The 288,358-nt window shown below is 38.1% G+C and overlaps 6 protein-coding genes and 2 long non-coding RNA genes across 13 annotated transcripts in view; 7 read left to right on the forward strand and 1 right to left on the reverse strand.

The window, feature by feature from the left end:
* The first annotated feature begins 2,195 nt into the window (after window positions 1-2,195).
* LOC139147365 (uncharacterized) lies at window positions 2,196-30,448 on the forward strand. Its single transcript, XM_070718433.1, has 15 exons — window positions 2,196-2,611; window positions 8,370-8,612; window positions 10,210-10,319; window positions 10,484-10,572; window positions 11,479-11,508; window positions 11,846-11,935; window positions 12,313-12,429; window positions 12,571-12,597; window positions 13,309-13,662; window positions 14,422-14,480; window positions 14,996-15,102; window positions 15,744-15,931; window positions 27,194-27,416; window positions 28,027-28,202; window positions 28,600-30,448. Exons 1-14 carry the CDS (start codon window positions 2,348-2,350, stop codon window positions 28,199-28,201), a joined length of 2,076 nt encoding a protein of 691 aa, XP_070574534.1. The 5' UTR covers window positions 2,196-2,347; the 3' UTR covers window position 28,202; window positions 28,600-30,448.
* Window positions 30,449-33,419: 2,971 nt separating this feature from the next.
* LOC139146988 (peptidase inhibitor 15-like) lies at window positions 33,420-40,023 on the forward strand. The gene is made up of 7 exons (XM_070717841.1): window positions 33,420-33,671; window positions 34,087-34,335; window positions 34,563-34,672; window positions 37,817-37,845; window positions 38,511-38,537; window positions 39,017-39,250; window positions 39,908-40,023. The coding sequence occupies exons 1-7, from the start codon at window positions 33,420-33,422 to the stop codon at window positions 40,021-40,023; spliced, it is 1,017 nt and encodes a 338-aa protein (XP_070573942.1).
* Window positions 40,024-57,765: 17,742 nt separating this feature from the next.
* On the forward strand, window positions 57,766-144,876 carry LOC139147367 (uncharacterized). Of its 2 annotated transcripts, XM_070718434.1 has the most exons (22): window positions 57,766-58,161; window positions 72,423-72,929; window positions 116,835-116,957; window positions 120,056-120,178; window positions 120,871-120,999; window positions 122,503-122,720; window positions 123,432-123,632; window positions 124,497-124,647; window positions 125,600-125,787; window positions 126,480-126,671; window positions 127,346-127,490; window positions 128,380-128,535; window positions 129,366-129,510; window positions 129,957-130,063; window positions 135,353-135,516; window positions 135,968-136,063; window positions 136,376-136,481; window positions 139,033-139,105; window positions 139,564-139,621; window positions 140,077-140,150; window positions 142,798-142,873; window positions 143,837-144,876. In XM_070718434.1, exons 2-22 carry the CDS (start codon window positions 72,437-72,439, stop codon window positions 143,981-143,983), a joined length of 3,165 nt encoding a protein of 1,054 aa, XP_070574535.1. In that variant the 5' UTR covers window positions 57,766-58,161; window positions 72,423-72,436; the 3' UTR covers window positions 143,984-144,876. The 2 variants fall into 2 exon arrangements, with proteins under 2 accessions (XP_070574535.1, XP_070574536.1); XM_070718435.1 differs by lacking the exon at window positions 57,766-58,161 and having other exon boundaries at window positions 72,337-72,929.
* Window positions 76,309-92,821, reverse strand: LOC139148668 (uncharacterized). The gene is made up of 3 exons (XR_011555961.1): window positions 92,244-92,821; window positions 81,697-81,754; window positions 76,309-76,693 (listed from the first exon to the last, which is right to left on the reverse strand). It is a non-coding gene; the product is annotated as an uncharacterized lncRNA (long non-coding RNA).
* Window positions 106,132-115,521, forward strand: LOC139147366 (uncharacterized). Its single transcript, XR_011555713.1, has 3 exons — window positions 106,132-106,823; window positions 111,060-111,168; window positions 114,161-115,521. It is a non-coding gene; the product is annotated as an uncharacterized lncRNA (long non-coding RNA).
* A 3,485-nt stretch (window positions 144,877-148,361) lies between the features above and the next one.
* LOC139147368 (acid-sensing ion channel 1-like) lies at window positions 148,362-189,961 on the forward strand. Of its 4 annotated transcripts, none has more exons than XM_070718436.1 (22): window positions 148,362-148,812; window positions 162,059-162,642; window positions 168,460-168,618; window positions 169,735-169,857; window positions 170,534-170,665; window positions 171,860-172,053; window positions 172,582-172,778; window positions 173,837-173,990; window positions 174,725-174,900; window positions 175,987-176,196; window positions 176,587-176,740; window positions 180,230-180,385; window positions 180,947-181,094; window positions 181,662-181,768; window positions 182,105-182,268; window positions 183,320-183,415; window positions 183,615-183,729; window positions 184,275-184,347; window positions 185,186-185,243; window positions 186,250-186,320; window positions 186,662-186,737; window positions 187,134-189,961. In XM_070718436.1, the coding sequence occupies exons 7-22, from the start codon at window positions 172,755-172,757 to the stop codon at window positions 187,350-187,352; spliced, it is 2,001 nt and encodes a 666-aa protein (XP_070574537.1). In that variant the 5' UTR covers window positions 148,362-148,812; window positions 162,059-162,642; window positions 168,460-168,618; window positions 169,735-169,857; window positions 170,534-170,665; window positions 171,860-172,053; window positions 172,582-172,754; the 3' UTR covers window positions 187,353-189,961. The 4 variants fall into 4 exon arrangements, with proteins under 4 accessions (XP_070574537.1, XP_070574538.1, XP_070574539.1 ...); XM_070718437.1 differs by having other exon boundaries at window positions 148,462-148,812; window positions 162,012-162,642; XM_070718438.1 differs by lacking the exon at window positions 148,362-148,812 and adding an exon at window positions 161,034-161,107 and having other exon boundaries at window positions 162,012-162,642.
* Window positions 189,962-205,525: 15,564 nt separating this feature from the next.
* Window positions 205,526-263,640, forward strand: LOC139147370 (uncharacterized). Of its 2 annotated transcripts, none has more exons than XM_070718440.1 (22): window positions 205,526-205,844; window positions 211,245-211,744; window positions 213,731-213,853; window positions 214,305-214,427; window positions 215,217-215,348; window positions 216,221-216,441; window positions 216,974-217,171; window positions 217,988-218,231; window positions 219,118-219,302; window positions 219,852-220,046; window positions 220,343-220,481; window positions 221,202-221,360; window positions 221,692-221,836; window positions 222,777-222,886; window positions 223,160-223,323; window positions 223,780-223,875; window positions 224,218-224,323; window positions 225,211-225,283; window positions 236,530-236,587; window positions 260,427-260,500; window positions 261,005-261,080; window positions 263,060-263,640. In XM_070718440.1, exons 2-22 carry the CDS (start codon window positions 211,303-211,305, stop codon window positions 263,219-263,221), a joined length of 3,225 nt encoding a protein of 1,074 aa, XP_070574541.1. In that variant the 5' UTR covers window positions 205,526-205,844; window positions 211,245-211,302; the 3' UTR covers window positions 263,222-263,640. The 2 variants fall into 2 exon arrangements, with proteins under 2 accessions (XP_070574541.1, XP_070574542.1); XM_070718441.1 differs by lacking the exon at window positions 205,526-205,844 and adding an exon at window positions 210,052-210,180.
* Window positions 263,641-264,833: 1,193 nt separating this feature from the next.
* LOC139147371 (uncharacterized) overlaps window positions 264,834-288,358 on the forward strand; it is a 34,786-nt gene continuing 11,261 nt past the window's right edge. The window contains exons 1-9 of the mRNA XM_070718443.1: window positions 264,834-265,041; window positions 270,416-270,469; window positions 272,659-273,309; window positions 276,394-276,516; window positions 277,544-277,666; window positions 278,890-279,021; window positions 279,442-279,680; window positions 280,577-280,774; window positions 283,954-284,101. Coding sequence (XP_070574544.1) covers window positions 272,859-273,309; window positions 276,394-276,516; window positions 277,544-277,666; window positions 278,890-279,021; window positions 279,442-279,680; window positions 280,577-280,774; window positions 283,954-284,101 — 1,414 coding nt within the window. The 5' untranslated portion in view covers window positions 264,834-265,041; window positions 270,416-270,469; window positions 272,659-272,858. The remainder of the gene's footprint in view (window positions 265,042-270,415; window positions 270,470-272,658; window positions 273,310-276,393; window positions 276,517-277,543; window positions 277,667-278,889; window positions 279,022-279,441; window positions 279,681-280,576; window positions 280,775-283,953; window positions 284,102-288,358) is intronic.

The following is a 288,358-nucleotide window of genomic DNA, read 5'->3' on the forward strand; positions in this document are numbered from 1 at the left end:
TGAAGAACGTCAAAATGTCTCTTCCTGTGTTCTTTGGGTTTTGGATATTAATTTGTCAAAATAAAGTACCCTGAGTTTATGATAGCGATGATATAAACACTGATTGGATATGATATATGTCAACGACACTTCAGTATGAGTTGTTTGAATGAACGGTGTTTGTTGTTGTCTTCCACAAGATGCCGGTACCATTCCTGTGGGTAGAGCGACATCTACGGCAGTTCTATTGGCAGTTCTGCTCTCTGCGGCGTTCTGTATTTCCTAATGCACAGGGTCTAGAGGAGTGTTGGCAAGGCTTAAAAAAATGCACGTATTTTGTGATAAGTTCGGGGGTAACATACAGGAAGATGTCGGTCGACGTCAGGTGTATCAAATAAAAGTCAATCATTTCCTTATTGCGCAGAAAAGGGCGCCACCATACAGCTATAGTAAAACTGCTGACGTTCCATAAGTACACATGGTTAACGAGCCTCTCTTACCACACAGTGATATTTACATATTTACAATTATTGACCAGCTTCAGAAGAAGGTCCCTAGGCGAGACTTCTTTCTTTTTGCACACCAGTGTTTTGGATGCAAAAGGAATGCTTGGGGTTTCCCCAAAATAAAAAATTATTGTACCTCAGAGGGCTCACTTAATTCGGTTACAAATTTGGTCGTCAAAGCTTGGACAATATTATTCGTTAAAACATAAACAGTGTACCAATACAATAAATCGAAGTTTTCCGAAGTGAAAATACTCAAGTTGTGTTTTTTAAGGCGTATTGTGCCTTCAGAACAATAAACCAAGTGGCTATCTTCAATATTGATTTCATATTTATATATTTTTTGTAAGTTTAATACTTTTATTGCTAACATTCTCTCGAATAAAATTATTACAAAAGTCGATAGTTCAGTCTTCGATAATTTTTGTCGTTAATGGCAGTCCATGTAATAAAAAAATTAAAAATTCTTTATTTGGAAAAAAACATAGTTTCCTTTCGTTTGTCTGTTGTATAGCGTGTCATAGACAATATCGTTCACCGAATTCTGCGTCGTAACGCTCAGTACATTTGCATGCCATTGTCAGTCCGCGTTATTATTGGGTTCACAAAATTTCAGGTAAAATACCTCTGTAATTCAGAAAGAAATAAAACCACAAAGTGATAGCGAATACAATTTTAAAGGTCGGAAGTTGTGCATGTTTTACTAAAGTCCATAAGCCCTCGTTCTTTCTGATACGTTTTCAATCCAAATTTAAGTTACTACACCATTGGATTCAGTTGTCTACCACAAAAAAAAATCATCTTGTCTCCGGTTTGGGACACAAACACCCTTGACGATGCAACAGCTTGGTAATCTGACGTTTCTACCGACAGAAATCTGAGTAACTTCCTTTTCAATGGCGTAAAAAACTTACCGTCACATTGATTCTGACACCAAATATGGAAAAAAAAGAATGTTTGTAAAAAAGAATGTCGGGTTCAGGACATTTTAGTTCTGTCTGAGTATTGCGGGATGCATGAAACCTAAGTAACAGATATCATTACTTTTACTTTGTACTTGAAGTAATATATGTTATTATTGTAACGCTCTGTCTTAGCATAGAGCTTTGTCATTTCCCACGAGGACATCTGTATACATACGCACTTACATACATACATAGATACATACATACATAGATACATACATAGATACATAGATACATAGATACATAGATAGATAGATAGATACATACATACATACATACATACACACACATATGTATATGTATATATGAATATGTTATATATATATATATATATATATATATACACACAATGTGTATTTAGCTCTACTCTAGTATTGAGCACTCTACTCCAGCTGATCTTGAACTAAACAAGTATATATATATATATATATATATATATATATATATATATATATATATATATATATATATATATATATATATATATATATATATATATATGCTTGCTTTAAATTTATAATACAGAGAAAGGTGAAAGCTGTAGCTGTACATTTACGTCGATTGATCCGTAACCTTCGAGGGTGATTCCACCTTCAGCATTGTCTGCACACAGTGAAAAGTAAAACAAAAGAGATGTACGACAGTCCCTCAGAGGGGCTTGCATTCCTCCAAAGAATGGTTAATTCTCTCTCAGTGTGAATAGATGTATATTACAATGGAGTCGACGTTTACTGTGGAAGAGACGGGTCAAAACATAGCAGGTGGTTTTGTTGTGTGCTTAGCGTAGCACTGTGAAAGTACCTCTCCGGAGACGTACTGGCCGTAATCACAGCCCGTTGATAGAGTGCAGTGTCGATAATTCAAAAAAGGGGTACTTTGTAAACTTGCAGTAATACCATGATGACCACTAGGCTCACACGGTTATTACTCCTCACTTTAGCGGGTACACTCTCGGTAATCGCCGCGGAACCGGCCCGCACACTCGCAAAATCCAACAAGTCGTTCTTCACGCTGAAACCCGCCGATGTCCACACGGATACGGGCCACAGACGTGTCAGGCGGTCGACAGACTTTACAGCGAGCGAGATCGCTTCGATGTTAGCAAGACATAACTACCATCGTTCTAACGTCAACCCTGAGGCAGCAGACATGAAATACATGGTAAGAGTATGACGAAATATTGTATCTATAGCTGGCTGTCTATCAGTATATCACTGTCTGTCGGTCTCTGTCTGTCTGTCTGTCTGTCTGTTTGTTTGTTTGTTTGTTTGTTTGTTTGTCTGTCTGTCTGTCTGTCTGTCTGTCTGTCTGTCTGTATGTCTGTCTGTCTGTCTGTCTGTCTTCATCTGTCAGTGTCTGTATATGTGTCTCCCTCTCATTTACTCAAGCAGATTTGCATCTTATACACTAAAATAAACTATTCTAATTTATGTTGGCTCACAAGCAGGCGAGCCAAAACGAAGATTGTAGATAACAAATACATTCATACATATACTTAACTCCCTCAGATTGAATTGTGGATGCGTGCATTATGTTGGTATAAAATGTATGGTGTAAATCACGGGCCATCAAAAGACGCAGGTAATTGCTGCGCAATAATTATTATTAGGTATTCTTGTACCGTGAAATTGTAAGAAACCATACGGTGGGGTAGAACTGCACCGGAACGATTGAGATTGGGTTCGAAAATTCGTTTTCCTTGGCAATGTGAAAAGTAAAATTTAATTCTACCCGAAAGTTTCTCTACCTTTTACTGATAACCTCAATGCATACATCTGCTACAGACGTAGTGATTACGACAAATTACCGCAGAGAGTAAGAGACAGCGACGGCGTTACGCAACTTAATTAAAACTCGTCAGTGTCTCACACTGCTTTTCAGGTTTCCCTTGTTAAATCATTTAACAATGCGAGCAGGTGATGTTCATTAGAGATTGTGTTTGCTGCCTTCAATTGACCCCTTCACGTTGCATCGTAAAACAATTAACACACTGGCTAAAATGTATTCTCCGTGTAATGGCAAGTTTTAGTGATATCCAAATATCAATTTGATTGAGGTTTCGGTAAAGACGCTGTTGTAGCTGGAAGCTTCTGCGCAAGTAGGAAAAGTAAAATTAAAACTTCACAAATTACATGAGAAAATGTCATATCTCATTTTTCTGGTGATGCTTTCTCGAACTCAAATTCATCCAGTTGCTGAATGCAAACGTTTTAAGGCGTGTTTATCATACATACTTAAGTGGTTGTTGTTCGCATTTGTTGAAAAAGGGGTGTTTGTTTTCGGAACCGACTATGACACTCCATACTCTTACACATGCATTCTGTTTTGTTCAACACAGACAAGAATAAAGTATTGCCAGACTTCAAAAGTTAAGATTTGCATTTGACGCATATTGTTGTCTATACCACTTTGTTTGTGACAAGAGAATAAGCTCACATTCAAACAAATGCTACTGGAGACGAGTCGTGACGTCAGCAGTGGTAACTTAGCAACAAAGACACGCTATACACTTGCTCCCAGGCAAGATTTGCGTAACAGTGATTGGTCCGAAAACTACATAGGTTAGAATCCCCTTCTGTTTGGACAGGTGAACAGATAACGTTCTTGTTCGCCTGCAGGCCCCCGGGCTTCGTAAGTTGAGTTCCGATGTTAACCCGAAGTAGTGTCATTTAGAATTTTTTTTTTGTTCATTATTATGAACATCATCTCCGCAAATGACCAGAAAGTGTTGTCCCTTTACCCTCTGTGATGCCCGCTTCAATTATATTTTCACTGTTTCGCTTCAGTGTAGCACGGTCCGGCACCATGAGTTTAGTTGTTAAAATTTGGAGAGTCAAAAGTGTAACTACAAACAGTGAGGGATATCAAATCAAGGGTGTTAATTGCCAGGCTTGGTTCAACCCGTCGTCAACACTAAAACACGTAGGAAAAACATTGCAATACAATGAAACGAGGGACACGTCAAACGCATTGAATTGCACAGTCATTCCGGTTGGTGTTAGAGTGCCAGGTTTAAAATTGTGGCCTGTTCTAGTTTGTAGCTGCTAGAGTCGTGAGTGGAAATAATTGCACAAGCTGCCATATCGGACCTACCGCGGTAAGGTGGTGCACAGAAATGTTTTGCCACCGGGTAGGCGAGTTTTTTGTCGGTCACAATGCGGACGAAATGTTCCACAGACCTGCCGCCTAGACGGCGTTTCGTTTTGCCAATATATAGCATGCTGCATCGTTTGCATTTAATACAGTGGACAATTGGCCGACATGCAAGTAGACACACCGGAAACATTTACCCTTCCACGAGGGCCTCGAATAAAATTTATTGTGAAAGCGTAAGGGAAGGTGCTACAAACTGGCGGCCACATGATAATGTGCCAGTTGCGCGTACGTGATTAGCCAAACTGCGTTTGAAGGAGTTGAAGGAGTTTGCGAAAATTGAAAACTCCTCAAAAACAATTTTACGAATATTATGGTTCAAAGGGTGGTAGGTTAACACTAGAGGGATGTGATCGCATTGGGAAGGGGTGGTTGACATCAATGCTTCCTCTTGTGTTAGTGGTTTGACGCACTGCTTGGCTTTGTCAACTCCAGAGCGGGGATAACTCCGAGTCGAGATCCAAGTACTTTAGGTGTCTAATTGCTGCTTAAAGTCCTTTTGATCAGGGCAAATGCACCGAGCGCATAAAAATTGTGAAGATGGATGTTTCCTTGCAACGTCGGGGGGGGGGAGGGGTGTCTGGGTTTGAGATGAACTGAATAGAATGTACGTATGAGAGTATGTAGGTTTATAATGTATGAAAGTAGAGAACGAATCGCCATTGATTGAGACTAATATGTCAAGAAATGCAACCGATGTGCCTGAAACAGTGGAAGGAAATTTTAATGCAGGGTTAAAATGTGAAACATATTCAATGAAACTGTCCAGTTCAGTGCGAGAATAAGACGCAACGGTTACCCCAAAGCAGTCATCAATCTACCGTTTAAAGAGCTCGGGTAAAGTGACCGGTACATGGATGTATAATCTGTTGTTCAATAAAACCAACAAATAAGCGAGTTGTTTGACCAACAGAAGTTGTAGAAAACGAACGGCGTTGACGCATAATCCTAAAATAGTGCCAAGAAAATTTCTTATGCAAAACTTGGATACGTTATTGATAGTGAGAATCGCCTGGTGTGAAAATAGACGGATGCGCGTGAATATTGAAACCAGTGGCCGAGAGGTAACAGGTAGAGAGAAAGGAGACATGACTATAAAAAACGGTGGTTTTAGCAAATATGATTTTGGCCAGTCTGAAGCCGTGATAATCGATGTCGGGGTGTAAGGTGGGTAAAAAGACGCCGCATTGCTGTACATATATGTTGTCTATAATGCCGGATGTATAGTAGAACTTGACATCAAAGAATTGAGAAGGATAACAAAGTTTATCATTCAACACAAAATAGAGCATAGATGCAGACAGCAGTTCGGGTAATTTTCCCTGTATATTTTAATATTGTCAACAGGGAGCATCGGCTGAATTTCTCACATAGTCACCATATTCAACGCATGTGTCCCCTCCATACTATCCCGCCAAAGCTATCTCATTAATTATTTATATTCATCTCATACCACAACGTGTATCTTAGGTCTCTTCCACTTTGTTCTATCTGTAGACCTACGAGGAATTGGTTACGTTTTGCCGCTTACAAATTCTTCAAGCGAATCGAAAGGCTCCGACAAAACTAGTCAAATTCTAAATTAATATCATATAGTGAACAAAAATTATACACTCATTATTACGAGAGAGAAAATCCATTGTAAAGCAATATTATCATATCGTGGTCACATATTTATAAATTTGTGATATCTGTTTTCTTTGGTTATTTGTTTTCTCTACTTTTAATCTCATGAAATATTGCTTCTCAGGTCTCGAATTCTAAGTGTGGATGTGTTCCTAGTGTACACTCTCTATAGAGTTAATATACTCTTCTAAACTTACATAACTACATCATTATCATCATTATACAGTGGTCATCACATGAAAATTTCCGCCAGTCTTTGATCGTTTCTCAAGATGAAACAAGATCGCACCATGGCGTATACCGTTCGCGATTGTTCTCATCAAAATATTTACCAATAATTAATTTAAAGTATGACGCTCTCTCCTCTCTCCTTCTCGTATGATCTTGAACCAACCTTCACGTGCCTTGGCCACGTGAGAGACGCTTCGAGAAAAATCTTTACAAGGGAGGGCATACACTTCATAGAGTTGTACTAGAAAAAATGTTCAGTTCTTTAAAATTACCACAGCGTGGATAGTTAGCAGAGCAGTCATTCCAAACAGTCATGATTATTTTACCGTGACGTCATCATTAACCTTACTATTCTCTGGAAGTGCGATGCATTGGGTAGTCAATTATTTTGTAAGTGCTTCTGTCAAACCTTCCTAATCACTTTGTAGCCAAATCTGTTTGCGCAACATTGAAAAGACCATTGTCAATTTTGTGCATGTTGAAGGCTGTTTACGAAGGATTTCTGTGCGATTTGTGTCAATATTGTACGAGCTACCTGAACCGTGTCAACGTTGAACATTGGCAACATTTGTACGACTTTAAATGGCCATTATGTCCCTGACGAAATCGATGCACGACAATGATGGCGTCGATACGCCATATTCAATTCTGCAGACTATGGAACAATTAGCTTCACTGATCATGGATAAAAGCCCAAGTGAGAACGTTTTTTCCAAATTGGCACCCATCACTCAGGGATGCTGTTGTTTGTGAGCAAAACAAGTAGCGCCTTGGATCTTGATCGACAGACGCTCTCAAGAAAAATACAAACTGTAAGTCGCAGCATCATGTGTGGTAAATGGCTAGACAAGGCTGACTCAAGAATACGATGACGCACCAGTAGTTTGTCTAGACCACAGAGAACAGCAGACCCCGTTTATAAGAGTATCTTCAAAAGCGATGTCTTTTAATCTGTCAACGAGCAAATGTATTTGTGGAAAATTGAAACGTTTTTCACGGAGCAGGTGATGGAGTTAAGCCCGAATTATCATTAAGTCTGTCGATAACATAGTCGGAAAAGTGTGAAAACAAATTCCGGAGGTAGCAAGCCGAGGCGACTGATTATATTTTTGTAGACATCCATGGTAGATGCATTTGAAATTCAAATATCTGTAATTTTTGGTGTGTTTTCCATACTTTTGTTCGATTTGAAAAAAAAAGTTTCTTGTAGTTCTTCTCCCAAACTTATGTCGAAGTCGCTGGTCAGCCTTTCATCGATAATTGCTGATTTCAAGATAGAAAATCATGGAAATATTTTCAAACGTTACAGCTATTCAGCCTTTGCATGTCTGGGGTGGAGTGAACGTTTCGGGGAAATTATTCTATCTAAGCAGAGTTAGCCTCGATACTAAGGAGGAACGCCCGTGCGGTAAAATGCACCTCGGGGGCGGACTCAATTTCTTACGATACTGTTTTGTTATACCACTTGCCAGGGCTCGTGTTGAAGTTCACGGAGTAATAAATGTATTCACAATCTTATTATTGTGAAAATCAAAAAATTAATTTTCCCATAACATTAACATAGGGCTAGTGGCAAGTTAACATTTTAAATATCGATAACTATTAAACAATTTGTTTATCAAGTACCAAAATTTGCATGGTTACCCCAATTTTTTATTCTTGATTTTTGAAAGAGAATGATCGAAAGTTTTTTTGAGAAAAGAACAAAAGTCTGAGTTATTCAATTTCAAGGCGCGTACTGCCTTAATTTCTCAGGTGTTGGTTTTGACCAAATATCAGACAACGTATAGGGCCAGGGAAGCTTTATTAAGGTCGCCTACATCTGCACGGCACAGTCACTATGCATAGACAATGTCAGGACAGAATACTATTTAAATCACTGAAACCTTACTCAATTTTCCCCCTATAGTCCTGGGATGACGACCTGGCAACGATGGCTCAGCAGTGGTCAGAGGAGTGTATCTGGGAACACGGCAATCCCACCAATATATCCCCGTTCTCCAGCGTCGGCCAGAACCTCTGGATGGGTGGGCCGTACTCGTCCTCGGCTTCGATCGACGTTGATGGCGTTGTGGACGCGTGGAATGACGAGGTTAACTACTACGACTACGATTCAAACGGCTGTTCCTACGTATGCGGACATTACACACAGGTGAGCTTCAGTAATAAGTTTCCAAGACAAGAAACTGACCTTTTTAATCTAACTCTTCTCTGGTATTTAATAAGCTAAGAAACTCCGTTAAGTATACATTTTCGGAAAGCCTAGATATAAGTGGACATTTTGGTAACCATAGTGTCACCATTATTTACATAACTATCACGTGACAGGTAATTTGCATAACATTTCAACAATCTGTTTTCCCTATATTTTGTCTCAATACTCCAAACTATCTGGCTCAAACTTTCTGGAATGCAAGCTGTCACAACGCTCTTTCAAATGCTTAGTTTTTTTGAACACAATTTTAAAGAAATCAACTACAGTTAAATTCACAGCTCTGGAAATTTTTCTGGTATAAAAATTGTTTGAGAAGGTTTTAAAAAATGCTAAGACACACTTTGGAAGATCTTCAAGACAGCTTACACTCTCACAAATTTCAGCCTTATATCTCAAAGCATTGAAAGAAAATACAGGGAAAACAAATTTTCGAAAGGTTATGCAAATTACCTGTCACGTGATAGTTATGTAAATAATAGTAAAACTTTGGTAACCAAAATGTCCCCTATATCTAGACTTTCCGAAAATATATAATTTACGGGGGTTTTGAGCTATTTAACCACTAGAGAACTGTTAGCTTAAAAAGGTCAATTTCTTGTCGTGGAACCTTAAGGTAGTTAGCGCCTCTTTTTCGCTCAAACTTTCCTCAATGAAATCTTCAACCATTCTTTCACCAAATCAAGAACAATATCAGGGGTCACCGTCACCGAATGTGGTTCTGGAGAAGCAAATACCTAACATTGACCAATGTTTGACATTCAATTAGCCGCCAAACCTGTGTTAACCCAATGAGGAAAAACGTTCGATTGTAAAAAACTAAGACATTTAACATTTTTCTTACTACACGAGCTTTTAAATAGCCCCCACAAATGGTAGATCGGAAGAGAACTGTGAAACGAGTCAGAATATCTGCTGCCGAGGTTTATTCTACCCTAATCTAATGACACTGATAAAACGTCGTGCAAAAGTCTTCTTATTTGATAATACGGAATCTGTTTCTCCCCAGATTCACTTTGTGGTATATTTCTCCTCCTCCCTACTTATATGAATGGTCAAGAGGAAAATATACCGGAAAAGTACAGCTCTTTACGTCCAAATAGTGCACAACACTGTTGAGACGAATAGTGAAATAGCTCTTGATAAAAATGAAAATCTGCATCTGGTTAATACCTAGGGCCTATACAAGGTTACACATTATATCTTCTTAATAGTCACATAAAATATTCACGATGCACTTGAAAAATGTATGTAATCACGTACAGATTTTTCTGACACATTTTAATTAAAGTATAGGCGGGTCAACATCGATGTCACAGCTTTTCACACAAGTAATTTCGCGCTATTTGCATGTTTAAGAGTTACACTAGGGAGTGTGGACGCTCCCTGACAGGGTACGAACTGAGTATGGAGACCACAAACCTAAAACTTGCCAGTATCGTCTCAATATTAGAGACTGTCCTCCTTTATCACCTAATTTTTACCATTCCCTTCTCACGATGTCACAAATAAATTTTATATATGTTCATTTCAACAGGTGGTTTGGGCGTCGACGTACGCAGTCGGCTGTGGCATCGCGCACTGCACTACTGTGACGTCATCGACGTTCACAAACGCCTTCATCGTCACTTGTAACTACGGACCAGCGTAAGTTAGCAAATTTCAAACCACAGCAGGATTTATGAGATCGTAATAATTGAAAAGAACAAACGTATCTGGATTTTTGACGACTTAGTTGGTCGATGTTCCCGCCAATTCAAAGCATTTTAATTTCTCCTGCATCGTCTTAAATGTTCTACATATCGTTTCAGGGGCAACTATCCCACGCAACCATTTGTAAGTGGATCACCTTGTACAAAGTGCGCCTCTGGGATCGGACAGTGTTACGAGAACCAGTGCCGTAAGTGAAAATTGAGGGGGAAATAGTAATGACTTTAATGACGTTTGTAATCCAGTCAACGTCACCCTGCGTGACAGGACTGTGGAACTGAAATACTGGGCGCACACATGCGCACTTGACTTGTGTACAGGACAGAAAGTGACAGACACAAACAAATGTAACAATAACATTTTGATATCGTAAAATGTGATTACCATTCGAGTACGTAACGATTGATTTAATGGAAATTTGCGGATAGTTTTTATACATGTATATCTCGGGCGTTTTGCGTTACATATGGTGAAAGAAGGTACTGTTGCGTCCTTTTGTGGCGCGGACCGGCGGACCTACGCGGCGCCCGTGATGACAGTAGATTTTTCATGCTTTTCGACACGTTAGCGCATGAAAAAATTGAGAGCATATTGCCGGGATAATTGCCTCGCAAATAACTAAAATTCCGACCCGGAAAGTTCGACGGTGAAGCCTGGCTATGCCGCGAGCCAGCGGTATGCATCACTGTCGGACCCCTGAAAAATATTATGCACTTTGACCCTTCATGTAGGCCAGTGTTCTACACATAAACTTTTGATAATATTTTCAACATTTGTTCTTTAAACGAATGAACTTCTCTTTCACGTCTACATAATAAAAGTTTGTTGAAATACGAAGTGTCAGCCCTGCAAAGTAAAAAATTAAGTTGTGTTGACAATGACATCGGAATCACATACGTATAGACCGTGGTGGCATACTGAACACCAAAGTATTTCACAATGAATGTGGGAGTAGGACAAGAAATTGCAACTTACATGTCTAACAAAAATTCTATAAAGTATATCTAAAGACACCGTTAACGGTACTTCAATATAATAGGATCTCACCTTTGATAGGAATGAATCTTAAACTCATATCTGTATTCACATTCTACAGGATTGTGTTCGGAGCACAGTGAGCCATGCGGTGAGTGGAACATACATGTTGTAGAGCTTTGCATAATTGTAGTTTTACACCTGGTGTCCCACAAATTGCCAATATGTCGACCTGAGAACATTGAGAAGCAAACGCATGAAATGGATTATTTGATTGTTAGAGCAGAAATAAATGATGGATTGGTTCGCCGTGCGACCTTTAACGCCCAACAGTATCATGATCTTAGCCGGCTGCCATTACCAATGTAATTAAACAGTCTTTGACTAGTACCTTGTAATCAAAACGTGAACTCGAAACTGTCACTCCATGGAATATACTTCAAGAAAAATCAGACCGTCCTGTAATGAAGTTGTTTTGTTTTTTTCAGAATGCAATGCAGTGTGTCATAATTGTGGAACACTTACAAACGACTGTACGTGTACATGTCAGGATGGTTGGTACGGCAGTGACTGTGACAGTGAGTGTCGGCTTTTCTGTCCATAGATAAACATAAGTAATGGTAGACAGATAGAAGTACAGGCAGATAGATGGATAGATAGACATTTAGATAGAAAGATAGACAGATAGATAGATAAATAATAGATAGATAGATAGATAGATAGATAGATAATAGATAGATAGATAGATAGATAGATAGATAGATAGATAGATAGATAGATAATAGATAGATAGATAGATAGATAGATAGATAGATAGATAGATAGATAGATAGATAGATAGATAGATAGATAGATAGATAGATAGATAGATAGGATTCGAATTGTATGTGGTTGACTTTGAGATGCTTTGAGATGACTGGTTTCATAAAAAAAACTTTTAATTTTTGTCTTGCAGCTGCATGTGAAAACACCCATCATTACTGCGGAGCGAACCCCGGTTGGTACGACTCGTCCACATGTTCCTTCGCCGACTATGTCCCCGTATACTGCCCTCTGATGTGCGGTATTTGTAGTAAGTTTCGTCAAGAATATTTTATTACATCGTTGAACTTTGTCGATCTAGCAGACAACGACTCAACAGCGACATACAGTGACAGAACATAAACCAATTTTTTTCATTCAGATCATTGCTTCTCCATGTTTCTTCTTGCAGATGCTGCCGATCCAAACTTCGTATGCGGTAAGTCATGCTAAATCAAAATTGGCAATTTGAAATCAAATGTCAAATAAAGTAACTATCGAGGGTTCTTGTAATAAAAGTAGGAAACTATAAATTCTGGCCCTTTTGACCACTTCTCCTAAGATATTATTGCTAACCACCAGAACAAGACAGCTATACACCAGTTTCCTGAAAACACAGTTACCCTTGAAAGATTCCTGGCTTTTGTATTTAATGTAATTACACATTCACAGACGGTAATAAATTCTTTAACGGTGGTTCTGAGGATTTAAATTGGTTTGGGTTGACAGTAAGTCATATTTTGACAGTTTTTCTGTATTTTGTGTTTTAAATCGACGGCAATTTCTTGGTCTGCCCCTGAAAACAAGTTAAAATGCCTATGTATTCGGCTTGCCTCAGTACTATACACATTGCATAATATTATTATCACGTGCAAATGAATGTATTTCCAAATGTTGATTCACTAGCAATATGTAAACCAGTGCACATGGCACATGTACAAAATGCATTGGATTTTGGACAAATTTAATACGCGTCAGGATATGTGGCCTGAGAAATAGTTATCGATGCATGCAACAAACACTCCACAAAAAAAATTGTTTGCATTTCAAACTACTGAGCCATGGCTTTATCATACTGCTGATGAATGTATATCCTGGATCCAACGGAACCATAAAACCATGCCTCGACTTATTTGATAATCGCCCACAGAAGAGTCAACGGACAACCCAACAACAGATGCAGCGACTACCAACGCAGCCACACAGAAGGCAACCACACGTCTACCCCCCTCTACTGTCCATGGTTCGACACAGTCAACGACTGACGACGACAGCAATGGAGCACCAAGTACGGCGAAGACTACAAACATCCCGATACGGACAACTACTGATGAAGCCCCGACAGAGGCAAAGACGGACCCGCCACCAACAACTGACGCGCCTGAAGTGATACCGACCGGTCACTCCTGCGATGAGTATCTGACTTGTGAAAATGGCGGCACATTTTCGACGCAGTCTTGTACATGTACTTGTACCGATGAATATGAAGGGGATACCTGTCAATGTAAGTATTCCATTGAAGTTATGAGTCCTTACATCGACTTTCAATACCAAATCGGTATTTACCATCCTATAGTATGATCACTTCGGATACATTATTGGCTATATAGGGTTACACTCCAGTTGAATACAGAAATTAGGCCGTAAGAATAGCAACATGGTTATACTCCAGTTGAACGCAGAAATTAGGCTTGTATAAGGCTTATAGGCTTAAGAGTTGTTGCATAAAAACTTCTTACTTCAAAGGGGCAGGTTTATTTGTAAGCGGCTTAAAAGGTCGATGGCGGTGAAATAATTGCTTGAAGGACACTTGGTATCACAATATGCGAGAAAAACCTAAGGAATAAACCGTTGGGGGGTAAATACACTACAGTAACATTAGGCCTAATAATATGTGTGCCTACCGTCCAAACTATGAATTGAATTGATAATTAAAATAACCCTGAAATACTATTTTATTTCATATCAATAAAAAAGATACACTAATAATGTCAATTTTTGGAGCATTTAGTCCGCTGTTGTGTCTATATTCATTTTGATGATGTTTAAGTCAAATAACGCCCTCATTCTTTTCATCAACATTTTAATAGGATATGTAAACTAGACCATAGACTTGGGAACGTATGCGCATGATTTAAAAACCGGACAACAGCCGTCTCGGCATTGATTAAGCTTGATTTTATCCACACACTTGCCATAAATATTGTCAACAAAATATACCTGTAAATGTTATGATTAATCTAAATTCTTGATATATTCCTAGATTCAAAGGAGCAGGCGACGTTTGGTGTACGTGTGCTGATATATGGCGATGTCGAACGTGTAAGTGAATAATGAATATTTTGATTTCCAAGAAAATGTACACACTGTATTTACTTTCAAACTAAAAATAGGCATACTTGAAAGATCACGGGTAAAATGGCATATTTCATCCGTTCTTAAAACATTTCCGATTTTCTGACAGTCGACAAACAAAGAAACCTTTAAAGATTAATGTCCACTTATCAAAATACGTTGGTAAAGTCCTTTGTCAGTATAACAAAAAGTATAGCGGACGCGTTAAGGATTGGTGACTGACTGACTGACTGGCTGAATGACTGACTGATTGACTTGCTGACTGACTTACTGAACGAACGAACGAACGAATGAATGAATGAATGAATGAATGAATGAATGAATGAATGAATGAATGAATGAATGAATGAATGAATGAATGAATGAATGAATTTGACCGATGTGAGATTATCCAAAGCGTTTATAGTTGACGATTCTTACCGAAGCCAGCATTACGAAAATGACATGATTATGATTACATAGATGTGTTTTCCCCTTTTCAGTTCTCAAGAATTGAAAGTATTTTGCACCGTATTATAGCGTACATACTTAACAGGTTCTGTAACGTGTACTTCAGTTTGTGCTGCCCTGGAAGAGGAACGCGAACATCGTGAGTATCTCGTCTTAAACATTGGACAACCACGAACTCACAGTCGAAAGACCTTTCACGTATATACCCAGCTTTCCAGTTGCAATTTCAATCAATAAACGATATACAGTATCTTCGGGTAATCACATAAACTGTTACCTTCTAAATTAAGTCTACTATATCCATCCCACAAACGAGAACAATAATATCAAAGCACATATTTTTTCGAACACTAATCAAACTGAGGACAAAACGACAAGGACAGATGGTGGCGAAATTCCATGTTGACTTACCACCATCATACCAGTTTGCCAGGTTGAGAATTTGAAACGTCAACGTTGAACTTTCAAGTTCTCAATGTCCGTAACTGAGAGCCAGGCGCTAGTCACATCTCTGCTTTGCCAAAAAGTTGGATTGAAACTACAACTGACACTTCACCTTTGCGACTTATAATCCAGGGGACAGTAAATTTGTAAATGTTGAATATTGTATGGACTCCCTGCGATCTCCATATAGACTCCGAGTCCCTTGCCCAGACTAATTGTAAAGTACACTAACTGTCTTTAGTTCATTCATAACATTCATTCTCTTTGAAGTTTCAAATTGGTCCGAATTCAAAGGTTTTTCACGTAAACCGATAATTCTAATGAATATTTCGGCAGGAATGATACTTTGACATTCGTAGTCCAGTCGGATATTAACACGGCGGACGGCTATCCAGTCGACTACGACTACGCCTACTGGGTCATGCTGTACGTGCAACCGCAGCAAGACAACGCCCTCTGCGCGGACGGCTCTGAAAGCAGGCGCCGTAGAGACTTGGTGAGGTTGGTCAAGCGAGATACTTCTGGTAAGTAACGCTCAGAGAAATCAAGCAGTGATTCAGCGAATGTACGGAGGAATCTATGAAAGCCCGTAGGGGACATACTCGAAGAGCAAAAATAAAAAAATTATCTCGAGATCTCAGGATACTCAAGTTCGTTTGGCGTAATCTAAATTTTTTTATCTCGAGATCTCGAGATACTCAAGTTCGTTAGGCGTAATCTAAAAAAAATTATCTCGAGATCTCGAGATTCTCAAGATCGTTTGGCGTAATTTAATTTTTTTATCTCGAGATCTCGAGATATTTTTTTAAAGCTGTACTGCGCGCATGTCCCTAACGGGTTAACTACAACTTTGTTTTCCGCCAAAAAAATCTAGCTGCAAGTTTGTAGAGGGCATCTGCGAACTAAGATGGTATTGAATTCGGATACAGTTGAGTTCTGATCTGTCAAACATCATAGACACTGATAAAAAATGCTGTCGTTTTCGATAAATATCGAGTCTACAAACGTATTGCCTAGTTACAAGAACAATGTATGTTCGAGAGATCTCGTATGATACTATGCTTTTGTCCGGTGATTTTGTTTACAATCAAAGATGGGGGTAATGCTTGGGCGCATTGTGTTAAGACGGCTGACTACTGCGAACCTTTCCTTCTCCCAGAAATCACATAGGAAAATATGCAAATGTGCCAGAAAATTGCTTCCGCAGGTACTCTTTTAGCCTCATGAGAAATGGTCACAGTGGCGCAAAAGTGTTTGGCTATTGCAACGCCGTCTTCCTACACCTTCCCAAGGCCATAGTTGAAACCGGATGCAGTATTTTTCGGGCTGCGGTTAATACATCCTCGTTTGGTTGTCAAACACCCATTATACTCAGTTTTCTTGCATATTATTTCAGAGATAATGTTTTTTTTGCGCTCATTTTAAATGCTGCATGTTAATAATGGGGTTTCATTGTAATTTGTTATTGACCGCCATGCCTTCGTTTCAGTATAGGCTTGTAAGCCTTCTGTCGGGATATTGACAATTTTTGTGACAAAAAGGTTACAAAGTCGAGTCATAGTGAACAAAGGGGGACGTAACTTTAGCTGTGGAACTTGAATAACAGCTAGGCCGCGGCCTTGCGCTGTGTTCGAGCTTCTGGGAAAGGAACTCCATACATCGCTCACATCTTCGATGTTTGCGTTTAATATATTCTTCATAGAATTGATATTTATGTCATTATTGTGTGCTTACAAAGTTTAACGTAACAAACTGCACTAGAATGTTAAGGATGGTCTAGCCTAGATTCTTTCCGTCCGCTTGCCTCCGTACCTCCGTCCCCACTACCGTCTAGTCTCGTGAGCAGTATTTCGAGCTGGAGTTGTAAAAACTGCTCATTTGAATGTCAATGGTCACCAACTGAGACCATGACGTCACCAGCGTCCCTTTCAAAGTCAATCACTGAAAATGACCCTCTCATGATTGGCCTATGACTTGGTTGGGCAGAGCTAATTAATATGACGTCAAATATGATAATTGTGTTGACACTGCAGCTCTTCCCAACCAAGTCATAGGCCAATCATGAGAGGGTCATTTTCAGTGATTGACTTTAAAAGGGACGCTGGTGACGTCATGGTCTCAGTTGGTGACCATTGACATTCAAATGAGCAGTTTTTACAACTCCAGCTCGAAATACTGCTCACGAGACTAGACGGTAGCGGGGACGGAGGTACGGAGGCAAGCAGACGGAAAGAATCTAGGCTAAGGATGGTCAGTCTTTATGATAAATTCAAGCAGTTGTAGCGCAGAACCATCACAAATATGGTTAAAATAGTTACAGCAGTAGCATTGCACAGTAATTTGATAAGCTCTCAGTACTGCCTTGGCAGACTCTCTGAACAGTAATGAGCTTGAAATGAATGGTTTTATATATTTATTTAAAGGCGTGTGTTGGCACCAGTTTATCTCATCAGAAAATTTACTCACAAGATTACAATTTCAGTGGAAAACAAAAGGCTATCACACCTCCACAATCTTCTTATTGACTAGAACAAAGGCGATCCCAGGGATTGCGAACAGTGCCTTTAAGGTAGTGACTCAGGTTCCTTTGTAAATTTTAGCGATTTTGTGATTATTTCATATTCTGAACCCCTGAAATATGATCTTTTTATTAGAGAAAACTGTGAGGTATCATTGTACTGGAAAATGTCTTAAATTTTAGTGAAAACACGGCCTTCTAACCACTGCGCGAGTTATTTTCTTTTTGTTTTAACGGTCCGGATTACTGTCAGCTTTATCGTTATACCTTGAGGAGATTATGTAAATTTTTACGCACCATGTTGCGCATGCGCGCACGTCTTCATAAGAGACGCTATCCAACCTATGGCTGATGACTGCCGGTGATCTGCGACCTACCCTACCTGCGATCTACTCTTCCACTCATGAATAATTAATTAGGTTTATGCAAATATTGCTACTTATGCATGACAGCGAGTTCTATTCAGACTGCACTGCCTATTTCAAAGTGGAGTCTGGTAAATACGAAAATGTAATGGGAGAAAGGTGGTTTTTACGAACTCCCAATCACAGAGAGGTTATGCTTACGGATGTGATGAACTTCTTGTCCATGTTTAGTAACCTTTCCAATGTTAGAAAGGAGAAGAATTCTATTATTTTAGGCCGTGGCGCCTGTCAATAGACAGAATCCGGCTATTGACAGGCGCCTGTCAATAGACAAAAGTTGGCTATATTGACACGCGGGAGGTTTTTCGTCAAAATTCACCATATTTAAGCCTAATAAACTGTCCAATGCTTGTTAGAATGCTTGATAAAGCCTTTGTACACTCAATTATGGACAAAGTCGCTGCAATCTTGAGTAATTGTAGACTTTACCGTGTACGATATGTTGCACCAACGCCGCGCCTGTCAATAGCCAGGATGTGGCTATTGACACGCGGGAGATTTTTCGCCAAAATACACCATATTTAAGCCTATAAACTGTCCAATGCTTGTTAGAATGCTTGATAAAGCCTTTGTATACTCAATTATGAATAAAGTCGTAATTTTGAGTAATTGTAGAAGTTTACCGCGTACGATTGCACCTTGCAACGCCGCGCCTGTCAATAATAGGCTATTGACATGCGGGACTCGCTGTTCAAATTTTAATGGATTTTTTATCGAAACATATATAGATGGCAATGGTAGTATAGATGGCAATGGGAGTATAGAAGGCAATGGGAGTATAGATGGCAATGGGAGTATAGATGACCTGCATAGGAGCGACGTCAAAAGTTCAAAATTTCTGACCCAACACCCAAACGCCCACCTCCATTGAACCTTAATTGATGAATATCAATAATCAGAGGTTCGAATTCCCATTTAATCTTCACTCTGATAATTCCAATCATACTTAAAACATTACCAGGACGGAAAGTTGCAAATAACGACAATGTTCTAATGAAAAAAACATTTATTTCTGTTAAAAAAGCTCATCAGTAAGAAAAGTCCCTGTAATATAAGCAGGTCAATGTCTTTCATGTCTTTCAGACAAATCGAACAAGAATATCGTTTTTGCAGGATGAAACTTTTTTGGGTTAAACCCCCCTCACCACAAAACCCTCCCCGCCCCAAACTTAAAGAATTCGGATTTTTATCTTTTGACGTGGTCTCGAAGGGAAGTGTTATGGTTACCAGGCTCAAGCTATACCTGCGAACTACACTTCCCCGGCCCGGCGACCATTAACATCGGCTGCACTGAAGAGCTGTGACCCCGAGGCTGTGACGCCTGTGACTATTATGTCGTGAGGTTTTTGGCATCGATAACCAACCCCTTATTATTGTTTTAGAATGGCTTAGTATTGACTGGAGTCTATAAATTGAACGAAATCAGCAAAATGTATTTGGGAAGCGTAGATCACAAGGGAAGTATAGATCGCAGAGGTATCGGCGAGGTAAACTTCCTGCGACCAACACTGCATGGCTTCCCCGCGGCGATGGGTGTGAATTTTATGTTGCAGGGTTTGTGGTATCGAAAATTATTTGATCCTGTGTAATTGTTTTCGAACGTTTAGTATTAAGTTTGAATTATCAATCGAACGAAACCATAAAATGCTTCTGGGAAGAGTTGGTCGCAAAGGGAAGAAGTATAGATCGCAGAATTACCTGCGAGCTATACTTCCTGCGATCAACACTGCCTGCCATGTGCATGCCGTTGCGGTGATCCCAATGAATAGTATGTTGCGATGTTTGTGGCATCGAGGTCAATCAACGATCTCGGATAATTGTTAAATTGAATATATAAACTGAACGGTAATAATAAAATACGTTGGAGAAGCCTCGAGGTAAAGGGAAGTATAGATCGCAGAGTTACCTGCGAGCTTTACTTCCTGCGATCAACACTGGCTGCCGTAGTGGTGATGCTAGTGAATCGTATTTTGCGAGGCTTGTGACATCGATAATCGATCCCTGATAATTTTATTGTATGATTTAATATTATATCTAATTTATCAATTGAATGGTAATAATAAAACACGTTGGAGAAGCGTACATAGCAGAGGGAAGTATAGATTGCAGAGATACCTGCGAGCTAAACTTCCTGACACTACAATGGATCCCGGATAATTGTTTTGGTATGACTTGATATTACATCGAATTTATCAACTGAATAGTAATAAGAAGATAGGTTGGAGAAGCATAGATAGCGGAGGGAAGTATAGATCGCAAGGGAGGTATAGATCGCAGAGCAGAGTCACCTGCGAGCTATACTTCCTGCGATCAACACTGGCTGCTATTGTGATGATGACAGTGAATCGTATTTTGCGAGGTTTGTGCCATCGACATCGATAATCGGTCCCAGATAATTGTTTTGGTGTGATTTAGTATTGCATCGAATTTATCAACTGATTAGTAATAATAAAATACGTTTGAGAAGCCTAGAGGTAAAGGGAAGTATAGATCGCTAGGAGGTATAGATTGCAGAGTCAACTGCGAGCTATACTTCCTGCGATCAACACTGGCTGCCATGTGCATGCCATTGTGGTGATGCCAACGAATCGTATGTTGCGAGGCTTGTTGCATAGGCAATCGATCCCGGATAATTGTTTAGGTCTGATTAATATTACATCGTTATCAACTGAATAGTAATAATAAAATAGGTCGGAGAAGCATAGATAGCAAAGGGAAGTATAGATCGCAAGGGAAGGATAGATCGCAGAGTTACCTGCGAGCTATACTTCCTGCGATCAACACTGGCTGCTAATGTGGTGATGCTAGTGAATCGTATTTAGGTTTGTGCCATCGACATCGATCCCGGATAATTGTTTTAGTATGATTTAATATTAACTTGACTTTAGAAATTGAACTGTAATAATATAGTACGTTTGAGAAGCGTAGGTGGCAGAGAGGAGTATAGATGGGGGGGGGGGGGGGATCGCAAGGGAAGTATAGATCGCAGAGTTGAGCTATTCTCTCTGTGATCACCCCCGGCTGCCATTGTGGTGATGCCGTGAATCGTATCTTGCGAAGCTTGTGACATCGATAATCGGTCCTGGATAATTGTATTTTGTATGATTTAATATTACATCAACTTTATCAATTGAACGGTAATAATGAAATATATTTGAAAAGCGTAGCTCGCAGAGGGAAGTCTAGATTCCAGTCACCTGCGTCTAAGATTATGATCATTGTTCCGCGATCAGACCGACACTGCCTTTAGATAGGCCGACTTCATTTATTAAAGTTAGATGTTGCGACAATCGCGGGACGTATCGATATCGAGGTGTGGCTTGTGGCAATTCTTCTGTGAACCAGGACCGAAAGAACAGATATGCGTGCTGTAAAGTAATTTGTTGGAGTGGCGTAGAAGGGAAGTATTGATCGCAGGTGTGTTTGACAGAAAACCATGCGATCTACCCAACTCTATCTTGTAGTAATTTGATCTACACTTGTAGGCCTACCGATTGGATGAATATTTTATTTATTTGATTTATTAAAGGATGGATGTGTCGATTATGCTTACATCTTCAACTTTGTCAGGACATTATTTATTCCATCATGAGTTTCTTACGTTCACATCGCAAGTAGGCCTAATTACAACCATCTCACCATGGCTAATTTCTTACACCAAATAGTAAACAACACACATGATAAAACATGAATATTAATAATGCCGAAATAATACACAATCGAACCATACCATATGTACGAAACATTAAAATACACTAATGAGAATTGTGGAGCAACCTTCCTCTATTTTACTCAGACATTAGTATTGAGTTTTTGACACAATGCAAGGAAGTGATGGCTAGATGAAATTTTTAAATATCCTATTTTGAAGGTTTGCAGTCCGAGTCGTCATAACAAAATTACTGGCTGCAAACAGATTACAGCGAAAACGGTGATTAGCGAAAAGCACGCAAAGTTTGCCGAAGTTGTAGTTTGCTCCTAACGGCGCTCGCGCAAGCTATAAGGATCTGAAGTACAAAATGAAAATGAAATATAAATCAGCTGAAGGCCTCCACCGGGGGCCTCCATTACATCATGCACCGTAAACAGACCGAATGTACGGCTACATTTGGTTGAAAATCTGCAATCGTGGAGCGTAGATCGCAAGGCAGCATAGCTCGCAAGTCAGCATAGATCGCAGTATGTACCTGCGATCTATTCACCCATCTTTCACGGGTGCACAGGAAATTTGCATAAAACTGTACATTTTTGCATAAACCTAATTAATTATTCATGAATGGAAGAGTAGATCGCAGGTAGGGTAGGTCGCAGATCACCGGCAGTTTATACTATAAGCAGTGTAGAAAACGCAAACGGGGGCCGAAGAAGCAAAATGGAAAGCTGATGGACGCGATGTTGTGTGTTGGCCGCTACAGCTAACACACAGCATTGTACGCAGGGCTAGCGAGAGAGTTGCCGACATCGACGGTTATTTACGAAAAGTGAATAAAAGACTGGCATTTTTGGAAGCGATCGAGTAGCTGAGGTAGGCAGGGATACGACTTGGGCCCAAGAACGCTGAATTTCGACAGTAATTTGGCTTTTTACGTCAAGTCCCAAAACGGATTTGAAGTCACCGACCCTACGTACGGGTCTTTGCAGGGCTGTGGTGAGCGGGGCGATTAGCTGTAGCGGAACACATAGCATCGTACGCCGGGCTATAGATTACACTCTCGTCCAAAGAGAATCTATTTAATCTTCACTGGAAAATATGGTTCAGCCCATATCTTGGTTCAGCCCATATCTTGGACTTAGTTTGTCCATGGATGTAGGAAACATGGTTTGTCCAATTTGTCAATCCGACACTGTTATGTCGGTCTAGAGCACAGCAACGTACGCGAAACGTCGCTTCACGATCGTTACCTGTCAATTTCTATCTGTGGTCAAGAGAGTGTCGCTGGGTGTCGCGATATGTCGCCGTTTCAATTTTACAATGAGTGAATCTGTCGAGTATTGCCTCAGTCGTTTATTTTAAGTCATGAAGAATCGCTTTTACGTGTAACTGAAGTTGATTTTGGTTTCATACCCGAGGCCATAATAGTACATGTCACAGTGGAAAGCGAAATAGCGCACGAAAACCCGGTCATTTTTTATGGTGAGCAAAGGACTGCAGCAGATCACATGTGAAAACCACAAAAACAAGTGGCGACTTACCCGCATTCCTTGAACTTCTCAACTACAAATTTTTTGGAGCATCGAGAGTTGGTCGTCTCATCTCCGAAAGCAAGCAAGCAAGTGACGTCTTGTACTATAGGCACAAAAATCGGCACTAAAATGAACTGGGCAACCATTTCACACTTGGTACGTGCATAAATTACGGGCTGTGAGACCGGAGGTCGAACGCTTGCGAGAGAGCGAACGCGCGTCGTCGGCAGAACGCAGACCTGTAAACCATTCCGGCTGTATGATTATTTAAAACTTTTCTCGTCTTGTAACCAGACTCTAACCGTTACCAAACAGTGTACAGTTAATATAATTATAAGCTAGATACGTATTTGACAAACAGATTATGCCCTGAATTATCTTTCTAGTGTTTATCGTGTAAATAGTACCCACCGCTTACGCTGACCAGCCTCACGTTTCTACGCACAATTTTCATCATTTTTAGGCGAACTAATGTTTAGGACGTGTCAGAAATTCTCTAACCTGATGCCCAATATTAAATCTAGACCCAGATCGAATGATTTTTTTTTTGAAACGTACAAAAATCCGACTTTTTTCGGCGATTTTGTGTGAAAAATGGGACGTTTACACAAATCGTCGATTTTCTCAGTTCCGATTTTTGCTATGTATGCGCACCTTCAAATGAGTGTAAGTCGGCGACGCGTGGGCGGATTTCCCCGATTCTTCGCATGCTAACAGTTCATGAATAGACCTGAAAAACGATAACTTGACAAACGTGAACAAAAGCCGATAATTTATGCGAAAATCCGACAGTTCACACTTCGAAGGCTCACTGTGCAGAAACAAAAGCGAATTTCAAAAATCCAAAACACGGTTTTCCCCCTGTATATCCAGCTGTCTAGTGCCGTTAACAGATCACTTAGGGGTGTTGCCAATTCTTACTTATACTCTTTTAAGTGAAAAAATTCAAAATCACATGTTTTTGTCTTAAACAAACATACCAATGCATGTTTTGACAACTAAACAAAATTTTTACCTTCTTCAAATATAGACCTATTAGAAAATGTACCACATGTTGGGTGTGAGACCCTGTTTTCTATGTGAAACTTTTGATTGAAAATATGTGTCAACGAAACTGAGTCACTACCTTAAGTGATTTTTCGTGAAAAAGTGACCTGTCATCGTACATTTGTAAAAATCAAGTATGGTGACTCCGTCTTTTTTCTTCAATATTTGATTGATATGCCAGAATTCAAAAACCGTGAAAACTGTCAAGTCTGCTGGTTTTCTATTCTATGTGATGCTGTCTGGCTTGATCTTGTGCGCAACTTATGTTTGACTGTCATGAGAGTCATATGATCCAAACTCTTCTTCAACTACATCAAAGTCAGAGCTATCTCTCTGTCACTGCCGGTGTGCAGTGACAGTGACACCGCCCGTAGGCAGTAGCAGGACAGTATTTGTATTTTGACAATATTTTGTTCAGTTTTAACAACTGCGTTCTTGTTCTACTCCCTACAGCATGTTGAACTGTCCAGTATTCAGTTTGTCAACGTTGCCTGTGTATGTGTATCGTGCATTTGTATCATTGGCGAATGGCTTTCAGTCTAGATCCTTATTTCATTATCACCAATATTTATTACAGGCTTTGTCGACGAACTATATTGGGTGTGTCAACATACTGTAGAGATCGAGACACCAAGAAACTGTATCTGATACATTGCAACGAAATTTTTAAAACTTATTAACAGTTTCAGCTTATGTCCCATTACGATGCCTTCTTATTTTTTAACGAAAATTCATACATACATTTTTAGATATTTTCGAGATAAAAGTCATGAAATGCAACAAAAAGGTTCTAGATTTTGTTTAATTATTACGAACAGAGCCATTGGGTGACGTAAAATGTTATTCATTTTTCATTGAATTAACTACCAAACCTTGGAATCGGGTAAATGTAAAAATAAAAGGGAACCCATTATAAGCAGAGGAAAACCCTCGCGTCCCTCTCCACTAACCTCTAAATTTCGGAAAACCCCCCCTGAATTCTTTCACCCCCACAGCCCCAAGTATTTGTAGCCTTAAGTAATGAGACATAATTAGATTTGATGTAAGTCAGCAGAGAGATTAAATCTAACAAATTGACTCTCCCAGACAGTGATGCACACGACAGGACCTCTTCGTTTTTATGAAGGTATATTTCTATGAATATTCTACAGTGTATTGTCTCTCCAATTAACAAGTAAAGACATGTGTACAATGGCTTAATTTCCTATTGTAAAACTTGCTTACCACACCAGATATCTGAAATACATAACCTGTAAAAGGTATGGACTCAAACTTCTTTTAAATTTTAAAATGTTATGCGATACAAAGTTGGAAAGTACTGACCACGCGAAAGTAGATTTATTTATTTATTTATTTGTTTATTTATTTATTTATTTATTTATTTATTTGTTTTTTATTTATACGTTCAACGAATTTACAGATTGACTCAAACTAATAACCTTCGGGATTCACACAGCATAGGAAGAAACGTATAGTAAAACATTTTACATTGATGTAAATATTCCTTTTATGGTGCAGTACTTCACATCTGTCAGTGAAAAAATGCGTACTGTGTCACAAGAAAAGTGACCGAAAACGATCCCAGTCTTTCATTAGTCACATTAAGAAATATTATGGCAATTTACAATGTCCAAAAATACATAAAATTGTAATTGCAAATCTGCATCCGATATCGATTCTCACAAGCTGTTTATTTGTATTCCGTATACTACTGTTAAACTTTGGCCTTCGGCATGCGCGTAAGTGTTACCTGTTGGAGACAAAGACGGTGGAATAGATCTATGTTTATGGTCAAATCTTTTCAACTCGTCGACGTCGTCAGATGACAAAAATCATGTACCGATACGTAAACCCTGAAAAGAAAAAGAGGAACTTCGAGGAAAATGTCTATCACTTCTTTCTTGATACAAAAAGAAGAAATCTGACCTTTCCCCTACAAACCAAAAGCAAAAGTGCGCTTTTATGACGCATGTGACGTACAGAGATGCACCGGGGAAAAATACATTCTCGCGAGCCTGGAGCATATAATTTCCGCTCGACCTACGGTTAACCAGACGGGTGGCGCCAAGCTGTTGCCGTAAAGAGGCATGTGGTTTACGACAATGGAAAAACATTGGTTCGGAGAGGGCTGTGTGATAGAGATTGACTTTGACATTCCAATAACCGATGATAGTAACTGAACTGACTGATAAACATCCTCGTAATACGTAATTTGCGCCTTTTTACATTTGTCGCAAATATGCTTTGTATTCACAATTGAGATCTAATTAATAATTTTGCAGGTTCCTATGACCACCTAGTGGATAGGAATCAAATAGAGTTGGTGAAAGGTTTTGGACCGTGCCGGTATCCTTTACAAGTTAAGGTTGTAATATTTGAATAATCACGGTCACCGTGTCAGTAAGCATTTTGGTTTACCAGAGACAATGCCACCCCGTCAAATCTTCGCTGTTCAAGGACGTGGAGACCACAAAACCCCATCGCATCAATCATGCTAAAATACCGTCACTTTCAGAAACTGACACCGAAAACTGTGTTTTTTTCCGGTGTACTCGAATGTTTTATCCGCATGAATCTGCCTATGAACTTAACTCGTGGGACGTCTTTTTCAGATTACCTGAGTCAGGACACACTCAAGTCGGCAATAGAAGAAAATGTCGACGAGATAGAATCATCGCTCAACGTAACTGTTGGTGAGATTGAGTCGGGTGGATTCGAGACGAGTGTTGAAAATACCGATGGTCTGGCTGGGTGGGCCGTTGCACTTATCGTTGTCTCCGTTCTTCTGGTCGTTGCCGCGGCTGTTTTGGTCGGAGTTTACTTCCTGTTAAAGAAGTGAGTAAGATATTGCATCAAAAATGCAAAAATGAAAACAATTTTGAAGCAACATCATCACTGATTTGAAAGGGGAGTGGCTGTAAGCTATTTGCATGAGCGCCACCTAGGGGCTGTGGATAATTAAAAAAACACGAGCATGACATGTGAACGCTCATTTCATTAAGGGGTGGGTTGAGGTGGGGGCGTTAAGCTTTTTTGTATTCAAATTGGATCTTACGAGAGACAGACACGCCATAGAAACCATGTATATTCACGATATTTATTTACCCTCCGGATTTTGTTTTGATGCATTTTGGTTGTTCAAACACATTTTAACAGACCGACTTTAAACAACTCATTACATCAATTTATAGAGTTTGGTGGAAATTCAAATTATAACTTTTCCGTCAGATTTTCGCATGTCAAAATTTTCTTGGAGAAGAGGGGGGTGTTTGAGGTTAAAGGCAGTAACTTTCATTTGCCAGGCAAGTATTTGAATTACCAATGGTCCAATAGTAACTGCGCGCTCGACATTACTTGAATCATGTTAATACTTGGGGCATATCGAAATGTTGGCATACAATATTTACATGTACGCATTCTCCGTTTCCTGTCTTTATTCGCACAGGACAAAACCTGAATTCATGACTGACATGGGATCGATGAACGAAAAGGACAAGTCGGCGTCCAAAATCGAGCTAAATGACAACAATGCCAATGTCAACGGCTCGAATTACGCAAGTAGAACCAGTTTGTCGAGTTTGAGGAGGAACAAAGTCGCACCAACAGACGAGCTGGAGTAAGGTAATGCCCAACAAATAACCGCAAAGACAAGAAATAATTAGGAATCAAACACTGGATTACAGATATCATTATTTATTCTATTATGGAAAATCTCGAATCTACTTCGAAATTACTGAATCTGTCGAAGGATCCCAAACTTTACCGTTAGAAAAGTGTTCCCGGAGTTGTTTAGAAATTCGCCATTTAATTTCGTAATGTTAGTAAATTTCTTTGATTGAAATTGATAGCGTGTATGTGCGTGTATGCACAGTCCCCCACCCACAAGTACGCTTTTCTTGATCTCGAGTCATGCGACGGGGTGGCGGTCAAAGTGCAACCACGTAGATCATCACCATTCTCATCGCCGCCTTCGACATCATAACCCAATTCATGTTTTATGTCGCTCTTTTTCTCACAGATTAGGCCTCACCCTTGTGCGCTGCCTTCGTCAAACAGTTCCTCCGGAGAAAGATATTTACTAGCATATAGGACCGTGATGTCAAAAGCATAGACATGGATAATGGTGACTGTTGGTACCCGATGAAAAGTGGACCGAATACGTGTTTACTTGTAATCCGATGTTTTCTGGTTCCTGTCCCTTTCCTGTCAAACTAATAGAAAATTATCTAAAGACGATACTCTTTAGTATAGACAACAATGAAATTAATTTTGTACTCATCATCACTCTTGCCAATTCCGCTATAACCCTTGTAAATGTAAATTGCATTGTAAAATACTGTAAAATAATATGTATGAGAAACTTTAACAGACAAGGACTTCTATGAAAGTGATGTCCATGTATGCCTTTTATTCAGTTAATGCTGAGAAATCTACAATACACAGTTGAGGTTAACTCTCTCTTATTTTGCAATGTTTTGGACCAGGTACAAAAGTTTCGCAGGCAACGTCGTGACCACACATTGCAGCGACTCGGAGATATGTGATTGTTATTCGAGATTTTACGTCAACCGATGTGTGATATTAAAATGTATTAATATGTAAATGAACTCCCGTTGTATAAAAAGTCTGTGTATATATATTGTTAGTGTTTATCATCATGGAAATCACTGGATTTCTTTAATTCTTTCTAAAATGAGAATTCGCAAAAGCTGTGGTAGGTTTGTATAAATGTAGTTCAAATTTATTTTTCCAAGCGCAAGTTACTTGATGGAAAATTAATCGTTTTCGATAAAGCGTCACACATCAGTTTTCCTGTTAACTGATTATTACTGTCTATGTGTGTGCTTAGAAAGTGAGAATGTTTTATTATTCTTATAGCTTTCCACGAGTTCAACCATCAGTAAACACCTATTGCCTGGTCATGAGGGCTATAGCGCCCGTCTATTACCCCGAGGGGCCGTGTGTTACCAGAAACACATCGCTATTCCCCGAGGCCGTAGGCCGAGGGGTATAGCGATGTGTTTCTGGTAACACACGGCCACGAGGGGTAATAGACGAGCGCTATAGGCCGAATAAAGACCAGGCTATAGGTGTTTTATAACACACCACATGCTTATGTTGTATTGTTATATAGTTTTTAATGTGTTTTGATATTTTGCACCGCAACAATCCATTGTGACAAGTTTACTGGGCGACGTTTCCACAGCGGTTTCAATTGTACGTGGTACCACTTTCTTTCAAAAAATATTCTAAGCATACCTAGCGACATCCTTAGTTGCACTTTAATCTTTTCCGTCGATGAGCTGTTCAAGTTCCTACGCTGTTGGAATGTTGGAAAATGTTGGAAAATCTGTTTTAGAGAATGTGTCGTCACCTATCCCGGACGCACATCACGTTCTAGTCACCCGCCATTGTTGCAAAGCTGCAGACGACACTACGGTCACGTGACCGGGCACTTTTCTAAATTTGGTCAGAACTATTTCCCTAGGGAAATAGCTTTTCAAAAAATACCCTCTGACGTCACTTTTGTCGATCCGGTGGGGACTAGACGTATCTATTTTCTCGTCACGTGGCGAATCGCGACACGGAATTAGCATGTGGCGTGTTATAATTACTACCAAGAGAGTGTGCTTGAAGACAACAATAGCTATAGTAATTCATTTGTTCGTGATCTACAGACATGTGACAAATTTAAGATACACAACTCCCCATTCACACGGAAAAGTCTCTTTTGTAAAAACTTATTTTACTCTAATTAAACTGTAAATGCATGTACATTCATTGTATCATATTTTTGATATGTAAATTTGAATGTGTAGCACGTTGGTTCACGGGGAAAAAGAGAATAAAGACGGTAAAAGTCGTAAGTCTTGCTGACATCTTTCACTCTCCACTATCACTCGACGCACATTCAAAGTAATTTGTTCAAACAGACTTACTGTCAAACGGGAACTCTTAGACCGAGTTTATTATGTGGAACAATAGACTATGATAAATCATATGTATTACCCAGGGAGTCTTTTATAGAAAACATGACTAACCCGCTTACAATGTCCCATATCGCCCGCCCTTTTCCCCTCAGCTCTCTCCACTTGGCAATAGAAAAACTCAACGCTAATCCTTCTCATTGCAAAAGCTCCGACTATCCTCTTAACCCACAGAACGTTGTGACCTCCATAAATGTAATAATCTCCATAAATGTAACATCAACCATAATTGTAATAAAATGCACCCATAAATGTAATATCACCCATAAATGTAACAAAAATCAACCATAAATGTAATAAAACACCAACCACAATTGTAATAAATGGTAACCATAAATGTAATAAAAAAATCACCCATAAATGTAATACTTGTCAACCATAAATGTAATAAATCTATTTTGTCGTTGCAATTGAGGAATTAGCCCTTAGATATTCTTATGTGTAATAAGGAAAGCAAATCCATACATTATTCATATCTTAATTGTTTGCGTTTAATGTTTTGTATATTTGAAAGTGTATTTTACGTTTCCCTGTTTTGTGTACAGAACTGATTGGCCATGGCGAGACACAGCTGTAATATGAATGTCAGTGCAGTCTCTACTCCAGAATAGAGGAGACTGCATAACACTACGATCCTTTTACGCCGATTTTTCGAAAATTGCCGTACTTTTTTAATCAGTCGCCTCAAATTCGTCTTCAGTGGATAAACTGTGTGGAATAATCGATAGATTGTCTGTATTCCTATTTTGTCCCACTTGAAGTTTGTTCCTTCACTGGGGATGCTAGGATGTCTAATTTTGTCCTACTAGTGTAAAAGGTAGTGATCGTATTGCTTTTACATGATTGAAATATATATATATATATGTTCTCGTCAACATGTTTTGTGTCGTAAGTTTCTGTTATAAGGTTGAATATTTCTCTGTTATTTGTTCTGAGTCATCTGTCATAAAGTTTGTTTTACCATTGCTTGACGAGTTATTTTGACGCCTCCTTATTATGTAATTATCAGTGTCTAGAATTGCTGTTCCGCTTCCATTATCTAACGGTTTGATCAGTACCTCGCCATTTTCTGATAGTGTTCTCAAAGTATTCTATTCTGTGTTTCGGAAAGGAAACCTAGTTTCGGGAAAGTATGCAATAACATTACACTAGTCTTATTAAAGTTATTATTTACTCAGGACATTGACAAACAATGATCACATATGTAAGTTCAAGTTTATTATATTTATGGTTGAGTTGTATTACATTTATGGTTAATTTCTTTATTACATTTGTGGTTGCGGGTTGTTACATTAATGGTTGACTGTTTTATTACATTTGTGGTTGATTTTATTACAATTGTGGTTGATATTACATTTGTGGAGATTATTACATTTATGGAGGTTACAAACGTCTCCCTACTGCCCAGTCCCTGATTCATGATTTCGTCCCCATCCCTACCCATCCATTCAGAGTTTCTTAAAGTTGATCGATAAACAAAAGAATAAAATTTTCTGGCCATTAAAATAAAAATTGCCCAACTTTCCCGCCTGCTAGTACGCAAAAATGTCTCCCAAACCACTTACGAACACCCCGATAGCAGCTTTGTTTTCAAAGAATGGCCCATGGGGACATATATTCAGGCTCTCAATTTGTTACAATTCAGGTCTACCGCTTGTGGGGATTCATTTTAAAGCTCTTAGTATTTAGAAAATTGGAAATTGTATTTTTCTCGTGGACTCGGAGTTAACAAGGGGATGTCGGCCATTTTGAATTTCAAATGTCACTGTAAATGTTAGGTAATTTGTTTCTCTGTCACCAATGTTTGCACGGTGACCCCTGATTTTATTCTAGATATAGTGAGAGAATGGTTGCGAGTTTCACTGAGGAACGTTTGAGCAAAAGTTTAAGTCTTTCACTTTCGAGTTGTAGGCCTATGATGACAAAAAGACAGCGGATGAAACATACATCGCGAAGCATTCCAAACGTCACACTTTGTATTCGACGCGCAAACACAGTTCCCAGCTTGCATTGCACCAAGCTTGATACGGTTGCTACTTGGCATTCTCGTGTTCTTGACGCGTTCCTTCATAGACCCTATGGTTCCTTTACGTTGTCATGTGGTGAGCGCATGCGTGTCCAGGATTTGTTCCATTTGTACATTGAAATGAAAGCACTTGTCGTCGGATACAGTTTACCACTCTGAGCGCCTAAAGAAGATACTGCAATCACGGTAAGTTCACTATAAGACCCTACTCTAGCTTCTGTCCGCTTACTGTACACATCATCTTATACATGCAGATAATTTGAAGGGAATGAAAATAGGGCGCTGTAGCAACCCTTTGCATCTACAGCACTGTTTGAATTTTGCGGTATGTCACATGTGATGTACCTGTTTTTGTGAACAATTATTTGCAAAATTCGCAGGCGTTTCTTCATTTCAACAGCATCAATTTGTTGGTCTTAGAAGAAATATCACTGTATTATATACATTGTTGTCGTGTGTTGTAAACAAGGATACACACTGCATTTCGATTACAGAACAGCAAAACATTAAAATAAATAAATAATAGATAATAAATAAATAAATAAATAAATAATAAATAAATAAATAAATAAATTAAAATAAATAAATAAATAAATAAATAAATAAGATGGATCGGTTTGGAGTTCCCCAACTTCACTTCAATAGCCTCTAAATATTAAAGCTTTTCGATTTTTTATGACGCTAAAGCATCGTTTTGTTCCCTCTATAATATATCTGTAATTGTCTGTTTTTTCTATCATGTTCACCACTGAACCAATCTAGTTATTCAGAAAGATGTGGACAACTGTATTTTAAAAAAGGTTACCGTTCTCCAAAGTGTTTGAAATGAAAGCCATCTACGTCATATTTTGTGTTCAACATCTGTGCATCGTGTGGACCGGATCAAGCAACGAACAGGGGCGCCACCTACGATACTCGTTGACGGCACACGACGGTGACAAGGGGTCGCCATCGTCGGGGCGTCAGCGATACAGGCGGTTCACTGACTACACCGAAAGTGACATCGAGTATTGGATAAACAGACATAACCAGCACAGAGGCGAGGTCGACCCACCTGCCTCTGATATGAAATTTATGGTGAGATATACATGCCTGTCTGTACTTGAACATTGCGGCCTCTAAGACCCCACATTGTGCTTAACTCGTAACCTTTTCAATGGAAAAGTATGCAGCTATGTCACGAACAATATTTGAATAAACAGCGAGGCCGATAATTAGTGAAGTAGCGAAACGTCGATCGTTTATAAGACCTTGCCCACTCACTTGATTTCTATGATCCATAACAACATTAATTAATGGTCCTATGATAAGAAATTCAAATGATAAACTCAAGATTAAACAAACACAATAGGAGATCGAGAAAAGCCTTTATTTGTTTGTTTGTTTTTTTAAATATGTTCCTTTCAAGAAACTATTTGAATTAACTGTTGAAACACTTTTAAGGAAAATACTATTTTGTTGTCATTTTCTTTAATACGGCGCAATCTCAAAGACATGGGACGATGACCTGGCAACGATGGCTCAGACCTGGGTGGACTACTGCCACTGGGAACACGGTGACCCCGACATCCAACACTCATACGAGCATACGGGTCAAAACATGTGGGTATTTGGTCCATCGTCATTGGAAGAGAGACCCACCGTGTCAGACGCCGTTGATGCGTGGTACGACGAACGCTATGATTACGACTACGAAACAAACAGTTGTGTACCTGGCAGGGTGTGTGGACACTACACTCAGGTAATTTACCAGCTCACCTGTCTATCTGTCTCTTCTCCCGCCTCTCCTTCTCTATGTCTGTCTCTCTGTCTATCTTTGTCTCACAGTTCCCCCCCCCCCCCCCTCTCTCTCTCTCTCTCTCTCTCTCTCTCTCTCTCTCTCTCTCTCTCTCTCTCTCTCTCAGAGCCCTGATTTTGTCTATATAGCGTATTAAGATTACGAATGTTATGGATGTGATTATTTTGTAGGTAGTCTGGGCGGAATCCCAAGCTCTCGGATGCGGCATTGCCTTCTGTCCTACCGTCAACAATTCTCAATACGTCGACTCCTGGATGATCGTTTGCAACTACGGACCATCGTGAGTTATTTTATCAAAAGATTTATACCGCTGCATATTCAAATAAGTTCATGGCGACTGGTATTAGGCCCTCGCATCTTTAATAGCGATAAAAAAATAAATTCCTTATATATATAGTCGCTATGCTCCTTATTAAAGTACGGCTCATTTCCTGACAATAATCGCGAACAGGAAAGGAATAGAAACTAACTCTCCATGGTTTCACTGATGAACAGATGAATGGTATGACACGATGGTACCACTTCGGAATGCTGTTTAATTAAGGTTTTAAGACTAACTTTTGCTCAAACTTTCCACAAGGAAACTCTCAAACATTCCCTTATTCCCTTTCAAAAGCAAGAATGAAAATCAGGGGTCAGCGTGTCAAATTTGGTACTAGAGAAACAAATGACCCAATATTTACTGATATTTGAAATTCAAAATGGCCGGCATCCCCCTGTTGACTTTATGTGGGAGAATTAAATTTTCGTTTTCAGCAAAAGCAAAAGCAGTGAAAAATTCATTCACTAAATGACCTTCAAAATTATCCCCAGCAATTGGTAGACCAAAAAGTACAGTAAAAGTTTGTGAGTCATAATATCTGCCCCTGGGGAGCGTTCTAACTTTACCTTGTAAAGGGACTGTGATATTCGACAATGTTTCATCATTTTTGTTTTAGAAAATGATTCATCATTTTTTTTTCTAGAAAACGAGTGCATTTTCGTCTGCGTAATATTTAATGGGATACAAAGTAATTAGCGTTGCTAAAACAATTCACATTAAGTGAGGCTACCCACAATTCTCCGTGATCCGTACACACGGAGATCACCAACTGAACTGAAGCAAATTTCTTCTGTAGACAGAACAACTCGGTCCACATTTCAATGTATGGCAACATTGTTTTGATAATCATAATTTTCTCATTTCTCACTGTGAATAATGATAAGAATAACCCCTTTTCCGCGGAGGAGATAGACATTTTGTAATTTTGTCGACATAGATTTTTGACAGCCATAAACAATATTTTCAAGGAAACTAAGGGAATAAGTTGCATCTGTTTTGGCAAAAGAAAGGGTCTTGATTTTTTTAATGTTCATGACAAAGGAAATTTTCATGTCTGACAGGTGCTATGATGAGACCATCTTAGTTGCTGATAACTTTACCTTGACAAGTGTACAATTTTTAGCACCATCATACATCGACTTTTTATTCAATTTACTCTTGAATTTTAAACATAACCAGTAATTTTGGAACATAGTTTTAACAAATAATCCTTAAATTAAATTCTTAGTTTCAAATTGTTCAGAAACTGATAAAATTGAAGAAGCCTTTAGCAAATAATGTCCGAGTGCACAAATCAAGGGGAATTGTGGGTAGCCTCACTTACTGTGCAATTCAATATGTAAAATCTGCAATTTTATTGTTAACAAATGAATTCAAGTGCGGACCAGAATTTAGTTGTCATCAATGATGTTTGAAATAAACACCAACTCATGTATTTTGGTTGTCGCTCATTTAGTTTTTGACTGTGTCAATAGTGTCAAAATTCGATTATTAGAGGAAAAGAATAAAAATACATTGCAGCACGGGTACACCTACCAATAAGTCAAGCAAATATACCGTTAAAACGTCATTTACATTATTTTTCTCCTTTAATAAAATTGTAACGTTAAATGACAAAGCAAAATCTAAATGAGCGAAACCCAAAATACATGAGTGGATGTTACTTACACACATACAACTTTTGTTTACAGTTTTATCACTTTATTGATACATTCTTGAAATATACATGGAAAAAGACACTATTTAACAAACAAAACAAAGTGGAGAAATTACGTCAACAGTTACAGCTATTAGCTTCAGTACGACATTATTTATGAATGTTCGTCTGGGCGATTGAACAGTCCCTTTGTCAAACTGTTTCAGGGGTAATTTCATCGAAGTATATCCGTATCAGACTGGAGACGCGTGTACAAAATGTTCTTCCGGTGTCGGAGAATGCTACCAGAATATGTGTAGTACGTATGAATTTTCTGTGTTCCATAACCCCTATCTTCCGGTTTAGAAGAGTGCTGCCAAAATATGTGTAGTACGTATGGATGTTCTGTCCTACAACATGTATATATTTCACATGTCTATGTATTACCGCTGATGTTGATCTGTAGGTCGCACAGAATCACTCGTAAGGTCACAGGGTAAAGTTTGCTATGTATGAGATTCCAAGAGAATTTTCTGATATGGAAATTTCTGTATATTAAAACGAGATACAGCAAATACTTGATGACTATTATGGAAAAGTCACGAAACAACGAACGAAAAAGAGGATTTAAATGTATGATTGTCGTTATTGGTCAATCAGTTCGTTAGGTTGACCCATGACCTTTATTGGATTTTCTTTATGTTAAGATAATGGCCAATAGTAAGGCGAAATCGGTATATATATCTCGTACAGCTGTTACAGGGTCATGGATTTTGATAGTTTGACCCCGTATTTAGTTACTTTCTTATATTAAGTAAAAAAATGATGTTTCTTTATTAAATTTAGGACTCTGCTCTGAACACAGTGAGCCTTGTGGTAAGTCGGATTTCATCAAAATACGAATGTAGCGATGTTTCCAGCATTTTGACAGTGTGGATTGTAAAAATTATCCATGAAATTTTACTGGAGATGTTGATTAATAATATGATTTTATGGGATTTTGTGTCGACTCCATCGTTTTGTTCCCCAGACATTACCCTGTGTCCGACAGTGAAGAAGCAATCTATGATATGTAAAGAACCTGCAAGTCAAATTGAATGCAATGCTCTTAGCTCATTTTAATTGGCCGTTTCCTTCTAAACTGATACCAACAGTTTGTAATGCAGTTTGTGCAAAGTGTGGAACAGTTCAAGATGATTGCACTTGCAAATGTGAAGACGGTTGGCATGGTACCGACTGTAGCAGTGAGTACATAATTGATCACTTGTTAGCCCGCGTGCCCTTTAGCCAAAAAACCTTTTTTTGACGCGGGAAAGTTGTGGCGGGAAAACAGTCACGTGCGTCGAAACAAATATAAATCTATCGCACATCTCAGGTGATTCATAATTGTCACATTTCCTCTTGTTATACACATATAATATTTGATCACTCAATGCATACACATTTGTGCTTTTACCCGTTTGAAGGGAGATTCTTACCAAGCAGTACATTGGATGTAAGTTAAACGTTTCGTTGCAGTTCCTTGCGAAAACACGCACCATTATTGCGGCGCCAATCCTGGCTGGTACGACTCTTCCACGTGTTCAGCGGCGGACTACATACCGAAACTCTGTCCACTGATGTGTGGACTTTGCAGTGAGTTGTATACTTAAATTATCATCTCTGACTTTTAAAAATGTAAATTAATGAGCGTTAGTCTACGAGGATGGGGAAATTTAATATGCCTAAACTAGGTTCATATTACTGAAATGTTGATGGCGTGATGTATGTAATCTTAATACATTGGCAACGATTTTAAAGATGTTACGGCTCTCTGAATTTTATCTCATCACCCAAAGGGCAAGAAACTAATTCACATGAGAAGGTACCCATTTACCCACCACTCAGTTTAGCAATAAGGAGGGAAGTACCTTACTCTTGGGCAAATGGGGCAAAGCACAATGCTCGAGTGTCTCGAACTCATGATCCTCACGTGAGTTCGCTTTTCTGGCCACCCTTTGTGTCTTTTGTCCGGTTCCCTAACCTTTGGGCCATAATGTCTCGATGGTTGCTCGAACTACCATTCTCACATTGGTGATATGTTTGCTTCGGTGATATTGATTTTCATGTATGCATTTTCCAAAAAATGTTCATATTGTTTCCAATGCAATCACATTCCAGATGCCACGTCTGGAGACACAACATGTGGTAAGCATCATACGTTTTTATGCAAAGCTCCTCGGGGCGTGGCTTTCAGATTGGATAGTTGACGCAACATCTATGTAAGATCACATGATGATGATGATGATGATGATGATGATGATGATGATGATGACGACGACGACGACGACAACGATGACGACGAATAATATTACGATGATGATGATTACTGTACAATACACCATGCTTCACGGCAAATGTATCTTTCCACAGCCATCAAAGAGTCTGACAGTCTTATTACCACACCACAACCCCGACCATGGAGAAACAGGTTCAAACTTCCGTATTAGGTCCAAGAAATATTAGCTCGATGTCACAGTAAGGTAGCCCAACATGTCAGCTACCGGTCTTGATAATCACTAGATGTTCAGGGATTATCTGTGATGTTAGGGAGATATGAAATTTTCCAACCATGCTAATAACAGCTTCACTGTTCGTTCATTAATCATTCCTTTTGCCACATTCAGTGACAGGTTTACCAACATCTCCCAATCCGGGCTCGCAACACGGTGACGTTACCACCTCAGGTCATCACACAACGTCAGGTACACCGACGCATGAGGGCGTCGACGTTGCCACATCGAGATCGGCGACATCACCTTCACAGACGACTCAGTCACATACCACTGTAATGACTCCGACCGCAGGACAGCGAAGCACGCTTTCCCCGACCGTAATGACAACCATTTGGATGTACACAGGTAAGCTGACGAAAAGGACTGAGAGAATGGCATCGCCTCCAAACGTGAAAGCGTGAGAAACCTGTACTAGCTTATAGTATGCCTAAAAGTCAACAATTCTGAATTATTTTAAGATAGAGTGCGCCTCTGGCTCTCATTTCAATACTTTTTGCTGCACACCGCTTGTGAGGGATCATTTTAAACCTCTCGGAGAAAGACAAAAAATTGCTGTATTAGTTTTTTCAAAAATCGAATTTTACTTTTAGAGCCATACATAGCATTACTGCAATTCGATTTTCAAAAACAGGTGAATGTTAGGTTATTTGTTTCTTTGATACCAAACATTGCGCTGTGACCCTTGATTTTTGTACTGTAAATGGTGAAAGAATGGCTGAAAGTTTCATCGAGGAAACTTTGAGCAAAAATTTATGTCTTTCACTTTCGAGGCGCATGCAATCTGAAATCATCCTAGTAACAAAATACGCATGGAGAGTTATATTTTATGTCGGTAATATAACATTGATAATCAGAACGACAAAAAAGCGTTAAAAATTAAAACTTAAAAAGAGGTCCTTCACAATGTCATTTTCCCATTCAGTGTTCGCCTAGTGTTTGTGTAGCAGGATGACATTCATACAAGCTTACAAGCTGATGGTCTAAATGTTTACTGTTTTGAAGGCAGCACAGAATGTGAAGTAATAATCCATTGCTTGAACGGTGGTACCTTCGACGCAGTCTACTGCGAGTGCGTGTGTCTGGATGAGTACCAGGGAAATGCGTGTGAACGTGAGTAAAACCTCATTTCTAAGTTAGGTCTCGATTTTTTCCCAACTGAACTCTGCAGACTTTTTTCAGAATAGAAAGCTTAACCACGCCTTCATTTTCATTTTCCCTAAAAGATGAAAAAGAGCAGGCAGAATTTGGAGTCTTGTTGATGATATACGGAGATGTTCATGAGGTGAGTTACATTTTAATCTAATCATTTAGGTAATAGTACTTCATATTTGATACAAGTTAGAGGTTTGTTCGTGACATCGTAAGCAATCACCATATCAACGCTCCATCGAAGGATGTCAGATACATGAAAACAACGGACTTATTTTAATTCATGAAAAAGTACCAAAGAGCTTTGAAACCCGACAGATTTACGCGCCCAATATGCATGTTGGAGTATTGCTAGAAAAATCGCAATCGAACGCGCGTTGAATCGATCGATATAATTTCTATATACAAAGAAAACTTAATACAACTATCTCGGAGTGACATAAATGTGTTTTTCAAGGTCACATCACAAATTCATCAATGGTGGCAATTCCAGGATATGGAAGGGGTTGGGGGGGGTGGGGGGTTGTAGAGGATATATTAGCGCTTCACATTAACATTATCACTAGATTTACACGTGTATTTGTCGATAGAGATGATGATGATGATGGTGGTGATGATGATGATGATGATGGTGGTGATGGTGATAATCATGATCATGATGACTACAACGCTGATGACGATGAAGATGTTTTTCGTTCTAGTAACACTTTACTCCATTTTTTTCTTCCAAAGTGGCCGTCGTTCGATGAACTGTTGATCACAGCGGTGTCTCAAGTTCTGAACGAATTTTGCAACGACAACTTTGAGCTCTGCTGTCCCGATAACGGAGCGAAGACAAGGTAGCAATGGTTTACATGATAGACAGAAGAGAAATCATTATTCTATCCACGTTTGCATGTAGTCTGTCGAATCCTTGATGTCCCCTGTTAATGTGGACGTGCCACGTTGAGCTTCAATTGAGAGTTGTCCGATTTTGAAGAATCGCACATTTTTCAAAACGAGAGTTTCATAGTCTTCTGACATTGAGATATTGATGCTCCTTTTTCAATGACGGCCTTTGATTTTTGTTACCCACGTAAAATATCTATAGTTTCATGGAAATAATTCATTCAGAACAACATGGTGCCATTGATGTTCATTGTGAACTTAACCAGTAAGACAAATATGGCTGAATTCGTACCAGTAGTTAGGTAGCGGTAAAGGCCATTTTTGCACCAATTCTTTTCTCAGAGTTAATGTCAAGTTTCAAGTGTTAGAATCAAGATATTTAGTTCAAATTTTCAGGATAACTCCCTTAGTTAATACTTTCTCCAAAAATATAAAAATTGTATATTTGTAGCCATGATTTTGAAATATGACACCAACAATATTAAAATTTAATTTTTCATATTTTTTTACATCTTTGAATTTAATAATAAATTAATATTACCAAATTAGTTATAAATATGTTGACACTATTCATTGTAAGATTTGTACGGCAGGATTTGTAAATAAAATTTGTTTTTATGATTTTACATGGGTTTACATATCAAAAAATTATTAAAAATTCTTTCAAATTTCAAAATGTGATTTTCAAAAAGTACTTCAAATACAGGAAAATTGTGCCGTACAAATCTTATCTGTACCTTGTTAATAGGCTGTAAAAATTCCATGTCCATATCTCATTTCAAAGGTTGGATTTAATTGGTATAAAATTATGTAGGAAAACTGTTATTCTGTCAAAATTGTTGAAAACAAGCCATATTTGCACCCCTCTTTTGAAGTCAAAGAGCAGTCTTTTTGGTTAATCTCACTTTTGACACCTCTTTGACACTCAAAGAATCTAAAAATGCATTTATAATAGCAGTCACGCATTCTGAATGCAAGCACTGCCTTGTCAACTTTCCTAAAAAACAGTAAAAATGACTTTCCCTTTTCAAACTTTTTTTAAAAGTTAGGGGACCTCTACCATAGTTAATACACTAAGGACTCCCCAACTTCCTCTTATTTGGTCAGTTTTTCAGAAGTTTCAATGGGCTATAACTCTGCAATGCTTATGACCCCAAATGTCTAGTTTTTTTTATTCCACAGAGAATGTTGACTACTTTCATGTTTTAATAGTTTTATTGAAGTTTATAACTGACGCTCTAGCCTTTACCGCTACCTTAAGACTATGATATTAATTCGATCTTTTCATTTTACAATTTCTCCCTCTCAGCGCTGAGTTTTACGCATTCGTTAACCAAACCCACATCATAGTCGCCACCGGCTACCCTGAAATCGATGCTGATGATGAAAGTCTGTACTGGGTAATGCTCGTCGTGCGCCCTCCAATCGACAACGACTTGTGCGAATCTGGCACTGGTGGCGCACTCGAACAACCACAGCAGCGAAGGCGAAGAGACAGCGCCGCGTTTCTGCGTCGCGTAGTCCGAAGCATTGGTTCAGGTGTGTGGGCGCCTATTTTTTCATTGCTCGCTATTGAAAAGAAGTACAATTAGAGTATGGCATTATTATTTCATCGTTCACTGACAATTTTGACATTATGAATCAGGAACAAATTATTATAAAAGAATGAACAATATGCATTAATAAATATATATTTTCAGAATGTCATCTATCTTTGAAAATGTACCAATATGTCATTCAGAAAAGTTTCCGACCAATCTGTTAATATAGCCCTAATTGATTTTACTGGTGTTTTTAACTTTCTTCAAAATAGTAACGTTGTCATGATTGCCTTATATATTGAATAAATGTTAGAATTTCCATGAAAGTGAACTGTGTCCCTGATCGTACTAAATGTTTATTACATTTCAGAGAATGGGCCATCAATAATTCTTTATGATTGCGATAACACTCCGGGAAAATGTTAAAAGAGGTGCAAAACATCGAATATCACTCGTATTGTGTCGAAAAATAATACTATGTTTCTGTCATGAAATAGTTTCGCGTTGGAAATGCTGGCATCAAGTTATATCCACTTTTTATGAAATAGGGAAATGGGGAATAGGGAAATGATGAAAAAGGAAAACATGGAAATTTAGCAACTCGTCATCTTAGAAAGAGGTCTTTTTTCCTTCTGTCTTTTTGTGTCTCTGTCTTTCTGTCTGTGTCTGACTAGCTGTCTCTCCCCTCCCTCCTCCAGGGTTCTACATGGACCAGGAGGTTCTTTACGAGGCAATCGAAGAAGGTCTGGAAGTGATTCAGAACATCACTGGAATTATCATCCGGGAACTCGATAGAGGACGAGTTATTGAGAAAGAACCCAGAGATGTCAACGTGGTCGTTAAACATCTCATCGGAATGGAGCTCATAGTGTTGTTTGCTATCCTAGGGCTGGCTTGCCTCGTCATTATCGTTACGGTAGCGGTTGTAGCTTTGAAGAGGCAAGTTTTTAAAGTGATAAATGAGTTTTAGAAAACTAAATGTAGATATTTGTACGTAAAGACTCACAAGGTCAAATCTTAAATTACTATCGAGTTTTGTTCAGCGGAGTATCAATACATTATGACTGAAACGTGAACGTATTATTATAACAGTTTTCATAACTTGAACAGCGACGGGAGGCAGATTTGTGCTGCGTCCATTCAAGGCAGAACGCTTTAACCACTACAATTGCACGACGCCTTTTAAGAACATCGTCATACGCCTGTGTTAAATCGTATATTCGATCTTATTCAGGTACAAGAGGAGTTCAGGGCAGCTCGTCCAAGTTAGGCCTGTACAGGTCGACCAGCGTGAAGAGGTGTCAAGTGCTTGGTGACATTTGACGGCCGGCGATCTGGCTTATTTGCATTTTTTAAACATAGGACAAGGCATGCCCACTCGTACAATCAACCCGTTTTGATATTTTCACACGGCAATGTCAAATAAACCGGATTTTATACACTTGTAGTTAATAAAAATGTGCAAAGCGATATTTTGGCCGAATCAAAAATATGTGCCTTACCGGTAATCCAACCTACTTTAGGAAAAGCCGCCTACCCTAGGCATTTTTTTTTCAAAAATATTCGAATACATTCTATAAATTTTAAATATGCGTCTCAGCCAACAAAGAGAAAAAAAAATAAAAAAAAATTTCTCCGACCCACCTACCCTAATTTTTGGAGGCCTATTACCGGAGACACATTTTTTTACTTGGATATGAAACAAATGCGGTATCATTCCTTATCGGCACAAGGAACCTATTTGTCGATCATACATTGTGCGTATTGAAATGAGCTAATAACGTTTTTTTGGGCTTTTGAGAGCATGTTACAAAATCAGAGACGATGAAAATAGTCCACACTGTGTGTTCGTAAGTCTGATCCTAAAGGGGGCAGGTTATTAATAGTTTTCTAAGAGAAATTGACCAACTTGATAATAATAAAAATAATAACAAGGCAGTATTGCTGAAGGCAATGAGTACTTGGGCCGTGATAGAGTAATTTTGAGGACAATATATACTACTATTCAAATATGGTCTTGAATTTCCTCCTGTCAATTAGGCATTTGATTAACTGGTTATTAAACGAAGCAATGGCATGACAACGGCAAAATATGTCTAGCAACTTTTGTGGAGTTTGAGGCAGGGGTTCTTTATTTATAGTGGAAATTGCTTAAACTCCTTAAATATTCAAATTACAGCAAATTTCTTTTGTTCTCGATGGTAGATGTCTAATATTTAGATGGGCATATTTAGATTTCTACCCTATAGTTATCCCTATATACCAAAATCGGACATCCAGCTCTATTGGCTTGCTCAGAATTAGATATGCGCATAATTAATGAGGTACAATATGTGGTGTCATAAGGTGTCCCATCATACCAAATATGAAGGGTGTAGCACTTGTGGTTACTGAGTTGTGGACAAATATATATATTTGAGGTCAAAGGTCATTGAGGTCACGTGACATTTTGTCATAATAATTGTATTGCTAAGTTATTCCTATATACCAAAAATCAGACCTCTAGCTCTATTGGCTCGCTCAAAATAAGATATGCGCATAATTAATGAGGTACAAATATGGTGTCATAAGGTGTCCTATCATCCAAATATGAAGGGTGTAGCACTTGTGGTTACAGAGTTGTGGACAAATATGTATATTGAGGTCAAAGGTCATTGAGGTCACGTGACGTTTTGTCAAACAAAATATATTGTTAACTTATCCCTATATACCAAAAATCAGACCTCTAGCTCTATTGGCTCGCTCAAAATTAGATATGCGCATAATTAATGAGGTACAATATGTGGCGTCATAAGGCGTCCCATCATACCAAATATGAAAGGTTTAGCACTTGTGGTTACTGAGATATGGACAATAATGTATATTTGAGGTCAAAGGTCACCAAGGTCACATGATATTTTGTCAAATGTCTGAGATATCTGCGTGAACTGATGGACTCACTGATGGACTCACGACGGATATGACCCAATCTATAAGCCCCCTGGACTTTATCCGTGGGACAAAAACTGTGTCACTGCATCCTTTAGGCAATATGAATACGATGAGAAACTAAATTTTTATTTTTCTTGGCCTTATACATGGGAGTCTATGGAGAACTGCCTTATACATGGGAGTCTATGGAGGTGTAAACTAAAAAGTCCTCTAACACGGCCAAATTCGATCGCATTGTGAAACAAATCGACGTGCATCTATGGGGTTGGGAACTATTCTTCTGCAAAGTTTGAAAGAAATTGACCAGGGCATGTCTGAGATATCTGCCTGAACGGACGGACGGACGGACTGACATGACCAAACCTATAACTCCCCCAGGACTTCGTCCGTGGGCACTAAAAACAACGCAACAGTTATTACAGCTACACCGGCGGTAGGTTCATATCCAGAGCCCCGTACGGTCTGCCGCCGTCGCTTGAAAACAATCTCATAAACCTGGCCATATGGGCAACTGTGTATGGGCAGCTGGATACTTGACTTCCCGGAGAAGGCGAGCTGTCACGTTCAAGCTCAGGATTATTTGTCGATCAAATTTCAGTAAATTTACCTTACCTAGATGAAATTTTGTCTATAGGCTGAAATTTCGCCGAAGTTTGACAAAATTGCATCGATTTTTCAGGTTCATATCCGACATTTTTGAGTTTTGAGTGCAGACAGAAATAAGTTTTGAGGCAACATAGCTGCGACCCCATGTTGACCCCTAGCCCTGCGTACGATGCTATGTGCTACAGCTAACACACAGCATCGTACGCAGGGCTAGCGAGAGAGTTGCCGACATCGACGGTTATTTACGAGAAGTGAATAAAAGACTGTCATTTTGGAAGCGATCGAATAGCTGAGGTAGGCTGGGATACGACTTGGGCCCAAGAACGCTGAATTTCGGCAGTAATTTGGCTTTTTACGTCAAGTCCCAAAATGGATTTGAAGTCACCGACCCTACGTACGGGTCTTTGCAGGGCTGTGGTGAGCGGGGCGATTAGCTGTAGCGGAACACACAGCATCGTACGCAGGGCTAGTTGACCCCAAGTGAAAATGTGTTCGCGATCAAATCTTCCTATATTTTTTTCAGAATTTTCGACAAAATCATTGCTTCTTAAATCTTTTGTAAAATATAAAATACTAAATAAAAATGCGATGTGCCATGTCTCCAGATTTCTAAATATCGTTCGTTGACCGTTCGACGGAATACTCATTTCGCAAACTTGTGACGCAGTTGAAATTCAATACTGACCGCCGAATAATCTTAATGAGACGAGATCATTCTAGACATCCTCCAAATTATCCAACCATTCGCGTTAGAGTTCAGCTCGCTTAGAGTATCATAACATTCTTCGGCCTTCGTTTAGATCGACCCTAATCTCTCCCATTTAGGAAATAATACACAAGCTACCTTGACAAAACTTCGTGCACCATCCAGGACCAAACGCACTACAAATCTGTCTTGACGTCATCATCTCCTTACATGGTAATCGGCATACCGTATTTTTTAGCAAAGGAGACACAGAATACGTCGGAGTATTCAGTTTCAAAACGTATTACTTGTGTGATGTTGTCAAAAAAAGGTAATGTTACTGCAGTGGTATAAATTACAAAACACAAAAGTTCAAATCAGTTTATTTTGGACTGGCTTTACCCAACATTTCACATTGTTTCTTATGCCAGATTTGACCACGTGCTTACTGGCGACCCCTTTACATGCAAATTTTGTGTCAAATGGTGTGTTCTCCTGGAAAAACAAACGTACGATTTCTATATGAAGGAGGCGAAATTTGCCCTCAAAACTCGAAACCACCCCTTTATGGGGTGTACCTAGCTATTTTGAACGAGCTTCTCGAATCTGCAGCTCTATTTCGAAATGATGGTCTGGTTTTCTCAGCTCAAGGATAAGTGTTCTCCATCGCTGTGGGCATTACTATTCTCAACTAGGGGTACAGTTTCCAGTCGGAATGTTTTTCATTGTGTCCGGGATATAAACCTTTCCTTTTCACAATTTTACTTGATTAACCTAGTCCACATCTTGTCAGCGATTAAACATGTTTCAAGTTTAAATGTTAAATTCTGGTCTCGAGCCCTCTTGTTCGACCAAACTGAAATTACCCCTCCCACTTTGGCTCGTCCAGTGGGTGTAGCAAGGGTCGTGCCATCGCCTAGGAAACGGAGGGTGCATTAATTGTTGCATTTCGATGCACATTTTGATTATATTCAGAAGATTTTGTGGCAAAAACTCAGATAGAGAAGCATTAATATTCACATCTCACTTATTCAAGACTGGCTGAGAGCAGCACTTCCATTCAGTTAACATCATTACGCCATTTATTATGCCAAGAAAGATGAAGCCAAGACATTTTGCCCTCCCTGGTCTCAGCCAGAAATGGTTATACCTTACAGAGTTTTTTCCCACGGAATGAAAACAAATGTACTTGGGCTGAGGCCCAAGTACAATAATAATAATAATAATAATAATAATAATAATAATAATAATAATTTATTTTTTAAAGACCACCACACAAAACTGTCTCAGCGGTCTGTACAGTACAGTAAAAATTAAAAATATAAATTAAAATAGTAAAATGAAAGTGTAACAATCAAATTAAAACGATTCAGAAAGAAATTAAATAAAGAAATTAAATTTAAGATCATAAGAAAAAAATGTGAACTGGCATAATAGACTAAAACCATACACTTTAAAAAATCACACAGTCTAGATAAGCAGTAGCAGTCGCGAAAAATAAAAGTTTTCAAGATTTCTTAAATAAAACAAATTCCTTGACGATCCGGAGCTCAATTGGTAGACTATTCCAAAGTTTAGGTGCGTAAACGCTAAAAGCCCTGTCACCATATATATTTTGAAGGTTGCTTTCCATGATCTTTGATTGAAAACGGACAGAGTCTAACACCTGCACTGTTTCTTGTATTACGAACTGGACATTCAATACTTAAAAGTTCTGCTAGAAATTTCATCGAGAAAACAAAGGACTAACATCATGTGAATATTCTATGTCAGCAACTAATGATGCGAAAACCAGGGATTGAGGACTGCCCCTTTAAAGATCAACTGGAAACATAAAACCCAACATAAAAACACATCCCAAACAACAACAACAACAACAACAACAACAACAACAAACACGACAAGAACAACATAGGATAACAGAAGAGAGAGCGAAAAAGGAAAACAATATCACGTGGTTAAGCGCTTATTCATTGGTTTATTTATAAAACACTATAAACGAAGTATAAAAGGATCATTAGCACACATAAACTGTGTGCAAATACAGCTAAAAGTTGATATTATTGTGAAATTTCCAATGTGTTACACTCCAGCAAACAAACGCCATTATAAAAACTTTAAATTCTGCAGATTTTTATATGCGCGAGAACCATGCAAACACGAAATAAAAAAAAAAAACGAAATTAAAAAAGAAGGCCAATCTGGAGAAAAATTACTCGTAATAGTTTTCTTTTCACGAAGATTTGTAAAAATACTTTGTTTGCATTTCTGATATATCTACATTCATTAAAGAAGCATCTCTAATTAAGTGGCTCATGCGAGCGATCAGTTTCAATCTTTCACAAATATTTGATGAATAATATGCTCTGAATATCCTATAGGAATAAGACTAAAATGCAGACTTTAGATATGATAGGGTATTTACCCAAAACACAAGAGTATTATATAGCGAGGTTGTCACTTGTCAAGCACAATATAGTCCTACAAAAACCTTCCCACAATATGTTCACTATCATTAAAAGGTTTTTATGGCTTTTTAAAAAAAGCACTTGTGATCGATAACCAAAGCCGTCGACAGATATATTGGCATTACGGATTATGACGCGTTAATGCCAACTGCGTGACAGTAATACAATGAATATAGGGCAGTGTAACACCAATATGTATTTACTTGAGCAGACGTAATTACGCGGGTTTTAATTCCGTTGATGGAAAAGCAAATGAATATTGTTGCAAAAGAAGCTGTCAGGGTGTGGTAGGCGTGACCCCAAAGGTCACGCAATGTCAGGAATCGTTGAAGATCAGTTCTGTCTGGCAAAAAAGAAAAATGATGGATGAATCACACGCAACTTTCCACACAGTGTTCAAATTTTAACGACCGAAAAGTATCGTGTCTCTGCTAAATGTGATTAACTTTGCGGTAATTTTATGACGTCACCCGTCTTGCTGTCAGTGTTTGACTTGACCATACTGTTTATAAACGAGTTTCTTCCATATGCATGGGATTTTAGGACAAGAGCCTAAAGTCGGGTCTTCGTATTTTTCAAGAAGATTGTTTATTATTTAGATCACCGACGTCCCTGGCGTTATTACCAATACCAGGGCATACAATGGTTATTAAAGGGGCAGCTTTTTATCAGCTTGTCTTGTCTGGGTCAATTGAATAGCTGTGTACGACTTTAAAAAAACATCCAATGCCAACGACCACTAATGCGACAACCACGGATTGAAAACTGCCGCTTCATGATATTTAACAACTTTTGTAAATTGTTGGGAATGGTTTGAGGTGACATGTTGGTTGTCGCCATGGCGACAATCTCATTTGAGGTACCACATGAATATTTCCAGCGCGTTATAAAAAGACTGGATTCAGCTTGTTTGTTATATCCGGAACGAAGACACAATTCGTTAAATGTTATATGCCTGGTAAAATAGCAAATGATATGGCTATATAGCCCGCTACTTTTAAAGCAGCCTTTAAAGTGATACACTGTCATGCCAAAGGACTATCGAAGTTAAATGTTGACGGCTTATCCTGTTGAAAAGCGTCTAACAGCATTTCATCTGAAACGTTGCTAAGACTTAGTGTCTTTACATTGTTTCACGTCTGTAACTCGATCTCGAAAACACAGAAATCACGGGAAACTATTTTATTTTTTTTTATCATTACACGAATAAAGATAACACATGAGTTACTCAGGACACGGCAAACGATCAAAATCTCACACCGCAGTCAATGTCAAACCAGATTAATTAGCCAGCAGTAAGTTAATATTGAAATTGCACAATATTATGTCATCTCTTTAAGAACAAGTCATTAAGTCTGACATGATTCGTTCCCTTTTTCTATGACTCCTGATACACAATAAAAATCGACAATGTCTTGATGATCACTCTTTAAGGACAAAAAACATTAACCCGATGTGTCAGAATTATTCTAAACACGACTTAATTCAATTGAAATGAGACACGCGGAGGCTGGATTTCAAGGCTGTGACAGCTTGGTTCTCTAGGGCATTGTAACACAGGTAATCAGTTATAAATTATACGCATCATATGTACAGTATGTATCTACATCCTGTGCCAGGCGATCACCATTTACGATAAAGAAAACACTTGCATTTTCATATTTCTTTCCTAAAGTTGGTTCAATGATGTCGAAAAGGGATGTCTATTGTTTCTTTACGGAAATTTTGAGCAAGAGTGTAAGTCTTTAGGTTATGTCTGTCAATCTAACAATCAATCAGTCAATCAATATTTAATATATAATATATACCTGTGTGATTGCCAATAATTACGAATTACTCCTATATATAATATTATAATATAGAAAGAATATATTAAATAACATTACACACACAGATATATATATATATATATATATATATATATTATATATATATATATATATATATATATATATATGTGTGTTGAGAAGAATATAAAACTGTATTTTGCAAACCGAGAAAAAAGGTATACTGGAGAATTCATCCAACGTTACAGCTATTTTTTTAACTTTCATACTCGCGCTGATTTTAGCAGTTTTACTTGCCATATTTTTTGTCAAGCATATCAGTTTCTATTATTTTCAATCATATTTACTGTTGTTCATGTAATCAAGAGACAAATTCTGAGAGTCACAGACCGTCGCCTTCGTTCGCTTGAATGTCCAACTTACATTAAATTGTCTGAAAAAGATAGCCAGTCTTTTAATTTCCAAAGTCAGTTGGATCAAAGAAAGGCATCTAATCAGTAAAAGACAGTCCGGTTACTCTAAATGCATTCTAAATTGAATCTCTGCAACGTTCCTACATTGACTTCTGTCCGTTGTGGGACGTTCACGACTACATGTTATTGCATACAGTCATGTTCATCGACGAAACCTTGAGAGTAACACAGAAGTTAACACTGTTATGGTTTGTCTATAGTTTGAATCTGTCATAAAAATATTTTACAGAGGAAACGATGTAACGATTTCTTTATTCAGTGAAATGCAAAAAAACCTCTGGCACTTTGTTTCAGAAGGAGGATTTTAACGCCCTCGCCGGCTTTTATGGACATTCTCAGCTAAAACGAATCTACGCGTCTTGGCACGTACAGTTCATCAAATTACAGCGATCCATGGTCGATTGGGTCTTTGCACATTTCCTGGCCTGATAGTTCCAAATACAAGCATCGAGGGAATTCGGTCAATGCCAAGGTCGCAGCGAAATAGAGCGTCAATTTTTACTGTCGCTTAATTGAATTCGAAATACCTTTAGACGCCAACCGCAAAATGCTCATTAAAAGAAATTAATAAAACCCACTTTCCAATGCCAATCAATAATATGAAATGATAATTTACCAATCAGAACGAGGTTGAAAATTGCAACTTGATGAAATGGCAATAACTCTATTTAGGAAAATGACAGTTTTAATACGGTGATCTTGTTAATGTTACCAATGATATTGTCATATAAAACCCGAAGGGAGGAAAGTATCGAAGCAAAGTTATTATCATGACTAATGTTAAGTTAATGACTTTGAATTTGTGATTAGTGAATTTTGCACAAGATGTCTTGAAAACTCAAACCTTGTGGACTTTCGAGGGCAAGTTTGTCAGAAATATGAATTTGACCAAGAAAGATGTATTCACAAAATTGGGTCAATAAGCTTAATCTGCAGAATTCAAAAATTGCTTGGTCCCGAAATGTGAACGAATAAACCGAATTTTGATCACGTGGCACGGGGAAGTCTCGTGAGAGATGGCATAGCTTGGTGTTCGTCTTTGACTGTGCGATGTTCCTATTAAAGAATATTGTCGCTAGGATTCCAACATTGTTGGAAGAAGTTGTGTTTTTCTTTGCAAACGTCGATTGCTTATGCCTTATTTCAACTAGTTCAATACTACTTTAGGCATAAAATAATATATTAACATCATAAATTTGGCCCATACATCAGCGTGTCAGGGCAGTGTTTCGGGTAGATTAAAACAGTGTGAGAGCAAAATATTGCTATAAGGTGTCAATGCGGTAAGGTGTAGTGTTTGCTTTTACTTGGAGTTTGCAAATTTTTTTCCAGTGCTTTATATTTAGTATTTGTATATTACGCCATGATTATGGATGTTTCTCCTATTTTAGTTATATCATTTAATGTAAAACAAATAATAATAGAATAAAAAAGGGTTAAACTTCCGTTAACAAAATTAGATGCTTTATTAGGAACATGATAGCGACAAAAAGACACCCTTACTTCGTCAGTTAAAGGTAGAATGCATCTCGGGGGACAGATATTTCAACTCTCAAATTTTGCGTAAATAAAATTGTCATCGTCTTATTTTTGTGAAAGTCGATTTTTACTTTTTCTTCATACAATTGACACAAGGATGGCGGTCGTTTTGAATTTCTAATCGCAAAATTTAAGGTATTAAGCACCTCGAAAGTGAAAGACTTAAACTTTTGCTCGAACTTTCCGAATGAATTTTTCAAACAATTATCTTACCAACGCTACAATAAAAAGCAGGGGTTTACCGTGCAAAGTTTTATACTGGAGAAAAGGGTTACCTAATATTTATCGATATTTGAAAATTCAAATGGCTGCCACCCCTGTGTTAACTCTACGGGGAAAATTTGATTTTCGAAAAACTAAGAAGGTGAACATTTTTCGTACTCTAAGCGCTTTAAAATGAGCCCCCACAATTGGTATATCAGAAAAGAACTTAAAGGGACAAAGTCGGCCAATTTGCATTTTTCATGAACTTTGTTTGATGCAAAATACTACTTATATTGTTTGACATGTTGAAAGATACTGAATAAATGGGTGACCATGCATATATTCGACACGATACATGAAACCATCGCGAAAATAAAATTAATGGTCATGACCATTAATTCATTTTCACTATGGTTTCATTTAATTTGTCTAAAACCGGGATCGAATATATGCATGGTCACCCATTTATTCAGTATCTTTCAACGTGTCAAACAATATAAGGAGTATCTTGCATCAAACAAAATTCATGAAAAATGGCCGACTTTGTCCCTTTAAATGAAAGTGTTGAATTTCAGAATGTCTATACCGCACATGAGTGGGATATGGTATAGACCTTTTCTAATGCATTGCTGTGGCTGTATCAAACATTGTATCACACATACTGATTTGTGTTGTACAACGAATTTTTATATCAGAATGACACAAATTTGCAATGCCGAAATATGCTTCGTGTATATTGCATCTATATAAATATAGGTCACAGGGTGTTATCTGCCAGCGTTCTATGAGTAAACATAGGCCCTGCGTTAGCTGTGGGTCCACAGCTGTGGTGTTTTCAGACGGAATTCCTGCCTTTTACGGGCTGAGTTTGACTTTTACGACTGTTTACGCCTCCACAACAACTGTGATGGAGGGGTATAAGTCGGAAACACCACAATTTTGGATCCACAGCTAACCCTGCGTGTACCCTTCGGCAAAAAACTTCTTTCTATGAATAATATACGCTTTGCACAATCTAGCGTGCACGCAATGCATCATGGGACCGGTAAAAGAACAATTACTATTGGTCCTAGAATGTCCAAAACGACAAAGAATACACATTTCTTTAGGATATAAAACAAATTTTTACTTAATGAAACTTGATACACGTGGCGCCTCTGTCATGCCTCGAAAATATGCTTGGCGGAAATTACCTTATACCGTAGCAGTTAAGCAGGAACATGGTGATTGAAACAAGATATGCAACCTTGACCGAGTTGTCTTCATTTCCATATTATTATGTCAAATCCATAAATTAGAAAACGAAAACTAGTCTAAACCAATGATAGTTTGTTTAAGGACGTTTAATAATTGACTAATTCAAAAGAGCGTGTTCACTTATTTATGGCAATGCGGATCTCGACAATTCAACATTTCTATGGCATTTCTACATTTCTGTTAATCCGCTGTCATAATTTGTGGTCTCGTTTGGTTTATGCGTTTACGAGTAATTTCAAAGTCGCACAACCGGAACATCAAGGTCTTGTAAGTGAGTAAATACTGAACACAGACATCCTACACGTTGCAGGACACGGGTTTGGGAAAACTTTCCTCCGAGGTAGTAGGAAACTGAAACTGAAATCTTCCTTATTATGAAACTGTAAACAACGCTTTTTTAATCAACCATAGGAAAAATTGATGTCAGAAAAACAAACTTAAGCAAAAAGGATAAATTTTTCTCTAACATAGTCCAAACTTCTCTGAGGTCATAAGTTCATATGTAAATCGAACACCATACTTGGTTCACTATAAAGTGTTCCTGTTATGGACGCCTTTTTACTTGTAGGCTTTATAGCTCTATAGAGATAAATCGTTTCTCGCCATCGTCCTAAATGTTTCCTTTTTACGGAAGAATGCACTTCCTGACCGAAAGTAATACATGTACCAATAAAATAGAGTAATGCCCTCATTGCTTTAATGCCATACAACCTAAAACCTTCCATAAAAAATTGCAGTAGAACAAAATACTAGCGATTCGTGCATATATTATACACTTCCCGTATGGCTGATTATCGTAAAGACAATGACGTCACTTTATTATGGAGTACCAGTCTGATTGATGATAGCTTTGAACATATTTGCAATTTTAACTTTTGGAGGTTAGCGAAGATTCGTCCGTCATCAGTTGTGAGGTTTACGAAAAGAGAAACATTTTAAAGAGCTTACACGACTTAATAAGATTGCAAGGAGATCCATTGTCACCCTATTTGTTCATCCTTGCGCTAGAAATATTCTTAATTAACTTGAATGATGACGCCAATGTCAAGGGTATCAGGTCAGGAATAGGTGAATGCAAATATGCCGCATTTGCGGATGACCTGACGACCTTTGTAACAGATGAACAGTCATGTCAGAGAATATTTGAAATGTTGCACGAGTTCCACTCACTCTCAGGCTTGATGGTCAACCCTACTAAAACGGACGCTATTTGGCTTGGTAAGTGGAAAAGACGTAAGAAAAAATCATTTGGCATCAAATTGCCGACTTCACCAATCAAACTTGCAGGAATTTACATTTCGTATAACCAAGAGTTAAACACCACTCTCAATTATGCAACACCACTCAAGCAGATCGAAGGAACTCTGGGAACATGGAAAAAGAGATCCCTGACACTCATGGGCAAAGTTCAGATTTTGAAAACATTCGCCCTATCACAACTTAATTATGTCATGAGAATGACCACAATAACACCTGAAATTCTTAAGAGTTTGAACAGCTTATCTTCAATTTCCTCTGGAATGGGAAAGATAGAATAACCAGAAAGGTAATGGTCAGAGGGGTTCCGAGGGGGGCTTAAAGGCTCCCGATGTGAAAACTACACACAAGCTTATGCGTATAAACCTTATTAAAAGGTATTTAGATGAAAACATAGAACACCCCTGGAAACTCTTTCTAGACCATCGCCTAAAATCTGTGGGTGGAAGTACCTATTCAAGTGTAACTTCGATTTTAACTCACTCAGCCTGCCCCTACCGAGATTCTACCAAGAAATGCTTGAATCCTGGTCGGTATGCAATGTTGAGGTCAATGACTCTGAGATTGACATTACTTGTCAAACAATTTGGAACAACAGAAATGTTCTAATTGGAGGGCATTCTGTCTATAATCCAAAGCTAAGACAGAAAGGGTTTGAATTTATATTCGATTTACTTACCGAGGAGGGGTATCTGTCATGGGAAAAATTAACCAACAAAACCTCCAGGGAACGAAGTCCTCCTTCTTTATGGAGCAATCACATGTCTCAGAGTTAGGTGGCCGGAGCCATTGCTGGTTGAACCGGTGTTTAAAGATGAATATGAATATGTGTTTTTTAATTGTAACTTTCGACCCTCCCACAAAGTTACTAGGGAGAGCATCAGAAACGCCATTTACAGTAAAGAGGAACTAAGTCCAATAATGAACGATATTATGAAAGAGAATATGACTTTACTGGACCATGGTCTCCCATATATAGTCTACCATTTAAGGTAGCCATAGACACAAAAACACGTGAATTCCAGTTCAAACTTCTTCATCATATTCTGTACACAAACTACGATTTATCTAGAAGAGGCATGGACCAATCACCGCTCTGTTCATTCTGCCAAAACAGCAACGAGACACTAGATCATCTTTCTACACCTGTAAATTCACTGAGACCTTCTGGAACGAGTTTCACACATTTTTCGAGGCATCTCTCAGTTTGTTCACGAGACATAACTTAAATGAAGTGCTCTTTGGCGTTGACGGTTACTCTGACATTCATAATCACTTGCTACTGTTAGCCAAAAGACACATCTATGCCATGAAAATGAAACAGAGTAAACCACACTTTGCAGCTTATTTGCAGCTTTTATGTTGCAAGTGAAATTCAACTACCATCTAGAGTACGAAATAGCTCTGGAAAAAGACAAATTAGAGAGACATTGCAACAATGGATTTCAATTTTACACAAAATTGCAGATAACTAAGCACTGTACTTCATTTTTATCTTAAGTTCATGTTACTAAAAAATGTTACCAATAAAACAATTTTAAATACAAAAAAAAAAAAAAAAAGATTGCCTGCCGACCGAGAATACTAATTAATTTTATTTCATATGTCGTTACTATTTCCTCTTGTTTGAATTGACTTCGATTATTTGCCGCTGAAATTATGAGTTTTTGGCCTTCATTCCTAAGTTATGTTTTGTTGTATGTATGTATGTATGTATGTATGTATGTATGTATGTGTGTATGTGTGTGTGTGAGAGAGAGAGAGAGAGAGAGAGAGAGAGAGAGAGAGAGAGAGAGAGAGAGAGAGAGAGAGAGAGAGAGAGAGAGAGAGAGAGAGAGAGAGAGAGATTAATTGGCGAATTAATACGTCATTCTGTAAAGTTGATTTTGGAATGACTTGTTCATAATGAACAGTCATTTTTTTCCTATAGCTGCATTGAGAATGCACTCATTCATAGTAAGAATGGGTAGAAAGACTGACAGACAGACATACAGACAGAGGCATATGCATGTAGACAGTAGATCTACCAACCTCACTTTGGATAAGCTAATCTGCAGTCCCATCACGTCTCCTGCATTCTGAACAGACGATTCAGTAAGGGCAGCCTGGGACAGAACGCGTCAACTGAGACAAGTGAGACTGTTTCAACACATCTGTTGGGTTGTTCCACCTGCTTCATATTATTCCAGTCCAGACTCCCGGTTAGCGCTCGTTCACACAGCCTCTGGCTCTATTGTTTATGAACGGAGTCTAAGAGCTCCTGCTTGTCTCCTATTTAGGACAGAGCAGTGTGCTGGTTTGGCACTAGCAACTTCTGGTCGCATTTTACATCTAAATCAACACATACAAAGCCGCGATAACGTATTGCGTCACACGAGTTTCACATCTGAATTTGATGGACCCGGCCTAGAAAAGAGGACAATGCACATACAACAGATTGGAAAGTGGTCTGTTTGACTCTGAAGATAAAGGTAGGTTGTGGCTGGGTCACCAACCAGTTGTCGGAGTTCAGTTAATTGATTCGATAACACACGTCATTTTCACTGAGCGGCAGATTTTGTGATGGCATAGACTCGCTCGCTCACAGTCCATATTGCATCGCGTTTTAAAGGGAAATCGTCATTAATCTAATGATTTGAATAAGAAATTCTCTCTTGTGGTAGACTGGTATAAAAAGCAATGAGAATGGTTGTTCTTTTTCTGTTCTCTCAAAAACATAATCTTCACCCGTGTTTGATTTTCATGTCCTTATCCATTTCGATAGTTTAATAAACCAGCAAAGTCTGACTAATTATGTCCACACTTTAAACATTTCGATTTTTTCGGTTTATCACGTAAAACGCTTTGTCCCACAAAATTCAGTTGTTCAGCATTCCTGAACAAACATATCAATAGCAATTATAAGCACTCCGACTTGAAATTCAGTCCTTGAATGTCTATTTCTTTTTTCCCTCTCGAATTGCTAACGAAATATTAAGATTGTATGTATAGCGGACGGGGCAGAGAAAAATATTTCATTGAATCAAATTATACGATTTATGCTTGCAGTTCTCAGAAACGAAGTGCATGTGCAAAATTGTTAAAACAAACAAAAATTAAAGAGAAAAGCTCAATTTATGAGCTTTTCGGGGAGACTAATTGGCTCTTTTCTATTTAGAGTAATTATAATTTCACGCCATGACATATTTCAGAATTTTTCTGTGTCGTAATTTGCATTAGAAATTTATTATATTCTCTCCAAAGTCTTGTTCATTCACGCAATAAATTTTCAAATCAGAGTGCTGAAAATTATTACTGACCTATTTGTTCAGAAATGCTGAACAATCAAATTTGCGGGCGAGAGTGCCTCTCGCTATATGCTCTAAAAATAAAAAAACCGTTTAAATATTATATACAACGAATACAACGAATAATGAATCAGACCTGTATGTTTCGTACTCTACCGAAAATGGGTCCGGTGTTGAAAATCAAACACGATTGTAGAGTGTATCTTTGAGATAACTGATGTAATGGTCGGTAAAGATGCGATGCTAGAGTTGGTAATTTGGGACACACAGTCTCATAAGAGACTCCCAGCAACTTTTCATCGCTATGAGGACTATCACAGAGTTTGCCGTTGGCAAACATAGAGTCGTGTTCGAAACGATCTTCCAAAACCTGCATGTAGGAGAAAGCCTTGGAAGTATCCAGTATGGATGGATAAACCGTCCACGTTTTCAAAATTGTCGGGGTGAAGGCTCGGGCGTTTAATTACTCTCACAGATATTTACATGCATCCCCAATCGTTAAATGAAGAGGTACGAAGCCTCGAATTCCATGAGCAGCATTCTAATATTATGTCACATCTGTGCAAAGGGATAAAGGTCAGACAATATGTCACGCCGTGTGAAAAATGAACGGGTAGGACGAATAGAACGTTCCTTGTCCTTTTCAGTAGAGTCTCTGGCGGCTGTAGACTCTGTATAGATTATGTCGTTATTGCTCCCTGATGGCGTATGTAATGGATTGTCGCTCCGATTAAAGCTAAAATAATTCATTGTTGTTCTGAAAAGTGACGTTGATATCATGAAGAGATGGAGGGATGTTAGGGTCTGATTCTTATTTTAACCGCCGTTGCAAAACTATTGACGTCGTTGATTGCGCAGAAAGCGACAGCATGAAGACCGCGGGGGTCCAATGTGTTTGATTTCATCGATATAGTCGTGTGTCTTTTACAGCAGGACGATATCTGAAGTGATAGTGTCTGCTCTTTCCCGAAATTGAAGTGTGCATATTTTCTACCAAATAAATGTACAGGACCGGCAGCTGTAACTGATTTTTTCACTACTGTTGGTTTTGTGCGACAATCGCAAGTTCTTGTTGTGTTCCCAAAGCACGTTGAAACACCAACTATTTCACTCGTCAACACAGTGCATCAGTGCAAAATGCACCGTTATTGCCTACATTTGAATTCACGTCCGGGCCAGAATTCACTTGTCAACAATTACAATTCAGTCTACACATGTACAGGCTGAGTTGACAAGCTGAATACTGTGTATCTCAACATGCTTTGGGGTTTAGAACAAGAAACTGTAGTTGATATTGAAAAAACAAAAACAGTAAAAAACTCATCAAAATTCACAGCTACCATAGCCCTGTAATGAAACAGCAGGATTAGAAAATGATCGTGGAGTATAATTTATCAAAACAACGTACTTAAAAAATTGATAATTTGAAATACTGTTTGGTTGTTTTAGATGGTTCAGGGGCCCTGTGGAGTCTTATGTCACCAGGCATTGCCCTGACGAATAAATTCCTTGCTACAATTCTCAAGGGGGCATGTTTGCGTCGTTGTTCCGCTCGATTAAACATCGGAAAACCCCCTAGTTGTCTTAAAGACACATCCAAGGTTTATGGCAATATAGAAGGAGGCGTAGGTGCAGTGTTTGTTAGAACTTGTACCAAGCTTGGCAATGGACATTAAATTTCCTTCCATGGAACTTGGTTTCCATGCAGTAAATGAAAGGAGGGAAAATTTTCAATGGATGAGCGCAAATAAGTCGTCTGCATGGCGCCCTTTTAATAAGGTACTAAACCCTTGCAGTCGAGTCCACAAATTACAAAGCGACATTTTGTCATTCATACACATAAATATGTATATCCCGTTCTAAAGGCATCGTTACAGTATCATAAAACGTTGAGGTATGTTATCGTCCTTTTGAAAAAAGAAACAATTTTTTTTGATAGACAACATTTGAATTTAAACGCTCTAAAGCTATGTTTACTGCCCATTACCAAATCGACAGCAAATTTGTAAACTGACAAACGCTCCACCACGTCATGCTGCTGGTGTGTTAATACTCTAAGAATCATCTGATGATCGAATCAATAAACTGTAATCTATCGATTTCGCCTCAGATGCAGTATTTGGACAATTATGGCCAGTGGCAATCAAACAGTCATAATTCACACTGGTGGCAGGAGTCATACACAGCAAAATGTGAACGACATCCATCATAAACGTCAGGAGACGATGCCGGCAGCGGCCGTAAATCTGCCGAACGAGCTCAGATCGGGAATTAAAACAAACACACCTAATTGCCATGGTGACCCCAAATCCAGGGCGTCAGGGCCTTATTCCTGTATAGACTTACCTGAGTAAAGGACGTTCCATCTGTTCGTGGAAGGGGCGGTTCAAACGACGGAGAAAAAAACAAACTACAGTATGCAATGTCTACACAACTCAGTGGAAAAGTTAGGGAAGCGCAATTATGTAAAAACATGCCAAGTTAGCCTACGAAACCTTTAAAATTGGAAAAGGCTGTTCGAAAATCAATTAATCGATCGATCAATCGATCAATCAATCGCTCGCTCGCTCGCTCGCTCAATCAATCAATCAATCTTCCCGTACTTGCTGTTGCTACGGATAACTTACTCATCTTTTTACTCGTTACTCAATAATGTAGTGGGCCCATATTGGTTTTGAGTGTTAGGCTATGTATTCGTAATGCCATGTTTCCAGCAGTCAAGATTGTATTTGTCTCGTCTGTTCTTGTTAACATATCGTGTACGATTAATAAGCCGTTTCCGAAGCAAGTAAAAAACCGTAAAATTTAGCGAATCCCATACATGTAGGCTCATCCATCCATCCATCCATCCATCCGTCAATCCGTCCGTCCGTACGTACATACATACATACATACATACATACATACATACATACATACATACATACATACATACATACATACATACATACATACATACATACATACATACATACATACATACATACATACATACATAATATTACACACATACATACACACATACATACATGTAGGCTCATTAAGATCGATGATTTTATACTCAACCTCAACATACAGTACCACAGCAACACTGTCAATCGTCTAATAATAGTATTGCAGTATCGTCATATTGCAAAGTCCTGTAAAAAACAACGACTATTTAAACATGCATTGACTGTAATAGATGATGAGTCTCCTTTAAGCATTTTCTGTAAAAATGCGGTAAAACTTTGTCAATAAAATGAAAAGAAGCGAGGTTTGCTCAAACGAGCTCATTCTACGCGAGAAGTAATTATGATCTAGCTTTTTCTCTCTTACATTTTGACATCCATAGCCCGTTTATAGCTCACAAATTTCCCCCAATCTCTCTCGTTAGCCTTTCTCCATGCCGTCGGTTAAATATCAACTTATATATTACCAGCTATTTCATGTCAATATGAGTTTTCCAATCTGCTGAAGTCGAGAAAACATCATTTTTTTCTGATATTAGAGGGTAATTTGTTGCGCAAAAAAATCAATCATGCACAGCGGGGTCGTAAATTTTACTTTAAAATTGATTTTATCTTCTGGCTTGGCCATTCTGAAGGATTGCGTACTTAAACACGTCATAATTGAACACGTCATAATTGTAGAATGCTAGCATTCCGCTGGAGGAACCACTCACCGACTCAAGATATGTTGAGTCAAGGCAAACAGATGATTTCAACTGGACCAGCTGACATGTAGCTCATATATATATATATATATATATATATATATATATATATATATATATATATATATATATATATATATATATATATATATATATATATATATATATGAAAGTCCCGGATCTAGGTATACATATGTCCTCGTGGGAAATTAGTGCTCGATGCCAAAGCAGAATGTCATTATAAACAAAATCTACTTCGCTATTGATTGAAGATATCTATTAAATGATTTCTTCAAATGGGTTCTCAGTTTCCCCTTAGCTTTTAGCAGTAAAGTATTAAATCTTACATTGGACCCGAATTAATGTTTCGGAGACAGGTAGTATGTCTACTCCATCTAATACCAGACGTGAATAAGCCGAATGTCAAATACTTTTTGAAGTAGATTATGGAGTCACGTCTGGCGCAGTGAATTACAAGACGTACTCATGGAAGACAAATGACATAACAGTAAGACGTATTAATTCCCCTAATCTAGCATTGGATATAAACTGGATTAAAGCAGTGGTAATAAAGATAAATGATAGTTTACTGCCCGATTTGAACATTAGTAAACACTTTGGGTAAAAAGTGAATGTATATTAATAACTCTTACATGGTAATTCCTTTAAAGTATACATTTTTTATAGCCTGTATCGAGTCTTACTTTGCACGTACATATGGGCAGCCATTAAAATTTGCCGATAGGTCTGGATTCATACAGTATTCATCAGTGATCTTATTCATATGATATGTGAAATCTAAGTGAAATTCCTTATACCTTCCTCATTAGTTTAATCCAACCTTAAATAAAACAGCATTGTATAATAATTTTAGCCGTCTCAAGAAACTAATAAATAAAGACGAACAAAGCGCATCCAAGACTATTAATCAAAGACCAGCATTACACCCCAATTGCACTTAAATCTCCTGGGCATGTAAACAGTACACTGTTTGCCCAAGAGATTTAATACCAGAAAGTGTTGTCTGGGTAGTACTATTGTCTACCAGCTATGCTGAATTTTGGTAATACTAGTTATTTGACCAAATTTTAAAGTAATGCGTCTTTTTGGGGTGTGGTCAATTTCCTTTTCTGATCTGTGCCTGCAACATGCGCAAAGCTGAACATGTTAAGTCTTGTGTCTACATAAATAAGAGTCTACATTGAAATTCAGGTGATGGCGTTACACGCTGTCATACTCCTAGCACGAGCGCGGTGTTGGCGCCTACCAGGTTTCCCCCATGGTCACTCTAGATAAAACGCCTACCCTTTCTGGTTTCTGAAAACACTAAAACTCCCAAGGAACAAATATATGTGATGATTTCACAGATACAGAAGGTAACGTCAACGTGTATTGATCTCTGAATTAAATGTGTTAGATCATCTTACAATTGCTTTTGAACAGTTATCAATGTAGACGTCTAAACGGTAAAAAAGTAACTACCGTTCGCTAATGAATGACCACTCGAGCATCAGAATTATCCAAGCAGCAAACCGAGCGAGAGTAAGCAGAAACACAATTGTCTAGTTTACCAGTGGGCTCTCGGTGTACGTTTATTTGATTGGTTGCTGGTGCTTCTTTCCTTGCCAGTTTGCTAGACAGCGGTCACATTTATTTTGTAGCTTAAAACAATATTTGTTTGTCTTTTCGTACATTTCGTCATATCTCATTTGAAAATTTATATTTGCTACTAAGGTTGGTTGGTTGGCTGGCTGGAAAACATTCAAATACGTAGATTGCAAATCACTTTGTGATTCCGTTTGGCTTATTGTCATTATTGATGTTGTTGTTGTTATTGTTTTTATTGTTGCTCGATAAGTATCACTTGTACGTACAATGAACAGGGTACAACATAAAAATTAGCAAATCGGTACTTGCAGACTCGTCATATTTGGCGCACCAAATGCACGCTAACCAATATGAGAGGAGTTATTTGTAGTCAGATGAGATACAAGTTAGTCTAATGACCAGAAGAATAAATATGCAAACATTCTCAATTAAGACATCACGGCCCGTTATCAAATCTATATCATATTTATAGTTTGAATAACCATGTCTTTATAAGACGTTCAGTGTCGATTGTTTTAATCAACAAAGAAACGAGTCGCAAATCGAATAACTTACTTTTCAGTGAGTTTAGTTTAAGAGATGAAATCCAAATAGGATTTATGAAAACAGCAGTTTTTATGCTCATCTCATATAGTCTCCGTATAGTGGTGATCTTCTATTACATCTGTATTGAACGACCGGGTACGCTTTCCTTCTCATGTGCGCGGAGGCATTGTCAGAATATTGTAACGGTACATACGGAATGATTTAAAATTTCTATTATCTGAATTCTGGCTCTTGCGCCAAAACATTAACCGCCTAGGAAAGATTAAAAGTTGTAAACTTTGAATATACTCTCATTATTTTTGTTCTTCAACACGTGTATTTTTCTTCTTCTCCTTCTTCTTTTTCTCTGAGGTATATAAGTACCAGGCACGCGCCTCACTAACACATCGCAATTTATACAATATGGAAAGTTATTGTTGACCGATGAATTAGAGTCCGGACCCAAAATCAAATCATCAATAACATCGGACACTACGCACTCCCGACTTGTATAAAAAAACCCTGAATACTTGACATTGTACGTGATTTTTTGTATGCAAACAGAACAAAAATACTGGAGAATGTATAAATCGCATCTTAATGAAGCTGTGGGCGAAACAGGATTAATTCCAAAATGATTGCCAAGTTCAAAGTGGCTCTGATTACCTGAGTTAATGACACAGCGTGTAGCTAATAGTAGTTTGAAATATATCCTCCATTAATTTTGGTGATATCTCTTTGCCTCGAAGCTCGGCAATAGACTTCGCAGAGACTCCCAAGGCAAACAGCGGTGAAATCCGACTAAACGCGGTATCTAATTATAGCAACGGAGAAAGTAAAATCATCGTTAATAGCATCTGAGCTTTGATATCGCCGTGCCTACTCTTGCATTGAAAGCGTTGATTTGGCGTGTTTATAGATGAGGATGCGCTTTTAAAAGCATGTATTGAGCAGACGCCAGCTGAGACTTGCGGTAATTGATGACATCATCATTCGCATACCATATAAGGCTAAACGCGGCAGTTTCTGAATTCGCGCTTGTGCGACTCTGCCCAGTTAGACACCTGGGACCTATGTTACGTGCAGAGAAAACGAACAAAAGGGTGAACTCAGCAGTTAACGTTTAAACAAAATTTATTACGAAAATAAAACTAATTGCTAAGTCAGGGATAGAGTACAAGCTTTAAAAGTGTACAGACTACTTATCTCAGCTGGGACGGCAGAGCTCCAGTCTCAGAGTTGTAACAGTCAGTCGGATGAATGAACAGTCCTTTGGCTTGCAGGCTTGAAACTGCACAAAGTCCACAGTATAAATCCAGCGTTGGCAGAGAAGGTCTTGAAAAGTCTTGAGAATGACTACTGCTGGAGTTTAGTAACACACAAGAGACACGATCCCAAAAGTCTGACTGGAAGCTGTGCACGTCCCTTTTATAAAGGCATGTAAGAACAATCTAGAACTTTTATTGACATGCTAATTACTGTTCTAAATTATCTCCCTTACACAACTAATCAACTTTCCAGAACATTCCAAACATGACTAATTGAATTCAAGGTGTGAGGTCATCAAGGGCAGTGACCTTGAGAATGTTCTAGACTAATTGAACTCAGGTCATGATGAGTGGGGAAAATGACCTACATACCTGGGACCTACGACACTCGGGTGAAAATCTGACCGGCTTTACAATCATCCTCCCATCGGGAATTCATGATGTGCGTCGGACGGTTTATAGCAATATGATCGTCCGCTTGTACGCACTTGTACTGTGAATCAGAAAAGAGCCCACAACGAACGTCCTGCGGTGGCACGGCGAGGATTGCTTGTTATCCACGCTCGCTTCGCAAAATTTTATGATATTCCTTTGCCAGCAGGAAGTTTAAAAACATAATAAAACAAAACAAAAATACATGCTTTTCCTTGAGATGTGTGGGAGAATATCTGATCAAAATTCTCCCCTAATTTAAAAAATATACGAGGGGGATATATAGTATCGCAAGGCAGCTATAACCGTGTCAATGTTGAACGGAACAACCAGATTGCCTTCAATGTTACAGGGATATAGTCGTCGGAACTGCGCTCAGAGGTCGTATGGGACCCATACGACCCATGGCAACAATGTATCCAAAGCACAATGTGAATGATGACAGTTAAAACATGTCTGTCATAATCTATCATCGTACAATTTAAATGTTGCAGCTATTATGATGAGGTGCATCTTGATATCGTGCACGAAATACATGGTTTGTTAACAAGAAACTTGCACAGGCGCAGTCCCGACGACTGTATCCCTTTAAAACATCTACGCAGTCTACATTATTGTGTTCTTTAGGAGCTTATTGCATTTCGACCGCCATGTTTGAACCAGTTCTGAAAATAGTAAACTCTACCCTGAATTTAGAACACCCATTCAGAAAAAGTACCGATTTTTCTTATTTTCACAGACCCGTATTGATGAACGAAAAAAAAAAACATCCTCTAACGCAAGGATACAGATTCCCCCACATGGAAAGAAGGTTCAAAGGTCACAAGGTCTCTGACACAAGAGGTTAAAGATAAGATAACAATCAGATATGTAACTGCATTATCGCGTAATAGACGCACTCTAGCATCTCAATCACAAAATTTAAAATTGATGGCCGGGCCTACCGACCCCGAGAAAGAATTGGAGACAGCTGCTTCGGGTATTTCCGTATAAGTTATATTGGCCTTTGAGTTCGATGGAATAGAAGGATTATAATAGAGAGTAAATTTAACCAGTAGACAATAAAGGTTTATTTATATGACAGACCGATTTGTATGAAATGTTTGAGTAGTATTGAATACAGACCTTTGGATTTATCACTTTGGATTTATCAATTCAAGGACGTTAACTTGTTGAAGTGGAAATGCTATGCTTGTTTGCCAGGCCTAGTAACTTTACCGTCAGAGCCGATCTGGTACGGTGTGAAGCAAAACATTGGCTTTGTTTGTTTCTTTGGTTTTAATTATATGCTGACTAAGAAATCAATACACTCTGTACATTTCCGCGAAGGGAATCCGGGAAGTGCAGATTTCATTAAATTTCTCCTTTAACGTTTTTCATGATACGCAGTACCTCTGTCCTAGTTTGACGAATAGACGAATAGACTCACACACAGCCCAGAACGAGGCTGAGATACTTGTATCATCAGAGACGTTGTCAGCGCGTCTTGACGCAATTACAGCAAGAATAAGTCAAATTGTCCCGCCAAATATGGACAGTTGTTAAGACCAAGAATTGATTCGACAGAGAGTTTAACGTAGAGTACATTACAACATTATTTCTGAGATTAAAAATTTCGTTTCTGGATCAATCAACATCTAGCGGTATCAGGACTAGTACTTTCACCTCATCGAAACTGTTACAGTACCTTTCGGTTACATGTCAAGTACCCTACGCTGTTCAAGGAATGAACGATAGCCTCGTTCTCGGATCTTCCGGACACAAAGAGAAAACAACTTGTCGGCAGAGCTACGCGTGCACTTTTGATTGGAGTCGTCTGCACTTATAGGCATCTGCAATCGTAATATTACAGTCAAATTTCCATTTCAAACCACTATCCTCTTTAGAATCGAAAATGTGTAAACAGCTTTACCGGAGTAAACACAGGTGGACTGTGAGTGAACCTTTCACCCCAAGATAATATAATGATGTAGTCCATCTCTACCAACATGCATCTGTGCCTCATTGATAAGATATTGTCGTCTGTTCGAAAAATATTCTGCACTAATAATAAGGAAGAGGGCCTCAGGGTACCAAGAGGGCGTAAGATTCATACTTTTTAGAAACGCACTGAAAGATTAACGCGATCCGAAACGATGACTACTACAAGTCTGAACCACTATCAATACTAATCGGCTTTAAGTGTGCGATGCATGGAGTCGATGATCGTCGAACATTAATTCTCAGTAACTAAAGTGAAACTTCATCTCTTTACAAGTAGAATGAGAGAGAGAGAGAGAGAGAGAGAGAGAGAGAGAGAGAGAGAGAGAGAGAGAGAGAGAGAGAGAGAGAGGACAGAGAGAGAGGCCATGAAGAGACAAACAGCGATCATGATACGTGTGATAAGATGCGTGCTTCCGATAACAGTTTTCCGGAGTTCCATCATGTCAACGCGTCAGCCATGCTTAATTGCTGTGACGTAGCCAGTAACGACGGCTTATTTTAAAGCGAGATTCCTTGACTCGCGGCTAACGACACGATTGTTGCATTGGTCAGATTAATATTGAATTTACAGAGGATAAAGATACATTTTGGGACACGTGGCTTTTAATGAAACGTTGGCAATTTGCAAACTGCAGATATGGTGACGTTTGACTCCTAAGCTTGGCAGGGGTTGAAGGACCTTTCATTTTATTTTATATTATAACGTCAAAAAGAATCCAGTAGAGCGAAATCCCGCGTGGTTTTCAGCAGTAAATCGATTAAAAACGTCATTTTGACGAGCTCATAGTCTGCCACAAGGAAGAGGACTACGAGTTTGACTTATTGACCAGTCGTTCGGATAAATTAGAAATGTAAAGATTACCTTAAGCCGTAAAATGAAATTACCGAGAATTACTTTTCCATCTGCATTGACTGCGCGCACACAGTCAGCTGAAAGCGAATAAAAGGACAAAGCAAATATTGTAGTTAGTTCACTTTCTGTAGACTGATTTGAGTGCCGCTGTACTCTATATCTTCCGGTCCACACTATCTACGTCATACACTTAATTATCGTATGTGTAATACCTCCAGGGTGTCCGTATCGTAATGAGTGGATATGTACTTTTCATAGAGATAGAACAATATTTAAAAATACACAAAGCGTGAAATACTGCTACCAGAGCAGCACCTTTACAAACCGAGATCGGTAAATTTATTTCTCAAAAGTTGCTGGTCCTCTCTCCTTTCATATTTTGAAACAAATAGCGAATGTGATCAAATATTAGCAGACCTTGCTAACGCAGTCACCTTTCAATGTGTAATTAGCGGCTGTCTGTCGTTGGAGACAACAGACTTCAGTAGATCCCACTGCTTTCAATGCATATTAAACCTATTACAGGCAACGCACTTCGAAAGCAACAAGGTGCTGGACGACGGAATTTCAACGTTGAATTTGACTCTGCTCTCATCAAGCCCAATCAGTTATAGTTCCATTGGCGACAAGGAGACAAAAACCCTTTCCACATCTTCTTTACTGCGCTGCCGTCACTACGCAACGCCTTGCACAGGGAGAAATGGTCAATCATCTTCCACGATATTGCTTCACATTTCGAACTTATCATTATGATAATCTGCCATGAGTGAATTGTTACTGACAGAAATAAATTGTTTGAAGCATTGTGAAACGTCAACGGAATTACGAAGTAGAACAATTTGGTAATAAATCAAAGTACAATTAAATGAGTTACAATGAAACGAAATTAATGAAACAAAATAATTAAAATAAAAAATTCAAAATAGGACAAAAAGAAATCAAATAAGTAAAATAAGATAAGAAATGAAATGAGATTTGCATTCAGAAAATTTTCCATCAGTCAACAATAATTTAGGCTTTTTGTCAAACGTCAGGTATCACCTTTAGATTGACGATTATCATATGTCATTGGCAGCGGTTGTCATATTAGATTCTTCAACAATCATAAAATCTTGAAATATATGTTATATCACAAGACTAGAGATCTAAACCGGACTAAAAACAGTGTAAAACACGATTGAACTAATTTGGGATAATTGGATCATGATGGTGAAGTAATGTTGGTTTAATCTGCAAATGTAAGCTCGTCTGCTTTTCTCTTTAAGTTATACACTTGTTTTATGAGTATTTTGTAATATTGCAACATTCAGCTATAGGGCACCTAACATTCTTTAGAAATTTGAAAAATATGAAGATCCAATTATCCCGATTTAGTCTTAATCGTGTCTGTAGAACAAGGAAACAATAGGATCTAGTTTGTGCTCATCTTGTTTGTTTTGAATTCCCGAGAATTATTCTCAGAACTACCCAAACTATTGGGCGTGAGAAACGGGCCATTTCTTATCGATTTGTATGTAATTTTGCCGTCTCTCACCAAATCACCAATGCCTCCCATCCTTATGTCACACAGTCACTGATTGGAAAATAATTCATTTCCGAAGACTGCACAATTTATACAGGTATAGACTTTTAAAACTGAAGTGGTGGTCACTGAACTCAACGTCGACTATCCTGTAGCAATTGACTCGGGAATTAAGAGATTGGAAGATGTCATATTGCTGTCTTGTTGAGTGTACGCATGTGACATACAAGAATTAGTTATTAATTCCTGCACGCTAAAACTGGTGCCGGTGAGAGTCATGTTGTCATGCGCGACCCCATGTTTTAATTGTCTATGTATATAAGGTCAAGCATACGATACATCCAATAATTACCAAAATAAGTTCATTTAAGGGCCTCTTTTTCTCTTATTTTTTTAGATAAATCTAAATTTCTTTATCATATGTATCAAAGTATTCGAAATTGCTATACATGTAGTCTGTCAGTGCGAAAACTACGTCCACAACGAGAACTGGAGCATATCGACATACAGCCCCAGGAAAAGTCAGTAAATTTGTACAGTGCAGGTGTACTTTCGATGTCCAGCGCTGTTATTGATAACATTTTAAACATGAAATATTACCGGGTCACTTGTTTGACACCCGCACTTCAGGTAATAAATTCATCAGTGACTGCCGTACGTCTCCGAGTGAACGTGGCGGGCGAGTGTGATTGGTCAATTGTCGAGATCACGTGATCTTGAGGCGTTCGACTGAGTACCAGTGACAGCATGGTGATTTTGTCGGTGATATTGAAATTTAATTAAAGACAGTATGATAGGCTGACAGTACAAATTAGGTTGTATTAAATATAGAGATACAGTTGGACTTGAATTGTCTTCGATGATTTGATGGAACTTGTGCCTGTCTATTTCACAGAAACAAACAAAATTAATGATTTGATAAACCATGAAAGAAAGAGTTTGATCAATGACCGTAACACTCTTTTGTAACCGAGGCTCTCTCGGTCTCATCAAACATATCACGATATGTCAACTTTGGGTATGTGAAAGGGGTTGGAGTAAGAATTCCCTCGTGCAGTTGTCAGGCACTGTACATTTTACACCAACGCACAGTGTCACGCTGATCGTAGGATTTTGATGTACCGGATCAAGCTTGCTCTATTCATATAGATCAAAGCAGTTTAATGCGTTAAAGACCATCGCTCCAACGACCAACTTTATTTAAATCACTTACTTACTATTATAATCTATGTAGACTCAAAAATTCTAGAAAATTCTCAAGATAATTCTTTTGCATTTCATCTGCACTAGTCTTGCGTTACTCACTCGCAAGTCATTTGACAGGTGAATAATTTATTTGGATGGGTGGGTTTCAAAAGTGTGTGAGAAATCTTATTATCACAAAGCAATTAGCCATCGCTCAAACATCAAATTACGCTATATGGCACTGATTATCTTTCGATGAATTAATATGCTACGTGTATGTCTTCTTATTTACACATAGGTGGCGCATGTACGATCGCTGTGTATGTTGTCTTCTTTTAACCGTTATTTTACGTCTGCCTGGGAACGTTTTGCTTCAACAGTTTCGCCTTTCTTCCCATTCTTTGGCCCGTGCAGGTGTGTGCTGAGCCATGACGTCGCAGGAGGAACGGACGAGCAAACCTGAGAACAACACGAAGTCGCTGAACCAGCTGGAGCAAGGCGAGCTGCTGGCCGGCAAGAAGATGGCTTTCCGGCAGAAGAAGGCCAAGCGAAAGCGGCAGGGCCGCGAGCGCCTGCGCAACATTGTGAAAGAGTTCGGGAACAGGACGTCGTGCCACGGACTCCCGCGCATACTCGGAGCCAAATCGCTGATCGGTCGTATTTTGTGGCTGATCATATTTGTAGGACTGTGTTCTTTATTCTTCTACCAGCTTCACGCGCTGGTCGTACTGTATCTCAACTTTGACGTTGCGGTTCGAATCGAGATGGGAACGGCGAAGAGCCTGAATTTTCCCGCCGTGACTCTATGCAACACGAACAAATTGCGACTCTCAGAGATTGAGCAGAGCGAGGAACATAAAAGCCTGGCCCTTACCAACCCGTCTCATCCGGACACTATCTACAGGTCATTATCCTATGAAAGTGAGTTCCATTTTTTTAATCCAACATTTCGTCGTTTAGCTTTACTCTGATCTTGACGCCTTGATACTCTTCCGTTGGCGATCCGAAGCCTAACGCTTAATATGCCCCTGTGATGAAAGTCTAATAAGTTTGTGAATTTGACTTATGATACTATAGAGTATTTCTGAACGATGATGCTGTTGGTGGATGGTCATGCGATAGTGCTTTCGTCTCATGATGGTTACGATGATGACAGTGATGGCGATGACGGTGATGATCTTGAACTTAATCTCGACCTATCAATTATGTCAGAAATCTCCATAACATTGACGTTTACCGAATGACATTGGCATTGATATGATGTGAGGATGTATGTGTGTTTGTGTGTTTTTCGTCAGAGAGATTTTTTCCTTTGCCAAGCATTTCTGGCTGTATTTTCTAAATTGTATGACGTCAGCCGTGTTTTTCGGTTAAGGTAGAACGCGTCTCGGGGACAGAAGTTCGGGCTTCAAATTTTATCAATTGTCTTCTTATCTGCTACTTGTGCGGTAATTTTAAAGCTCTTGGTGAAAGGAAAGTTTTCACCGTCTTAGTTTTTCGAAAATCGAAAATTGTATTTTTCCCAATAGAGTTAACACAGGGATGGCAAGCCATTTTGAATTTCAAATATCGGGAAATCTTTGGTAATTTGTCTCTCTAGTACCAAATTTTGCACGGTGACCCTAGGTTTTTATTCTTACTTCGATAGGAGAATGGTCGAAAATGTCATTGAGGAAAGAATGAGCAAAAGTTTAAGTCTTTCACTTTCGAGGCGCATACTGATTGCGTGTGTTCTCTATTAGTCGTGCGGTCGAGCTAGCGACCCCTTTCACTTGAACCTCGCCACAAAAAAGCTTTCAAAGATAGTTGACGACTCAAAATCTCTTCACGTCTCACTCTGATTAATTGACTTTCGGGAGTCTAGGATACACGTAATTCGATAAATTGAGTTTCTTTCGTGTTATACGTACAATCGCTGGAGCGAGACAGTTGATTGGAGCGAAATGACTCTTAATAGCATCACAAACAGAGATCATATTACATTTATTAAGCTGGGTCAAAAATGAATGAACGTGGTCTGAAAATAGGTCTACTAACAAGATGAAGCAATGAACAAATAAACCACGCTATCGCATTAGACAGGGAAAGCAAAAATAGTAAAAATTTGAATATTTATAAGGTTAAGGGAGAACAAACACCGTGTTATCAATTGTCGTATTGTTATTGGAAGGACAATATCACATATGCTCACACACAATGGTATACCTCTATAATACAAACATGCACGATTATACGAGTCTCTCTCTCTCTCTCTCTCTCTCTCTCTCTCTCTCTCTCTCTCTCTCTCTCTCTCTCTCTCTCTCTCTCTCTCATGTTCTATTTATATGTAATACATATAAAAATTACATTATTATTATTATTATTATCATCATCATTATTGTTATCATTATTATAGATAAAATAAAAATTATTTTATCTGCAACGCTATTCATCACCACATGTTGTGGAGGTCAAGAGGTCATCCTTTTTGCTTTTCGTTGGGGGTTGTAGCATTTGTAAAGGATAAATAGGATATATATATATATATATATATATATATATATATATATATATATATATATATATATATATATATATATATATATATATATATATATATATATAAGAAACTTGGGTTGACACACACTACCACACCTGGTTGTTAGGTTCCAAACGTATTTATTATACCTCAAACACAACGTTTCTCTCTAAATTTAGAGCTTCTTCAGGTGTTTTCTACAATAAAAAGTACGAACATGAAAATTACAATGGTTGAATTGTGTAGGAAAACATTGCTCGTTTTCCTACACAATTCAACCATTGTAATTTTCATGTTCGTACTTTTTATTGTAGAAAACACCTGAAGAAGCTCTAAATTTAGAGAGAAACGTTGTGTTTGAGGTATAATAAATACGTTTTGAACCTAACAACCAAGTGTGGTAGTGTGTGTCAACCCAAGTTTCTTCTATCTTCACCCCACTCCACGCTCCACTGGGGATCACCTGAATTCCTACAGTTTCTTATATATATATATATATATATATATATATATATATATATATATATATATATATATATATATATATATATATATATATAATTTTACATGTCCTTGTTGGAAATTACAGTGCTCGATGCTAAAAACAGAGCGTTATAAATAATAACACAATTACTTCAAGTACAAAGTAATAATATCTATTATTATACACCTGCGTCTGTAGCCTAGGGAGTTTCGTCGTACAGTAAGTTTCGGTGTCAGAAGACGTGGAGTACAATATCTTGTGACGCGGAGTACAATAACTTTATAACAGCTTCCAGATTCCGTTTGGAATTTCCATTTTTTTTTGGACTCACATCTGGTTTCGTAACTTTTAGTGTCAATTCTATCACTCCCTATCATGTGCTATAAAAATATCCAAAAAATAATTATATCATGCTTTCACTTTTCAAATGAATTCAGTTTTAAATTGCTCTTATGGCCAGATAAATGGCCAGTATTGCCTCAATGGCTGCATTAACAGCCACTATCTAATCACTGTTTACAAAACTGACCGGTATCAATTCACCGGTTACATAACTGGCCAGTTTTGTTTACCCCAGCTAGAATATCTGTCACTGCATTACTCAACATCATATTAATGGCCATTAGGAAATGCACAGTATGTTTTACCTCTAGAAATATTGCCATTAATATTATCAGTTTGACCTCTACCAATAATTTTGACGGGATGATTATCACATTTTTACTCAGAATATCCCTAACTGAAAACGCAAAGATGGCATAAAATGTACACAAGAACCATTATTAAATCCAATAGAACGGGAATTCGTCAGACAACATCACAATTCAGTCTCTCGTCATAGGTGGCTCAAGATGTATATTGCTGGGCACTGATCAAAGAGTTATTTGGCTGAATAATATATATTTTATAGAAGTGATTTTAGCTGGAAGGCAATTCTTCTTTTGACCCCTGCTGAAACTTTCCTACTGGCACTTGCAAAAGCGCTCGCTGTACTGATATCTCTTAATTTCTTGGTTCCATTTCTTTTAACAATATGAGGGTTCTCACTATATGCAAAATTTCTGATATTGAAAAATAATTTTTCCATTCGTTCACATAACATTAGTCTATTTGATATTGTCCTATTGATGCCATCACGTTTGATAGTTGAGCAAATTAATAATCACACATTTCTTTAACGCATGTAAACATTTGCAGGGCATTACAAAATTAAGTGTGGCAGTTAATAAAACATCCACAGACACATATTTATACATAGATTCAGACGTTATTTTTATTTTTCTGTTCAAAAAATTAAGCAATTCAAGTGTAAATCTCATAAAATAGAAAATACCGTTACAGAGTGCAAAACAAAATGTTTTCTTTTACTATAGTGATCTACCTCTTATGGTAGATCACTATAGCACAGAAACGAATAAAACAGATTGAATTTTTATCACATTTACATATAATGAGCGTTATCCAATTATTCGTTTGTTAGATTTGCAATGAATATTTTGGTGGCAAATGAAGGCATATTTAAATACAGCCGACTGAGAATTCCTAAATACATATTAATTGCCCGAATAGTTTCGATGATAGTTTCTGCTCAATATATGTCCCTCTCCATTTGCACAGCTCATCTTTGATGGTAAGAACCTAGTCTCTCTCATATCCATATTCATTGTTCATCATGTATTGTACCTGAGGAGAGAAAAAAATAATGAATAATGGTAATTGAACAACTACATGCACACTGTCATATGTCTTTTGTATCTTTCATAGTTCTATAGGTTAGTTTGAACATGTTTTCATTTCAGTCGTGATATTTATAATACACCTGGGTAATAATACATCTGGTAAGGTTTTGCCGGATTCAATTTTAAGTGATCTTGCGATGTATACCAACTAAATTTTATTGGACACAAGGACAACATTCATACAGTAAACAGATGAACTAACCAAGGATGCTGATCAACATAGGTCTCCTTATGCCATTTGTAAAATTTGACAAGATAAGCTACATTCACAAATACTGGGGAGCTGGGGCATGAAGGAATGCTGGCGGTTGAAACATTTTGTGGTTAGTACAGGGGTGCGTGACGATTTAGCTCAAGGTATATGTATAATATTGTGCGGAATTTGAAGAAACCTCATTAGTGCTACACAACTGTCAGGTTAACAATTTTGTGCACAATAGTTTCATAAATTTCTTGCGAAAAAAATAATTCTCTCTTTATTTTTTTTCATTGTTTTGGAAGCTTGGCATTTTATTGCAGCTCCAAGCTCAACAAGTCATCGTTGATGACACAGTCCCCACTTGTTAATGGGTAATGTAATTTGATCACAGGTACTTAGCGGATAGAATCTTATTTATTAATTTGGCCTGTCATTAAAAATGAGTTCCATTGTGGTGAAAACGTATAACAAATGTGGGGTTGCCATCCTAATTATAAAAGGTCATTAAATAAGTCAAAAAGTAATTAATCGAGAAGATGTTTCAAAATATTTTTGCATTCTATTAAAACACTGACTGATTATCACGTGAACCACATTTTATAAACAATACCAACAAGTGTCAATGAATTGTATTACAACACTGTGAGATAACATCTGTACAAAGTTCATCTAATTTGATGAAGCATTTATAGACATAACTCAAATTAGGCAAGTTCATTACATACTTAAACAAGTCATCGCTGATGACACAGTCCCCACTTGTTAATGGGTACTTTGATTACAAGTCCTCAGAGAGGATAGAGTCCTCTTCATTACTGAGGTCTGTGATAAAAATACTTTGATACAGATGGCACTCAATGGCCAAGAATGAGTTCTATGGTGATGAAAACATAAAACCACTGTACGCCACCATCCTGATGAGTCAACTAGAATTAATCAAAAGGATGTTGCAAAACACTTTTGCATACTATCCTAACACTAACAGATTATCACCGGTACCATATTTCATAAAGTTTGATGCAGTATTTACAACTCTATGAGATCAACGTCTGTATCTCATTTCATCAAATTTGACGTTGTATTAATTTGTGGATATATCACTCTAATTACGAAAGTTCAAAACATATGCAATTACAAATTAATTGAAATAGCACTGATAAATGTCTTTTTCAAAGTTACAGCAATGCAAGCTTAACATCTGTACAACATTCATGAAATTTGCTGCAGTATTTGACGAGCATATGTATGAAATAGGTCAATGTCCTGGTACCAACTTTGGATGATACTGGTGGAAATATGTCTGAGTTATGGCTCTGTACATGAGAAAATCGTAACAAAATCGCCACCATGCAGCGATATTTGATCTTACTGTTTAAAAAATACCGCAATTATATGGTGTTGCTCAAATTTGATCAGAATTGGTACATACCAAGGATCAACAATAAGTGTTATTTCTATCTGTTCAGTGCAGGAAAATTATACGTTGATGTTATGACAATTTCTGCACAGTACAACCAGAAAAACAACAAGAAATATTTAAACCAGAAAATGAAGAATGACAACAGTAAATAAGGTCTGAAACTTTAGGTACTGAAGGTCAACTTTAGCAACATGCATAGCAGAGAATCTTTCTACCATGGATGTACAAAAATAGACATCCATGGTTTCAGCAGATCTGTTAATATGTCACAGTTCATAAAAAAATGACAGGAAATGACCAATTAGCTGTTTCAGTTACTGCTACCACTCCCAAACATAATAGGCACCCTGCATACAAATAGGTTAAAGGTCAAAATTATCTTATTCAGATGTGTGGGCTGATTCAGTTCACTGCCACCACTCCTGCACACTTGCAGTATTTCCCTTTTTTCTTACCTCATTTGCACATTTTTGACACTTATGTGTTCATTTGAACAAATTCACATCTCAACCCCTTCATCTACCTGTACACCAAATACTGAGACGGTAGCTTTGGCGGTATGGGAGCCTTTGTGTGTGACGGACATACATCCGCACATACATACCAACAAATATACAGACGCCACTCAGACTCATCATATAAGCTATTTTTGGTATTTATATATAAAACCAAATATGAGCTAAAAATTAACACGTATATGTATAACATACCAGTAAGTCAATGTCCATGTACCAACTTTGAATAAAATCAGTTGAGACTTGCCAGAGTAATGGCTCTCGACATGAAACAACCATAACAAATTGCCACCTAGTGGCCATATTGGACCATATCGTGAAACCAATCGACGTACATATGTATAACATAACTCAATGTCCTTTTACCAACTTTGAATAAATTCCCTTGATACGTGTCTGGGTTATGGTTGCGGACATGAAAAAATCGGGAAAAAATTGCCATACGACGGCCATATTGGATCATATCACAAAACAAAATCAATGTGCATATGTATGACATAGGTCAATGTCCTTTTACTAAGTTTGAATAAAATCAGTGAATAAAATCGGTTGAGACGTGCCCGAGTTTTGGCTAAGGACATGAAAAAATTGTAACAAAGTGGCTGCCATGCAGCCATATTGGATCATATCATGAAACAAATTGACATACATATGTATGACATAGGTTAATGTCCTTGTACCAACTTTGAATAAAATCGGTTGAGATGTGCCTGAGTATTATGGCTCAGAACATGAAAAAATCGTAACAAAATGTTTAATGGCCGCACTGCAGCCATATTGGATCATATCACATAACAAATTGACATGCATATGTATGACATTAGTCAATCTCCTTGTACCAACTTTGAATAAATTCGCTTGATACATGTCTGAGTTATGGCTCTGTACATTAAAAAAATTGTAAAAAATGGCCGCACGGTAGCCATATTGGATTGTATCACAAAATAAATTGAAATGCATATCTATGACATTTGTCAATGTCCTTGTACCAACTTTGAATAAAATCGGTTTAGATATGCCCGAGTTATGGCTTTGTACATGAAAAATTGTAACAAAATGGGCGCACTGCAGCCATATTGGATCGTATCTTAAAACAAATCTACGTGCATATATATGATAAGATCAATGTCCTTGTACCAACTTTGAATAAAATCAGTTGAGATATGCCCGAGTTATGGCTCTGTACATAAAAAAACTTGTAATAGAATGGCCGCCTGGCGGCCATCTTGCATCCTATTACAAAACAAATCGCCTTGCATATGTAGGACATATAAAGTAATCCTTGTACCAAGTTTGAATGAAATCGCTCCAGGCATCTCTGAGATATCGGCATGAACGGACGTACGGACAGATGGACGCATTGACACACGGACATGACAAAACCTATAAGTCCCCCCCCCCCGGACGGTGTCCATTGGGACTAATAAAATATTAATAAACATGACAATGCATAGTGTCTTTCTCCACAATTAAACCAATGTGAGGTCAACATCTGTACCAAGTTTCATGAAATTTGATGAGCTATATCAGCTGACTTACGAAAATTAATTAAATATGCAAATCAGCAGTTAACTGGTGTGATACTTCTACATATATTTTCATGCCATAACACTACTGGGAGATCAACTTCTGTACCACATTTCATCAAATTTAATACAGCCTTTCTAGAAATATACTAATTATGAAAGATCATCGAATATGCAAATTAGCAATCATGTGACATGGTACTGCTTGATGTCTTTGCACAGTATAACAGTACTAACAGATCAACATTTGTAACAAGACATTAAATTTCATACACTGTTTCTGGACAAAACCAACAAATTAGGAAAGTTCATTAAATATGCAAATAAGCAATTAATTTGAATGAGACTGATAATTGTCTTCATTGAAATGTTAAAGCAATATGAGCTCAACATCTATACCAAGTTTTCTGAAAATTGATGAATAATTTCTTGATATATCTTTCTAATTACAAAAATTTATTGCATGCCATTAAACCTCCAAAAATTCAAAATCAGTGACACGTTTCGTGGTTGATGCAACTTTTCTAGACATATCACACTAATTACAAAAGATCAACAAATGAGCAAATTAGCAATTAATTGACATGATATTGCTTAATGTCGTCATACGGTATTACAGTACTCAAAGATCAAGATCTGTACCATATTTCATCAAATTTGATGCATTGGTTCTGGAAATTAGGACAGTTCATTAAATATGCAAATTAGCAATTAATTGTATGAGCTTGCCAAGTGTCTTTGCAAACTGATATGGGGCTATGCCATAAGATCTGCATCGAGTTTCATGAAATTTGCTGCAGTATTTCTGGACATATCACCCTAATTACAAAAATTCATCAAATATGCAATTTAGAAATTAAATGATTCAATCTGACCAATCCCATTGTGTGCTATCAGAGCTCTGTGCAGAAAAAATCTTACAAAGTTTCATGAAATTTAGTGCATCTACTCTACAAAAAGAGCTCTTTTACAAAATGTCATTGTTCCGATTTCTTAATAAAATGGCCGTAACAAAGCCATAGAAGATTGGATCGCAGAACAAATTATCCTTGTACAAAGTTTGAATAAAATAACTCTGAGATATCTGCACGAACGAACGGACGGACGGACGGACGGGCACACGGACGCATGGATATGACCAAATCTGATAATTCCCCGGACGGTGTCCGTGAGAACTAAAAAACTCTTTCTTGCATTTTTACGACTGGAGCTACAAAGATCATTTGATATCATCTGAAACATTTCCTAGCCTGTCGACTGTATTTTGAATTGTGCAATTTACCTTACCTTATCAAAATCTTGTATTCTTTTCTTTGGTTCGAAGCTTCACAACAATGTTGTTCTTCTGGGGAGAAAGAGCAGTTTGAGACACATCAAATGTGTGATCACACAAATCTAAGAGGGCCAAGTTGCAATTGTAGGCAGTTACATATCACATTCCCACATGGTTACAATCTTAATGTTAAACATTTGACATCTCAAAAACTTGATCATATTTATTTGCTTCTCTCTTGATCTGGGTAGAAATGGTTTGCCTGGTGTTAGTGTTAGCTATTTGACAAAAGCAAGTTAGTAGAAAGATTTAAATTTATTTTCAATCTTATTTCCCCTGTTCATCCTCTGCAATTAATAGATGAGTGCCAGTTGACAATAATTTTAAATGGGCGTCATTTTTCCGAACCATGAGCACAGAGTATATCCCTAAGCATTAAAACACAAGAATTTGTCTTCTATATCTATGTTTGTGATGTGGTTTGAGCTACAGTCGACATTTAAAGCGACCTTACAACTGATAGAGGTCAACTGAATAACGATGAGGCGGAATAGCTATATGTGACACATGCGTTGATGAATAAGGTGGGAATCTTTGTTAGCTCACTTCAGGATGGCCTGACCCAAAATGGCAAACATGATTGCAAAAAATACACAATTGAAGATTTCATCAAATTTAAACATATCACACTTAGATCATTCCTAAGGACATGTCTACAAGATACCTAAGTTATCAGACAAGTAGTTTTTTGACAAACAAAATTTGACCCGAAATGCGAAAAATTGCACAAAAATACAAACTTGAAGACTTCATCAGAATATCATATTACGATAAGTCCTACAGACCTGTCATTAAAAATCACAGCTATCAGATGAGTAGTTTTTTGAGAAAAATATTTTTGAATAAAAATAGCGTCAAAGTGACACTGTGCTCACATTTGGTTAAACGTGGCAAGCAAGAGTGAGTGTATACACAATATTCAACAGATTTTACGGACCTCGAGCTTGTAATATTCATATTCAAGTGCATATGAAAATTTTTTGACGCACTGTCCATTGAAGTAAAAGGTTGGCAACTGTTGATCACACACAGTTAGGCAATACCATGCAACCTTGTATATCATACCAAGTGATACAATCTGCCATATAAAAAAATAATGGTGTCCTCTTACAATATTGTACTTTATGTAAACAATATCTGGTTTCTCTAAGGTCAATCATTGCACAACAGGAGTCTATTAAAGGTAACATGTAAGAATTGGCATTTAGAGCTTCCACTGTTAATGATGCTGCCACATCTCAAACTGCAACCAAGTTAAACAAGTATTGCAGTATCATAGACAAATGGGGAAATTTCCAAGCGGTAACCTTTTGAGAAACAAATATTTTGACCAAAAATGGCAAAAATTGACCCAAAAATACAAAAATTGAAGATTTCACCAAATTTCAATATATCACACTAAGACAACTACTAGGCACCTTTATACCATATATCAAAGGTATCAGACAAGTAGTATTTGAGAAACATATCATTTGACCAAATATGGCAAAAACTGCACCAAATATACAAAATTTTAGATTTTGTTATATATTCAAACCTGTATACCAAATATCAAAGCTGTCAGATGAGCGGTTTTGAAGAAATAAATTTTTGACCAAAAATGACAAAAAAATTCCTTAAAAATACAGATGCATATTTCATCACAATTGGAAGAAACCTAAGTTGGGTTATCCCTAGGGACCTGTATACCAAAAAAAAGCTGTCCGACCAGTGGTTATCAAGAAGAAGATTTTTTACCAAAAACGCCTTTTTAAAAAACACAGTTTCTAAAAATCAGATTTTTTATCTACATAACAAATGTCAAATCAGTAAGTACTGCGGTTCTCAAGACATTTGAGTGGACGGACACCTCAAAAACGGACACACACACACACACACACACACACACACACACACACACACACACACACACACACATACATACATACATACATACATACATACATACATACTTACGACGAACGCCGGAAGAATACCCCTCCCAAAAGCTACTGTAGACTATAGTCTATAATAGCTAAAATGCCCCAAATATACAAAATTGAAGATTTCATCTGAATTGGAATACATCAGATTTTGATATAAAACCTTAGGAACCTGTATACCAAATACCAACGCTATCAGATCATTTGTTTTTCGATAAAAAAATGACCAAAATTTGGGAAAATTGCCCTTAAATTACACATGTTAAAATTTCAATTCAATTTGTATAAACTTGACTGCGGTCATCCTAAGGAACATGTTCACCAACTTTCAAAGCAATCGTAAAAGTGATTTCAGAAAATCTTTTGACTAAAACCTGAAAAGATTACCCCTAATTATTAGGGCAATAAAAAGAAACATTCAATTTCATCGCAGTTTGTACACACCAAATTTAAAATACCTACAGGAACCTGCATGCCAAGTTTCGACCCCATCTGACATTTCGATATAATGTATTGAAGTTAGGTTAGGTAATCTTTTAATTTTTATGGTAATTATTGCCTTTTTGCCCAAAAAACTTTTCTCCAAAAACTACTGATCTGGTCGCTTTGATATTTAATGTACAGGTTCCAAGGGTTTATGTTAATAAAATATATTCAATTTGATATTCAGATGAAATCGGCAATTTTGTATTTGTGGAAAATTTGTTTTCTTTCTGGTCAACAAATTTGTTTCTCAAACTTTACCAGTCTGATTGCTATGAATGTTAATATGGTATATTGAAATTAGGTTGAAATCTGGAATTTTGAAATCTGGGGCAATTTTTGCCATTTTTGGTCAAAATTTGTTTCTCAAAACAAAATTTAAACATTGGTTGCATGTTATCTATTTCTGCCTATGTCAAATATTGTAAATGAAAAATCAAGAACAATTTGCTGTGTGCTTGTAAAAGATAACATATTTGTTGATTCATAAACTGCCTTGTAGAATTATGTCTTAAAATTATCATAGAAGTAGAAAAGGAAAAGAAACTTATCAAATTGCTGTTACACATCCAGCCTGAGTGCCTGTAGACCTATATTTAACAATTTTATCATTACATTCAGCTGTTTGTCATATTTTTATCACTCTCCATTGGCCAAGACACGCTTGAGGGACTATGTCATCACTCTGTGCCAATCTCTGTATGTCTGTCTGTCTGTATGTATGTCCATGTTCCATACAATTGTTGGCTTGTTTTAATTACTATATGGGAGCAAACAGTGACATTGTCTGTATTTTTATGTCATCTAATTGTTGTAATGTTATTAATAATTTAACAGAATCTAGAACAATTTTGTCACATTCCATGACTTTTATCTCGATCTAAATGTGTGTGATTTGTTGTAAAAAAATACCGCAATGATACGGTGTCGCTCACATTTGGTCAGAATTGGTACATACCAGTATGGGTACCAAAGATCAATAATAAAAATAACTGTTGTTTCAATTTCTTAAATGCCCCGAAATACTTTGAAAATGTACTAAAACTTTTAAAATCTAGGCTGCGTTCACAAATAACGATTAGGGGGAGGGGCTGGAGGAAACCTCGATTGAAATCTTTTTTTTCAGATCCCCCTAAGTACTCTAAAACATTTTCAAATGCCCCCCTCTATGTGGTCAAAATTTTTCAAGTCCCCCCCCCAACTGTCACAGGCCCGCATATTTGTAAATGATGTGAGCGCAGAAAAAATAAATATGTAATGCGCCGTTCTGCTCACCGGTGTTCAACACTATCTGCATTTTGTATAGTCATAGTCCAAAGGCAAGTTATTAAATGCAGCAGTGATTTTTTAGATTAATCGGTCTAAAAGCCAACTTGGGTTAATCCAACTCTGGTCAGGTCAACTGCTCTTGCTGAGGTGGGCGCCCTACTAGAAGCAACAGGGCTGTGATTACGCTCCGCAATTTTTTAACTTCTACATGTCCAAACGTAAATCTACAATGAAGTGCAACGATTGCCCGATGACTAGGGGAGTGAAGATCCGCCAAGGAGATTTAATGTTGTGCCAGAACTGCAATAAGAAGAGGTTTGGCAGGCTATCGCCAGAGCGGGTCACGACACCAACCAAGATGGCCGACAACAATAGCGAAGTGAAGGTCATTGACGCCGACTGTGATCAACTTCAGCGTCTACTTCAACCGGTTTTAGCACAATTAGCGGAGATAGGGAGGGACTTACAGGATGTCAAACATCAACAAACACATCTGGCTAGCTCTATGGACTTTTTCAATGCCAAATTCGAGGAAATGTCAAACCGTATCGAAATCATGTCTCGGATCAACCTACAACTTCAAGAAGACAATCGAGAACTGGGTCAACGTGTACAGGCACTGGAGAAGGAACTAGCCAGTCTCAACCAGTATCATCGTAGAGTCAATCTAGAAGTCTCTTGTGTCCCAGAAAGTGACAACGAGGACGTTACCGCCCAAGTGCTGTCAATTTTTAAGAAGATAAACCCGTCAATTTCTGATAGCGACATTGACATAGCCCACCGTACGAAAGCTGTTGACCAATCCAGTGCCACGTCTTCCCGCGCTCGACCTAGACCTATCATCGTTAGATTCACAACCAGGAAAGCCAGAAACTCCATATACGACAACAGAAGAAAATTAAAGGGTACCACTGCCAGAGATTTCGGACTCGATAGTACGTCAAAAATTTTCATCAATGAAAATCTACTACCAGCAACACGTCAACTACTATACAAAGTAAACATATCCAGAAAGGAAGCCAGATACCAGTTCATGTGGACTTACAATGAGAAAATCTATATCAAGAAAGACATCAATTCAAGACCACTCATCATATCAAGAGAAGCTGACCTCAGCCGCATTATTTAGTACAAGTAAGACACTTAAGAGACAGCCATTCAAAAAATCTACTCCTTTTCTCTATTTGGTATGGCTAACTACTACTTTTCTAAACCATGTTTGAAGATATTGATGTAAATGACAGTGAAATAGTAAATGTAAGCCACTACTCCATGCCACCGCATGATTTTGATGATTGTTTTAATTCAATATTTCAAAAGTCATTCTGCTTATCCCATGTCAATATCAGATCTCTACAAAAAAATGTTGACAGCTTAAAGCTACTGTATGAAGACATCATTCACTCTCAATTTGCAATAACAGGCATTTCAGAGGTTTGGGACACAGATAATCTAAGTCTAATATAGTATACAAGGCTACACACTAGAAGTCAGTTCACGAGAATCAGGTAGGGGTGGTGGGGTTGGGGCATACATTCACTCATCATTAGTTTATAAATTGATTAAAAAGAATGTGATACATTCAGAGTCTCTTTGGTTGGAGGTATCAGTCAATAATACTAAAATAATAATAGGAATCATCTATAGAAAGCAAATACCGATATCTCTGAGTTTCAGATTAGTCTGCTTGATGTGCTAAATACGTTCAAACTTGATAAAACTAAATGTATTTTAATGGGAGATTTTAATATAGATGCCAGAACACATACAACTAATGTTAATTCCTATTTTACATCTCTTGAATGCCTTGGTTTTCACCAGTTGATTTCTACACCTACCAGAGTGACCAGCTCATCTGAAACATTAATTGACCATATCTACACTAATATTATACAGTATCCAATTCATGCCGGTACTTTAATTACAGATATTTCTGACCATTTTCCAGTTTTTATTGTCATAGAAAATATGACAACAAATCTCTCAAAACAGTATAAAGTCTCATATAGAAATTACAAATTCTACAATTCTACTCGCTTCTGTGAAGATCTAACTCATGCTCCGTGGGATCGAGTTTATAACTGTAAGGATGCAAATGAAGCATATAATAATTTTCAGAGTGTTTTCGATGAGTTGTGCAATAGACATGCTCCCATTAATGTACAAATTCGCAGTACAAAGAAAAACCGGAAACCATGGGTCACTAATGCAATTAAAAAATCAATTAATACAAAAACACAAATGTATAGTAAAGTGCTCAAATCAAACTTTGATGTCATTGTTGTTGATAGATATAAGAAATTTAGAAATGTGTTGTCTACTGTTCTCAGGAAAGCTAAACAAATGTATTACAACAGCATTTTTATGGAAAACAAGGGTAATACCAATGTAATTTGGAAAACTATCAAGCAAGTCTTCGGAAGTCATGAGGAAAAGGCTAAAAATACCTTGCCAGACAGCCTACGAGTACTGACAAATGGAGTGCATAATACATTGTCAGCAAAACCTGACATAGTAAATGCATTCAATAATTATTTCGTCAACATTGGACCTGACCTTGCCAACAACATCGATTCTCCTCATAAAAACTTTAATAGTTACCTCACTGAACCCACAACACATTCCTTTTTTATGTCCTCCACTACACAATCTGAAGTTCATAACATCATCTGCACCCTGAATCCAAAAAAGGCATGTGGCCATGACAAAATGCCAGCCAGACTTATAATTGATGGGGCAGCTATAATATCAAAACCTTGGCATATATATTTAATCTTTCATTTCAGACTGGAATTTTCCCCCAATCTCTAAAAATAGCCAAAGTCACACCAATCTTTAAAAAAGGCACAAAAGATGATCCAGGAAATTATAGACCTATATCAGTATTGCCCCTGTTAAGTAAGATTCTAGAAAAAATTGTCAATGCACGCTTAATTCAGTACATAGAAAAAAACAATATTTTATATGAGCATCAATATGGATTTCGTCATAAATACAGCACAAAACTTTCAATTGTAAATCTAATCAATTATCTTATCAAACAACTTGATAATGGCAAAGTAACACTCGGTATTTTCCTTGACTTCTCTAAAGCTTTTGATACAATCAACCATGAAATTCTTCTTTCTAAGCTTTCTCACTATGGTATTCGAGGTCTTCCTTTACTTTGGTTCAGAAATTACTTACACAATAGATCCCAGCTAGTCTCTGTCAATAATAATGCCTCATCATTCCTTAATGTTACATTTGGAGTACCACAAGGATCTGTCCTTGGACCTACCCTATTCTTACTATTATCAATGACATTGCCCGTTCCTCCACATACTTCAATTTTAGATTGTTTGCTGACGATACCAATCTATTTCATACTTTCCCTGCTAACCAAGTTAATATAAATTTAAATACTGTCGACATTCACCTCAATACTGTAGTGGAATGGTGCAGGGCTAACAAACTTACTGTAAACTACCTCAAAACAAATTACATTGTCTTCAGAAATCATAACAAACTATTTCTTGAATGGTACTCTACACATCAATAATACAGTTATCAATGAGGTTGAAGTGACATCATTTGTAGGTATTCACATGGACAGACATCTTAAATGGTCAAAGCACATTAAAATGATTAATTCTACTATCAGAAAAAAGGTTGGCATCCTTTTCAAATTGAGACAGTTTTTACCACGCAATATCCTTATTCTTCTATACAAAACTTTCATCCTACCACACATCACTTATGGTCTTGAAGTTTGGGGTTCAACATATTCCTCACATCTCAATAGTATCTTTCTTTCGCAAAAAATGGCAGTCAGAGCTATAACTTTCAGTGACTTCACAGCAAACTCAGCTACTCTTTTCAAACAACTTAATATTCTCGATATATACAAATTACATAAATTACATATCAGTACATTCATGTATGATCTTATAAATAATAACTTGCCACACAGTCTTACAACATACTGTCAGTTGCCTTCTCATTGCTACAGTACTCGTCATAAAATTAATGGTAACCTTTATGTCCCAAGTGTCAACACTTCCTTGGGTAAATTCTCGATATCATATACAGGCTGCATCTATTGGAATACATTACCTAAACAAATTAAAACAAAAACCACTAGAAGTTCGTTCAGACACTCCCTTTCAAGTCTCCTCATACACGGTTAGTGTTTTACATGACGAAGAGTTATATTCAACTTTACAAATATGTATATCATAGATATATAAATATATATATTTCACTATACATTTTGTTTTTTTGGTTTGTTTGTTTGTTTGTTTTTTTTTTATTTTATTTTATTTTACATATTTTCTACTTATTCGTAATGAATTTTATGTAGTTGTTCTTATTTACTTAGTTAGGTACATAGCACTTTCAAGTCTACTTTTACACGATTGTTTTTTGTTTTTGTTTTTTTAAGTGATGAAGAGTTATATTCAACTTTACATATATGTATATCATATTTAAATATATATATATTTTATATACGTTTTTTTTTCTTTTCTCTCTTATCCTTTTCTTTTTTACGCATTTCTACTTACTCGTAATGTATCTATTTAGTTATATATTTATTTATGTAGTTGTTCTTTTATTCACTTAGTTACTTTGTTACGATATACTTCATTTTTTCCTTTTTTCTTCTTCGTTTCCTTGCTTTAACATCAAATGGCTTTGGGAACGGACTAGACTAGCATTTGCTATTTTCCGTTTCCATTTACCCTTTATCACAGCACAACTCAGATGTACATTCATCATTGAATTGTAATATTATTATGATTAAGGGTAATAAAGATTATTATTATTATTATTATTATGAAGAGCACACAAAATGACAATCATGAGAGCGTAGGCAAATTGTGAATTCTGGCTAATTGCTATATTGCGCAGTGACTTACCAAAAATTTGTTTCAATCTATAAGACATTTATGAATGAGATGCTACTCAAAATTGACAATACTGGAAGGTTAAAATATTCAATCAAATAAAAACTTTAATATCTGTACTTTTGGGTGTAATAATTGCAAATTTTGTTCAAAAATAAATAATTCCATTTGGTCACATATTTTTGCTTTTTTAAGTCCTTACTGTTCAAAGTTTTACTTCTGTATCATTTTATAACAAGAATGTGAAAATTTAGAAAATCGAGCATCTTTCCTCTTTAATATTTGATTATTCCTATTTGCCAGAATTAAAAAAATTCTATGTGTTCTTCTATGTGTTGCTCTCTGGCCTGATCTTGTGTACAAGTATGTTTCACTGTCATGAGCGTCATTTGACCCAAACTCTTCTTTAACTACCACGTACAACAGAGTCAGAGCCATCTCTGTCACTGTTCAGGTATGCAGTGACAGTGGCACTGCAGTAGCAGAGCATTAATGACGGTGACACTACCCATAGGCAGTAGCTGTATTAATTTTGATAATTTTGGCAATATTTTTGTTCAGTTTTACTACAGCGTTCTTGTTCTACTCCCTACAGCATGTTGAATTGTCCAGTATTCAGCTTGCTATCACAGCCTGTGTATGTGTGCCATGCATTTGTATCACTGGCAACTGACTGACAGTCTGGACTTCAATTAAATTATTACAAAATACATATTTATATTTATACATACAGGCTTTGTCGACAAACTAAACTGTGTGTTTGAGCATGCTGTAGGGAGATAGCAAGAAACTGTAGTTGTTATATTGCATAGAAATATTGCATAAATCATTAACAGTTGCAGCTTCTGCCCTGTTACTAGGCTCCAGTTTATTTTACGACAGATCACACGTTCAGATTTTTTTAGATAAAAGTCATGAAATGTGACAAAATGGTTTTATATTTTGTTAAAATATTACTAACATTACAACATTTTGATGACATAAAAATGGTATTCATTTTTCATTGAATTACCTCCAAAAACTTGGAATTGAAAAATGTAAAACACAAAAGGGAACCAACAATTTTCAAGCCCCCCCCCCCTTACAGGTAGAGCATAATTTTCAAGTTCCCCTCTACTACCCCGAAAATTTTCGAATCCCCCCTAAATTCCTCCAGCCCCCCCCCCCGGGTTTTTTGTGAACGCAGCCCTAGCAATCTGTGGGTCGGAGACGCGGAGGCCATAAGTGACGTATAGTGTCTAGGCAAAGTTGTCAAAGAAATCCGTTGTCTTTTTTAACATAACTTGTGCTTTTAGTATTACTTTTTTGAAAGTCTGGAAATTCGATTTGTTACTCTGGCTTTCTATTCAGAAAAACTTTTCCTATCGAAGGGTGTTTACTTGGGAAGGACCCTTCCTGGTTACGGAGACTTTGCTACGTTGACCTAAATCATAGACTTTATTGGCGGGAACTGTCTATGGCCAATTAGGCGTGCGGGTCGATCTAGTTTCAGTGTGTGTCAACACAGGCACTATAGTTACTATAGTGATTCAGTTTTGTCTCTAATGCTGTTTACCGCCCGCCGTGACTTCTATTCGTTATCCAGATAAAACATGCCAAGTAGAATAGTACACGATAATTTTTAATTCAAAAAGTGTGTTGTTAAGACATTCAAAACATTAAATATTAATACTTATCTTTTGAATCATCGCGGTAGCAAATTCAGTACAAAAACTAAGGGAGATGAAAACGACACTTCGTATGTTCGTGAAATTCTTCACATTAATTTGATCTAAATTTCTCCTTGCGATTTTTGACAGACAGTTTTCTCCAGGACGGTTCTAAACGGTGCATTTTGAGATGATCCCGAAACAAGCATAGAGAGCTAATGTAACAACCTTGTTTGGAGTGGTTTGTACAACAAGCACTGTCATTCATCAAAAGAACAAACAATGTACTTACCATAATTCACGAGCCTTAGCCATCAGTACCTATCTTCATGTTGCGATCAACATGCCTGGATGTCGCACAGTGACAACAGCATATCGCGATCTTGTAAACGATCGTAGCATTTCGAAATGTTCTGGCCGCCTTTAGTCAGTGATCTTTGGAAAGCGATTCAGAAAAAGATTGAGAACAGTTTTTTCGGGTTTTGGCCACTCGGTAGTGCATCGCTGGGCAACAGCCTCTCGCCTACGGGACTCGGTTGTGTGGATAAGCATTCTCCAGGGCACCTGCCACAGTGGCTAAGTCGGTATTTTAGTCGTAGAAGAAACGGGGAATTCTCGACACTGTAAAGACAAAGGTCTCTGCTTGACCAAGTTGACTGCTCTGGATAAGATATTTTGGCGCTCGAAGTTTGCATGCGCATGCGCTGTACATGAAAATATTCAGTGCATGGGTGTGGTGTTGACCGCGCTATGTTTGGAGAGAGGCGAAGAGAGATGCCATAGGATAGGGAGATTTACATGTATTAATTTTAATCTATAGCGCCGACATACTGGACAACTTAGTTTTTATATTTAAGTTTGTGATCAACACAAAGAGACAATGGCAATACCAGTAAAACGATTTATTCATTAATTCACGAAGTGCTGATATTTGTGCTCTGTTCACCTCTGTGCTGAAAATATAGGGGGATTGTACAAATCTTTAGAATGCTAAGGCTGATATTTATACCTTCTGTTGCATAACATGACAAACAAATAGCTGTGATCCCACCCAGCTGTGACCCCGGCTGGTTCTCCATAGTAAACGGAGGAAAGTCCCCGTGTACTAATAAAACGTGCGTTTTCCAAAAAAAACCCGGATATTCTGCCAATTTCGCCAACAGCGTTACATTTTCAGTATTCATATTTGTTGCATTGTGTTTATTCATAATTGCTTACATGAACAATGGAGCTCCGTTTCTAGCTCCATGCATGAACCCATGATTGCGTAAACATCACATTCAGGACTATGTTGCTCTCAATAGAGACAGGAAGCGCGTTTGACCCCAATCAACCGCTAAAACTCCGAAGTTGTACTTACACGAATTTTTTGTATTTTTACATTTCCCAAAATCTTCCATGACGGCTGTTTGAAATAAATTGTTTGTAAGTTTCAATTTTTACGGCACTGACCTTTGCATTATAATTTGACTTGCGGTTGTTAGCCATATCTCTGACGTTACAAGCAGATTATCAATCGTACGGTTCAAAGATCTCTTATTTAAACAATGATGCAAATCAGGGTTTAACACAGCACGGTTTGGTAAACAAGCGTATTGCTACAGCAAAGTATACTGTATCTTGCAAAATCTTACAGTCTGTGACCAGGGTCTGTGAGTGTGTGAATAATAATTCATAGCATAGTTCAAAGTTCAGGGCATCCGGTGCTGGAAGTAGAACACTGTCAGGCTTTATTTGGTATACATAAATACCAAGATACACATCACAATCATATTATTCACCAGGAGTTCCACAAAATTATTCGATAAAATAAACAAGCAGTGTGGTAAATTCGGATGAATTAGTTTTTCAGGATTAGATTCACAAAACAGCCACATATTTTGTATTATTTACAATACACAGTTGCCGCCGACAAATGTACTAACGTTGTTTCGAAGGGATGCCTGACCGTAGGACGTCAATCCCGCCACTGTCTTCCTCGCGGACATATACAACATACAAACTTAATATACAACTGAACAACGGCGATGTAGGTTCAGTGATTATATAATAGGTCCTACGCGCTACACACACTGCATGCACTGAAAATATCATCTTCGCTTGCCAAGGTCATGGGTCCAGGCAGCTGGATACGGACCCGTCCTGTGAGCGTACGATGAGAAATAGACAATTGGCCTTCTTTAGCTCTGCATTCACATATGTGTTCTTTTGACAAAGATCTTGGTGTTGCTTTCACTTTTGCTGACTATAATTGTAGGTGTTGCTGGCAACAGAAAGTTTCAATTATAGATTGGACGCCCATCGAAAAATTACATAATCAAGTTGTGTACGATGCTTCTCCACGAGAGCAACACATTCAGTTGTGCGAGGTGACAGGGGCAGGCACCCGCTTTTAATTAAGAAGATGATGATTCAATATTCGTCACTGGCATAGAACATGCATTAAAAAGAAAATAGCGATGTAGTTTCAGTGATTATATGATAGGTCATTGGTCCTACACACACCGAAAAAATACAGATAATTGGTCTTCTTTAGCTCTGCATTCAGATGTGTGTTTCCTTAACAAAAGGTCTTTGCGTTGCTTCAACTTTTGCCGACTTTATTTTTAGGTGTTGCTGGCAACAGAAAATTTCAATTATAGATGGGACACGTATTAAAAAATCACATTTAACGATGTGATTCGGGTTTACTTCAGGTCAATAGCAAACTTTTATATTTCAAATTTCGGACCACCGACACTTAGTCTTTCTTTTGACGAAAAATGTTGAGTCATATAATACATCGGGAAATTCCTGAAATATTACTAGAAAGGCTAACTATCAGCTACACCGCGTGTCAGACCATTCTTTTACGTTCATTAACTGGCACTCGCGCTCAGTATCTTCGAAAATGCAAGCCAGGACCATAAGCCTTACATATACAGTGGAGAAATTAACGGTGTAGAGAATTTCACATTACGATGAATAAAGATTTGGGGATAAAATATAGTCGGTCATTCAGGGTTTGATTTTAAGTTACTATGACTCGAAACCATCTCAGAAATCGATATGCGCTTGTATTGCTCGTCGAGCGAAACTTATTGATTGCGTAACTCCACTATAGACTCCAGTCGAAACTCTCTCGGAACATGACGTCGACGACAGCACGCACTATTCTACACTACGGCATGAGCGTTAGTTTAATCGAAGGGGACTGTGGTTTGATAAAATCGGTACTGACTCAATATATTTAAGACAAGAACACAAAAGCGAAGTTTGACACTTGAAATAACAATCTCTGTCGTAACGAAAGGGGGCATGCCTACAGCAGAGTGCAAAAATGCATTTGAACGACTGAAGTTTTCATGGTGTCAAGAGTTATTGATCTCATCTTTAGGTAGAAAAAACTTGCAACTGACGTCCTGTAGGTGCAGGCACTTCTAAAGGGGTCCTTACTATGATAACATATATATTGTGCATGACAAGTAATGTGAACTGACTAATTTCAAGTCATGAGGGTAATTAATTAGCTGTTCATGATAATTTGCCCTCCCACTGAACATTTTCGACTTAACCATTCCCCTAATATATTTTGGCCTGTTTCCCCTCCCCACTGTGAATGTTTGAAGCTGCACTGCCCTGTGGCGAAAAAAACTTGCCGATTTCCCCTGCCCTGGAAAAAAATTCCCCTCAAAATTTTGTCATTCCATTTTCCCCTGCAGACATGAAGCTACCCTACCCTGTGATGAAAAAAACTGTCGATTTTTCCCTGCCCTGAGAAAAAATTTCCCCTTAAAATTAACATTCCCATGCAGACACATACTGCAGTGCCCTTCTATTTGGTTTCAATCTTGCAGTACATAGAGTGAGATGTTGGGTCAATCGATAGGCTAAGTAGTCTGGGTAACCTTTAAAAGGTATACGTACTTGCCCTGTGTCCCCATCCCCGGAAACACCATGGCTGAATTCCCGCTGTCCCCGTTTTAAAAGTAGCTTTCCCTCTCCTCATTTTCGCCAAGCGCTGTCAACAGGACAATCAACCAATATCTGCCCTGCCCGACAAAAACCTAAAATTTGCTCCCCTGCCACCTAAAATATGTCCCCTACTCTAGCAAAATTAAAATTTCTCCTGCCCTCAAAAATTGCTTCTGGAGTAGCTTTTTCGATGAATATATATCTCCGTTGGCCTGGTCCTGTTTGTATATTGAAGTCGGCGCTAGTATAAACTTGACAATCACTTCTAACAAAGAACATGTATAAATCGCCGATCGCGAGACAGCAAATTGACCACTCTAGTGAATGCCCGACGCGACGACAGCACACAGGTCTCGATCGGGTAGTTAGACTGTTTTACACAAGCTTCGACATTTTCGTCTTGACCTTGAACGGTGCGGTGGTAACTAGATTGTAACCGTTGAGACAACAGTATACAGTTAATATGCCAGTTTTGCGTTCGACAAATGGATTAAACCGTGAATTACTCTGCTTTGTTTGTTGTGTAAATACTACCCACTGCTGGCACCAAGCAATAACAGTTTCACTGTGCGATTTCTTTCAATTTTCACGCGATCTGAGATTCTAAACATGTTCTAAATTCAAAAACTGATGCTAAATATTTCAACTTTCAAAGTACTGGTGCTATAAAATTCTGAGAAAACAGTGCGTGAGTTGGACTTCTTCGCTCATGTCGCTACGATGTGTGACGAATGGGTCGTTTACACAAATCGTCGATTTTCTCAGTTCTGTTTTTGGCAAAGTGTACTTTATTCAAATAAGTATATGTTGGCGGCGCCTTGATAAAGTTGCCTGATTTTCACCTATGGAAAGTGAATGAATATATCTGAAAGCGAATTTCAAAACTCCAAGACAAGACTTTTTTGCCCAGTCTACCCAGCTCTCGATTGCCGTAAACAGATGACTAAGGCTGATTGTACTTGCAATTTTTCAAGTAAGGAAACTAAAAACCACGGGTTTTCGAGTAAAACTACACCGTATGTGCACTGTTTTTTGAAAAAACTAACAAATTTATTGAACTCTTTTGTGACCGAGCTGATAAAAAAAAATTACCACGTCGGGTGTGTTACCTCTTCTTCTGAGTGAAAATACCGATCGATACGTGCACTGCCTATTAACCTGAGTCGCTCCCTTAGGCAATGCAAGGTGACATGAGCAGGCACCCGCTTTAATAAAGACGGTGGTGGTTAAATATTTGCATAGAACGTGCACTAAAAAGAAAATAGTTTGATCCATGAGGTATTGATATATTGTTTAAGCAAACTATGGCCTGATCAATGGTAATACAATAAATTAAACAATAAATTACGAAAAAAATCATAATGTATTGTTAAAAATCAACATGAATGATGACTAAAAGAAACAAATCTACAATGATTATCCGGCAATACTGTTTAAACAGAACAGAAAATCTCAACAAGCGCCTGTCCAAGTTCATATCAGTTACAGGTGTTTGCTCAGTAGACACTATCCAGAATTTATATTCTGAGTTCAGAGTCCACGTCGATCTCGCTGCTTTGTTTACAAATTCCTTGATTAACTGATTCCTGTTCGCCGGGAATCTGATACACACAACGTCCTCCAGAGAGTTTTCGGGGATTACTCAATAGCAGTCCTAAAATTTCGTCAATGGGTTGGTATGTCGGGTAACTAATAGTGTAAGCCATGCAAAGCGACCAACCGCGTCGTCTTGGTTACCGGCAAGAAAATTCTCTTAGACCGACTATTGAGTAGTAGGTTTTGACGGAAACAGAAGGCGTTCATGGCGTGTGAACAGAACAATTGCTGGCAAAATGGATAAGAAATTCTATCTGTTACACTCCAGATGTCAGAATGACCTTTTCTTTACATTATTTCCTAAATTGAAGCATTTTGTCATCCCGTATGCGTACAGAAAGATGTGATGACGAACATGATTTTCCCGATTGCAGACCACAAATGGCAAATCAGCAAATATAATACAGGAATTTTCACTATTAAAGATTTAACTACAGATCCCGAGAAAACTAGAACGTATACTGTTTAAACGCAGTTTGAGAGAAATGGATATCTCACTGGTTACTGGTCACGGGATAGACAGTTTTGTCAAAAAATCACTCACAATGACACAAACATTGTAATACCTAGTTTAGTGCAGTAGAAAATTTCGTCACTTGTTCAAAAGATTTGGCCTATTGCTTGGTCTTTGTTGAAACTGGTTTGCTGATTCTATTGTTTCTTCAAATTCAGTCAAAATCTTGACGAAAATATAGTACCGTTTGTGCTTTCCTGAGGTTTGGATTCCCGTTGTTAAACGAGTTGTTATGTAAAATGAACCACTCGCCTTATGAATACAAGCGCATAGTAGACGGATTGTCCTTGGTATAGGAGTAGTTCTCATCAAAGATGATAATACGGTAAGGAAACCTCATGGTATGTATTTTTAAAACGGTACAAAATCTTAAGTTTTAGTATCGGAGAAATAGTTTACTCAAACGATGAAGGGGGCAGTACACACATTTCGGTTAGGAAACCTTAATTTCAGTGTCTATGATAAATTTAAGTCGAAAACTTGACACTATCTCCTGAAATTTAAAAAGGAGTATTTGTAGAAAAAACTATTTATTTTGTATTATTATTTATCTTTATCCTAAAATGGAAAGGTTGAAAGACTGAAATTCAAAAAAGAGATAAAATCATGATACGCAAAAATAAAATGCCTCTTATTCGAATTGTAATAACTTTATTGCCAAACAAAATTTCGCAAAATTTTACGCTGTCAGAGAGGAAATTGTTTTGAAATCCTGAATTTTTGAGACAATAGAATTCAGAAAATCGGCTGACTTACATAATTTTGCAAAAATTTACACTTCTTTGTCACGACCATTTGAGAAGGTAAGGTAGAAGGTAACCCCGACCAATATTTTAATCTTGGGTTCATAAATTACTCAAAATTTAATAAATCCTCGCAAAATGATTTTGAGTGAAACACGCTCTGTGGGTGCAGTCCTACCTTAGTTTATCTCCTGCACATTAGTATGTGTATGATGTACATATACTTATGATACTCCTGTTGGAACAATCCTGATTTAAAACAAAGTAGTTTGGAGAGCCGATATTTTCCACATATTTAAGGTCTGTTTATGAAACACTATTATAGTGGAACTACCTCTATTATATTTCAAGTTCAACTTGGTGAATGAGAGTGTTCAGCCTGCATCATGCAACATCAAACTCACAAAATTACAAAAGGCTGCAATTCCTCATTTTCAAGTTACAAGGCTGGACAGTCGGCCGCTGTAGTCATGTCAGCGTTTATAGATCAACCATCAATGAAGTCCTAGACATTTCAAGCATTTACGACAAAATATGTTGAAGTGTATTTTTATTGTTAATAGGGCATCTAAGAAATAAGCCACCGAAAACTTGGAAGCGGAAGTAAAACTGCGTTGTTTGCAGTGGCCCTCCCATTGACGACGTTCAAAAACATCGCTCACAAAGCTCCTCAAATGAAATAATTTCTTCACCAAAGTCTCAACCACCTCTGGTTTGGTTCCATAAAAATTCCCGATGCTCTTTATTGGTACCTTCACGTTAAATTCAAATACTAAAAAAATTGTCCCGTTTCCTCAATAGATACGACGAAATAAATGCTGTCATAAAGTTCAGACACACGTCCTTAAAAGCTTCATGGCTGCCCCTCAGATTCACACCTCCGTATTGTATGGGCTAATACACACTTGCTGCTATGAGGGTTTCTGACTATCAACTGCAAGTATCTGTACGCTAGAAATTCAACACCATATTATGAAAGACAATTACTATGAATGCCTGCGACCATCATTTAAAAGGGAGAGGTATTTGTTCAGATATGCAACACTTGAATATAGAGAGTCGGACTTCTGAGGCATAAATCTTAAGGGCTGGTGCAACTGGAACGAAGATCAACATGATGCAAGGCTATAGAAGGCTGCCAAAATCAGTTTGTAGAAAGGCCTCATACTCTGTCAATCTTCTATTTAATTGCGTTAAAGAGTTATAAGTGCGTCTAATAAGCGGACTTATTTTTATGGCGCACTATTCCCTCACTATTTAGTGGAGTCCTCAAAGGAAATGTTTAGCACTGGTTTTCAGAGATATAGACTGCATTGATGTCCGACCTTTCGAATCACTGTTTTTTCAATGGAAAGAATAGTGCCATTGCCATGTCAGTGGAATTTTGCTTACCATCGCCATGCAGTGTAAATTAAAGTACAGGAGACAATATCGGTGAAGAAACATTGCCGACAATATTACCCATCGGGAAAGTATTGTGAAGTAGTTAACACTATAGGAAAAAATGCGAGACTGGAGCGAGAAAGTGACGCTTTCTCGCAATTGGTGAGAATCTCTTGCTTTTCTCACCGCTATCAGTAATATATTTTTAATTCTCACTGGTGAGCTGTGAGAAATGCACTCCTTGGTGAGAATAAAGTATGACAATAGATTCTCTCCGGTGAGACTGGAAATTCTCACCATGCACGGTAAGAATTGTAATTTTGAGAATATATCATACTCATTATTTATTGGTAAGAATCACCGACTCCCTGTTCACTGATGAGAGGGAATCAACCAGACTCACCATTCACTGGTGAGAATTATCAAGAAACTCGCCGTTCATAGATGAGAATCAACCAGACTCCACCATTCACTGGTGAGAATCAAGCAGACTCGCCGTTCATCGTGAACAGTGAACAGCCAGTCTGGCTGATTCTCACAAGTTAACAGCACGTCTGATAGATTCGCACCAGTGAATGGTGGAGTCTGGTTGATTCTCACTGATGGACGGCGAGTCTGGTTGATTCTTACAAGTGAATGATGAGTATGATACATTCTCACCGTGCATGGTGAGAATTTCAAGTCTCGCCAGTGAGAATCTGTTATCATACTTTATTGTCACCAAGGAGTGCATTTCTCGCAGCTCACTGGTGAGAATTAAATATTCTCACCGACAGCGGTGAGAATAATAATACATTCTCACCAATTGCGGGAAAACGTCATTTTCTCACTCCAGTCTCGCAATGTTTAACTATAGTGTAAGTCACACTGTTCCATGACACGAGTAGCAAAGTCAAACAATTGTCAAATAAAATTTAACATCAAGTAATTTCACTGTATATATTTGCAGGCAGAAAGTGATAGAGAGTGCAACTGTAATACGACAATTTTGATAGTTTTTTTTGCACATGTTTGAAATTGACGTCCACAGTTGTAGATCATGTGCAGTGTGTTTGACGAAAGACTTGAGTGCACTCGAGGTAAGAAGAAAGAGAAGATGTCCTCTTCTGAACAGATCGAAAAACTCACCACTGATCAAGACCCGTTGCATCGAAAACATTTCAATAAATTGTGACGCCCCAAGTTGCAAACTAAGCAAGACAAATGCGTCAAATTATTCCTTACAATATTTTACAACAGCAGTAATAGGATTGGACTACGTGGGGAACATGTCTCTCTTTTTTGTCACTCTTTGAAAACATGTCAATCAGTCGTGATAATGTCAGATGATCTCACGACGACAAGTGCATGCTTGCGACACATATATTGTAAATTGAAAGGCAATATAAATAAGAATATTCACATTGAAGAAAGTTTGGAGGAAACAGTTTGTCGAACTGTTCAACGTTTCCTTTTGGTATATTATTGCGATCGCATTCTGTTTTCTAATACATACTTGGCGATCGGAAGAAGATCACAGTTCGGTCATATACTGATGTCAAGCGACATGCTGCAAACTACAAAATAACAAAAGAAACTGTTGCATTTTATAGATTGTTAGATAGTTAGACAATTTATGCATGTAGCCAAACAATGTGTTTTGAACTCAAACACGACAGCACAGGCCATTCTGACAGCTACATGACATGACATTGTTTGTTATGACGTTAATGATGTGTAGGGGTATCTACTAATGACAAACCGTTTCATGAAATGGATACAGGAATATGTCAAAGGCAATCAAACATAATTTAGTGAAGTTTTCAGACGTCTTCTTTCTGTAAAGCTTGAGCTTTACAAGTGCGATTGATTTGATATCTTTCTCAATATCATTTTGTCACAGCCATACCGCACACATGCTTGAGTACGCTGTAATGATGTCATTTATAATGCGAGCCAGTCTCTTCGGGCTACATTGTTATGTATATTTCCTAAACAATCAACGATAAAATGTTCAGAGGAAATTTGTATTTCTTAGAAAAACAAATCGACCTTGCAAAAAATTAGCTACTTCTGTTTTGTTGTTTTTATTATAATATACTGAGTGATGGGCATGTACCATATGATTATAGGTCGAAGCAAAAACAGTCGTAGGATTACTGGCGGTTACCGAACCTCATTTTTGACCAGTCAATCCTCATCACATTTTAAAGCCATTAATGACATAAGGGTACAAAATATAAAATATTCATTTAAATCTGGCAAAATATACAAATCCGCGCAACCTCGAGTAAGAGTTGTTAAGTCATCAATTTTTGCATACTTCAAACAAGCAGCACTGTGGCAGGCGATGCCAATGCTATGTACTCGATTTCATTCAAGCAGTGGGGACATGGAGACATAATGTCTTTGTTGGCTGCTGTTTATCACAAAGGGACTTCCCAGTAAATATTAAAGAAAATTCTTCTTGGTTTTTCTGGTCGTACAACACAGTTAGTCTGTATTGACTATGCTGAGAGTGTTCAGTTGCTTTGTCGTGACTTGACGTGCAAGCGTCTCAGACTAAGGGACTGCCTGAGATATACAGTGGTATTTGGGCTATGGAGAACCTCACCGTGCAACGCCAATTATATTCGTTTAAATCTAAGCAACAACAACTTAAGCTTGTATAAAAGTTGCAAAAACCGGAAGACATTGTAAAAAACCTTTTAAGACGACTATAAACGCATTTAAGTTAATGGAAACTGTACTTTGCCATTACGCGTTGTCAATCTGTGGCTTTCGAGACAAAACATTGACCATTCACCAGACTACATTAGGATTTATACCGCCCTTTCATAAAATAAAAAAGCCCATATTTTTAAGTATTTAAACTAAAATACTTTAAAATAGACAGTACAAATTCTACTTTTATGCCCAATAAAATTACTATCTCATGATTATGTGCATACATTCTTATAACAAGAAAGAGCCCTGGTAAAAAGTGTGAAAAGAGAATAATCGTATTATTTTAACAACTGCCCAGTATCTTGATATTCCAAAATGTAATTTTACCATGTGATTATTCGAAACTTAAGGCTTTTCCTAGCTCTGTACGCTCTCACTAACACTGACTCTTTTTTGACTAACATTACTGTATAGTTTTGGCGACAAATCACTGCGTTATTTTTTGGTGACATAGTTTGAAATACGGCTCAGTGAAGACATCTCCAAAATCTAAAGTCGTCCAATCGGCAAACAAATCAAACTAATCAGTCATTCATTTTCGATTCCTTATTCGAGCAAAAACTAGGGTTGGAACTTGTACGCGGATGTACAACATTTTAAAAGCCTCAACACATAGGTGGCATGTACACGGGCAAGGGTTTATGTTCGGGAGAATACAGTATTGATTTGACCGTTTGTCTTTTATTTATCTTTTGTATGAAGATAATGTACAACATATATGCTGTCAACTTATTTCGTTGTAGTCGAGGGGCATTCCTCCTATGCATGGCCGATTAAAATTAGTGCGTAGCTGTATTAATCTTGCAACATAGTAGTCATCCAAAATACTATTGAAGTCGGTCATATTGTGATCATTCTTTGTTGAAAGAATCAGACCATCTGCCTTGACGGTAAGTTTACATATGCTTTCTTTACTATGCAGCTGAAGGTTTTCACTCAAATGGCCGAAATTCATGGTATAAAACTGTGCTTAGTTTTTATTGGATGTGTAATAATGGCCCATCTTTTTGTTTGCTCTTAATATGCTGATAAGTTGGAAATCATCCAGTGTGAAGCTTGACAGGTATGACAGCTGACAATATGTTTATACAATTTTCTGTGACTATGGTTGTGAAAAGCATGTTAAATGTATATTAACTTATCTGATACGGATAAGGTTTACCTTTTTAAAGTGCACATTAAAATTTCATGTTGGACAGGAGAATGTACACAACTGTGATGTTGCTGGGAAATTGTTGCCACAAAGAAAGTTTTGATTGTCCGGAATGTGTTATTTCTGTCTGTGTAAAAATCAAGACAAGAAGAAAATGAAAGAAAACGAAATCCCGACTAACGTACGCCTTTTTGGAAAGGCACGTGCCCGGAAACACACTTTTTGTTAAATTTTGCCTCAAAATCCATTCTGCGCAATAACTTTTCTTCGGAAACCCATCCAGAATTGTCACAGCCGCCGAACTCCGCTGGCTGTAGGCTTCTGATGATCATGACTTGAAATACTTTGCTCAGTCTGTTAAATGGAACTACACATTTTTACTTTATTTCGACAGTTTGTGTAGTTATAGGTTTACAAATGTGTAGCAAACAGTAAGATAATGCCATTTTACTTGAAGAGAAAAGCGCGATCTTGATATGTTTTGTTTACCATTTTCTTTTAAAAAGCAAGACAGTGATATTTTGTGTTTGTCATTTTCTTCAATGTCAAAGAAAGACTAGGGTAGGAGAACTCGTTTTGAAAAAAGTTAGCATGAAAATAGGAGTACCCCACATTCGCAGATTACACATACTTGTATTATAAAACACTTTGCATCAGTTTTGTGCTGTTGAGCGGATTTGAATATTTATTGCTATACTATGCTACAAATGTGTCAGCCAAACCAAAAGGCTTCTTATACTTGCTCGAAAAGAGCCGAGTACAAATGTAACAGCTGCAACGTCGTTCCTTTGTCGACATTTATGTTTGCAACACAGCTAATAAATGCCATCAGAATTTCATAATGACAAGTATACCTTGTAACAGGGAACAGAAGCGGCAACTGTTTATACTCTATTTAATATTGTTATTCAACATACCAACATAGTTATTATTTTGAGACTCTCAACTGTTACAGCATTCTTAAACACATATTCAACTTGTGAACAAAACACAGTATACATGGATATATCATCGTTAGCAATTGGCCTAAGGAGAAAGGAATATGTAAAAGATAGAAATGTACAGTACATGCACCTTCATACTGTTCATAGGCAATGTTGACAAAAGGTGAATATTGAATATTTTGACATGCGGTAAACTGATTAAAACTTGCCAGGTTTGAAATTATGACAGTAAACTGTGACGGTGAATTTTAAGAATTATTTCAGAGGTTGGGCACAATGGCTCAAAATATAGCCTCTAAAATCTCATAAAACGGGAATAGAGACACCAAAATAGGAGTAGTACATCCCTGTAGGCCAATGACCTACAGCAAGCTTTTTGATTAAAAGACAGTCCTGTCATTGAGTGTTTGGGTTCAACATTTTAATGCAATGTTGTTGACTTAAATGCTTGCCCTTATAACAGTACGTGGTCTGAACATTTTAAATCATGTAGTGAAGATTTGAAATGTTTTTTGATTGTATGGAAGAGGAAAAGGGTAAAAACGCGCTGAGATTTTAATCTGACAGTGCCTCCACCTCCCGAGTAACTGTGGCGTACTGGGCAGCTTAAAATATTCAAAAAGGCCCGATATTTCAGCTTGTTTGCTATTAACATTGAGCAACTGTCGCGCGAATACTTCAGTGAACTTATACAAAATATATTTTTATTTTTATTCGTTTCTTACTTGTAATCATTGATGCGCCGCTAATTTTAACCGGCTGTGAGAGTTGTAGCTACAGGTGCCCATCAAAGATGCGGCTAATTCATCGAACTCTCCTGTGATTTGTGCGATGGCGGTGCACTTGGTCGGGAAAGCATGGTGCATCCGAGTGTGCCCCGGTACTTCTGAATGCAGGCTGATACAATTTTGTTGCATGCCTAAAAACGTATTCCAATGAAGGTCAAGCCTACACCCTCCCTTATATTAGTGACAATATTGAGTTTCACAAAGAAAGCCTTCTCATAAAAAAATCAGAGTGCGCTCCTTTTTGTACTAGCAACCGATCATTTTAGACTCGCAATTCACTATTGTGTCGTTTCAAACTCATGCTAGTATTTGCAAGTTGTAGGTCATTATAGCTGTGACCTCCTCTTGTATAAGCACCATACTTGTATCTTGTGTAAAAATACTTGAAGTAATGTTATATAATCTTACGTATTTACAGACAAATAGGATATCTGTAACAGTGCATGACCTTCACACTAGACACAGCATTTTTGACAGACGGTATTTTCACACATATTAAGCAGACACAAAAATGTCACAGTAATATTTCAACACTGCGATAGCGAGCAGCTATTCTTGTAGGCACTATTCTGGATGGGAGCAGACCAGCACCCATTTTAACAGTCGAGGGTCGAGATCAGCACTGGCAAAGTGGACAAACAAAGTACTTCATTCAGTGGTATTGCGCGAGTTCAAAGGTCAGTCGCTGACAAAACGTGGAGCAGCGGGAGTTACAAGATTTGAAAGAAAAGATAACAGGCGGAGACATAGCCTAGAATCCTATTCGTCCGCTTGCCTCCGTACCTCCGACCCACGGAGGTACGGAGGCAAGCGGACCAAATTATTCTAGGCTAGCTGAGACAAGGCACTGCATTACTACATTTACTGTGGATCTTAGCTGTTGTGAGATGTGTACGGCCGCGACCACAATTGGGAATTTCACCGTTATGGTACACGCTGGAGAATAACAGTCTGCTATCTCTGTGAAATTATACCACTAACTTGAAAGTGACGAGTTTTCGTGTATGGAGGTATTTGCTCGAAGTCTTACATGGCAGAGACATTGTGTTGAGAACATGACAGGATCCGGTGACATCTTGAAAAAAAACAAGGTACGTTTATTTCCAGTTTTATATTATACCATGTTTTTCCGGAAAGCATTTGACCATAGGTGTAACGTGTTTGGTTGAATCTTAACTATGACTGAGTATTAAACTAATTAAAGGCGTGCTCAATTATGAAAATCATTACGTCTTAAAGTACAAATTGCCGGAGGCGTGTTCAATTTATAGGGAATGTGACAATCAATGTGACAATCAATTTGCCTGAAACTGAGTATCGCGTACAATATAAGTTGTTTTTCTATCTTGCAGTAAATATATATCATGTATCTGTCTTAATTCATATTCTCCTAATTATACACAAATCATTTGCAATTCAAGGCTAGGATAGGCGGCTGTCAATGTTAAGATGAAAACGTTGACGAATGAGACTACGAGCTGTAAACGTAGACAGTAGAAGTGAACTCGCTTCTACTTTGCATGATATAGCGGTTATCACATAAGTCGTGGCGAAGTCCCCTGAGTGTGTATTTCGCTGTGTACCTAACGACAAGCGACTGTCATAGTGAGTGGAGGGACTGTGCTACTGTGAACGGCCATGTAGCCAGCACTGACAAAATAAGTGTGAATTCCTGGCAGCCGATTCAAAAATCATTGCTCGTAGAGACCACCCGTTCACAAAGAACCCTGTAATGACGAAATAAAATCTCAGATCCTAGAGCTGTTACGCAACATTTAAATTGTAGTTAAAAATGCGTTCCATCTCAATTTCAACAGTATCCTGTATGGTTAAACCTAATAAATCTCAAAACCGCAATGTCATTTATATATTTTGGTCTCTTACAGGACCAAACTTTCTGTCCGGTTTAAAAGCATTACATTTTAACAATCCAATTGTCAAATATAAAAAATAAGCCATGATTCTGCCACTTTTTACATACAAAAATTCAACTTCTGTCATCACGTGATTCACAGTTGTATTTATTATAATACTACATGCAGTACATGTATTTGATAGTGGCGTGGTGTAGTTCTGGTATCCTCTAGACTCTCACAGTCCCTCTCTCAATTGCTACGCGCTGTGGCTGGCTGAGCCTTGCCAGCTCAGTATTAAAGCTGGAGAAGCCGCGAAGCTTGCTTGCCAAAGTAGAGTTTGCCGGGTTTTGCCTAGTTAGACCCACAGTCCCTCCACCCATGTTAGACCATACCAGCAACAACACAGTGCGTATGTAGCCAGCTCGTATGTGTGAGAAAGTCTAGCCCTGCTTTGTGTTCCTGGCTGTATACTAGCTCTGCGAGGCAGGGCTGTGTGTGTGTTACTGGCGTTATACGGCCTCCCACCACAGCCCTGCAATGGTCCGTAGACAATGGCGACTTCCGAAATCATCTTAATTCCGATCTATGCCAACCCGAATCACCCAACCGCTCATTGACTCCAAAATAATGCTCTCGTGATGCCCCAAAGCAGTTCCGATTCACGGCCAAGGCACAGTTGCCCGTTTTCTGAAATTCCGCTCCGCGCCTACGCTCATTTATATGTATATCATGTACACATACATGACTATGGCGCGTTTGGCGCAGAGGGGAATTTTAGAAAACAGGCGACAATGGTCAAGGGTCCAATGGCGGGCCGTATATTCCATGCCTTTGGACTTGTTCAAACCTATTGGCAATGATAATAATGCTTGAATTGGGTGATATGATCAAGTCAAATGTAGCAAAATATTCTCTTGCAAAGATCTGTCCAAGTAAAGACTGTAATCTAACTGTACATTGCATAATCAAAAACAATAATATGTGTAATTCTCATCGTAGATCTGTTACAAAAATGATGCTAAAACACGTTATTTCAATTAAGCCTGATTTTTTGCATTCATGCTTGTTTTTTTAGTTCATAAGATCACACTGACAACACGAAACACAAACAAAAAATCTGGAATGTTTACAAGCAGAGGTGATTCTGATATCTGACATCATGAAAGTGTGACAACGCATTATTATTCATCAATGTAAATTGTAATCACGTGATCGTACGGAAAACAAATGTCACGTTTTCTGCCATGCACGACACTTAATTTTTTCATATATCAGTTGTTCAACTTAACAAGGAAGGCTGACGTGGCTAATCTACATTGATGTCGACAAGGTCGAGAAACAACCGTTTCTCTATTTGACCTCACGTCCACTAATAGATAGTAGAAGCGTGGAGGTACTTGTATTGAATAAGATCAGGTCTGAGAAAGCAGTCGGGAGACGGAGTCGTCTAGTGCTATAGATGACTACTTTATTACTATACAACACCTGGGTGAGAGACCGCGCATAGAGTCCACTAACGTGAAGTGTCTCTGTTGTCTGTTGAGGGTATAGATGTCTCAGATTTGGGATTCCCGTAGATATAGCTCATTAGGCGGTGAAAATTTTCTATGAGTCATGACAAAGGCACGTGATGGATTAGACATATTGTCTTAGTATACTGGACCTCTGGTTGGTAAAATAAAAACAGTGATGAGAAGCGGTGCCTCAAAGTTTAATCTTAGAAGAAATGCTGAGTATCCAGATTAAGACACTGTATTAATAATGACGTAATACAAGAATATATTTCCTAACAAATACCGGCTTACTGTTAGTGTTGACTCATTCACAGTCCCTCAACACGTAACGTGGCTGAAAACAGTTACAGCTCTGTTCAGGCAAATCTTTACGCAAGTATTTACACTTAGTGTCAGTTTGCATTACACTGTACATGTTATCTCAATCTTACATTACACGGAAAGGTCAGTACTAGTGGTCTCTTACAGTTTCTTATTTCTACATATTTGTAGTTTGATTTTATAAATAATGTTATGAGTATTTCTTAAATATTGTTACTGTCAAATTGCCAGCGATCTTTAGTCTTCACTATGTTTTAGAAAATTCAGCTTATCTGTTATAACTTTCAATTTTTGACGAAATGGAAATCACGTAAAGTAGTCATTTATTCACAGATCATGTTGCTGTGGATCCGTAGCCCTACCACTCACTTTGCTAGTGAAACTAGCGAAGGGCGGGAGTGGTAGGGCTATGGATCTACAGATCATGATGCAAATCACTATGTTAACATAACTATGTTTGGCAGAACTGTGTGGTTTTACAAGCTGCAAGACACACAACTAGTGATGGCGTAACAATTTTTCGTCATCTGTGAATGCAAATTTGATATGTTGTAAAGTAACCCGTACACAGCCACACGTTTTGAAATTGTTAAATTTGTTTAGAAATCTTCACATGAAAAAACTGCCGATCAGACGGCTTTGATATTTATGATATAGACAGCTAAGAATGACCTATTTCAGATTTCTTTACATTGTGCACAAATAAGCAACTTTGTAATTGTAAGGCAATTTTTGTCATTTTTGATTAAAATCACTTTAAGAAAACCCTCTTGCGCGATAGCTTTGACATTTGATATACAGGTTTACAGGAATGTTCAAATGTTACATATTAAAATAATGATGAAATCTACAAATTTGGTCAAATCGTTGTTAATTAAAATGAAATTGTCTGATCTTTGATATATTGTATAAATGTTCCTTTAGGTGAACTAAACGCGATATTTTGAAATTCTGAATAAATCTTTGATTTTGTATTTTAGGGCAATTTGCCTTTTTTGTTTTTTTTTCTCGAGAACTGCCCGTTTGATAGCTCTAATAGTTAGTTTACAGGTTATGTTACATGATTCATTGAAATTATGATGAAACCTGCAATTTGGTATTTTGGGGGCAATTTTTGCCGTTTTTGGTCAAAAAATTTGCTTATAAAACACTACTCGTCTGATAGCTATGAATTTGGTTTTCAGGATCCTATGGATTATTTTAATATTATATAATGAATTAATGATGAAATCCACAATTTTGTATTTTGGTGCCATTTTTACCATTTTTGTCAAACACTTTTTCTCAAAAATTACTTGTCGGATAGCTTTAATGTTAACTTATATAGAAAGGGATTATATAAATGTGATATCTTCTAATTTATGATGAATTCTTCGATTGTATACTTTCAGCTATTTTTGCCATTTTGGTCAGGCCATCATGAAATCAGCTATCAAAGATTTCCACCTTCCTAACTCAGCAAGCTCTTTGGTCTTTAACTCCTGTTGAAGTTTTAGAGACAAATTTAGGTTGGACTACAACGTAGACTAACGAAAATTGCTGGCTTGCAGATATTACATAACAGGGTTTATCGTAGTGTGATACACAAACTACAAACCTGCATTCTAACTCAATGATGTGTTTTTTACCAAAATAGGAGGACAGGTATGCTCAATGCAGAGTGCGATAATCCAAGGAGTGAATATTAGAAATCCGTGTGTATGTGTAAAATACAGCTGACTCTAAACGCACGTTTACCATAAAAAGTGAGTATTTATTTTTTTTTACTCAGATTTGAATTCTGCTCAATACTAACTTGTACATGTTAACTCTTCTTCTTTTTAACATTCAAATTGCAACTGCTTTGTAGTCCTCAAGGACGAAGTCAGGGTGACTCGAATATTCTATTTAGTCTGTCCGTGTATCTATGCGTCCTCTCCAGCATCTGTATATCTCTGACATGCCTGGGTCGATTTCTTTAAAACATGGCACAATAATAATCACAGTTTGCATGCATATGCAAGTCATTTGTGATTTCTATGGGACCAATTTGATAACAAGTTGGCAATTTCTTATGTGTATTTTCCGTTCACACCCAAATCAGAGATGCGCGACAGTCAATCTGCTTAAATGACGGCCAAATGTTAACAGTTTATAGCAGACATATGCAAGTCGATGTATTTTTGATCTTATCAAATATGACATTCGGATTATCTTTTTGTTATGATAATATGTTGGGTTACAATATTAGTAAAAGTAAATAAAATGATCGATAAAAAACGTTTCACACAGATGCATGTAATATCAAACGTAATGTTAAAGAAAAGATGACAATGATAATGCTGTGGTGAGTACACTGTACATGTGTGTATTATGAATCTCACAAATTTACTATTGTTCAAAATACAAATAGTAATTTGCCTTAACCCGAGTGTCCCACTTACGAGAAATGACCGAAATAGGAAATCAAAAGTAACAAAAACGTTTGTTGAATTCTTCAGTTTGGAATTTTGCTGTCGTCTGTTGTAGGCAGCGGCATCCACTAACTGTTCAAATTCCAAGCATCCTCTCCAAAACAATTGGATTGATTGCTTTGAAATTTACAAAACAGGCTCCTTAGTGTTATTTACATGAAATGTGTAAAATTGTCACTATCAAAATGTGGATATTAATTTTGTACTTTGTATCATTAGACTGACTTAAGTAATACTGTTGTTACAACATTACAATGACTATGTAGACGTAGTGCTAGGTATCGTAGATTAGTAACATGAAGCATGAACGGTCATCAGAAAGCTACCGAAAAATGAGCTAATGCGACATTCTGTCTATTCCAACATGAAAATGTAAAACTTCATCGTCAATAATGATTACATGTACCTATAAAACGGTAACTTTGAGTCCACCATTTTGACTGTTACGTCATGGAATATGGCGATATCAGTGAGAGGTCAAAAGGTTTAAGTTGGGCTTTAAAAACCTTTGTCCTTTAATATTCAGATGCTCGATGTGATATCAACATTAACAAACATGAAATTGACGAAACGAGGGGAATAACACGACGGCGTACAACAGTTTTATTAGCAAAGATATCAACTCTTAACAAATAATAACTATGTAATTTTGTTGTTGAGAAAGTCACCTATCTATCATTCATGTGAACGACTTTAAAATGATCTAACTTGTTGAAAAGTCTTCTAAAATGCCTCATAATTATTATTCTGTCAACAATTATGTACTGGGTATTTGCACTGTGGTCGGCTTTCAGCAGTGATAATTATTCACATCACTCTGCCGTTGTTTTATGCATTCTGCGACAAAATACGTACACGTACTCATCTACTTATTAACTCAATTCAAAAGTTACGGAAGTTCGCTGATATCTGTGAAAATTGATGTGAATGTCGCAAGGATGCATGATCTGTGTCATCTTTGTACAAATCGTGATGATGTCTGCAGTATCATCTTCTGGGCCTGATTTTTGCTATTTTGGGTAAAACATTGAACACCCTCTTCTTAAAACAGCCATATCCAATCGCCTTTGTATGCAGGTTCTCAGGGGCGACCTGGCTGAGATTTGTTGAAAGTGTGATAAAACTTGCATACTTGGGTAATATGTATCAGTTATTGTCAAACAAACCCTCTTTCGGATAGTTGAGCCATGCTAAAATGTTATTACTCAAAGTGTGCCACCAATGCATGGCGCAATTAGTTGGCTTTGTTTGGTCATGCAAATGATCTATGGCTTTACTCTTTGCCATCACAAAAATATGATGTTCACGTTATTTAAAAACTTACTATACAAAGCAAATGATGTTCTCTAATTTTAAATATGAATGTACAGAAAATGGCTGCGATTTTATTGTTGGAAATTGAATTCAATTCAAGATGACAATGTGTTTTAAATAAATATGTAATTATAGCGGGAAAAAACTGAAACTTCTGACAGTCGTTTTTCAGGCTTTTGTTGCATGCGTCTGCATCAGTTTCTAGATTTTCGCCAAACAGCGCATTGAAATACAGAGATCTCAGCGTGTTAACACGGACTGTGCTGCATTGTTACTTTACTGTTGATAATCAAATCATGTACATTTACATTTTAATGAAAATAATGCACCTGGTAATGCATCTGATACACTAATAAGCTACGTCAACGGACAAAATATTTGCGAATTTCAAAATGATTTTAATATCTCATATGATCATCAAATTTATTTTGTCTGAAGAAAGTGATTATATTATGACAGAGGTGCAAGTCTCTGAAGACTTGCTTGCTTTCCCTAGCAAAATAACTTTCGTTATAGTTGTAACCAAACTTTTGTTATAGTTGTTGTGATTTTGTAATGTTTACATTACTTCTTTATTTCTCAGAAACTGATGGGTAATGTGCATGCAGTTATTCGATAAGAAAATACTCAAGAGCTGATTGATTATATCAATAACATTACCATTAACGATTTGCACATGTATATTTTGATAATCTGTCTACTTTGTTGCTCTGCACTTCGAGCTACGAAACTTGTGAGATGAGTTTATTGTCTAATGGAATCTTTTGTTCTCGCTGAACTTGCACACGTCTTTGGATTTGCCCAGAAATAAAATTGGTCTAAACTCATCCAGAATTAGCACTGCCAGGGTTATCTCGCAGTTAAGCTGTACCGTATAGTTACCTGAAAGCAATGTCATTGTAATATTCCGTGTTTACCTATCTTTTACCCGGAATGATTTCCTAACAAAGCGTTATTATTTCTTACATAGATAGCCGATGCACTCATGGATTGGTTGGAATTCTTCATGCTCGAGTCAAAACGAAAGCTAACTGTGATGAAGATTTTTGATGGCTAGCCGATCTCTACACGGGGACACAATGATTTTTTCTTTGAATGTCTGTCAAGATTGTATTCAAAAATGTTTATGATATAAATATTTCGTATGCAAATTCAGTAAATTGTCCATTTATCTCGTCATCCACTCCTGTTTTCAGCCAAAATAAACAAACAAAGGAAAAATTGTTAAAGTAAATAAAGATCTTTTACACCCAGTTTAGGTAAAAAGTCAGACAGTATTGAACATATCGTAGAGGTACTTTGGATGTTGTGGAATTAGCATTTATTGTGTCAGTTACAAGTGTTTGGGAATCATGCTCTCACCACAGGAGTTCACGTCAGTTAAGGTATGAACGAAAAATATTACTGAAAGTGCATATAGGGCAGAAAGCTCTTAGCTAAGTGTAACATTTAGTGTTTAATTTTGTGTATACTTACTTCTCTACAGGAATGCCATATGAAGTATACTCGAATATAGAAAGGAAATTCACAATGATGAATCTTTGGATTCCGCTTCCAATGAGTTTTACTGATTTTCCATATCACATTGAATAGTGTTCAATCAAGATCGTACGTCACCACAAAATTCTAACTTAAATTGGTCATTATTTTGTGATCCATCCTCTTAACAGGTTACAGTGTCATGATGATTATCATAAATGTCTGCTATTTTTGTCTATTTTATTTCATCGAAATTGTAAATATTACAGCTGTATTTAGGTTCTGAGAAAGATGAGGCCTCAATTTAGTTTCAATGTCATAAAATATTGGGAGTGGTACAGTTAGTTAGTTATGGTGTTTGTTGGAAATACAGGTAAATTTAACGTGTATCTAGGCAAGTGCAATTTTTTTCCTGCCAAATATCAAAATGCAATCACACAATCCATGTAAGACAACGCTAAATATGCAAAGTAAGCAGCTCAAATGTAGATGCGATGAAAATTCATTTTGTTTTCTTTGTTTGTGTCCATAATGACATACGAGGAAACCAAGGGTAAAAAGAAAGATACTTTGCATGGTGCAATTGTAGTAACCGTTACATGAGATGTACTATGTGCAATTGTCATTTGTTTTGATAGAAAATAAAAAAATAAGAATTGAATCGCCATATAAATATGTGTGTGAATGTTTTCTTGGCTACAGCACTACAAATTTTTGCATTGACTACGAGAACATAGCTCTATTTACTACAGTCACATGTAATTACATCAACATGAAGGTATCAAATCAGCACGTTTTCCGACCAAATTGTATTCAGAATTAAAATTTTGACAATGATGAGAAGTGATATATTCTTGAAAGAAATGCAACTAATAAATATGGTACTGTCAGCACATTCATTTGTACAAGCAGTATAGTGGGAGTCAAAAGAGGAAAATATCCGCCAACTTATCTATGCAAGGCACTGAGTTCAATCACTCCTATAAAATATGCGTTATCCACCCAAATAGTTATTTTGATCAGTGGCCCTAAATGTAAGTCTTGAGTAACCCATGACGAGAGACTGAATTGTGATTTTTTTTCACAAATTCGCGTTCTACTTGATTAACTAATGGTTGTTGTGTACGTTTTATGACATCTACGCGTTTTCATTTAAGGATGTTCTGAGTAAAAATGTACAAAAATCATCTTTGGTGTATATCGATAGAAGTCAAGTTGATAATTTTAATGGCAATATTTCTAGAGGTTAAACAAAATGCTCATCCCCTAATGGCCATTAATGTGATGCTGAGTAATGCACTGACAGATATTCTAGCTGTAGTAAACAAAACTGGCTAGTTATGTAATCAGTGAATTGATACCGGTCAGTTTTGTAAACAGTGATTAGATAGTGGCTGTTAATGCAGCCATTGAGCCAATTATGGCCATTTATCTGGCCATAAGAGCAATTTAAAACTGAATTTATTTCAAAAGTGAAAGCATGAAATAATTATTTTTTGCATATTCTTATAGCACATGATAGGGAGTGATAGAATTGACACTAAAAGTTACGAAACCAGATGTGAGTCCGAAACAAAATGGAAATTCCAAACGGAATCTGGAAGCTGTTTTAGGTGTTATTGGACGCTATTTGACCTTTGACCTCAGAACACCTTTAAGTCAACGACAGGAAAGAAGAGAGATGAATTTAATTTTTTAACAAAAAATATATACTTCTAAACATTCAGTACTTCACGAAGTTAGTCATGATCAATCAAAAACCTGAAAATTTGAGTGAAATTATGCTGCTGTCCTACAATTTCTACGACATGCACTGCTCTGTGCGGGTTGAAATTTCGTCCTGTGCGCTTAGCGGACGCGCTGAACGCGTCCCCAGTCTGCTCGCGACCGCTCAGTGCAGTGCGCGACGGGCATGCAAAAAAGTCTTTAATCTTTGATTTTTTCCCGATAAAATTGGACTAATAAATGTGATTAATAATAACTTTATTCACAAAATACCGGGATTTATGTCCTCGTACATCGTACGCTTCGGTATTGTCCTTGACAATACCGCCGCTGCACGATGTACTCTGACATAAATCCCGGTATTTTGTGAATAACCTTATAATATGTATACATTTGACTGTGTTGGTGAAACACTGATTTTTACGTTCCCTTCTTTACAGCGCCATGCCTAGAAGGTGATTTCCCCTGTGGTGACGGTGAGCGGTGCATTAAATCTCACCTGGTTTGTGACGGTTACATCCACTGTTGGGCCACTCTACGTGACGAGGTCAACTGCACATACCGTGAGTATATTGCCCCATTGATTTGTACATTGTAAGTATAGGGGATAGCGTACAAGTCGGTCCGTCCCCAGGGGAGGGGCGGGGCTAGTGATGTCTTGATCTCAGCATATTTTTATTGTTATTGTTTATTTTATTTACGGTGTCATCAGGTTAGCACCGAATTAACTTTGACAAAGTCAACAACGAACTCACCAGCCAGGTTATACAGTGACAATCGGTTGACGGCGTCCACAGATTAGTAAGTTACTCTTGCTTGATTTGGCGCATCAGGCAATCACACGCATCAAATAATAGGAAGCCAGATAGTGATAAAACTTCGTGTAAGATTGTGAGATGACAAATACATGACACGGTGAAGGAGAAAAAGAAATGCTAACATAAGACCAAGACACCAAAGGTTGGCAGTATTCTTTATTGTCAATACAAACCATAGTCTAACGTATTAGAATAAAATTAACCATAGCAAGAAGAAACCTGTGCCGAGACCAAGACACCCCTACCCCCACCCCTAACCCTGGGGACGGACATTTCTGCAAGCCCCTAGGCCTTAACAACAGTTGTTTGTTTGCCCATTTCTGTCATATTTGTCCTTCGTTTGTGTCTTTCAGCTTACCGTGTTCTATAGGTCTTTTACATTCCATATAATGATTCAAATTAATCTGTGGAAGAGAGCTTGCTATTGTTTTGCTCTGCGATATAAATACAATTACTTTACACAGTTTTGGAACGTGCATCGACCATTACACTCCAAGTCGTCTCTAACAAATGATCACTTCCTTAATCTTTTGAGCAAGGTGAAAATAGCCTTGAGGTAATTTGTCATGTACTGCGAAGGTAATGTTTTGGGATCCATATGAAACGAGTATGACACCACAGAGATGCCGCTGTACAAGTCATTGTCTTTTCCACGGAAAAAAATATGAAACTGTCGACCTATTCCCGTGACATTGTGTATAATAAACACGATGTTACCGCGTTTTCTTGAAATATTCGTTTACTTTTTGGCACTGCCTAGTAATGAAAATACCGTGTATAGTATACTGCTTTGCTGTTGAAACGCAACAATGTTTACTTCATGCCTACCCATAATTCGGTAACTTACTGTCATGGGAATCGTCTAACGTCAATAGTTTGAGAGCCTGAGATAATTGAGTCAATAACAGTTTTAGAAGGCTCATGGGACTTTGCGAACGTTGTGTTGCTGGAACATTACAGGACGACATGCAACGTGAGTTATATGGGCTGCAACGAATCTATCGCTGCTTGTAGCAATATTTCAGTAGAATTTCACACGTTTTGTAGTTTGGTAGTTTTATTAAAGGAGTGGTGCGCTGACTGGCAAGCTTCCTCCCTGTACAGTGAGTCTTCAGGTAAACGTCAGCGGCTGACTCGACGGAAATTGGCGGGATCTTGATAACAAGAATCTGACAATCTGAAATGGAAAGACAATTTACAGCTACGGCAATAATTTGATGACTCATTGTTCAGTTGGCACATTTTGACGGGTCTCATGGTGTCGCACACATGCCTATAATCCCGGGCCTTGTGCATGCGTGGTGTTTGTGTCTATCATGCGTCCAATGTGGCTGCCATGGTTTTAACGCACTCACAATTTCCCAAGAGAAAATGAGAGGATCATTACGGCAAACTGTACATTGTTTTCTTAAGTTAAACGGGTAGAGCAAATCAGAGTGCAGGTAATCAAGGGAGTTAAATTGCTCAAATTGTCTGAAGGATAGCGACACTGCCACACCGGGCCTCTTGTTTATACAAGGGAAGCAACATCATTTCACTCTTCGTTTGAAGTACAGCATACCTTGAAAACACAATGACAACGGCGATGCCCAATTTGTCTCCTTGACAACATCTCTAAGTTTCATTGCGTCACTCGAAATGGACAAAGAACGGGTCTTCGTCCACGAACTTGAAAAAAAACATTCATTGACGTACATGCGTTCACTCGCACTCCCTCCCGCGAGACTGTAGAAAGCAACAGCCGTGGCGTACGCAAATAACTTTGAGTAATACCAAAGCAGGTCAGTCTAAATGGGATATGACATTTTCAGGAAGGCAATATCGCTTTTCTTGCGGCGAGATGTGTTCTTTTCCCAAGGGAACTGCCACCATAATAACTGTAAATATCATACTCATATGATGGCAATTTGAGTGGTAGGGCAACTTCCTGGCAATTAGTCGATCAATAATATACTGACTGTGTACTTCCTCGCAGAGCTGAAGGAATTCCCGCCACAGTTTTCATTAAAACATTCCCTTTTCACTCGATTTGGTATACTCATGAAAATCAGTGTTTATCGATCGAAAATCTGATTATGTAAAAGCTACATGAACGAGTGAAAGTGAAGTGTATGTACAATGAATCTTGTACGTGTCAATAAATGGACAGTTACAGGATTTTGTGAGGCGCCATGCGGAATGGTCAAATTGGAATTTATGCTTGGGTCTGAATTCGCATTTATCCCTTCGCAAATATTTTCGGTAGACATATCAACATTAAGCTAAACAAACTTTACACCGTGTCCTGCACGCTTTTTCCGAAGCCTAATAGGTATGGTAAGACTGCCTTCGAATACTTTTTCAAACTCGCATGCGCATGCGCTCTACTGGTTTTTTATCAATACCGATCTTTTCTGTGGCTGATTGCACTTTTCAGGGAACAGTGAAAGCAACGAGTCGGTCTAAACATAGACTGCCGGCTGTTTCATTCCAAAACTTGTAAAACTTTTCAAGTTGCAATTTAGAGAAAATTTAATGAAATCAAAGACGTCATTGCAAACCGGAGAAGTGAGTGTGTGTGATAAAAATAAGAGTTACATTATGTTACAAGAAAGGACCTGATACATATACCAGTGTGGTAGGTTTGCAATATTTGTTGAGTGAAAACCTCAAATAAAATATCTGTTCAGATGTTCATACCCTGAAATGCACGTACATTAAACATTTTTGATAATACCAGATGAATGATTAATAGTCAGAGCTCGATGATAGCATTGTATTCGATGCTAGTTACATTTTACAAAAGACAAATATTAGCTGAATATCAATTAAATACTTCAAAAATGTTGTCTGTATATTTGCAGCACCGTGTGGCGAAAAACAATTCGACTGCGGCCAAGCTGGCTTGAAGGGTGTGTGCATATTGGATTCATTGACTTGCAATGGCGAATGGGACTGTTCCGATGGACGCGATGAGTTAAACTGCGGTAAATACAATTATGCATAATAAAAGGCAAGCAATTCTTCGGCCATATGTTCAGTTTGCTAACTCTCATAATAGTGACGCTCAAATTTCGAACATTACATCATACCTAGACTGAAGATAAGCTCTTCTATTGTTCTTTAATTTACAAAGCTTCTTGTTGTTACATATCATGCCTTTCGAAATCTTTTAAAATATGGCTTTCCTTGGAGGACGCACATGGGTCGGCCATTTTCTGGTTTATCAGTTTACTAAGTAAATCTAACATTGGTAATAACAAACAAAAACCCACATTTTTATGAAACTTAAAAATATATACAATGTTTGTTTTGACATGCCAAGCAATCCCTTTAAATTATTGTCAACTTTTGAAAAAACTCTTAAAATTCAGAATAAGACAACTAATCTCGTATTTTGTATTACAGTAGACAGCCTATTTTTTCACTGTTTATGCTGAATTTGTACGCACGTGACCATAACAAAACAAAACAAAGAATAAGTACGTAGCTAAACGAAAACAACCAACCGACCAAAAAAAACAAAACCAAAATAAAACAAAAAACCCCAACAACAAACAAACTCAAAACCGAATTCCTAATTAGAATATTGGGTTACATCGTTGAATGCGCATGCCCTACGATAAATGACACACAAGCATTAAAATCATGGCACAAAATACTTTTGGATATACACTAGATATTTGTCGCGGAGGACTAGGCTGTGACCAGGCACAGGGTGTTGGATGGAAGTGCATTCCAGAAGACAAAATGTGTGATCGTTTCCCAGACTGTGCCGACGAAACGGACGAACAGGACTGCGAACCAGGTCAGTTGGCCTACTTCACTTTTTGCTTGGAACATGTTTTTTAAAAGGTGAATTGTGGCTCACGTCACAAAGTCCACGCCCTCGGGGGCTGATGATGCACTCCCGCGCAGGTAAATTAGTGCGTTTGCCTAATTAAACCAGAAATTGAATTACGTGTGATCTTTAAACCGTTGTACTTCTAGAGGCATAAATTCTAATTAAAAACCCAATTCCAAGCGATACAAAACCTATCATTTGTAGACTACTATATCTTCACGCACGCATCTAGCTAACTGTAAAACATCTCATCAAGATGAAATGACACTTTTACGACAGTCCTAGTTATTCCGATGATGCATCCGGTCATCAGCTTCAGCTGCAAGCTCCAGGGATAGTCATTAAACTCTCTTGAATTAGGTTCAAAAGTGTGTTTTGTGATAAAATACTTTGCTAATCTAATCAGTCATCGTTATATACTGACAATCTATGGTGCGTTGAGCGGGTCAGTCATAACTTGTTGGAGCATATTTTCGTTGTCACTGTCAGAGCGGTTGTGGAAACGATGTTGTCTGAACCGCATGCGCAGTCCGCCATCATCAGTTCAGGATCAACCAACGGGACCGCCTTAGATCATTGCATCGTTTAAAGAAGGGGGATTCGTTAGTTTGCATCCAACGCTTCTCTTTCCTGAAAATGAAATTGAGAAGTGCGACGTATTTGTGTTCGACTAGACGCCAGTCGTTCTAACCCATATAGGCAGTACCTAGCTACAACTTCAAGATATATATATAACGATCATCTGGCCTCGAGAGTCGGCCTGATTTTTTTTGTAACTCACAAGAAATATACCAATCAATGGTGTGTTAAACTATATTTTCGTTACATTGAGACTTTTGAAAAAAATGCAGTGTTACAGCTCAATGTAAAAATTACCCAAATTTGGCGCGAAAGAGATGGTATTTCAGTTGATTAAGAACCGAGCCTGTTAAATGCGTAATCGATTTCGTGAAAGTGAAGTTCATTAGATATAGCTCAGACAATTCAGTGCTATGAATTTCGCCCTTTGAAATTATTTGAAAATTTGAGACGATCCCTGAAACTGGAAAAGATCATTCAAGATTGGAATTGATGCGAATATGTATGTTGGGTATACCCTAACTTATATATATTTATTCCACCTTGCAAAGATCCTGAATTGAGTGGCTTTGTTTTGATTAAAGGCTTTGCATCAACCTAACCATTGATGTGAGATTTTATACACCGCTAGTTAAGTATTTCACCGTTAGTGAATTATTTTCTCAAGAACCTCCTCGTTTGTTTCTTTTTAAAATATCGAGCAAGATATCGTACAATCATTCGAAAGCTATGATAAACTCAATTTTGTCATAGTTTCCTTTAAATTCTTATTCTTTATTTATATTTGGGATGAGCAACAACACAGTGTGGAAGAAAATCAGGATTTCATAACTCACATGTACGGTTTCTCAGATAATCTCCCCTCTCCCTGTAACTTCCCATCTGCAGTATGCAACGACGAATCGTCTTCGACGCCGTTGGACACCATACGCTTTGAAGACAACGGGATGCTGTACTCGCCGTTGTACCCTATGCACGACAGCGCCCAGTCCTACTGCGAGGTCGTTATCTCCCCAGCGCACGTGGTGTTCTGGGATTGCGTGCAGCTGACCTTCTTCGACATTGACCTCAAGTACACAGAAGGCTGCGAGGATGAATATGTCATGGTAGGCATTCAGAGCTCTATCTTCGATATTATGACAGCATTTTTCTAACATTTTTAAATGTCGCCAAATCATAAATACGCCAACGTCAGACCCCACCCGTACATGTTCCTAGAATAATGGTTAAAATCTCTCCTTCAAAATACCGATGATCTTATTGTGTTCTGTGGTCTATTCCATTCCAAGCAGTCCGAATCTGTGTTGTATTTTTTTGGCCTGACCGAAATCAAAAGTACACTGAAATGTCAACTAAACTCTTTTTAATTACTGCTGGTCATAAGTGTTCATTTATCATCCAATTAAGGCAAGACTGTTTCCACATTGGATACTTTGAATGCAGATTTTGCTGCGGTTTAGTGAGGGAACTTTAAACAAATATTCCTTTTCGAAATAACGAAAAAAAGTTCAAGGGTTACCATGTAAATTTTGACAGTAACAAATTACTCAATACTTCCCGACCGTTGAAATTCAAAATGGCCACCATCCCTGTGTTATGTCTCATCGCGAAAAATTGTTTTTTTATTTTTATAAATATAAGCCCGTGGGAATTTCACTTATTCAAAGAGCGCTAGCTTCAAAATGAGCCCTCACAAGTGGTAGACTGAAAACAGAATTGTAAAAGTATGAGAGTCCGAATATCTATCCCCGAGGCGTATTCTACCTCAATGCAAAACAAAAGAGTATGATACTCAGAGTACAATTTTTCAATGCCAGGTGGAAGACGTTACCTATCCGGAGCTCTCGGACAAATTTTGTGGCACTCTGTCTCAAGTTCACTGGATGTCCAAGACGCGTGGTGGCGCTGTCCGTATAACTTACAAAAGAGATGGGACATACATTGGCAGAGGGTATAGCGCCGAGTATCGATTGGCACGTTGCTCACCAGACGAGTGGCGCGCTGACCCTTGGTCTGGGGTAAGGTAACCACCTTTTTTATAGCACCGTATGATTTTTTGGGATTTGAAAAAACAAACAAAAAAACAAACAACAAATGAACAAAAATAAGCTAACATCGTTGATTTTAAACGAGATTTTGATGTATGATTGCTATTACGGTCCGCGCAATGATCATTCACGATGAAATAACACCATGTACGTAGGTTGCCAGCGACCCGGGAAGGGTCGACCCTTGACCTCGTTGACATTTCGAGGAAAATTTTGATGAAAAAAATTAGATCCATGCAGAATATATAGTTGCATGACGTTTCTGAGTACAGTTGTTGAATTCTTGCATTTTTGGTCAATGAACGGCGAACGTTTTCCCTGAGCGAGCGAGACAATTACAGTCATCTACATTGACACCTGAAAGGCGATGATTAGCGCTAATTCAGTTCAAATCAATTTCCAATTTGAAAGCAATTTCGTGTCAGGTTTGATTTGATAAAGACACTTATTGTATCTAAGCCGTCTGCTTCTACATTGCAAAGTATCTGAACTACTGTTATAGACACTTATAATGCAATGCTTCGAGAACAAAACTAGGAAAAATATCGAAAAAATATTCGGCATTTTTATTGGCTCCTCAAAAATAATTTGGTTGGACCACAGGGTTTTAGCAAGTATTCGACGTTACTTCCAAAATTGTTAGATTTTCCCATGTAATAATGCTTTACTCCGAAGCTTATTAATAAAAAAGACTTTCAATCAACGCATGAATCGTCATAGTTAATTGGACAAGGTGTTGACCTTTATTTCCCTGCTGTATCAAGTAACAACATTTTTTACGGAGTAAAAAACTTGGGCCCGTATTAATAAACATTCTCCCTTACAATTCTACAGTGTTCTGCTACGTGTGGCAGCGGGGTGAGAAAGCGTACCATAGGTTGTTACTCAGCACGTGGGATACGAAAGTCTTCCAGAAGCTGTCGAGCTTATGGCCATAAGCCTAGGGATTACGAAATTTGTAATATGGAACCATGTTACGGCGCAGGTATGGACTTTTCCTCTTGATTTCCAATTCAACCGTAACGGTTATAATTGCAACTTACTTTTTTGTCGTAAGCTGCTCATGCGCAATGTTGAGTCCCGATCGACGCGAGAGATGGGAGATATTTAAATGTATAATGTGTTTATAAATGACAACAGTAGGCCAGATGCTAAGACACACTTGATTTGGAGCGATCATCTAGGTAAAGTCACTAAAATGACTCTCAAATATGCAAATATTCCAAAATCACTACTCTGGGAACCAAAAAGGTCGTTAAATTATCATTGATATTAATTGCTTCCTTAAGGTACAGACAGAGAAATACCCAATAGTAGTGCGCCGTGCCTCGGAATTGAAAGACGGAAACTTTTGCTCAAACTTTCCGTGAAAGAACTTTAAACCAGAATAAAAATCGGGGGTCACAGTGCAAAATTTTGTACCAGAGAAACAAATCACCGAATACCTGAGGCGCCGAGGCCCCCGAGGTCCCCGAGACGCATTCTACATGCACCTTGATGTGGAATGTAGTCTTTTCTTAGCTTAGTGACAGATCAACTTGAAGCAACATCTGTCCAACGAATCAAAGTTGAAAGTTATACAATGTCGCTTTCACTGGCAATGTCTCCCCTGTTAAATTTGCCATGGAGACCACATCGAAAGACTGGCGCTACCGTAGAGGGCGTCTGATCAGAATTTGCTTCTGTCAGTCGGCGATTATAATAACTAAAGGCTTCTTGTCGGTGCTTGAGTTTGGCGATCACCTAATGCTATGTCTGTTAAAACTTCAAAAGCGTCCCATGATAGGGTGGGAATTGTCAGACTTTCAGACTTTTGTCAGACTTTTGTTCAACCCCCTATCTTACTGCACTTTTAATTTGAGGTCTTAACAGACGTCTGAATTCAATGCCTTCCGATGATGGCACTGTTCATAACTGTTTTCTCTTCTTCTCTCCAGTATACTGTGACCAGACTTTTAACACTAGCCGTAGAATTATCATGTCACCGAAGTATCCATTGAATTATCCGGCGAACGCGCATTGTGAAATCGACATAAAGAACCCTGAAAGTGACAACTGCATTTTGATTACCTTTGATGATTTCTACCTGGATAGCAGTCAGGATTGCAACGATGACAATGTCAATGTGAGTGTACAAAGTCTTAACCTACTCAGTATCATACCTCTGTTAAATTAGATAAAGTTTCTCCATGTCGCACTTCGCCCAAATGAGCCGTTCTTCCCACGTGACTTGTAATGAACATAATTTGGTCATAAAATAGAGACATATCATAACTGTGGGAAAGCAATGTTTGTAGGCAGTTGATCGTCATTGAAGGAGATCGAAGCGCCATTCCACATTTGAAGGGAAATGGCCATTTTGAAACTGCTACACCTCATACGGAGAAATCCACATAATCGTTAATTCTCGGTGGATACATATTTTAATGAAAACCATAACAAGATTTCTCATGTGATTGATTGTTGAAAATTCAGGGCGATGGTAAAAATCATATTATGGTAGGTTGTGCTGTTGGAACTATACAACTTTTCTTGTTGGGCCTTCATAATTGAGACTGGCGACTATCTGTCGCTGTAACAATTGTCACGAAATTAATTTTATTACGGCAAGATTTAGGGCCATAAGAATTTTATTGCTGCAAAGATGTTATGTCTCAGTTAAGAAGAGTGAAAAGATGCAAAACCCTTAGTGTAGAAGACAATCTTTAAATATTTCTTTCTTTCTTTCTTTCTTCTTTCTTTATTATTTATTTATTTATTTATTTATTTATTTATTTATTTATTTATTTATTTATTTATTTATTTATACTTCCTTAGATTTGGGACGTAACCGCCAGGAACACAACGAAGCGTTACTGCGGAACCGCCAAACCACGGAGATGGCTTTCGACCACGTCGCACGCAAGGGTTACCTTCAAATCAGATGACACGAGACAAGCCCGGGGGTTCAAAGCCACGTACCAGTTCATATCATACTGTAACATTTGGCATGTAGGTCGATGGTCAGAGGTGAGGGGTCATACTTTGATAACAATCATTCACTGCGAGTTTAATGCACCAACCAGGTAAATTCATCTCGGTGTTGTATTATTATCTGAAGCTACTTGTAAATACATTGGGTATTTAATTACAGCCTTTTTCTAGGGCTAACAAAACATACAATAGCTATCTTTGATCTAGGAGTTGAAAGGACAGTGTTCGTAACTTCTGATGTTTTTTCACTACTTTTGTTTTTAATGTCAACTACACAAGCTTGTTCTAGTCCAAAAAGCATGTTGAGATACACAGTATTCAGCTTGTCAACTCAGCCTTCACGTATACAGGCTGCATGGTTATTGGTGAATTTAAGTCCGGAGTAAAGGTCAAACGTAACTAATAGCTGCATTTTACATAAATGTTAATAACCCAAATAATGAGTGTTAAAACATGTTTTGGGCCAGGGAGTAAAACAAAACCTTCAGGTACCATGAGAATTGGTGAAAAAATCATCAGAAGTTAGAGTTACTCTTCATTTAAAGACATTAAAACTACACTGCAATATTAATGTTATACATGTATACATCAAACTTGAATTTAGAAAACAATAAAATCTCCCATTACACGTTACGATGCTTGTAATCGACCACGTCATCTTATCGTTCTCCTTTCAACCTTATCGTTCTCTCACATCCGGGATATATCAGTGTAGTGTCACGTGCGGAAGGGGCACACGTTTCCGCAGAGTGCTGTGTCGCAACAGGGCCACATTTCGTGAAATGCCGATGAGCAGTTGCCAAGGACCCGCACCGCCGTCTAAAGAGAACTGTAAACTTACACCCTGCGAACGAGGTAATTGTACATTTAAGAAAGTAAAAAAAATGCGATTGTGCTCGAGAGGAATCACAAAACATGATTATGGTTGCTAAATATCGAAAAAATTCGGGAAAAAATGAAATCCTAAAGTGGGGAGCACTGTTGAATGCTGGACCCAAGTTAGGTTGCAGGACAATTCAACATTGTCTTACGTTGACGTTGTGTATCGACTTGATTTACGATTAAAAGAACCCCCAGATCAGCACCGATTTCTACCATAAGGAGAATGCGACCCAGTGCTCTCCAGATGTACCGAAAGTTAACGTTGAAAGTTCAACAATGTCGCTTTCACTGGGAATGTCTCCCCTGTTTAATTTTCCATCGAGACCATATTCAAAGACTGGCGCTACCGTAGAGGGCGTCTGATCAGAATTTGCTTCCGTCAGTCGGTGGTTATATCACAGTCCCTCTGTGGTTATATTAACTAAAGGCAGGGACGTCTTTCCCAGGAGCTATCACCCCAGTTCCCTATAACTTAAGATTTCCTTTTGCACTGTTCCTGCTCTGACAGAAAGGTAAACGTTCAGGCTTTATTGTGTCTTCGGTCTTTTTTTGGTTCATTTTTCATGGCTGCAGATAACCGCGTTATATAGCAATCAACATTTTACATTTTCTCTTTAGGTACAGTGTAGGTGTAACTTTTGAAGGTATTTTAATCATTTGTGTTCAAGAAAACAGTAGGTTTTGTTTTCATTCTTATTTTCCTCCCTACTCCCTGAAGAGAATATTCTTTGTTCTGTAGACGTGATTAGGGCAAAGGTTTCTCTGTATGAAAATCTAGCCTTGGGTTATTATTTATTTCAACACACGGGTACCTTGTTATACCACTTCATCATTTCACGTGATTCATGCGTGTCTCCAACAGAAACCAATCAACCGGAAGAGGGGCATAAGATAGACCTGTATGCTAAATATTCAAAAATAACCCGCAATGCGAGACTTTACGAAGACTTCGAAAATAACTACTATCGTGACCACGGTTTCGGTCGAATCAAACAAGAAGATCCTCCGGATTGGAAAGGTAAGGCGCCCTCACAGTTCTGGCGTTGCTCGTCTGCCAGGCTCATGTCCGGGCCTCATCGCATCATCACTGACTATTACATCCACGAATCTCCGGTCTTTTTTCTTCGTGCATTTTTATGCATTTCTTAGGTTATTGCCGTTTTTTTTCTGGTCAAAATTCAGTCTTACAGTCAACCTCTAGCTTTCGCTCACAGAAAAGTGCACATACTTAGGGGCCGTGGATAATTAAAACATGCGCACGCTAAACGAAACTAAGTGCGTTTGTCCTCACCCCCCCTCCCATAAACGAAAGTTTGGAAGTGCGAAAATCCAACCAAGCCTCATTCTGTATGTGCCCCGCATAGCCCCTCTAAAATCAATCTCTGTTCAGTGCCAACTAAACAATGACGCAACCAACAGAATGAAGGAAACAGTGTATCTAAAATGATTATTACGATATTTTACTCGTGCACTGATTCACATGTATGTCAAAAGAATGCTGGTGTAGCGCCGGTGCCGTACTAACTGGCCTGGTACAAAACAACATTGAGCAATATTTTGCGATACGGAAAAACGTGTAGCGAGATGTTGCGATAGGAAAACTTGTTGTGCGATTTTTGCGCACGGTAATCGAAATACAGCCAAACCCCCTCCCCCCTAAACACAGAAGTTGCGTTTACCGTGCGCGTGTTTTAATTATCCACGGCCCCTTAATATATGACCTTCACGCTTTTGTGAGAGTATCCATTGCTGTTGGCTATTTAAGAATTTAATATTCTATTTCTGTCATTACCCTGTAAACTGACCGGCTGTGCCCTTCTATTTGCACGCCATGCCATCATATTTTAGGCTTTCTGACATTTAGTGCAACGCCTGACAACAGCGATCTCAGGGATGTGATCAAGTTAACATCAGCGGAAATGGCCCAGTTCGGCCACCAAGTGGAGGATTTTATCATACAATGTACCTTTGACGAAAAACGTTGCAGTCACTCGTAAGTTGCTGCATCTGCTTATTTCACCGCTGATGGCGGTAGTTCTTTTTCGACATGTTATAATTTTAGTGTGCTTTAACGTATCAGTGAAGTAGTTTACTATGTAAAAGAACTCGGGAATGTAGAATATTACGACATTAGATGAAGATATTTCTGTCCTCAGAATTTTTTTGAAACAATAATCATGCACTATGACAGTGATGACAACGACGACAACGATGGCGAGGATGAGGATGACAACTGTCATCATCATCATCATCATCATCATCATCATCATCATCATCATCATCATCGTTATTATCTTCATCTCCGTTTTGATGATGATTGATGAAGCAAACGTAAGTAGCTGGTGATGACGAGAATGGTGGTAATGCTGCAGCCAAAGGTGATAATAGAAAATCTACTTTCATAAACGTACGGTTGATGTAACAATTTCGTTGTTGCAGGGATTTTCGCACATTTCAACACGATATATACGGGAACTGTTTCACTTTCAACCATGGCATGAATAACACCATTGTGAGGGATTCCAAGAGACCTGGACCACAATCTGGTATGTCAGCGACATGTTAAAACAGTCACCTTGTAACGTCTACATTTCAGGTGTGATTCGCCAATCACACATAGTTTGTTTGTGTTAAGACTGTCCATACCGATCTCTCCAGCACAATCTGAACATATCCATACCGTCTTAGTAAACACCCAGCCACACATACGCATGCTCGCCTGCTCACTTACAGTAACCTGGTCACCCATACCTATGTATATGACAACAACTTATGATCAGGTGGCTTAGCAACAAAAAACAGCAAGATCGTTACACGGATGACAAAAGTGCCAAATTTGCTACAGAGGTTCACATATATATGTAGATCAAAATTAGCTATTGCTCCAAAAATTTTGGCCACCGGAAAGGCTCGATGACATCATAAATTCAAAATGGCCGCCATTTTATTGCTTAAAAATGGTAAAATACGGTTTATTCGGCTAGTTTTCAATATTTTTATTGAATATACTGACACAAACATTCTCAATTATAAATAAAACATTAAATTGACGCAAATAAATTATTATGATGACGTCATAAAGCCAAATGGCCGACCAAATTCAAAATGTCTTCCGTAACATTGTTTAAAATGTTAAAGCACTCTTAATTAAGCATGTTTCAGCATTTTATCGCCTGAACTGAAATTAACACCCCAAATTACAGACAAAACATATAATTGATGCAAATAAATTATTGTGATGACGTCATAAAACCAAATGGCAACCGAAAATTACAAAATGGAAGAAGTTCACTATGCTTGGTACCATAGCCCCTATACGTGACAAGATGATAGTTTCAAGGTAATGTACAATATGTATTAATATTCCATAAACTCAAAATAAAAGATAAATGTACCAAAACTTAGCCAATAAGTTCAACAAAAGTAGCAGACTCTTATGAGATTATTTATTATAAACAATAATCTGTGTTTGAAAATCGAATCGATATAAAAGGAATTAAGGCAACCTCACACACAGGTTCAACCTTGTTTATGATACGGTATATATATAGTGAGTAGATCAATTTGGTTTCGTGAAAGGGAAACATGGTGAGAAACCAATGAATCGATAGTGTTTTGACTCTAGTAATGTGACCTTGGTCCCAGAAAAAAGTGTTTTTTGTCGGTGATTCCTCCCAGCGGCATTTCCGGCCAAAGTGAGGTCCCTTCTTCAGTCACTTGAATGGTCTTGTATTCTAACATGCTTAGTTTGATGGTAGCCATCAAAGAGAGATGCTAAGATCATTATTTTGTAGTCTGATTGTTGCGTGAATTGTTGCTCAGACCGTTTATTTGTACTCTCCTTGTGTTTGAATTTTGCTTGAAGTAGGATATCTTGTATGTTTTTTTTTCTTTTATACGTTATTATAGGTTTTCTGGAAATCATGGCCAGCGTATAATCATCGTTCATTATTTTCCAGTTTCGTATCACATAGTTTGATTAGGCTGGCTGTGATGAGGTTGTGCTGATAAGGTTTTTGTTACATCATTACTCTTATTTTTGTTGATGAAGGATGGCCGACGTTTTGTTACATTAACTTCTTTTTTGATACAAGTTATGTCTTTCTTTTTGTAATCTCGTTGTTGAAGTTTTTGCGTTGAGAAATTGACCATTTTATGAAGTCCATATTGTTGTTGCATGTGCGAACATATCTGAGTAATTCACCTTTAATGAAGCATTTGAAGGTTGGTGGCAGATAAATATCATCAGATGGTTCTGTGTTGGTTTTACAGTGGAGCCATCTCTCTCGATTGCGTCTCTGGCATTTGAAGACCACAAGGTCGAGGTATGAGATTTTGTCGATAAAATGTTCAATTATGAATTCCCAAGTTGAACGTATGGTACAGGGTGTTGCACTCCTCGGCAAATGTTCTGAATGTTATAAGTTTATTTTCTGTTCTGAGTAAATCATGAAAATTATACCTTTTAAACGTTTCCATAAGAATATTTGACCGGATTTGGGATTTAATATAGTTTTCTCCGTTTCATGGTATGTTATATTAGCTATTTCTGGTGAGCCCATGCTTCAGCCATAGATTTGTTTGTATTTTTCTCAGTTGAATTAAAATATGTTGCGTTTCAGAATAATCGACAGGCTTTCATTTACGTTGTTGGTGGGGTTTTGTATCATATCAGTGGACTGGTAATGTTTCAGAGTCCAACGCTGCGATTGCTGTATTTATGGCTTCATTTTTGTCATATTTTACTACATTGATAACACTTCTAATGTTACCAGAATAGAGTTTGCTTGTATTTTTATTGATTCTAACTAGTTAATGAAGTTTTTGTGTCCCTGATATATGTAAGTCGTCTTCGCATGGTTTTATGACAAAGTCTAGAAATTCCGATATTTAATTAATTGGTTTATTGGGCTCGAGCAGCCATTTCTATTGAGACGTTGGATAATGATTGTTCCTTCTGCTTGGGTTCTGTTTATTTTGGCAGGGGAAAACATCGTGGTGTACAAATTATTCTACTTATGGGAATGGGGAAACTGTAAATCACCTCGTCAATGATCTTCTTGTCGCAGATAAACGATATCATATACAATTTCCACCTTATAGTTAATGTCGCCAAGTCTTGCCTTAATGTACAATAATAGTGTACATTTCGCAGCTGTCTATAACTTTCTTTAATGTCATTTGTCGTATTCAAAATTGCTGTGCCTCTTACTTTATCGATGGGTTTTATTGTGATTTATTTGTTTTTAGACAGATTGTTCAGAGCAGTCTTTCCTGCTAGACTTATGTTCTTTCTGATGTGGGTTGCGAATGGAATTTCCTCTATCGATCTAAGTTGCTTCGAGACAGTTTTACAATTTTGGGTTTTCCGCTGTTAGCAGTGTCGACGTTGGATTTATCTTAGAACATATGTCTGATTGATTGATGAATTGATCGTTTGTTTCTCATGATATTGCACAATCTTATGATGCGAATAGATTTGCTGATATCTGATAGGACAATTTTTCTGTATAGGCACTTAGGAATGGGAATAAATTTCAAGTTTGTGCTTGATGCTTTGATTTCAACATTTGGTAAGGTTTGATTTGCAAGATTTTTGATGAATCTGAGAATCTTTCTGAGTTCTTGCTTTTGTTTAATCATCGAATTTTTGTTTATGTTCTTCCTGGCGTTTTTTATTCTTTTGGTTTCAAAACAGCAAAACGATACCAAAAACGAAAGGCAAAGACGCTTTTCATAAAATCCACGAACGCTGCAAAAAAAGCAAGGTGAGCTAGCTTCAAAAGTCAACAAAGTCTTCTCTTTGTTCATAAAGCCCTGACGAAACTGTCTTTTTTAGGCCAGCACATCCTAAGAAAGAGAACTATTGCAGCACAAACTTAGTGTTTGTCACCACACATCAAGACATAAAAAAAACCCCAGAAAATTCAACAAAGGAAGCAAAAGACCAAACTCACAAACATAAAACCTTTTTTCGGGGGCTAAGGTCACATGACCAGGCTCAAGGCATGATCTATTCACCGGTTTCTCGCCATGTTTTTTGTTATCATGAAATCACACTACTATTGATCTACTCATTATATCGTAACACTTCCAAAGGTAGAACCGATATGTAAAGTTGCCCTCATTTCCTTTAAATTGATTCACTTTTTCAGACTGAGGCCATTGTTAAATAATCAATAATTTCATCATAGTTTGCCGCTTGTGTTGAGCTTATTGGCTAAGTTTTGGTACATTTATCATTTATTCTGAGTTTACGAATCATCAAGAGAAATTGTACATTATCTTGAAACTATCATTTTGTCACATAAAAGGGCTATTGTACTAAGCATAGTGAACTTCATAATAGGCCGTTTTGTAATTTTCGGTTGCAATTTTGTTTTCATGACGTCATCACAATAATAAATTTGCATCAATTGTATGTTTTGTCTGTAATTTGGAGTGTTAATTTCAGTTCAGGCACTAAAATGCTTGACACAGGCTTCATCAACAGTAATTGAACGTTATCACACGATATCATGGCGGATATTTTGAATTTGGTCGGCCATTTTGGCTTTATGACGTCATCACAATAATTGATTTGCATCAATATTATGTTATATTTGTAATTTGGGATGTTTGTGACAGTTTATTCAAAATAATATTGAAAACTGCCTGAATTAGCAGTATTTTACCATTTTAAGCAATATCACGGCGGCCATTTTGAATTTATGACGTCATCGAGCCTTTCCGGTGGCCAACATTTTTGGAGCAATAGCTAATTTTGATCTACACATGTATGCGAACCTCTGTAGCAAATTTGGCACTTTTGTCATCCGTGTAACGATATTTTTGTTAAGCCACCTGACTATTATGATCGCAGACTTTGCTATGGCAGGCACGCCTCTTTTACCAAATATGGATATATGCAAATTTGCGGTCACAGAGCAACTTTTACAGTTCAATCGGTCAAAATCATGCCAGAGAAGTTACTGATTGGTGAATGCTTTGAGGAATAGTTAGGTCAAACTGCTAGTCCATATCAAATCTCCATCCATTATCCATACATCGGTAGGCTTACAGGCCGAATTTCCTTTCTGCGTCTGCTAATTCAACAATGCAGTTCAATCGTTGAACTCTGACTCTCAGCGGCACCATAAATATGTTCTTCTGCTATCAGCTTCTATATGCACTTCAGGATAACCAAGCGACAGATAAATTTGCCAAATGCATAGATTTTATCTCAGCGTACTTGCAGACTGAGCAAAATCAGCGCATGATTACGTCATCACATTTCCATCATGCGCATTTTCTCCTTTTGTGGAAGAGAGTATTATTTGCTAGACGCTGTATAAATTGTATCCAAGTCATCAATAATACACCATCATAATTGTGTCTTCACATGTTCTCTTACTAATCCACACAATTACGTTACTTATTTCTAATGCATGCGTTATCCCCCAAGACTTTAGTTCAGCGATGCGTCCATCTTTGAAATCTTTTCCTACAATAAATACAACCAATACATTCATAAATGAAAGTACTTGTCAGATGCCATAACTTAACTTGATGTGCGCTTTTTGTCCTGATTTGTACGAGAATCATAAGATCGTTATAAGATTTTGTTCAAACTTTCGTTATCATCTAAATCACTGTATATGTAAAAATACGTTTTGCTGTCTCTATGCAAGAGCGGAACAATCAGATAAGTAAATCCACAAAAGTTCTTTGAACTAGCATGTGTCGTACGGAATTCAATATTATAAATCAAAAACGAACAGTATGGAAATTATGACTAAGAAAACTTTACACTCAACTTATCAACATTTATATCTTTTCACTTCATTTATTTATAGGTCTCAAGGTGACAATATTTCTCGAACAGCACGAGTATATTCCTCTGTACGGCCAGGAAGCTGGTGTGAGGGCGCTCATTCACTCGCCGGATATTACGCCATTCCCGGAGGATGATGGGATAACGGTCAAACCCGGCGTTAAAACGTCCATTGCAATAAGACAGGTTAATATTGAGTAAAGTAAAACAATTTGTGAAGAAACCAAATCGGACTCTTGTCTTTCAAAATGATGAGATTAAAGGCCAAAAGCTGAAACTCTTTGAACTATTTTCAAAGATATACTTTCATGTGCTCACCAAAGGGCATTATTTCATAACTAATCATTACAGAAACAGCTTGTGAAAGGGAAATAATAAATGGGTGCCCCCTCTCAAATATGGCCGCCTACATGAGCCCCCACAAGTGGTAGACCAAAAAAGTATTGCAATAGTTAAAAAGTCCAAATATCTGTCCCCAAGGCGCATTCTACAAGAGGGCAGGGTTTACATTGTTTATCCTCCTCAATCATGACACTGGACCCTCAAGCAACTCTTTCTCTGTTTATTTTTTTATTTTTCTCTCACGAAACAAAATTACAATAGCCTACATTAGCGATTCATATGTCTTTGATTACAGATTTCAATCGAAAGAAAAACTTATCCTTACGGAAACTGTTCAAACGTGGAAGATTTTGTCACTATATATGACGACTTCTACAATTATTCTTCATTGGTGAGTAAAGCCATCATGTATGAAGTGTACTCACAAAGTTCCGCTAATCAATTTCAGTGGAAGGCAAGCGATCATCACATCCATGTGGTAAAAAATAGCTGGCAAAATATCATAACGTCATTGCTGTCAGTATTTCACGATTTGTCAATATGACAGTGAATGCTAATAGTCATAATTTCCAGGCTTCAATTTCACACGTGCATCTTCCGATTCGGTGCAGTGCCGATCCATCGCAGAGATTAATAATTGTAATAACCCATGCAGAGCAGCAAATTGACTTGTGGTATCTCTCCTTTTTGTCTTATCTTACAGGCGTGTCAAAAAACCTGTCTCCATGAATTCATACAGAAAGAGTGCCATTGCGTGGATACAATGCTTATGAACAAAACTAGGTGTAAGCTGTTGGACAAAGAACAGGGTAAGCGACGCATAGGTTAACCTTTGTCCTCGGACACTGATCCATCCCAAAAATATTTTCACATTCCAAATTGCGAGTGCATGTACTATTTCCCCGTGAATATTCGACAAGGAATCTCTTCAAAACAAGCCGCCCAGAGTCTTGGAGTTTATGCCGAGCGACAGGTGTAATGGATCTTGTTTCTAATCGCTAAATCGTTTGATGCTATCACCATCTATGCGATAATGTCAATTTTAATTAGACAATGATATACCAGTTACTCCTGGCTCAGTCTTTTGCAGTGCCTCTTAACGTTTATAATGAAATATGACTGTAAAGCCATAGTAGTGATTATAATATAATAATAATATACATTGCAATGCGCCCTCGCTGACAGGCCTTCGACATTGTTGACTAAACTGCAAATTATAGAGTATGTAAACATTGACTTGCATAACAATCGCCATGACAGGAAAACAGGAATTACACATTTCCGTTTCCAAAAAAGAGCGATCATTTTTTTATCACAAGGGACCATTTGATGCCACAAAATGCAGTAAGTTTGAACTATCAGTACAAGGATTTTGACAATTTTCATCTAGTAAAAAGCTAGCCTCACATGCGAACATGTAACAGAACTTTTGAAATTGAAATTATCTGTCATATCCGCCAGCGAAAGCAATGGAAGTCGACTAAATTAAACATTCAGGGCCGAGCAGTTGAAGAAAAGACTTTCCCAAAGGACACTTTTTCTATTCAAATAATGTTCCCCTTAGGAAAATTACCAATTAAAAAAAATCTTACAGAGCAGTTCAGTGCAATAGATAATGTGCAGTCTCTTGCGTTAATGACCCTGAATGTTCAAAATTGAAGCGTTACGTAGGGATCGATAAGGCCAAAGTAAGTGAATTCTTTGTTAACTTTTGTGTTCACTAAAGAATTCTGCAAGGAAGGTGAGTAGTTGGTTAACACACACACACAAAGATTCACCACAAAATTAATTTGATGTTACTTGACAATTTCTCATACAACATGCACACTGCTTTTTAACCATGTGTTAGACGGTACCATTTGCGGCAGAATACACTTATATTAAAGGTATACAGTCACCTGTAATCTATATATGCCCATATATGGTCAAAGTGGCATTCCTTGGTATTAAAAGTGCCCATGTCAGGGCACTGTTTTTAAAACGGCCACCCGCTTAAAATCTATGCCTGGTTAGATTTCCTCTTTCCATGGTAACTATGGCAAAATTGGAATAGGTGACAGTGTACCTTTAACGTAATGCTTTCAGGGTACCTTTCAGAGAACATTTTGATTCATCTTTCATTTCTCAAAGCGCCACTGAGTATTGCCTAACTTTGGATATCAGGCTTTATATAATTTATAGATAGACGGATAGATAAGTAGATAGATAGATAGATAGATAGATAGATAGATAGATAGATAGATAGACAGATAGATAGACAGATAGATAGACAGATAGATAGACAGATAGACATTACGTCATCACATGGATGAACGGTAACCCTTATAAATGACTGCCATAAGGAAGCATTTGTCAAAATCTAAATGTCATGGCATGGTTTTGCGACAGAATCTCACCAAGCAGAAAAAAATGCGCAGAAAAGTTTATGTCTTCACCCTGAAACTCTGAAAATCTATGAACGCACCTTCGCAAAACAAAGAATTTACTTACTTTGGCCCAATTGACAGAGGCTTATCCCTGCCACCTATACGTACATATTTCTTGAAACGCGTCACTGGTTTGCTTTTCGAGTCTTATCGTTAATACAGTGTGATATCGTTTTCTGTTATCACAACCAAGCCTTAAGTGTACTGTACCTCAAAGGCTTTCCATTATTGACGAAGTAAAATATTGTGGTCAGTTGCGACACAGGACAGTTTGCTCTTACTGATGCTCGTTGACTCATAACACCATTTACAGCAAACCTCCGACTAAAAAGTGTGACTTAAAAATCAGTGTGAATATTTCACTCAGATTAAGAACTCGTGAACTGGAAAATACTACCGGACAACGCTTTATTTTTAGTTTATGTTGACAGTGGCGCGCACGTTTGTTAAGACTATTTATTCTTTATATCAGCTAACACTGAATCGTTGTATCGCTGCCGTAAGTTATTTCTCAGTCTTACTGTGTTTTTTGTTTACAACATGCTCCTTGGATGTTAATTTGTCACCACCAGGGCACCATAATGATCTTAAATCAATCTTTTCATTACTTTCATAGTTAGGTGTTGGCAGTTTAAAGTTAACGTTCTTTATGAAAGGAGATAGTTGTACGTATTACATATGTATCGTAGCTAATCATTTATTTTCTGTTGGGGCAAGACGAAAAATTGCGCCACCAAAATATTTCAAAAAATAAAACATGACTGACGCACAATTTTTAGCACATTTACGGTGACTGTTTACTACTAATCAAGGATATCTCACCCTTACTATTTTACTGATAACAATAATTGGTCATGATCATACGAGTACGAGCGACCAAATTTTGACTAAATAGTTCCCTTACCAGTGTTTTTTTATATTTGTTTTATTGTAGAGTTATGCAAACAGTTGATGGCATATTTTTACCAGTCTGGGGTCCTGCCATGTGAGTGCAAAGTGCCTTGTCGGTAAGGTCATCTCATCATGATGCAACAAAACTTGTGGAAATAAAGTGGACAATTTAGTATGAAGCACTAGAATAGACATTTGTACGCAACTTATATTTGCCGCAGAAACAGAGTTCTGTATACAATACTTCTCATTCAAGCTAGATTGCTAAATTATACACACAAATATATCGATTCAAACGAGCGTCGAACTACGATGCACCGAGTTTGACGCTCGACAATCGTTTTGCGCATGTCAATTGTTGTTCCACGTGTCCTTCATGAGTGTCTGGCAGGCTTAACCAACAAACAGTGAAGGGATCACATCCATGGACGAAGCAGCCCACGCAAATCATTTGCCCGACCGTTTCTATGGCGACCATATTATGACGTCACAGATACAACACACACCCCCGCCGACCAATCAACGATAATATTTTCATTTATCATCCATGTCCGTGTTTTCCATTTGATTTCAGGGAAATGATATTTCAGAGCACGATATCCCAATCACTGTGGCCGTCGAATACTTATGTGGTGCGTAAAAGTTTTCAAAAATCTAGCGTTCTATAATGAAGAGATATTACTATTAAACATTCGAGACACGTAATGTCACACCCACAGAATTAATGAAAACGTTATATTTATTGAAAAATACAATTATAGTGTTCATAGACTGACTCTGGACTTGTAATGCAGACGTACAATATTTGCGGTGTTTATTCCCGGTTACGATGGTCGTAACACACTTTTAGTCTCCCAGCTTCTCTTGTTAGAAAAATAGTCCGTTGTACAGAGGGCAACAGACAAATGCGCCCGAATGATATAATCCATTGTTATTATTGCCTGCAGTAAATTAAAATATACTTATTTTAGAGTCATTCAATTTTCCATAAAATGCTGGTAGTATATCCATTCTAACTATAGGCACTGTATTTTGATTAGAATATGTTACTGTAACACTGTCTGGCTTCTCATGTCTGTTTTTACAGAGTGGATTAATTCAAGAACTTCGTCACATAAATCCAAAAGTCACAAGAACAGTCGTGGACAGCCGATCAGCAAGGTATTAGATCATAAGTTGATACAAGCCTATAAGGCCCGTGAAGTTTTTTTAACCTTTCGTATGTGAAAGCTGAATACAGTGTGTGGGCGCGCTGACACTAGCTATACACATAGAGTGAGGTAATGAATGCAAATCGGTTTGGCAAGTTGTACAAGTTGACCAGCAACTCTAATTGTAAAGTAACACCCAAAACATTGTAAGTCGCTTACAAGTCCGCACAAAATGTATATTTTCATTTATTAGAGTCAATTCATTCATCCTTTCATTTGGACGGCCATCAAAACACCCTCCATTAGCTTTTAAAGTAAAACCAGTGCAATATGTAATTTCTATAAACTATTTAAAGAGACTCTCTGCAAAGATCTCGAAACCCGCGGAGTGTCTGAAAGATCTCTCTCCCGCAATATTCGTGCCGCTTTTCCTAAACTTTCAACTAAATTAGTGTCAATAGAATCAACTTAATCGACATACATGTAAATTGCTTAATTCATAATTTTAATCAGTTTGAGTAATGTATCGAGCCATAGACTCCCGAGCACTGCCGATAATATTGTTTTCTACGTAAACCCATGGAGGGACTTAATCCAAAAATCTAGCAATATCGATTGCAATTTTAATGGGAAAAAAATAGAATCGCGTCATAATCTTCTTGATGATACTAGAACAAGAAGAAGAAGAAAGGAATTGTAAAGCGCCATATATCTACAACGTATTCATAGACGCAGAACAATGTGATAAAAAACAAGCAATACTAGTAAATACATAGATAAAAAAACTCAGAACATCAAAGAAACATTTACAAAATCAGACTAAAAAGCAAAGACTGGGAATACAACGCATCAAATCAAAGAAACTGATTTTAAAAAAGCGGCAAAGCATAAAAAGAACAAATGTCATTAAAAACTATAAGCTTACTTGAAAAGGTTGGTTTAGGTTTCGACATAAAAAAATCCCAGTGCTGCATTGCCTTATCTTCAAGAGGCAATTAAAAGCATTCCATAGCTGTGGTGCAACTTGAGCAAATACTCGATCTTCGAATGACTTCCGTCGAGTTGGCACTTCCACAAGAAGATGCTTTCGGCCAGGGTGGAGAGCTTATATATACAGAGTGGTGATATGGCAGTCTGAGACGTAAACAGGTGCCAAGAACATGGATTGCACAAAAAGTTATGAGGAGAATCTTGAAGTCTATTCTCTATTGTAGGAGAAAAGGAGACTTTGTGTATACTAGTAAATACATAGATAAAAAAACTCAGAACATCAAAGAAACATTTACAAAATCAGACTAAAAAGCAAAGACTGGGAATACAACGCATCAAATCAAAGAAACTGATTTTAAAAAAGCGGCAAAGCATAAAAAACAAATGTCATTAAAACTATAAGCTTACTTGAAAAGGTTGGTTTAGGTTTCGACATAAAAAATCCCAGTGCTGCATTGCCTTATCTTCAAGAGGCAATTAAAAGCATTCCATAGCTGTGGTGCAACTTGAGCAAATACTCGATCTTCGAATGACTTCCGTCGAGTTGGCACTTCCACAAGAAGATGCTTTCGGCCAGGGTGGAGAGCTTATATATACAGAGTGGTGATATGGCAGTCTGAGACGTAAACAGGTGCCAAGAACATGGATTGCACAAAAAGTTATGAGGAGAATCTTGAAGTCTATTCTCTATTGTAGGAGAAAGGAGACTTTGTGTGATTCTGCCATACTTCCTCGTCCAATCGTGCATGTTGCAGTGTTTTGTGTCAGCTGAAGACTTTAGTTAATCCCGATCCCTGGCCTTTTCGAACTGGGGGGTTTCACTGATTTATTTCTATTGGCTTTGTTATGTCTTATCTCGTCGATCTGGGGAGTTTACTCGCTGCTGAGAGGTACGTTGAGATCTTGGACAGAGTAGACTCACAAAGTTGTTGGATGTCAATCGATGGTGGTTTGTTACTGAAGTGTAAAGTTTACACATCAGAGATGCCCTGCAGCTACCTCCCACTGAAGATAGTGGGTGATCATCCCCCTTATAAAAAGAAATCTTAGCATCCTCATTAGATTAAATTAGTCAATCCTCCAATCACTAATCAACTAGTATTACTTAATTGGCTAAAATAACTAAAATATTCTTCCCTTCAAGAAATACATCACTACACTTTCTCTGATTGGACATCGATCATATAAAATTTTACATGATCTGCATAAGTGACATCATCGTTATACAAAATTTCCCTTATGTAATCGCCCCAGGGTCCTGTCTGGAATTTAGGTATTGATGATACGAATTCACTCTACTGCCTTGACAAAAGATGTCACTAGTACATGTTTCTACCCGTATCCTTGATACTTAGGTATCAATGACGCAAATACATTGAATGTCCCTGACAACGGAGTTTTAACCAAGATGAAGGGAAATTCGTAACGATCATTAACCCGTACACAGACTTGGAAAGTTCAGTCGTCTCGTTCACTGACCTTTATACAGATTCCGAAATTACAAAACAATATCAAAAAGCCAAACAAAATATAGTCTGTAGCAGCTTAACTACATAGGTACATGTTTTCTGCCAATTCTATTGGCTCATACGGGCTATTCTGTGATCACTATGACCATGGTGCCATCGCTCAATTTACCAGTCTGCTGCGATTATTCGCTTTTTCAGGGAAAACCTGGTCAACCTAGAAGTGTACTTCGAGGAGTTGAATTACCACAGTACGCTAGAAACTGTCGCCTATACGGTAAGTTGAACTTTGTATAGGGGAGGGGAATATGAGGGGAGAAACAGGGACTGAGACGGAGAGAGACTCTGAGAGATCTGTCAGACAGAGATGCATGTAAAGGGCAGATATCACTTTCCGTCGTCACATGACCATGTTTTGACTGGAACATGTCATCAATAGGCAATATTACGTTTTAATCACACAAAGATCAAAAGTCTTGCCAAACAACAAGGCCGTAGAAATGTGGTTGTCTAGAAGATACAACATGTACATAGAAACCGTACAAATTAGTACAATGTCATATTATTGTTAACGTTTCGCTGATTCACGCGTTTTTGTAAAAACTTCACATTTGACGTCGGCGCTTTGGCGAGCAATCGAGAAACATAAAAATAAGACAGAGACGTGAGATAATTACATTCTTATTACAATGTTAGATAATGTTAAATGGACACATCTCGGTAAATATGCAGGTATTTGTATGAGAAGTAAAAAATAGATTGGCAGAGAAAATTACAATGGTTGGTATCATTCACATAGTTACACCGATCAATCAGGTGTCTACAGCCAACACTTCGAATCCACCAGCGTGGAAAGCGACATGTTGAACTTGATTATTTGAAAACAAACAATATTGCATCATCGAGATTCGAAGTTGGCGACTTCTTACGTCTTTTTTCCAACAATCTTCAAAAAATCAAGGTTAATACATAAATGAAAGCTTCTTCGGGAGAGAATATACACTGGACCTATAATAGCAGTTCACTTTTTTCAGCAGCCGCCATTTTGCTCTGAACCTCCGTATCTGATTCAGTATTCTTTTATCGTGAGTAAAACTGGGCGACACAAACAAGAACAGCAATATTGCAATATAGTTTCCTTGCTTGTTTAACGCAAATTCAAAGCTTTTAGGCTTTATCATAAATCGTTTTCAATCATTGCAATGACAATTCGCCTGACAATTCTTTATCGTTCCCTTAGCTCGAAGAGTTGCTCGGCGACGTGGGCGGACTGATGGGTCTATTCATCGGGTTATCAGCAGTCACCGTGTTCGAAATCATCGAGTTCCTATTGGAGATCGTCTACTACGTCACACTGCGATTCCGCCTGATTGGCCAAGTCTACTGAGTGATAAAGAGTCGCGGTGTTTACGCTGGGGCACAGATGACCTTTGTCTTTCGTCACCTCTCCATGGTAATATATAGTCACCGTTCCACTAGCAATAAAGCGAAACAAGAAGGCAGACAACAGACGATTCAGACCTGGTGTCAATACTCATGGATAGCTTCCAACTGTTAATTTCGTGCATAAAATGATAATTCGCGTAGCTTTCCTTGGTCGGTTAATATCCCCATCTTGACCGATCTTTTCCCACCATAAAGGAGTTTTTCCCGACATGACCATCGAGAAACTTCAAGACAGTGAAGATCATAATGGATACTGGAATTCGTCATATGTAGATTTCAGGACGTCCACGGCTGGGATACTGGCAGAGTGAAAAGCTACACGCCGAGGCCGGTCAGCAAGCAGTCTACATGTTCTTTTCAAATACATTAGATAGCGTTTTTATCTCTCCTTACGCGTGGTTGCCTTATCAGTAGCCCGGAACCGCAATTATAGCTTTTATTTAGCGTCAAGAAAGGCAGCATTCTCGCGTTGCAGACCATATCATCTGTCACGCTTCGTTTACAGAAATTTCCTCACAGCTAATTAAAATGTTATGAAGGTGTTCTCCCATACACGTTGTTCCTTAAAATTTGTCTTTAGCGAACGTAGGTTTAAAGCTGTACACTTACAAACTTATGGACTTTTTACTTATCATGGACTGATTAAAAGGAATTTAGCAGCGCATCTTAAAATAGTTTTATTAACACAGAAGATTGATTCAAGCATGGAAGATATTTTGAATTCAATTGTACATTAAGCTGAAATCGTGTTTTGTGTAACATTTTTTTAAAATGTTGACCGTTCTTATCATCTTTTTAGAATGAAAATTTAATAAAATGTGAATCTTTTAAATACACGAGACTAGTTATCCCTATAATTTGACTTGACAATGTGTTGACTTCGGCTCAGGCGTAGTTAATCTTAACCTGTAGATGCCCTGTGTTACATCACGTGATATATCATATGGTGTTTCTACCAATGCTTTCACTTGTTGCCGAAGATGTTAAATATGAAAACCATCATACGCATCACACTTCCCATTCTCAAACTACACAGGGGCATTGTAGTTTTGCATCGCTCTTTTGTAATACGAGACAGACAGACAGACAGACAGACAGACAGACAGACAGGCAGGCAGACAGACAGGCAGACAGACAGACAGGCAGACAGACAGACAGACAGACAGTAGGAGGTACATGTATAATCACAGGTAAACCCCGTTTTTCAACTGGTGTATGTATGTATGTATGTATGTATGTATGTATGTATGTATGTATGTATGTATGTATGTATGTATGTATGTATATATGTATGTATGTATGTATGTATGTATGTATGTATGTATGTATATATGTATGTATGTATGTATGTATGTATGTATGTATGTATGTATGTATGTATGTATGTATGTATGTATGTATGTGAGTGTACTTGCGTAAAAGGTGAGAATGCATTTATGTATTTCTTCAACAATTTTGAAATGAACCCATTGATCACATTACAGACATAAAAGCTCAGTAAGCAACACGAATCACATTATTGTGTTAAAATTCCAATCCACACGGATGGACATCAGTCAAATTTTGCAAATGCACTATAGTGATAGTATATGTCGGCCAATTTTTAGAACCCTGTCAATAGCAATGCCGTCGACAAGTTTTGGAATTTGGCTCCCGTTCTCTGGCTTATTGGAACGCTGGTAATGTGTGACACTGAAACATTGATATTTAGTGATGCATCGGAATATCCTAACCTTATAACTAGATGAGTAGTGATGTCTCACCGCAACAGATCGACGTTAGCAAATATTTTTGTTCGCTCCCAAACACTACTGGTACCCTGACCTATGTTTTAAACGCTATCAGTGTTATGCCTGATGGATTTAAACGGCTGATAGTTCATTTCCCTCCCCAGGCCTTCTTGCATTGGGAAATTTGTCGTGTGTTTTATTCATCGCTAGCATTACTTCATTATAACATGCAAAATGCTTGATGGCGACTCGGTTTATTTCGTCTGTGAACTATCTCGTGGAGGCCACATAGTGAAATATTACATTCTATGAAATAATGTTTCGTTTGAAGGAGAAACTCTATGTTCAGTCTTTCCTGCGCCGATATTTGTAGAAAAAAAATATTTTCGCAGTCATGGGCGTGATATAGGCAAATAGAGCGAACGCAAACAAAACATTGAGCTATTTTGCGTGCCTGAACGCAGATTGGAGGCTAAAGGTCAAAGGGCGTCGGATATTCTTCTTGTCCCATATTTTCCTGTTTGGAAAAACAATGTTACCTAAAAAAAAACAAAAAGGAAGTTTCTGCTCAGAGTCAGTGAGACTGAGAAATTCACCATTACTGTGAATTGCTTTGAAGCATTGGCATTAGACGAACTAGACATATTGTCTAAATCGAGGTGTTGCCAACACTGTCAGGTGCAATTAAAAGCTAAGCGGTATACATGAGTCGATCATAAAAAATCAACTCTGCAAAAGTTGAAACATTGTTTAGCAGGAGGTCAGACGTAGTCTAAACAAAACCACCACATATGTTTAAAGCACTGTCCAAGTCTTATCACTTGCTTTCAGGTGTAGTTGTTTTGACTACATCTGACCTGCTGCGAGACAATGTTTCAACTTTGGCAGAGTTGATTTCTCTGTGGTCGACTGGAATTACTGCTCAGCTGATAATTACACCTGACAGTGTTGGAAACACCTCGATTTAGACTATGTGTCTAGTTCGTCTAATGCCAATGCTCCAAAGCAATTCACAGTATATCGAAGTCGAATGCATCTCCAGGAATTGTAATATTGTGTATGTCCGAGAACAGAGACAAGATGCATGGATGTATGTACCGCGCTTGCTCTGACCCTGTCTACTATTTTCACCGAAAATAAACTGTATATTGATAATTAACACGATCGGAAATATTTTTGGTTGATTGCGTTACAATGAGAAGTGATAAATCTCAATATTTACATTTTCTTTGTTTGTTTTTTTTCACACAGAGTTTTTTTTATATTTGGACGACATTGGTGATTATTATTTTAAGTGAAATAAACAAATCGATACAAGTATGCAATCATCCAAAAGCATCTTAGTCAGTGGCGTAATCATTGACCATGCAAAGGTATAGTAATATACCTTTCAAAACATTTTACGTTATGTCAGCTTTTGTAAAGTGAAATGTTGCTTTCAGTTAAATGATGTGCAAATAATTGCATGGGACTCTTATCTCGCAAATATTGTACGTGACGACCCACGCCCTTTCATTATTTGGCGATTTTTTTCACTTTTTTGACACTTGAATTTTAAATTGACTGTGGCGTGTTACGTTCAAAGTCCTCTTCTACCCTCTGTGCACCAAAGTGACCCCCTAGCAAGTCTCGATTCCCATGATGCAATATGACTGTCTAAGAGGCTTTCCAGCACAGACCGAGGCAGACTTTAATACACACGATACGTAATAACATGCTCGTTGATGAATATGCCTTACTTTGGATTTACATTTCTGTATAATATTGGAAATACATAATTGATCACTGACACCTTGTTCCCTTTGTCGGCGCGGGATTTTCCGTTCGATATACCTTTATCAGAATTGTGCTGAGAACATTGCGAAAATTAGGTATTTAAATTTAACCTACTCAAAATGCGGTGAGGTTACTCCGTACGTTTTTTACCGTGTACTACTACATACTTGTTATTGTACCGCTGACTCTTTGTGTACATATATATAGTATATATTTACATATGTGAGAATATATATATATATATATATATATATATATATATATATATATATATATATATATATATATATAAAACACATATGCCGACTTGACATACATTATGAAATGTATATACCAATATATCTATACAATTGTGTCTCTATGTCTATGTTTGTGTTTCTGTGTGTGCCGATCTCTTTGACATAGAGAAGCACTGAATGTATATCATGCAATATAATACAACGCGTGCATGATTTTCGTTGCAGGCAGATTACATTTTTAATTGAAGAGTGTTGCGCATGCTTAGCTATGACCCGAAATAGTCACAATTAGAAATGGAGGTAAATGTTGGTTGTTGATTTACACTACACAATTTCGCAAAAAATAACCGCATATATCACTGATGTTATTTACGAACACAATACTTTTCGGCCCTCCTGAAATACGATGAAATAAATTGAATTAGTCTTTGATGCGATATCCTTTATCGAGGAAATTGACGCACGTCTTGTTGCGTGTCCTTGCTTGAAATCGATACGCAACGTCATCGTCGTTCCATTTTCAAATTGACGGAACAGAATTGTATGTCGACATTCTGCGCTAAAATTAACTTCGTCGGTGGACACGCAGGGTCGGTAGTGTTTGGCAGATGCGGGTACTGTGTATTGTCGCGACATTTTTTATGCGACTCCCGGACACCTGTTTACCTACTGGCAGTTACTCCAAATTAAGCTTTGCGGAAGAGTATGAGCTTAAACGTGCGTGACTCGAATGTCCATCGCAAGGCACAGAAAGCTGAAATGAGAGGTACAAATAAGCTAGGGGCACAATCACGATAAAAAAACCGGGAGGCTTTTGACGAAAGGTCCGGCAGTTTGATGCTTCTAGCCTAACCACCAGAAGTCATGTGCTATCAATGATATTAACTGTCGTGTGCGTGGGAAGTCCCGGCTAAACACACCCAATGGGTTATCTGTCAGTCCGGTAAGCGGTCGCAAAAAGCAGGCGATGTCGGACTCCTACCTCCGATATCAATAGTAATTTATTCCTCAGACGTGATGAGAAGGTAAGTGGAAAGAAAATGGATTCCTCAAATGCGATAGTTCAATACGAAAGCGACGATGTTTTTCGAATCGAGCACACAAATTTAGAGTCATATACGATCAGAGTCAGTTTAAAGTGTATCGTAGAGTTTACAGCGGGTATCTTTATCGCTGAACATTATCAAAGTGATACAGCCTGTGACGGGTAATCGTCTCATAGCAAGGTAATCGATCACGCACTTGGAGCCATTTTTGTGCTCATTTTCATTAGTATAAACATAAGGCGACAACATCGGTTGGCTATTGAAATGTTAGAGTGTCCGATGGCCCATCGCTGGCAGTCATAATCGTGTCAATATCTTGCAAAACGACATCAAAAAACAAAACAAGACATAAACATAAACAATACAACACGCAATTTGTTAAAGAGATTGGAGGGCTGTGTTGTAATTTTTTGGACAGCACAATTGCGCAGATGGCCCAAGAGACTCGGATAGGAGTCTGAATACACACAGAGTGGATCTGCATTGGCGCAAATGTTACTTTCGTTTGCGTTCCCGAGTGGTGTCCTATATATCATCGCATATTAAAAAATTGAATTCGGCTACTGTCATTTTCTCTGTGTAGTTAAATATTTATACCGAATAAGAGCGCGCAATACATATAACAACATAACGCTGTTGTTCCATAAGCTCCAACGGCCGGTAAACTAAGTTTGGAAAAAAGGGAAAGGCACCATGCCTCCGCTTTCGAGCACATCTTTCCATAGATATGGAACAAATACATCATTTTATTGCAAACAAGCTCAGAACAATAAAGAGAAACTGGACAAGAATGTCAATTTTGATGTTACTCCAATAATGAAAAATTAAGTCAATATTATGAGTTAAAATGGGACATAAATACGGTTTACTACACGGATATGCGTAAGCGCCGCAAAATTGGTGATATATGCGTGTCACGCCTGATCGAATGGAAAAAAACGACGGGTGTAAACATTTACCTCTACGTTCATATGTCATTCATTTTCTTGTTCTGTAAACACAAAATGTGTAGATAAAGCAGTAAATGCAAAGAGTCGAATAGTTTGGATGACACAGACTTGGGAAGACAGGGGTTTAGGGAGCATTCGTTATTTACGGGGAGGGGGGGGGTTGGTGGAAATCAGGGGGGGTTGACTTTTACAAAACCGCTTTTTAGGGGGGGTCAAATTTTACAATCAATGATTAAAGGGGGGTCAAATTTTACAAAGGTTTGTATTGATTATGGAGAACAAAATTGACTTTGGAATTTCACCGAAATGTTGCTTGTGTAACCGATGTTTCGAGACGGCAGAATAATAACCGACCGAAGCTCAGCCAATTTATTTCTCTAGCAGGGCCAACAAGTCCGAGACTGGCGTTAACCTCTCTAGAGCAGCAACAAAGCATGTAGTCCTGAGTACAGGTCTGTGTGTTCCTGGCGTATACGGCCTCCACCACAGCCCTGCAACGGTCTGTGGAGATAACTGGGGTCTCTGCAGCGAGATTCAAATGGGGATCTCCATGGGTAAACAACTTGTAGAGTATGTTATGTTTCAGAAAATGAGTGGTTTTGGACGTTAGGAGAAGTCAATCGCATCTTTTCTGGATTGTTTAGGAGGTAAAGGTAGGCAGGGAAAGGATTTTGCCCCAATAGAGCAGAATTTCGGCCAAAAAGACCCTTTAGTCTTCATTGCGGTCCAGATCCAGGCCGCAGAGACCTCAAGTCTGTTCAAAGACCATTGCAGGGCTTTGGTAGAGGCCATATAATGCTGGGAACACACGTGCACACACCTGTACGCAGGGCTACACAGCATGGGGCATGAAATGAGGAACCAACACACAGTCATAATGTAACAAACAACTTCTGTATATTACTATATTGTGTCAAATATCAGGGTCTACATATAAAATAGTAAAACCGTACTTCAAAACTATAAATATTACTCCATGGTAACAGTAACCGTACTGATCGACCTCCCGACGGCAGGAGTCACACTTTCAGAACAAAAACTCTGTTCAAACCCTTTCTAAATGCTTAACAATTAAATTTCTATGGAAAACTTAACGTTACCGCAGAGGTACCTCAGACTTGACCACGCGGCTGGGAAACACAAATAGTTCACACGCGACTTTAACTATGTTCGATGATGAGCACAATTGTAAGTCCCGTGTAATGTCTGCACATGAAAGTCGGCGACAACACACGCAATTCACTGCTAAGCAGCGTCCAGTTCAGCTACCACGGGAGCAGCCATCTTAGAAGTTAGATCTTTGTTTACACTTCCGGTCGGACATGCCGAACTAATCTGAAGTCTTCCTCTGCTAACTCCGCGCATCGACAAAAGTTCAGTGGAACGATCATAAATAATGTTATCATGACAATCTCAGACATCTGACTGAACTCATAAACGGAATAAAGTTCACGGTTAACACACAATTTGCTGCAGAAAGATCAGCTTTCAACTTGTGGTGATATTATCATCTTAGCGTGCAGTGCGTATATTGCAAATATACGGCACGGCTTTCACTTGTGTGAGCAATGTTCGTTCCATCGACTAAAGTAGAGGATGGCGTAGGGTTTAAATAAACAGTCCGATCCGCATAAAATTCGATCTCTGCCACTCACCGGTTTCTTTACATATCTGCTGACTTGAGTAAGACTCAAAATAGAGAAATATCTGACTTAAAAAAGCACACGCTGACACTCAAACATTCCAGTGCCAGTGCAGCATGCAACGTAAAACACTCTCTGAAAAGTTCCCGTCTTGGACTCCCTAGGTATACAGTGATAACACACAAGAACTCCCGGGCAAAATAGAAAATACACAGGTCCTCCATACATAATCTATGAGAAGCTATGAATAATTTCTTTTAAATACAAAATTAGCTAAATCTGTGTATTTATAGACTCTTGATTATTGATATTAATTTACTTGATAAGACTAGGGTAGTTACCAGTGCATGTGTGGGCAAGAAATTTGATTTTGGAATTTCACCGAATTGTTAATTCACTATCTTGTCAGAGGAAACTATGAATATTTTTTTTCCAATATAAAACTAGTTAAATCTGTCTATTTATCTACGCTTGATTATTGATATTAATTTACTTGATTAGACTAGGGTGGTAACAAGTGGATGTTTGTGCAAGAAATTTGATTTTGGAATGTCACCGAAATGTTGATTCACTATCTTGTCTATATGGAAACTATGAATAATTTTTTTCCAATATAAAACTAGGCAAATCTGTATATTTATCAACTCTTGATTATTGATATTAGTGTACTTGATTAGACTAGAGCGATTACAAGTTCATGTGTGTGCAAAAAATGTGATTTTGGCATTTCACCAAAAATGTTGATTCTCTAGTATGTGAGGAAACTTTTTCAGCCCGGGGCCACAGGGTGCAAAGGGTTAATGAATCAAATCTGATGAAATTTTTTTTTCATGGGGGGGGGGGGGTCACATTTTACAATTGATGAATTGAGGGGGGGTCAAATTTTAGAAATTTGATTTGGAGGGGGGGTCGCTTTTTACGTTTCATTTGTCGCTCAAATTCCACCAACCCCCCCCCTCCCCGTAAATAACGAATGCTCCCTTACTGTCGTGGGTGTGGGGAACTTAGTACATGTACCACGTTACCCGATGTGTAGTGGGATCCCGCAAGGGGTCCTTGACACGTGATCTCGCAAGGGGTCGGCGGTCCGCCTTCCAGGCCATTGGAAGAGCTGAATGACTCAGCAAGCCAATCGCATTTCAACAGATAAAGGATAGTGAATAAGACTAGACAGGCAGCGGCAAGCCAACTGTTCGTCCGTATATATGGCAAAGGTATATGCATAAGCAATGGAAGTGAAACGGTTACTCAGTCTCACAACTGGTGCCACATTTAGTAATGATACTGTCGAGTACTTTAAGTCAGCTTGGGTCAGCTGTGTAATAGATGATCCAAATGGGGTGTCAGTCAACAAAGTGGCGGATGAATACTGTATCTCCCAGCTGTTACTTAAAAACCATTAAATCAAAATTCACGTCCTGCTTTTTTCATACAATGTGGTTCGTGTCAGCTGTATTTAACACATGGTGTAAAATAGTTCTTACTACGCTATGAAAGGGAAAACGGTCCTGCGATGCAACTTAATATTACAGATTCTCCGTTCAGTTTTAATTATCAAGTCTCTTTACTCATGTTGCTTGCCTGAGTCGAAACTAAAGTCCGTGCAATTATGCTTAACCGTGTTAGTCTCCTGTGATATATTTACACAATATTCATGACTGCTTATAATTCATTGTCCGATGAGACCCTAGATGACCCTAAGCGCATCTCGTGACTTGTTTATAGCCTTCTCATTACAGATGCTTAGCGAAAAAGTATAGCCGATCAAAGCACGTAATTTTGACTCGTGATAAACATTCATAGTTGTGAAATGTACTACTACAGGGTTAAATATTTACACCTCAAATTGTCACGTAAAAGTACACACAAACCTAAATACATCGAGTTAAATATTTCTCTTAACAGTATCTTGAGAAGGACTGGCGGAAGGATACACGCCATGCTATTGCATAATCGGAATCTTTCAGGGAAATCTGATATCAATTGCGTCTTTGATACAATTTGCATAATTAATACATTATCCTGAAAAGGGATGGTATTTCATGAGGTGCTGTCCTGGAGCGAACGAGGCGTTGCTCTGTATTAACTGGGATTTAAGAGCAATATCTAATACCGTTGTCATAAATTTGTACAGATCAACATTGAAGTCGTATTTGTCATATAGTCGATGCAGTCGATAGAGGGCTTGGCACAGAATCTCATACAACACTTACACCAAATTGGAAACTCGCCTCTATCCAAATCTCCCTGTTTCTCTGAGTCCATATGTTTGTCTGACTGCCTGTCTGTCTACCTATGTCTCATTACGATTTCAATTTTTGACAGAAAAACATGAACTTCGTTTGCTTTTGACTTGCCTTTGCAATTCGTATCACTAAGACAATTTGTGTAGCCTACAAGTTAATAATTTTCTATTAAATCACCCATCAGTCATAAAAGATACCGAGTGTTTGCATAAATTGAAGGTAAATGGCCAATGACTTTCAAAACTGTGACTTGTCGATTATTTCGTTCAGGTATTCGGCAAACGTCGTCCATGGTACCAGACACGAACAATGACTTCGGCGCTACCCGAATCATGACCCTCAGAATTGCAAATACTCGGTTGAAATAATTGCTTTTGAAGGACATCTTTGTTTCTGCAAGAAGTTAACATAATGCTTGTCTAGTCATCACTAATTATGCATATAAGACGAACAGTTAAAATTGAATGTAATACTACCGCCGTGGAGTCATTGCCATATCTCTCGTTACGTCGATAATTGTTGTTGAAAGGCCAATCTTTTCTCACAAAATGGTAGCTGCACATTAATTATCGACAGTGTTGTACTGATAACACAGAAATACTTTTGACATTTCATTGTTGATCACCACATCTGCAGGTAGCCTATTTGTGGCTAATTTTAACATATTAATGATTTCAGCATCTGAGTATTATTTGCATAGCACACGCCAGTGCACGGAGTGTACACTGTATTGTCATACCACCGAAAATCCAACTTTTCTTTCTACTGTGGGCGTTGTCTTTGGTTACCTAGAAAAGCGTGTCAAATTTAATTTAAAGTTGACGCAACGTAATTTTCGTGACAAGTGCATGTTCGTTTTTGCACAATCGTGTACCGTCAGGTTGCTTAAAGTTCAACAGACTCAGCAGTCGCACTGGTTGATCTAAACAAATGACACCCCTGGCAGCCACTTAATTGCGTCGCAAGCTCCTAAAAATATAAAGGTATTGTCCTACCAAATTATGATAATTTTAGATGGCCCGTCTTATTTTCAATAGACATTGACACAAGGTTGCATATAGCTTTGTCACAATCCTACCAATACTTCTCCTTTAAGATTCTTTATTATAAAAAGCGTCAAAACAGAATTGTTTTACAGGTCAAATATTTCTGCTTTCTCTGTTCTGTTGGCAATATTACAGTCACAGTTTTCTCACATTCCTACAAGTAAGTCAATGGAACGGAATCTGCCATTATCTTAAAAGTATTCATTCTCCCCAAACTCTATGTTATTTAGGAGAGTCATGTCTCTCCATGTGGCCTACTGATTCAAACCATTAACCTCCCAAATATTACTTACATGCGTATCATGAACTGGAAATATCACAATCCATCAACATGCGAAGCTGCAAAGCCTTTCACCATATGGTTTGGCCCAAGTCCATTGTTATCAGTGGCGTTCGTGAACTTGTATTTAGGGAGTTGGGGTGAGGTGAGGTGAGCTGGAAGGCGGAGTCGTATATTCATTATGCAAAATGTAACCCGTGCTTCCAACAATGCGGCTTTCGCCGGCTTTTTTGGTCGTAAAGTCAAACCTATGCACATAATCGCGACGTGTTATCGTCAGTATGTTACTTATCCAATCATGACATATTTTCAAAAGTGGTCATGATAGAGTGGTGATTTTTGTCATTTTTTGCGTTGTCGGTGGTCAATCCAAGCAAGAGACAAACCGTTGGTTATTAGAAAATCATCGTCAATCAATGATTATACAAACTAGAGTCCCAATTAATGTTATAGAGTATCTAGCGATAGCAGTCATAACGGTTTCTCCTGAGACATAGACACCTTTACTTGGGACACTTTGCAAGCTCAAAAGTGTGTCACAGAGTGCACTCCAATTCCATTGGTATGAGGCTATATAGTAAGTCGTAAATATCGGTCGAATTTATTTCGATAGCGTTATACTCTTCTCACAAAGGTTTACAAAACTAAAGACTGTTCTATCGATTATGATTCAATGGTAAAGTTTCACTAGCCATGAACTATCTCCTCCCTCCCTTAGGAGTTTGGTAATCTTTCATTGTAGTTGACTCAATAAAATGACAACACAAATATTTACATATTATTCCCTGATAGTTTTCTTCGTTCAGTGAAGCAAAATACGAGAGATGTAATGACCCAGTGACCCCGAGTCGAAGACAATCGGTGACAAGGTCAAAACGTCTCACTAGTATTTCCAAGCTGAAGAAAGATAAATACCAGAGAATATATGCTTATCACATGCACAAACCAATAAGTCATTTATTTTTGGCAAACTAAATGTTTGAAATTCTTTGAACGATTCGGTGTTTAAACGTTTGAACAACCTTTGGAACAAATCCATACGCCGTGGGCAAGTTATCAATCGTTTTCACTCAAGGTGAGAGAGGAACGTCATTCATGTGCGCGTTCGGGGCAAATATCGGACAATCGCTCGGCCTATACGCGTATCTCCGGCGAACTTGCACACACTCATAGGGCCAAGAAATTTACCTCGGACTAAGATGTGCCGTTTTCTAACAACAGAAATCAGCTGAATCTCAACCGAATCGGCACGTAATGTAACACCAGTCAAGTCGGTCACGCCCGACTCTCGTCGTAATTCTTTCGGAATATACGGGGCGTTTAACATCCTGTTGTTTTCATTGTTCGGATGATTGTCCTGGTAGTTTATGAAAATATCGATCGCACTGTTATTCGCTGGTCTGCAGTGCTTCCTTCTTATTTAACAGAATCATTATAACGACATTGAATTATTTAGAATGATTGTAACAACTTAGCTCGGTTATTGAACCAATCTTTTTAAGGATGGGGATTTGGCCTACCTGTTTTGACGGCGATGTCTTCGATAAGTGACTGGGCACCGTACGTTTTGAGTTCGAATCCGATCGAGAATCTAGTTGAATTTTAAGTTTTGTCGAAAATTAGTGTTTCCTCTCAAAATTTTGTTATCAGCCGTTTTGAACTTAAAATTCAAAGTGAAGACAATTTGCTTTTCTAATTCCAAGATTTGACGCCCCGATTTTTATTATTGGTTTGGTTTTTGGAAACAACCTCCAATGAGGAATTGGCGGCTGGGTTTTCACTGAATTAGTAACATGTTTGTATTACACATTCGCTCACGGGAGCACTTTGTTCCCAATCTCGCCTGCTTGTCTTTCTGTTGCTGAGTAAAATTATGGCCATAAAATATTCATAACGACCTTATTACCGAGTCAGCCGTTCTGTTTGCAGTCTATCTAAATTCATAATTTTGTCGATGAATAAATACGATGAGCAAATTAATCATTATAGCAAAAAACCCTTCTATACGTGTTAAACCTAATACTTCATTTTACCTCCAAATATTAACTTGACACGATCAAATGTACAGTGTAAAGTAATGTGGGCGTGATATTATCTTTAGCTCTTATCTCACTCAGGCAATGAGTTTTCGTTCCTTTGGGAGATTTAAAGCACATATGTACTTATAGAAGTAAGACAATCAATTTACACAGTTTGCAATATTTGCCTTTGATTTTCAATTTTGCCATGATTAGGGTAGTACGAGTCTTGAAAGTCAAAGACTTAAACTTTTGCCAATACTTTCCTCAGTGAAACTTTCAACCATTCTCTTAACAAATCAAAGAATAAAAATCAGGGGTCACCATGCAAAGTTGTTAATACTAGAGAAACAAATTATTTAAAATTTACCAATACTTGAAAATCAAAATGGCCGCCATCTTTGTGTGCATGGGCCCCGGGGAAATATAATTTTCCATTTTCGAAAAACTAAGATGGTGAAATTTTTTCGGACTTCAAAAGTTTTAAAACGAGTCCTCATAAGTGGTAGATCAGAAAACAGTTGTAAAAAATTGAGAGTCCTAATATCTGTCCCCGAGGTGCGTTTTATTATAAATGAAAAGCTGCTGCGTGTTATTTATACATAGGGCTCTAGCTGAGACTTCTTTGCTCGGTTACCGTCACGGAATCACGGTAACAAGCAAGCCCCATTCTGTCTATAATCAGTCTAATAAGTACATTATGGTAGAATGCGCCTCGGGGACAGATATTCGGACTCTCAAACTTTTACCATTCTTGTCTGATCTATCACTTGTATGGTGGTTCATTTTAAAGCTCTTGGCGTAAGAAAACTGTTCACAGTCTTAGTTTTTTGAAAATAGAAAATTGTACTTTGCTCCACAGAGTTAACGATATCGGTGAATCGTGGGTAATGTGTTTCTCTAGTAACATAATTTGCACGGTGACCCCCGAGTTTTATTCTTTATTTTTTAGAGAGAATGGTTGAAATATTCCTTGAGGAAGGTTTGAGTAAAAGTTTGTCTTTCACGTTCGAGGCGCATAAAACCTTAAAGGGATGTTTTTCGTACATAGGCGCGTGCAGTGTGGCCCTTTCGAAGTGTAACGTTGACTGTAGAAGTGCGTACACATGTTACTGGTCATGTCTACGTGATATAGAATTCACGCCGACAAACCTCATTGGGGCGTTAGTATACGCGTTCGTTACCCAACAACAACGTTTAGGGTAGTCGACTCAAAAATTCTACCATCAAATATGTAATTTTAGCCCTGGAAACAGGCCGCATATACAGGGTGTATTAGTGAAAGGACAATCATTATAGTTGTAATGTGTGATAATGGTTTTGTAATTTTTTGTTCCAAGAAATGACATAACACATTTATTGTCTTGAAGTTTAATGCAAGGCACTTCAATATGATATTAGCAGTACAACAAGATAAAAGTACTGTATTTTAAAAACTGAAAAACAATAAATAGTATAAAATACATCAACCTTTACAACCGATGGTATTTAACATCCTGCTCTTTAGTTCTGAAGCCAACTAATCCGGAATCTGTTGGCTTGAGATTGGCACACCGTTTTGTTGACAGTTTACTCGGAGAGCGGAACAATACTGTCCCATGCTTTTTGTTACTACACGATTGTTCATGACATATTACAAGCTAACTCTGCCGACACTTTTTGATTCATCAATCATTTTCTGACCCATGATTCAGACAAGACAGGTCAGTGACCGGTCACTCAATTGGCTTTCGTTTGGTGTGAGAGCTGCCGTTATGCATGAGAATGACGCGCAGAAGTACTGCTTTGGCTAGGACACTTGTTTCCAAGACAACTGCTCCGCTATCATAGCTCTGCCATCCCCTAATACCCTGCACCAGTAGGAATTAGGCTGCATTCACAAATAACGGCTGGGTGGAGGGGGCAGGAGGAATCGCGATTGAAATCTTATTTTTTTCAGATCCCCTCTCAGTACCCTAAAAATTTTGGCGTCCCTCTCCGTCTATATGATCAAAATTGTTCAAGCTCCCCCAAAATTATAATAAAGCCGCATAAGATAAGCCTTATGAGGGATGCAAACAAAGAAAAAATAAGCATGTATTGGGCAATTCTACTCGCACATATTCTACACTACCTGTTATTAGCAGTTAATAGAGCTATATTCTAAGGCAAGTTCTTAAATTGATTCATTTTTAAAGGCATCAGTAGAATTTTGGGATTTATCAGTCTAAGCTGACTTGAGTTAATCCAACTCCTGCAAGGTCAATGGCACCTGCTAAGTGAAGAGCACCTAAAATGACGATCATGAGAGATTATGTAAATTGTGAATTCCTGGGAAAAACCGAGCAAAGTGACCTACCACAAATATTGTTGCCAAAGTACGAGACATTTATGACTTAGATGCTGTTCAACATTGTCAATACTGGAAGGTTAAAATATTCAATAAAATAAACTTTTTAGTCTTTTGCGTGTAATAACGGCAAATTTGATAGAAAATAAATAATTCCATTCAGTCATACATTTTTTTTCATTTAATTAAAGTCTTTACTGCTCAAAGTTTTAGTTTTGTGTTATTTTACGATGAGAATGAGAAAATTTAGAAATTCAAGCTTCATGTGTCCCAATTTTTTCTTTAATATTTGATTATTCTCAAATGCTAGAATTCAAAAATCCCTGTATAACTTTCACGTTTTCTTGTCTTTCATATCATGTGTTGCTCTCTGGTCTGATCTTATGGAGAAGTACATTTTACTGTAATTTAACCAAAACTCTTCTTCAACTACATCAGAGTCAGGGCTATCTTTGTCACTGCAGATATGCAGTGACAGTGACACTCTAATACGAATGCAGAAGCTGTATTACATGTAACTTTATTCAGTTTGTACAACCGTGTTCTTGTTTTACTCCTTTCAGCTTATTGAACTGTCCAATATTCAGCTTGCCAACACAGCTTGTTACCGTATGTGTACTTTGCATTTGTATCATTGACAAATGACTTTCAGTCTGGACTGTCATTCTATTATCGTACCATCCAATATTTATATTTACAGGCTTTGTCTAAAAAACGAGTATTGTGTGTTTCAGCATGCTGTAGGGAGACAGCATGAAAGTGTATTTGATATATTGCATAGAAATATTGAAAAAATTATCAACAGTTGCAGCTCCTGCCCCATTACTACGCCCACTTGTTCAGATTTTGTTGAAAACCATACATGTTTATATTTTTTCGAGATAAAAGTCATGAAATGTGACAAAATGGTAAGATTTTGTTTAATTATTACTAACATTAGAACGATTAGATATCATTAAAATGTTATTCATTTTTCCTTGAATTAACTGACAAACCTTGGAATTGGAAAATGTAAAGGTAAAAGGGAACAAAAAGTTTTTAAAGTCCCCCTATAGGCAGTGCAAAACTTTAAAGCCCCCTCCACTACCCCAAGATTTTCTTATCCCCCCTGAATTCCTCCAGCCCCCTCACCATTTTTTGTGAACGCAGCCTTACATGTATAACGCGATTTTCTTTTCAATTGACATTCCTCTTGTTGTATTTTTTTATTGTTTTGTTACTATACTCGTTATTTACAGTTGAACTTTCAAGTTTAGCCAAGTATTTATCAGTGCGACTTAAAACTTTCCTGTAGGATACGAGTAATTCTCCGGTGATTCTAGTCAGTCTTGGCTTGCCGGTAAGTTAACAAAACAAGAAATTACCCCTTCAATGGAAAGGAAGTATCGCAGCTTGCAAACAATTGAAAGCAGCAGATTATAGTCCGTCCACTATGCATCAAGCTCACTTTAAGTCGGAGAAGTGTTAAACTGTATCGGGCAAGAACACTGTGTAAAATAAATCCGTAAAATAAAATAAAACTAAAGCTAAAGTAAACTCGTAGGTTCTGAGATGGTAGAACAGTCGATTTCGCATTAACAACGCCTACATATTAAGAATTTGACGCCATTTCGTTAGACTTATCACATAAATCAAGATCTCTACCGATATATGAAAAATGAGCGATCACGTGACCACGAAGCCTCTCTAGATTGAGGACTCGATTCGGATTTCAGTCCACGCTAGAATCCATGCATTGGTCACTTTGGCCGGAGTACACCAGGTATGCTTTTTTGTCTTTTCTTTAGAGTTGTGGCGCTCTAAACAATTCAAGTCGTCTACGATGGACTGGGCAGGGGAATGTGTATAGTGAAGGCCGGGTCAGTTGTCTTTTAGGTTTCCCTTGACTTATGAGCATCGCTCGGCTCACTTCGAAAAATTTCAGGAACAAAATGTTGTGGCGGTCATTGCCGAATCACTTTACTGGACAAGCCACGTAATCACTCACATCTTTGCAACAGTCAATCAATGACATACAGTCCAACTATCGACAGTGAAAATACACTTATTGCATTATTAATGTTGTCTTATCGCCTAACAACCTTCATATTCCAACGCTGTTAATTGCTGTAGCATGTTGCATCTACATATTATCCACTTCTCGTTTCATGTTTTTGGTGTACATTTTTTCGGACACGCACTATTGCACTGAAAACGGCACAGGCCTTTCACTTTATAAACAGGTTCAGAACATGAAAACGAATCCGAGAATTAGCCAGAGTCTCAGCAATTGTCAAAGGACACAAATCGAAGCAGTTGCAAGTATTGTTGTTAGCACACGACACACCCAAAAAATCCGAAACATTTTGTTCGTCATTTTCGTTGTTTTGTCTCCATGTAACTTCACCTGCTGGGGAAATGGAGGGAGGGGGGGAGGGGGCAAGAAAAAAGTTTGGAAATTATGATGTCTCACATTTAAACCTATTTAAATCCATTGCATGTCACTAGTTCAGTTCATGAATTATTTAATTGTTATTAAGTCAGTCTAAAATATTGATAGATAAAGCTTCATTCGGCATTCAAAGCATTGAGAGGCTGTGTACTTAGCATCGCCAGATTGTCATCTTGTGGGCGAAATACACTAAAAAGAAGTGTTTATTTTTCGCGTTTTTCGAACTATTTGACAGATAAGGCTTTTCAACCAATCGTCTCGCTTTCGCGCTTCTCGCCACAGAAAAACCTGAACGCAATTGCTGCTGGTAGAGCCAGGCCTATTTACACACACCCAGGGCCCGATGCATCAGTTCTCCTTCACGATAATGACAAAGTCGACTCCGACGGAAAGCAACAGCTCATCATCGCCCACGATGGACACGATACGAGACGCCAACGGCAAGACCATTCCCGAGGACCTCCTCACCGACTCTCTGGACTCCCCCGTGGATGAATTCAAAGGAAAAGAGGAGAAATCGCACAAGGATATTATAGGGGACTTTGCGAAAAAGACTAGCTGCCATTGCTTGCCAAGAATCATAGGCGCGAAGTCGACGAGGAGCAGACTTTTCTGGTCGATTTTGTTCTGTACGGCCATCATCTTGTTTGTGTTTCAGTCGGCTAAACTCATATCCCTATACGCTTCATTCGAACTAGCTGTGACCATTGATGACGGGAACACAGCGAACATATCGTTTCCGGCAGTTACCGTGTGCAATACTAACAAACTACGACTGTCGAAAATTGAGGCGAGCGAATTTTCTGAGTTGGCCAAGACAGATCCTGATCACCCCGAGACAATTCACAAGGCAATGTCTTATCAAGGTAAGTAAAGTCATCACAACTTTTTGTAGTTGGTTTCATTCACACGTAGCTTTAAGTTACGGAACAGGTAACAAATTAAACTGACCAATTTTATTGAGGATAAGAAATGATAACTGTGATTTAAGGTAGCATGCGCCTCGAAAGTGAAAGACTTAAACTCTTGCTCAAATTTTCCTCAATGAAACTTTCACCGTTCACTTTCAAAACCACGAATAAAAATCGGGGGTCACCCTGCAAATGTTGGTGCTAGAGAAACAAATTACCCTAGATTTACCGATATTTGAAATTCAAAATGGCCGCCATCCCTATGTTAATTCAATGGAGAAAAAATAAGTTTTCGATTTTCAAAAACTAAGACGTTGGAAGTTTTTCTTATTCAAAAGGGCTTCAAAATCAGTTAGCCCTTACAAGTGGTAGATCAGAAAAGAATGGGAATAGTTTTAGAGTCCAAAGATCTAGGCGCATCTACCTTAAGTAAGTCACGCCATTCAATTTCAAAGCAGGCTAACCCTGAAATATTACACACACACAGATACATGAATACTTATCGCAGTTCGCCGTTTGGACAGCTTTGAAATTGCTGCTATGATCAGCAACTCCGAGTTTAACCAAGACTGGCTACTGTAACATAGACAGAAAAACACCATTTAAAAACTCCCTAGAACACTCCTTCACAGCAGGGCATTCACTTTTGAGGGGCATACTACCTTTAATAGAAATTTTAAATCATCAAGGAATCATAATGCGGCAATATTAAATATTAGGAAACCGAAAACAGTGAACAATTTCACCGGCTTTGTTCCGGAAAAATAATTATGCAACTGTAAAGGAGTGATTTTTATGGCAGCTTCCGGTCTCCGGTCCGCGGCCTTACGTCACTGATGACTGTATCGATTTCAAGTAGGCCTATATTTTAAAACGTCAAGCATCCTTAACGGTGAGCTAGTGGAATATCTGTTGCAAGTATTGTAATATGCAAAATGAAAGTTCATTTAATACCAGTAATTTTATTTTCCACTTTAACCTTCCTAAAATACTTCAACGAAGTCAAGTTACAGCAAACACTTTCCGCCGTATCTTCAATTGGCTTTGTGATAATTTCTGCTTTGTCGACCCTTTTGCTCCCTCCCTCCGAGCATGCGCATGGAACCGCTCACTTTTCCAGGGAAACAGCGTTCAAGCAGGCGGCAAACCCTGATAACAAACCCTATCTCACGGCTGTTCTTTGCATAATTTCACTTGCATTTGTACATTGTTATCTCTTCCTTATTTTGTAAAAAAAATCGACTTAATAAATTTACAAAAACAAAAAACAAAAACAAAACAAAACAAAACAAAAAACAGAGTAAAAGTCCCCATTTATAGTTAAGTACAGCGAAACTATCAGAACCCTTTAGCATTGCAGAATAACACAAACTTATGAAGAGACACCCCTTAGTATTTCAACGGGATATGAATTCTCTAATTTTGCCTCATGATAAGGACTGAACTCGGTAACCTCGCGAGATAAAATTTAATATCAATAATGCATTCAGCAAGATACGTCATTAAATGCTAATCGTTTTTTTTAAATTTGTGATAAGTTATTATGTTATGTAAACGACCAATAAATATTTGTATAGTTTCGATGCCCTGTATAAGGAGTCCGATTTCTAATTAGCGACGTAGGCTGAGAATGAGTTGATGCGTCGTACGGAGTGATCGATATCAGCAGTACATGCATATCTCGATGAGGATCTACGGCCTTTATCTTATCTTTACTATTCGTCGCGAGTCCTTAATGAAAATACTATCGAAATATCTCTTTCATTCCAAACGCGAATCCCCCCTGTACTATTGTCTCTTATATTTACGGAAATCATAGACTACTAGACCTGTGTCCATATCAAGCAAGCACAATAAAACTAGCAAAAGTGGAGACCAGTGGAGATACATTTAGTATTGTATGAATCACCGGTCACCTAGGGAGTCGTTAAGTATAGAGATAACGGGGGAGAGAGAACATAGCCAGAGGCCCCCGGAAACTGCTTTAAATTTATGTGACAACTAATCTTTAATCGTGTCAAAAATTCAGTGGGTTACTGTATAAGACTTACACTGTGTATGAGACTCAGTCTAGGGTTTAGTATATGGAAGGGGAGAGAACTAGACTGTTGATACATGTTTTTATTGGAAAAAACACAGATTGAAAGGGAGAACAGAGCAATCTTATGTACATCACAATGGTCGTTCGTACGACACCTCATGCTGAAACAGGAACATTTCGATCACACAAACAAACTAGCTAAACAATATTGAAACCTGTCATATCAAAAATTTGGATTATAGATGAAACTATTTAAATATTTCCTAAATTGAAAATTGCTTGAACATTACCTCGGAGCATCAGGAGTTATTAACTGTAGCGTATTAATTTATGCAAATGATTTACAATAACATAACAATGATCCTCTGAATAATGCAATTATGGAAATAAGCTTAATCACTACTGTCAATTGAACTTTTGATCTCAACGCGCTAGATTTTAGTCACTGAAATTTTCGGTTGCAGCACGACAACCTACGTCAGCAGAATAACCCGATCTCAATGTCGTGACCTTTTGGACACGTGACATCATAATCAGGTCATAGACTTTTTTAATTTATACCTTTCACTGTCTCTATTACGAAATGGCTGGTTAACACGGATATATATCGCCTACTTGAGAGGTATCGGGGATCTCTATCAGGAATTTGTACATTTTCCAAATCCAAACGTGGTCCGGTGCAATGTGTATACGTTGGGAAACCTCAGATGTCTTTGAACCGGGACGTCGGTGTTCAAAAAATCCGGTTTTTAGAGATCTCTCCGTTTCACCGATGTAAAATAGTGTGCAGGGGTCCTTATCGGTCTGATCCTGACACAGGCAGGACCAGTGATGTTTTTCTTGACAGTTTTGTCCTTGGATGCAACCAGTTTCTGGCGTAGTGTTTGAGTAGGTTTGAAATTAACCATTGTGCCGTAAGAGTTGAATGTCCGTTTCCGGGCCTCAGAAATACCCTTCACATACGGCAGGCAAATTCTTTGCGTGTTCTTGAAATGGTCTCTTTCGGTTTACTGAACCATTTGAACGTCCATGGTCGATACCCACATTTCGCGAAAGTCAGCGTGATTTGTTGGTTTTTTCTACACAATCAGTCGCATCGGTAATAACGGACTCCGCCCGATGGAAGAGGGTTTGTATCACTCCGAGTTTATGTTGTAACGGGTGATTAGACGTGAAATTCAAATAACGATCTGTATGCGTAGGTTTGCGTTAGATTTTGAGATCTATGGAGCCGTCTTCTTGGATTGTTCTTCTTGGACTATTCTGCTGACGTAGGTTGTAGTGCTGCGACCGAAAATTTCAGGGACTAATAAAATCCAGCGTGTTGAGGTCAAAATTGACATTGACATTAAGCAACCAGCGCAGATGAATTTCCACGCAAAAAAGCTGAATCATCTATTTTCTCCTGAAGACATTCGTATGGATAAATACTTGAATACATATAGCTTAATATTTGCTTTGGCCCGGGTTAATTTTATTCATATAATAATAATAATAATAATAATAATAATAATAATAATAATAATAATTTATTTTTCTAAAGCGATTTCCATCAATAAAATATCAAACCTTTTTACAATAAAATACAAGATGAAAATACAATAATAATAAAAGTACCATAAAAATGCTCAGGATATAATAATAATAATAATAATAATAATAATAATAATAATAATAATAATGATTAAAAGATTTACAGAGCGCCATATTTCCTTAAAAGTTCATAGGCGCTTTACATGACAATAGAAATCATGATAAAATACCCGCGAAAATGTAGTCAAAAATACGTATACAAAATTTCAAACGCTAAACTCAGATATTGTAAGCCACTTTAAAAAGATGAGTCTTCAGTTTTCTCTGAAAAGTCACCAGTTTATCACATTGTCTAATATCTAGGGGAAGCTGATTCCATAACAAGGGTGCAGCATTTGCAAAGCCACGTTTACCATAGGACAACTCACAGGGTCTAACTTCAAGAAGTAATTTGGATTTTGAGCGGAGATTTCGTGTTGGTTTGTATAGATGAAGTAACTCACAAAGATATGGAGTGGCCTGTCCATTTATCGCTTTATATGTAATAAGTAGTATCTTGTATTTAATCCGCTAAGATATTGGAAGCCAATGGAGATTCTGTAAAATTCCTGTCATATGATCGTGTTTTCAAGTTTTAGAGATCAAGCGAGCAGCAGTATTTTGTACTCGTTGAAGTCTTCTGACACTATTAATGCGAATGCCATACAGTAAACTGTTCCAATAGTCAAGCCTCGATGTTGCAAATGCATGGACCAATAGCTTGACTGTATCCTCAGTGAGATATTTCCTTATTTTGCTAATGTTTCTTATGTGAAAATACGCTGATTTGCAGACTTGTATCACATGATTCTCCATGTTCATTCGCATATCAAGTATAGTACCAAGGTTCCTTGCTTCTTGTCAATTTATTTTGACCATTTTGAATACACTTCACGATCTCGAGCTGAGGTGAGACGTCACATGACATCCCGCCGAAAAGTAAAGAGAGCTTACAGCGGCGCGAAACCCTGTCATTTTAATATTAGTTTCATTAAAATTGCATCACCGTGACGTTAGAATCTCGGCATTTTGTGAATAAGCGTGTATTACAAGGCCCCCTTTAAAGTCCATTTTATCAAGTTAGGTCGAAAATACAATGTTGCTCATCACCATTAGCCTGGACTCCATTCTCCTCTTTTGGACTTCGTCCACATTGGACGAAGTCCAAAAGTTGAGAATGGCGTCCAGGCTATATTGCCATGGACGCAATGTACATTATGCGATCGCATACTCGATGACGAGGCGCATGATGTGCACACCGTTTGAAGCCAGAGACTAGAGAGCTGAATTCCAGCGAGCATAGTTCAGAAATCATATTTCATACAAAATCACACTTTATGCTTAGTTTTGCATGTTGTGAGATGTTATGAGAAAACATAACCTCAGCTAGTCAGGTCTTCAAGATCCTAGTTTACAGAAGAATATTGTGAGGCTGAGGGTACAAGTGGTATAAAGTATGGATTTTAGACTATGGGTCGCTGTTGATAAACCGTAAACACATTGTATGATCTAAGATGGTACGCACCTCGATAATGGAAAACTTCAACCGGGGAAATTTTCAACTTATTTCTTTCAAATTACGAATAATATTCTGGGGATCCCCGTTCCAAATTTGATACCAGAGAAAAGAATTACCTTAAATTTACCGATATTTGCAATTCACAATGGCAGCCATCCCTGTGTTATTTTTATGGAAAAAAATCGATTTCCTAAAATATGACATGGTAAAAATTTAAAAGTTGGAGAGACCGGAAATCTGTCCTCGAGGCGCATTGTACCTTAAGTGCAATAATGATGATAACAACAGGGATGATGACAATTCATCCTACTTCTATCTTAATGCCAATACGTGCTTAGTATGATCCAAGGGTGTATTCATGAGTACATGTAAATAAGCCTATTGATATGCAAAATAATTACACCACCATTATGTACGTATTGGCCGTTACTTTGTGTGTAGAAAGTGGCTCATGACCCTTGTGCTACTCCGATGCATATGAATCTCGTTCAAATTGTACTTGGATAAAATTGAATCGGATGGTTAGACACAGCTCGAAATGTCAACTTTCGGACAACAGTAGACACTAAGACACGACACTGCCTGCATATTTATCACATTACTTTATACAAGGCTAAACTTTTTTTTTCGATTTCATTAGCGCCTCGACCTTTGGATGGTACACCAATCTCGTCGGGTACATGTTTGCCTGGAGACTTTATGTGTGCTGACGGCCAGCGTTGTCTTAAACCCCACCAGCGATGCGATGGCTATTTCCAGTGTTGGAGTGATCTAAGCGATGAAAAAAACTGTACTTATCGTGAGTATAGGCTTATTCAATCCCTTAAGAGTCATTCGTCTAGCTTCAAGTTTATTTTAAGTTTCACTGATGATTTGTTGATACATTTCTGTACCTTATGATGATTAAATCATTCTACAATGACCAGTGGGTCATGATCCTGAATATGGCCAGTCATTATATGTTTCGTAAAACACCTTATTCAATATTCTCTCTGAAAAATCTAGAGGTTTCTCAGCGATTCTTCGTCTCAGACTACACTGCCATCTTCTTTACGCGTTCCAGTATGTGCGCATGCGTAGACGGCACTTTTAAACTTCCCCAGTCAATAGCTCTTTCCCCGAACAACCGGTTATTACCGTTTCGGAAAATGTCGGCAGGTAATTTGTTCTTTGCACGTATCAGAGTAAAAATGATGCATGCTATGTGACCGTAAATTGACGAACCACAGCACATAATGTGGACTAGGTATATGCATTGCATCGTATCCTATCATTCTCCATATCCCAAAAGTGGTAAAACATATTTTGGCAAAATGTGGTATTGGTGTGAATAGAATGCCGCCACTGCTTTGATTGCGTCGCAGTCGGGGTGCGCATTGTCATTTTTAACAAGGTCAGAATGCTTGTCTCAGTGGTCAATAGATTACAAAGTCATGCAGTACGAGCGGAATGGTACACTAGGCAATATTAGATGGACTTTCGGGTATTTTCAGTATTTTTATTCCACAAAACAGCTACGTGTTCGTTTTCTCCTGCTCGAACTTAATTAAATACACATTTTCTATGCATTAGAATTGTGCGCAATATAATAATCAAAATGAATTCTAGTCCGAGCTTAACTTCCGATGTCAATAACGTAACATTGGACATTACACAGAGGCTGTGTTAAAAATTGACCTCTCGAAAGTTTCAGCTAGCGAAGCTGTAAGCTACTAACGCACTGAGTAACAAACAAACAAACAAACAAACAAACAAACAACAAACAAACACAAAACAAAAAACCAATCATCGAACAAAAGAAAACACAAACTGCAAACTAATATCAAAAGGTACAGCCGCCGCACCTGTAGCGTTGCACACAACGATTAAATTGCCACTGAAAAGAAAGATACATACACATAACGTACCATTGCAGCTCCGTGCGGACCTGATGAATTCACTTGTGACGGCGCAGGCGAATACGGAGTCTGTATTCACAAAAACTACAAATGTGATGGGATCTACCATTGCCTTAGAGGAGAGGACGAAGAGGGTTGTGGTGAGTATATGTCACTGACAGTGCATGGAATTGTGTCAAAATCGTCACGAACTTTGCATTTATTTCAGAATACTTTTAAAAAAGCTACAACACTACACGCGGTGCAACGTGCAACTTGCTAAGCATGAAAATACTAGTACTTGTGTGTTTTTGTTGACATGTCTCAGGAAAAAGGGTCAGTCGGTCGGGAACTTTATTTTTCATTTTTCATTTTATTTGGGTGTGTGAAAACAGCAAAATTAGGCAAAATCCATTGCGTTGAGTTTTGAAAATGAGAAAAAAGTTTAGGGTCGGAAGATTGACTATAGGGTAGGTCTAAAACATAATTTTTTTATTTGGCCTCGGGATACAGTCCTTCAAGAGCATGAACAGTTGTCGAAATGGAACCTTCCAATTTTTTATTCTAAAACTGTACCTTGGTGTGCGGTCGAGTAGACCTCATCCAATGCTTTAATTGGTAGAATTGGAGTATATTGAGATATTAGTGGACGGAATTTAATCGGCCACAATGCAAGACAATTATCACTACCTTTTTGAGCAATCACACAAAAATAAGAAACAAAGGTCGTGCTGAATCATTTGAAGATTGAAACCCTTCCTACCGAATATTCTATGGAAAAAAACACGTTTTTGCCCGGTCTTTGATTCTCCTCGAACTTTGACCTTTGCTTCAAAGCTACCTGCCAGGATGACTTCCGGTGTGACGTAGATAAGAATGGTCTCGGTAAGTGTATACCGTACGAGAAAAGGCGTGACAGATTTCCAGATTGTATGGATCGAAGTGATGAACTACTCGACAGCCCATATGGTGAGTGTGCCTGTTTGAAGACTAAAATTAAATTAATCAATTAATTAATTAAATTAATCAATCTAATCGTTGTATCAAACTTGAAGGCCGGAAAATTTCAATTTAATTTCAATTTAATTATTTAATTGATTTATGTAATGATAACCAGCAAAAGTACAGAGCGATGTCAATGGATGAGTGTCAGTGTCAAACGAATGTTAGCCGAGTCAACGGTTAACATATAACACACGAAATATCTGTAGGTCAACGTAGCGGCAAAATGGTTTCTTTGCTTACGGCCGAGGGACCGTCGATAATCAAACTTAAAGCTGGCTCACGGCCAGCGTACGGCCTCAGTTGATAGTACCCACTCTTTATAAAAATGAGAGTTCATACGCGAAATGAAAAAATCGATGACGTCAGTTTGATGCCTTTATTTACGCGCACACAGGCAATGGTAGATCCAGGATAGTTCTCAAGTCTTCAAGAGAATGCCTGAAATAATCTTTAATCAAACTCAGCTCAAGATGATAGAACTTTTTAAGCGTATTTGCCTCATATATAGGAACATACCTGACACATTTCTACTCTGTAAATAACACAAAGATAGTGCAGTACACTTTTAAAGAAGTGAATATCGTTAGTAGAACGCATGCCAATTCTCACACAGACCCTCTAGAATATATGGTTCTCACTACACATTTAATATGAATTTTAAATGGTCTTTGTCGCTGCACTGGTCCGATCTGGTCAGATCTACACTATATCAGTTTTAACCCAGAGGGGAAAATCACAACGTAGTGTTGTAATCCATTTACTCTCCACTCGCTTTTATACACTCTGATCCTAGTTTACAAAACCTGCATGCGCCAAATTCCTTATGCTACTTTGACGCACGCAACAAAACAAAAACGAGCTTTCACCCGCATCCCTTCCCCGAAACAAAGAAATGACGTAGGCCCCGCGTCAGCTTTTGTAGTCGACCGCCCCTATCTTTGTACGAGGACGAGGACAACAATCGCATTTTTGGCAACTAGTTCGTGTATACTTAGCTAAGATTCTCATATAAGTATATATATATATAGGGGAGGCATCAAAGCAAAGTTGTTGTCTTAATATATTCAGTGTAATATATAGTGCAATATATTCTATGTAAAATACACCCAATGTGATGCCACCATCTTACACTCTAGTCTCTTAACATTTACACATTAGCGGACTCATGCGGTCAAAATGTGACAGCGTCACCACTGCCAGCCTCGCTCTACTCACGAAGATACCCGGAGCCGTACGATAGGAACGAATCGTGCGAAGTGCTCATCATATCAGAAGAGGACACCTGTATAGCTATCTCATTCCTCGACATGAACGTCGAAACCCACAAAGCCTGTGAGAACGACTACGTCCGTGTGGGTAGAGTTCATCAATTTTGGTTTAATCAGTCTGTTTGATTTAATTTGACTATTTTTTGAAGTAAGGCTAAGCCATCGACTAAACTTAATTCGACGTGAATCCGCTAGTGCTATAAGTAACGACAGTCATCGCCCGCTTTGTAATTGGACACCATGGACAAAACGTGCGCTACCCCAATATTAGGCAAATATAAAACGCGATGATTGTAGTGCTCGTTTTGGTTCCACCGATTAAAAATCAGTGATTATAAGATATGGTGCATATTACAGTGGATATATATTTCAAATAAACTTAGAGACTGCACAGAGAAAGGTGCAAATGTAAGGGTACACAGACAGAGAGACGACCGACGGAAACGAAGAAGGAAATACGATTGTTTGGCTGTAAACAGGAATATTTGTAACCTCAAAAGTGTGTTCATATATATGTCAGTGATTGTCATTGTTTTTCACGAGTGGCTAGGTATATCACTATTGCTTTTCTTTTTGATGACATCATGCCTTCGATTTTCTATGACGTCACAGATCACCGATCCGAAAACGCTGGAGAGTGTGAAGCTGTGCGGGGCCAATCTGCCTGATCGATGGATCTCCACATCGAACGCTGCGTCGGTCCTGTTCCGTTCGGACAGCGCGCACCATAGCATAGGGTTTCATCTATTATACCAAACTACGCCGTGCCCCAGTAGCCTGATGAAATGGAAAGCCAAAAGTGGTCCGTTGTAAGTTTTTTCTTTAGTCAGCTCTGGAAACTAAAATGCAGATATACACGACTCTCCTGGTCACAAGCATATTGCCTACTTTTAGCCATAAAAAACAAACAAACAAACAAACAAAACAAACAAAACAAACAAACAAATCAGAGGAAAAGGAAATGAGCCTCTGCTGTTGTATGTTTGAACCAACTTTATTCAGATTCATTGAAGTTGCTGATATTGTCTGTCAGTAGCGCATTTTGAAAGACCAGGGCAACATGTCGAATTAGATCCAATACGCATACAGTGTGGTGTGTTAACTGTACCTCTCCGCCACACTAGAAACGTTTCCCGTATGTAAGGTTTTGATGATTGGAGAGATAGAGAGCATCTGACGAAGACAGGTATGTAGACTAACAGTAAAAGTATATGGCAATGTAGTCTATCCACATTTTGTGTCGCGTTTTGGTCCATATATTGCCAGAAACTTAACTTTGCTTATAAGCGACGATTCACTGTAGCGTAAGTGCGCTGATTAAAATATCGAAATCGTGAAATTATGGGACCGCCAAATCTACCCAGTGAAAACCGACTGCGTTTAATGAAAATCATGAGTTATACAAAGTAAGTCAAATTTTATTTTCTTGACTTGGAGTCTTCCGTCCAAAATCTTGCTGAAGGCCCTTTTCTATGAAATCGTGTAAAAAGCATACGAGTACTTTGTAATCCCTTTTACGTGACCCTTTTCAGTGACACAAGGATCAAAATCTAGTTAGGATAGGAAACTTCTACAGAAGAGAACTTACATAACAGCACAGAGATTCGTGAACTTTAAATTAAAACTACGTAATCGGCTAAACTATGCGTGTTTCACTCATCTGACATTGATGTGCCACTCTTTTGTCTGACACCTTCTTTGGACTTGCAATAAAGTTCCGGACATAAATGATTAGCAAACTCCCCTTCAAACGAGTGGTATATTCCAGATGACAAAACGTAAATAAGCTTAACTGATCTTTCTAGTTCCCCTTTTCGAAATCGGCCATATTTAGAAGAAAAATGATGTTTCAATGATTTGTCTACAGTGTTCAGAAGATTCGTGTGGCGGTGGAATGCGCTCCAGGGACGTCACCTGCGAGCCACGCGAAGACGTTTCGGTTCCCCCCAAGGAAAGGGAGAAAGGTTGTCCCGGAATAATGCCTGACCGACAAGAAACCTGCAACAACGAGTTATGCTCTGGTAAAAATGAACTGTTTTTAACGTTTCATGACAGTTAAAGGGCGTAAACAGTTATCTCCACACATAACAGAAATAAGTCTCATGTTTTTGCATTGCTTTCATGACTAGCGAACTTTCATTTTACAAGGGTAACTGACACAAATGCGTTCACTTGAGATGCAAATGAGAGAGAGAGAGAGAGAGAGAGAGAGAGAGAGAGAGAGAGAGAGAGAGAGAGAGAGAGAGAGAGAGAGAGAGAGAGAGAGGTGTCTTATACCCGTTTTTGACACAAATGTCGTTCCTGTTGCATGAGCGAGATTTTTTATTTTCATCGACAGCAAACAGAGTAACTTTGTTGTCACTGACGCTGAACCTTGCCACCCTACTGACTCTGAGCACAAAACAGCGATTGCTTGCGGGGATTGTCAGTACTTCTGCAGCCCTTCAACTTGTACACTATCTCTTGATTAATTACATAATGTTAAAGGAAGGCTGTCGTCGGAACTGCCCGTGCACGGCTTTCTTTTTTACAAACAATGTTTTTGCATACATGATATCTACATGCATCACTTCAACATAGCTGCAACATTGAAATTTTACGATATTCATTGTTAACAAGCATGTTTCAACTTTCACCAATCGCCATCCTACCCAGATGCAGTGTTTACATCGGTCTTAGGGGTCCTTGGCAACCTTAGAGCAGAGTTCCGACGATAGCCTCCCAGCCTCCCTTTAATCATGTCATTTTTCAACAGATGATATTTGTCGTCAAGAGATCAGACACTGCTGCACGACAATCAATAAACTGGACGGATATCGAAACGGTGTCAACTGCGCCTACAGCATTGTCAACAGGAATGGCTGTGTAAATATAACAATTATGACCATGGCTTTACCAGAGAATGAAGACTGCAGCTTAGACTATATCAAGGTAATGTTGTATTACCTGTATTACCTCAAATGTAATAATGAAGCTAATCTCATGTGTCCAACCAACCCGATATGTGATAACACTTAACCCAATATGCAATACATCATTTGAAATAACATGATGCGAATCCAATATCTCACAAACTTTTCTAAGTCTGTCGGACCCCTGACCGATTGGATCTAGGTTAATTGGACCCCGTAATTTATTGTATTTATTATTCACACTTTTAATAAACGTCAATGTTATTCGAAAGAGTAATTTCAATCGGGGCTCCAACTCTTCGTGAATCACCGAGGACATCATAACCACCAAATAAGGAAAAAAATCTTACTATGTAGGAAACTCATACGAAGGATCATTTTCTATGTAAATACTTTAAAATTTACCTTAAAATTGTTCACATTTTAAGCACACTTCAATTTATGCGGCAAAGAATTCCAAATCTTTGTAGAACGATACTTAAAACTTCTCTGGCCTGTACAGAGGGTGACCGTCAGAATTATATTACAATCCACATTCTGTATGTAGAATGTGCATGTCTGGCATGTTAACTTTCCAAAGTAGATTTCATCAGTACAAAACACGGCCGAGCGTTTGCAGCCACACATTCGAAAGCTGAAGTTGCAAGAGAGTTATAAATTCTATGTCTTATTGAAATTAACATTAAATAAAGACAATGAGTCCATTGGAGAAAAATCACAAGGTAACCATGATTGTTAGAAAATTAAACCATTTCACTGATATCGAATTATGAAGATTAGGACATCCTCAAATGATGTAGCTCGTTATCTCTGTTAAATAACAAAATTTTCTGGGCCGATTCCGGTTTGTCTCTTGATGTAGTGGATTTCTTGTTTCAACAAGCAGCAATCAAATCAACAAACCAAAATCTATCGTTCAAGCTATCGAGGTTACTGAGAACAGTTCAATTGGACGCATTTCCGTCTTTTTTGCTTGAGTATATACCTAGTGTGTAATTTTAATCACTCTTTACAACAAAACGTTCCATTCTCGAACGTAATCCCCATCATATATATATTATTGGAGCCCAGCAGACAGTAAGTGCCATTTTATCTGAACGTTCAGTTCGCAGATGCGCGCAAAGAGTCTTTGACCAAGAAGTTTTGCGGCTCAACCACGGCAACGCAAGAGCCCGCGCTGACGTGGAACTCCTATTCCGGCATCGTGAACATTACATTTCACAGTGACGGGAAGAAAACCGGCAAGGAAGACGGCTACGTTCTCATTTACGACTTTGTGGCATGCGGCGTATGGCACGTGTCGCCATGGAGCCAGGTATTTGTTAAAGTCACTTGACCACTACACGTTTTACATTATTTCGATGCATGTATATCCATCCATTTGTTGAAAAATGGCCGTGTCAGCCATGCTTTCTCTTCAAACGTCAGTAGAACTACAAACGTAATGCAAACACGATAAAGACACCTAATCAAATTAGTTTTAACGTACACTGTTTATCAATGCCGGATCATGTACAGTAGTTGTTGATTTTGCGTTTAATCTGATGTTTTAAGTTAATTTCCAGTTTCAAGTAAACATTACGACGTCCAATCCATCTAAACGGAGCTACATGATCAACGTTTACTTTCTGTGGTGCAATACGGATTTTCTCAACTCTTTCAATAATCAAGATTTACTTATACCAACATTGTGTGCCTTTCTCAGTGCCCGGTGACCTGTGGGGAGGGGACGAAGTTTCGCCAAGTTCAGTGCAGAAGTCGAGCAACCTTGACGGTGGAGCCTGACTCCTACTGCCGGGGGCCAAAACCCCCAACAACGGAACAGTGTGTTGGCAGCCAACCCTGTGAAGACCCTGCTTGTGAGTAATAACTTTAAATCATTAAAAAAGAGAAGTTTGCAACCCCCCCCCCAAAAAAAAAATAATAATAAAGAAACAAAAAACAAATAAAGAAAAACTTAGCAATTGGAAATAGAAAAATTATCTAATATTAAAGGTACACTTACCTCATTGTAACATTTTTATGTTGAAAAATGTTATATAAAGTTGCTATTTTGTCACCGTAAAGTCGAGTAATAATCGCTTACACACAACCAAGGAATAAGTGACGTCAACAGGAACCTCGGTGTATTTTATACAGAGATTCCGATAAGGGAGCATTCGTTATTTACGGGAGGGGGGGGGGGTTGGTGGAAATCAGGGGGGGGTTGACTTTTACAAAACCGCTTTTTAGGGGGGTCAAATTTTACAATCAATGATTGAAGGGGGGGTCAAATTTTACAAAGGTTTGTATTGATTATGGAGAACAAAATTGACTTTGGAATTTCACCGAAATGTTGCTTGTGTAACCGATGTTTCGAGACGGCAGAATAATAACCGACCGAAGCTCAGCCAAATTTATTTCTCTAGCAGGGCCAACAAGTCCGAGACTGGCGTTAACCTCTCTAGAGCAGCAACAAAGCATGTAGCCTGAGTACAGGTCTGTGTGTTCCTGGCGTATACGGCCTCCACCACAGCCCTGCAACGGTCTGTGGAGATAACTGGGGTCTCTGCAGCGAGATTCAAATGGGATCTCCATGGGTAAACAACTTGTAGAGTATGTTATGTTTCAGAAAATGAGTGGTTTGGACGTTAGGAGAAGTCAATCGCATCTTTTCTGGGATTGTTTAGGAGGTAAAGGTAGGCAGGGAAAGGATTTTGCCCCAATAGAGCAGAATTTCGGCCAAAAAGACCCTTTAGTCTTCATTGCGGTCCAGATCCAGGCCGCAGAGACCTCAAGTCTGTTCAAAGACCATTGCAGGGCTTTGGTAGAGGCCATATAATGCTGGGAACACACGTGCACACACCTGTACGCAGGGCTACACAGCATGGGGCATGAAATGAGGAACCAACACACAGTCATAAATGTAACAAACAACTTCTGTATATTACTATATTGTGTCAAATATCAGGGTCTACATATAAAATAGTAAAACCGTACTTCAAAACTATAAATATTACTCCATGGTAACAGTAACCGTACTGATCGACCTCCCGACGGCAGGAGTCACACTTTCAGAACAAAAACTCTGTTCAAACCCTTTCTAATGCTTAACATTAAATTCTATGGAAAACTTAACGTTACCGCAGAGGTACCTCAGACTTGACCACGCGGCTGGGAAACACAAATAGTTCACACGCGACTTTAACTATGTTCGATGATGAGCACAATTGTAAGTCCCGTGTAATGTCTGCACATGAAAGTCGGCGACAACACACGCAATTCACTGCTAAGCAGCGTCCAGTTCAGCTACCACGGGAGCAGCCATCTTAGAAGTTAGATCTTTGTTTACACTTCCGGTCGGGACATGCCGAACTAATCTGAAGTCTTCCTCTGCTAACTCCGCGCATCGACAAAAGTTCAGTGGAACGATCATAAATAATGTTATCATGACAATCTCAGACATCTGACTGAACTCATAAACGGAATAAAGTTCACGGTTAACACACAATTTGCTGCAGAAAGATCAGCTTTCAACTTGTGGTGATATTATCATCTTAGCGTGCAGTGCGTATATTGCAAATATACGGCACGGCTTTCACTTGTGTGAGCAATGTTCGTTCCATCGACTAAAGTAGAGGATGGCGTAGGGTTTAAATAAACAGTCCGATCCGCATAAAATTCGATCTCTGCCACTCACCGGTTTCTTTACATATCTGCTGACTTGAGTAAGACTCAAAATAGAGAAATATCTGACTTAAAAAAGCACACGCTGACACTCAAACATTCCAGTGCCAGTGCAGCATGCAACGTAAAACACTCTCTGAAAAGTTCCCGTCTTGGACTCCCTAGGTATACAGTGATAACACACAAGAACTCCCAGGCAAAATAGAAAATACACAGGTCCTCCATACATAATCTATGAGAAGCTATGAATAATTTCTTTTAAATACAAAACTAGCTAAATCTGTGTATTTATAGACTCTTGATTATTGATATTAATTTACTTGATAAGACTAGGGTAGTTACCAGTGCATGTGTGGGCAAGAAATTTGATTTTGGAATTTCACCGAATTGTTAATTCACTATCTTGTCAGAGGAAACTATGAATATTTTTTTTCCAATATAAAACTAGTTAAATCTGTCTATTTATCTACGCTTGATTATTGATATTAATTTACTTGATTAGACTAGGGTGGTAACAAGTGGATGTTTGTGCAAGAAATTTGATTTTGGAATGTCACCGAAATGTTGATTCACTATCTTGTCTATATGGAAACTATGAATAATTTTTTTCCAATATAAAACTAGGCAAATCTGTATATTTATCAACTCTTGATTATTGATATTAGTGTACTTGATTAGACTAGAGCGATTACAAGTTCATGTGTGTGCAAAAAATTTGATTTTGGCATTTCACCAAAAATGTTGATTCTCTAGTATGTGAGGAAACTTTTTCAGCCCGGGGCCACAGGGTGCAAAGGGTTAATGAATCAAATCTGATGAAATTTTTTTTTCATGGGGGGGGGGGGGTCACATTTTACAATTGATGAATTGAGGGGGGGGTCAAATTTTAGAAATTTGATTTGGAGGGGGGTCGCTTTTTACGTTTCATTTGTCGCTCAAATTCCACCAACCCCCCCTCCCCGTAAATAACGAATGCTCCCTAATTCCGTTTGATTAGAGCAGTCATCGGGTATGGTTATGACATTTGCCTTTCTGGTGGAAACTTACCGGAAATTATGACATTGTTGTCTTGTATCCGTTCTGGTAGTAGGCGGGGCTGCAGCTGTATTCTGCCGACCTCTTTTTCAGCGTTTTCATGGCTGTTGAATGCAATCTACTTGTTAAAACACATAAAGTTGATATCATGGATGCCCACGTTTATCGTTTTCTCTTTCAGTGTCGAACGCCCAGATGAATTTGTCGTTTAAGAATAATGGTACAAGTACTGATCACTCGCGACTTCGCAATTTAATAATAACTGACATTAACTTTGCCAACCGAAGTCTATGCTTTCAAGATCGTTTACAAAACAATGTGGTTTGCAACGGCTCTGCCCTATGGTCTTCCTACGACGCACTTCTCAAATTTATAGGATGAACGCCGCTGCATATTAAAGTCTCAAGGCAGGCAATTGAAAGTGCTTTTTAAATGACGTCGCTCGATCGTCTGGACGGCAAACAATCTTGCCAGCAGGCATTCCACCGTAATCGTTGATTTTGCCCTTAGGTTCGGTTGTTCCTGTAAAGATGGACTTCATTTAAGATTGTGGTCTGACGAAGATTTTTATGCACTTCACCAACCCTGAGATTCCGGCTATATGTCGAGACTAAAATACTTTTATGTTCTTTCTCTTTTCTCGACAGTATTGACGAGGTTCAGCAAAAACTACGATAAAAGTTGGTGCTCGCAAATTGCAGGCAGGACAATTGACGCGCAAATCTGTCAGGAGTTTTTCAATCTTTATCGGCAGACAAACAAGTTTGCAGGAGTACCTTACTCCAGCCAAATCAAATGGCAAGGTAATGTTGAAAGTCAATACAATGGTGTGCCAAATTGTGGGTGAGATTTCAAATAAAAGGACCGTATTCGAAACAAACGGTTTGATTTTCAGAAATACAAAACCTTCCTTCTCGAAGTTTCACTAGGTCGTTTGACTTTCATTGTCAGCTTTGTGACTGACATGAATTTCTATCCTTTGTTGAATTTTCCACTCAACAATCAATCGTCATATTGCACACTAACTTAGTCAAAGCAACTATGAGATTATCAAATGATTATCGCCCTTTCGAGTTACAAAATGTATTCTTGATACACAATACGGATATAGATCACCGAAAATTCATTATGCTTTCGCTTTTTTAGCTTTTTAATCTAGCTTTAAATTCTCTCATTTCTAAAACACACTTTTCTTGATGACGTTTCTTTGATGTACAGCTGAAGTTTTCATTTCTGTGTCATTTTTGTATTTTTGCATGCTAATGTGTTAAGTTTGGCAAAACGGGTTTCACGTAGGATAAACTCCAAACACAATATCATGCCAAAAGTTCAAGTGTGCATCTATGATCGGTTGTATTTTCTAGATTTCCTTACCTTCAGTTCGTCACAAGACTACACTGACCTGCGTAAACTGTTGAAGTTCAACAAGAATGAACTTGCTGAGTTTGGTCACCAACTCCAAGATTTCGTTCTCCAGTGTTCGTTCAACGACGAAATGTGCGACATACCAAGGTAACCTCCTATGCTAACAATGTTCCCTTCCTAGCCAGCGCTTGCAAAGTTAACGCTTATTGAACAGGCGTGGTCTATCCTGATCTTTACAGAACTCCGATGGCCAGTCATGCAAATCAATCATAATCATCACGATTGGAACAATATTTTACGATAAATGCAAGGTGAAATGTATTACATGTACATTGCAAGGAAAAGAATAATACGTTTTAGTGCGCCTCAAATTTCCCTCAACTCAGGCGATGGTCAGAAACAAATCTATTTTTTTCGTTATTTTTTTTTTAAATTTGCGTGATGGCGCAAATCAAGGCATATTTGTTTACTTTATTCGGCATCGATGACAGTACGCAAGGCATGAAAACAACGCGCTTATGTTCACTGCAATCCCATCAGAGTTTACACATAGGAACGTCTTCTCCGCCTTCTGCTTCACCGGCCATTTCAAAGCCCTCTCGATCAACGATCTTTGATTAATTAACTCACAGTGTTGGGCAGAAATTTGCAATCTCTCCACCTCAAAGCCGACCGGTTCATGCAAACATGTTAATGTGTTTTTCCCCTTTTCAGTGACTTCATTCAGACACAGAATGACGAATACGGTAACTGTTACACGTACAACCACGGACAAGATGGCGCCAGATTGAAATACACTAATGGTGAAATAGTTGGAACAGGTTTGTACTTTGCCACCACAAATTCTGGTATAATTATACGTTTTGGTGTACATGTATTATAATTGGACAACCTTTGCTGAATGGACATGATGAGATGCGCTCAGATTTGTTTCCGAATGATTAGAAAATCTCTTTAGAAAGCTCCAACACCGCTGCACAATGTGAAAAGTCAGGAAACATTTTTGAAATGGTATGTGTTAGATGCGCTGATATCAACTAACATGCTCTGCAATAAAATGTAGCGTTCAACTCAGGACTATATATCAGTGACATGGCGCTACAATAGATCATAAAGCTATATGCGATACTTATCGCGAGCGAATACATTTATTATAGGTTTAAAGTTGACACTGTACATCGAACAAGACGAGTACGTCCCCTTCTACGGACAGGACGCCGGTGTTCGAGTATTAATTCACCAACCCGGAATCACCCCTTTCCCGGAGGATTATGGCGTCACCGTGCCGCCTGGCAAGAAAGCCGGCATCGCTATCAGACGGGTGAGTTCGGCTCTCCTATGTCGACACTTTGACTGGGTTTTCAAGATAACCAAATTATATGTCTAGATATCACATGCCAAGCCTTGATGAAGAAAATGATGAGTCACACATCTTTGTGTGTAAACTAGATTTTTTTAATGTGAGATATTGACGCAGTCTCACAAACCACTCTTTCCGATGAGACACATCTCAAATGAAGTAATTACTATGTAACAGTTTACTAAGAAGTCTTGACTAAAATAGCTTTTACATTAAGGTAATATTGCGCCTCGAAAGTGAAAGATTTAAATTTTTGCCAAAATTGTTCTCAACGAAACTTTCAACCATTCTTTACCAAGGTAAGGATAAAAGTTGGGGACCACAGTGCAAAGTTTGGTAATAGAGAAAATACCCATTTACCGATATTAAATTCCAAAATGGCCGCCACCCCTGTGTTAATTTATAACTCTACGGGGAAATGCAACTTTTATTTTTTCGAAAAACAAAGACGGTGATTTTATTCTTACTCAAAGACCTTTAAAATGAGCTCGCACAATTGGTAGACCGAAACGTAATTTAAAAATCTGATAGTCCAATATCTGCCCTCAAGGCGCATTCTACCTCATAGCATTTTTTCACCGAGAATTTAAAACTCTTGCAAAGCAATCAGTGGCCATCATACCTGAATATGTGTAATATCTGATAGCCATTCAATAAAATCAAGTAACACAAACATCACACCATTAACAAGCATAGCAAATATACACGAGACAAAACATATATTCAAATCCAAGAAAGAAATATATTTGGTAATCAAGAAGCGATATCAGACATGCTGCACGCAACTCATCTCAGTCTGGGATTACTAAATGCAACCGTGGCACTTAATTACTGTTCTCATCACTAACACGTGGGATTATTTTAGTAAAAATGACGTAACCATGAAATATAGGAAATTATCAATCGCCTGTTGGTTCACTGTTTAGTGATGCTAGTGAGCAAGAACAATGCCTCTCCAATCAGGAGGATGACTCTCTCTTTTATGACTACCTAATTAACACACCTCTTTCAGGACTCTTACATCATGAAAGGTTCCCCATTTCTCGATTGCATCGATCAACGAGATTACCGGTCAATCTATGGCAAGGAAAGCTACTACACAACTGCCGTAAGTCTCTCTAATTTTCCCGTGTTATTTTTGTGTCTTTGTCTTATCAAACGATCCGGTACTTGTCAACAAGTATGCAGATTGAGGAGTCAGCTTCAGTTTTATACTGGTTCGTTATGGTTAGTTCGTAAATCTTTTCTTGATTTGCTTGCATTTTATCTTATCCATTTTTTTCCTTTACCTAACCATGCCTAAACAGGTATGTCATAAGTCCAGGGTTAATTTGTACATCAAGGAGCTGTGCGGATGTGCAGATACTATCTGGTTGGAAAAGTCTGGTACTCCCCCTTGCAATATCAGGCAAGAAGAGCAGGGTAGGTTGGCTTATTTTTCATTTCTCATTCTCCAGTAATTACAATCTCTCTCTCTCTCTCTCTCTCTCTCTCTCTCTCTCTCTCTCTCTCTCTCTCTCTCTCTCTCTCTCTCTCTCTCTCTCTCTCTCTCTCTCTCTCTCTCTCTCTCTCTGCGAATCATTTTAAACAAATTTGAAGTCACTGTCAACATCAGATACCGACTTAAATGATCACGGCTTCCTAGTTTGGCGTGATCGTAAGGAGAGAGAGAGAGAGAGAGAGAGAGAGAGAGAGAGAGAGAGAGAGAGAGAGAGAGAGAGAGAGAGAGAGAGAGAGAGAGAGAGAGAGAGAGCCTGACCCATCTCGTACGGCGATCAGTCACTTGCATCGCATAAGTAACTACTTTGCCGGTTGACACTCTAGCTGACTTCGTCCCCGATGCGACAGCGATAGCGATGACAGATATCGTTCAACTTCAAACTATTCAATGCACTATAGGATTCAGTGCTGTCATGACAACTTTTGAAAATTTGAAATGTCTTGTATTATTTCTATTTCGCTTACAGAACGCTGTAGACAGTTCGTCCGATTCCTTTACCTTCGTGGAATTCTTAAGAACGATTGCAAGCAGTCATGTAGGTTAGTAAACCTTTTTAACAGTGTGCTACATTTCCTCTGCGACTCAGTCGATGGATTAAGTAGATAGATATAAGGACAGACGTAAACTCTGAGAACAAGACTTGTAGTATCACAAAATATGTCTTAAACTAACAGAAGCAAACACTTATTATAGTGCATTTTTATTTTTCGCTTGAAGTCTTTTCTTGTGTTTGTTCTTTACAATTAATTAATTTTACTATTTTATATTATGCTATTTAATGTGTATACACAAGGACATATATTAAATGCATATACTTGGTACTCTGTTGCTGAGCAAAGTATGTGAAATAAAGGTCGAATTGTACCTTATAGTTAGTTCTCTTAATTTTTATAGAATTACCTGTTGCTTATATATGAATTCACTTAAAGTCGTTTCGTCTATAAAACGCAACAATCTGATAAAACACAGGCATTCTTTTTCTTGACACCTTTTGTATAGAATCACTTCTAAAACTTTGGAAAGGACACATGCATCGTTTGCGTTGTCTTATCGCCTTTTGAATGTAAATGAATATTGGGACTATGTGCAGATGGCACCCGTGACATTTTACTGTTAGTGTAGACAAAACGATACATTATATAGTCAACGATAGACCGAGATAACAGAATACGTTAAAGGACATTGGCAGCAGCAACCGACGTACAGTAACGCTCATGTACATGTAACGCAACATTGAAAGATATTGACGTTTAAAGGGTTGGGACAAGAACGGAAAAAAAAGACCACGGTTGATAGTTACAAATCGATCAGAAACAAATGAAATGACTGTAAACAGTTAAAGCTAATTAACGCTATCTATTTCTCTAACCCATCCAGACGAATCGACTACTCGTCGACTATGTCACTATCGCAATGGCCGTCCAACAAGCATATGGTGAGTAACATCGTTCATCGATGGCTTACTCAAGGGCTCTGTAAAGTAACCTATGTTATGAATTTCGCCTTTCCACATTGGAAAGCAGGCGAAAATTTTTAGACACTCTTTTTCTTTATAAAATCCTTCACTCAGTTTATAGTGTACCAGATGTTCTTGCACAGATTCATTTTAACGTTCCTGATTTTACATTGCGTCTTGCTGTTCTTTTTAGACCAGTGTCAGCACGTACTAATATCTTGAAACACTCATTTTTATCACGATCTCAGACATATTTTAATTCTATCTGTAACAAGCAAAATTTAGATATTTTTAATAACTTCAGTAATTTTCGTCATGGATAATGTAAGATCCTTTTTTCTGAATAATTACTTTTTTCTGGATGTATATCTGTGTATCTTTCGCTTCATTGCTGTTTTTTGGTTTTTTCTTATGTGAATTCTCCTGTCTGTTTGTTTACGTTGTAACTGTTATATATTTTTCTCTTTTGTATTATATTTTTATTTTCAAACGAACCTGTTATTGGGGCAACCTGTTGGTTCGAGATTAAATTAAAAAAAATGCAATTATTCTTGATCTCACCTCTGAAATCTTGAAAGGTGATATTCCTGTCAGAGAGCATCGATTTCGGCAAGATGTAAACGTGGTGTAAAATGTGGGTACATTGTATGTATGTATGTATGTAGATACATACATAGATACATACATAGATACATACATAGATACATACATAGATACATACATAGATACATACATAGATACATACATACATACATACATACATACATACATACATACATATACATAGACATACATACATACATACATACATACATACATACATACATACATACATACTGTGATGTAGCCACTCGATAGTTAATATTATATGATATTTTATGACTTGAATTTAGTTTGTATGACTGACTATGAATGACCGACAGTGACCTATAGTAACCATGTATACAACAATACATATCGTTCATTCAAATGATTTTTCTTGCAGGGAGGATTAATAAAAACTCTGCGACCGACGAATTCTAAAGTTCCAGAGAAGATCGATGCAGACTCAGCGAGGTGAGTTTTTTGTTGAGGAGTCAATATAATGAAAAATGGCCATGATGAACAAAATGTACCAGTCGATGACAGTGTAATTTGTGCGCCAGGTAAGGGCTTGCATTGCCTTATTTATTTATTTATTTATTTATTTATTTATTTATTTATTTATTTATTTATTTATTTATTTATTTATTTATTTATAATGATAAATCAAATGACGATGAACGAAATATGTTAGCTATATTTCGGCTCACATAAAATGTATTGTCAGGTCTAGTATTGTTTTTAAAAATATACAACAAAATTACACCAGCCAAAGCAGACTAATACCTGGTGAACCATTCCACTGTCTTTTACAGGGATAATCTCCTAAAGCTTGAAGTTTCCTACGAGGTACCAAACAGTCGAAGCACGATCAGTAGCCCAAGATACACGGTAAGGTCATCAGTGCCTTCAGTATTGATCGAGACTTTGCAGTCCAAGATCATGTGCGTTATTTTATGCACAATGTTCTTTCTGTTCACAGAATGTAGGGAAAAAAACGCACGCGGTTTTTGCATTATCTCGGGTCAGCCAAATGGCCATATACTTCAGTTACTCTGTACAACTTGCTGACCTACTGCCGTTTACAAATCCTCTATAGCTTTGCAACACAGTAGTCAAGAAATAATTTAATAATAGGCATTGTTATAGCTATGTTAATATAGCCATTTGAATGAAATACCGAGGGCGGAAGTACCTTATGCAGTCAGTCATCAGCGGGCACTGCACTTTGTTTGATGACGATGCTGAAGTCAACATCTTAAGCTTTTCTCTGCGCTCCCTCTGCAGTTTGACCAACTGATTGCGGACATAGGAGGACTCTTTGGACTGTATCTGGGGATATCTCTCATCACGGTGGTGGAATTCATCGAATTCCTTTACGATATGTACTGTTACTTTATTTCCTGGAAGCGAGTCGACGAACGGCGACTGAAGAAGAATCGTGGCAACAAGATGTACGACCTCGCCCCCAGTCACAGCCCAGACGAATTCGGAACGCGAGTGTAAAATCCTAGATTGATTTTTTTTTAACATTTCTATCTTATTTTCAATTCCATCAATTTTACAGGAAACTTTATAGCGACCTTTAAAACTTCGAGGCTAAGACATAAGCAATTACTACATGAGACAAGTGTCTTCTTCCATATGTTAACCACTTGTTTAACAACTGCAAATTTGCATATATCCATATACAGAAAGGGCAGGGGTGTTAGCCAAAAATGGCGGCGCACTCGATTTTGCAGGACTATCCAAGTGGAAAAACATATGATTTGCTGCTACAGATACAGGTGACAGAATTCCTTGAACACTTTGTCTACAGCTGAGAGTACGTTTAGATTACCGCGACTGGGACGTGACGTACTTAGTGTAAATCGTTATTTACAAGTGGTTTAAGTGTGCCCCGCATTGAAGACCTCCTAGCTTACCCGTTGGAGATCCTGGCTCGTAATGAAAGCTGGAACTCCGCGGTCTCCGGATGTGTATGAAACTACATTATATCGGTCGGCCAACATTTTAATTATCGATATCAAAACGAATTGTGTTTAAAATTGTTCTGTGTATCTCAAATGACACATTATCGTTTGGTCGGGTGTGGACATTGTCAGAACACAATATTACTATCTTAAATATCGCTTTGTTTTTCCCAACATTCTTATAACCATAGACTCTAGGGTCTATGTTATAACCAAACGTAATAAAGGGGGTTTGCATTTTATGTAATTTTCTTTAAGCTATCATCTTTTATTTGTAGCTGCTATTCTTTGATGATCACTATGATTTAAATCGCGTGAGTCTGCAAGAGTCCTGTGGGTCAGACAGTCGTTGGGACAGTTTTCTGTGTGGATGTAATGACTTTGTAGGCCGATTCGAAGAAATGGCTAAAATTTAAGTCTGTAATTATAAACGCCACGTGACATCGATGTAACTGATGTTCGAAATGTTACTGGATATGCAAAAAGTTTTTTTACAATTTTGAAGAGTGAGTGCGGTGACCAAGCTTCAGTTTGAGATGGCACTATTGCAATAAAAATGTATATTTCTTATCTTAACCGAATAAATTTCAGCGTTTGAAATTAGCAATTTGTAAATAAAACTTTTACCATCCTCTTTCCAGGATATTTTAAGATTGTATTGTCGCTCATAAGTTTAACTGCAATATTTGTAGATTTAATGTTTACCTCTAGCAAAAAATAATTCCAGTAATTTCTTCTAGTAAGCAAAGCTAAAATATTTGTGATCTATGCATTTTGCTTTTGAATCAGTCACGTCTGATATCAAGAATTCTAGATAGAATTTCCAGCAGTGTTTGTGTGAGTACACCTGGTTGTCTGCAGCCTTGTATCAAGATGGACGCAATATGCTTCTAGTTAGACAATAGATTATCAAACGTATTGTCTTTTGGAATCACTGTATGTATAATGTGTGTAAAATCTCTATAGTTCCAACAATCTCTCTATCATTGTCATACATTATTGTTGTACCTGCGTATATGCAGCTTACTATGTTTTTGCCTCTGCAGTAATAAGATTTCACACTTGTCACAAATTCTGATATGTGTCGTTTTACAGTGAAATTCTATGTAAAGTCAACGTCCTCGTGTATAACGTAGGAAAATGTTAATTTGTTCATCATACATGGGGCAAGACGTCATTTATCTATTATCATTTTTGTACAGGTTAAGGTGATACAGGATATTATGAAATTCTCCAGTTCTTTTTACATCGTATAAATCTGATCGTGTTAAGATGTCTTTGTCTAATTATTCACTTCCTCACTCAGAGACACGAAACCATAAAGAGATTAAAACACTTACATTTGTATATACGTAATCAAAAATACAGACAAGAAACAAGAAACAGTACCACGCAAAAACAAAGAGTATAGAAATCGGCAAACAGATATTCAACAGGTTAAAGAAAAAAGAGACAAAAATGTACTAAAGTTGATTCAAGGACAGACGAATAACATGGTTGTGAAATTTAGAGACTGAAAATAACAGTTTGTAAGAAGATAGGTAAACGATCACGTGCACAAAAGACTTGAATGAAAACCATCGTTCTGGCTGTTAATCACGAGGTTTCAGTCAGAAATGACTCGTCAACATTTAGATGCTAGCCACGTGCAAATTCAGTTTGTAAATGCTTTGATTTGAACGGCAATTCATGTCAAAATCATCGGTAATTCAATCATTTCACCCACGTTCCTAGACAGGAATGAAATCCCATCCAAATAGCATTCAGGGAAAATTCCCTCACGTGATCATGATGGATGAGATTATTAGAATTGATAAGTCTTGCATGAAGTTCATTTCATGGAGACAATTTGATAACTTTTGAGATGCTCAGTCTTGCCGTAGATAAGTATACTCGTTCTACAGTGTTACATATAAAAGTTTAGAAAACAGGTTAACCGCAAGTTCAACGTTTTTTATTCTAGTCAGTGGAGAATACACAGATTTATGTTATAATTGTACATACATGTACGACATAGTGTTTCTTTAATGATAAAATAACTGTGTCTATATTGCTGCTGCGGTTTTCATGGAAGTTTCAGAAGAGGTCGATGCGGCAGTTACACGTACTTTGTGCTATTGTAATAAACTGATGTTAACGCCAGCATCGTCTCTGTGTCATGGTAGCGTCGTTTACATTGTTTTAAGATACACCCAAAACAAGGAAAACATGTACTGTGTAAACCTAGAAACCTGCAGCGGCAGGGGTTTAAAGGGGCAAAATCGGCCATTTTTCATGAATTTAGTTTGATACAAGATACTACTTATATTGTTTGACATGTTGAACGATACTTAATGAATGGGTGACTATGCATATATTCGACCCCGATTTTAGACAAATTAAATGAAACCATGGCGAAAATGAATTAATGGTCATGGCCATTAATTCATTTTCGCAGTGGTTTCATGTATCGTGTCTAAAACTGGGATCGGATGGTCACCCATTCATTAAGTATCGTTCAACATGTCAAACAATATAAGTAGTATCTTGTATCAAACTAAATTCATGAAAAATGGCCGACTTTTAGACACTGAAATTAAAAGTAACCATGGCGAAAATGAATTAATGGTCATGGCCATTAATTCATTTTCGCAGTGGTTTCATGTATCGTGTCTAAAACCGGAATCGAATATATGCATGGTCACCCATTCATTAAGTATCGTTCAACATGTCAAACAATATAAGTAGTATCTCGTATCAAACAAAATTCATGAAAAATGGCCAACTTTGTCCCTTTAAGTAACCCCTCTGTCACTCTATGTGGCATTCCTGTGTTCACACTTTTGAAAGAAAGTCTTCTTTGGACTCAACATTGACTTTTCCGACCCATCAAATCGACGAGTTTGCTTTTGACAGGGAAAGGAAATCATTTTGTGCTCTGTTGTAAGCGTCTTGAAAGACCATAAAATATGAGCTAAGATAAAAAAAATGATCTCTCTCTCTCTCTCTCTCTCTCTCTCTCTCTCTCTCTCTCTCTCATAAAACAAACACATTCTAAACTGTGTATAATGGTCTCTCAAGGGACCATGAAACGTGACGACTATATGAAGTTGGCCTGTCTATAGAGGATGGGTGTGTCATTGCTTTCAGTATGGATGGTGTGTTGATAGGCAAAGATAACAATAATAATAACAAGGCAGTATTGCTGAAGGCAATGAGTACTTGGGCCGTGATAGAGTAATTTTGAGGACAATATATACTACTATTCAAATATGGTCTTGAATTTCCTCCTGTCAATTAGGCATTTGATTAACTGGTTATTAAATGAAGCAATGGCATGACAACGGCAAAATATGTCTAGCAACTTTTGTGGAGTTTGAGGCAGGGGTTCTTTATTTATAGTGGAAATTGCTTAAACTCCTTAAATATTCAAATTACAGCAAATTTCTTTTGTTCTCGATGGTAGATGTCTAATATTAGATGGGCATATTTAGATTTCTACCCTATAGTTATCCCTATATACCAAAAATCGGACATCCAGCTCTATTGGCTTGCTCAGAATTAGATATGCGCATAATTAATGAGGTACAATATGTGGTGTCATAAGGTGTCCCATCATACCAAATATGAAGGGTGTAGCACTTGTGGTTACTGAGTTGTGGACAAATATATCTATTTGAGGTCAAAGGTCATTGAGGTCACGTGATATTTTGTCAAAATAATTGTATTGGCTAAGTTATTCCTATATACCAAAAATCAGACCTCTAGCTCTATTGGCTCGCTCGCTTGAAAACAATCTCATAAACCTGGCCATATGGGCAACTGTGTATGGGCAGCTGGATGCTTGACATCCCGGAGAAGGCGAGCTGTCACGTTCAAGCTCAGGATTATTTGTCGATCAAATTTCAGTAAATTTACCTTACCTAGATGAAATTTTGTCTATAGGCTGAAATTTCGCCGAATTTTGACATAATTGCATCGATTTTTCAGGTTCATATCCGACATTTTTGAGTTTTGAGTGCAGACAGAAATAAGTTTTGAGGCAACATGGCTGCAATCCCATGTTGACCCCGGTATCTGCTAAAGTGCGGGTTGCGGGCTGCGGGCTGCGGGTTTTTAGAATTATGGCTAGATTTCTAATATATGTAATATGGCATTTAGTATATAAGAAATAAAACCTTTAGAAGGTGTCTATTATCAATAATCATGATCAGGTCTATCGTACAGTATCCCTTTTCCTGCCAAGTCCATATTTCACCATCAGGTCAAGATGGTTAAAATTAATGAAACACTACTATATGGTGTATTTTAACGTAATACTGTATATTTGAAGGCTGTTGAAAACATCAATGCTGTAAACTTGATTTTTGGACTAAAGATGCTATAACAGACCAAACCAAATGGGTGAAAATACGTCATGTTTCTGAAAAAAATCAAAATCTGCTAAACTAAAAGCGGCGATTCCGAGGACCAATTTATTTATTCCGAGCTGCCTGGCCATTACAAATAATTAGGGATCTGAATCACTTTTCTTTCTTGCCATGGATGTGAGTGAGAAATATACCTAATACCAGACTGACAAAAAAAAAATCGCGCCTCGGAAATGTCGCCACTTATCGCGGAATGAAAATTGTTACATTTCTAGTATCAGCCATAGGAAGTAAATTCTTTGTAATGCATCCATTCACAATTCGGTTCCAGGGCAACTCATACAGAAAATTAACAATGCCTAGTTAAATGCAATGCATAAGGAAAGATTTGACTTAAAAAAGCGTAGAAGTGATGTGTATTGTAAATGCCGTGTATTTTTCATGAAATCTTTAAAAAGAAAAAGACGTACAACAAAGGACTTAGTTTACTTTGCCGTTTCGGTTCAAGCGAGTCGCGACCTCAGAGAACGACATTCTGCTAACATTTTACGCGAGCATTTCAGTGGGAAAAACACGCCGCCGGTGCGTTGCCTTATTTTCAGGAATCGATCTAATTGGAATATTTTTGGATGAGTTTGTGATCTGCAGCTCTCAATAATTTATCTCCTAATATCATGAACGTATGACTTGCACCTGCAGTATGATAGTCGCTCCATGCCGGTATGCCCCCTTCAAGCATTTGATCGAGCGTGACTTTGAAAAGTTTCCTAGGACTATAATCGTGTTCACCACAATACAATTATTTGAAACCGCGTTGAAAACGATTTTGAAAATTGTGCTTTTATCGGCGGTTGAACTAATCTGAAGTGTGAGAGGGCGAAAATGATATCAAAAAACACACATTTTTTCATGCCCGCAACCCGCAACCCGCAAAATAGCGCATCCGGTTGACCCTGCCTAGCCCTGCGTACGATGCTATGTGCTACAGCTAACACGCATCGTACGCAGGGCTAGCGAGAGAGTTGCCGACATCGACGGTTATTTACGAGAAGTGAATAAAAGTGTTATGTAGGTCATTTCCCCCACACTCATCATGACCTGAGTTCAATTAGTCTGGAACATTCTCAAGGTCACTGCCCTTGATGACCTCACAACCTTGAATTCAATTAGTCATGTTTGGAATGTTCTGGAAAGTTGATTAGTTGGTGTAAGGGAGATAATTTTAGAACAGTAATTAGCATGTCAATAAAAGTTCTAGATTGTTCTTATATGCCTTTATAAAAGGGACGTGCACAGCTTCCATCAGACTTTTGGGATCGTGTCTCTTGTGTGTTACTAAACTCCAGCAGTAGTCATTCTCAAGACTTTTCAAGACCTTCACTGTCAACGCTGGATTTATACTGTGGACTTTGTGCAGCTTCAAGCCTGCAAGCCAAAGGACTGTTCATTCATCCGACTGACTGTTACAACTCTGAGACTGGAGCTTTGCCGTCCGCTCAGCTGAGATAAGTAGTCTGCACACTTTTAAAGCTTGTACTCTATCCCTGACTTAGCAATTAGTTTTATTTTTCGTAATAAATTTTGTTTAAACGTTAACTGCTGAGTTCACCCTTTTGTTCGTTTTCTCTGCACGTAACAAATTGGGGGCTCGTCCGGGATACGAATATTTTGAGCCGTTTGACAACATTTTGCCTACCTTTTCAAAACTACTGTATACTGTGAACTCAGCGAAATTCAATCATGGCGGAATTCAAGCCAGACGAATTTATGGATGACCTTGATCAGGACACATTTAATTCCCTCAGAAAAGACAACCTCATAGCACTGGCCAATTTCCTTAAAGTAGATGTCAAAAGATCTATGCGCAAGCGAGAAATACAGTTCAAGATTGCAAAACATTTAGTTAATTCTGGCCATTTTGAGGAGTCTGCCTTAAAAGATTATGAGCCTGAGTCTTCCTTCGAACTCAAAAAATTGGAATTAGAAATACAGGCAGATTTCGAGCTAAAAAAATTGGCATTAGAAAAAGAAAAAGAATTACAAATGAAAGAAAAAGAATTGCAAATGGAAGAAAGACAAAGGGAGAAAGAAAGAGAGGAAAAGAAAAGGAAAGAGAATTAGCAGAACACCGACTGCAGTTAGAAATAAAACGTTTAGAGCTTGGACAGTCAGGAAAATTCTTCCCTTCAGACAAGTTTGACATCACTAAGCATTTCAGGTTAGTTCCCCCTTTCCAAGAAAAGGATGTTGATAAATATTTCCTTCATTTTGAGAAAGTTGCTCAGAGTCTGAATTGGCCTAAGGAGTCTGGTCTACGCTTTTGCAGAGTGCTTTGGTGGGTAAAGCACGATGCTGAAGTTATTTTCGTATTCGTTTCGTATCGTTTCGTATTCGTATTCGTATTCGTATTCGTATTGGAGTCACTGACAAAATTTTTTATTTTTAGTCCAAATTTCGTACGTATTATATAAAAGTTCTGTCTTTACAGAACTTAAAGTGCTTTTTATATGACAATATATCAATACTTTGATATTTGAGAATGTAAGTTGAAAAAGATCCAATCTTTTTAGGCCCTAGATTGAAAGATATCGTTGCTATAATTAGAGAGAGATTTTAAAAACAAACGGCCAGTACACAGGCACTCCTTAGCTGGGTAGTCTGTTGAATAGATCGATTTTCGGTTCGATCTATTTAGCAGACTTCGATATGAGCGCCATTGTAACCAAAATACTCACTAGGTTACAGTGGCGGGCATACTGACCACGGGATCGATAGATCGATTTTCGGTTCGATCTATTTAGCAGACTACCAAGCTATTAGCGCCTGTGGGCCAGTAGTAGTCTTTGGAGGAAAGATTTTTTAAACAAACATCATTTTCGTATTCGTATTCGTATTCGTTTTCGTATTAACTTTATCACAACAACCAACTTAAACATTCTGTTGACATCATTAGTATCGATAATGGAAATTTAGCTGACCCGCCCAATTTGACGAGTTGTAAACTTAAAAGGTAATTTCTTGTTTTAAACTGATATCTCTGAGAAAGTGATCGTCATGACGACAGTGAATGCAGGGGCTCAACGTTATCGCATGCCCTAAGTCGATGACATGCTATATTTAGACTGCTGTCGCAAAGAAAATATCATCTCATATGATGTGGGAAAGCGTCATAAAAGAAAACGAGATGAATAAAATGGTATCATAGGCCTATGTCCCGATCGGTACATTTGTTTCCCTAATAAAGATTAAATTAATGTGTGAGCTGTTGTCAGAGTCTTATTTCAGTACGGCCCATCTGTTTTTCTTTCCTTGCGTTTGCGTCAACTGTCATTGCCAGAACATGTTGATCAACTTGCGTTATGATAAGATACACCAGAATGCATGGAAATTAATTGTATCGCGAAATATCGAGAAATACCTGTATTCTATGATAAATAGACTTCAGCTAGTCTGTAGCTGTCGCAACTGGCTCGATCGGTTTCCGTCATTTGTTACTGTGCGATCCAGTTTTAGTGTTACGCAGTTTGCCCCGCTCTACAACTCCGTTCTGCAGGTCACTCCAAAAACTTTCAGCAGTACTATTTTGGGGGACCAATTAAGCCGCTAGCCGTAGATAGCTACTTTTTCAACAAAAACTCTGAATAGAAATGCAGCAACTATCAACTTTCGATAGATATTTTGTGGGCAAGAGAACAAAACTCAAACGTATATGCGCATTTAATCCTAGCTGTGATATCGCAGCGGTACTTGTGGCGTGTATCGAACTCGCTCGGGTCATTGAGGTCATCGCCACAGTCCCATCCATGGTCTGTTCTCTACTACCTCCATGGTTCTACATAATTGCAGTCGCTACCCGGCAGATTTGCCATGATATTTCCAACAAAGTTGCTTGCTATTTAGATCTAGCTGAAAACAAAAACCTTTATGAAACAGGATAATCCAGTCCAAGCTTGATGAAATCGATGCTTTGATCTGCTTTCCAAAGGACGATTTCCGGAAATGGTCTAGCCGGTCACATGCCACTAACGCAAATACTCATTACGCACGTGAACGCATGAAACATGTTGCAGTTACTGGTTGCTTGTTTTCCCTTGTCAGCTATATTTTGATGACATTTATGCTGGGATTATGATTGGTTAATTTGAAATGATGTGACAGCACTAAAACTGCTTCTGATACTTGATTGGATTGTAGTAAAATTTATCATTAAATTCATGGGATATTTTGACAGATCATTCAAGATAACATCAGCAGACACATTGGGCAGCGCTGTGCAGAACAGAGAACGCGCTCAAACCTTTGAGTAACTCCGCTCAACGGCTATGCTTATTCAATGCGTATTTTGGGGTCGTGGCCTTTCAGGACGATGCTCCGTGAACACTGAGCGAATTTATGTTATATTTGATCACGTATACGGTATGGAGAAATGTCTTGGAGAAATGTCTTAAAAAAATTCAGTCGCAATCTCATAAAATTTGGTCGCCTATGCTACTGAAAATGGTCGCTACTTTGAGCCCTGATTGAATGTAATACATGAATTATCGGTCGGTCCGGTTTTATGTATAATATTGCTCACATCTTTACTCTGAAAGATAAACTTCCTATTGTCATCGATTTATGTTACTTTCTCCCCTGTAGCAGCACGTACAACTTAGTCGTAACTTGCAATTTTGTAATTTTTGCCTTACCGCACTCCCTGAGTTTTGTAAAGTATTGTATTGTATTGTTATTATAATTTATTTCAGGTCTACGTAGAACCATATCAAAAACAAAATGTAAAATACTTGAAATACAAATTGTAAAGGGATATGATCATTCAAAGTGAGTCCAAAAGGATGACCGGATATAACAATTTTCACATTTTTTTATTCAGATGGTTGTCCTAGACAAGTCCCCCGTTCATCATAGCTTTCAACAGTCACCCGTTTTGCAGCGCCTCACAAAAATCTGCCCTCCCCGCAAAACAATGGTACAGTCCAGGGTAGCTCCTTTGCATCCGCTCTCACGAGTCCCATTACTTGGCACTGACCACCTGATTTCGGGGTGCATCCAGCTGCCCGGTCAAGAGACATTGGCAAGCGAAGATGCTGCCTTACCAGATCCCAACCGATTTTAAGTATTTTTTTTTCAAATAAAATGAAGTGAACAAAATTCTTTAAAATCTACAAATGCAAATTTATGCAAATTAACCAAATTTGGCAGATGAAATTACGAATCAAATTATCACAATATTTAAACCTCAGTAAATATCGTATATTGCACGTTTCATACCTGAAACCTGGACTAAAAATAACAATTTCTGTCAGTGACTCCAATACGAATACGAATACGAATACGAAAACGAATACGAAAACGAATACGAAAATAACTTCAGCATCGTCATGGGTAAAGCCAGAGAAATTACATTCAGTTGTCAGTAGAGCAGGCTTCAAATTATGATTCTGTAAAGGAATTAATTCTCAAGGGCTATGAATGGTGCCTGAAGCTTACCGTCAGAAATTTAGGATTGTGAGAAGGTGAAGGATCAAACTTATGTTGAATTTGGCTCGAACAAAAGACAACTGTTTGATCGTTGGTGTTCTTCGGAAAAGGTCAGTCAGAATTATGACAAATTACGACAACTTGTTTTGATTGAGGAATTTAAAAGGTGCATCCGGAGTGACATCAAGACGTTTATCAATGAACAAAAGGCAGATACATTGGAGGTTGCTGCACGTTTGGCCGATGATTATTCATTGACCCACAATCTTCATTTCTCAGCAAACCATCCCAGTCCTTTTCATACAGAAACAATGCAGGTAAATTTAACTCCTCCTTTTCATCCAAGAATTTCTCAAAGGAGAGTAGGAAATCAAATGACAACAGTTCACAGAGTTCAAGTAACACTCCCACATCATCAGATCCCAAGTCTCAATCTCCTTCTGACAAACAGTTTGGTACACTTTCTTGTAATTATTGTAAGAAAGACGGCCATTTAATGTCAGATTGTTTCAAATTGAAAAAAGAAAACGTGAAGGTCAAAGTGGTCAAAGTGGATCTAAGCCCACCGGCTTTATTTCTTCATCAACTCGATTAGAGTCTAATAATGTGTGCAACACATTTTCTGAGGTTACATCCCTCTCATCCCCAATTAATGAGGTCAAGGTCAATTCTTCTCAAGATAGCATTATGGGTATTTTCGAACCATTTATTCACGATGGTTTTATATCACTTTCTAGTGATTTTTCTTCTGCTACCCCTGTCAAAATTCTAAGAGATACCGGGGCTTCCCAGTCTCTTTTGTTGGCAGATACCCTGCCGTTTTCTGAAAAGTCATTTTCAGGTTCTAAAGTTCTTATTAAGGGGGTAGATTGCAATGACTTTATTCCTGTTCCTCTCCATAATGTCTATTTGTCTTCGGACTTTGTTTCTGGACCTGTGACTTTAGGTATTAGGCCTTTTTTGCCTTTTGAAGGGATTCACCTTCTTCTTGGAAACGACCTTGCTGGGGACAAGGTCATTACTAATCCACTTGTGACTGATAATCCTAGTTTAGATCAGGATCCAGAGCCAATTGAACAAGAGATACCCGATTTATTTCCTTCATGTGCCATTACTCGAGCCATGTCAAAGAAAACTTCCGAGAATCAAAATACTTCAAAAATAATGTCACAGATGTTGACTTAAATGACACCTTTCTCAGTCAGGTGTTTGACACGGATCATTCCGTTATCCCTCGTGGATTTGAAACTTCCAGTAAAACTTCTGCTGACCAAAGTCAGACATTTTCTAGATCAAATCTCATTGCAGAACAACACAAAGACCCAGATATTTTGTCTTTGTTTGACAGGGTAGATGATGAAGGTAAAACTTCAGATAGCTCTGTTTCCTATTATACAAAATCTGGTATTCTCATGCGTAAATGGAGACCTCCAGAGTTTTGGTTGATGACGATTGGGGGCTATAAAACATCAAATTGTGATTCCAAAGCCCTATCGTGCTGAAATATTGCGCCTGGCCCATGAAACGCCCTGGGCTGGTCACTTAGGAGTCAGGAAAACTTATCATAAAATTCTCAGTCACTTTTATTGGCCTAATCTCAGGCAGGATGTAGCACATTTCTGTAAAACTTGTCACACATGTCAAATGGTAGGAAAGCCAAATCAGACCATTCCAAAGGCCCTTTACAGCCAATTCCTGCGTTTCAAGAACCATTTAGTAGGATACTAAGAGACTGTGTTGGGCCCCTACCAAAAACAAGATCAGGAAATGAGTACATGTGACAATTATGTGTACATCAACTCGGTTCCCAGAAGCCATACCACTGAGAAACATAAAGACAAAGACTATAGTGAGAGCTTTAGTCAAATTTTTCACTTTATTTGGCCTCCCTAAATGTGTCCAGTCCGATCAAGGCTCCAACTTTATGTCCGGAATTTTTCAACAAGTAATGGATCAGCTAGGCATTAAACAGTATAGGTCATCCGCCTATCATCCAGAAAGTCAGGGTGCTCTTGAGAGATTTCATCAAACTTTGAAAAACATGATTAGGACCTACTGTTTTGACACAGAGAAGCAGTGGGATGAAGGAATTCATTTTTGCTCTTTGCTGTTAGAGAGTCAATTCAAGAGTCTCTTGGTTTTAGCCCATTTGAGCTTGTATTTGGACATACAGTCCGTGGCCCACTTAAGCTCGTTAAAGAGAAATTCCTATCAGACGATGATGATTGTCTGAATATTTTGCAATATGTGTCAGATTTTCGTACGAAACTCTCTAAAGCATGTGAATTAGCCAGAGAAAATCTTGAGTCATCTCAGCAGTCAATGAAAACCAAATACGATAAAAACCCCTCAAAACGGAAGTTTGAACCAGGTCAAAAAGTTCTTGTTTTCTACTTCCAATTCCTGGCAAACCACTCCATGCTCGTTACTTTGGGCCATACCTAATTGATAAGAAATTGAGTGATTTAAATTACATCATAATAACACCTGACAGGCGAAAACAAAAACAGCTATGTCACATAAATATGCTTAAGCCATATTTTGATAGGGATAATCCTACTATAACTCAGCCTGTCAGTGCAGTCAGTTCAAACCATTATGAAGATAGTGATACTGAAACTGACTTGAGTGAAAATACTCTAAACTCAAAGCTGGGCTCGGTCAAGCTTCAGAACTCAGAAATCCTGGAGAAGCTGGAGTCTACAAAGTTGGCACACCTCCAGCCAGAACAACAACAACAGGTGAAAGAACTGCTCCATGAATATAAACACCTGTTTCAAGATGTTCCAACGAGGACAAACATCATCTACCACAACGAAGATGTCTGCGACAGTAATCCAGTGGAACAACATCCAGACGGACTGAATCCTGCGAAAGCGGAATATCTCCAGGAGGAAGCCAAGTATTTGCCGAACAATGACTTTATCGAACTCAGTAAAAATAACCGGACTTTGCCGTGCATACTTTATGCCAAATTCAGTGCCATTTCAAGTTTTCCAACAACAAATTGCAAGAAGATAGTCATGGGACATCCTGTTTGCTACTTTTCACAGCAAATTTAACAAATCCAGAGAAACTACTCTACAATTGAAAAAGAGTGTTTATCTTGATATTATAGCTTTACAGCATTTGAAGTTTATGTTACTTCTTCAAATCAGCCAATAGTGGTTTATATTGATCACAACCCTCTTGTTTTTCTGCAGAAATTAAAGGCAAAAATCAGAGATTGCTAAGATGGAGTTTAATGTTACAGGAGTTTAATCTTGACATTAGACATATCAAAGGCAGAGACAATTTAATTGCAGACTGTCTCTCTCGTATTTAGAGTTATTGTTGTTCACTTTCAAGAAATTTATTGTTGTTCACTTTCAAGAAACTTTACTTTAGAGTAAAACAAATTTGAGTACTTAAATCTTTTTCAAGATTACATTTGCAGAAGAAAGATTTTCTTTGAAAAATTTTCTTTTTTTGAAGAGGGGGTGTGTTATGTAGGTCATTTCCCCCACACTCATCATGACCTGAGTTCAATTAGTCTAGAACATTCTCAAGGTCACTGCCCTTGATGACCTCACAACCTTGAATTCAATTAGTCATGTTTGGAATGTTCTGGAAAGTTGATTAGTTGTGTAAGGGAGATAATTTTAGAACAGTAATTAGCATGTCAATAAAAGTTCTAGATTGTTCTTATATGCCTTTATAAAAGGGACGTGCACAGCTTCCAGTCAGACTTTTGGGATCGTGTCTCTTGTGTGTTACTAAACTCCAGCAGTAGTCATTCTCAAGACTTTTCAAGACCTTCACTGTCAACGCTGGATTTATACTGTGGACTTTGTGCAGCTTCAAGCCTGCAAGCCAAAGGACTGTTCATTCATCCGACTGACTGTTACAACTCTGAGACTGGAGCTTTGCCGTCCCAGCTGAGATAAGTAGTCTGCACACTTTTAAAGCTTGTACTCTATCCCTGACTTAGCAATTAGTTTTATTTTCGTAATAATTTTGTTTAAACGTTAACTGCTGAGTTCACCCTTTTGTTCGTTTTCTCTGCACGTAACAAAAGACTGTCATTTTTGGAAGCGATCGAGTAGCTGAGGTAGGCTGGGATACGACTTGGGCCCAAGAACGCTGAATTTCGGCAGTAATTTGGCTTTTTACGTGAAGTCCCAAAATGGATTTGAAGTCACCGACCCTACGTACGGGTCTTTGCAGGGCTGTGGTGAGCGGGGCGATTAGCTGTAGCGGAACACACAGCATCGTACGGAGGGCTAGTTGACCCCAAGTGAAAATGTGTTCGCGATCAAATCTTCCTATATTTTTTTCAGAATTTTCGACAAAATCATTGCTTCTTAAATCTTTTGTAAAATATAAAATACTAAAATAAAAATGCGATGTGCCATGTCTCCAGATTTCTAAAACATCGTTCGTTGACCGTTCGACAGAATACTCATTTCGCAAACTTGTGACGCAGTTGAAATTCAATACTGACCGCCAAATAATCTTACATGTAATGAGACGAGATCATTCTAGACCCCGGTTCTAGACATCCTCCAAATTATCCAACCATTCGCGTTAGAGTTCAGCTCGCTTAGAGTATCATAACATTCTTCGGCCTTCGTTTAGATCGACCCTAATCTCTCCCATTTAGGAAATAACTACACAAGCTACCTCGACAAAACTTCGTGCACCATCCAGGACCAAACGCACTACAAATCTGTCTTGACGTTATCATCTCCTTACATGGTAATCGGCATACCGTATTTTTTAGCAAAGGAGACACAGAATACGTCGGAGTATTCAGTTTCAAAACGTATTACATTGTGTGATGTTGTCAAAAAAAGGTAGTGTTACTGCAGTGGTATAAATTACAAAACACAAAAGTTCAAATCAGTTTATTTTGGACTGGCTTTACCCAACATTTCATATTGTTTCTTATGCCAGATTTCACCACGTACTTACTGGCGACCCTTTACATGCAAATTTTGTGTCAAATGGTGTGTTCTCCTGGAAAAACAAACGTACGATTTCTATATGAAGGAGGCGAAATTTGCCCTCAAAACTCGAAACCACCCCTTTATGGGGTGTACCTAGCTATTTTGAACGAGCTTCTCGAATCTGCAGCTCTATTTCGAAATGATGGTCTGGTTTTTCTCAGCTCAAGGATAAGTGTTCTCCATCGCTGTGGGCATTACTATTCTCAACTGGGGTACAGTTTCCAGTCGTAATGTTTTTCATTGTGTCCGCGATATAAAACCTTTCCTTTTCACAATTTTACTTCGGTTAACACTAGTCCACATCTTGTCAGTGATTAAACATGTTTCAAGTTTAAATGTTAAATTCTGGTCTCGAGCCCTCCTGTTCGACCAAACTGAAATTACCCCTCCCACTTTGGCTCGTCCAGTGGGTGTAGCAAGGGTCGTGCCATCGCTTAGGAAACGGAGGGTGCATTAATTGTTGCATTTCGATGCACATTTTGATTATATTCAGAAGATTTTGTGGCAAAAACTCAGATAGAGAAGCATTTATATTCACATCTCACTTATTCATGACTGGCTGAGAGCAGCACTTCCATTAAGTTAGCATCATTACGCCACATTTATTATGCCAAGAAAGATGAAGCCAAGACATTTTGCCCTCCCTGGTCTCAGCAAGAAATGGTTATACCTTACAGAGTTTTTTCCCACGGAATGAAACAAATGTACTTGGGCTGAGGCCCAAGTACAATAAAATAATACTATATGTTTTAAAAATCATGATCATTACACATACATTTAATTTCGTCAACAATAGTGATGAAGTATAAAATCAGTGAAATAAAGATTTATACAACATTGTCTCACGGAGGATCTTGTCCAACGATCCATCAATTAATCCTTACACTGACAGAAATGCTTCTACTACGACCACACATTTTGCATTTATTTGTCCCTTGACGCCGTCCATATCTGTTAGAGGGCGCCCTATCATATCGAAGAGATCATGGAGTCAGTAGAATTCCAATAAAGAGAAATCTCAACGCCAAATTCTTCATCATGCTACTTCACATGAATTGAATAAAAGAAATAACTCTTGAACCCGTCTCGATGAGTCCACCCTTATCACATTATCACGGTAGACTCAGCAAAAATATTATTATCTCAACATCAAAGATGCCATGACATTCTTAGTATGATAAACTTTGCCACATTTTTTTCTCGGGCAATTCACTCACTTTACGGTTCACAGTGACCTTCCTGTCGAGATAAAATGTTGCAATTTACAAGGACGGTCACGTCGTTAGCTCGCCTTCGGTTCACGGTTGCATGTAGAAAATGTAATATGTATCAAAAATAGTATCGTCATTAAACTTGCCAGCATTAGAATTTTAGGTGGTCTCCTCACGACTATATGGTTGAGTATTAACAACAAAATTATGACTGTGAAATATTTCAAGGTTTAATATGAATATTATAAAAGGCAAAAACTAAAGGGAGAAATGTGATTAGACCTTATCCTTTTGGATACAATGTATGTGTTGGCAAAGTGCTATCTTTTAACATCTTTTACGTTTGAGTATCGAGAACCCTCTCATTCAATTTTAGTTGTTACTCGTGTCATGTCATTTTGACGCCTCCAGATACAAATGTCTAGAATAGAACTGCATACGGATGGAAACTCCTGCACGACCTTCGGGCGTCATGTTATGCTCGTACTGTATGCTGAGGAATTGTCACGTGTTCATTCTTATGTTTATTAATGAGTTAGCAAATGAGCAGCCAATACGTCATCATAAATTGAAAATGTTAGTTGGTTCACAGTCCGTCCACGGTTCACGGAGAAACTGCTAAATTAAGCTGTCTATGAATGAACTCAGAAGTTTGAATTCACCGCACTTCTTGGAAGTGGCCCTGGCGGTTAATGGCCTATAACCTACAATTGAAAGTACACAAACGTTTCATCAGTGCTGGTCGCACGTCATAAGATATCTTTATCAATTTTCCTTAATTTGAATTCCGATAAACACGGTGACCGGAAGATATTGGTTACCAGGAAATTCTTAGACCCTAGACCACTCCTTGGAATCGAGAAGGACGATACAAAGGAGTAGAATGATGTTCCGGCCTTTTGCAGTGTTAGTGGAGAACACGTGCCATGTTTTTCATCGTCACCGCACACTGCAAAATAGACGAGACTGTTAGCGCTTAATTTATACGACCTCGCTCTGTCAAAGGACAATAAAGGCAAAAATAGTTCCACATCTGGCGACCAGCGAAAAAAAAAACTGCTATGTTCCATGCCCTCAACTTTGTTGCTATGGTTACCTTGTTGACTTTCCCTTCCTTTCTTGAAGATGCTAACAGCGCTATTTTCCGATATGTAAAATGTTGAATAATGTATGAAACTGATTTTTATCTCGGCGAAGTCAGCCTCAAATTCTTTTTTTCTGTTTTTATGTGCATGAATTATTCTTGAATTATTATTCATACACTTGTAATGCGAGGCTCCCATAATATAGAACATAAAACAAACACACACACACACACAAAGTTTATCAACACGACGAATGATGATTCTGTGTACAGATGTGAGATATGTGGTTAAATGTTTGCATTTTAGGTTCATATAAAGTGCAAATTTCTTAACGCTCGACTTGTTCGGTAATTTTAGAAAATTCGTCCCCTGGTAAGTTAATTTAGATAAAACTAACGGTACACCGGCTAAAAGAGGTATACTATGAAATAAAGCAGTGTACCAGATGTTCATAACCGCTAAAATGATTTCACATCAAAAATAAGACAAACGTATGTAAATATAATGACCCCTAAAAATACATTATTATGCAAATTATACGTATTTTCAAAGTGAATTCGGAACGACCTATCAGTATCGCGGAGCAAATAACAAAACAGATCGCATTGTCAACTTACAATGATCAAAGAACACTATGCGGGGACGAAATATTCGAATATTCTCAAAAGATGCCCCTTTGTGAGTTGAATGATCTCGAGTTCAACGTACACTAATGAAGAGAGATAATTGAATATATTGGTAAACAAATCAACCAAGCACAATAAAGACTGCTGACCTCACGATAACAAATGTAAATTCCGTCCTAGTTGGAGGCATGAATTTCGGCTGACGGTGGTATGTAGATAGTGAATTTAGGAGTTGAAGCTATGACAAGATCGCTGCTCCCCGTGGAATCGGAATAGTGTCACTACGTAAGTATCATTTATATTTTCATCCAGTGAAAGCCATTTCTGAAACAGCTGCGTTTCGAAACAGCTGTATTATATGTAAGAGGGCTTCTGCGACACTGAAACAGCTCGACACTCAAATGACACAGCGTCAAATTTATCTAGTTTGGAATTTATTTAATCATTGCAACGCTGACGAAAAAACCTCGCTATTATCATCCACTTTTTGTCGTCGAATACGATGACAGCTTGTGATCGTTCCATTATTGACCTTGGGTAATAATAATTGGAAAAGCAAATTTTATTGCTACGGTTGTAACATGAACAAATTGACATGATGACCGACTGGAGATATGTGTAAGGGGTGAGAAGAAAGCAATTATATGAACTGCGAAGTCTTGAACGATTAGCCATCAGCTGTACGGAAAATACATAGTCCATTGACTCAGTGAACATCTGGACGGGTCATTAGGTATCATGAAACCGGTCACAATTCTTTCTTATACGCTAAGAATTGAGAATTACTTTTATTAAATAAACAATGTTCCCGTTTACGTGTATAGAGTGACATGGGTAAACTAGACCAATATTTTATGCCAATGATGCCTAAATGTAGGCTTATCTGTGAGAATGTGTCTATCTATATGAACTATCTAGTGCCTCTCGTTTGACTGAACAGAAATTTGTACGACTCCGTATTTGAAGTGACTGGCAGAGACACGGTTTGGTGACTCATTTGTGGTTTGAAGGAAAATGACGTCCTCGAGACTCGACATTCTCTCCCGTATGAATCCCTCTGAAATGAACAGCCCTTGTAATTTCTAAAGGGGATCACAATGTATAGTACCACCACAGGGCATCCTTGTCTCTTCTTTTGTTTTCTTTTTGAGTATTTGTTCTTGAAAAATGGGTGCTGAGACACAACCCACTGTCAGCTCTAATACGAAGAGGCATCCAATACACTGATCCATGCAACCTGGCGTACTTTTAATATGCTCTACTTTATGGGTTTTCAGAATCCAACCTAAGCTTAAAACACCCCTCATGTATTTTGGGTTTCGTTCATTTAGTTTATGCCGAGTTTTTTAACGTTCAAGTTTGATTAAAATAAACCAAAAAAATGTAAAATAACTTTTTAACGGTATATTTGCTTGGCTTATTGGTGAGTGTACCCGTGCTGCAATGTTATTTTATTCTTTTCCGCTGATAATCGAATTTTGACTGTGATGACTCAACACAAACTAACGAGCGAAAACCAAAAATACATGAGCGGGGGTTTTAAATTTGAGCTGCTAAAAGGCGTGTTTAGAGGTTTATAGCTCAGAGAGTATACCCTCATTGTATACTTATTCAACATAGTACACCAAGGGAGAAGGCAAAACGGCACAACGTAGTGGCAATTATGGAATCTCTTTCCGGTTCGTGCCATTTTCATATTGCCGACTCTTTTCCATCCGCCAAACTTGTTGTACTGTTTTCCAGCTTCTGATGTCAATTTCAGAAAAAAGCGATTTTGAACCATGAATGCCATTCACCTAAAGCGTTTAATTGATGTCCTACCGCTACAGTCTTAGTCATTTTTTTTATTTCACATCAAATACGATGGTGGCATTCTCTGAAACTTGATGTTGCACCAAGTTCATTTCCTTTATCTCATGTTCTGTTGGTCAACTGCATTTTGTATTGCAGTGAAAAATTCTAAAAGTACATACAGGGCTATACATGTTGTTCAACCATCACTTGAAATACCAGCTTTTGTATGTGTTTGTGTATATTTCATTAATACCTAAAGAAATAATTTGATTAGACGAAAATGGAAAGTGCAGCAGAGATGCTCTTGATAAATCATGATGCCTAATTTCATAGTCGAAGCATTTTGTAGACTGTGATTAATAACCACTGGTCACTTTGGGCAGACAATTGTTTGAAAGAACAGGGTAAGGCCTACAACTTTTTTATTGTAGTTTGAGTATAGTCAAGGATAGTTTTCTTAATCAACCAAGCCATTCAATGTGGCAAACGTTTAAGAATATCACTGGCAGTAATAAAATATTGTCCTGAACAATAAATACTTGTACACTTTGTTGATAAGTGAAAGACTTCACATTTTGCTCAATCTTTCCTCAATGAAACAATTCAACCATTATCTTACCAAATCAAGATGAAATACCGGGGTCATAGTGCAAAGTTTGGTACTAGAGAGACAAGTTACCTAACATTTACAGATATTTGAAATTCAAAATGCATGGCCGCCATACCTGTGTTTCTATGAGGAAAATAAAATTTCCGATAGTCGGATTAGATTGGTTTTGACTAGATTCTGATTGACTTGCTCAGACAGTTGAGAACGATTTGTATCATTACAGTATAGCCTTTCGTGTATACCTTGTCTGGTTTCAATGGAGTTCATGACCGGAAAATCGGAGTAAGAGTAGTTGTACCAGAACACAGGGGGTGTGGGGTGTGGAGGGTGGTGGGGGAGTTGTGGGGGTTCACATACGCTTCACTTATTGTTCACTTCAAAATGTCAGTTGAACTTGCACTAATAAATCGTAATGTACAAGGATCCTCTTCTGTGAGGGTACGTACCTGATTTTAACTTTTGCTTTTCTTCTCTAATTTTGACGAAATTCCCTCAAAAGATCCTTCACCCCGAATTCTTACTTCCAACACTTAAATTCTAGATGTTATAGGCCCTCTAAAGTGATGGAAACAATCCTAGTCGGCTGTTTTCGCTTCATTTTGTGTTTTTGTAAATAAACACACGGTAATATCGATCTAATGTAAACCCACGTCTTGTTTTGCAAGTGGAGACTACATGTCTTGAAATTAAAGTCGACCATCATAGCATGTTGACCTTTCTAAACATGATCGATTGTGTCAGGTGTCAAGGGTTTTAATAATGCTATTATACTGTGAGATAAGAGCAATAATTTTGGCCGATGGGGAGTTGCCAAATCTTCATTTGCCAAAAGTCGGAAATACACAGCCCAGTGCATCACCGCTGACAGGGGTCGCTCTATCAGCGAATGAGATATGGACAGACCTTTAGGGTGTCTATAGATAGCATGTAGTCACTCAGGGTGACTAACCGTTAGATTGATTGTTCTTACTGAGTGAGTTGCTGTAAATGCACAGTAAGTTTTGCCCCTAGACGGAGATAAGAGGTAAATTGTCGGCATTTGTGTTTACACAGTTGTCAGCCAATGAGAAAGCATCTATCGTTACATGTTCACAACATTAGCTAGCAAGGGCACATAAGCTTATTGCTTAAATGTAAAATGTAGGTGTTCACACCAAATCTCAACTCAAAGTCTTTACTTTTGTTTTGTTTCTATAGCGCGTTTCAACAAACATTTTACAAGCGTTCAGGACGTGTTAACTTTGTTCATTACAGCTGTACGCAACTGGAAAATACCGTTTAACAAAAATATAAATTTCCGATAGACGGTTGACTTTGTTGCCGCGATTCGTGAGGAAACAACGCCATTGATGATTCCCCGATGGTCATAAAGAAGTAAATATTATGACCGATGGGATCAAAACTGCATTTAATAATTCATTAAAAGCGATAACATATGCGTAAAGGTAACACAGTTGCGTAGAGATTCATCAAGGTAAAACGAAAAGGTCCCGTAGATATTTCGGAACACTTCAATAAAGACAATCGGACTACTGGGCTATGTCAATGTACAGTTATCATATCAGTCAACGATGACTAAAGAAAATTTAATGATGGCTCTAAGAATCCTAGGCCCTTTTGGCAGCTTTTATATCACAAGCTACGAAGTGTAGGTTTGAGCATACATGTACCACACGTAAATGATTAACTGCCATCTTTAACGCTCCATCAGAAACCATTAATTCTTTGCAAAGTCACGTGATACGTTTGAGGGAAATTTCTGAAACTAAACAACAAACTCTTGAGATTGTGATGCTATTAAAATGGAATTTTCTCCTGTTACCGAAATGGAAGTTTCAACGTGCGATAAATTTCAGTACAAAGCGCGGTAGATGTGCAATTGGACAGATCCAAATGCAAGGCGCACTCCTTTCGAAATTGATGACGTCATCATGGAGGTAATTATCTCCTCGGTCCCCATTAAATACTCTCAACGACTGTACTCAGCCGATCACGTGACCGTCAAATCTTTCCATCATGACGTCCCGCGTATCATTACTTTCATATAATTCATGCTTTGAGTTTAATTTCTCCGTCATTTTGCTTCAGCGAAATTGACAGCCTGAATGTCCATTACAGACTATTCATCGTCTGCTTGGTTGTCATATTTCTGACTTCCTGATGTCGATGATTGTCCTGCGACATTTGTAAAGGAGTACATTGTACTTTCTTCAAAAGGTAGGTAAAGAATGACATCATTCCGCGTTAAATTATTTTTCATTTTCTATTAGATGTATTCAGCACGAAATTATCCTCGGTCAAACCTTTCGAAAGACAGCGACAGATTGGCACAGTGACTTTTCCTCATTCCGACTTGCAAAAAAGGTTTTTTGACGTCGTGCGACTAACTACACGTACTACTGCGACACTATTGTAGTGCGCCTTGTCTTATAAAATTATCACAGTGAACTCAAATTTTCGGGAAAAAAGTAAAATGAACGATTAAATTTCGACAATGCACTTAGTCCATCTATAGTTCACATATTTAATATAACTCGGATATTCGCATCCCATCACCTCTGTATATATTCGGATTTTATTATCGTACTGGTGCTCACCGGTGACTTAGTTTTATTCAAATTAAAATCAAACAGCCAAACCTTTCTGTATTTCCTCAAAACCGATAAAGCATGTTCTTGGACATTCTGCATAGACATTTTTGAGTGCCCCATAGACTCAGAAATATTGAAATGATTTAGTTGAAAAAACATGATTATATTGCTCCTGAATATGCAACCCTCCATCAGCCCTATAAGGTGACAGAGATTTCTTTAGGTTAGTGCGCAACTCGAAATTGAAAGATTAAACCTTTGCTAAAACATTCCCTAATGAAACTTTCAACTTTCGAAGTAAAAAAGAGAAGCAGGGGTCAAGATGCAAAATTTAGTTCTAGAGAAACAAATGACCCAATATTTTTTACTGACTCTTGAAATTAAAAATGGCTATCATGCCTGTGTTAACTGCATGGCGAATAATTAAAAATTTGATTTTCGCAAAAGTAAGCAGAAAAATTTGATTTATTCAACGGGCTCCAACATGATCCCCCGCGAATGGTAGACTAGAAAGGTATGATAAAATTTGAGAATCCCGAATATCCCCCGCGCATATACCTTGAGATTTTGTTATAATGAAATGATGATCACTCATACATAAACAAGTTTGTTTTTGCTGAGGATTTAAATGAATGCAACTTTTGAGTGGCTAGTATGGAGTAATGTTATTTTGTCATTTTAATTTCTTAGGACCTAGGAAAGAAAGAACAAGTTCATTCTTCAAGGCCAGAGTCTATGTAATCTCCAAATGGATCAGAAAACGAAAAAGTACCTTGCAAGGAATGGTGGGGTCGTGCGAGCGACTCCATCTCCTGCAACTAAAGACGAACCTATGGAGACGGGATGCTCTGATTTGGTAACCAATCTCGGCGCATCGACAACCTGTCATGCACTCCCTAGCATAATCATCGGCGACAGCTTCCATGTGAAGCTAGTCTGGCTAGTCATCTGTCTCTCAGCGCTGGCAGCTTTCGTTCTACAGGCGTATCAGCTCGTTACATTCTACCTCAGATACGAGGTCAAGATGCAGCTTGAAAGTGTTACGCCGCACAGCCTGCCCTTCCCGTCGGTCACAATCTGCAATACGAACAAACTTCGGCTCTCCGAAATCATCAATAGCGATCACAGCCCACTGGCGAAAACAGATCCCGAACACCCGAACAGTATCCACAAGCTCTTATCTTACGACGGTAAGTAAGTACGGGCTTCTGTGTCAGCACCAAGCTTGAGTAGCGCGTACCTGAAAAAATATTTAAGTTGAGATAAGAGAGCGTTCAGTTATTATGGCCGGGTTGGGCCGGCAAAATCCAGGGGGGGGGGGTGTCACCTCAAATTTGAAAACTGTAAAGAGGGGTCATGTATTTTTCAAACAGCTCAGAGGGGTGGTCACTTAATTTTCATAAGTATCCGTCCCGTCAAAACGCAGTTTCAGTGTTCAGAAATATTCTGGGAGATAAAAATTATTCGTTGCATGATTTCATTCTCTGAAGTTATTCAACTTTAAATCTGAACAAAAGTATAATTATCTGTCACATGAACATCTTGACTTGGCAACTCTGAGGCTTGTCTTCTCGTAAATCGATCTCACTGAGGGCAATGTACAATTCCTATTACTTACATATTAGAGATATAGCAAGTTTTGTCAGGGAAATTATTTAACAGTTACATGTACTGAGACTAGTACCATGAAAAGTTAAATAATACTTTATGGTGAAATTCCAATTTCATAATTGTTGTCCACATCTGAACTTGCAAATACCCTATTTGAATCAAGTACATTTGTATCAATTATCAAACACCTATAAAAGCACAAATTAATTTAGTTTAGCATTGTAAAAATAAATATTCTTAGTTTTCTCATTGACTCCAATGTATAGCGAATCAACATTGTGGTGAAATTCCAAAGTCCAATTTCTTGCACACATATCAACTTTTAACCATCCTAAGTACTTTAAAATGAATTATCAACTATCTATAAATACACAGATTTTGATAGTTTTGTATTGGAATAAATTATTCATAGTTTCCTCATAGACTCCCATGTACAGTGAATCTACATTTTGGTATTCCAAAATCCAATTTCTCGCAAACACATCCATTTGTTACTACCCTAGTCTAATCAAGTAAATTAATATCAATAATCGAGAGTACATTAATACACGGGTTTACCTATTTTTGTATTGGAAAAAAAATCATACTTTCCTCATAGACTCCCGTGTATAGTGGATGAACATTTTCAGTGAAATTCCATAATCAGATTTCTTGTACACATAATATGCACCTTTAACCACCATATTCTAATCAAGTACAATTATGTTAATTATTGAACGTCTGTATATGCGCAAGTCACGGTATACCAAGTTTTTCATTGGGAAAAAAATTATTCACAATTTTATCATTGACTCCCATGTATAGTGGATGAACATATTTGGTGAAATTTTAAAATCAACGTTTTTGTCCACATGCCAGTTGTAACAACCCTATTTCATTTGAGTACATTTATGTAAATTATCAAATATCTCTAAATGCATAGATATAGTTTTGCATTGAAAAAGTATTACATAGTTTTCTCATACATTACCATTTATAGTGAATCAACATTATCAACAGCTGACTTTCAATTAAATTCAAATATCAAAAGTTTGTACACACGCCTGCGCAACAATATTGCGATCCACCTGTAATTTCTCTCCAACCCCTGTGAGGGGTAATTTCAAAATTATAGCAAGTCAGAAGGGGAAATCTGAGCATTAACACCTTGTGAGTTTGCAAGGAAGGTCATTTAAAAAATCTGAGATCTTTTTTATTCTATTGCTCCATACCAACCCCGAGGTGTTTTTGTGTGCAGCTGTACTCAAGCAATGCGGGAGGGAGGGGGGGTCATGAAATTTTTGTCATCTTAAAAGGGGTTCATCAATTTTTTGGTACAACGGGTAGGGGGGGGGTTCACTTATTTTGACTGATGCGCAGTAAGAATTTGCCGGCCCACCCCGGCCATAATAACTGAACGCTCCCTAAGTTTCTAGATTATGTTTAAATTCAAGTCAATTTTGTTGAAACGTCTAATAAGTTCAAGTACATGAATACCGGAAATGTTTGTGCACTTTGTCATATGACTAGCATGTCATACGTTACCATGTCAACACTTTTGTTATTTTCCACAATTTTTTTACTAGCTCCTTGCCTACCGGGCGACTACGAGTGTGCTGATAGCCAACGATGTATAAAACAACACTTACGGTGTGATGGATATATACACTGCTGGGATGGCTTCAGTGACGAAGTCAATTGTACATATCGTAAGTAATTGTGATTTCCCCCCTCCCCCGCGAATCGATTGAATTTACCTATATGACAAATATTTCCAAGTTCGCATTGTGCATGCACTGGTTCTGAAAAAAGGGTTACATTCTTTCCATTCAAGGTCTTCTGTGAGGTAGCAATAATGAACGTGATGAAATTTCTTATAAACTACAACTTCCAAAAACAGCATAGTGCAGTCTTAATTTAATCTCAAAAACTTCTTGAATATTGTGATCGACGTGCGTAATCATGAATGAATATGCAGTAATTAAATTTGTACGTTTCATTTTTTTCATTTGACGTAATGGTGCTCAGTGCCAAAATATGGTTCTATTATCAGCATTTCCTTCGCACGCTATAGCCGCGGGTTCGCTCGTCCAGGTAATTTTTTTATCCTAAAGGATAGATCTACCAATATTGTTCCATCTCTTTCATACTTTTACATAGCATCGTGTGGTAAAGATGAGTTTCGGTGTCCGGTGGCGGGATTCCATGGCGTTTGCATCCCGAAGTGGAAACGCTGTGATGGTGTTCACCATTGCATCGGTGGTGACGACGAACGAAACTGCTGTACGTATAAAGCAGAATTAAGATCTCTGACAAATGCAGTTTTTTGAGGAAAGAAATTTCAAAATGTGGTCACTCACGCATTACGTAAGCTGTCAGAATGGCCTTTCTTCAGACATCTAAACGCCTTGATAAACAGTGCTGTGTCTTCCGTTCGTAGACCTGTAACGACCTGTTTGCACGGCTGAAGTAATTATGTAAAATAATGTACATATCTGTTGACAAAATGCCAGAGCTACATGGATTTCAACTCATGCAGTGCAACTTGGTAATGCTTCAGTGAAATAAGGTTGAATTTTTTGAAGATAAAACTGTATCGTGTGCAATAACAGCCATTATGGTATGATGAACACCGGAGTTTCTGGACAAAATCTACTATATATATGAGAACTCACAAAATTTGTTCTCGCGTTGTGTAAGCCTTCAAAATGCGCTCTTTACCGAGAAAATTGCTTGACACTACTACGTGGCAATATGTTCATGATTAAAGTGCTCTGTTTCGAAGGAGATCTTATTGTTTACCTGATTTGAAAACATTAAGCATAAATGTTACGTGGGCATGATAGAAAAGTTTTTTTTTACGGTTTGTGTTACTTGTTAATTTCAATTCACAAGAACGTCTGGGCACTTTACGCATAACGAAGGCCTGATAGACGCCCTTGTCTGGAACTTTCGAAAAAAATATTATTTGGATGGAGAGCTAAGAATCCCGCATATCAAATGCCAATGTGTGCGGCTCCAAATACTAAAACTGCCACTTCATTGCAATACTTGACATTTTCTCAACTACAGCTATGTGTTCCACCGGATTGGCGTGTGACTTTGAGCTAGACAGTTCGGGTTACAGATGTATTCCGGAGCGGAGCGTGTGTGACCGGTTCCCCGATTGCATAGACGGTGCAGATGAGGCTCGATGCGATTTCGGTAGGCAAGAGTAACACTGCACATGCAATCGAGTTTTTGATGTTTCTTAAGGTAGAATGTGCCTCGGAAACAGATATTTGGTCTCTCAGAGTTTTCCAATTCTTTTCTGATATGCCACTTGTGGGGGTCATTTTGAAGCCTTTGCGTAAGAAAAATTTTCACAATCTTACTTTTATTGAAAATCGAAAATTTCACTTTTCTCCATAGAGTTAACACAGGGGTGGCAGCCATTTTGAATTTCAAGTATAGGTAAATCTTGGGTAATTTGTTTCTTTAGTACGGTGAACCCGATTTTTATTCTTGATTTTGAAAGTGAATGCAAGATTCCTAGAGAAAAAATTTGAGCAAAAGTTTAGTACCTTAGGGTAGACAAATACTCCGACTTCGAAATTTACAATTCTTTTCTGATCTTCCACTTGTTGGTGATCATTTTAAAGGTCTTGGAGTAAGAAAAAGGTTTACTGTCTTTGAGCAAAACTTGAAGGCTTTCACTTTTGAGGCGCATACTACCTTAATTGGCCAGCATAGTGGAGGACCAGTAAAACGTGTTTGTCTTAAATATGCCGTGTGAATGACCGCCATATTATATATCACCTTTAAAGGTATTCGGTCACCTGTTTTTAATAGCCAATCACAGATTTTACGCGGGTGGCCGCTTTTAAAAAGGGCGCCTCCACACGACCAGCCATGGCATACTTAGTAGCGTAGACCACTACCATGTTCTTTGACGTATCAAATATGGAGGACCGATCGCGACAGCTACATGTGTTACGAGGTAGTACGCTAAGCATCGCCCCTTTACCATATATGGAATATGCAAATTTACGGTGACCGTGTACCTTTAAACTTTTGCCACTCTCACGTCTTCACAGTGGATATTTGCGAGAACGGAAGACTGGTTGCCCTGAGTGAGGTATCAGTACTGTACTCTCCAAATTACCCGTCAGACTACGGGAATAATCACAGCTGCGTAATTCAGCTGACTGCGGCCAGATGGCACGAAGGGCAACGCCAACGTGGTGACTGCATCTTGTTATCGTTCTTGGAACTAGATGTCGAGCGGAGTAAAAACTGTGAAGATGACTATATCGAGGTTCGTGTTTTGTGCCGCATTGTTTGGGACACATATATTTCCTCTGACAGTCTTCCATGATATTTGTCACTACGAAATACAACATTATAGTGTCACTGGAGCTCTGAAAGTCTTATACAGTACTTTATCTCGTACGTTGATATAAAGTAAAACAATGTTTTATGGACATGATTGACGATAATACTGTCTGTCTGTCTGTCTGTCTGTCTGTCTGTCTGAGGAATGAGCTAGCTGATCGACTGTTTATTACTTTACCATTCCATTTTACCCGGGCTTTCGACAACAATTTAAGTCAAGGCCTTTACGGGAAAGTTGTAGGGATGAAGCAATGGTATCTTGTTTTCGACCTTTGCAAAACTAACAGCAGTGAATATTTTCTCATTATCTTGCTTGTGCATCACTGGGCTTTGAAGGAAAAGGAGGCTATTTTTGCACATACTATTTCTGATGCAATTTAGAGAAATAATTATCTACAGCATGGCGTTTCTGTTGTGCATGTTTTGCTAATTTAAAGTTTTGCTCTGTGAAGCAGATCAGAGATTCTGATGATCCAAACATCATGACACGTCTCTGCGGCAGTAGCATACCGCCTCCATGGATCTCATCTTCAAGTCGTGTCATCTTCACCTTTGTCAGCAACAGTGGGGTCACTGGTCGAGGTTATCGCATTCAGTACTCATTGATTGAGTGCCAATCGTCGAATTACTGGGCTGTCGGTCCATGGAATGAGGTAAGTTATGAACTAAAAAAGGGCCAGTCGCATCGCTCTGCAAAATGATATAACGCAATCACACCAGAATGGCATGCAGGTGATCATGTCTGACCCAGGAAGATGTCACACAAATTCAAAATAATGACCGACTTATTAACAAATATACAACAGAACTGACTCTTTCATTTTTATTCGACAAGACCATGCAATATGACTTGAGATGACATCAATCAGTGTACTTGAATTTCATAAACCCTCTTTTTGCGCCCTAATTTGCTTGTTATGACTCACACATTGCGCATAGACTGCCGATAAGAGGACAAGGACCGGAAAGAAATAGTGATCGTAAGGCAAGCTATTGTCTCTTTAAAATTAGTGCAGTTTGCTCCGAGATGAAGTCACAAATATAAACATCTCAAAAAAAAAAAAACTAGCAAAAGAAAAGATAGACATTATGAAAGTGAAAACCTTCTGGAATGACCTTTGGTGTATGCGTGTGATGTGTGCGTGACACATTTTACATTTCGAGATGAACTGCACCACGCGAGTTCTTACGGTTCTTTAGTTAGAAAGTATACGTTTTGCCATAAACATATCATTGGAATAGTTCATATAAGAAACGATTTCTACTTGTGGGTATTTAATGTACATAAAATCGTAAATTACCATTTTAAACAGGACTACATACGATTTATAGTCAAGGTGTGGCCGGAGTCTGATGTTGCTGGAGTGTAACTCTAGCCTGTCATACAGCTGTAAGGATCTCTTGTTCAAATTACCTGAATATTAATATCCTTTTATTTAACATCAGTTATCTGTCGTTGTCTATCACAGTGCACCAAGACGTGTGGTGGAGGGTATCGGCAGCGCTATGCTGTGTGCTCTGCCGTTGGGTCGCCAGCTGACCTCATCGTAAACAGCAGCCTTCCAGTGAACCGAGCCGATTCTAGCCAGCCTGTAAGGTCGGTTAAGGGGGCCGGGGGTTGTCACATGTATGGCAATGCTGACGCGGCGTGTATCGCTCCTGGGTCACCGCCTGTAACCGTGGAATTTTGCAATACAAGACCTTGTCCAGATGGTAAGAAATAATGATGCAGTGTGGCACAAAATAAACTGTTTCACAGCTGTTATGTTAAGTTCCGAATTAATCATAGCTAAGTAATAGGGCTTCCGTGTTCGATTCAGCCGACAGTCCTCCTGTTTCAACAACCCTTTATCAATAATCATGTAATACCTGTATTTACTGTTTCAGAAGTTTCCTTATACACTAATTCTTTATTTTTATTGACCATCTATTAGCACATGTATGTATGTATGTATGTATGTATGTATGTATGTATGTATGTATGTATGTATGTATGTATGTATGTATGTATGTATGTATGTATGTATGTATGTATGTATGTATGTATGTATGTATGTATGTATGTATGTATGTATGTGTATGTATGTATGTATATGTATGTATGTATGTATGTATGTATGTATGTATGTATGTATGTATGTATGTATGTATGTATGTTATGTCGTCTGTGTATGTATGTATGTATGTATGTATGTATGTATGTATGTATGTATGTATGTATGTATGTATGTATGTATGTATGTATGTATGTATGTATGTATGTATGTATGTATGTGTGTGTGTGTGTGTATGTATGTATGTATGTATGTATGTATGTATGTATGTATGTATGTATGTATGTATGTATGTATGTATGTATGTATGTATGTATGTATGCATCTACTGCATCGTTACTCAACGGCTGTACTTGCCTATGTCTGTTTTGTACACGTTTTTCGATCTTCTCTTTCTTATCTTCGTCTCTGTCTCTATGCATCCGTATCCATCCTCTATTCACTTGCCTATCTGTTCCTCTCTGTTGCTCCTTGATATCCTTCATACCTGCTAATTCTCTTCCACCTCCCCTTCCTGCTTACTAAATTATTCTGTAATTTTTAAGACGATCGGTGCGGTGCAGTACTGACTGGCTGTTCTATGGACATCGTTTCACCCGGGTATCCTTCTGATTATCCGCCAAATATGGATTGCGAAACGATGATCGTCAACGAGGAGGGATGCATCGCTCTCAACATCGTGGAAATGGACATCGTCCAAACATATGATTGCCATAAAGATTATCTAAAGGTAAACCAGTTTCACATGGCGGGGCATCTTGCGATCTTGTCTAGGATCTCGTCCCCGTCTTTTTGCCTTCGCCCATACTCTGGGCGAAGGCCAAAAGACGAATGAGATATCCTAGACTACATACGGTCAGACTTGTTCAAACGTTTTCGAGCACCCTTTCTATGAGGTTGATGGCTTATGGACGGATTTCCATATCTTTAAAAAAAAACGTGTCCTAGTTTACCAATGACATCACTCTATTGTCACTGTATTGACTGCAATGTCACATGGCATCATTAGATGTGTGAATCCATCTCTTGGCAAACAAACTTTTATTGACTTCTTTTCCAAACTGTTGCTTAAATTTGAAATAGCTGTCCATTCAAGTGATAAAACACACAATGTTATAACATTCAATTTTGAGCATGGCGATAAAAATGAGAGCTGTAACACAAATTAATATTACACCTCGATTGACTTTTAACAAACCCAACAAACAAACAAAGAAAACAAGCAAATAAACAAACAAAATCAACGGTATCTGCATCGTTTTAATTCTCTGGTTCACAGTACATTGAAACCCAGCCAGACGGTGACTTCAAAACTGAATTATTTTGCGGCCAACATCATGGTTTGCGACGTATATCCCCATCAAGTCAGATACAATTGGTCTTTCACTCAGATTCAATCATTTCCGGGCGAGGATTCAAAGCATCGTACGAATTTGTTCCCTGTGGAACATGGCACACCTCCGTATGGAGCCGGGTAAGAAATTCATGTTACTATATTTAGACCTTTTTGGTGCTCCTTATGTTTTATGTCAATGCCAATCGTTATCGGTCGACATATACATATCCATTGTGATACATTGAAATATGAAAGCTACGGTTGATTTGACTAAATTTTCATTACAACTTTGCTAACGTAAATCGTCTTCCATGTAATTAGGATCAAAACAAACTTATAAGTGACTTCTTGTATATGCTTGCTCTCTCTCTCTCTCTCTCTCTCTCTCTCTCTCTCTCTCTCTCTCTCTCTCTCTCTTTCTCTCTCTCTGTCAGTGCTCTGTGACGTGTGGGCGCGGCATACAAATGCGGCGCGTCAAGTGCGTTGGCCGAACGTACAATAAACCGATCGACGACAAATTCTGCCCAGGAGAAAAACCCATGAGAGAAATGTCATGTGACATTCTTTGTAAAGGTAGGTCGACGAATGCCTTGGTTTGAAGATTAAGTGAATCAATCTTTCACTTGTGTTTAATATTTATTTCGTTTGTTTTTATTAGAGGGCAAGCCCTGCATATTTCACAGCAATCACACTTCATTGTTCGAAAACCGTTCCACACTTCAATGGCTCCATCTGACAAAACTCAAATAAGTAGAAAGTTCGGTATTGAATTCCCACAAGGAGGAAAGGTCCAACTGATTTTATCAATTATACTTTAGTCATAGGACAATCATCATTTATTATACTTGCAAAAACGGCCTATTTGTACCTAATTCTCTTTTGTTAAATGAATTTATCAAAAATAAATTGTCTAACAAGGTAAGTTTAGTTTGACAAAATTTGGTGGTACGGTGATTTGTACTCGGAGGTGACAGAGGTTATGTGGTTTTCCCTAAATACTGGAAATCAACACATTTCTTTGCACTTATAAAACAAAGTAATATGACGATGACATCAAATACTTTCATTCTTCAATTATTTAGTCAATTCACTTTCGATTACAAAGATACGGGAAAACATTAAAACTTTGGAGGTTCAGTTTATAAGATATTGTATGTGTTTCTGTGAAAAATCATTGGTAAAAACACTATCAAATTCTCATAAGCTTATCACCAATACCACCTATTCAAAATCACTATCGATGTGACTTATTTTATTGCGCAGTTCACTAGACATGAATTTCTTATTCTACAGGTGACGAAACTCCAAAAATAACTAATGACCTCGAGTTTTTATACGGAAAGTACAAACACATTACAGATGACGTGAGGGTTTACACAGATTTCCTTAATAATTACTACAAGCCTAACAACTTCGAGCGAGTTGACAAGTCTTCCGACCTAGACTGGATAGGTGAGTCCAGAGTGTTGTCACATCTGCGCTATTGTCTCGACGGAATTTCGATGGGAAAGGCCCTTTGATTCACTTCCGTATGTATAACTCGCCATATCATGTTCTGTATTAAATCAATCTTTGCCAAAAACGGTAATCGTAGAAGAACTCTTCACTCTGTGAAAGTTCAGTAGAAACTATGAAGCAAATACGCCTGCTCTGAATGACTTGTATCTTCTAAATGATCATGTAGCCTAATCCATGACATAAACAATCTCACCGCCTATAGGCCTAAATACCGGTAATTGTATTGAACGGAACAATCTACTTCTGCAATTGTCATCGTTCACAGGGTACCTGACATACAGTTCCAGCCCCGATTACAGCGACTTGCAGAATGTACTTCATTTGCCCAGAGAAGACGTGGCGAGGTTCGGACACCAGGCCGAAGATTTCATTCTGCAGTGTTCATTTGATGATTCCTATTGTGATCACAGGTGAGCCTGCACGAAACTGGTTACGATGCATATAAATATCAAAACAGAATGAATTGAAGGAGTAAACTTTAGCAGACTGTCGCGTTAGTGGCAGGCTGTTGCGTAGATCGTGGGGTGAACGCGTAACTGCTGCCGATAAAACCAAAGCGACTTGTGCCAGTCTGTACGCTTGAGTCTCTCTTTTAAACTTTTGAGAGCTTAATCTGGCAGTCCCATGACAAATCGATGGCAATTAAGTAAGTTTTCTGAAATCACTTTCAACCTCAGTAAACAAAGTAACGCTTAAGATGTTGACGACGATGGTGATGAAAGGGTTTTGATGACGATAATGATAATTGAACCAGTAGCATCGCACGCTTCGTCGTAATCGTCTATATCATCATCATCATCATCATCATCATCATCATCATCATCATCATTCAATCACTCAAATTACAACCATTTTCTGTAATAGAGCGCGAAGCCACTGCAGTGAACTGCAATAAAACTGCTTACACTAATTAGTTTCAGCTGTAGCCAACTGGCAAAGTCGACAACATTGTATGTCCCATGCAGACAGTTTGTCTGCGGAAGTTGAAATAAAAAAGATTTGTACATGGACAGTGCATGGTAATGTTACATTGTATCTTAATCTTGAACACAGGGTGCCAATCGTAAACTCTCATTTACAACCCGAGCCTCAGACAGAGCTAGTTTTGGCTTTGTACAAGCAGTCTTTTAGTCTGTATCAAGTAGCCTTGTTCAACACCAAAGTGGCTACGGCTACAGCTGAAACTAATAAGTGTAAGCAGTTTTATTGCAGTTCACTGCAGTGACTTCGCGCTCTATTACTGAAAATGGTTGTAATATCACAGTTTTCACATAACACGTAACGTTTACAAACTACGTGACGCACAGTTACGTTGAATACTATGTATTGAGTCATATTTATACTTTGCAGAGCATTCCATGCTTTTGAGAACGATCGCTATGGCAACTGCTTCACCTTTAACAGCTGGCAAATGAACAGTGAAAGGTCATTGAACTCCAGCAGACCCGGAAGTCAATATGGTCAGTACGAAATTACTATGAAACTAGGGCAAACTGCGCTTTTACTCAACATTTCGCTAAATTCATTGTCAACCATATAAATGACGCAAGAATGAAGCAAATGATTATTTGGATAAGTTTACGTCAACGTTGATTTGCGGTGCTTTCATTTAGAATCACAAATTGTGTCAAGCACGGTAAAAAATTAGGGAAACCATATTAATTCACGGGCTAGCCCTTTATTTTGGGTCGTTAAAACGTTATCATGACGACATTTATAATTTTGCCTCTAAGGTCTGAGACTGACGCTGTTCATCGAGCAAGACGAGTACATACCGCTGTATGGCCAGGAGGCTGGTGTACGTGTGTTGGTTCACCCTGCTGACGTCACACCGTTCCCCGAAGACGAGGGTATCACAGTTGCTCCTGGTCTGAAGACATCAATCGGACTAAGAATGGTATGCTTGTATCGTAATTCGTTATTCCTCTAGTTAATACGTCCAATTAGAATCGAGTACAAAGTAAAAACGTTCTGTGTATATTCAAATATCGCCCATCTGCATAACTATATATCTATAGTAAATAATTAATAGATACATTGATAGAAAGATATAGAAATAGATAAATATACAGTTCGATAAAGATAGATAGATAGATAGATAGATAGATAGATAGATAGATAGATAGATAGATTGATACACAGATATAAAAAAATGAAAAAAAGATAGGCAGATTAATTGGTAAAAGAATAGATCGATACATACATGCATACATACATACATACATACATACATACATACATACATACATACATACATACATACATACATACATACATACATACATACATACATACATACACAGTTTCAATAAATTTATAAACACCCTCATATATAGCAATAATCTTTTTGCAGGAAACTACAGCCAGTCCCAGCATGCCTTACGCGAATTGCAGTAATAAGCAAAATTTCAAGTCCATATACGGAGAAGGTTATGCATATTCAAATTTGGTTTGTATTTTTTTTGAAAATCCTTTTGTCTTAACTTTCTACATTTACATTTGGACCGAAATCATATGAAAACAGGAGCAGATTACATGATTGTACATCGATAATTTAGAGCTGCAAAAAGTTAGTAGAGAGGTATGCCAAGGATAAGTTCTATATATGTATCTTCAAATAGTCAAAAATCCCTAATATTATTGTCGTTTACTTCATAACCTTGAGATTTGTAATCATCACGGTAAAGACATGTATCCCCCTTAACATTTTTGCGACCTATGGCCATGAATTCATTGAGCGATTATCTTTTGTAGTGCCCAGTAACACACTGTTCATCTGTTCTTGTCACAGGATTGCCATAAGACGAGGATTCATCAATACATACATGACGAGTGTGGCTGTGTTGATACCATGCACATGAAAGGAAAACCATGCCATATCGCCATTCATAGAGAAGGTATGGAATCTATCCTTGTAGTTTTCGCAGTGCTTATACGTGCTTATACCATAAGTTTTCCTTGTGTGGTAACTTTGATACAATCAAGCGGAGTGTCTCTAGAATGTGGCAAGCAGGTTACATAAACGCTGCTTAATTTGATCGCGGTTGATTGACTTTATACAAAAACAGTATCCGTGAGAGTAATAGCAACTAACAATCACAACAGCGCTATTTTGCTCTTAATTAGCGAAAATTAACCTTGCACTTTTACGGAAATCTGAGCTGAAATCTATCTGGGGGATCATTTAAGCTCCTCGAGTAATTTTTCACCGGCTTATTTTTGTGAAAATCGAAATCACATTTTTCTTAAATAGCTGAGTTAACACAGGGAATGTGGCCATTTTGAATGTCAAATGACGGAAATATTTAATAATATGTTTCTCTAGTACCAAATTTTAAAATCTCTGATTTTTATTCTTGATTTCGAAAAGGCGTGGTTTACAAGGAAACTTTTGGCACAAGTTTAAGACTTGCAATTTGGAGGAGCATACTACCTTTAACATATTTAACAAGGGCTGAAACATTAGATTTAAACACTCTAATTCAGTCAATATGATTTTCCTAGCTTGTTGGCTGAATCATGATTTTAACCATCTGTGTAAATGGGTACACTGAAAATGGATTTAAGTCATTAAATTGCAGTCGTACGATTCAATCAAATGGGAGTAGAACGAAACGAATAAGGTGATTACGATCAGGTTGTGATTACACGTGGACTGTGCAATCAGTTTAAATCCACAGCGACTTGGACTGTAATAAGTATTCAGAAAACTATTTTATGTATACATCACTGCTCATAAATTAACACCAACATATGTCCGGGTCATTTGACAATTTTCTCTCAGAAATATGTCGCCAACTGGTGGAGTACCTCTATAAGAATGGAATATTGCAGAATGGCTGTACAGAGTCTTGTAGGTAGGTGGTCATCGCTAACTAAACGCGTCTTGTCTTTGGTTTACATCTTCGTTGTTGGGGTCTTATTGTTACGAAACATGTGAAAATTAAGATCAACAAAAATTAGCCTGTTGCCGATTTAAGAGTTGAAAGAATATGTAGACATCGAAAGTAGCGAGCCAATCTCACTCTCCACTATAGTCCAGTCAAAATAGGGTTAGACCCAACACAAATTGCAACAATTTTTTTTTCTTCAGAATGCATTTTAGTGAGGTACCCAGAACAACATATTGAAAGTTTACTCGAATCCACCTTGGGGAAATATGACTAATTTGCATAAATCAAATATGGCGGCCAACCATCCGACAAAATAACATAATTGGCCATATATCACATGTTAAACAAGCTATTTCAGTGATTTCAAAGTCTGACATTAGTTATTAGGCTCAGGGAATCATTTTTAAGGTATAATGTTTCCTATAGGCACTTCATTAATTTGCATAATTCCGATATGGCAGCCAACATTCCTACAAAAAACATTTTCGGTCATATACCACGTATTAAACACGCTATTTCAGTGATTTTAAAGTTAAAAGTATATTTCTTTGGCATGGACAAATGATTTTCGAGATGCAATTATTTGCATAGGTAATTTGATAATTTGCATAAATCCAATATGGTGCCCAAGATTCCTACAAAGGACATTGTCGGTCATATACCATGCATTAAACAAGCTATTTCAGTGATTTTAAACTTTTAATATTTTTCTTGGGTATGAAGAAATACTTTTAGTGGTTCAATTTTTACAAAGAACCTTTGATAATTTGCATAAATTAAATATGGCTGCCATATTAATGCCCCATGGCTTAATAGCTTTTAATATAAATAAGGGTTTGGTATAGTGTTTAGCACTAGGAAACTATCAAGAAGAAACTGTTAAGTCCTTCGACGTTCATTTTTAGCTCATATTTGGTAGTGATATAAATACCAAAAAGAGCTTATATGGTGAGTTTATGGCGTCTGTATGTCTGTATGTAGGTATGTATGTGCGGATGTATGTCCGTCACACGCAAAGGCTCCCATACCGCCAAAGCTACCATCTCAGTATTTGGTGTACAGGTAGATGCAGGGGTTGAGATGTGACGTTGTTTCAGTGTTAAAAATATGCAAATGAGGTCAGAAAAAGGGGAAATCCTGCAAATGTGCAGGAGTGGTGGCAATAACTGAAACAGTGCACACATCTGAGTAAGAGGTTTTTGATCACTAACCTATTTGTATGCAGGGTACCTATTATGTGCGGGAGTGGTGGCAGTAACTGAAACAGCTTATTATTCATTTCCTGTGTTGTTTATGAACTGTGACATATTAACAGACCTGCTAAAACCATGGATGTCTATTTTTGTACATCCATGGTTGAAACATTCTCTGCTATGCATGTTGCTAAAGTTGACTTCCAGTACCTAAAGTTTCAGACATTATTTACTTTTGTCATTCTTGTTTTTCTGGTTTAAATATTTCTTGTTGTTTTTCTAGTGTGCAGAAATCATTGTCATAACATCAACGTAGAATTTTCCTGCACTGAACAGATAGAAACATCACTTATTGTTGATCTTTGGTATGTACCAATTCTGATCAAATTTGAGCGACGTATAATTGCGGTATTTTTAAAATTTCAATTTTTCTATATGTGACGACTGTTAATGATTGTTAGTCTTCTGAATAATATATTCTCTTTCTGAATATACATTGGATTCATCTGTGTATGGCATTTTCGTAATTTGTATGGGTGTTTAACACTGTACAGTGTCAAAACATGTAATCTGTAATGTTTACTGCTAAAAAAGACGTGTTCAAAATCTTTAGTTTTTAATTTAGACTGAACCCCCTTCTTATGGATGGTTGCATCTTGATAAGATCCCCTAGATGACAGGCAAGAAGTCATCACACATAACAGTAAAAATACAATAAACACAACAAAGCTAAACAACAGAAAAAATGATTTGACCAAACTAAAAAATGCCATAATACACACAAATTGAAACTTAGCACTATTGCAAACAATGTCAGCTTCATAAAATCTTTATGGGCACATAGACTCAAAAAAATCTGAAAACTGCATGTTTTAGCAAAGGCTTACAATTAATCCAAAAACAGAATCCAACTATTACACAATACAAACAAGTACATCTTGAGTCATTTTTCCAAGTGTCATTTTTCCGGATGTACATGCTTGTATCGTGTAAAAGTTGGATTCTGTTGGGGTGATGATTTGTTTGAATTAATTTTAAGCCTTTCCTAAGCATACAATTTTCAATTTTTTGTGAGTTTATGTGTTGATCAAGTTTTTAAGAGTCTGACATTTTTTGCATCAGAATTTTATTGCAAAACAAAATAGTTGTTTTGTTATATAGCATTTAAAAAACAATGTGAAAATTTCAGAAAATTTGACCCAGCCAGACTAGAGTTATATTCTTTGCAAATCTTGAAATTCGGATAAAAGGGAAGCAGAAAATCGGGTGATTTGCGTAAATTTGCATAAATTACCCCTTCTATATCATGCAACTTACGACTGCTTGCCAAGCTAAAAGGTGAGCCTAACCAATTTTTAATCTTGGGTTAACAAATTAATCAAATTGGATGAATATTTGCAAAAAATCATTTTGAGTAAAATACGCTGCATTGGGTGCAGTGCCCTCATAACAGTTTTTTCTTGATATTTCGGTTGCTAAAATCTCTACAGAACCTTATTTATATAAGAGAGCTATTTGGTCATTAATTTTGCAGCCATATTTAATTTCTGAAACTTATAAAAGTGTCTTTTAAAAACATTAAACCGCAAAAGGTCTTTCTACATGCTCAAGAAATATATTTAAACTTCAAAATGGCAGAAATAAGAAGTTACTACTGGTGTTGTAGCTGGCCGGGGCACAGCATCACTACCAGTGATGTGGGGCCTTTTCCAGCATTGACAGCGTTTGCAGGGGATAAAGATTGTTTAATACATGATAAATGACAGAAAATGTCTTTTGTAGGTATATTGGCCGCCCTATTGGATTTATGCAAATTAACGAAGTTCCAAGGCTAATCATTGCACCTCAAAAATCATTTGCCCATGCCAAAGAAATATACTTTTAACTTTGAAATCACAGAAATAGCTTGTTTAACCCTCTGACTGCTGTAATTATTTACACAAAAATTTTAATGCAATATTTTACCAATTTCTGTGAATGAACTTTTCCGTACGTATTTTCATAATTTTTGACCAAATGGATATCATTTTCCAGCAGCCACATTTTTTTTCAAAAAGCAGAAAAATTGACTGTGATACATTTTATATAGTTGACAATAATAGACTTTGGCGCCCAAAGGGTTAATACGTGGTATATGACAGAAAATGTCTTTTGTATGTGTGTTGGCAACCCTATTAGATTTATGCAAATTAACGAAAGACTTAAGTATGCAAATCATTGAATCTCGAAAATTGTTTTTCCATGCCTAAAAAATATACTTTTAACTTTGAAATTAAACAAATGGCTTGTTTAACCCTTTGACTGCTGTAATTTTTTATACAAAAGTTTTTATGCAATATTTTACCAATTTCTGCGAATTTTTCTGTACGTTTTTTCATAATTTTTGACTAAATGGATATCATTTTTCATCAGCTACATTTTTTTATCAAAATTTTGGCAAAATGCAGAAAAAATGACTGTGGTACATTTTATAAAGCTGACAAAAATAGACCTTGGAGCCCAAAGGGTTAATACGTGGTATATGACAGAAAATGTCTTTTGTAGGTATGTTGGCCACCATATTGGATTTATGCAAATTAACAAATTACCTATGCAAATCATTGCATCTCGAAAATCATTTGTCCATGCCTAAGAAATATACTTTTAACTTGAAAATTACTGAAAAAGCTTGTTTAATATGTGGTATATGACCGAAAATGTCTTCTGTAGGAATGTTGGCGCCATATTTGAATTATGCAAATTAATGAAGTGCCTATATGAAACATTGTACCTCCAAAATGATTCCCTGAGCCAAATAAGTAGTTTCAGACTTTGAAATCACTGAAATAGCTTATTCAATATGTGATATATGGCCAATTATGCTATTTTGTCGGATGGCTGGCCGCCATATTTGATTTATGCAAATTAGTCATATTTCCTAGAAATTTAATTAGTTGTGTAAGAGAGATAATTTTAGAACAGTAATTAGCATGTCAATAAATTTCTAGATTGTTCTTATATGCATGTGTATAAAAGGGACTTGCACAGCTTCCAGTCAGACTTTTGGGATCGTGTCTCTTGTGTGTTTACTAAACTCCAGCAGTAGTCATTCTCAAGACTTTTCAAGACCTTCACTGTCAACGCTGGATTTATACTGTGGACTTTGTGCAGCTTCAAGCCTGCAAGCAAAGGACTGTTCATTCATCCGACTGACTGTTACAACTCTGAGACTGGAGCTTTGCCGTCCCAGCTGAGATAAGTAGTCTGTACACTTTTAAAGCTTGTACTCTATCCCTGACTTAGCAATTAGTTTTATTTTCGTAATAAATTTGTTTTAAACGGAAACTGCTGAGTTCACCTTTTGTTCGTTTTCTCTCACGTAACAAAATTGGGGGCTTGTCCGGGAGACGAATATTTTGAGCCGTTTGACAACATTTTGACAGCCTTTTCAAAACTACTGTACACTGTGAACTCAGCGAAATTTAATCATGGCGGAATTCAAGCCAGACGAATTTATGGATGATCTTGATCAGGACCCATTTAATTCCCTCAGAAAAGACAACCTCATAGCACTGTCCAATTTCCTTAAAGTAGATGTCAAAAGATCTATGCGCAAGCGGGAAATACAGTACCACATTGCAAAACATTTAGTTAATTTAGGCCAATTTGAGGAATCCGTCTTACATGATTATGAGCCTGAGTCTTCCTTTGAACTTAGAAAATTAGAATTGGAAATACAGGCAGATTTCGAGTTAAAAAAATGGCATTAGAAAATGAAAAGAATTACAAATGAAAGAAAAAGAATTACAAATGGAAAAAGAGAGACAGGCATTAGAAAAGGAAAGATTGCAAATGGAAGAAAGACAGAAAGAAAAAGAAAGGCAGGAAAGATTAGAAATGGAAGAAAGACAGAGAGAAAAAGAATTGCGATTAGAAGAACAGCGATTACAGGTAGAAATAAAACGTTTAGAGCTTGGACAGTCAGGAAATTCTTCCCTTCAGACAAGTTTGACATCACTAAGCATTTCAGGTTAGTTCCCCCTTTCCAAGAAAGGATGTTGATAAATATTTCCTTCATTTTGAGAAAATTGCTCAGAGTCTGAACTGGCCTAAGGAGTCCTGGTCTATGCTTTTGCAGAGTGCTTTGGTGGGTAAAGCAAGAGAAATTTACATTCAGTTGTCAGTAGAGCAGGCTTCAAATTATGATTCTGTGAAGGAATTAATTCTCAGGGTTATGAGTTGGTGCCTGAAGCGTACCGTCAGAAATTTAGGGATTGTGAGAAGGTGAAAGATCAAACTTACGTTGAATTTGCTCGAACAAAAGAACAACTGTTTGATCGTTGGTGTTCTTCTGAAAAGGTCAGTCAGAATTATGACAAATTACGACAGCTTGTTTTGATTGAGGAATTTAAAAGGTGCATCCGGAGTGACATCAAGACGTTTATCAATGAACAAAAGGCAGATACATTGGAGGTTGCTGCACGTTTGGCCGATGATTATTCATTGACCCACAAATCTTCATTTCTCAGCAAACCATCCCAGTCCTTTTCATACAGAAACAATGCAGGTAAATTTAACTCCTCCTTTTCATCCAAGAATTTTTCAAAGGACAGTAGAAATCAAATGACAACAGTTCACAGAGTTCAAGTAACACTCCCACATCATCAGATCCCAAGTCTCAATCTCCTTCTGACAAACAGTTCGGTACACTTTCTTGTAATTATTGTAAGAAAGACGGCCATTTAATGTCAGATTGTTTCAAATTGAAAAGAAAACGTGAAGGTCAAAGTGGTCAAAGTGGATCTAAGCCCACCGGCTTTATTTCTTCATCAACTCAATTAGAGTCTAATAATGTGTGTAACACATTTTCTGAGGTTAAATCCCTCTCATCCCCAATTAATGAGGTCAAGGTCAATTCTTCTCAAGATAGCATTATGGGTATTTTCGAACCATTTATTCATGATGGTTTTATATCACTTTCTAGTGATTTCTCTTCCGCTACCCCTGTCAAAATTTTAAGAGATACCGGGGCTTCCCAATCTCTTTTGTTGGCAGATACCCTGCCGTTTTCTGAAAAGTCATTTTCAGGTTCTAAAGTTCTTATTAAGGGGGTAGATTGCAATGACTACATTCCTGTTCCTCTCCATAATGTCTATTTGTCTTCGGACTTTGTTTCTGGACCTGTGGCTTTAGGTATTAGGCCTTTTTTGCCTTTTGAAGGGATTCACCTTCTTCTTGGAAACGACCTTGCTGGGGACAAGGTCATTACTAATCCACTTGTGACTGATAATCCTAGTTTAGATCAGGATCCGGAGCCAATTGAACAAGAGATACCTGATTTATTTCCTTCTTGTGCTATTACTCGAGCCATGTCCAAGAAAACTTCTGAGAATCAAAATACTCTCAAAAATAATGTCACAGATGTTGACTTAAATGACACCTTTCTCAGTCAGGTGTTTGACACGGATCATTCCGTTATCCCTCGTGGATTTGAAACTTCCAGTAAAACTTCTGCTGACCAAAGTCAGACATTTTCTAGATCAAATCTCATTGCAGAACAACACAAAGACCCAGATATTTTGTCTTTGTTTGACAGGGTAGATGATGAAGGTAAAACTTCAGATAGCTCTGTTTCCTATTATACAAAATCTGGTATTCTCATGCGTAAATGGAGACCTCCAGACGTTTTGGTTGATGACGATTGGGCTATAAAACATCAAATTGTGGTTCCAAAGCCCTACCGTGCTGAAATATTGCGCCTGGCCCATGAAACGCCCTGGGCTGGTCACTTAGGAGTCAGGAAAACTTATCATAAAATTCTCAGTCACTTTTATTGGCCTAATCTCAGGCAGGATGTAGCACATTTCTGTAAAACTTGTCACACATGTCAAATGGTAGGAAAGCCAAATCAGACCATTCCAAAGGCCCCTTTACAGCCAATTCCTGCATTTCAAGAACCATTTAGTAGGATACTAATAGACTGTGTTGGGCCCCTACAAAAACAAGATCAGAAATGAGTACATGTTGACAATTATGTGTACATCAACTCGGTTCCCAGAAGCCATACCACTGAGAAAACATAAAGACAAAGACTATAGTGAGAGCCTTAGTCAAATTTTTCACTTTATTTGGCCTCCCTAAATGTGTCCAGTCCGATCAAGGCTCCAACTTTATGTCTGGTATTTTTCAACAAGTAATGGATCAGCTAAACATTAAACAGTATAGGTCATCCGCTTATCATCCAGAAAGTCAGGGTGCTCTTGAGCGATTTCATCAAACTTTGAAAAACATGATTAGGACCTACTGTTTTGACACAGAGAAGCAGTGGGATGAAGGAATTCATTTTCTGCTCTTTGCTGTTAGAGAGTCAATTCAAGAGTCTCTTGGTTTTAGCCCATTTGAGCTTGTATTTGGACATACAGTCCGTGGCCCACTTAAGCTCGTTAAAGAGAAATTCCTATCAGACGATGATGATTGTCTGAATATTTTGCAATATGTGTCAGATTTTCGTACAAACTCTCTAAGCATGTGAATTAGCCAGAGAAAATCTTGAGTCATCTCAGCTGTCAATGAAAACCAAATATGATAAAACACCTCAAAACGGAAGTTTGAACCAGGTCAAAAAGTTCTTGTTCTACTTCCAATTCCTGGCAAACCACTCCATGCTCGTTACTTTGGGCCATACCTAATTGATAAGAAATTGAGTGATTTAAATTACATCATAATAACACCTGACAGGCGAAAACAAAACAGCTATGTCACATAAATATGCTTAAGCCATATTTGGATAGGGATAATCCTACTATAACTCAGCCTGTCAGTGCAGTCAGTTCAAACCATTATGAAGATAGTGATACTGAAACTGACTTGAGTGAAAATACTCTAAACTCAAAGCTGGGCTCGGTCAAGCTTCAGAACTCAGAAATCCTGGAGAAGCTGGAGTCTACAAAGTTGGCACACCTCCAGCCAGAACAACAACAACAGGTGAAAGAACTGCTCCATGAATATAAACACCTGTTTAAAGATGTTCCAACGAGGACGAACGTCATCTATCACGACGTTGATGTTGGGGACAGTAAGCCTGTAAAACAACATCCATACAGACTGAATCCAACAAAAGCGAAATATCTCCAGGAAGAAGTCAAATACCTGCTGGACAATGACTTTATTGAACCCAGTAAAAGTAACTGGAGTTCGCCGTGCATACTTGTTCCCAAATCAGATCACAGTTATCGTATGTGCACGGACTTTAGGAAGGTCAACACTTTAACAAAGACAGACACTTTCCCAATCCCGAGGATTGATGACTGCATCGACCGAGTGGGAAAAGCCAAGTATGTGACGAAATTTGACCTACTGAAGGGATTTTGGCAAGTCCCTCTGACGGATCGTGCTCGTGAAATATCCGCCTTTGTTACACCAGACGGATTGTTCCAGTACAAGGTGATGCCATTCGGAATGAAGAACTCTCCGGCAACTTTCCAACGGATGATCAACGACGTCATATCCAGGCTAGACGGATGTGCAGCTTACGTTGACGACGTCGTCCTGTATACTGACACCTGGGAGGAACACATCAAGCTCATGCGGAAGTTCTTTGAGAGACTGAGCAAAGCAATGTTGACTGTCAACCTTGCCAAATCTGAGTTTGGTTGGGCTAGGGTAACTTACCTCGGACATACTGTAGGACAGGGTGAGGTAAAACCTGTTGATGCCAAAATCAGTGCCATTTCAAGTTTTCCCATACCAAACTGCAAACGACAACTGATGCGCTTTTTCGGTATGGCTGGTTACTACAGAAAATTCTGTCCAAATTTCTCCACAATTACTGAGCCTTTGACTAACTACTTAAAAAGAAAGTAAAGTTTGTTTGGTCAGAGCAATGCCAACAGGCATTTGATACACTTAAAGCCATACTGCAAAGTGCCCCAGTGTTGTCTGCACCAGATTTCACTTTGCCATTCAAATTAGCTGTTGATGCTAGTGATACGGCTGCTGGTGCTGTTTTATTGCAAGAGGATAGTCATGGTGTAGATCATCCTGTTTGCTATTTTTCACGCAAATTTAACAAATCCCAGAGAAACTACTCTACAATTGAAAAAGAGTGTTTATCTTTGATATTAGCTTTACAGCATTTTGAAGTTTATTTTACTTCTTCAAATCAGCCAATAGTGGTTTATATTGATCACAACCCTCTTGTTTTTCTGCAGAAATTTAAAGGCAAAAATCAGAGATTGCTAAGATGGAGTTTAATGTTACAGGAGTTTAATCTTGACATTAGACATATCAAAGGCAGAGACAATTTAATTGCAGACTGTCTCTCTCGTATTTAGAGCTTATTGATGTTCACACTTTTAAGATTACATTTCTAAAAGAAAATTTTTTTTTGAAAAAAATTTCCTTTTGAAGAGGGGGTGTGTTATGTAGGTCATTTCCCCCACACTCATCATGACCTGAGTTCAATTAGTCTAGAACATTCTCAAGGTCACTGCCCTTAGTGACCTCACAACCTTGAATTCAATTAGTCATGTTTGGAATGTTCTAGAAATTTAATTAGTTGTGTAAGAGAGATAATTTTAGAACAGTAATTAGCATGTCAATAAAAGTTCTAGATTGTTCTTATATGCATGTGTATAAAAGGGACTTGCACAGCTTCCAGTCAGACTTTTGGGATCGTGTCTCTTGTGTGTTACTAAACTCCAGCAGTAGTCATTCTCAAGACTTTTCAAGACCTTCACTGTCAACGCTGGATTTATACTGTGGACTTTGTGCAACTACAAGCCTGCAAGCCTAAGGACTGTTCATTCATCCGACTGACTGTTACAACTCTGAGACTGGAGCTTTGCCGTCCCAGCTGAGATAAGTAGTCTGTACACTTTTAAAGCTTGTACTCTATCCCTGACTTAGCAATTAGTTTTATTTTCGTAATAAATTTTGTTTAAACGGAACTGCTGAGTTCACCCTTTTGTTCGTTTTCTCTGCACGTAACAATATATATATATATATATATATATATATATATATTATATATATATATATATATATATATATAATATATATATATTATATATATATATATATAGATATGTACATTACATGATTTGATTAGGAACATCCGGGGAGTTAGCGGGCCGTGTGAACTATGTACTGACCGGTTTTCATAGTTACCCCATCCGGCCGGTGAAGCCCTTCGACGTTTTCGACGTCAAGGTAGCAAAGTAGACGCATAACGCTAGATGTAAAATATCTATGCGCGTACTGCTATTTTGACTTTCGTTAAAATCTGTTTGATACTGGTCGATAATGGTAAATTTGTTTGAGAACGCCATGCTTGTAATTAAATGTCATATAGCGTTAAATGTGAAGAGGCGTGTAATAAAAATATTATTGCCTGAATACATGGGTTTATGTGCCCTCACAGCGGGAGATCATCAGCCCTCCTAGCGTCGGGCAACTTGTAACCTGCTCTCGGGCACATAAACCTATGTATTCAGGCAATAATGTATAATACACACCCACACACACACCCACACACACACTCACACACATGCATACATTTATCTGTCTGTCTATCTGTCTGTGTGGCTGTGTTTTTGATAACTATTTTAAGCAAAGTTCGATAGTAGCGAAAATTTCAATAACCTTCCTTTAGGTCAAGAAAGTAAACGATACATCGCACATTTGGTTTGCACAGCCGTAAAGATTTTACCAATGGAAACAAAACAATGATATCAACAATTTTGTAAAAGATTTTGTGAAATATAATTTGAAGGCACAATATCTTAGAATGCTTATTTCTATGCAACCGAGCCAATACATACTCCGTTTCAGAAATATTTTAACCTTTTTCATTTCGATGAGACAAAAATGTCCCAAAATTACTTTTTTGTGTGTCTTGACCGAAAGGAGACTAAAATTTGAGAAATTCATCCATTAGTCTATTTAAACACAAATTGAGTATGAAGGTTTTGAAGTAAGGTAGGCCGTGTAAATACACATTCCATTTTGACCTCAATGTGATAATGTCTTATTCTTCAGTGAAGTTCACTATCAGAAAACGATATCACAGTCTCAGTGGCCTTCAAATAATAACGTGGTGAGTTTATGATTTTGCTATCTGCATGTAAATATGTTTATCTATCTGTCTTGTCTCTTCATAATACCACCATATTGGGCGAGTACATATGTGTGTGTATGTATGTAGTTCAATAAAATGTATTGTTACGTGCAGAGAAAACGAACAAAAGGGTGAACTCAGCAGTTAACGTTTAAACAAAATTTATTACGAAAATAAAACTAATTGCTAAGTCAGGGATAGAGTACAAGCTTTAAAAGTGTACAGACTACTTATCTCAGCTGGGACGGCAAAGCTCCAGTCTCAGAGTTGTGACCAGTCAGTTGGATGAATGAACAGTCCTTTGGCTTGCAGGCTTGAAGCTACACAAAGTCCACAGTATAAATCCAGCGTTGGCAGTGAAGGTCTTGAAAAGTCTTGAGAATGACTACTGCTGGAGTTTAGTAACACACAAGAGACACGATCCCAAAAGTCTGACTGGAAGCTGTGCACGTCCCTTTTATAAAGGCATATAAGAACAATCTAGAATTTTATTGACATGCTAATTACTGTTCTAAAATTATCTCCCTTACACAACTAATCAACTTTCCAGAACATTCCAAACATGACTAATTGAATTCAAGGTTGTTAGGTCATCAGGGGCAGTGACCTTGAGAATGTTCTAGACTAATTGAACTCAGGTCATGATGAGTGTGGGGGAAATGACCTACATAACACACCCCCTCTTCAAAAAAAGAAAATTTTTCAAAGAAAAATCTTTCTTTTACAAATGTAATCTTGAAAAGGATTTAAGTACTCAAATTTTGTTTTACTCTAAAGTAAAATTTCTTGAAAGTGAACAACAATAAAATTTCTTGAAAGTGAACAACAATAATTTCTAAATACGAGAGAGACAGTCTGCAATTAAATTGTCTCTGCCTTTGATATGTCTAATGTCAAGATTAAACTCCTGTAACATTAAACTCCATCTTAGCAATCTCTGATTTTGCCTTTAAATTTCTGCAGAAAAACAAGAGGGTTGTGATCAATATAAACCACTATTGGCTGATTTGAAGAAGTAACATAAACTTCAAAATGCTGTAAAGCTAATATCAAAGATAAACACTCTTTTTCAATTGTAGAGTAGTTTCTCTGGGATTTGTTAAATTTGCGTGAAAAATAGCAAACAGGATGATCTACCCCATGACTATCCTCTTGCAATAAAACAGCACCAGCAGCCGTATCACTAGCATCTACAGCTAATTTGAATGGCAAAGTGAAATCTGGTGCAGACAACACTGGGGCACTTTGCAGTATGGCTTTAAGTGTATCAAATGCCTGTTGGCATTGCTCTGACCAAACAAACTTTACTTTCTTTTTAAGTAAGTTAGTCAAAGGCTCAGTAATTGTGGAGAAATTTGGACAGAATTTTCTGTAGTAACCAGCCATACCGAGAAAGCGCATCAGTTGTCGTTTGCAGTTTGGTATGGGAAAACTTGAAATGGCACTGATTTTGGCATCAACAGGTTTTACCTCACCCTGTCCTACAGTATGTCCGAGGTAAGTTACCCTTGCCCAACCAAACTCAGATTTGGCAAGGTTGACAGTCAACATTGCTTTACTCAGTCTCTCAAAGAACTTCCGCATGAGCTTGATGTGTTCCTCCCAGGTGTCACTATACAGGATGACGTCGTCAACGTAAGCTGCACACCCGTCTAGCCCGGATATGACGTCGTTGATCATCCGTTGGAACGTTGCCGGAGAGTTCTTCATTCCGAATGGCATCACCTTGTACTGGAACAATCCGTCTGGTGTAACAAAGGCGGATATTTCACGAGCACGATCCGTCAGAGGGACTTGCCAAAATCCCTTCAGTAGGTCAAATTTCGTCACATACTTGGCTTTTCCCACTCGGTCGATGCAGTCATCAATCCTCGGGATTGGGAAAGTGTCTGTCTTTGTTAAAGTGTTGACCTTCCTAAAGTCCGTGCACATACGATAACTGTGATCTGATTTGGGAACAAGTATGCACGGCGAACTCCAGTTACTTTTACTGGGTTCAATAAAGTCATTGTCCAGCAGGTATTTGACTTCTTCCTGGAGATATTTTGCTTTTGTTGGATTCAGTCTGTATGGATGTTGTTTTACAGGCTTACTGTCCCCAACATCAACATCGTGATAGATGACGTTTGTCCTCGTTGGAACATCTTGAAACAGGTGTTTATATTCATGGAGCAGTTCTTTCACCTGTTGTTGTTGTTCTGGCTGGAGGTGTGCCAACTTTGTAGACTCCAGCTTCTCCAGGATTCTGAGTTCTGAAGCTTGACCGAGCCCAGCTTTGAGTTTAGAGTATTTTCACTCAAGTCAGTTTCAGTATCACTATCTTCATATGGTTTGAACTGACTGCACTGACAGGCTGAGTTATAGTAGGATTATCCCTATCCAAATATGGCTTAAGCATATTTATGTGACATAGCTGTTTTTGTTTTCGCCTGTCAGGTGTTATTATGATGTAATTTAAATCACTCAATTTCTTATCAATTAGGTATGGCCCAAAGTAACGAGCATGGAGTGGTTTGCCAGGAACCGGAAGTAGAACAAGAACTTTTTGACCTGGTTCAAACTTCCGTTTTGAGGTGTTTTTATCGTATTTGGTTTTCATTGACTGCTGAGATGACTCAAGATTTTCTCTGGCTAATTCACATGCTTTAGAGAGTTTTGTACGAAAATCTGACACATATTGCAAAATATTCAGACAATCATCATCGTCTGATAGGAATTTCTCCTTAACGAGCTTAAGTGGGCCACGGACTGTATGTCCAAATACAAGCTCAAATGGGCTAAAACCAAGAGACTCTTGAATTGACTCTCTAACAGCAAAGAGCAAAAAATGAATTCCTTCATCCCACTGCTTCTCTGCGTCAAAACAGTAGGTCCTAATCATGTTTTTCAAAGTTTGATGAAATCGCTCAAGAGCACCCTGACTTTCTGGATGATAGGCGATGACCTATACTGTTTAATGCCTAGCTGATCCATTACTTGTTGAAAAATACCAGACATAAAGTTGGAGCCTTGATCGGACTGGACACATTTAGGGAGGCCAAATAAGTGAAAAATTTGACTAAAGCTCTCACATAGTCTTTGTCTTTATATTTCTCAGTGGTATGGCTTCTGGGAACCGAGTTGATGTACACATAATTGTCAGCATGTACTCATTTCCTGATCTTGTTTTTGGTAGGGGCCCAACACAGTCTATTAGTATCCTACTAAATGGTTCTTGAAATGCAGGAATTGGCTGTAAAGGGGCCTTTGGAATGGTCTGATTCGGCTTTCCTACCATTTGACATGTGTGACAAGTTTTACAGAAATGTGCTACATCCTGCCTGAGATTAGGCCAATAAAAGTGACTGAGAATTTTATGATAAGTTTTCCTGACTCCTAAGTGACCAGCCCAGGGCGTTTCATGGGCCAGGCGCAATATTTCAGCACGATAGGGCTTTGGAACCACAATTTGATGTTTTATAGCCCAATCGTCATCAACCAAGACATCTGGAGGTCTCCATTTACGCATGAGAATACCAGATTTTGTATAATAGGAAACAGAGCTATCTGAAGTTTTACCTTCATCATCTACCCTGTCAAACAAAGACAAAATATCTGGGTCTTTGTGTTGTTCTGCAATGAGATTTGATCTAGAAAATGTCTGACTTTGGTCAGCAGAAGTTTTACTGGAAGTTTCAAATCCACGAGGGATAACGGAATGATCCGTGTCAAACACCTGACTGAGAAAGGTGTCATTTAAGTCAACATCTGTGACATTATTTTTGAGAGTATTTTGATTCTCGGAAGTTTTCTTTGACATGGCTCGAGTAATGGCACATGAAGGAAATAAATCGGGTATCTCTTGTTCAATTGGCTCTGGATCCTGATCTAAACTAGGATTATCAGTCACAAGTGGATTAGTAATGACCTTGTCCCAGCAAGGTCGTTTCCAAGAAGAAGGTGAATCCCTTCAAAGGCAAAAAAGGCCTAATACCTAAAGCCACAGGTCCAGAAACAAAGTCCGAAGACAAATAGACATTATGGAGAGGAACAGGAATGTAGTCATTACAATCTACCCCCTTAATAAGAACTTTAGAACCTGAAAATGACTTTTCAGACAACGGCAGGGTATCTGCCAACAAAAGAGACTGGGAAGCCCCGGTATCTCTAAATTTTGACAGGGGTAGCGGAAGAAAAATCACTAGAAAGTGATATAAAACCATCTGAATAAATGGTTCGAAAATACCCATAATGCTATCTTGAGAAGAATTGACCTTGACCTCATTAATTGGGGATGAGAGGGGTTTAACCTCAGAAAATGTGTTGCACACATTATTAGACTCTAATTGAGTTGATGAAGAAATAAAGCCGGTGGCTTAGATCCACTTTGACCACTTTGACCTTCACGTTTTCTTTTCAATTTGAAACACTCTGACATTAAATGGCCGTCTTTCTTACAATAATTACAAGAAAGTGTACCAAACTGTTTGTCAGAAGGAGATTGAGACTTGGGATCTGATGATGTGGGAGTGTTACTTGAACTCTGTGAACTGTTGTCATTTGATTTTCTACTGTCCTTTGAAAAATTCTTGGATGAAAAGGAGGAGTTAAATTTACCTGCATTGTTTCTGTATGAAAAGGACTGGGATGGTTTGCTGAGAAATGAAGATTTGTGGGTCAATGAATAATCATCGGCCAAACGTGCAGCAACCTCTAATGTATCTGCCTTTTGTTCATTGATAAACGTCTTGATGTCACTCCGGATGCACCTTTTAAATTCCTCAATAAAACAAGCTGTCGTAATTTGTCATAATTCTGACTGACCTTTTCAGAAGAACACCAACGATCAAACAGTTGTTCTTTTGTTCGAGCAAATTCAACATAAGTTTGATCCTTCACCTTCTCACAATCCCTAAATTTCTGACGATAAGCTTCAGGCACCAACTCATAGCCCTTGAGAATTAATTCCTTCACAGAATCATAATCTGAAGCCTGCTCTACTGACAACTGAATGTAAATTTCTCTGGCTTTACCCACCAAAGCACTCTGCAAAAGCATAGACCAGGACTCCTTAGGCCAATCCAGACTCTGAGCAATTTTCTCAAAATGAAGGAAATATTTATCAACATCCTTTTCTTGGAAAGGGGGAACTAACCTGAAATGCTTAGTGATGTCAAACTTGTCTGAAGGGAAGAATTTTCCTGATTGTCCAAGCTCTAAACGTCTCATTTCTAACTGTAGTCGATGTTCTTCCAATTCTCTCTCCTTTTCTCTCTGTCTTTCTTCCATTTGTAATTCTTTGTCTTTCATTTGTAATTCTTTGTCTTTCATTTGTAATTTTGCCTGCCTTTCCCTTTCTTCCATTTGCAATTTTTCCTTTTCTAATTCCAATTTCTTAAGCTCCAAATCTGCCTGTATTTCTAATTCTAATTTTTTGAGTTCGAAGGAAGACTCAGGCTCATAATCTTTTAAGGCAGACTCCTCAAAATGGCCAGAATTAACTAAATGTTTTGCAATCTTGAACTGAATTTCTCGCTTGCGCATAGATCTTTTGACATCTACTTTAAGGAATTTGCCAGTGCTATGAGGTTGTCTTTTCTGAGGGAATTAAATGTGTCCTGATCAAGGTCATCCATAAATTCGTCTGGCTTGAATTCCGCCATGATTGAATTTCGCTGAGTTCACAGTATACAGTAGTTTTGAAAAGGCTGTCAAAATGTTGTCAAACGGCTCAAAATATTCGTATCCCGGACGAGCCCCCAATTTGTTACGTGCAGAGAAAACGAACAAAAGGGTGAACTCAGCAGTTAACGTTTAAACAAATTTATTACGAAAATAAACTAATTGCTAAGTCAGGGATAGAGTACAAGCTTTAAAAGTGTACAGACTACTTATCTCAGCTGGGACGGCAAAGCTCCAGTCTCAGAGTTGTGACAGTCAGTTGGATGAATGAACAGTCCTTTGGCTTGCAGGCTTGAAGCTACACAAAGTCCACAGTATAAATCCAGCGTTGGCAGTGAAGGTCTTGAAAAGTCTTGAGAATGACTACTGCTGGAGTTTAGTAACACACAAGAGACACGATCCCAAAAGTCTGACTGGAAGCTGTGCACGTCCCTTTTATAAAGGCATATAAGAACAATCTAGAACTTTTATTGACATGCTAATTACTGTTCTAAAATTATCTCCCTTACACAACTAATCAACTTTCCAGAACATTCCAAACATGACTAATTGAATTCAAGGTTGTGAGGTCATCAGGGGCAGTGACCTTGAGAATGTTCTAGACTAATTGAACTCAGGTCATGATGAGTGTGGGGGAAATGACCTACATAACAGTATCCGTTCCAGTTTGTGTAACTTCGTATATCTTTAAAATTTGAACAGTTGAAACTAAAATATACAATAGTAGAAGTAGTTTGAATGAAAGAATTGAGCGGTTGAAGTAGTAAAGTAAACGTGGTCAACTGTGATTAATAAGAATTTTACACCCCATTTTATTCATTTATCTACATGAAGCGAAGGAAAAATTAACCATCCATGTAACTAAAGTATAACCCTGACCTATATACGAACTCACGCACGCGCAGCAGTGCATTGTCCTGTACTAAGCGGGGAAATTCCCTGCTGAGTCAGGCCTGGACTTGCGCAATACACTAGCTATGACTCACCCCCACTGAGCAAAACAGAACGACATTCTATTCTCTCTCTCATTTGTTAGATAGATTCTGACTGAGCCGTACCAGAGCCGGTCTGCTCTTACAAAGACAACCCGTACCGGAACAGTTCCGAAGGTGCGGGTCTCGTTTCTGGATGTGAATTTTATCTGCTGGCTGTTCCCTTTTCACTATGTTGGAGTCGTCGGAACGAGATTTTCCCCTACCGGAACACTGTTGCGCAATACCCCTATCAGGACGCAGCAGGAACTTTCCGGTAGGGAATTTCGCAATACCGCTTTCGCAATACCGAGCTTCGAATGTTGCTTAGTAACTTGTGATGTCATGTTCAATGTCTGTCATTCTACAGTTTTCAGAAAATTTTCTGTGGAATTTTTTCTGAACCTAACTTTCATATCCATTCAATCCATAATATCGTAGATATCGCTCCAGCGGCGGACTAAATCCTTCTTGTTTTTGAATTTCTAGCGCCTGATGAAATATGTCCTGAATAAGTTCTGACCCCGGAGCCTCCTCGTTCCGAAGGGTTGCGCCTTTTTCTTGTATTTGTGTAAGCAGCTGTTTATATTGAACATAATAATGTTTATATTTCTCTCGTCTCTTTGCTACACCAGTTTTCCCTTGTATCACATCAATAACAACACCTGGTATAGGAGTTAAGGCTAACAGTACCGGAACTGTTGGAATTGCTGCTATGACAGCAGAGCTTACAAGAATTCCCTTAGTAATATTGAGAGCCATATCAATTCGACCCATCAATTTGTAACTTCGTCGATATGCAGCACTTGTTCTTTCTATGTAATCAGCCAATTGTTCAACGCTTTCAACAACTGAGATGTGCATTTTTACTGTATATGTAAGGGATGATAAAAAATAATTGTAGTAATATAGAAATACAATATGGCAGAAGGAGGAGAAGATATACCACTCCAGGATTTCGATGATGCAAATTTAAATGATGATGACGCTACTGCTGAAACATTCTTTATAGACGATGATAATGCCCTTGCAGAAGTCGATCCTTACCGGGATAGCTCAAGCGCGCGGAGCCCGCAGGTAGATCCTTCAACTAAATTTGGAGTAGAACTTAAAATACAAATGGCTAAAAATTCTTAAACGAGAATAATATTACTGATGAAGCAGCACGAAACGAATTATTTTTGAATGCAAAGATTAGGTATGGAAAGCTGTATTATAAAGAACTCAGGCTATCAAAATTTCAGGAAGTGGTTTTAAATCGCTCAAGACAGTAAAAAAAGAAGCAGGAGGATATGAATTTGTAACTAAAGTATACAGTAAGACGGGGGACAGCGCAGAGCCCGAATATGTGAGTCGTACATTGTATTCTGAAGATGTGAAAAATGATAAAATACCGGCTGAGAAGATGACGCCAGAAGACATGGGTATATACAAAGATGAACTGACAGAGTTACGGCAAGATGCTTCTGGTAATGCAGATAAAATACAAGCTTTTGAAAATAAAATCGAACAATGGAACAATCTAAACCCAGAATATAGAGCTATTAATGATGAATTAAGGATTGCGAATATGCGTATTAGCGACCTTAACAACGAAAAAGTTAAAATAAGGCTAGAGAAAAGAGAAGTTGAAAAACAGTTAAAGGATCCTGAAACGAGCACCCAAGGAAAAGAAAAGACGAGAAACTACTAGCTGAACTCATAACAAGAGAAGCTAAGTTGACAATCGAATTGAATACGAACATGGTAAGATCAGTGAGGCACGTGAAAGTCTGGCTACGACTAGGTCTCTTCGTGATGTAATTTCTGATCCAGAATTATCACTGAGACTGAAGCTGACAGAGTTATTTAAACGAAATGGTATAACAATCGCTGCAATACTGACTGCCCTTGGAATGACAATATCAACAATTGCCCTGGCTGTAACTAAGGAGGAGCGGGAGCAGGGGGAGGAGGAGCAGGAACTGGCGGGTCTGGTTCAGGTCCGCCCAAAGTATATACAAAAGCGAAAGAAATTGTAAAGCAATTTGGTGAATGGTTAAAAACCTTGGCCGCAAAAAGTGCTGCTGCAATACCAGGTTTAATCGGTTCCCTCGTCAGTTTTCTATTAAAAACAGCAGGATCGGTTGTCGTTTTGTTGGAGAACAGCTATGGATATTTTTAACTGATTAACATTAGTCATTATAAATAAAATTATGTATTAATATATGACACCCCTACGGCTCGACATGTTTGGTGAAAAGAATATTGCAAAGTTTCTTTCTAAAAATAAAGACCGTGTTTGTTTTCTCCGTCGAATTGGAATGGTGCAACTTCGGCGGGTAAATCGACATATACTTCGAGCAAATCCAGGTGTCCGACTCAAAGATGATAATCTATATCATAACATTTTAGCTTTCGTGAAGGAATGTCAAAAGACTAACTTCTTTAAGCGACTAGAATTCATAGCTGTATTCCAGGATACTGAGGATGACCAGGAGGCTCATCATCTCCAAGAATATTGGGTTCTTCGATTGATTCGCGACACAGGTAATCGATTTATCTTTCAAGCAGACGGAAATATTTATGTAAAGATGTGATTTTTTCTTCTAAGTCATTATATACACGAAGTGAAACTTAATTTTCTTTATAACATGTAATTTCTTTTTTTTCTTCTACTATATACATTACACGAAAATGGGGTACGATAGAACATTATCACCGACTTTCACCAACCGAATACCGAATGGAACGAAGTCAGAAAGAACTCATCATGTGATTGCTCATAATCCAAGTGAGGCAGATCCAGGCCAGACACTTATCATACGATGTCCGAAGTTAGAAAGCGGAGTACTCTTAGTTCCAGATACTTTCGACCTGGTTTTTGATCTCGAAGTAATGGGAGGTGGAACTACCCGTGTAGTACAAAATGTTGCAAAAAATTTGGTGGAGCGAATGAAACTCACATTCGAGGGGCAGACACTTTCCGATTTGAGTAAATATAACTTTATTGAATGCTATCGTGATCTCTTCAAACATAAAAAGGAGAGAACGAACATGACACTGTACGGAATTCAGAACGAAAATCTAAGAAAATTAAGAAGCGTGTCGACCGATGCAGATGCTGCCGTCGTGGGTGATAATTTACTTTTTGACACATATAAAACAAAATATGCTATTCGTCTCACTCATCCCCTCATAACAGGTCATGGAGTTGCATATCCAAAAGCGTTAGGGAGTCATATTGAATGGGAAATTACGTTGGCACCCGCCCCCCAATTACTTGTCAGTAATCAGTTTATTACAACCAATTATAAATTAAAAAACATTCAAATGGAATACGAGACAATTTCTGACCTCGATCTCGCGAGGTCAACTGCTGGTTATTACAACGGTGGAAAAAGTTACCTTTACGAGCATATACATTATTTTAGAACAATCCCATTCAAAGAATCGGACACGGTTATCAATGAAAATATAAATGTACCACGACGTAGCATTAGAGGTATCGCATATACTCTTCACTAAAAATCAGAATCAGGCAGAACTGAACAGTGAACTTTTCTTTATCCATCCATTGAATCTGTGTCTGTAATGATTGAAGGCATTGCGAACAAAATATACGCTCAGAAGATGTTACCAAGACAATTTTGGCGAGAGGTGCGATGGTATTTTGCTGAAGATAAAGATTGGTGTGAAATTGATATAGATGAGGCCGATTATTTGAAGAATAAATTCTGTCTGTTTATCGATCTGCGTAGTTTTAAAGATATTGAGTTTCATGGAAATGGTTTAAAAGTAATGAACACAAAGGACGGAATTCAACTTGAGATCCTGAAGAAAGATACCGCGTGGGTTGGCGATGACGCTCACAATGATAATATATTTGCCCACATTTATGTTATCAGTGATGCCCTAGTCTCTATTGAAAATAGTAGATTAAAGTCTTTACAATTTTAACCGTGACCGTAGGTCCGTCCTATCGGCCATGTTTCTCCCAGCCATTCGCCCGTGTCTGGATTGTATAACTGCACACGTTTGATATCATCTGGCGCCATCATGATTTTACTACGCTTTTCACTACGAATTTCACCAGGTTTTTCCCGCACAAATTGTGTAAATTGTGCCGGCTCCGGCTCCTTCCCAGTTTCAAAGTTCAAATGTTTTCTAACACAAACATCTTTCACCCCTTTATTTTTTTCGTCTCCGAAGTTGGAGTCCGAAAAGCATACACTTTCGAGCGTATGCTGACAAAATCAAGAATAGGTTCACCATTCAACTCATCTTTAAATTTACCTATCACCTTTTTATTAATCTTCGGAAAGTTGGGGCTATGCGGAGCTCATCCCACTAGTATCATATATAGACTTCTCACCATTCTTTCCACATCTTCCCGAACTATATCATTGAAAGTTACGTCCGGGGAGGGTATTGGCACACTGTAAACAAAACTGTCAGTATCCATGTAGGCTAATCGTATTCCAGGGAACTGGTCCGAAAGTAATTGTAATGCGTCTCATACATAAGCAGCTTAGAAAGTTCCAGTACTGCGGCGCCGATGAAAACTGGTTTTACATATTTATGCTCATCCGTTTTCAGTTCCAGTAGGGCACTGTCGCAGGAATCGCCATCCTCTTCGGAAGTTATGAAAGTTATATGTTTCATCTTTGGATTATACTTCTGAATCTTTTTACGTCCACTATCCGTGCCGTTCCAGTCCGAAACAAATTTAAGTCTCTGTACTTTCGAACATCTTCTATTGTCTTACCGAACATTGCATTATTCATCAGCTTATAGAAATTCTTTTCGAAATCTGTCCTCCCCTTTGTCCTCATTTTAGTGTTAAAGTCAATATATTTCGCGAGACATGGAGCTTCATCGAAAGCAAGCACCCGATAAATCTTTTTCAATCTCATTCCCATCCGAAGATAGAATTCCAGCAACTTGTAGTGTAAGACGTATCTCTCTCTGTCCAACACACTTGTAATCAGTCGACTGCCCTGCCTCGGAAATTCATAGTGATGCGGTGCTAATGGCAAATCGCTGTGTTCTTCATGTAATTCGGCTGGGTATTCTAAGTCTACTTCTAGAAAACTTGGTGAAAGGTGGCGCCAGGTCCCCACCCTCCGGACCGGCCCCGCCCCAGCTCCACCGTCTCGGGCCCCGCCGGCGGCCCATTCCTCCCACTCTTCCATCGTCATCCAATGAAGTCCGCCCGTAGGCATTGCCTGACTCATTGCCCAGCCGTAGAGATTGTTTGCATCGAGATATTTTATTTTGGTCACCGGCTTCTCTGGATCGTAATTCCCGCCGGCGGGGCCAGCGTAAGCCGGATGATTTGTCTGTAAATAATGAATATTACACTGGCTGATACCTCCTCGTATTCCCCGTTGTACGAAAGTCATCTGCTCAGCATCTTGAATGAGTTTAAACTTATTACCCGTGTAAAGTAACATAGCATCCCATGTCAAGCCAGGCGCTGACATATAGTGGGCTGGATCTAACTTGTACGCTTCTAAACATGTGTCACGGAAATTTTCAAATATATTTGCAAGAAGTAGAACGTCAGTCTCACAATAGAATTCCATATAATCACGAATCGTCTTACATCCAACTTCGTCCCATACTCTTAATGCATGTTCGTAATCAGACTCCGAAATCCCCTCTTCCGTCAATTCGCTATAAAATTCCCCCTCTCCGGGAGCTCATCCTCTCCCAGTCTGTCAACGAGTCTAAATATTCGTAGGGGAAGAAACCTTTCGCCCTTTGAATGTCCGGGTACGAAAGTGGCGCCGCCGTCCACCCGTGGGTCTCCGGCACAGTTTTTGCAACTTCGCCAATGACCCCATCATCAACTGAGCACTGTCCATAAACTTTATAGAAAAGAAACGTCTCTTTATCTCCCTCTTCCCTCCGGCAACAACAATTGAGGCGTGAAAAATAAATGTTTTCGAGAGACCCATAATTCCTCCATTGCTCGTCTTAGCTATGATTTTAGGCTCTGGTCCGGAACCCCCATCATCTCCTTCGGTAACGATTTCATGTAATTCTTTCAAAATAAAAGAACCATCGTATCCTTGAGGTTGTGAAAGTAGATAGGAATGGTTCTCGACGGCCGGCATCCTTCGCAATAGAAGGTCGCCTCCTCCTTCACTACTCGGTATCCTGCCGGCTCTCCACATGCAATACAGACTGGATCACATCCGTCGCGCCGGTAATTAGAAGGATCCCTCATCGGTATTATTTTCCAATAATACGATTTAGAATAATACTCGGCCCGTTCTTTCATATCCTTTAGAAAGTCTGTAACACAGGAGAGACCTGTGAATGTTCTTTTACCATAAACAGTGGGTCGGCCCGGGCCTCGTTCCGAAGGTCCCCACCCCCGTTCCACCATAACATACGAAAGACAAATTGGAATGTGCCGGCCGGTCCCCTTCTCAATAATTGCCTCAGTATCTGCATAGACGACGTAGGGAGAAGGAACCTTCTTCCGATGTCCTTCAAATTGACACACTTCCTTAGGAAAATCTGGCTGGGCAGTGTCTGTTCCACAGTATACCTGATGTTTTTCTAATTCTTCTGTTGACTTAAAACCTCTTTTACAAACCATACAAATACACTTCCGTCTGCGCTCATTCTTTCGATTAGTACGAGAATTACGAAGGCGATTTTCCGCAGTAATTGGTACGAAGTGAGAACGGCCGCCGTCTTCGCCAACTATCAGTAAGATATTTGCTATTTGATTCCTATCGGCTTCACTTCGGCTCCGCCAGGGGCACTATATAACACAGTTATGTCGGACGGGGGGCGGGATCATTTTCGTAGATCTGAAATACTTGAAGTTTGATGCCTGGATTTTGCTGCTCGAAGCGCCTGAATACAGTCAGATCGGCGGGCGTGGGCGTGGGAATACCTTCCCAACAGTAGTCAGCCATAAATGGGGCGTACGTATTCCATTTTCTCCTTACCTGACCACATTTCTTTTCACGAAACTCGGGGTCGGCCAACTTTAAACTTGCTACGATGGCGTATTGAAAACAGTTCTCGCTGCCCGAAGGTAGCACCAGATCGCTCACACAATGCTTATTTTTTAACCATCTGGGAAGTTGGACTGCGCCAGCCCCCGGGCCAGCCCCGAGTAAAACTTCTACTAGAATTACTTCAAAATTAAGTATCTCCTCGAGAACGAGACCAGAACCCTCAACATTTTCAATTGTATCAAGCATACGATCGTAGCGATCTATTAATTGTTGCCCCACATCCGATCCCGATCCTCTTACATCTTTTGTGTATGTATCATTTAATTTAACATACAATGTACGCGGTTGTGTATTACCAGTTTTCGGATCCGATAATTTGACTTCCATTTCGGTATAAACAGAGTACATCTTTCGTTCCGAATGGCTTTCTTTGACCATACCTTCAATATCCACCAGCTCCCCGATATCCTTGACTCGCTTGACTTCAGGAAATTCTTTTCGTAAAACTGCTCCCTTGAATGCTGTATGTAATTGACGGGCCATAATAATCTTTATGATATATACTATCCTAAAAATTTTTAAAATGAAAAATAATTATTCTATGATAGGTCATCAAAATCCACTATAATATTTTTGGCAGCATTTATTTGTTTATATATCTCGCCTAATCTTTCTAAGTCGACTAGTTCTTCCACATCTTGAATTTCTGGTTTATTAGGCGCAGCACAAAATATTAATCTCTCAACAGTGAAAGAAAGAGCACGCTTACTTAAGCGCGGTTTAAATGCTAAGAATTCTATCTTACTACCTTTTCGGATATTACGAGGTACAATAGCAGGATTTTCTCGGACTGGTAGTAACGGGCTCACTGTTTTAAAACCGCAGTCAATTTCTTGAACCATATCAATACATGTAGCGCTTTTAAACTGAAATTCAAAATACGCAACTGGCTGCGCCCCGCTCCCTCGCTTCTGATACACTTTAGATGGATTGTAAAATCCGCAGGAATTATTCTTGGAGTGAGCGGCCAGGCTTGCAGCATAACTTTTAGCAGTGCTTGCATCGAAACTTTCACCTAGGGTACGGAATATTATTAAATCGGTAAACTTTTGAAGACTCGGTTGCCAACGGACACACACCCCATCGCATGTAGCAGGATCGTTGGATCCATATTTAGGTCCGATGTTGAAAACCACTTCTAGCTCACTGTCTACATATATAATAGGATCTACCAATGATTCACCAAATATGAGTTTCCCTCGTCACTGATTTGAATATTCTCTTCTCCGGTTTCAAGTATTTTTATTGCAGTTGAAATAGAAAGGATTGTCATTGTCTTATCGTATATATCTTAATAAAAAAATTTTTTCTATGATATAGTATCCTAAAATGTCATACATATTCATAAATGGACCAACTGGAAGTGGTAAGAGTTACGATGCAGTAAATTTGGATCCGTATCACGTACCAGAATTTGACACTAGTTTTTCCAGCAACATTGCCGACTTTTATAATGGGCGTGTCACCCACGTTTCGATTGCCGATTTTCAGAACCAGTTTATAGAACATACGCTTAGTTTACAATGTCAGGCTGGGAGGAGGAGGGAGGAAACCCCCCTCCCTTCAGAACAATACATTATTTGTGACTCTTCCATAATTCAACATCTGACTTTTTCTCGAATCCGGGGCGTGGCAACGGAAGAAAAAAGATTGTTTCTAGAGCATTTGACCATTTACCCAGTTTCATTATCATATTCAAAGATATGCCTTGGGATTATTGCAGGCGGAATGTGTTGACTCGAGCCAGGTCGTACGAAATAGCCGCCTTAGAAGAACTAGAAGAGATTCACAACAAGTTCAAACAGACTTTCTTAGAAATTTGCCACGACTACAGGCTTCCATGTTTGGTAATTCGGAACGCTCTTACCCCCCTCGTTCTCAAGAATATACTTAATCCAACAATTGATACAGAGACAGTCGGACCAGTAGAATATCCACAAGCTTTTGACTTTGGAATTGCATGGAGCGGCGGCAGCCAAGGATTTTTAATAGACGGTTTCAGCAAGGAAAAACTTGAAAAAGCGTACTTCCCACCTGGACAAGAACAACTAGAACAACCACGAGTCTCACTCAAGAACATACACAAACTTCTTAACGCTTGTGAATCTGTGTGTGCTTATAATGCTTCGTTTGACCTACGAGCACTTGACATTATGAAACCCTACGGTTCTGTAACACCGGACTTTGAAGTTACTTGTCTATGGCTCATGTCAGTTGTGTACATTATACTTCAACCAGAACTTATCGATAAGCTGAAAAAGGGGGACTCGAAAGAACGGACTGTGGTAACATGAGAAGTCGCTTTGAAGATCTTGCAAACTTAATATGTTCAGGAACCGAGGGGTCCCCACCTCATCCACATACGGCCGAAAAAGATGCAGTAAGTGAACATTACTTACGACAGTACATGATAAATACTTGGCCAGGTGGGGGGTGGAAGTGGGTGGTAAACTGACACTTTCGGCTTTCAAGAAATTAAGACTTTTTCCATGGTACTTATTGAATAACTTTCGTAAATACTTACGTTAGTACTTACGTAGTACTTGACAAGTACCATGGACAGGAACTTACGAAGTACTTACGTAGTACCAGCACAGGAACTTACGAAGTTCTAATAACATTTTCCTCCGGCTCCCAACTATTGAAACTTTCTGGATAACCTTTCCATTTTATCAGATAATATTTCTTTCCTCTATTTTTTTCGTCTTCAAAATTCGTTCTACTCTGTACAGCTCGTCAGCACCAGTTCTGAAGGTGCGCTCTGAAGTCATCAGAATAGAAAGTGCCGAGTATTTCCTCTCCATTCAGATCTTTTATTTTGTAAACTGGTGGTGTTCCCAAGCCAGCTGCGTACACAACTTTTGAAACTACGAAAATCTCCTCTGTCCAATTTGGCAAATATCCTTTCTTAAAAGTGGTCTTGTATTTTGTAATTCGGACACGTTCTCCCGGCTTGAATTCAGGGTTGGCTCCCCCGGCTGCCAACTCAGGACCGAATAGTGTATAAAATGCCTGCCAATCGTTCTCCTCTGTTACGTCCCTGGGTTTCATTTTGATACTTCCGTGAACGGTGTTATTGTAATTCTCGAGAAGGTGGGGTAGAATGGGGAGCCAGGAACGTGTCTGTTTATATGTAAAGTATTTCCACATCATCGTCTTGAGGGTTCGATTAAAACGTTCAACGACGCTAGCTTTTTTGTCACTGTAGGTGTGAAACCAATGAATGCCTGACTCCTGGAGCCACCCCTGCATTTTCTGATTAGTAAATTCCCGCCCCTCATCTGTCTGAAGTTTGTCGGGTCTTCTCCCGGATTTCTATCACGTCTTGTAGCGCCTGCAACGTATCATCAGCCGTTTTTGACTGTATTGGCCTAGCCCAGGCATATTTACTGAGTACATCGATTACTGTTAGCATGTATCGAATGTTATGATTCTCTTTTGCGAATGCTGCAGGGAATTCCACAAGGTCTGCTTGCCACTGTGAGTCTATCGATGTTACAAAAACGCGTCGGCCGCCCGTAGCATGAGAACGAGGTACCGGTTTATGTAGATTATAAGTTAGCTGAGTTTTTAACCAGTCCTGCACCTCTTTCTTAGTAACGTGGAGTCCGCTGGCCCGTGCTGCGTCATACAATTTTGTACACCTCCAAAACCAGTTTTCGGGTTGTAATATAATTCTCTAAGAGTACTTCGCTTCAGCTTCCATAATTGCTATATTATACGAATAATTTTATGTCGTACGGATTCCGTAAACGAAATACTAGTTTACTGAATGGTCTACTTTTCAATTGCTTGATTAGGCCCACGGCTTCCTGTTCTGACACCTCCATTCCATATTCTTTTATAATAGTTTTGTTGTCTATCTTGTTCGGTGTGTAAAATAGTACTAACATCTGTATGTTTTCCCTGAATGGTTTACTAATACTAGTATATTGTTGAGTCAGAACCCAGACAGATAATCCGTCGTGCCTTGCGCTGAAACCAAGTTGGACTAAAACGTTACTGCGCTTCTTCATATCTTTGGACGAGGCGCAGTCATCGAGAATTATTAAAGTGTTCGTTCCAGCCCATTCTTTATGCACGTAGGTTAATGTATCATCCACTGCATCGAGTCCGACTGGAAATATAAACACATTATCATCGGTGAAAATGAATCTTCTATTATACGCTTTATTATTCATGAATGTTGGGCAAATGAATATCACATATTCGAATTTCCTTAAGTACGGACCGGTGAGGAGGTCCAACATAAATTCTGTTTGCCAGAATATGTCGGTCCAGTTATAATCATGTTGAATGGTGGGGTTACGTATATTGACATTTCCTCTGGATCTATATACTGTAAATTAATGAATCTCTTCTAGTTCTTTTAAGTTACTGGTTCGAGTTAGATGAAACCCAGTCACATCGACAGCATCTGAATGAACTATATAGTTAGTGACTTTATTCCAGTACCTACAATAGTAATGAATATTGCTAAAGATAACAAACCAATTTTACCATATTCGTGAATAGGGTCTACGCTGGTCACGGCTGCTGCCCGTTCCGGGGAGGGGAGGGGAGGGGACCGAATCCGAGTCGTGTCATTGTGAGGTGACTCTCCGGGCTCGTCCTGCCACTTCACAGGATCTCCCCCCTCCATCTCGTGTACAGCACTTTCTCGAACTTCCGTGTTTATATCACCTGTTCACCCGAAGGACATAGATTCTGTTGCGTATTGCAATTCATTATTATAACCCGAGATTGCCGGGCCCGAAAGAATGACCATCTCAGACGGTAAGAGAAGTAAATTTGGCGAAACTGCCATATCAAGTTTGACGCCAGTATTCATTATTGTGTCTTGATATCGCCTATAACTAATTACTTTGTCGGTATTGCGAATTTCATCTTCGAGGAGAACACCGAATTCTTTTCGGACTTGCTCTGCACTGCCAGTATCGCCCACAATGGTACTGCGAATATTTGCTTGTGCGCCGAGTATGCAATATACGTAGGCTTCAAGACTTTCGTTGAGGCGAGCGAGACCGGCCTTTGTTAGTCCCGAGTCTCCTTCAGAGGAATGAAACTATTGTATTGTCCCTCCGATCCATCATTTCGGAAGAAATAGTAGTGCGGTCGTTCTTTGTCGGACAGTACATGTTTTTTCTTTCCAAAAATGGTATGTGTATAGAAAACGCCTCCGTCGGCGGAGAGGAAAAAGTCCCGACCGTTGTATATCGCTTTTGGCTGTCGAACAGGCCCACGATTAGTGTAATATTCATATCCATAACCAAGACCTTTATTTTGACCTTTTCGATAACGAAAGTCGGACTTCGTTGGACTTATATTTCCAAATTCTGTACAGAGAAGTTCATATTGGACGAGATTGTACGGATTGTCGCCCGCTTTGAAGGTGGGGGTATCGTCTGGAAGTGCAACGCCCATTTCGTGAAGGATCCGACGTATTGTAAAGTATACATGGAAACGGCAGAATGATCGTATTTGCGGAGGAAATTTCTTATCGACGAGATGGGCGAATGATATACCACAACCAGTAGTGCTGCACCATACGGCGAAATTTAATTGCTGGTCCCAGTATTTCATGTGTGGGCCGCCCAGCCATATATTACTTTCTTTTGCTGATCGATGAGTGATTACGTTATCTTTTAACACATCCCTTGGATGAAAAGTAAATTTTTCTGTCGGCGTTACATATATTTCTAAGTCCATGAGAATAGGTTTTACTCCCCCGTTCGGTTTGGAAGGAATATCAGCATGCTGTACTGTCGGTACGCTCGTCTTATTCAATTGAAAAGCAACTGGGAATAGGTCTGTACTCATTATTTGTGTTCTATATACAGATAGATTTAAATGGAGGAGAATTTTCCGGAATCCCTGTCGGAATCGTACTAACATTCCAGACCATGTTAATATTATATTTCGGATTCAGGTTTAAACGAATTTTTTATTTTTTATTAAGAATAGATAACATACTGCAAACAATGGAGAATTTAATAAAGACATCGGCAGCGGCAAATACGACAGCGCATTCCGAAGGGCCAACCGCAGCGTCGGACAATAATCGATCCATAATAGAGACTAAACGTGAAAAAATACTCTGTGTCATCACAAGTGGTCAAAGTAAGTTATTTTTTGGTAAGGAGATTACAGTTAGAGAAGTGGAAAGGTGGAACGATGAATTCATAACACGAGCCTTTAAAGTCTATGAAGCGAAATACAGTTCTCTTATAAGTGATACCATCACTCAAAGTTTCATAGATCTAGGAGCCCGTGCAATAAGTCAGGTAGTTCCAATCGATGATCGAGATAACTATGCCACTGATCTTAAAAAGGATTTTATTCTAAACAGTGAAATAAAACGATTATCAGGACGGATAGCTTCACGTGGGGGCCCCTGATTGCTCTAGTTTCCACCGGTTTAATTACGGGTAAACATTTAAATTTTAAAAAATCGGGTTAATATAGTACCTGAAATAATGGATTCAACTTCGCCGACTCAGCAAACGGAAACGACTCCGTCAGGGACGATCCTACCACCAACACCGGCACCTCCGACACAGCGCAACATAGAGAAAATGACGTTACCGCCGAAGCATCCAGGGAGAGTTGCTTCAGGGAAGCGACTAGCGGAATGGAACAGGCAAACAGGGAGAAGAAACTAAAAGCAATGGAGGGGAATGGGGGGAGCGATGCGGTAGCAGACCTACCGCCTACAATGAAAGAACAGTGTGATAATAAATCACGCTGGTATAATAAATGTTATCTTGTTTTAGGAATTGTGGGAGTTTCATTGACTGCATTAGGGCTATATTGGGGCGTGCTCGGCATACCCCCTGTCCTCCCCGGAAACCGCGGGAACCGCTTCAGAAAGCGAAAAAAAAACAGAGCCCGTACCGGCTCCCTCCAGAACAGTTCCGAGGGAGGGGGGGGGAGGGGGAGGGGAGGGAGGACCCAGCTCCTCTACATTGTATGAGATGGATTAACTCCCCATATTTTTATTTTTATTTTTATTTTATATACTAGTCAGCAATCATGGATATTAAAACAGTTGTAAACACAATGTACGATGGTATTGTAATCGCAGGACTTGCGATGGGATATCTTATGATCTCCAGCAAATTTCTGAAAATAGAGGTTGGTGATCCAAGTCGACCAAATTTAACTCGATTGGCAAAATTAGGCGGTGCGACTGCTGCCGTGGTTGCGACCAAAGATCTCCTTGAACAGAAAAATATTATTCCTGCAGAACCTTATACTGTGTAATGGGCACCTTCGGAATAATAATAAATTCATCGAACACTTATACTTAGTAATATATACAACGTACAACAATGATCATTTGGATTGAAAGCCAAACAGGTGAACCAGTCACTGTTAATTTTACCCTTGCATTGACACGACACAGTTTACGAAGATAAGACTGCTAGAGTGCGGACTATATAATTCATGGCATAACATAACATCGACGAATAATGTAATAAAATATCAAGAAGGTGACCAACCGAAGAAGACTAAATCAATACGTCCAGGTAACTACAATATCGATACGTTAAACAAAGCAATCGGGTTGAAGCAAAAAATTAATTTTGAAAAACATCTGCCGACAAACCACGTTCTTCTAACTTTGGCTAAAGATGTTAAAGTTTATTTCAATGCTACAGGTAGCTTCGCCAACGTCGTTGCTTTTCAGATAACCTGAGGACAACCCAGTTATAAAAAGTACTATGAGTCCGAAGAAAGTGGATTTCTTAACAGTCACTAAATATATAGTTCATTCAGATGTAGTCGATGTTACTGGAAATTATGTTTCATTTGGTTCGGGTGCCTCCGGAGGATACATACAGGGGAAAGTATCGAACTGTTTACAAATACTTCCCATCCGGGATACGAGAGAAATAAGTGAAAAGGTTACTTACGATTTTAAAAACGGAGCAATTTCTATGCCATTGAGAAAAGGGGAGATTACATGAATTCAATGCGTATCTGGATAACAGATCAGGATGGGAACATGATCGATTTCAATAACTGGCCAATTAGCTTTTGTATTGAATTGCTGTAGTCGTTCTGAAGCGTTCCGAAGGAGCCCCCTACCGGTGTAACATAAACCATCCCACGACTAATCCTCCAGCAATATAGATCATCTCATATTTCTTTTGCTCAGGGCTGGGTTGATAATAATCTGAGAATTGAACTGCCCCTTCGGAACGGCTTTGCACCGCTTCTGCTTCTTCCAGGATTTCTGCATCTGTATCTCTTAATTCTGCCGCAGCATGCGCATCCTTTGCTTGATTTTCTCTTTCCCAGTCAGCCTGTAGTAATCTTTTTTCTGACCAGACGTTGCGATCATGTTCAAATTTTTCTAATGCTTTATCATGTCGAACTTTTCTTCAATAAAGAGCCTCACCATTCCCAGAAAGCTTTTGTCCGATAATATTTCCTCCTGTGAATGCCGTTGCATTTAATACAGCACCGAGAACTGTCATTCCTATTGCTGAAGCCATGGTTGTGTATATTACAAGGTATTATTTTAATTTTCACTGTATATAACATAATTATGTCTGATCCAAGTGGCTTCGGTCTAGGTACAATTCGTATGCAAAATCTTGAGCTTGAAGATCTGAGTGATGTTAAGTTAACAATAATACTAAGATGGCTGCTAATCATAATAAGGATTACGTCCTTCGTTATAAAGACCGCGAAAAATATTTCGTTTTAGCCAATGCCGCGGTGCAATCCCACTGAGCATGCTGTAGAATTTTCCGAACTTAAAGACATTGATGAAACTGTAATTGACGCCACAAAGGCTTCGAATGATTCTACTCCTTTTGCTCTGACATGGGATTCGGCTAGTCAGAAATTCATGCCTTATAATGTGCCGCGTAACATCTTAGATATATTGGATAGTGAAATTGCAGGAGGTGTTGCTGAACCACCAGGAACTCCGAATGTGATTTATTTTGATAGCAATGTAAACAAATATAAATTGTTAGATTTTCGTAGTTGGCTTACTCCTACAAATCCATACATTGCACTTCTTGGTATACCGATTCACCTTAAAATTAGTCCTCTTAATACAATAATGAAGGCAGATAATACACTAAGAAGGTGGATAAACGAGGGGGAGAATTATTGCTCGTATACAGCTAGCGGAGTTCCAGTAAGATTATTTTGGGACACAACTTTAAAGAAACTGGGTCTTAAAAGTGTCGGTGATGAGGCAGCTGTTCTCACTTTACAGACAGTAAATCAACAGATGACTGATAATATGAAAATACTTCAACATGGTACAGTTCTCATTAGATGTGTAAAGTTAGCTACTGGAGATGAATTTGACGATTTGGTTGGATATTATGCTATGAAAACAGATAACAGAACAACTTGTGATATTATCATAAGTATTGATAAAGATCGGGGAGGGGAAATGAGTATTGAATGTTTTGTTGGTGGGAATAGAATAGAGAACGACTTAGGAACTACATTTGTACGTAGAGATAAAAGAGTGAACACTTTAGATATCAGTACCATTCATCTGAAACGACTCATTTTGTTTGAAGTAATGGTCTTTCGTCATATTTTAAGTTCAGAGGAAATTACTAAAATTTTATCTATCGGGTGAACAAGTTCGCACCGATAGGAACTTCGTGTTCAACATCAGCTAGACTCCGCGACCGGCCGGCCGGACTGACAACGGGTGTAAAAAAAGCTCCTTTATATAGGCTAGTTGATGGTGATGACTCACACGGAATTTCCCGTACATGTATAAACATGCTCAGCAGGGAATTTCCCTGCTTAGTACAGGACAATGCACTGCTGCGCGTGCGTGAGTTCGTATATAGGTCAGGGTTATACTTTAGTTACATGGATGGTTAATTTTTCCTTCGCTTCATGTAGATAAATGAATAAAATGGGGTGTAAAATTCTTATTAATCACAGTTGACCACCTTTACTTTACTACTGGTTGAGATTTACGATGCGAGGTACAATAAAAAAATCAAACAGTGGTCTCACCAGAAAAAAAAACTGTCTTTGACCTATAAAAGGTTTGTCAATATTAATCCAGTTTTGAAGAACAGAAGGGCTTTTTCCAATATCTGTGACAAATATTATCAATCTGTCATTCAAAATTCATGCATTCGACTTACAGATGCTATTTTATAATTCCAGAAAAGTTTGCTAACGCTCTTGCGTCCTCTTAGTGAGAAAATTACAAAGAAAGTGGTAGATCAGAAATCCGTAAGGTGAGTATCTTAAAGTCAGTTGGCAGTGGGAATTTTTCTAGCTGGAGACTTGCCGGAACGTTAAGTTATTAGTAGCTACTATCACCTGTGTTCGCCTGGGTGGCCAGGTGAAACAAGAGCGCTACCAATACTGTACAGTTTCTATAAATATACATGGTAAACACGCCTCCATTACAATACATTGACATATGCAAATTTATCGTATCTTGGTAACTTCAGCACCCAAGTTCCAAAAGTATTCACACTTAATGTCATAAGTGGCCATTAAAAATGCTTATCGACTCTAAGTTCTAGTTCAAGAGCGAAGAAAAAATATAACAGTATTCATTTGTTTCCTTTTTTGTACGAACTTGAAGTAAGCCTTGTGCTTCTAAGATCAAATTTGGAGGGTGACGAAAACGAAAACATTCTTCGATTTCAATAAAATCCTTGTCAACACATGCCATTGGAATTCATGCCATTATCACTAAAGCGCTAAACGTTCAGTGCTTTTCAATTTTACAGAGACAACCTACTTCGTCTTAATGTGTACTACGAAGAATTGGAGTTTCGCAAGTTGTCGAAATTACCAGCCTACTCGGTATGTTAGTTGACTTTACATAGGCTTTTAATTACACCCGTGGCCACTTTAGTGTTGATCAAGCCCACTTGATACAGACAGAAATTCTGCTTGTATAAAGGCTAGCTCTGTCTGAGGTTTTAAACTCAGTTTACAATTGGCGCCCTGTATTCAAGATTAAGATACAATGTAACATTACCATGCACTAGTCCATGTACAAGTCTTGTTTATTTCAGTTTCCCCACACACAATGGGACATACATTTTTACTTGATGCTATACCAGTGAGTGTGTTGCCCCAATAAACTAATTATCGAGTAGAGGCTTTCATGAATGGAAGTGGTATCTTGTGTCTCCATTTTTAACACAGGGTGCCAATCATTAGCTCTCATTTACAACTCTTGGCAGGGCCTGTTTTGTTTTTATACAAGCAGAATTTCTGTCTGTATCAAGTAGGCTTGATCAACACTAAAGTGGCCACAGGTGTAGGCAAACTTTAAAACTATCAGCCTGCGATTCTAAGTCAAACTGAAAAGGAAAACTAGCTTCGTTTTGGCAAGGAGAGAGGTCCTTTCATGCAAAAGTGTAATTTAAGAGATAGTTCTAGCTTCATTGAAATTTGTCTGATTCTCTTGTTACTAGAATTGAGGAAACGTCTCGCAAGATTTCCAAGTACTGTCACAGTGTTAAATATTTGCCACGACCATGGGAGTTAAAGTGTTCCAGTGTAATTTCACATTTGTAAAGACTAGCTTAAAGGGAAATAGTCGTCAGAACTGCGCCTGTGCGAGTTTCTTGTTTACAAATAATGTATTTCGTGCACGATCTCTAGATGCACTTCATCATCATAGCTGCAACATTTGTAAATTATACGATGTAGATTATGACAGACATGTTTTAACTTTCATCAATCACCATCGTACCTTTGATAAAGTGTTGCCATTGGTTGTATGGGTCCCATACGACCTTTGAGCCCATTTCCGACGACTATATCCCTTTAAATTGTATTTAAAAAAGAAACCGTCGATGGCAGTTTGCAAAATATTATTCAAAATGAAGGCATTGTGTCAATTTCTATAGTAGGGTCAAATTACGATTTTGAAATTGATAAAATTGTGATTTTGGAACCCTGTTATTCGAATAGATATCATAGCGCTGGTCGTAACTTTGAGGGCGTCCTGCTGAAGAGGTAGTAAATTTTCAAAAGCTACAGTATTTTATCCAAGGCCATCGAGATTGTTAGAGATATGAAAGTGGCCTGGGAACGAAACTAAATAATTCAGACTCTGTGCAAAAGCAATTTGTTTTATTACATTTAGATTCACACACGATTGGTTGAGTGGTAAATCAAAGAAAAGTGACACGATTTGCATCCAGGATGGAATAACATCCCTGCATACGAAAACAGTCTGAATGACTGCGGAATGATTTTCCGGTAAACATGTAGGTCTACTGCCTCATGAAAACGTTACGAGATAGGGCTACAGAGTTCCTTAAAGATTTTTTCGTTCCCTTTTTTAAAATTTGATATAAACTTTTATAACCATTTGACTCACATATAATGTGACAACCCAAAAATCTCGAAAAAAAACTAGATGAAATTAAATAGTTAGGAACTATAACTGTTGATGATTCTTCCCGCTATTTTTTGCATGTCAATGACAAATTCCTTTTCTGCTCCCCAAAGCATGTTGAAACACCTACTGTCTAGTTCGTAAGCACTGTGCCTATACGTGTATAATACACTGTTGTTGCTTACATTTGAATTCTAGTCCGGACCAGAATTCATCTATCAACAATAACAATGCAGGATTTATGTGCACAGTGTACAGGATGAACTGACAAACCAGGCACCGTCTACCTCAACATCCTTTGGGAGTAGAACTGCAGTTAATATTAAAAAGCACAAACAGTGAAACATCATCAAAATTACAGCTTTTATCCATATAAGATTTATATGTACATTTGATTATCATAATCGTAATTTGATGGCATTTTCAGATCGAAGAGCTACTTGCTGATATTGGCGGTACTCTCAGTCTCTGCATTGGTATGTCACTGATCACCGTCGTAGAACTTCTGGATTTCTTGCTAGCCGTTTTACGGCATCTCGTGTCCAGGACAACAAATGCACACATTCCAAAGACCGCTTCCTCAGTTTGACTGTTGCAAAAGTAGACTTTTTGGAGTTAAGTCCGAGGAAACGACCATAATAGAAAGTGTTCAATACAATGTTGTCGATACTGCTTCGTACTTTGTGCCATGGCCTTGTTGCACTTAAACAAACTCTAGAATAGAAACTCATCGCTTAATCAGCCAGACATTTATCAAGCTTACAGTGACAGAGCAGTATTACAATAAAGAAGATTTACGGACTACAAATAGAGTGTTTTGCGTCTCAACAAATGATAGTGTCTGTATACAATACACTAACCTGGCGTCTGCTGTACGCGTCTTGTACATTTACTGCAAGTAAGACAACTTTTACACTTAGTCTAGTGTATGGCCATCACCTACAGAATAGAACTTGTTGTAAAATTTGTTATTATTTGAAATAAAGTTCACCAGAAATGTTTTATTTCACATCGCTATATGACTCATATTCCTTTCACTCCCGCTTTTTGGCATAGCGTCATATAAAATACTGAGGTTATATCTCTGAGCAGTTTCAAGTCTGAAAAACTTCATCCATAATATCATATATTGTAAACACAAATTTCCTGTATAATTCGTGATGTCACACTCTTCGATTAGACAGTGTTCAGTTAGACAGTATTCAGCTCGTCAACTCAGCCTGTATTGCATTGCTGACAAGCCAGTGAATTCTGGTCCAGACTAGAATTCAAATGTAAACGATAGCAGTGCATTTTACATAGATTGTATGTTATTGAGGAAGAGAAGTCAAAGGTCACAAAAATAACACATCTGTTAGGAAGGGTTATATTTACCGAAACTGTGACATTATTGGACCTTATATACAGCAGTGCAAACTTAAGTAGATTGCTATTATTGACAAGGCACTATTCGAGAGAATGCTTCATTTGCATGCTTCTCAAAAGGGTAAGTTGATGAAATTGAATGATAAATGCTGCTTATTTCACATATGTTTACATAGTAGGTTTCACAGCGTGTTAGCACTGAACATAAACCATTTCATGGCAACTAGGTGATGTCTGAAAATTTTTAACCCGCAGAAATTTTAATAGAATATATTTTTATGTTGCGAGCTCAGTGTTATTTATGTTTCTAGGTATGTAATGGAGGTTTGTTCGAACAGCTGGTCAGATCATATACATTCAAAATTGGGTTGCTCTTTCTACATGTATTTGGTAAAGAGTCGAATGTGATATCAAGCATGATGATCGTTTGACCATATTATATACAGTGATTTTACTTTGGAAAACTGTTCTTGACTATTCTGTAGATCCGATGCCATTTGTACACACAAATCAGATTACAAGGCAACTAAATTCTTCCGTTTGCGGTATCTTTTAGAACGTCCCATGGTGGAGAAATGTATAGTGATAGATTGCAGAATGTAGGTGATATTATTTTCACAAAGTACGTCAAAATAGGGCTTGTAATACTGCAAAATGCTTTAACCTTTATACCATTGTAGTGTTACTTTGGTAGGCTGGAAAGAATCCATATGGCAGCAGTACAGAGGGCGTAAATTTCAAAACAACCGGAGGCGAACTTTTGATATATTATCTTATTTGTATACACGCCAAATTTCATATACCCCTATAAACTACACGACAGCTAAAATTACCATATACAGTTTAGGCATTTAGTCGAGGCACGTATCCAAGTCTGGATTTCGTGGAAGAGATGTTAGGGGTGTAGAAGCACTGGTGTAGTGACCATGTCAAGCACGTGTCTCGTCCTGAAAATCCTGGATATTTGAGCCTTTGAAGGGGAACGTCACCGCAGTGTTCAGTTTCACCTCCGAACTCTTGGCCATCACATGTACATTACACAAGGTATGTATTACTTACATATATGCCGCACTCAGATAGCTGACTGTTGAAAAAACAACCAGAATGATACTGTAACCGAAAGCTATGTCCGATAAAATATTACAACCCAAAATCCCAGTTCATAAAGTTAGATTTTACAATCTTAAATTATTTACATTGTCGTCAATTTCATGTACAATTAGTTTTGATCCATTGACAAACTGCAGTCCCTGTGAAGGAAGAATTGCAAAAATCCTTTTGCGTCAACGGGGCAAATAATAAACATCCGACTTCCAATAACCATATGGTGTGCACAGCCCAGTGACTGCATATCGTCTTCATCGTTATTTTGTAATATCCAACCTTTGCGGCCTCGTGAAACAATTATAGGGTAAAAATCTTGACGAAGTATGGTGCTTGCGTCATTTCTATCCAAGTCGCAAGTCGATTAATTATTTGTCTTAAAAAAACGAAAAAAACAGTTGACATCTCACAAAAACTATCAATATTCGGACAATTTGATGACCAAGTTACGAACGTAAGACTCGGACATTGACATCGCGCATCGCCCTTCGCGAAGCGGAGAGCGATACACCGCGTCAATGTTCTCCTGCATCCTTTGCGGTATTTTGTGAATAACCTAATAATATCTGGACATCAGGTTTTTCTAGTATCTTATCTCTGCGTAGAATAAATTGACGGTTGGTTCATGTAAGAAAAGTGTAGAGTAAAATGAAACAGGAAGAAAAGCTTGCAAGAAATTAAATTTATTTACTATGCCAGCTTTGTCCATAATGACAACTAATGATCATATCAATTGATTGTTTATTCTGTTACACTTGAAAGGGAAACATGCACCGAATGAAGAAATGACCTCGAACAATTATTTAAATGAACAATTAATATTTAATGAACCTTTAATTCAGTTGTTATGAGTCGATTTGGGGCCATGGATTCGACTAGTCTTACTAGACTATTTCAGTTGTCCAAGCCCAGATTTATTTTCACCTTAATACTTCCTTTTGTAACTTTTTTATTTGTATCTTTATCTATATCTTTATACAATAAATATATCTGTATGCAATTTATAATTATTAAAATGTTCAAATACCTGCAGCCTAAGCTTGCATTATTAAAATATGCGATACACAAGTGCATTTGAAATTAAGATGTCTTATCTTGCTCATCTATATGATGTCGCTACGGACGTATCTACCTTAAGATCTAATGCAAAATTAATGAGTACCATCCATTTTTACATGATAGTTTTAGCATTATGGCGACGAGTTGACAAGTAAGGTCGGCGAATATTTTGTTTTTTAATACTGGGATACCATCCCTGGAGCGACAACTATGTACTCATAGCAAAAGAGCAATGGTATTGCCCCCGGTGAAAGAACTGCCACTCCCCCTGCTCAACTATAGAAACGAATTCAAATGTAGACACGATTTATGTCAAGAAATCGATATGTACGTTATCGTCGTCAAATTAAATTGATATTTTTACTTAAATTTTGAACTTTTTTGGGTTCTTTATATTTGCCGTCGGATGCTAGCAATCTTTGAATTAAATGCTGACACATTCACACTAATCTTGATTGCATCGACATGGAATTTACATAATACCAAAGATATGGAGTGGAATCGGCATGCTGAACTAATAGCAAAGCGCTGACACTAATTAAAAAAAACCACACTTCTGTGTGCTTTCAATATCTGAATATGGTCATCATGCGCGCACAATTTATATGCAAATAAACTATGATCATTTCGGTTGACGCAGGTTATTAAAGTGTCGGCTGCAGGCACTCAGATCAATTACATCAGTTTAAACAAATTGCTGATGCATACACTTTTATCATAACAAACCACCAATCAAACCGGCAACACTAGTGAATGTTTATAGATATTTTTTGCCATAGGATATTTGTAGTTGGTGGACTTTTATGATCTGAGTTCATGGACAATGGTTTAGGCGTTAGAAAGGAACAGTCTGGCCAGAGAATATTCTTGCAACATGCCTCTGACAAGTAGTGTGTGTCGGTCGTTATCTGCAGTCGATTTTGGGAAAAAATTTGCGGACTATGACCTTAAGAAGGCGGCAAAAATCAGCACATTAACATTTTGGGTTCGTCTACTTACTGTACCACAAAACGATTTTTACAGTGTCTTGATTTTTGTGAAAATTTAAGGTAACACGGTAAAACAAGTAAAGAATGGAGAGCGTTTGTAACTATATTTTGGAATAATCGGAAAGCGGTGAAAGGAATAAATATCGTTATTTTATTTTTTACAACTTTATACTCTTTTCTAGTTTGCAAGGAAATTGTGACCGTATAATAAGCATATTTAATTTACCCCAAAACATAATGTTTAAAAGTAGTTCCACTTATGATATTGCTGGAGTTGTTTGATTTCGATTATAACGCAATTACTCTGTCATCAATTGAAGTGTTGCCAAAATACACAACGTGATAGACATCCTGTCGCTTCCGTTTCTGTACAATCGTGAATAAATTTCTCACTTTTAAGCCAAAAGTACTCAAATATCGATCATATGATTGATAAAAGTAATTTGCCAGAATTATTCTTATAATATTTTGAAAGTTTGAAGGATTAACAGCATAAAGTACCATGTAATTTCAGAGTTCGAGTGTCTTTGACGATGTATTACCTGTGTAATTATTTCTCCAAGATAAGATTAGCTCTCAACATCTCTAATTTACACAGTCATTCCTGAAGATTAAAGATTTCCCTTGCATTATTAATTTGATACAATCTTTGAAACAAAAAAATCTCATAATTACACACTCCATAATGTGTTACGTCAACGCGACGTTTAACATCATTACAGCTAATCCACTTTTTATAAACGGAAATCTGACAGCGGTGTAACATTTGATATCACATCATGACTTTGCCTGCGCATTTTTTGACGATGGAAGTTCAAGTACGGATATAAAAACGTCCTAATTAAGTTTACTTGTTAATATTTATACATTCACACTTTGTCGAGTCGCAAAAAGTCTGTATATGTCTGATTTCCCCATTGTTCGCTTTTGGCCGACCTTGCTGAATCTTTAATGTTTCCTAAAACATAATGAGTCATTAATATTTATCCCGTTTTCAATTAGAATTTTGATGTGTTGATAACCAATACCTCGGCGATTGCATTCGTCCAGTCCAATGAATCTCAACACATGGGAAAACTGATTGACTGAAGACCTATATTATTGTTTGCTACCTCGAATTAATAATTCCCCCTTGACTCTTTTTTGTATTTAATGTTCTTTTATTGTAGTCGTTTCAAATAATGAAGTTTTAAAATCTCTAGGAATTTGAAAGTAAAAATTCATTTCTAGTAAAATATTCTAGGTATGAATTTCTATCTATTTATGGGTCAAGAAGTTGGGGAATTTCACCCGATTTTTTTTCGATGTTTTCTGACAATACCCTTTCGTTTAGCAATGTTCAATTCAGTTGTTTGTATGTTGCTTACAAATGCTCTGAAAACTACAATTTAAGTAAAAGGACTTTTTTTCACATCTACATAAATATATGTACCGCTTTGCAGCCTCCTAAACTCTTGAAGTAACAGTATAGATATGACAGGGGATCTTATCTTCAATTTGTTACGCTTCAAATTATTGGTCCTCGGAAAGAAACGATTGTGGCTGCACTGGTGATACCTGCCACTAAGTTTATAAGGAGTAGGTTTTGAACAATCGTATTCTGGCGTAACCCAGCGGCAAGCCCGCTAGCAAATATTACTGATGAAGTATCTCTTCCAGTTCATCGCAATGAGATTGAGTATCGAACCACAGCATTATCGTGTCTTTTCCCAATAATTATGGCAATGTCTCTAAATATCTTTCCTCACTAACAAATGTAGTTAAGGCATTCGAACAATGCGAAGACACGATCTCAAAGCAGGAAACGTTGACAAATATCAACGTCCTAAAATTAGAAGACAACAAATAAAATTCCAACAAAAAACAAACAAAATTCAAATAATCGACACCTTTCCTTGTCATCACCGTAATCATGTTTTTTCAAAAGTACCTGATCCGTAAAATTGACCTTTGAATGATAAAGCTGTATGCTATGAGGAAGGAGGCAAAGGTTCGTGAAAGACCGCCTTATAGAATATTCTAATCATAGTTGACCTAACCGGATATTGCCATGATTAAAAAACGCTATTTCAGTTTCTCTCTGTGGTAACTGCATTAAATGAACTTTCAGTTCGCGAATTACAACATGTTCGCCAGTCAATCTTTCGTCAGGTTGCTGAAACGCCGACGGCATCACTCGTAATATATCATGCAACATTTGTACTGTTATTTTCGATACCGACCGAACCAGGTGTTCTTAACAGTCCCAGGGTGCAGCAATGTGTGAACTAAATAAACCATACCTATGAACACAGCTACGTCATTCGTTATTACAAATCCATCCATTCCTTCCATTCTTTGTACATTTCAATCAACTCGACTACTTGAGTTCAAATTTACATAAATACTGATTGATTTCAAATGTTGAAAAGGTTTTAATAATATACGAAATTGCATGACTGAGCACCATCGGCTAGACTCGTGATTCGGAACCGGCTGTGTCTAGGAATTCAATAGTTGTAGATTGTGACGTAGTTCAGAATCAGGCTCTTGTCTTGCCTTGTCTTTGGTGAGGAGAATTTGCAGACAGGCTGTACAGCTGAGGGATAGAACACCCTCATACTTCATAGAAATGTATCTATGATTAAATATATTTCGAGTAGTTTGACCAAACGAACAAGAAAATATATTGTTGTCAGAATACTGATGCTAGAAATGTTCGGTTCTCAGTTGACGGTTAACTTAATACTGAAATTTTGAGCATCATATGCCTTTTCTAACAATCAGGAATATTTTTGTTAATTAAATACGCTTTCAAAAAAAATTAAAATTAAAGGGATAGTCAGTCCATTCATGTTTTGAAAACCACGATGTTTGTAACTTGCTTTGTAAAGTTTACAGAGCGAGACAGAATTTTATGCATTGTTTGCTTCTCAGAAAATAGTGAGCGCGTAGTCCTGAAACAGAACCTCTCCACCCCTTGTATATTCTTCGCCTCTCCCTGCCCTGTTATCTTGACACAAATCGATCACGTGATGTGTAAATTTATGATATCTGATATTTTCCAGGTATGTGACTCAGATATAGTTAGCGCTGGCCTTGCTTATTGCCCTACCCAGTAAGCGTTGGCAAAGGCCCCGGCGTACACACTGCAGTCACAGTCACGGTCACATGTCACCGTTTCCAAGAGTAAACATCGATGAAATATATATGTGATCTGCATACTAATTTCATCCGTGTAACCAACGTCTGCTAACATACTTTCTACGTCATTCTCCACTACACAGGAGTTGGACCTTGGATTCGAAGCTTGAATGAGTAAAAAGGACACAGCGAGCAGTGTAAGTATACGAGATTCGTATAATCTATATTTTCCGAGAAGAACAGAGTCGTACGGTCCTCTAGGTAACGGAAAAACCTGACTTGTTGGCCACGCGCTATTGGTGCCATCCAGGAGCCTCAGGGCAAAATGATTGCATGAATGGTCCCCCAATGACAAATTATTGTATAATTTGGGAAAATCGACCTTCAACCAGCTTTAAATGTTAAGTGTGTAGTCACCTCTGAGTATGACTATAGCTCTTATAGCTGCAATGACCAAAAGCTCGAGGTAGGCAAAAAATACAAACAACGAAACAAGTTTGACAGATGATAAGTGTGCTCAATGTATTCCTATTTTTGCAACGCGGTCGCAGGAATATAAATCATAGCTCAGCCTTGAATAACTTATTTCCATTGTATTACTTACAAAATTTAGCATTGCATTAATAATGAACCATAAATAGAACATCGGTATTGACATACGAACCCATTATTTTACATTGCACTCGCTGGTTTCATGAGTCGGTTCAATGGCCTCATTTAGCGATACTGCGGGACTTATGATCGTAATAATTAAAAGTGTTAAATTACGCGTGGACATCGATTGGTGATTCCCGATCCCTCCACAACAATTACAGCAAAACTTGATGGCTAAAATAAATCGAGCGCAATGCAAACACGACAGTGCCAAAAGTATCTGCTGTTTTAAACGTTACGTAGCAACTGATCGATATCGGCGGGTGTTTTGCCCGTATGATACATCGACAGCCCAGATGCTTACATTTGCACTTTTTATGTTTGACCGCTTTATTTATTATAGTTAACCCGCTAAAGTAATGCTACACTCTTTAAGCAATAAGTTGCGACTTGAACAACCATAAAATTATGAATGGGAAATTCTTATGAGAGCTTGCTTCTCGTTTGTCGCCGTTCTCGGTAAATACATTTACCCTGTTAGCAGGTACAGTGATACATTGAAACATAGATACAGAAAGAAAATATGGACTGACATTTGTACATAAACACAGAGATATATCAACATGGCTAAATACACACATGAATAGGAGTACGCTATTTTATACATACATACATACATACATACATACATACATACATACATACATACATACATACATACATACATACATACATACATACATACATAAGAATTGGAATAATCAAACACCCTAAATTCGATTGACAGTAAAAATGAACGGATGAATGTTTTCTGTATCTACATGTACAACCCTAGAAAGAGGGACACTCAAGAACGAAGAAAATCAAAATCTACCTTGCCCTTTTTAGCACAGTCATAGAAAATCGGACTTCAAAATAAAACGTACGCATAATTATTGTACATGTACTCTTGAAGGTCAACGCGTCGTCTCAGCTTCTTTTAGAAAGGTCAGGTCACAATTTCTGCACATCATCCATTTTCCTAGGGTAGAGATCGCCTCGGGGACAGTTTTTTCGGACACTCAAATTTTTATTACTACACTTTTCTGTTCCGTTGCATCTTGACTCATTTTGGACCCATTTCGAGTAAATTTACCATGAAAATCAATATTTGATTTGTCCTTGTGGAATTATCACCGGGTATGGCGGGCGCGGCCATTTTGAATTCATGAATTCATTTTTTTTCTCGAATACGCAAATTTGCACGGTGAGTCGGGTGACCCCTGTTTCATTAATTATTACAAAGACTAACATTTAGACGTCGACGGTTCCTTTATGAATATCATGCTTGAGTGTAATTTAAAATTAAGTTTTATATTACCTTGAAGGTGAAAATTGGGTGACACTGCACAGTAGAGTGTGTGTTGTTTGATATTGTGCCCTGCTTTCAAATATTTTGCAAAACTCAAGTCGTCATCATCATCTGTAAGTATGGAACCGTTGTGTAGCACAACGTGAGGTTGTATTTTTGTGGTTACGCTATTTTAAGTGGACACAGACATTCGCTATTTCATCCCCTCCCCCCGAAATACAGTGAAATTTTAGGATTAGTTTGCATATGTAGTTGCTGAAAAATGTGCACACTCGATATAATATTTCTTTCGTTTCCTCCCAGAACTGATGTTTTGATTGGTCAGGAGATAAGTAGCGGCGTTTACTTGTCACTGTTTGCTGTAGAAGTAAAGCGCCCTCAGTTGCGGACGGCAGTTGAGACTTCGGCATCTTAACGCCAATTTTATTTACATTTCTGTAGGTACTCCAAGGGCAAGTTATTTGAAAAACAGTGTGTAAGTGAGCATTCTTGGCACAACAACGGTATTAATGTGACTGGGTTATACAACAACGGTATTAATGTGACTGGGTTATTCGACGCGCACGACGCGGGGTTTGCAGAGAAGCGCGTCCAACAAACAACCAGGTACCGTGTTTCAGCCGTTTTCGGATGTTATAGAGATGGATTGGACTATGGAAATGCAGAGCCTAAAAGTCCAACCGTTTCCGGGAGGAGAGACTCTGATGCGATCGAACAAAGGCCCGGAGAATCCGACTTTGGGGAGCTGTCCCAAACTGATCACGGAATTCGGAGAGTCGACGACCTGTCGCGTACTGCCACGCATTATCCTCGGTGAATCTCTATCGAAGAAACTAGTCTGGCTGGTTATTTTCCTGGCGGCAATCGGGATGTTTTCCTTCCAAGCGAGAGAGCTTATTGAACAGTTTCTGGATTATGACGTGATGATGAGCGTCGACATTGGAACGGCGGAAAAGCTGACATTTCCGTCCGTCACGATTTGCAACACGAACAAGCTTCGGCTCTCGGAAATCAGAAAGAGTCGGCACAGTGTACTAGCGAAAACGGACCCAGAACATCCTGACAGTATTCACCGGCATCTGTCGTATAAAAGTAAGTAACACTCTAGAATTTGAGAATTGCAATCATGAAAAAAGAAAGTTTACATGCACGTTACGAAAGAGAGAATTTTTATTGGGTTAGACGGTGTGTCGCGACTGTGTAGATACGCTGGTGGGATTCTTTAGGTTTTTTTTAAATTCAAGATTGATTCCTTTTGTCTCGTAATAACATGCTTACTTTTTGTACTTATTTGTTGTTGTTGTTTTTTATTTTAATGTATTTCAGTGATTCTAATATATCAATGTTTTGAAAGTTCTGTCTGATTTAACCATAATTGCGGATTAGAAGTGATTTTCACATTGCTCCGTTCAAACCAAGTATCTCACTTACTCGTGACTGTTACACAGTATGAAGTCATCAAGGAGATTCTAGAAGGTACCCGTAACAGTCTCTGATCCGTCTTTGCCAGTATGCGTTTAACAACCTAAATTACCCGCAACTCCTTTGAGATTTCAGACCCGTATCCATATAGGCTCGTATCAGGCATGTCAGTATACACAGCCATATAATGTTTAACGTAATATAATGTTCTGGTCAGGGGTTTTGAACTTGGCTATGTACGGACAGAGCTGCATAAAGCTTTGAAAAAAGGGCCTGTGACAGGGCCTGAAACGCCATGAAAATTGGAACTTCTAGCGATCCAAAAATGACAGTCTGTCATCTGACGGTACATAATGTTAAACATGCCAAACTTAGGGACCGTGTCGCACGTCTGGACTACACACAGACCAGCATAGTCTTATAAAGTAGGTTAATATTAAATTTAGGCCTAGTCTCCAGGCTGACCTGTTTTAGGTACTGTACTGTACTGTACTGTACTGTACTGTACTGTACTGTACTGTACTGTACTGCACTGCACTGTACTGTACTGTACTGTACTGTACTGTACTGTACTGTACTGTACTGTACTGTACTGTACTGTACTGTACTGCACTGTACTGTACTGCAGTGCACTGCAGTGCACTGCACTGCACTGCACTGCACTGCACTGTACTGTACTGTACTGTACTGTACTGCACTGTACAGAAATGTCTTCCAAGCGCTGTACACCAGTCCATGGTCTTTGCTGACACAGACCTATACCGCAGTTTTGTTGTACAGGCTGTTCTGTCCCTTGTATATTGGTGAAGTGTTTTCGCTTTTGTTGTAAACTCTTCCATTTTTACAAAGGGCACTGATTATAAATCACTGCTAGAGAACCAAAAGCAAAACGCCACAATTAATGCATGTTATGAATAACAGTTATAAATATTTAAGTAAGAAGAAATGATGAGTCAATTTTGCTCTACATGTAATCATGAAAGGTGTGTTTTGCATAAGTTTTTGTCACTTTATCGTAATTGTGATCATCAAATATTTGTTTGCGTAATCCTTAGTAAGGGTTGAGATAAATGACCTTAGTATAACTGATCTTCGAATGGTGCGAAAAAACGAGAACATTTTTAACTTTTCCTTCCGACTCGGATCGGAAATGATAAATATTGCAATACAATCTGCTAAAAACGCAAATGAAGTGCGTACCCAAACCAATAAACAAACAGGAGGCGATGAAAATGTTTCGTTAATGCAACCAAAAATAGTAAAACGTGTGATCTAATATTGTGCGAGACTCCGAGAGGCTTGTATATTAATGAGATTATACATCTGTATCGGATGTCCAATAGTAGTATTGCCATCGACGTCAGTAGTCATAATTTCATGGAGCTAAAATGTTGCCCGGCCATAATCGTGTTCGTGCCATATCACATATTAATTCACCAGAAAATAATTTAAACCAAAATTTACGTCATGTACATTAGTATAACGGAACATATTCCCTCAGACAATGTATTATGGTGAGGACAGTGACCGGAGGCCGGGCTTAGTCTTGTTCACGGCCCTTACCTCGAATTGAAAGGAAAGATAAAGAAGACTAAAATATTGCTGAACGACAAATCACTCAATTTTGTTGGTCAAATGTAATTTTAATGAGATTTTATTAATTTTTTTCATAGCTCATATTTACGTGTTAATGACGAGATTAGAGAATAGTACAATTTTTCGCGAAAGCGTACTTTGTATGATGATAAAAATTAGCTTTTGAGAGTTGAAGGTTGCTATCATATCTAGTTCAAGGATCATGAGGAAAATTGCATGACTGACAGAGCTGATGAAAAATAATGAATGCAACCCTGAAATTCGGTATTACAGGCATGTTACAGGTGCTATCACACAATCACGCACTGTAACAAGTATTGGCCTAAGCCTGTTGCAAGCATTTCATGTAACCTGTCGCTGGATTTTTGCCGTGTCACTATTGACCAACACTCGTATGAGAAGATTCATGGATAAAAGTCATTGACTTATGACTCATTATTCATAAATTACCGATGTCATTAAGCTAGGCGACATATTTAACACTTTTTGCCATTAAACAGTGGACGATTATTAGACAATGTCGGTAAAAAGTTGACAACCAGAAATGTTTGATATACATGGCATAAATAAATCATTTTAAATTGCAGAAGCCATTAAGCTAGGCGACGCATTTCACAAAATTTGCCCTTATACACTTGACAACAACTAGACAATTTCCGTGGAAGGTTGACTGTCAAAATTATTTTGAATATAGCACTGATAAAGTCACTCTTAAATTGCTGATGTCATTTACCTGGACGACTGATCTGACTTATTCATTGAGGCATATTGATGAAGTGAACTTTCTTGTTCACAAAGTAAGTCGCTCATACTAATTATAGTTGAAAGTTTTGAACTTTCCCGTTGTGCTGACAGCGGTTGCTTTTCTTTGATTCCGTCGTAAGTAAAAACGCAAAGTATTTTACTCTATCGATGAACACTACTTCCGCCTCTGTCAATTACTCTGTTTTGAATTAAGGTTACATTTGAACTTTACTAATACATGTGGTTGTCGAACGCATATTTGGAGCCACTGCAGAGGCAGCAAGAGTGATAAGGGGACCGTGTGACATATTTATACAAATGCAGAAATGCAAGGATCAGACGGAGTAAACAATTGAAAAGATCAAAGTTGAGAACAATGTATTCACAGATTTTTTTATTCCCTTCATGCTTCAGGTCCTTGCTTACCGGCGGACTACGCATGCGCAGATGGCCGACAATGTATTAAACAGCATTTACGTTGCGACGGGTACTTCCACTGTTGGGATGGATTCAGCGATGAAACTAACTGTACTTATCGTAAGTTTACTTTCATATTATTTTGGTCTGAGACATTTTCCATCTGCTTGTGACAGAACTTGAACCTTTTACTGTTAGCATCATATTGCTGCATGTATGTATATTAACAAAGAGAGTGTCGGATCAGCCCGCGAACAAAATGACTTGCAAAATATAGTATGCCATATTGCATATTGTATTTGCATGTTTTTGAAAGAAATATGTTCAGGCATGTTTGTGGACCACAGGGCGGAACGGACAGAAATTAAGTTCGAAAAAACGCATATACCATAGGTGAAATTTAAAAAGAAGTGACGTGCATATGCTGGCACTATCACATTATTCTTGTAACAAAACCAGTTGTGGTATAATTGATCATATCTGCGCTCACTCAATGGGGAGCTATGAAGTTTGTGATCGGATTTGAAATCTCTGAATCAGTTATATTTTACTCAAACATGCTTGAAGGAAGACCGAGGTAAAGGGTCACGAATCTGCTGTAGAGCTGAACATATTGTCTCGGTTCGAAATCTCGTGCGAATTATTTTCTTAAATACAGCCAATGAGGATTTATTTTAAAAGATGTTAAATTATATTTCATGGTCTTGCTTTTCATTAATGTAAAAATCTAAAACGTAATTTACTCATTGACTTAACTGAGACGATAACACTGAATTTTGAATTTCAAATGTGGGTGAATTTTGAACATATTTGTGCGCTTGTCCTTCTATTCTGAGTTATGTAACAGAATACTTGGACGTTTCATTTAGCAAAATGTAAGCATCTCTTCCATTAAAATTAATTTTACAATTCAAAACTTATGGTTAATAATTAAAAAAAATATGATTTTCAAATTCAAATTCACTTTTGAGATGTGTACTAGCTTGAAGATAAATCTGTCACTGATAACTGGCCTATCGGGACACCATTCAACTTCCACCCTAAATAATGAAACAAACAAACGGACGAGATTTCAATAGTATGACAAGCTGTTGTCAATAAAGTCATTTATGCAATACCCATCGCTTGTTTTGTACCTTTTCGATAGCACCATGTGGAGCGGGAGAATTTGATTGCGGGCAGGCTGGGTTCCAAGGCGTCTGCATCCCCGAAGATAAACGATGCGACGGTGTGCATGATTGTTTTGGAGGGAAAGACGAAGAGAATTGCCGTAAGTTGGTCGTGTAACAAGAATTTCACATTTGCTATCATACAGCAGCTGCTAAAGTGGATACATCTAGGGGAAACTTTGAGTTGACTGTCAAAGAGTGATTTTTCTGGCTATTTTTGAGATCGTCTCATCGCTTGCACCGCCGTTGCTTAGAAAATCGACGATTATGAACGCTACTGTAACAATTGATTCTCAACTAGAAGGTTACGAATAAAAATTCTCGCAAGATCGTTGGTAAGAATACAAAGTTTCTCATCGACGTTCACGAGAATTGTAAGAAAATCTCATAAAGTGCGAGAAAAGGTCACTTTCTTGATCTAGTCACACCATACTTCACAACAGTGACACTGCTTTGTGTACACTCAGTCCAGTATGAAAGAAAGTACACATAGTGCCACCTCATCAGTGGATTTCGAATTCACATATGCCAGTCCGCTACTCCCTTCTCTCTGCAGGCGTTCTTTGCTAGGCTCAATGTATCCCCAGAATAAAGAAGTTTTGACCTTATGGAAAACTCTCTCTACCATTTCATAGTTGTGGATTAAAATATCATATTTCCCTGTGCAATTTGTCATAGTGATTGTGACTGCTCTCAATTTCCGATCATCTCTACTGTGAACAAGTAAACAGTGCTCATACATACCGTGGATATTGTGATTTCCGTCTTTAAGTTTTTCAGTTGGTTCCTGGACAAGCTTTGGTCCGTCCAAACAATGAAATATCTGCAAAACAAACAAACAAAATAAAACAAACACAAAAACTCATAAAAACAAACTAACATAAACTGACAACGTACGAAAAAGCCTGATCTCCTTGCCCCATTTAAAGTATACATTTTCTGAAAGCCTAGATTGTAATAAACACCGATTTTAAGAGGTTATTCAAATTTGTCGTCATGTGATCCTTGTCGAAAAAATTAAAAGACAAAACAAAAACAAAACAAAAACAAACAAATCACAGCGTTTTACCTTCACTACAACAGACTCTTCTGTGCAGTTAGTTTTAGGTAGAATTCGCATGGGACCAGATATTCCGACTCTCGGATTTTTACAACACTGCTTTGGCCTAACACTCGTTGGGGGCGCATTTTGAAGCTTTTTGAGTAACTAAAAGTTTTTCCTTTTCATTTTTGTGAAAATCGAAAATTTAATCCCCCAAACTGTTAGCACAAGGATGGCGGCCATTTTGAATTTCAAATATTTAAGGTATAATTTATTTCTCAGCTTCATGCTTACGAGGACACAGCTGCGACTTAGGACTTCGCATTTCAGGATATAAGTGCGTACCGGATGACAATGTATGCGATCGATTCCCAGACTGCAGAGATGGGACAGACGAAGATAATTGCAATTTTTGTGAGTTCATTTACATATACACGATGTTTTGAGACCGTTTTGTCTGAAGGACACGGCGATGTGTGATAATGAATAAATGAATTTTCAAACTGAATCAATTGATATACTTGTGAGTAAAGCGAAATACATCAATATTCATCGAGCGTTCAATGCTGAAATTTCAAAGAATTTTAGACTGAAGTTGGATATAATCTTCATCTGATAACAGCATACAAATGATATAAAGGAAATAAACAATGGTGAGAGATACATGTACGCGAGATTGCAAGTACCATTTGCCCAAAATCAAAGGGTTCAACTTCAATCTTAAAACGGAATAAATGTAACTTTTAATGATATTTTAATTATTTATGCTCAATTAATTGTCGTTAAGATTAGTTTTGTTGAGAACGGACGTGTAATTAGCCTTTGAATTTACAGTGGAGCAATGCGTAAATACAAGATTGAGGGCGACGAGGGAGCCTTTGATATTGTACTCGCCTGGCTATCCATCTGATTATGCAAACGACGTAGCCTGTATGATAGATATCTCAACTATGGGAGAATCCTTCGATGTACCCTATGGATATTCTGAAGAGGAAGGCAATGACTGTCTCCTGATATCTTTCCTGGAGCTTGACCTTGAACCCAGCGAAAACTGTGAAAAGGATTTCATCCAGGTACAGTCTGTGAATATTATTCCTGATATTACAGTGATATTGCGACTTTAAATCACAAAAGACTATAATTTGGGATTTGGACTCCCTTAGCTTGGTAATTGACTCCCTCAACTTGATAATTGAAACGCGCTGTCGATGAACAATGCCAGGTAAAGGACAGGTCAGCGTGTTCACGTTTGTCTACTTTTGCCGCTGTGTCGAGTTTTGCCGAAGTTGTACCTACTCACCACTTAGTCATTTAAACCTTCATAAACCTCCCACTGTACATTAAAGGTATACAATCACCTGTAATCTAAATATGCCCATATATGGTCAAAGGGGCTTTCCTTGGTATTCAAAATGCACATGTGAGAGCGCTGTTTTTAAAAAGCGGCGACCCGCTTAAAATCTGTGATTGGTTAGATTTTCTCTTTCCATGGTAACTGTGGCAAAATTGAACAGGTGACAGACTGGTATACTTTTAACGGAATTGAAAAGGGCCGTCGTCGACCCAAGCTGATCGAGAAGATGCATTCACAGGTTGCCCAAGCTATACATCCCGCCCAGTGGTTGTCTTTGCTTTTCAAATGTGGGTCGTTCACTTTATTAGTCAGGCCCGTGATATTGTTTAATGATATTGACTAATTCAAGTGTAATCTGTGACACAGGCAGCTCAACTAAGTAACGCAGGAAAACAAGATTTCGATATTCGATTGAAAATTTGTACACAACACTTTTGTAGTTCACCTCATGAGAGACAGTTTGATCTTTGATTGATTCTTTGCCGTTAAACTGACCAGTATTCTACCTAAACTTGTGAACATTAAACGATAACAAAAGCAGAAATACTGTTTTATTTTTCTGCATAGTTTCGTATTCTTGGCTTAATGATGTGCCGTTTATTCACAATTCAAAAGATTCAAGACTCTAAAAATCCCAACATCACTGTGCGGTATTGTGGAAGCAGCCTACCACCTTCCTGGATATCATCCTCCAGTGACGTCATCATCAAATTCGTCAGCAACGGCGACGTCACCGGCAGAGGGTACCGTGTTCAATATTCGTCAACTACGTGTCCTTCAGCTAGCCACTGGTCTGTTTCTCCCTGGAGCGAGGTTGGTATAAATTTTAAGGCAAAGTAATATATATATATATATATATATATATATATATATATATATATATATATATATATATATATATATATATATATATATATATATATATATATATATATATATAATATATATATATATACGTATACTTGTTTGTTTGATGTTGGGGTGGTGTGGATTGTCAATTCCCACTTCGATATCTTAAATCAACTCGCTGCAAAACTGCCATTCCAAACCCACCAATAATAGCTCATAGACGAAGCCATAATCTACGAGACCTCTTGGGTCCATAGCGACATACAACAGTCAAAACTTCCAGCAGGTTTCTACAAATGCGGTTCAAACAGAGGTTGCAACATCTGCAAGTACTCCAATAATGCCACGCAATTTCAAAGTCACGTAACAAACTCCGTTTACACCATCAAACATAACATTACTTGCAAATCCAAAAACCTGGTCTATCTAATCACATGCAACAGATGCAATAAACAGTATGTTGGTGAAACAAAAACTGACTTTCGCCTCAGGTTCAATAACCATCTATCTACCATAAGACTCAAAAGTAACACTCCCGTCGCGATTCATTTCAACGAAAATCAGCACACCATTCACGACGTTTCAATAATAGGGATTATCAAAATAAATAAACAAGATGACACGCTTCGCAAGAAAATAGAATCCATCTGGATTTCAAAACTGGGTACATTGTCACCAAACGGCCTCAACATTCTTAGCTAAAAGTAATTTAAATAACAATTGCTCACAGCGCCCTCGGACAGGCACTATAAATAACCATTACCGCCAATTTTGAATTGCCACTTTCCATCTGCGCCACACATAAACGGTAAGAATTGTCATATTCTATATCCTTTGTAAGTTTATAATTTACTCAGCCTGTAAAGTCCGTTTAGCATTTAATTAGGATCAACACTATCCTTACACTGTTCTGTATTTGTCTGTATTCTCCTTGTAGACATCTTCAACCTGATGAAGTCCTACTTTTAGGACGAAACGTTGTATCAAAATTACCAACAGAATAAACAGAAAATATACAAGCAGATCAGTAGACGTGTGCAATTTTATTCATCTAATATATATATATATATATATATATATATATATATATATATATATATATATATATATATATAATAACGATAAGGATATCTTTTTAAGTTTTTCATTAAAAAGTTATCGAAAGATAATTAGTCTATAAGCCCGTTTTCATTACATGGCTACTCATTCCGAAAAAGTTATAACTGATAAGTTCACGAAACTAGTAAAAAGAATTCCGCTTACTCTGAAATTAAAATAGTCGATGGTGTCTTCTGAACGTCCTCGAACACCTGACTGCGACCCTGTTTGTTATACGTTAGGTAGTTCAGATTTAATCACGATAGATCAATGCATCAAAATTTAAAGATTCATGTGACTGAACTATCTAAAAATCTTGTGATTAGTTTGCTTATTGACGTTTTGGGGGCGAGGCGGTGAAAGTCCAAGGCGCAAAGGACAAGTACGCTGTCCAATCACATATTTTCCAAGAGATAGCTACCACTTTCCATAGATAATGTGCGAAATCCAGCCCTGACCAATGCTGCCGTCCTGTTTCCGAGAATAACTTTCGAGCGGCGTAACTAGATTTGCCGCTAAACAGCCTTGACTCGCTTATGCTTGATACATTGAACCTTTAGCGTACAACAGAGAGAGACTGAATCTCATACAGTACATGAACAGTGGGCGGAATGTCCTATATTCACTGCAAGAGGAAATTTTCATTTGAAAAGCATGAAAGGAAAAATAAAAAAGTGCCGCTTTTTTTGTTTTTCCCCTTGGCATAGCCACCTGAAAATCTTTGCTTCGAGTGTCTTTACTTTTATTGGCAGTCACGATGAAACAAATGGACGCAATTAGACCCCCCGTTTGGCGAGAGGGGTAGCCTTATTTTGTTATAACTTATTCGGAATGCGTAGCAACATAACGAATACGGGCTTAAAGACAAGTTAGCGTTTTATCATTTTTTAACGTAAAACAGAAAATGTGTCTTTATCCCTTTTTACATTTAAATGCGAGGCCAAATGAAAAGCGTAGGACGCGTTTTGCCACGGATTCCCATCCATCGTACCACCTTTTGCGATCTGTTGAAAACAGTGCTTATTTTTTCAGTTTTGCTGGAACTCAATCTTAAGTAGCACAATGTCTTCGTCAACCAAAGTGGCGCGAATTATTTGGACAAATATAACAAGTTCGGCAATTAATTGTTACATTGTAGCAAACCTAATGCGTACAGTTCATGTACTTTGGATAGAACAAGCATACTTTAACACTGAAAGAGAAAAAGATTATTTGAAAATGAAAACACAAAAACACCACATTTTCATGTTTTCTTTTCCCTAGGCATAGACACTCGAACATTTTTGTTTGGAGTGTCTAGTGCTTTAAGTACTTAACAGGCAGTCACGATGAAACGAATGGACACAATTTGAGACCCCCTTTTGATGAAAGGGGTAGCCTAATTATGTTATAATTTTTTTCGGAATGAGTAACAACCTAATGAAAACGGGCTTACGACCAATTATCTTTTGATGACCTTTTAATGAAAAACATAAAAACGTGTGTCAAGAAACAACGTTGTAGAGATGAAATTGTAAAATCAATTCCCCAACATCCCTTATATATCTCGCTCTACTTTTGTATTGAGCACTTTGTATCGGACAAGTCGAACCGCATACTTCGTATATATATATTATATATATATATATATATATATATATATATAGTCGCAACTAAACAACAGATATCACTTATCGAATTTCAACACCCACCTAAAACACGGTATAATGGTACGTCCCAACCATATAAATGAGGTTGAAGATCTCAGAAAAATTCTGTCTGACGATTGCTTGATGCTAGGATATAGACACAATAATCTTGCACTTTCAGTTATTTTATATTTATACGGCTCTGCTCTTTTGTATCTAGTACATCATTTGCCTGATAAGACGCTTGTTAAGTATTGGTATGTGTACATATTTATTTGTAGATCACTGTGACTATGAAAGAGTCTGATTATTGTAGTGATGCGTAGGACTTTAATCGCGGACAATTTGGTACTTGACACATGTAATAATAATGTTTTATGTTGATAATTTAAATATTTCTCCATTTTCTCATCTTAGTGCAGTAAAAGCTGTGGCGCGGGCGAGCGAAGCCGGTCTAGCAATGCTACCTGTCAGCCCAGTGAAGACATTGGTCACAGAGAATGTAAAGCACCCGGGTCCATGCCAGCCGAGACAGAGCGATGTAACAATGAACCGTGTCTTGGAGGTAAGAGAAAGCCATTGATTGTGCTGTGAATTTTCAGTAGAATTTCGTGAGTCACTGAAACTTTTATAGCAATGATTATAATTGTTACAACTAATGCATGAAGCTGTAACTAAACATGTGTCGCTTTCTCTTATTATATGAAATCTTGCCTTATACATGTACATACTCAACCACGTTGACATCGACCGTCACGTATTCACTTATGAACAACCAAAGCTCCATGTTGTTGTTGAGTTTATGCAGTGAGAGAGCTATTGAGTGTGAAATCAAGCATGTAGCCAGCTATGAAGATTGTAGCACGTCAAAAGTTAAAGCAGAGATCAAGTGGTCTGCTAATATTTCTCTGACCTGAACTAAGCGTAAGCTAGATTTTACAGGAGAATCCTTAAAATATTGAATTCATTGATTGTGACTGGGCTTGTGAACTAGGACGTACACTGTAAAGTTAAGTGTTCAAGGATAGAACACCAATTAAACGCCTTTTGTAACACTTTTTGAACGCGTCTAGACGTTCAGAAATTTAACACTACGTGTTCAACCAACGTTCAATTTTTAACACACCTGTGCAGATTTTGAACGCTACGTGTTCATCAGACATTACATTGAACACCACGGTGTTCCATATCTGAACACACGTTGCACATGAAATGTGTTCAAAAAATTGAACACATTTACGCGTTCAAAGGGCTGTAACACTTTTTGAACGCATGGACGCCGTTCAACGATAAGTGTGTTAGAGGCTAGAACACATAATGCGCGCTTGTTGAACACCTTTAATTTGGGCGTTCAGGGGTGTTCAAGCCTTGAAATAACATTACAGACCACTAATATTCAGTAAAATTATTTATTCTAAAAATACACAAAGCATTTCTAGAGTAATATACAATAATTTACTGTAATTTGGGCAAATAAACATTGCCAATTTGTATGTAAAGTTTGTCAGAGGAACATACCAACGGTGTTAACACCCTCCTATCAAAAACATAAGCAATAAAAATCCCCATGAACACTGTAGATCGTTTTAGAAATATGAACAAAGTAATGACAAAACAGGTTTTACTTAAATATTGTGGATTACGTTTTAAGGTTCATACTTGTTTAAAATGTACAAAAAATCATCTGAAAAAGCTCAAAATTTGGCTTACTTATTTACTTATTGTGTTGAAAATACATATATGTATGGAATGCATACTTCATTGTTGTAAGATGGTTTCTTAAGGGGAGACATTTCCTCTTGTATAGACAATTGTAAATTTTGAAGAGAAAAAAGTTAGTCAAGGCTTCTCTAGTGCACATGGTATATAGTTGTCCACATTAAAGTAAACACAACATGTCAAGTTAACAAAGTGTCACAGTAAGGCACAACATGCAGAAAGTGGGGAAAATTGGTCCTTGGCAGGGTAAAACCTATTTCCTTGTCCAACAAAGTCCTTCATAAACAAAAAGGTTTGTTTGTTTGTAATATCTTTACATAAACAATGAAATAAATCGGTGACATTTCAAAAATCTACTCAGAAATTAAAACCATATTGGTAAAGACCTTTCAAATTCTTGTGTACCTTGCTATTAATTTTTATACAAATGTTTTTACCAAAAATGGTAAAAATCACCCTTAAAATAAAAAAAAAAGTAGATTTCATCATAACGTATATATATCACATTCTGGTAATCCCTCATATCTTAAAAATGTCTGAAATGTCTTTAATTTCTTAAAAATACAAAGTTCCAAATTTCTGCATAATTTGAACAATCTGAAAAAGGCTATCAGTAGAGATCTATGTCCTAAATATCAAAGCTGTTCAATTAGCAGTTTTGAAGAAGATTTTTAAAGATTTTTTGACCAAAAATGACGAAAATTGCCATGAAATATAAAAATTCGAATATTTCATCACAACTAGCACAAATTTGGATAGGGTCATTCTTAGGGACATGTTTACCACAATATTGAAGACGTCAGTAAAAAAGAAGAAGATTTTTGCCAAAATTAGCGAAATTAGCCTCAAAAATATAAATTTGCATAGTTCATCATAATTTGAACATATGTGATTAGGGTAATCCCTGGGGACCTGTAATCCAAATATTAAAGGATTCGTACAGGCTGTTTTGAAGAAAAACCTTGGGATGTACAAATTTGAGGGCAATGCTACACATCCACCTATTTAGCTGACGGCAAAGCTAAAAACCACTCGCTTAGAACAAGAGACGTGTTGATCTACAATACAAAATTCTCTTAGGTTTGGTAGCATGCTATGATCAACTAAATGTTAGAAGGGCATAAGCTTCCAAAGACGTGAAGTCTCCTTTATCAGATGCAAGGGGGAATGAAACATTGAAGCAGAAAGTGACAGAAAATTCAGAGTGAAAATTTCAGAAAATTCAGTAATTCAGAGTGGACATTTTTACTCTGAATTTTCCGTCGCTTTCAGCTCTTATTTTTCCTTCCACCCTTGCATCTGATAAGGGAGACTACTCGTCTGTGAAATCTTATTCTCCGGCAACATTTAGTTGATCATAGCATGCTACCAAAGCTTAGATTAATTCAGAAGAAAATACAGAAACTTATCAAAATTCAGTTACTGACCCTCGGAAGTTTAAATCTACATTAGAGATGAACTGAAGTTCTCAAGCTTGTTTCTAGACAGCTACCTGTATACTCATCTTCTTCATTATAGGTACATATCACCAGCTTCTGTAACAACTCTTCGATTTTCAGTTATATCCAACTTTTTACATCCTGAAAATAATGCAACAATAGGTAATATGGCGAGATGAGACTTTAAATGAAAGACAAGGAGCTGATTAGGTTAAGGAATAGGGGAGACTTTTATATACAGTGCCTCTTTTCAATACTGGTACAAAATATTGGCTTTTCTTGTCATTAACTGATTAAAATAAAAAAAGCCAATCTCTCCTATGCTGAAACAATACATCGTATACTCTACAATGTTTAATTGATTTTTTACATGCGATTGTCTGTACTAAAGACATGTGTTAGCTGTGATTACGCAGCGATACTATGCAAGGCGTATCGATCGCGCTCAGGTCAAGGATTATTGCTACAATTGTGTTGCAATGACCCTTGAACCGAGTGAGATCGATCGATAGGCCATGGCCAAATTACCACTGCGTATTCACAGCTTCTTGTTGGTATACCAGCCACTAAAAGAAAAAAGGTTTCTTCACGTAGTTAAGCTATTTCAAAGTATAATACGATTAATTTCGAAGGATATTAATATAGATGCTTCAAAATTTAATACCTTTTACTATTTTGGAGAGAAAACTTACCCTTTCTGGTCTTGCTTCCGCACGATCACGACTTCAGGGTGCGCTTACAAGAAAAATGTCGCAACTTCCGTTTTGATGCATCATGGGATAGGAAAAAGCACCAAACTTGAACACCAAGTGTTTAGAAATAGAACGCCTCTTGCACGCCGATGTTAAAATTAAAACGTTCATGATGATTTTCTGATTTTCTTTTCAAATTTTCAAAATTTCAACATGTAATAAACGTATAAAATTATTTTGTATACTTCCTTTTTTAGAAAAATCATGCTTTCAGCAATTGTAGACCGGAAATATTTGCACTTAGTGGGAAATTCGTCACACCTAAATCCGTGTACGTTTGCAGACAGCGAGGCTGTAGTAAATTTAATATAGCCATTGTAAAGTAAAAAAAACACCAAAAGATTGTTAATTGTTTTACAGTATTGTAAAATTTTTGTGATGCTGAGTTTTTGAACACTTGAAGGAGATGGTTGTTAACACTACGAGTTCAGGTTAAGAACACCATTGTTAACAATATGAACACTAGTGTTAACAATATGAACACTAGCCGTTCAAATTTGAACACCGACACGTACATTTTGAACGCGTAAAGACGCGTCTAGCGTCCGCTATTTTACAGTGTAGGACGTACACATTTCCCCATTTTAGTATTCGGCTCTTAGTCGAGAATTATTTCTAGTTAATCGATCGCATGTTCAAAGAAGGTTCCTCCATAAAACATGTCGTGAATCCAATATGTCGAGTCAATATCCCTAAACCTAGAATCGGTCTAGCGACCGTCTAGCGACCTTTTGTGGTCAGCGATATTAGTAAATGGTAACTGCCAATCGTGTACTGGTCCTTGAAACTGAGATACTAGGTCGTTATACAGGATACGATGTTGCTCAATGCGAGTTTGACGTAGATGAACGCTCTGCGTTCCTGGTAAATGTAGGCCTGGTCAGTGTTTGCTGTATTAAAGCTAGCGAACGA

This window comes from Ptychodera flava, chromosome 13 (genome assembly GCF_041260155.1).
Source record: "Ptychodera flava strain L36383 chromosome 13, AS_Pfla_20210202, whole genome shotgun sequence".
NCBI classification, from domain to species: Eukaryota; Metazoa; Hemichordata; class Enteropneusta; family Ptychoderidae; genus Ptychodera; species Ptychodera flava.

Bases quoted from the DNA above. Each gene is read 5' to 3' on its own strand.
- LOC139147365 (XM_070718433.1), top strand. From the start codon at position 2,348: ATGATGACCACTAGGCTCACACGGTTATTACTCCTCACTTTAGCGGGT. The intron at 10,573-11,478 runs GTAAGTGAAAAT...CACATTCTACAG, and splicing joins GTGTTACGAGAACCAGTGCC to GATTGTGTTCGGAGCACAGT. The intron at 11,509-11,845 runs GTGAGTGGAACA...TGTTTTTTTCAG, and splicing joins GGAGCACAGTGAGCCATGCG to AATGCAATGCAGTGTGTCAT.
- LOC139146988 (XM_070717841.1), top strand. From the start codon at position 33,420: ATGAAAGCCATCTACGTCATATTTTGTGTTCAACATCTGTGCATCGTG. The intron at 34,673-37,816 runs GTGAGTTATTTT...ACCCGTTTGAAG, and splicing joins GTTTGCAACTACGGACCATC to GGAGATTCTTACCAAGCAGT. The intron at 37,846-38,510 runs GTAAGTTAAACG...ATCACATTCCAG, and splicing joins TACCAAGCAGTACATTGGAT to ATGCCACGTCTGGAGACACA.
- LOC139147367 (XM_070718434.1), top strand. From the start codon at position 72,437: ATGACGTCGCAGGAGGAACGGACGAGCAAACCTGAGAACAACACGAAG. The intron at 130,064-135,352 runs GTATGTCAGCGA...ATTTATTTATAG, and splicing joins GAGACCTGGACCACAATCTG to GTCTCAAGGTGACAATATTT. The intron at 136,064-136,375 runs GTGAGTAAAGCC...CTTATCTTACAG, and splicing joins TCTACAATTATTCTTCATTG to GCGTGTCAAAAAACCTGTCT.
- LOC139147368 (XM_070718436.1), top strand. From the start codon at position 172,755: ATGGAAAGCCAAAAGTGGTCCGTT. The intron at 181,769-182,104 runs GTTTGTACTTTG...CATTTATTATAG, and splicing joins TGGTGAAATAGTTGGAACAG to GTTTAAAGTTGACACTGTAC. The intron at 182,269-183,319 runs GTGAGTTCGGCT...CACCTCTTTCAG, and splicing joins CCGGCATCGCTATCAGACGG to GACTCTTACATCATGAAAGG.
- LOC139147370 (XM_070718440.1), top strand. From the start codon at position 211,303: ATGGATCAGAAAACGAAAAAGTACCTTGCAAGGAATGGTGGGGTCGTG. The intron at 216,442-216,973 runs GTTCGTGTTTTG...TCTGTGAAGCAG, and splicing joins GTGAAGATGACTATATCGAG to ATCAGAGATTCTGATGATCC. The intron at 225,284-236,529 runs GTAGGTGGTCAT...CTTATTCTTCAG, and splicing joins GGCTGTACAGAGTCTTGTAG to TGAAGTTCACTATCAGAAAA.